General features: G+C 41.3%; 1 protein-coding gene across 3 annotated transcripts; it reads right to left on the bottom strand.

The window, feature by feature from the left end:
- Positions 1-50636: 50636 nt before the first annotated feature.
- On the bottom strand, positions 50637-232004 carry CALCR (calcitonin receptor). 3 transcript variants are annotated; one of them, XM_030010291.2, is made up of 13 exons: positions 231932-232004; positions 127586-127676; positions 117345-117498; positions 113281-113391; positions 103740-103852; positions 99447-99538; positions 92346-92472; positions 75939-76092; positions 70754-70814; positions 70585-70651; positions 67800-68018; positions 59982-60023; positions 50637-53963 (listed from the first exon to the last, which is right to left on the bottom strand). In XM_030010291.2, exons 1-13 carry the CDS (start codon positions 231973-231975, stop codon positions 53742-53744), a joined length of 1497 nt encoding a protein of 498 aa, XP_029866151.1. In that variant the 5' UTR covers positions 231976-232004; the 3' UTR covers positions 50637-53741. The 3 variants fall into 3 exon arrangements, with proteins under 3 accessions (XP_029866151.1, XP_029866152.1, XP_029866153.1); XM_030010292.2 differs by lacking the exon at positions 231932-232004 and adding an exon at positions 230832-231218; XM_030010293.2 differs by lacking the exon at positions 231932-232004 and adding an exon at positions 230832-231218 and having other exon boundaries at positions 127586-127673.
- Between the last annotated feature and the right edge of the window lie 41697 nt (positions 232005-273701).

The raw sequence follows: 273701 nt of genomic DNA, 5'->3' as shown, positions 1-273701 counted from the left end.
AATAATAGAAGATGATTTCCTTCAGTCTCCAAGGAGAATGACCAGCACTGCAGAGGTGGGGGATGCATCTGTTAGTCCTTCTTCAGCCTAATCAAGAATTTAAATTCTGTTCCCCAGACACTGAATACTTTCATATTTGCCAAACTCAGCTGGAGCATAAATGACCAATTTTCCAGTCTCGTTAGGCAAAGCCTATCCCTGCTCTCATCAGCATACAACTGTCTTTTCTACAGTCACCTTCTCTCAGTTGTATCTAATGGTGATGCTGTTCTCCAAAGAAGCAGCTACTGGGACAAAAATAGGGGAAAGCCAACTGATTGGTTGCTGTCACACTGGTGTAAGATTCAAGTCCTTGCTTTGGTGTAGGTTTAATTATTCAAAGCAAAATGGCATTGATAGGAAAGACCATCTTGGATCAGCAGTGCTTCAGCTGATGGGATAGTGCACAGAGCAGTCCTGGGAGGTGTAAATGCAAGTGCCTGATCTGTGTAGGGACTTGAATGCTCCTTGATATCAGATGAGTAGCTAGGTTTCCAGAACTGACTGTTCTGGATTCTGTTGTTCCCACAGGGGAGAGTCTTCCCACGTGTAAATAAAACCTCGGCTTGCTTCTGATCTGCAATGGGAAAAACTAGGCCCTGGCCAGATCTGCTTAGCAAACACTAGATGTAGGGTGTAGATTATAGCTTGTTGTCCTGGTTTTGGCTGAAATAGAATTAATTTTCTTTCTAGGAGCTGGTATAGCACTATGTTTTGGGTTCTCATACTGAAGAATGTTGATAACACACTGATGTTTTCAGTTGTTGCTAAGTAGTGTTTAGACTAAGTCAAGGATTTTTCAGCTTCGCATGCCCAGCCAGCAAGAAGGCTGGAGGGGCACAAGAAGCTGGCACAGGACACAGCCAGGGCAGCTGACCCAAAGTGGCCAAAGGGATATTCTGTACCATGTGATGTCATGTCCAGTATATAAACTGGGGGGAGTTGAGGCGGGGGGGGGGGGGGGGGGGAGCAGGTTGCTGCTCGGGGACTAACTGGGCGTCGGCCGGCAAGTGGTGAGCAATTGCATTGTACATCACTTGTTTTGTATATTCCAATTCTTTTACTATTATTGTCATTTTAGTATTGTTATTACTATCATTATTAGTTTCTTCCTTTCTGTTCTATTAAACTGTCTTTATCTCAACCCACAAGCTTTACTTTTTTTTCCCCGATTCTCTCCCCCATCCCACTGTGGGGGGTGGGGGGTGGGAAGGAGTGACTGAGCGGCTGCATGGTGCTTTTAGGGGATAAAAAGGGATGAGTGATCAATGGCTGTCTTAAAGCTGTCTGTGAAAGGTTTGCAGCCCCTTTTAATTTTCATAGATGTGAATGGCAAAGGCATGTGTCATGATACCGAATGCAAAGCTGTGGATGTGGGTTTTCCTCTTGACTTGTCCTGGTGCCACAGAACACACAAAATTATAAAGATCCCCTTCTCTTACTGTGAAAGTGATATATTTGGGGTCTTTCCCCTTTAAGACCTTGTTCATGGTTAGTGTTTATGAAATTTCTGTATTGCAATTGTATTGTTACTTGGGTAACTCAAACTTTGAATAAAGCCCCTGTCTAAAAAAACCACAGACAAAAAAAATCCTCAGAAACACACACACAAGAAAACTCTCTACTCTGATTAAACTGATATATAGTGTTGTCTCTTACCAAAATCCTCAAAAGGCTAAATGTCAGCAGGCACCTGCTACATTATAAATGACGCAAACAGAGATGGACAAAAAAATGCTGATTTATTGTGTGTGGTTGATGGTATCTACACTGCTTGAAACAGCATAGCATAAAGACTAAACATTGCACCAGACACTAGGATTATGGTGCAAGTATGGAAATAACGCAGTTTGCAAACAACAAAGTTTTAGTGCTTGCTGGCTATTTAAGGATATTTGTGACTGTGTTGTTTTTGCAGAGCCAGAGCTGGTTTTCATCACAGTGGCGACTTGGTTTTTAAGGATCTCCTGCTCTTCCATGAGATCCTGAAATGTGATGTGGAGCAGCATCTTTAAATGGTACTAAAAACTTCACAAGTCTGTGTTGTTTGTTTTTTTAAATAAGCATTAAATCAATAACATGCCATATGATAAAGTATATGCCTGAGAAACTAATGAGGAGATGAGTAACCTCTTTTTTTGTGTGGTGGATCCATTGCTCAATTTTAATTCGGTGGAGTATTCTGTCCAGTCCCAGAGAGTTTACATATAGTTTTATAAGCTAAGCTAAAAATAGTTGGGTGTGAACTAAACTCGAATCTACTTGGCTGTCCTGTTAAAGATTAAGTCCCCCCAGTACCCCTCAGCTCTGCTGGATCCGCCTGAAACTTTTGATCTGGATACATATGTGAAAGAAAAACAACTTTCAGAGCAGAGATGTATAGATCTATGTGTTACATTTGTAGATTATCTTGCATAGATTTCAATATTGTCAGATTTAAAACTGGCAAACAACTGTCTAAATGTATGTTGATCTTTGAAAAACAAAATATAAGAGCAAGCTGAAGATCTAGGCAAAGAGATACACTGAGGTGCCTCTTTTCGCTAAGCACAAAATTAATGGATGATCAGATGTGCAAAATGACTGCAGGCATTTCTGAAGATGTTTTTTATAAGTAAATCCAAGGTTCATACTTCTATGTATTTCCAGTCCTGTAACTCTAGTAATTTTTATTCATAAGAACCACTATTCCTAAATAAAAAGTCAACCCATTCATTGTACTTCAGTAAAGACTAAAATAGAAGTGTCTCCTCAGCCTTAAAATAAAAAGGATCCTTGTACAGGGAAGAAATTATCCTGTGGCAGCTGTCTGAGAGCTGCAGGGATGTCACACAGAATATGCACCATAAAACTGTTGCTTTTGAAATTCATCCATATATTATAGTGTAAATATATACATGCACACAGAGCTTTGTGTGCAATGTAATTCAACCCCGGGGACCATGAAAAAGAATGGCAAAATTCAACAACAAGCAACACCTTGCTGGTGTCTCTGCCATCACTTACATTAACAGCTGACACAAGCCTGGGTAGGTAGTGCAGAGGTGTTTCCTTGTGTGAGCAACTGTTGTCCACTGAGGGCAGGGTCATAACCTAGGTCTGAATTCAGAGCTTTGAGTTCATCTGAGTTACCGTACTGCTCCCACTGCTGCTGACTTTGCCACTGACGTGTGCTGTGCAGGAAGCATCGTGTGGGAGCCTGCTGAAGAGGAGCTCCAACCCAGCCCAAAACACTGTAAGCATCAGGTTGGACACTGTTGGTGGAGCGTGATGCTCCTGCCCTTAAGCAGAGATTGTGGATAGCGAAACTTGCTGTCCTGGCTGCTCCGGTGGATACCGGCTCCAAATGCACAAAACTTGTGGGTTGGAGGATGGGAAGAATCGGGCTGAAAGGTGGTGGTATGTCAGCGTGGTGAGTATGCAGCTCGCTCCGGGACAGCTTGCTGTTCTCTTGAAACCTGAAACCTCAATAAACATGGGTATTGTCATTGCCTGATGCAGTTATTAGCACAGTACTAAGCACCTGTGAGTTTTCGGGATCGTTTATTTCTTGAAGTGTAGAAAATGTCATTGATGTAAATGGGTTTGACCAGGGGCTGCTTCCTGGCCCTGAGCTGCCAACATCTGCCTCCTCCAGAGCAGTTAGCGTATTAAAGCAGCCAAATGCTCCAACCAGCTGAACCTTCATGGGTGGTTTATAATGTGCTACATTTCAACTAGACAGAATTGTTGCCATGAATAGTAATGCCTCATAGCTGCAATGCCATTAGCCCTTCCTTCCCCCCTTGCACGCACAGCCCGGTGTTGTGCTGGTGCCTCTGCTCTTTGACAGAGCACTTCTTTCTCAGAGTTTACTGAGCCTTTATGCTGAGGTCTGTTTATTTTTAGTGATATGTTTACTGCTGCTTTCTATTGCTCAAAATCTCTGCGGTAAGATGCAGGGCTCTGGGTGATGCACATGTGGTTTTGCCTGCATGCACTAAGAAAGCTCTTGCTGTTTGTGTTTGCCCTGGCCGGGGGGAAGGAGCTCCCCATGGGTGGCACATTCGGTAATGCTTTAGAGATGCTACATACCACAACAACCAGGTCACGGACCTGTCCTGAGCTTTGATTTAGGTTCTGCCCTGTGTTGGTGCCTGCTGTAGGGAAGTTTGTTTTATTTTCCTGTACTTAGTCCCCTAGCTATAAAAGGAATGATATTATCTACCATGTTTTATAAAGTGCTATCAGGCTGTGGTTGTGTAGGCATGAGCTTTACTTTCTAGCGGGAATCAGTGACTTAACCCCAGGGAAGTTGAAACATCAAATCTTCATGGAGAAGAAAACATGCAAGGAAGCTGCCTTCCCTGTTTTTCAGGCATTTTAGGTGCTGTTTCCTTTCCATTAGGACAGAAGCCAGTAATCTCATGCATGTTATTTCTTCTGACGCTGTGCTTCAAACTGCACTGGGCAGTGCCATTGCCTGTGCAGCAGGCGACCCTGCTATGGACGACGGGATTCTTCTAAACCTATGCATGACAATAATCTGCTACTGCCAGAAATAATAAGCAGACAGATTAGATAGGCAAGACTGTGGACAAAATTAGTGAGATTTATCTTTTTTTAAAATGGAAGTATGAAAGGATATTAAAAATACATACACACATGCGTCCTGATGTCTGTCCTTCTGTACACCATCAATTGAAGTCCATGCCCTCCGTGTGAATCGTGGGAACAGTTAGATACTAAGAAGATAAGTACCCTAGAAACACCATACAGATGCAGACTGAGACATGGTTTATTGGGAGAGATAAATTTCCAAGGTCACAAGCTGTAAGGAGGCTTGCAAATAAGACACTTGCAAAGAAGATCTCATCTTTATTGTGATGTTCAACATGATTTCTAGGTAAAGGAAAATGTATTTTGGGGAGCTAATCAAGGCATTTTTCATTTAGGGTTCAAGCATTTATCCTCCCCTTCTATACAGGAGGGCTTCATTGCATCAGTTCCTCTCCCTTCCCATTCATGTGTACCTGTAGCCTGTATTTTCCTCCCTACACATCCAGACACCTGGATTCACACAGGGACCCTTCCAGAGGAGGTTGACCTGGGGAAAGTCTACCCAGAGGAGTCCACGGCAGCGCTGCTGGCAAAACCGTTCTTGGGAGAGGGGCCAAGGCTGCCACAAAGGCACCAGGCTCCATGTGGGACATGTCAGGCTAGTCATAGGTATCTGCTGGCTTTATGAACCAAACATTTGCTCTTCTGCCAGCAGAACCTCTTACCTCTTGGAAGAAAGCACAGGAAGCTCCAGGGACCACCTTGATTTTATTTTCCTTGAAGGATAAGTTCTTTCTCTTAAGGTGCTGAGTTATGATCTAAATGCCAGACTCAACACACAAAGGAGGTAGACCAGGAGGGGCAAGAATAGTATTGACAAGATCTTGTTTGCTCAGAGAACCTAGAAAAAAACCCCTTCTGAGCATTTGTTTTCTTTATGAATAACTTTGTAAAGCCCAAATCTGAGACCAATGGCTATCCATGTTTTCTAAAATCTGTCTATTCAATAATGGGAAGTGATGGGATAATATCTCTCGAGCTTTTTTACTTTGTAGGCAATAAATTGTTTGATTAGCCTCAGTTGCCTGGGTGAGTGTTCAGACTCTAAGCTGGTAGGCTCTGTTTAAGATTCTGGGTGATTAATTCCCATGAACTTGTGTGCTCTTATGTCTTTAGGTTGAGACTCATTTCTGTATTAAATTTCAGTTTTCTGCATTTGAAAGGAGTGAATTGTATGAATAATTAAAACACATTTATTAACCTCTAATGAATGGTCAGTAAGGCTGGGAATTGGACTGACAGACATGCGTGCAGGAAGTTTTGAAGCCTGCTCTTTGTAGGAATGAGAAAAAAAAATCTTGAAGTTAAGTAAAATTTTCTGGAGGTCAGTATGTGCCTGGATCACAACCTGAAAATTACAAGTACAATATTCTCTGGAGTTATCTGGTATTTCGTGATGAATCTTTCTGGTCTCACTATTTCATGAGGTCAGTGCAGGCTTTTAGGCTGAATTTTTCTATGCTGTACCCTCACATGCTTTCCTGAAAATGGGCTAGTGTTCATAGTTGCTCTGGTTACAAACATTAATTTTTTTTAGGAAAAGTAAATTTAAAAAAATGCAGAAGACTGGGCTTCTTTAAATATTTTATTAATATGTTTACCTTGCTTTACTTTTACAGTATGGAGTAGAATAGAGATTAAAGCATTAGCTGCTTTTATGTAAAGCTGACAGGTTAATTTTTGGCATTTTCTTTCTCATGTATTCTACAGCACACTGCATAAACAAAAAGACCATATTAATGGTCAGTGGCAGCTTGTAGGGGGGAGCCCTCTTCATTGACGTTACTTCCAACTTATATGACTATTGCAACAGCACTTGGGTGCTCCCAGTCATGGACCACATCATCACCCTGCTGGGCTTTCACTAAAAAGTAGGGAGTAAATGGTTTCTGTTGCCTTGGTAGGGCTTGAATCTAAGAATAACATAGGGGCGACTCAGGAGCCTGACTGACGTGGGAGCGCCAAGTTGCCCGGTGGAGCAGGCTCTCTCCCCATTTACCGCCCGAGTCTGAAGAGCCTAACCTCCGAGCCTGCGCTGCCTGGTGCGAGCACCTTCTGCCGAGACAGTCAGATCTAGCACCGGTGTCGGTGAGGATGGAGACGTCAGCCCCCGGAGTGGAAAGCAGAATCCAGCCCCGCGACTGCCAAGGTGATGAACCGTGCCACCGTGAGATCTTTTTGACCTTCTGCATTGGGCCACCCATTGTGGCTGTGGTAGGCTTCCAAGGAGAGGGCTGGACAGGGCGGGGGCGGCTGGCCAGGGGGGATTGCAGGGCAAAAAAGCAGGCTGGGTGACAAGGACCCAGGGGCTGGTGATGAGAGGAGACCTGGCTGCCAAGAGAAAGGCGTTTTCTGGTTTGTTTTTCTTCCTTTCCCACGCTGTTGAAGCAGACTGAGGGGAGGGCACAGAGGGCTGCCGCTCTCTCCCGGAGTCACAGGCTCTCTGCCACAGTGCCCTGGGGGGACATCCTTCCTAATGAAATCACCAGCCAGTCTCTGCTGCCTGGCTTTTGTATTAGCAGAGTTTAAATTAGGCCAGCACCAGCGTCTCTTTGCTAGTGACAGATGAGGAGATGCAAGTATAATCAAAGGAGCAAATTAATCCAAGCTGATCTATCTAAACTTGGTTCTAATGAAATGCTCCAAGGAGGCAATGGGGACTCACTCTCCAGCATGTGCTGGAACTTGGGCTCTGGCTACAGAAGTGTTTCTACACCAGCCTTGGAGCGAGGCTGACCGAGGGTATCAGCAAGGTCTAGGATGCAGACTGGCAGAGTAGCCAGGCCATGGGGCAAACGGGGCCACCATCTTGCAGGGACAGTATTTCCAATACGTTCCTGGGCTGGAGAGGGGCAAAGGATTGGGAAACAAGTGGCAAAAATCCCACTACAAAATAGAAAACTTTTTATATTGACTTAGTGATTTTGTGGTGATGAGGCTCAGGACTAGTGCGGGGAGGGACCAGAGAAAGGGAAAATGGTTTTTGGGTTTGATAGGCTCTCCCACGATCTACCCCAACATATGGAGAGGAGGAGGCCAACTGAACAAAGAGGCCTCTCTCTCACCTGCCATGGAGAGGGAACAATAGCCCTTCTGGTTCCTCTCCTCCACTCCGTTAAATCAGCCTAATACCTAGTTTTTCGTATTCATCTCGAATCATTATTTCGTCTTCAAACCTATATAAATGGAAATTAAAAATATGTTGAGCAATTTCTTCTGGAAGGTACAGGAAACATTGTGTTTAGATAAGCAGTCATTCTTCACTGTGCACTATATACCTGCCTGGGTATCAGTGAAAAATCATTTGCAGAATGGGTGTATGTGTATTGTCTGTTGTTCAGAATGCCTATTTTTGTGAAAATTATGCTAGTCCAAATAATTAGGCGTAATGGAGAGGAAGTATATAGATGCTACAAAGTGCTACAAAAAGGCTGAATTTGCTCTGGAAGAAGACCTAAGATTTCATTACTCCCATTGCAGTCTCTAAGAGCAAGGTAACCTGGAAAGGAAAGAGACTACTTTGACAAATCACTTTTATTTTGCTTCGTACAATAACTCACGGACAAAAGCAGATTGGTTTTTCGATGCATTGTGTCAGATAATCTCTCTTCTGACTCAGCCACCCTGCCCCAGCCTTAACTTGGCTGAATGGCAATTTGATTGTATGTATATACATCCCGCTATCTTTGTAAATGTGTGCCTCAAGGTTTACTACAGCACCATAGTCTCTATTTTCTCTATGGAACGTAAAGGTCCCAAACGGTTCTGCGTGTACAGGGGGAGAGGTGGGACTGGGCAGGTGCCATTGCCCTTGCAACCAGCAGCAATCAGGCCATTGCCAGTGTTCCCTTATGATTTGATCTCGTGCCCATAACTGGAGGAAGCGAGGAAGGAACCTGAGCAAGGTCTAACGGGTTTGGAAATGGGAAGTTTTTCTGAACATTGGGGCATTTAGTCCAATACAGAAATGCACAGTGCTGGCTGGGAGCTGAAGCCAGTCAGACAGCTTGGAAGATAAATTCCCATTGTAAGGGATAGGATGACCCACAAATGGGGAGGAGACCAGAGGAAACGGTGAGGGTCCCTGTTTCCTACAATCTTGCAAACAAGGTCATCGGGTTTTCTTAAAGAGCTTTCTTGTAATGTTAACCATCTGGTGTGATATGATATAGCTTCAGTGTCAGTGTGCTATTTTGGGTCAGAAAGGAATATGACTGAAACTTTCACAGTTTCTCAAAGTTAATTTTGAAGGTATGAAGAAATAAATCCCACAATACAGAAGAGACCATCACGACTGAGATAAAGAGAGGAGGACTGAAGTAGTGAAAGACCAGAACTGTTTCTCCAAAACACCAACAAAGCACAGAAGGAGTGGAAAGGTGGCAGAGCTCAGCTTCAGCCAACATAAAGGCAGTGAAGAAAAAACTAACTTTGCAGGGAAGGACTTGGAGAAAAAAACCCTGAGCAAAACATTAACTTCCAATCTTCTGTCAAAATATGTCTTGAAATAGTAAATCCAGCAACTGAATTCCCGTTACATACAAAAGACTCTGAAATGAGCCTTTGAGACAAAAACCACTAGTAAGGTAAGAAGGAAATGTTTTCCTCCATGGAAAGTCAAATGTACTTTTTATTCCACAGAGACATGCATGTATTCAGCGCCAGTGCTATATGTGAACTCTGTCAGAAGGATATTGTTTCTCCATCCTAATCCATTTGCAAATTGAATCAGTGAAGTACCAATTAACCTCAGGTCATTAATTTTAAATACACTATCAATTTTCTTTTTTCCTTGCTTTTTCTTTTCTTTGACTTGTGTAATGGCCTGCGGGGAGGAAAAAAAAAAAAAAAAAATTGCTTGGGTCCTTAGCCTTCAATAAATCTTTTCTAAATGCACCAATACTAGGGCTCAGATTACCATTATCCTTGGCCTTTGAGCTGCTGAAGACATTTCTATGCCTTTAGTTTTAGTCTCCATCCTCTACTTTTCCCAGCTGGGATGTTTTACTGGGCGGGGGGAGTGGGTGGAATTAGTCTCAGCTCTTATCTTGGTTGAGAATGTGGGTCTATTTTGTTTTTTTTTGGAGAGGGAGAAGGAGCAAGAGTTCAGGATCTAGAAAAACAAATTCATGCTTTTGTTTCTTTAGTGTCATGATTTTATTTTAATTTAATTTTAATTATTTTAAAGATGTTTTCCATATTTTTAGGTCTTACATTTCATTTTTAACTTTCAGAGGGTTCTTTTTATTTTAATTGAAGGGTTAAAAGAATAGGATATTTGTTGGGTTTTATAATGTGCTGAGAGATCCTCTGTTGTGAGCTTCTCAGGCGCTTGGTAGTGTCTCTTGATCTACATTTATTATTTTATGTATTTATTATACAATTTTTAGCTCCTCTTAAGGTTTTAATTTAATGGGGGCTACACAGAGAACAATCAGCTCAGTGACCATCTCTGAGTAAAATCTTTCAGGAATTAATAGTGCTGAGTGGAATAGGGATCCCTCATCAGCACCTCCTTGTTCTGCGTATAATCAGATTTTCTGACCTAGTGGGGAATGCCTGGAAGATTTGGCCATGGCTAAGTTTGCCCTAGGGGGGCTTCATGAGGTTGACCTCATGAAATTCTGCCTATTTTAAGCGATACTTAACAATACTTAATAGTGTTATAGGGATTGCTGAGTATTATGGGAAACTACACAATTCTTTGATTAGGAAGGAGCTCTATTTATTACCTTTAGGAGACCCATCCAGTGACTTGCTAGCTGCTCAGCTGAGTTGCGTACATGACTTATACCATGGGGAGCTTCACCATGCAGCTCCTGAGGACAGGCAAAAGTGGACTCTAATGACCTAAGAGCTGCCCTGGAATGGATTCTTCTGCTTGTGAAAGAGGAATAATCATGCCAGCTGATTTTACTCATTTTCTTATCAGCTATTTAAAAAGCCCAAGTGTTTAAATCTTAAAAATTTACCACACCAAAAATAGGAAGAAAACTAAAAAACCAAAGCCCCCTCAGAAGAGATAAAATTCACAGTTTACTTCTGAAATTTTTCCTGCATGCAATTTAATAGAATAAATCATCATGGAAATTACATCTCATGTCACCGAACAATGTTATGGGAATCAAAACATATTATATGTAGATAGGTGGGGGTTAAAGTGATTAAATGTTTGAACACAGAAAAAAAAAAAAAGAACCAATGGTGCTTTCTCTCAAACCAGACAGGGCCAGTGACTTGTTGAAATATGTCAGGGAAACTCTGCAGAAGAGGTATCTGGACGTAAATTGACCAGATGTATCTCATCTGCCCCTCAGGTTTCATTCAACATGAACAGACCAGACACAGTATTTTCTAGCGAGAATATTGCAGCTCAATGAATTGCAATGCCTGCTTCATTTTGGTTCCTGGCTCCTAACAGTCCCCTGCTTCGGGCTCCCAGTTTAGACCACAAGCTGCACGGAGGCATCTGGCTGCAGTGTGCACGCTGAGGTCTCCTGTGCTGCCAGAGGACAGAGGGAGGCAGGTGTTAAGCAGAAGTCGGTTACCATGCCAGCAATCTAGCGAGTTGCCAGCCTTGTTTCTACTTATAAAGTGACTACACAAAGTGTGAGTTGGAGGTCCCGAGCTTCTTGAAGGTGCTGGACTTAGCATGTGCAAGATTTCTAATATATACATGTCTGCATGGGATCGCTGGCAATCCTGTGTAAATCAAAATGACTCCCTGTGAGTTAAACTACATGTTGACCTTCAGTGCCTCTTCCATGGCAGTGAAAGAGGGCTGGCTCGGACCTGTCATCCTTACACACACATTTTCTGAAACCATCAGTGAAAATTCTGGATGACCAAGAATGTGGAGTTGTTCCTACATTGATTTATATTAGCTCAAAGAACATGTGGAATGGATCTGTCATTTGACTTAGGAGCTTGCAAGGTTGTTTCTCAGAAACATATCTTTCTTAGAACCTGTAATGTGTTCCTACCTGGCACGAGAGGGATTTCTACTTGCAATATTTCATGGAATTACAGCTTGTATAATTCCAAACTTACATTAGGAGCTGTAGCATGTTGTCTCTGTCAAAAAATGTTAAAACAGTTCTGAATAAAATTAGTCTACCAATACTTTGAAATAAACTTTATTTAAAAAAATAATAATTTATGCATATTTCTGTACTTCCTGTTTCTAATGCAAACCCCTAACTTTTATGGTAGAGGTTTTGCATTTTTATTAATATTAATTAATATTATTTAGTTTCCAATTGCTTGGTAACTGTTGACAGGCTTACGCTTGTCATATCTATAAAGAATGTAGGAGAATATATAACACAAGCATGAGTCAGTTGTACTGCTGTCCACTCCATGCTATCCAGAGCAATTCTTCAAGCTGCTCTAGAGTTTACTTCCCTATTTTGCTTTATCCTATGCCCTTTTCTGGAATCTACTTGGATGCTCCTGCTCCTCTCCTCTTTCTCCTGTGCTCTCCACTGCTTTCTTCACCAGGAAAAAACCTCCTGAAATTGCCCATTGCACTCAGGTCCTATGTGTGTAATGACTAATTCTTAACTCTGACTTTTATTCCAGTGTGTCAAAAGCTTCACTCGCCCTGTGACTGCTAATGAGCACCTTTGGCTTTTCCTGAGACATTTGCTACGCAATGCAATGAATCATTCTCTGCAGTACAGTGGCATTTGAGAGCCCGAGAGAACACAAAATTGATCCGATCTAATAACAGAGTAACTATTCTCAAGAAATACCCTATAATTGATCCGGATGGGAGATCAGCTGGGTAACCAGTTGGGTGGCCAGGAAGGAAGCACTTAGGAGGACTTTACTCTTTCACTCCAATTCTTTTTATGGGCAAAAAGGAGAACACAACTTTATATGTGAAAACAAGAATTTGTTGTTGGTTTAATGAAAAGTTTAGGTAATAATAGACAGATTATTAGTCTAGTTACAATACTCTATAGTCATATTCCATATATTTAATTCAAATTAATACTGGAAATCCTTGATAATAGAGTTAAAAATCTCCTTCCTAGTGTATTTGTTATGCTCACCCTTGCAATGCTCTTCCAGGTCAGAGGCCAACAGTTTCAGTGTATGCACCTGTGGAGGGGTTATGAGGAGCTGCCAGTGCCCTGCAGCATTCACCAGGGAAGAGATGGGTCTTTGGTCTCCCTCCTCTTTGCCAAGAGAAATGTAGTAGTAAGTTTTCTTACTCCACTGTCTTGGGATCCACCTGGGTTTATTTTGTTTGGGTTTTGTAGCACAATTTGTTTCTGTGCTCTGTTCACTGATTCCCATTTACTCAGTTTTTCTATTCTCTTTGTTACTGCTAGAAATGGTTTTACCAGAGCAATGCAAGTTTGCACTCCTGTAAGGACTGCTGACTTGATCAGCATGATTTGTTTAAAAATCTGTGACCTCCAGTATCATCCTGCATCTGCCATCTTCCACACCAATTTCATTCCAGGCAGTTCATAGGCACCTCCATCCGTACAGCATAGCTACTCATTAAACTATAAACTACAATCTACAACTCAACCAAAATAAGCTTAGGCAACAGGTACCAGATGTTAGACACATGCTGTCACAGTTAAACAGCTAAAACCAGCTCCATCCAAGGCTGTGCTTCAGCTTATGCAATTTCAGGCCAATATAAAGCCTATAAGTGATAATGGCAAAAATCTCATTTACTGGCCTATATTATCTGGACTCTGTTGTTCAGTCTTAGTGTAATACCTTGGCTTTGTTGGAAGCTATGTTGAAAGGCTTCGACAGATCCAACTATGACCTTCAGGCAGACCACAATAAATATGCTGACTAGTTTTTATAGATGTCAAGGTTTTTTTTAATTGTGCATGATATATTGAAGGATAATTAGTTGTCAGATGGGTAAGAATGGCATGCTCTGGAGTCTCTGTGCAACCACCTCCATACTCACACATCAGACATGGCAAGCAGTCCCTTTTAGCAGAGAAAATCCTTCAGTTCCAGTCACATGAATTCCAGATGCTTGTGATTTTGCCATTTGCCTTCAAAATCTACCATAAAAGTGGTGTTGCATTTTCGCTAGCTTTTAGATGAATGATGTGCTCCATACATGTCACTATCCCCAATGCTTTCTGAGACAAATAATAATGCTTTTTTATTTAGGCCATTCTTCTCACAGCAACATCAAGTTTTAATACAGAATGGGCTCTGACTGTTCAAGTGACTAGGGCTGGGTGAAGCAAGGAGTCTTGAAATAGCCCAGTTTTCACATCTTGGTTGATTCCTCAGCATTGTTGGGAATTCAGACAAGGAGAAAATCTGTTCATGTGAAAATTTGTTGCCAGTGCCACTGGAAACTGGGACATTGCTGTGGCAAATTCATTAGGTTTCCATTTTGCTCCTGGCAGCAGGGGCCATTCAGGTTTGGAGTAGGTTGGTATGAAGCAATTTTCTAGGAGTCATCTTCAGTATAGTGTGACCTCTGCACCTAGGTGATATTTGCCTATTTTGTATGCAGATTTTTTTCCTCTTTCAGGCACAGGTTGACAGTATCCATCCTCTTGTAATTTAATTCCAAGTCAGTCTGAAATTTGAGGGTAAATTTGTATGTGTATAGTAGATTGCATAATGCTGTGGGCTACTCTTGCATTTCTTTCAAAGATAATTATTTATGTGTGTAAGCTGAGTGCTGTCTACCTAAACAGGTCCAATCCCATGAGTACACAATATGATTAATTCTTTGTGTCTGTTGTAGTTTAGATAATCATTGCTAAGTGGTTGATCCAAAATACACTGAGTCAATGGAGAGATCCACATCAAATCTTAAATCCTTAAATCCTCAAAGTCTTTGCCTTTGACTGTAGGAGCCAGGTTCTGCTCGCTGTTTCACTAAGGGGAGTAACATGGAGGGTTCATACAAAGGGAGAGCAGTAGGCCCAGATCAAGCTCTTGTGAACACTGCTGTCTTACAACTTACTTATTCCTATTTCCCTCTCTGCCATCCCAACTGCTGCTGTGAAGCGGAAAGATTCATTTTCTGCATGTAAAGGGATGCTTAACCTTTTGGTTCCATTTCTCTGATAAGTTGTTTGGATATTTTGTGTATGTTCACTGAGAATAAATAAGTTGGGAGCAGACAGACCAAAGGATGTTTTATGGTTCTGCTAGCAATGAAACTCTTGTTGGGTTTCAGATTGGAACCTCCCATCAAGCCCTGGAAAGAGAAACCAACCCTGGGAGCTCAGATATGGCAAAGGCATCAAACAAAAAAACCACAAACAGCAGATCTGTGGGAATATAAAGCCCCCAGAAACCTTCCTTATATTAAAGTCAACGTACCTTCATACTGCTTATTTCTCAATTAAAAATATGGTTCCTTGTAAGACAAAAATTCAAAAGTATAAAGTGGTTCCAAAGTGGTTTTTGATGCTTTGTGCAAAAGTGCTCTGACTACGTACATTTGTATAAAATTTGAATGTTTCATATCATACTGCTTCCCTCATTATATTATTATAGGTGTATATAGGACTATATTTTCCCTCTCTTTCCATTTTATGAAAAAAAATGGTCAATGTAAAAAGGAGTAGCTCTGATGTCCACCAGCGGAGAAGCAGCACTTGTGAAATTCATTTGCACTTAACCACAAAGCACTGAAGTGTATGCTTCAACTCTTTTGACTTTGTGCTGAAAGAAATGGGACCATTCAAGCAATTAGCTTCAGCTGTTTGTTTAGGTACTTTGCTGAATCAGGGTATAGTTTAAGAGAGAAAATGTTATCTAATGGTCGATCTTCAGAACTCTTCACTGCAAAATATGTTGGCAATATAAAACACTACTATACTAAACACAGGTAAATCAGTGAACTAGCGTGAGTCAGGAGGCAAAACTGAGCAAGGGCTGAGGCAGCGGCCTGGATTTTAGGCACTGGTGGGTGGAGCGGCTTCCCTAATCCTGTATTGTGGTTTTTATCTGTGTAATGCCACGCAGTGCACACAGGACACCTCAGAGCCCCACAGGGCTAGGCCAGGCAGGAATGAAATGTCCTGGAAAAGGGCTGGACTCAGGTGGTAAACCCAGGGGCCAGGCTATGCTGTCTCCTTCTTATTGCTGTGAACCTCTCCTGCTATTACGCACCTAATCCCAGTTTTCCCATTCATGAAGGACAAGTGCAAGAGTGTATTGCGTGTTTAAAGGAGTTAAATATAAATATGCATTATATACAAAAGCATACAGTCTTCTATTAGATAGATGCAGAACAGATAGCATCTTCCCGGTCAGGTGAGAGCAAGTCCCCTTTCAATCTGCTTCAAACCAAGGACTCAAACATCCATATGCTGCTTTGGCACCTGGCTGTCAGGCAGGATTCCTAATGCAGTAGTAGGAGGTGGTATACAGGGAAAGACCTGACTGAAGTCATCGTGGGTAAAGATTGGGTGTAGATAGATCCTATGAAGCCACAAATGAGAGCAAGTAGTGTCAGAGTCCTCTAACAGCAGCTTCCATTAAAGTGCTTACTGTGGGGAATGGGCTCACACACTGCATTTTGATAACAATTTTCTAAGGTAATTTCCCTGTTTCAATTTAGCTAGGAGTTGGAGAGAGAATTTCTGCAAAACATGGCCATTTTTCATCTCATCCTGCATATCCAGTACATCCTTCCCCTTATGTTGCTCATTGTCATTTACAGTCTGCCATTCACAGACACTGGAAGTTGAAGGTGTCTTAAAAGTTTCCTCATGTATTTTATCAGTCAACAAGAAGAATGAGGCCCTGGAGCCTTGGCGTGTAATTATGGGTGAGATTAGCCATCGGAATGAAACACCTGCGTGTCCCTTCTGTAAAGATGCGCTGCTTTTTTATGGCAACTTGGATCATAATTTCAATAATGAACCTCCTGTCATCTAACTGGAGTTTGGTTTTCTATGTGGTGCATTCCATCTCTTTATTTTCAAGGAGATTTTGGAATGCTGATTTGTAGGTATCTCTAATACCAGGTTGAACTTTTTCACTCAGTTTTGCTCAAATAGCAGCTGTCAAATTACAGACCAAACAAAGAAACTAAAACTACATTTAACATAAAACCAAAGGTAAATGCCATCACTTTGAACAATCTAAATAATAGTAAAAAAATCTAGTTCTGAAGTACTAACTATGGACTCAGCACAAAAGTAAAGTGAACTTGTCCAAAACAGTCAGACACAGTTAGCCCACAACTCATGTTCAGGAATTAGTGAAGGTGAATCAATAAGAACCAGGTCCAAAGCTTGAATAAGTCAACAGGACTTTTCCCTTCGGCTTTGAAGGGCTTTGAGTCCAGAGTTCTTGGTTTTTTTCTGTCCCTGCTAAAATCAGCATCAGAAACCCTACTGACGTCAGTGACAGAAACTGGTGGCAGAGGTCCTATTTCAACATTAAACACAAAAATCTTGTCATTTCAATTGGAATAAAATATCTAGAGCTAGATGGACAATGAGGATGTAAGACCATGACCACAGCCTTTAACTTTTAGAGGTCCTTCTGCCCTGTGTAATTCGCAGCCCTGAAGTGTGGGGGAAGTTTTCTGTTCTAGCTACGGGGTTACTGTGCACATAATTATTTGAAGAAATTTAAGCTCTTAAAGTCATTTACTGCCAAAAATGTATTACGTAGTCATGACATATTGTGGTGGGTTGACCCTGGCTGGACACCAGGTGCCCACCAAAGCCGCTCTATCACTTCCCTCCTCAGCTGGACAGGGGAGAGAAAATATAAGAAAGGGTTCATGGGTCAAGATAAGGACAGGGAGAGATCACTTGCCAATTACTGTCATGGGCAAAAGAGACTCCAATTGGGGAAAATTAATTTAATTTATTGCCAATCAAATCAGAGTAGGGTAATGAGAAATAAAACCAAATCTTAAAAACACCTTCTTCCCACCCCTCCCTTCTTCCCACGCACAGCTTCACTCCCGGATTCTCTACCTTCTCCCCCCCAGCAGCACAGGGGGACAGGGAATGGGGGTTGTGGTCAGTTCATCACACATTGTCTCTGCTGCTCCTTCCTCCTCAGGGGGAGGACTCCTCACACTCTTCCCCTGCTCCAGCGTGGGGTCCCTCCCACGGGAGACAGTTCTCCATGAACTTCTCCAGCAAGAGTCCTTCCCACGGGCTGCAGTTCACCACTAACTGTTCCAGCGTGGGTCCCTTCCCATGGGGTGCAGTCCTTCAGGCACAGACTGCTCCAGCGTGGGTCCCCCACAGGGTCACAAGTCCTGCCAGAAAACCTGCTCCAGCGTGGGCTCCTCTCTCCACAGATCCGCAGGTCCTGCCAGGAGCCTGCTCCAGCGTGGGCTTCCCACGGGGTCACAGCCTCCTTCGGGCACCCACCTGCTCCGGCATGGGGTCCTCCCCGGGCTGCAGGTGGAGATCTGCTCCACCATGGACCTTCCTGGGCTGCAGGGGGACAGCCTGCCTCACCATGGTCTTCCCCACGGGCTGCAGGGGAATCTCTGCTCCAGCGCCTGGAGCACCTCCTCCCCCTCCTTCACTGACCTGGGGGTCTGCAGGGCTGTTTCTCTTACATGTTCTCACTCCCCTCTCTGGCTGCAGTTTCTGTGCTGCCACAACTTTTTCCCCCCTTAAATCTGTTATCCCAGAGGCGCTACCACCGTCACTGATGGGCTCAGCCTTGGCCAGCGGCGGGTCCATCTTGTAGCCGGCTGGCATTGGCTCTGTCAGACACAGGGGAAGCTTCCAGCAGCTTCTTACAGAAGCCACCCCTGTAGCCCCTCTGCTACCAAAACCTTGCCACACAAACTCAATACAATCTTCAGGACCAGATGGGTTTTCAGGTTCTGTACTTTGAACTTAGGTGCTTAAAGTGGAGCTTGAAGAACTGTAGCATGTTTTATAATTGATGCTTTCTTTTCTTACCTGTAGTAACAATGTTAATATATTCCTTACTTATTTCATATTTTATTATGCCTGAGGAAACGCTAATGTATTGTCACTTAAAGAATCACAAGATGTGTTTGCTTAGAACACTACATTGCTCAGAGTTTTGCAGATACTGAGATTCATATTGTAAATAGAAATGCTTCTGTCATTGTATCAAAACTATTAAATTTTAAACATACTGCAATAAAAATAATTGACAATTTTTATGAGTCATAACATTCATAGTTGCTATAAATGTTAATGAAGAAATGAAATGAAGAAACTGCATAAGTGATAAAAGTCATAACTTATACCAGACTTAATTTGTGTATTCCCTATAAACTCAGTCTTTTATGGATCCACAGGTTTCATCTGCTCTGTTCTGGCATGCTTTTTCAAGTGTTAGCAATATTGCAGCACTGCTGTTCCAAACACTACTACTGTCATTGTGGGGCCATTCTCTGTGGACATAAATTATTTTGGCTCAGACCTGAAGCCATTAGCAACTGATTAACAAAATTAGAAATCTAAGGGCTCACGCTATTGGAACTGAAACTTTCCTTGGGATGAAAGCTGCACAGAGATTTGGTTTCTGTTTGCAGATTTCTGTGTCTTTGAAGACTGTCTCATACTATGATAATGAAACATGAACCAGTGTGGGCTGGAAGAAACATCTTGACAATGCAGCCAAATTTTGAATCAAATGACTGTCAAAAACTCTGTAAAAGCACTGGCAGACTCGGATCTTTTTCGTCATGGAGCCGAGAAGGACAAAGAAAACAAATGAGGCTTCTGAGTGTACTAACTGAAGGTGTGTCTGCTGTTTTCTGTGACATTTCCAGAGAAACTTTGCAGTTGTTTTCCATGTCCAGGAGCTGCTAAAAGAAAAAATGTTCCCAGATCAAGAAAAAATGTCACTGCACCTGAAGTGAAATGGAAATATAGGCATTGTTTTCCTGATGCAGAATGAAGGGTATTCATACAGACTTACATGGTACAATTCACACATACCCTATTTCTGAGAGGAGCGAGTGCCGCATCCTCACATGGAGGAAGTTTCCCTATGTGAATGTGAAGTAACATTCACAGATTTAGTTTTCCTTTGAAAATTACTTAACATTAACTACCAAAACTCTGATATTGCATTACCTCTGTAAACGCACAATTATTTTTTTTCATTTTGCTAATTTTTTTGCCTCAGTATTGCAAGGAGTCCCAAAATTTTAGTTAAATAAATGTGAAAAAGTATTCTTTTAAATGAGGTTGAATATGCTGCCTTTTGATTCTCTTTCATCTTCTAGAATGGAAGTCCTGATTAAGTTTTTCTGGTACTCAACATCTTAAATATTTTCATCAGACATCTTTTCAGTGATCCCCTTTCCAACATAAGCATTTCCAGACTATCTGTCTTTCTCAGAAGGGAGAATTAATACTTGTTCGCTCAATTCCAGTGAGAAAGCTCAGGTATTTAGGGTATTCCTTGCAAAAGGCAAAGCCAGGCTCAACTTCAGGACAGCCAGCCTGCTCAGGTCAGGTCTACCTTCAGAAGAGGTCCCAAATAGGCAGCACCACATGGTGAAACAGCTCAAGCGCCCGCAAAAGATGGTCATTCAGACAGGACTGTGCCAACCTCTGCCTAGTACCCAACCTTACTTTCCTGTAAGCCCTTTTGGAGGCTTTGTCTTTCTCTGCTGGTGTTATTTATGCTTTGAATCACTTTGTAAGCACGAGTTTAACCACTTCCTTTAACACTGATGATACCTACATTTAGTGGCTAATGTGGGCATTTTAAGTCTCTCTCGAATAATTTGGCTCCTTCAGAGTTCTTGGCGATGTACTAATCCCTCTGAGGAATATGCAGAAGAATAGACCCAGTGGGAATACATTTCTGATAGAAAATCATCTGCCCCCTCAAAAGTATTCCTGGGAAACCCACAGACCAACAGATTTTTCCATCATTCCGCATCCAACAGATTTGCATCATTTCTTTGATGTTCATGCTTGCTGTTGTTTTCTCTGCAAAATCTATTTTAGCTCTTCCAATTTCCCTTTAAAATACCGCTTGTTAAAATTTATGTCTCTTTTCAGTAGGATTTGTATGCCTACTTGTTGATAGAGAAGTACAAGACTTCTGAGCATATGAGCTGTCAGAACATTAATGGACGTGCCACATTTTCCCACTGGAAAGCTCTGCAGCAAGATTGGTTGCCTTTTCCAAAACATGTTTATATCTTTGTCTTAGAATTTGTTGTCCTGATGGAGCAAAAAATGAATGTAATTGTATTGTCTGTGTTGTGAAGAAAGTCTTACTTAAAAAAATCATAGTTATGCCCTCGACTCTAAAATGGAATTTTGGTTGTATTAGGTTGTATTTAGTTGTATTTTGCGAACATACTTCAAACATTTATATTCAATCCACAAACCTTATCTCTTATACCCCTGAAAACCAGCTACTAGCTTTTTCTATAATGATACTTTGGGGTATTCTCCTAACTGGTTTCAGTGTGGTTTGCATGGTTCCTTACAGAGTCTATTACCCACCTAATAACTCTTTTCTTCCAAGAAAAGCCCAACCAAACTCTTCTGCTTCTTTTTCTCTCTCCAATCAATACCAAAGCCATTTTACAAGGGCAATCTTTTTTGGCATTGTGGTGGTTTAAGCCCAGCTGGTAACAAAGCACCATGAAGCCACTCGCTCATTCCTCCCATCCCCGGCCCCAGTGAGATGAGGAGAAAATATAAATAAAAGCTCATGGGTCGAGACAAGGACAAGGAGCGATCACTCACCAGTTATGGTCACGGGCAAAAGATAGACTCAACTTGGGGAAAAAACAAAATCAATTTAATTTACTATAAACGAATCAAAACAAGGAAAATGAGAAGTAAACCCCAAACCTTAGAACACCTTCCCCCACCCCTCCCTCCTTCCTGGCTCAACTCCACTCACGGTTTTCTCTCCCTTCTCCCCCCCAGCAGCACAGGGGGACAGGGAATGGGGGTTGCGGTCAGTTCATCACGCGCTGTCTCTGCCGCTCCTTCCTCCTCAGGGGCAGGACTCCTCACACTCTGACCCTGCTCCAGCGTGGGATCCCTCCCACGGGAGACAGTCCTTCACGAACTTTTCCAACGTGGGTCCTTTCCACAGGCCGATCTTCAGTCACAGATTGCTCCAGCGCGGGCTTTCCCATGGAGTCACGGCCATCTTGGGGGCATCCCCCTGCTCCAGCATGGGGTCCTCCACAAGCTGCAGGTGGGCATCTGCTCCCCCGCTCCCCTCCATGGGCTGGGGGGGACAGCCTGCCGTCTCACCTCGGGCTGCAGGGGCATCCCCTCCTCCGGCGCACCTCCTCCCCCTCCTTCCTCACTGACCTTGGTGTCTGCAGAGGTGTTCCTCTCACATTCCAACCTCCTTCTCCACTGCAGGTTTCCCTTCTTAAATCTGTTCTTCCAGAGGCACTACTGTTGCCAAAATCCGGAATAAAACTCCTTAACAGCAATGAGAAGTTAAGAAGCAGGGACTCCTTTATTGCAGCGCTGGGCACACAGGGGATTGTTCCACCTATCGTGTGCACCTGTCTAGTCTAACTGTGCAGGTTAAATACACACCTGTTACACATATTCACTACATTTCTGAAAAATGTTATACATAATCATTAACTTTCCGATAAATCGTTAGCATATGTAAATGTCTTTTCACGCAGGTGCAGTGAAGGTCTCTGGTGGTCTTCAGAAGCCCTCTGGTGGTCCTCCATAGTCTTCCTCACTTGTCCGCTTCTTGACCTCTCTTAGGTGATTTTGCGCAGTACAATTCTCACCATCATCTATATTTATTTACATAAAAATGCATACTATGTCTATTCTTAAATGTAACCTTTCTAATAATTGGTCCTTCAGTTACACCATCTTATTAATATTCTTATGTTAAAATAATCATTGGTTAATCTCACTTAACTCTACTGATTAGAATCCTCGATAATTAGATCGAGGTGGGAAGGGTAAGGGGTTTCCAAGCAGCAAACTGGTGTCCATAACGGTTTCCTTAGTTTCCTAAAACAAAACACTACAAATCAACAAATCTTTGTCAAAGTTTCTGTGGTTAACTGATTTTAGACAATACTTGAATTCTTATGGTTATACATAGTACAGTTTCTAAAGTTGCTAAGTTCTTATGACTACATTTCAAACTTAACGCTCCCATACCTATGCTTCACAATTTTCTACTTCTTAATCAAACCAAACTCTTTTATGTGATTAAATTTTGATTTCTTTACCAGAATATTTGCAACACTACCACGGTTGCTGATGGGCTCAGCCTTGGCCAGCGGCAGGTCCGTCTTGGAGGCGGGGAACTTTCTAGCAGCTTCTCACAGGAGCCACCCCTGCAGCCCCTCCCCCACTACCAAAAACCTGCCACACAACCCCAAAACAGGCATGCACCAGGGAGTCCACCAGTGGATTGGAAGCACCAGCTCAAGGAAAGTGTGGAGCACTTCTCTTTGCTACCTTGCCAGTCAAATGAAACTTTCATGCCAGACTTGTAACTTCAGAGGAAGGTCTAATATTTGCAATTTTGATATTTTAAGATGTTGTTCTCTCAATTTACGGGACTGCGTGCTGAAAAGTAAGGCTGGTAAGGGACAGTCTGGATTGAAAGTGAATTGCTCCTAGCTCAAAAATGAATAATTTCTAGTTCAAATTCATTTGTATGTTTTATTGTTATAAACTGATGAGAGCAGAATTGACTAGATATTATAGTCAACTGTTAACTTATATCATGAGCTAAAGAATATCCAGGGTGTTGCATGTTAAAGTAAGCTTATTAGTAACATTAAGAGCTACCAATTATATGCAACTCTCACAAAACTGCCCTTGAGGTATTAGATTAAAAAGCCTGATACATAAGTATTTAGCTATTCTAAGTGAAAACATCCAAAGAGGGGAACTGCCTTTTCCAAGAGTTTTGAATGCTTTTGAAACCTCAGGGCTACCTTATGATTAAATATTGGGGAAAAATACTTTTAGAAACTTCTACGTAAATCACTGTGGTATGAAAGCTGGCAGGGATTGCTGGCTCTCAGGCGCTGTGTTAGCTCATGGCTCCCCACCTTACCCACCGCAGCACTGGATTCAGTTTGGTTTCGCACAGTGTTTCTAAAGGTTACTGCTATGTTTCTCTGACAGTAAAGCATCTCAGCAGTGAGCACCAACCTCATGTGAAAACTAGTGCATGTAGATATGTCCAAGAGAATACTTATCACAACATGCGGCCTACAATTGGGCTGCCAATGCAGTTTGTAACCATGCTAACCTGTATCGAAACACGTCAGCACTGTTTTTTCTCGATGAAATCTGTTTATCTTTTCAGCAGAGTTCTCCAGGAAACTGCCTGCCTTGCCTCTTCTGCAAGCTGTGTCCTCACTGCAGACTTCAGTCAGTGTAGCTAAGTGAGTTGGGACAGGATATGTGCAAAATGAGACCCACATAACTCTCCTGGACAATATCTTTGGTACCAACAGTTATATATACCATGGGCTGCATGGAGGGTCTGCAGTGAGCAGGCAACTTCTCTCTCTCTGTCCTTTGCTGCTCCCCGGTCCTCTATAATATCAGATCTGGATTGCGCCTCTTCACTTTGAGCCCAAGAAGTTCACCATGGCCTATATCCTGCTCACAATGCCAGCTGTCCACCCTATATTGACCAATTTCCAAATGACCATCTTTGTGCTTTGTCCTATTCTGTGCCTCATGTCTGGGGAAAAATGACTTGCCAGTAACACCCTCCTACTGACCATGCTGCTCTTCTGCAAATCATTCCTTACAATTCTTTCCTCTGCTTTGACATTTTTAAAAGATAAGGAACTGTGAAGTTCCTTATGTGCCAGGACTAGCATCTGTCATGGTGACCAGCACTGTCTCCCTGGTTTCCTGAACTCCCCGTCTGTCTGTACTTGTCTTTCTACAGTGCTGAGAACGATGACTTCTCATGACACCTACACAGCAGCATAACACAGAAACAATAACAGCATCTCTTATAAAATAATGGACCAGCCGTTAAAATAAAAGCATCTATTAAGGAAGCTGAGGGGGAAAAATGGAAGACCTTAGCTGTTTGGCTCGTGTGATGGGTTGACCCTGGCTGGATGCCAGGTGCCCACCAAAGCTGTTCTATCAGTTCCCCTCCTCAGCTGGACAGGGGGGAGAAAATATAACAAAGAGCTTGTGGGTCGAGATAAGGACAGGAGAGATCACTCACCAATTACCGTCACGGGCAAGACAGACTCAGCTTGGGGAAAATTAACGCAATTTATTACAAATCAACCAGAGTAGGGTAATGAGAAATAAAACCAAATCTCAGAACACCTTCCCTCCACCCCTCCCTTCTTCCCAGGCACAACTTCACTCCCGGATTCTCTGCCAACCCCCCCCAGCGGCACAAGGGCACGGGGAATGGGGTTTACGGTCAGTTCATCACACATTATTTTCTGCTGCTCCTTCTTCCTCAGGGGCAGGACTCCTCACACTCTTCCCCTGCTCCAGCGTGGGGTCCCTCCCACGGGAGACAGTTCTCCACGAACTTCTCCAATGTGGGTCCTTCCCACGGGCTGCAGTTCTTCACAAACTGCTCCAGCATGGGTCCTTTCCACAGGGTGCAGTCCTTCAGGAGCACACTGCTCCAGCGTGGGTCCCCCACGGGGTCACAAGTCCTGCCAGAAAACCTGCTCCAGCGTGGGCTCCTCTCTCCACAGATCCACAGGTCCTGCCAGGAGCCTGCTCCAAGGTGGGCTTCCCATGGGGTCACAGCCTCCTTCAGGAACCCACCTGCTCCGGCGTGGGGTCCTCCACGGGCTGCAGGTGGATATCTGCTCCACCGTGGACCTCCCTGGACTGCAGGGGGACAGCCTGCCTCACCATGGTCTTCCCCACGGGCTGCAGGGGAATCTCTGCTCCGGCACCTGGAGCATCTCCTCCCCCTCTTTCTTCACTGACCTTGGTGTCCACAGGGTTGTTTCTCTTACATGTTTTCACTCCACTCTCCGGCTGCTGTTTTCGTCTGTCCCAACTTTTTTTTCCTTCTTAAAAATGTTATCACAGAGGCGTTACCACTATCACTGATGGGCTCAGCCTTGGCCGGCGGCGGGTCCGTCTTAGAGCCGGCTGGTATTGGCTCTCTCTCGAACATAGGGGAAGCTTCCAGCGGCTTCTTACAGAAGCCACCCCTGTAACCCCCCCACTACCAAAACCTTGCCACACAAACTCAATACAGCTTGATTCAGTAGCAAGTGGACAGCACAGAGCAGAGGACAAATGTAACAGGAATATTTATGGAAGGATGACTGTATGATGCACAGATTAGCGGTATGCGCTTTGATGGGAGAACTGGCATACCCCAGATTTTTCTGGGGGAAGGCAGGTTCCTAGGAACATTGGAAGCCTTGTTAACTAAGTTCACTCTTCGTATACAGTCCTCTTGCTACTGCCTAGTCACCATTTCTGACTATATATCTCACAATTGAGCACCTTGCGCAAGGATTTTTGTAAATATACACTGCTACAAGCCCACCTCTGCACCATGAGCAGACTTGTGCCCTATGGTCCCTTCACCACAGGGCAATCTGCAATCTGTATCATAAAATGGAAATTGCACATAGAAAAGAAAAAAAGATGTATGAATGAAAAGGCATGAATCAGATTTCTCATCAGAGGAATTTGTGTTACCCCAGAGGCCCAATGTGTCTGAGATGTCTGACTGGGACTGGTGGAGGGGACATGGGAATCTAAAGAAAATCCCTGCCTTTCTGGAGGGGCAGCAGGTGGCCAGGGTATACCAGGGCATCTAACAGCGCTAGATAGGACTTCTGCAATGAACAACAGACTTGCTTTCTTTTTCTAGACCTCAGTTTTGGGCTTTAAGCAAACAGGAGGTTTTACAGAAAATACAGGTCTTTCTGAGAAATTGCTTTAGCAATGGGGTTTTTAATCCACCAGTATCTGTAAATTATTGTTATTGATGACTGCTGTTTTCATGTGCCAATCATTAAAATGCAATTTCAGGATGTTGTGATTTTTAGCTGAACAAAATGCATATGATACCAAACATAGCATCCTGTGTTTGTGTGCCAGTTTAAAAGTAACATATGCTCACTATCACTTTTTGAATCCCTCTATATATTTTATTTTATTCAGAAACTTTTTTTTAAAAAGTACTATTTTTCTGTAGGATAATCATTTAAACCACTTCACTGAAGCTGCTGGATGTGACACATGACTTCCAGGACAAATGATGGGACCATTAAATGCCTCCTTGTTTAGCAATAGCTGTAAAAATGGGAAGCTTAGCTTCATGCAGGTTTAAGCAGGGGCTCAGGCAGCTGATTGAACAGATTCCTCTAGGGACCTGACATTGAATAGAAAGGTAATTTTGGTTTATTTTACTCTGTGTGTATTGGTGTGTGTACAGAAGTGGCAGAAGAAGCAGAGAAAGGGCAAGAAACTCAAGAAGACATCCAGAGCAGGTGCAATGATGGCAACCTGGAAGCAGATGAAAGACTGAGAGGGTGAGTGACTGTAACTTTTGGGGATAAGATGTGGCTGAAGGAGACAGAATTAGGAGGAAAGGATCTGCCTTGCTCTGTCTATGGAAAGAAGCATAGGTGCATAGCCAGTAATCTTGCTTTATTAAAATAAAGTTGTTTGAGAAACTAAAGATCTGTGGACTATAATGTAGTCCATAGAAATTCTTCTTAAACCACAGGACATAAACTGAGGTTGGTGCTTTCTAAAGGGAGTGAGGCATTGAATGCTCATCTCCACATAATTTGGGGGAAAAAAATAAATATAAGAGCAAAGTTGATGTCCTCTAACTTTAGCCATATGAAGTCAGCAGCCATGAGTAACCTCTAGAAATATCTCTTCACTCTCTCTCTTCACTTGCTGTAAATGAAATTTAGGTGGTTAACTTAGACTGCGTACAAAATAAAGTGAACAGGGAGCTAAAGCGAGGTGAAGATAAATTTCACATATGCTTCTTGCATATCTAGAAGGATGATGTAAATCGGTAAGATCCTCTGAGTGGAGGAGTTTTATTCACTCCAACAAGGACTGATGGATTATTGTTCTGTGTAAAGGACTATCACTTAGAATATTTTTTTTTCAAGTTTCACTGTTGTGTTTGAGATGTAAATATACATAAAGAAATCTATCAGACTAGACACTGCCTGCTCTGCGTTGCCACACTTCATTTGGTTTCTGAGGGGCAAACATTAGGAAAAAAATGAGTAATGACGGTAAATCTGCAGGCTCTCTTCAACATTTGTGAAAACATGCTTAGGAAAATGAATTTTAAAGAGCGGTGGCCATCAGACTATATACACCACAAAATGACAGGGACAAAATTAGGCAATGACTTGCTGCTGTCTATATTCTGTGATGCTCTGACAGCTATGGTGAATTCAGCTACAAAAAAGTGAGTGTTGTGCTCGTGTGGGAGCTGTGGGGTACTGACTGAGTGCGACGAAGGATAAGCCCAGACTGTCACTTTTTCTGCCATGAAAGACTTTCCTGGATCACGTATTGGTGAAAGCAGGGACTGGCTTTGGGGAATTATCAAGCCAGCATTTTTATTTGAATATGCATTAAAATACTGATAAAATGCCCAGTCACATGGCAGCATGCAAGGCCATAATTACAGTGAGACAGTAACAGCCACTTTTGCACACAGAAGAATGACCCACAACTGGTACAATTTATTTCTGACAAGCCACTACATTGCATTTCCCAGGTCTTAGAGTTACATGCTCAGCAACCTGTCGACCTGTGTCCTGGGATGTGCTGCTTAATGCACACAGGTAGGTAGCCAGATAAATGTCAGAGCAGGGGGAGCTGCTGGCATGAAGGATGCAGCACCTGAGTGACTGGGTTGAGTCACACCTCAGTCCCAAACTCTTGCTGCCTTTGCAAATGGGACTGGTGCTGAGTCAGGCATAGCTCCTTGTGAATAAGGGCAGAAAATTTAATTTCATAGCTGAGGTAGGCATGTGGGAAGGGCATCTTCTATCAGCCCTGATAGGTAGGGAGTAGCATAGACAGCTTCTTAATTTCCTCTGTCCACATGCGTGCACAGGAATGAGCTCGCTGCCTTGGAAAAGTCCAACCTAGAGTGGGTCTCCTGTTGAATGGTGGCCTTCAGGAGGAAAGAGTTATAAGCAAATAATTATCATCTTTAGGATGCTCCCAGTTTAAGGGATGGAACTGATGAGAGGAAGGCAGATCTAATGGAAAATTAGAAAATGCATTAGTTGGCCCTGAGATAGAGGGAACAGTGAAAGATTTCTTCTAACAAGTTAGAACCACCTAAGATTTCTTTTCCCCTACATTTTAAAATCAATTATTCCTTCCAAGCCTTTCAAAATGTGGTGAGAAAATGAAATTAGTAAATATTGCTTTTTACCTCAAATTTCAACCTTGCAACCTATTTGTATAAGAAAAATATTTGCTAGAGTAAGCAGTTCAGGAAGAAAATTGCATGATTTATTTTTCCTTATTGTTATATAGAGTTTCTGCTCTGCAGATATCAGATAGATGAAGCAAAATTGTCACTCATTTCACTGAATAACTTGTGACAATAGGATGATGGAAAGAAATATTTCAGAGGATTAAGATCACTATAAAAAAGCTCCATATTTTTAGCAGAGTCCCTCAAGATTTCCTAGAGGAGTCTTTGGACAGTTCCAGAGGCCTTTCCTCTGCCTGTTTATTAAATCTTTTTTTACTGTTAACTTTAGGGAACCTTTTGCGTGAACCATGAGGACTGCAGCCCACACCCAAAGGTCACACAAGCCTGCAACAGGTCAAATCCTAAAAGTCCTGCTATGTATGTCCTCAATTTAATGTCACTGCTGAAGTCAGGGAGAACTTAGTCACTCCTTGGGCTAAGTGAAGACTTCAGGACATGAACAATATCAGTTTCTTTCATTTGCCTCTCGGCAGGGAAAATTAATACATTTTACAGTACAACCACTGGATTTTGACAAATAATAGTTAGGGCCTTGCTTCATTGAAACACTTCGGAAAGTGCTTAGCTAAACTTTAAACAGGAAAAAAAATTTCAGTCTTTAATGGCCACTACATTGTTTATCTGAACAAAACTATTTTATTTTAATTCCTTTTAAATGACCACCTTCTTTCAATGGCCAGATCAGTTTTCAAACCTGTGACTTCAGCTGTATTGAATGAAGAACTGAACAGGGTGGGTGTTCAAAGGAGGAATTGAGGTTATTGGAGTCTTTTTCATCAGCTACCTTTTCTTTAGGTAAATAAAATAACTGTTATTTAGCTTAAAGATTGTAGTTCTATCATTTTTCTTTACAGTCTTGCTGCACCAAGGGAACAGCCTTCACAGGGTTTAACAGCTCGGGAAGCTGGAAGGTATCCACTTGTGCTGTTTGTGGCTAGAGCCATCAATCTTGATGAGAGCTGGCAAACATACCAGGCCTTTGTACCACTGTCTGAAATAATATTCTTCACTGATGAGTAACAGAGCCATTTGGGAAAATTTCTCAGAGACAAAATCGACAGCTTTTTCTCCTCGCCCCATTAATTAAAATTACCACATTCTGCCTGTTGATATGTTCTTTGGAGGCAGTGGAAAAATGAAGAGCTGATTTTTGCCTAAGGATGTATTAGATCCAAAAGCAAAGTAGTTCTGCACTTGCAGAGTGTTTCAGTCCTAAGGGTCTGTCCACTTGGCTCACTGCAGAGTCAGAAAACCGAAACATTTTTCCTACACCTTGTCATCGAGTTTATCTATAAATGATCCAAAGACAGTAAACTTTCCCTGTTATCGGTAACTTTTGTGAAGTGTATCAAATTTGCAAAGCTTCAGGGAAAACCATAACTTGTCCTTAAAATGCCCTTCTGTTTTCGTTTATCCTGCTGGTTACGGAATAGTTATTAAGGCTGTTTGTCCCGCTGTGGTGTGCTTCTCACATAGGCACCAGAAGGTATGTTGTCCTCTGGTGTAAGCTATAAAATAATAGGAATGAAACGGGCAATTGAATATGAAGCTGAAGTAAAAAGGAATTTTATCCCCTTTCACCGGAGTCCTCCCCACTTCGTCCCTTCATCCCACCCCACTCTGGTGCTCCTGCATCCCTTTGCTTATAGGGAAATCTGTAGTCCAGACTACAACTGAGGGTGAAAATGGTCCTCTTATCTGCAAGCAGATCACAAGTCAGAAGAAAAGAGCAGGGGATGCTGCCGCAGAAGCAGCCGGACCAGGGACCACACTGTTCATCTGAGCCTCATGGTGTCTGGCGTTTTAGTTACAGTCACCACTCTGGGAATGAAATGGCAAAGCAAGAATTTCAGTGAATCAGTTAGAGAACTCTCATTATCGTTATTTTTCCTAACACTAACTAACACTAATATTTGGTGCTGAACCTAGTGGATTTTTGAAGGCAAGGGTATTGCAAGGAGAGGGGGTAATTCTACTTCGCAGTGTCTGGCCAAATGAAACCTCCAGAAGTGTAAGTTTCTCTTTGCCTAGCCATCTGCTTTTATTCTGTCATTCTTGAGGGATTACTTGTTCATTTGTCTTAAAGGCAGGGGGAAAATTGTCAAGATTTTCTTAAGAATAACTGAGCTTTTGAAGTAATGTTAAATAGCCTCAGATTTTTTACTGGTGCAGAGGTGCTGCTTCTCTTTGATAAAAACAAAATCAGGTGATTACAAAAGCAGATTTAAACCTGTTCTGCTGAAGACAGGGTAGTGTAAACTCTGCAGCAGCATCCACACGTGGGTGTTCTTGCCATGTCTGCAACAGAAACCTGTGCTGACAATTTGATCATCTCATCCATCTGGATTTCTACTCGCACTGCTGCATCAAATGCCCTCTGTGTCACCGGCTCCAAAAACCCTGTCAGGTTTATGAGGAGATACTTGTCCAAGGTGTATCCAAGAGTTCTCTGGAGATTTCAGGAAAAACCTCTGGGATCCTGTGGGGATGTTACACCTCACAGATGACTCTTATCTGCTGTCAGACGACAGATGGTATGTGTATCTTGTCTTAAATAAAGCTGCAAAGAGCTGCAACAGCAGGATGAGATTTGAAGTATTGAGTATTGTTTAGTGAATCCAGAGAGCCCGTTACATTTATTACTTACTCCTTGAAACTTTAGATTCAAGCACCTTTGCTGAGGTGGCACAACAGGCTTCTAGACCTCACTAACTCCCTGGCAGGGACCTCCTTGCTCTGGACAGCTTCACTGCCCACAGGGTAAAAGATCAAATGGTTTCCTCCTCTTCTGTCAGCCCCATGTCCAAAGCAAGAGATACCAGGACCAAGGGAGAGGATGCCAGGGTCTGCCTCCCTGCTTCTCTCAGCAGCAGCCGCCAAACTGCCATAGACTGCGGGCGAGCTGGAGCCAAGGGCTGGAGGTTACCACTTTTATGTGCCTATGTGGCAGAGTGCAGCTCCACCTCAGGAGTCACGGCCCTGAGTCTGAGCAAAGATAACTTACCTTGCTTTTCCTGCCCCTTCCTATCCATCCCACCAAATTTTAGAGGTCCCATTTTTGCAATGAGGACTAGCTGGCACCATACCCCCATGTATGGGTCAGCAGGGATGGGAACAACTGCTGTCATCCAAAGATGAACTGCCTTGTTCATAAATCACAACGAGCCGATCTGAGTTACCTTTGTGACCAGAAAGCAGTTTTGATGGGTTGTGCAGCATTGCACTCAAGCTGCTTTGCCATGTCCCCTGACGGGATGTGTTTCCAGCTCAGCAGCCAGCTCTGAACTATCTCCTGCCAGTTTTCTGCACTATATTGTTAGATGGCGTACATCCCTCCGGCCATCCTCCAGCTAATGGTGCTCCCTGCTCCAACGTACATTCGAATGAGTCGGGAATCTGCTCACTCTGCTTCATTTTAATGAAGCTTTGCGTTCCTGTGAGATGCGACTTTCACCTCAGGTGTAGTGCTGCTATCCAAACCTCTCCCCTCCTCCCAGCTGTACTCAACACATTGCAGTACAGCTGTAGAGCTTGGATCCTAATCTAACCATCTCCAGCATGTAGAATATGCACTTAGTGTGTCCTTGGTTGGCTCATTGGGAACAGGAGTCCAGGCGAGGAAATTCATCTCCAAAGGCCCAGGTGGGTACGGGCAAAGGGAAGGCAGCTTGGACACAGCGCTCCTTTTCATGTGTTTGAAGTGGATTTCTTTTCTATGAGCAATTTATCCCAGATTGTTTTACAATATGTCTGCTTCCTGTTCTGCTGACTCGCTGCTTTGAGGCTGTGCCAATGAAATAAAAGACTAATTTTTACGTGAGTTTTTATTTCCTCACAAAAACTGCAATACAGGTTTTTTCTCCCCTGATATAATTTGTATCACCGGTGCTTTCCCCGATGGCAACCAGAAGCCTTACACAAGGCGGCAAAGCAACCAAAGAGTTCAGCAACCAAACAGAAGTGCTGGTGCCTATTCCCACCTGCTCGGGAACAGCACAGAAATTGCTCAGGGGTACATTTGCCCCACATGCAGCAGAGAGCTGCTGCGAACATTGCCAGCTTCCTGAGCCGGCTGCTTGGCCAGCAGGACTTGGGGAACTGTGGATCTGCCCCATTTTCCCCAGTTTAAGACCTCATGGGCTTCTGGTGGAAATCCTGATTCTCACTCTAATTGCAGGCGCAGTTCCTCTCCCTTGGTAGCATGGCTGGTGAATTACTCTGCAGTTCTCTTCTTTACCTTACCCTAGCTGTCTCTATGGCTATCCTTCTCCAAAGTGAAATTCTTGCTGGTATTTGATGGTGGTTGTTTCCACTCCATTTGCAAAGCATTTGTCAACAATTACATTATATTATATATTATTTTATTATAATATATAATAGTAATATATTAATATATACTATATTGACTTAATATAGTTATTATATGGTATTCTATTCTATTCTATTAAATTTATTATGGCTTCCTTGAGACACCCTTCGGAGCAGATGTACCCAACCCAGACTCTGTTGAGGATTTGACCTATGAAAACCATAACTCCTTTAAGGTAAATCCAAGCCTGGGAATCCTAATTACAGTAATCCAAAGTCACTAATAAATTCTGGAAAAAAACCCTTCTGTTCTTTCCTTTGTAAGATCCACACAAATATTTTTTCTTTATTTACACAGGGCAATAATACAAGAATTTTCCTTTGTTGTTTATTTTCATGGCAAGCACATTTTTGTGGTTGATATTGTATGTTTTGTAACCAGAGATAAAATACTGTTTATTGGCTTCCTTTACAAGATTTCTGGATAAAAGTAGTTGCTACTGTTTATTTTCATTCAATGATAAGATTTTTTTTTCCCCGTTGCAATCGTAGAGATTTGGAGCATATAACCAAAATAATTGTTATATTAGCCTTCTGGCATTGGATTAAGAGTTGTTAAATTGATTGAAAATATGTTGATAGAATATGATTTTTCTCTTGCCATATACTGAGCAAGGTATAGTGACTTCTGCTTCTAAAATTACTTATTTTGTTCTATGTTATTTGTACATCTGGCAAAATGACTCAAGGAAAGGCACAGTTATACATAGCTTCAGTCTCCTTGAACCTCATTTGACAGAAAATTCATAGAATACTCTTTTATCCTCAGTATCACTTAAAACATTGACAATCATTCTCGGGCCTGAAGGGTACTGACCCTAAATCAGAGATGGCAAAAGTGCTTGCAGCTTAGCCCGAGACCTGAAATTGATAGTGGTTTGATTTAATTTGGACCAGAAAAAGGATATATTGCTGTATCAGCTGTGGGGGCAGTAGCATCTGGTAGAAGGAGGGGTAGGCAACATGGAAATAATAATAATTGTCAGAGCCCTTCCAGCAATGTCCTTGGTTTCAGTGCTTGGAGGCTGAACTAATTTTGGTCCTATCAGCCTTCTGAATCTTCAGTGAATTTATAATATGGCTGTTACAGGAAGACATGTTTTAGTTAATCTCAGGGTGGGTTTTGGATCCACCTAGAATTTAATACTGAAACTCCTGAAAATGGAGACAGTAGCAAACCGCAGACAGCCAATTAATGAAGTGGATAATTAAGAAGGTCATTCTATCAGACAGAGTCTCAGCCTTTCAGTCCTGATAGATCCTGACTGTTTCAATCATCAGCTGCAGGGTTGTAAAATTCCTTGCATCAGTATTATAGAAACCAATAGTTTTTCATTTCTGAGTCCTATTTTGCAGAGATTGGCAGTCATAATTGTTTGGAACCATAGGTCTGAAGACATAGCCAAAGATTTGTAACTAGAACAATTGCTGAAGTTTCCATGTCATAATGAAATTCTGGAAACTGAGGCCTTTTGCAATAAATGCAGAACATTTATGTTACAAATCAACCTAGACAGTGTCCAGACTTCATGTTAGTGGAAAATGGAAAATGAGTTGTTTGTTGGGGTCTTCAACTGGATGAAAAAGAAGAGGCTTTGAGAAATGACAGGAAGCTCACATTTTATTTTCAGGGAGAAAAATGTGTTTCCCAGTCTTTACTGCTATATTTCTAACCATAACTTCCAGATGATCATGTAACACGTGTTCCCTTCCTCTTTGCTATATGGCTTTTCAGTGCTGAGACCCTATGCAACCCATGTGACTAGGGTATAAAATATCTTCAAAAACTGAGCTTAGTATTAAGCACCAAACAAAACACCTCAACAGAAGTAGAGGTTTCAATTTACCCTGCATTTTTCTCCATGCTCATCTTCTGCCAGCCCATGTCCACTTTCATGTGTGGTATCAGCCCTTCTCTTGCTGCCATTCCCCTTGGTCCTACTGGTGTGAAGCATGTTCTTCTCTTCCCAACCATAGCTGAAGAGAGATATTCACCAGTTCATCCTTCAGGATGAATGAAATTAAACACAAGAAGTGGATCCATATTGCATTTTCTTTGGAACCAAAGCCAATGCCAGGGTCTTCCTTTTTCCCCTCCTTTCCCACATTGCAGTTTACCATCTCCTGACTGGGCTGTCCTCAACCAAACCTATCAAACAGCTGAGATAGATAGATGAAGGAAAAACCAGAATGTGTTTGGAGTGTGCAATTTATCTATTTATTTATTTTTAGAGAAAAGAATAAAAATGCTACAATTTAACCTGGGCATGTAGAAATGGCTATTGAGCAGGTAGAGAGAAGAGAGGAAACACTTAAGGTACTTTCATAAATTACCATTAGTCTGATTAGTAACAAATGCTGTTCTTCCTAGATAAGAAGTCTGGCCTAAGAGAAGGGTGGAATAGATTAACACACATCAGAATTAAATAGCCAATATACCTGGAACCCTAAGACAAAAATATGACGTTGTTTAATTCATTAAAGACTATACTCCCCTGTCTGAGGCACTGTGAAAAAAAATGACAGAGGAATTAATTAGGAAGTGAGAGATCTTAGAAAACAACAAAAAAATGCTTCCTTAAAGAAGAAGTGAAATTTGTTAATGAAGTGTTAACCTCTGCTGGCACTTTCATAAAACAAATCATGTCAGGTGGAAAAACACTGAGCTGCAGGGTGGGGTGGAGCGCAGCTGCGAGCACGGCTCTCCTTTCTGCTGCAGGGGCTAAGAGCTCCTTGAAGCCAAGGTGCAAGACTATTAATAACAGCCCCAAACAAAACAAAACAAAACAAAACAAACCCCACCTAAGATAGTTATTTTCATTTGAAAAGAGCTTCATTACATCAAAATATAATTTTAGTCAACCCAAACCACTTTGCTCATTCAGAGGGTATTTGGCTGCATAACAGCCTAACTTGCCTCCTGATTACTTTGCCTGCTCCAGACAAGGCAGGTCCCTAACATCCATTACTACTTGGGTGCATGTAGAGAATTGCATACATGGGGCCTCAATGAATTTTATCCAAGTATTGAGACACACACACATCTACATGTAAATATACACGTATTTGTAAGAAAACATACCTGATTTTTTGACTTGCATTTCTCCTGCACTTTGCAGACTGAATTACCAGTGCTCCTTCCTCCAAGTATGAAGTGCTGTACGCCCAGGCATCAGCCCTCTGCTCACCTGCCCTGTGTAATTTCAGCATTGCTGTGTAGTGTGGTGAGTGAAAACAGTCTCTGTGGGCAGACTCCTGAACTTGTCATGGAGCAGGGTCTCCTGTTGGCATTGCCTTGCTGCACCCAGGTAACAGCACTCCTAGCCATTGCGTAGAATCTTTTGGCAATGAAAACACTTAAATAAGAAATAATCGTAATAGACACTATGGTTGTGTCAATCACAGCTTAGACAGAACCTGAAGGATAGCTATGAGCAGTGAAGGATGCTGTGATCCTCATGTTTGGCAGGAGTACAGCAAATTTCTTAATTTTCTCTTCTTACTGGCTGTCAGTAGAAGGACCAGAAACCAAGCAGAAAGACCAGAAACCAAGCAGTTAAGTTGAGAGGCAACATGAATAATGCTGCTAAAGAAGTTTTGATGCATAGAAGTGTTTTCTGGATTCTTTAGAAATATTTCTAACTCAAAATAAAAACAGATCAACACAAGCTTTGTCAACACCATTTTAATGCAGCCAAATTGTCTCTGGACAGCAGTGATGCTAGTGGGATTTGAAAGCTCTCCAGCCTAGCTTTTTGAATAAGAAACAGGCTCCATTTGCAGTCCACATGTTTTTAAAGGTAAATAAATTCAAATGTGTTAACTCTTGTGTGGCCAGTTACAGTCGGATTGTGAGAAAAATTATGACCTTCCAAATCCCTCTATACCTGACTAGCTCAGTGAGATTTTCTTAGCTTCAGGCAGATTGCTTATGACTTCTGCATGGGCTATGCATCACATAGTAAAGTGGTGTTAGTGGTCCTTTTATGAGTCCCTGCCAAGCCTAAGAAAGAAAGTAACTGCATAACATACAGTACGCTGCCCCACGGCATATGTTTTAGAGCTAGAAAAGCTAGAAAAGTTGTTTGTAATAGAGTTTCTTTCTTGTTTTGTGGTGCTGCAAAGAAAGGACTGAACACCATCTCCAGGGAGGAGAAGGAAGGTGTGCTCTTGTCACTCTCAGATCTGCAGCACTAACCAGTGGTAGAGAAAACTCCTCATAGCTCGCAGGAATTTAACATCCATCCCCAGTTTTTTGTTTTTGGTTTTGGTTTTGGTTTTTTTTGCATAGTCACTCTAATCTGTGTTGTTCGGGCTGTGAGGGAACTGTTTTGCCTTTCTCATTTTGCCCCACAGCTGTATAAGACTAGAACCATCACCAGGGAAGAAGTAACAACAAAAAAACCCCACCCAAACCTCCTCTGAGGGCTGTGAGGGCCTGAAACCAGAACCAAGTCAACGGGAAGGCACAGTTTGTCCACTATCAATGCCTTCTTTCAATGTCAGAAAAAACCTGAAGCTAATAAGAACATCCTATTGGCAAGGAGCCCAAGAAGTGAGGTGACCCTACTTATGTTCATGTCTCAGGAAATCCTGACACTTTCAAACCACATTTTGACAGAGTCAGTTGTAGCAGAGAATTAGGAGACAATGACAGTTTTCTGAAAGATAGAGATGAAGAGAGGAAAAATTATGCTGTAAGAAGAGATATGCAAAGTGTGATTCTGGTATTTGCATTTTGTGTTCTGTGCAAAAAAGCAACTAGAACACCTATATTCTACCACCATAGTACACCATGGCTTCTCTTTAATCCCAGTTTCTTCTTAGTACCAATTGTAACATTGTATTTTGCTCATTGTAGTTTCCATCTTGGAAATTAGGGTTTAATATTTCAGCTGCTTCTAATTTGACCACACTGAAACTTGGCTTTACTATTTACTCAAACAGACATGTTTCCCAAGGAAACCAAGGAGCTGTGTTTTTTGAAGTGCAATAAAAATAGCAAACCTCTGTTGATTTCAGATATGTTTTCCAAGGTGCTACATCCAACACAGCCTGGTTTTGAGGAAATAGAAATGTGCCAGAGAATTGCTCTTGGTCCTTGCCTGTTCTGGATTGCTTACAGCTAACACACCAATGGTGGAGATGGATTCCAAACCCAAAGAAAGCTGATGGCTGATGGAGTTTAACCAGGACTTTTACTGCTGTAGCTCTTGCCAGCAAAGGACAAACCAGCACTTTTAATCAGAAATAGAATGTCCCCAGTTAAATCAGCCTGAGAAAGGCAAAAGGACGGAGGCCTTCCACCATGAAGCAGTGGGAAGTTTTCAAGGCTTTCATGACAGGGAAGAGTTTGGGCTTTGAGGAGAAATAAAGTGGCTGTTCAGGGGCAGCGGGCAAGGGCTGTAGTCACAATAGAGGTATGGATCTATTGTGAATCCATCCTGCTATGGCAGATTATTTGGGGGGGTATTTTAAGCTTAGACTTGTAGAAGTACTCACTGCCTTGCTCCTACACCAGTAAGGATCAGAGTCTTGCTTTGGAGATTATTACTCTGACATAATGTTGATAACGTCTTTCATGCTGTGCCACATGGCACTGTGAAAATGTGAAATACTTTTCAGGATGAGTAAGAGTACAGGTATTTAACCTACCAGAGCCAGTGGAACAATTTTCTAAGCTTTACCCCATCCTCAAATGAATTTGGGAAATTCAAAGTACCTGCAAAGAGCTAGGCTTTATCTGTTGCTGTAACATGTAAAAGACATCATGCCCATTCTACATGTCTCTGCCACACAGTCTGAACACAAACTACCCCTTACCTATTATCTTGAAATCCATACAAGCAAAAATGTTTGGTGGGTTTTTTATTTTGGCAGTACAGGATTTATTCAAGCTCAAGAGCCATTTGTAAATGGCTCACTAATGTCTCACAGTAGAGAAGAACCTCAGGGCAATATCTGAGAACAGTACAGAAAAGTACAAAATTCTGTGTGAAGCAGAGTGGTTTTCAATTTGGAAATGGAGCAATCATCTTTGGCTGTTGCTTTTAAACTGCATCCACACATGCAACTATTTGGCATTTCAAATCAGAACTACTAGCAACACTATGGAAAAATATTGGTTGGGGTGAAGTCTATTTTGATGGGCAATATTATGAATGGTTTGCTACCAGGAGAAATGAAAAGCAACCCTCCAAAAGTCAAGTAAGTGTTTGAGGCTTGGAGGGCAGTTCCCCCACTGAAAATGGGATATTGTTAACAAGCAATTATTTGTTATCCCAATGTTATCAAAGACAACAGTCCATCTCTATCAGTTCTGAGTTTGTCTAACATCCTTAAAATACCTCCCAAGACAGACACTCAGGACCCTCTGGGGCCATCTGTCCCCCAGATGAGGAAAAACTTTCTAAGACAGATAATGTGTAACTGCTATTTGAAGCCCATTAGTCTTGTCATTTGTCCAAAGAATATGAAAAACAGTTTTTTCCCCTTTGCAGATACTGTTTGTGTGCAGAAGGCTTCATTAAATGATGGCAAGACATAATTGATACCAAAAAAAGCATTTATCTGTGAGGTGCATTTGCCAGCCCAAGGAACCTGATGGGTAGCAGTACTCCAGCCTCTCCTGAGCAGCTTTATAATTCACTGAGCAGAATAACAAATGCAACTGTATTCGGGAGGTGCCACTGAAAGGTTTTGTCCCTTGGCTGAATAAAAGTATTCTTAGGATATATTTGACCACTACTGTGTCCCACGCATGTCTAATTGCCTAATGTTATTTGTGTATACCGCTCACTGGTGATGCTTCATCTAATGTGAAACATTTCTTAATAATATGAATTGTTCTGAGCCAGGATGTATTTTTCTCTTCCAATGTCTTCCTATGCTAGCTGACTTAATGCAGCTCAGCTGCATTGCTTCAGACGCAGCTCTCTCTTGGCAGATTGACAAACACCTCTGCCAGAATGAATTCTGCTGAAGAGCTGGTATTTTTGAATGTTAGAGAACCAATCTGGGAAAGGGCTTTTGAGCTTTGTCTTTCTGAGGACTGCTGACATTCACACCCAGTGTAGGATGCCTTGCCTATGTCTACTTTGCCCTTGTGCCAGCAGAGGTGTGTTCATCGGGTCACAGTGACACGAAGGAGATTTTTAACTTTCTTGCTGACTTTGTTACTGGTAGTACCCACAGTGATTTTCAGTGTTGTCTTGCTGCCCAGAAAGAGGCAGTTTTATAGCAGAAGCTGAGAAAAATTAACTTCAAAAGGTTGCTAGCAAAGCATGCAGCTAATACTATATGTATTGCTTACATTTGATATGCTTATGGGTGGGTTTTTTTAACTTATATATAGATGGGCCTAATTGATGGAGAAGAGTTCAGCCCTCTCAACTACATGAGGCATCTAAAAAATATGTGCAATTTAACCAGGCCTTTCTGCACACGAGCCCCACCTCAGCCTGGTAGCTGCCTTTTAGCAAACTAGTTGCTGGAGCGCTATATAAATTACAGGAGCTGAATCCCCTCCCTGCCCAGCATCGCTTGAAGTTTCACCACTTGCACCCTAGTTAGATGACTGGGACTATAGGTGTAGAGTCTATGTACATATTTTGTATTATACGTGTATGTTTCAATATAAGTGTATGTGTAAGTCTCTACATCACAGCACACTAGAGGGTTCCCTAAGACAGGGCTTTCACAGAAACAACCGTTGAACATTTTTCCTTCTAATACTTCAGAATGTTTTAAATATTTTGAAAAATTCACTAACCAGAGGGAAGGAATTCATTAGCTCATGGCTGAGCACCATTGCAAAGAAGGAGATTTTGGTACAAAATTCCCCTCAGAGAGCAGAAAGCCAGGTAGTTATTCAGGAATAGGTGGTTTGGGGGGAGGAAGGGACAGCTTTTCCCCACTGACTTTTGTGGGAACCTTGGTCAGGACTTAGAGATGGTTTTAGATGTGTCTAGAATAAAATTATCTGACAGGTTGGGAATTTTTACCAATGAAAACATGCCTGGAGGAAAAGTCTAAATTTTGAGTATAGGAGTTTAACTCTTTCAGTGGATTCAGTGAGGCTAGCACTTTGTTTGCAATTATTTTCTCAGGACCACACAGTAGGTCTGTGGCAGGGACATGACACAAATGTAGGTCTGCTGAGTCCATGAAGTCCAGTGTCTTAACCACAGTTTTTTCCTTGATTTTAATAGATATTTCTGTGACATTTAATGGTATTGTGCTACTAGCTCATAGCTGGGCTTGTCAAAGACTTGAAGAAATATTTGGTGGGGTAAGGGTTATCTCACTGTTTCACAACAGCACCAGTTGTTTGGTATTCATTTATATCTGATTACCTTAAGAGAAGAAGGCATTCCAATGGTTTTAAAATGAGTCTGACTTTTCTTTAATTGCAAAAATAGAACCCCCCCCACAAAGCCAAAATTTCCTGAATGGTCAGTTCTACACCAAAGAAATTCCACATAAAACACTCTCGTGCAACACGTAAAATAAACCAAGAAAGGGCAATTGACTGGCACCCAGCTCAGTGTGGACCCTGCCAGGCACCACCTGATCCGAGGGCTAGAGCAGACCAGGCTGTCCAGGGGATGTGAAACCCCCTCTGGGGCTCCATCTTGCTGTATCTGCTGCAATAGGAAATGTCAGAGAAAGGCTTACCTTTTGCGTTTTTTCCTCCAACGTTGCTCTCTGAGCAATTTCCCCAGTTCTTTGGGGAAATGACCTGAAAAGACAACAGCAGCCCCCACACATTTGCAGCCCCTGTGGGGGACGTGGGTGTTGCAGGGACAGTACCAAGCATCCCCTCTTTGATCCATCCGTAGCCCTTGAATTTGATAAAATGGGAGCTGTAAAGGATGAAATCCTGGTTTCCACAGAACTCAAGCAGCTGGTGCTTTTGATTTCAGTAAGGTTGAGATTTCACTCACATCAGTCAGTATTTCTTTGTGAGAACATTTTCCACAGGAGGTGAATTATTTACAGCAAGGTTCAGCTTATGTACAGCACACAATGCAGCAGAACAATTGGTTTACAATCAGAAATATACATGTCTTGGTGTAGAAAATCCTCAGGGTATTCTTATGGCATGGGCAATAAACAAGAGGAGTTAGAGATGTGCGCATGCCTGCAGGGCTATGACCTTATTGGCATCAAGGAGATGTGGTGGGATGGCTCCTATGACTGGAGTGTTGGAATGGAAGGATACAGGCTCTTTAGAAAGGACAAGCAGGGAAGATGAGGAGGGAGTGTCATCCTCTATGTCAATGGCCAGCTGGAGCGCATGGAGCTCCTCCTGGGGATGGATGAGGAGCTGACCGAGAGCCTATGGGTCAGGATTAAAGGGAGGGCAGGGACAGGTGACATTATAGTGGGGGTCTGCTACAGGCTACCCGACCAGGAAGACTGATCGGATGAGGCCCTCTGTAGACAGATAGGAGCAGCCTTACATTCACAAGCCCTGGTCCTCATGGGAGATGTCAACCACCCCGATATTTGTTGAAGGGACAACATGGCAGGACATAGGCAATCCAGGAGGTTCCTGGAATGCGTTGATGACAACTTCCTTCTCCAAGTGATAGAGGAGTCAATGAGGAGAGGTGCTATGCTGGACCTTGTTCTCCACAACAAGGAGGGGCTGGTGGGGAATGTGAAGCTCAAGGGCAGCCTTAGCTGGAATGGCCATGAAATGGTGGACTTCAAGATCCTTAGGGTAGTGAGGAGGACGCACAGCAAGCTCGCTACCCTGGACTTCAGGAGAGCAGACTTTGGCCTCTTCAGGGATCTGCCTGGTAGAGTACCATGGGATAAAGCCCTCAAGGGAAGAGGGACCCAAGAAAGCTGTTTAGTATTCAAGGATCACCTCCTCCAAGCTCAGGAGCAATGAATGCATCCCAACAAAGAGCAAGTCAGGCAAAAATGCCAGGACGCCTGCGTGGATGAACAAGGAGCTCCTGGACAAATTCAAATGCAAAAAGGAAGCCTACAGAGGGTGGAAGCAAGGACTGGTAGCCTGGGAGGAATACAGAGATATTGTCCAAGTAGCCAGGGATCAGGTTAGGAAAGCTAAAGCCCTGGTAGAATTAAATCTGACCAGGGATGTCAAAGGCAACAAGAAAAGCTTCTATAGGTACATCAGTGATAAAAGGAAGCCTAGGGAAAATGTGGGCCCTCTCCAGAAGGAAACGGGACACCTGGTTACCTGGGACATGGAGACGGCTGAGGTATTCAATGACATTTTTGCCTCGGTCTTCACCAGCAAGTGCTCCAGCCACACTGCCCAAGATACAGAAGGCAAAGGAAGGGACTGAGAGAACAAAAAACCACCCACCGTAGGAGAAAATCAGGTTCGAGACCATCTAAGGAACCTGAAGGTGCACAAGTCCATGGCACCTGATGAGATGCATCCGAGGGTCCTGAGGCAACTGGTGGATGAAGTGGCTAAGTCACTATCGATCTTATTTGAGAAGTCGTGGCAGTCCCACTGACTGGAAAAGGGGAAACAGAACCCCCATTTTTAAGAAGAGAAACAAGGAAGATGCAAGGAACTACAGGCCAGTCAATCTCACCTCTTTGCCTGGCAAGATCATGGAGCAGATCCTCCTGGAAACTATGCTAAAGCACGTGGAAAATAAGGAGGTGATTGGTGACAGCCAACATGGCTTCACTAAAGGCAAATCATGCCTGACAAATGTGGTGGCCTTCTACGACAGGGTTACGGTGTTGGTGGATAAGGGAAGAGCAACGGATGTCATCTACCTGGACTTGTGCAAGGTATTTGACACTGTCCCACACAACATCCTTGTCTCTAAATTGGAGAGACATGGATTTGATGGCTGGACCACTCGGTGGATAAAGAATTGGTCAGATGGTCGCACTCAAAGAGTTGTGGTCAATTGCTCGGTGTCTGAGTGGAGACCAGTGACTAGTGGCATTTCTCAGGAATGCGCTGTTTAACATCTTTGTTGATGACACGGACAGTGGGATTGAGTGCACCCTCAGCAAGTTTACTGATGACACCAATCTGTGTGGTGCAGTCAACACACTGGAGGGAAGGGATGCCATCTAGAGGGACCTTGACAGGCTTGAGAGGTGGGCCTCTGCGAACCTCATGAAGTTCAACAAGGCCAAGTGCAAGGTCCTGCACATGGGTCGGGGCAATCCCAAGCACAAATACAGGCTGGGCAATGAGTGGATTGAGAGCAGCCCTGCAGAGAAGGACTTGAGGGTGTTGGTTCATGAGAAGCTCAACATGACCTGGTAACATGCTTTTGCAGCCCAGAAAGCCAACTGTATCCTGGGCTGCATCAAAAGAAGCATGACCAGAAGGTCGAGGGAGGTGATTGTCCCCCTCTGCTCCGCCCTTGTGAGATCCCGTCGGGAGTACTGCATTCAGCTCTGGGTCCCCCAACATAAGAAAGACATGGACCTGCTCAAGTGGGTCCAGAGGAGGGCCATGAAGACGATCAGGGGGCTGGAGCACCTCCCCTATGAGGATAAACTGAGAGAGTTGAGAGAGTTGAGGTTGTTTAGCCTGGAGAAGAGAAGGCTCCGGGGAAACCTTACAGTGGCCTTCCAGTACTTAAAGGGGGACTACAGGAAAGTTGGGGAGGGACTCTTTAACAGGTAGTGTAGTGATAGGATGAGGGTTAACAGTTTTAAACTGAAAGAGGGTAGATTTAGATTAGATATTAGGAAAAATTCTTTACTGTGAAGGTAGTGAGACACAGGAACAAGTTGCCCAGAGAAGCTGTGGATGCCTCATCCCTGGAAGTGTTCAAGGCCAGTCTGGATGGGGCTTTGAGCAACCTGGTCTAGTGGAAGTGGTGTCTGCCCATGGCGGGGGGTTGGAACCAGATGATCTTTAAGGTCCCTTCCAACCCAAACCATTCCATGATTCTGTGAAAAGCACATTACACAGTAAATGCTAAAGTAGACAGTTAATTTCCTGGCTTATATAAAAACAAAGGGATAATTCAATTAGAACTGTGTTTTCATTCATATCAGCCATAAACAATGAATTTGTGGCTTATAGACTGTCCCTCAGATTTGCCAACATGGGAAATCTTGCTACATTTTCAAGCCTTTTCAATTTTGTGAACCATGCATTTCAAGCACAATCAAATATAACGATTGCATAAAACTTTTCTGTCATGAACATACAGCAATATTTTATCTAGATGTGAATGTAAAAAAAAAAAAAAAGGAAAGGTTTTTATATACACAGGGAATCATTTAAAATATGTCCAGTGTTTATTGTATATGTTTTGATTCCTCAAGTTCTATTGCTAATTTACAAAGATTGTATACACTAAGCATAAAATATATTTATTATGTTTCTTTGTCCTGATTGCATTCATTCCTTTTGCTGAGGTGCATTATTGGTAACTGATACAATATTCTGCACTCAAGAGTGTTAGTACTTGTGTAATGTAATACAAATGGCTGAAAAGCAGAGACCTTTGTTCACAATATCCTGATATATAAGAAAAATTGATACCAAGTTACTCCTACATGGTCTGTAGCTAGAAAGGAGAAACATACTCTGGTTCTTTTTTAGCATTTTCCCAAACTTGACAAGTCATGACAAACTGTTCATTGTGTGTGGCAGTACCTGTGCAGGTGAGAGCACATCTGGAGTGACCGTCCACACCCTTACTAACTTTGACGTCCAAGGAGTCTCTCATCAAGAAGAAATTTTACAGCAAGGGAATAAAATGAAAAATCCTTGCACTCCCTCGTTTTAAAAATGAAGGCTGCAGTATGGATTGCATCTACTTTGTGTTGGACATACTCATACTATAATTCTTGTGAAGGCTCTGAATCGCTGCCAGTTCAAATCTACAGCGTCTGCCAGAGAGGCACCTCCCTTTGGTTCCTGGAGAGCCAGTTGTGAGCATGAAGCCTAAGTCCTTGGGAGTTAAGTATTTGCTATATACCAAAGAAAATAAAAGGGCTTGTAAAATAAAAAAGCCTGTAGTACAATACAATTCAGCTATTTCCTGTTCATTTGTTGTGGGCCTGAACTTGATAAACCTGCCCACACAATCTGCAGCAAGCAGAATATGAGCTCTGACCATTTGTAGAGCAACACTCATTATAGGTAGCTATTCTATGTAACTTTAATCTCTGTGGAAGCTAATACTGGTGATGGTGTCTCTGAACTAGATATGGCCTCTTTCTTCATGTATTTCGCAGATGACTGTTTGAATTGCACAGAACTCCCTCCCAGACCCTTCTCAGAAGGGATGTTAATTGCAATGGTATTTATCCATAAACGGTTTATTCATTAAAAATGTGTATGTATGCACACACACTCACAGTGGGAGAAGTTCATCCCCTGCAGCAGTTATTGGGAAGAGCCATACATCTTGCATACCACTTGCCTCCCAGAAGCACGTATCTGTGCAACATACTGGTGATCAGCATTGTGCCACCATCTGCACTGAGGTACGTTGGCCTTGCTTGTTCAAAACTAAAGAAATATCAGTCTATATGTAGCATAACACTGATGAATTGGGATCTTTCATGTTAAATATGAAGGTGAGACTGTATTTCACCAAGTGTTTTCAGTGTTTGCTAGATATTTAGATAACCTCTAAAATCAGTGAGGGAAAAATCCTGCCCTTGGCTACACTGCTGAAGCCAGTGAGAATTGCGGCTGTGTTACACAGGGTACACTGAAATAAGACGTTTTCCATACTAAGGAGCTATCTCGTCTCAGGTCAGTCTTTTCCACAACAGTGAGTCTTATGCTGGTGATATAAATGAGATTATCTGTTGGAGAGCAGACATACAGCTGGGAAAGAGATTATTTCTGCTTGCCTCCTGATCAGCCCCTTTCATCAGCTCAACGTTGTTTTAGCAAGCTGAGAAACGCAGTGTAGCCACCATCCCTTGTCCCAGTCATTCCCATCATGAACCTGTCTGGTGTGGGAGTGGGCAGATGGGTGACCCCAGTTGCCTGTGCTCCATATGGGGTCCCCAGAAAGCATTAAGATAGTTAAGAGAGGCTACATACCTTCTCTGCCCCACAGTCTCTCCCACTCATGACTTATGCTTTGTGCATTTGGGGGGAACTATGGGTCACTCTCTACCTGAACACAGTTCTTACAATAATTCATTGTATATATATTCATATATATAATTTTTTAAATATATATATATGCATGCATGCTGCCTAGAACTTCCAGATGTTTGGTTTTTTTGTGCTTTTTATTTAACATTTAACTTCTCAAGAGCTTTTTAGATGTTGGGTTTTTTTAGATGATAGGATTATATTCTGTCAAAAAGAGAAAGATAATGTTATTCTGCTTCTAAAGATACTTAACCTGTATACTCAGACTTTTATCCCTAATTTAGTTTGAAATCTGCACCTGCCATTTCCATAATTCCAGTGGTGGGTTTTTTTTAAAAAAAACAATGCGGGCCAAGCACCTGAATTCTGTGAACTGATTTGGATTAAAATGCATACTTTCCAGTATGACTTGTGGTGAGTACCTCCTGGATCAACAGCAAGTCAATGTAAGGTGCAAACTGTAAAGGAGAAACGTTCCTCCTGAAAATGCATAGGATGAACAGATTGGAGAGTAAACACTTTTTGTGGTGGCAATAGTGTGGTGGAGAGAAATGCAGGGCAGGTAAGGGAAGGAGCTGTATGTAGTTGACCATATTTATGCAAACTAATATCACCAGCACTTGGGAATGGAGGGGTTGCATCTAGTCACACCGCTGCACATCAGACATTACACAAAGTAACCTCCTGTGGTCATTTCTCAAAGTTGCACTTGCTTTCAGTGAGAGAAAAGGAACCAGATTCTTAAAATCAGTGCAGACATCTGATGTCCTTAAAAAATTAATTGAAGATAGTTGTTTTTTTTCCTTTTAAAGATAGGCTTGTGAGATCATGAAATTGGATTATGAAGAAAATCTCAAATAGCATATAATGAGAGTTAAGTACCTTCCTGCCCCAGCAAAGCACTGTGCCCATCTCTGTTGCTATAAAGTCATAGAAAATAATTCTTGACAGGAGTTTGACGGGTCATCTAAATGGTCCCTCTGCCAAGGCAGATGAGTGAGGCCTAAATCATTCCTAACACTGTCTGTACCAATTTGTGTTTCATGACACTCACATACAACACTGTGGTTAGTCATCTTACCACAATGCTTTCTTTTTCTGCAGCAGTATGACATGCTCAGTACTGATAACCTTCTCACTGCTTAATTTTACTGGTTAAAACAGCTGTCCTTTATTAGGCTGAGAGGAACATACTGATCTACACTTGAGCAGCTGAGAAATACTTTCTTTTATTTTCTTGATGATGCTCTGAGTACTCAAAGGGGTGCTTAAATACAGATTTGTGATTCATCTGGAAGTACCTGCAAAATTTTGTGCTGCACAGAAACATCTGCAGGTCATGAAAAGGATACTTTGAACTTAAACCTTACAGGTTCCTTAATTACTACAGGTGCCACGGAACTACAGGTGTCAAAGCAGCATAACTGGCACCATGCTAAATGTCAGGGCTGGCCAGGTACTTAAATTTCACTAGACAGTTGACTAAGGAGCTGATCATGTTCTTCCTCCCAAGGTGGTATTTCCAGCTGGAGGTCTGACTTTCCCTCACTGCTGGCCAATGACATTTGCTGTGTAGGACTCATGCTCTCATCTTGCCAAGTCCCTCTGAAGCGGGTGTTCATGGAGCAAGTACAGTAGTACATTGCAATGACCCAGCTGCCCTAGGAACTCAAAATTCCCAGTGTGCCAATACCATTAGCTGCAAAGTCTCTTTTTTTTGTTGTTGGTCGTTTTTCCCGTGTGGCTAGCACTGGGTCCGCATTGCACATGGTTGGGCTCAGGTCTTCTATGCTGCCAGAGGGCAGAGAGGGCATGCTCACACCCTGCAGAGTCTCATTGGCTTGGGGTCAACTACTGTTTCAATGCAAATGACTTTTAGGTTACAAATGCTCCTATTTTTGAGCAGTAATCAAATAACTATGCATACTTAGCTTCATGAAGACACATCTGACTTAAAATTCCAAGCACTGGAAATGCAGATACATTCCCATTGTTAGTGTTTAGGATTTGCATCTTTGAAAAACGGCTCAGATTCTGTCTATTACGGTTGGCAAAGGATGGAGGAGGATTTGGGAAAAGAGGACAGAAATTCACCACATTTGCATGGTTGGTTTTATCCCAAACCAAAGTTATTTTGCTACTTTATAAACACATGAGCACTTTGTAATGGCCATACTGGCAGACATTTAATTAAGGTAGCGTCATTGCTAAGGATTTTAATACAGAGAAAATTGTCTGTTCTACCTTTGTTGCTGTTTTATTTCAGCTAAAACATGTTTATTAAGTAAATAAAAAAATCCCAAGCCTAACTTTCAGCATCCTATGCCACAACAAGTCTTTTAATTTGTGCTGCGTTTCTGTACCTAGTAAAGAATAATAACCAGCATCTTCCTGATAGATTTTGTTGCTCACAACCACACAAACACTTCTGCCAAAGCAAATGTTTCACTAAACTGGGTTTTCATGTGTTGGGTGTGGTGTTTGAGAGGAAACAGATACTGCAGAGGTGATTAATGTAATGTTGGTTTCCTCTTAAAATACATCTTGAACCCACTGATTCAGGTGTCAGCTCCTTTGCTACTTTTTGATGCACTGATACATTAATTACGCATTTCTGCTGTTCCTGTGAAATGTATTAGAGACAGAACACCCTACTGCCAAGACATTGTAATTATTGAGGTCGTATCAGCATTCCCAATATTACTGTCACTAGTGTATGGTACCATTTATAAAGCAGAGAAATGAAATTTACCTTATGTATGCAATGACAACATTTCAAGCTACCTTGAGATGAGGGAAAATAGCATTTTCCATCCGAAAATATTTTGATTAGAAATTACTTGGTAAGTACCTCTAAAACACAGCCTTTCCTGGAAAGCCCAAGGGTTATGCCAACCCTAAACTCAGTATGTATGTTAGACCAAATTTTTAGTGGCTGCAAATCACATCCCTCCACTGAAACCAAAGCTGCCATAAAGACTGACATCACCACACAATGTTTCCACCACCTGAAGCTCAAACTGAGATCCTAAGCCCCAGACCCTGAATTTGGCTTTTGAGAGCATTCTACTGAACAGAGCAAGAAAATATCATTAGTGAAGAAAGAAAACAACCACTATAATGGCAAAGCATTTCCATTTTGTACATCCACACAAACATAATAGACTATGAAACAACTTTGCACTTACATGTTGTAAACATGTACATTATTAAAACCAACAGGTTCATTATTAAACTATATTAGGTACACTTCTTTTACAATCAGCTCATTTGCGTCTTTAGAAACTAGGAATGCCTTCTGAAGCACTCCTGGGAAGTGCAGTGTGCCCCAAAGCTATTCAGAAATACAGCATTCATAGCAGAGCCACTTTATTGTCTTTAATGACTAAATCCTGCACTTCCCGTTGTTCACTGGTAAAAGTAGAAATAGCAATATGTGAAATACTGTTGTCTGAAAAAAATAACCACCTTCGTATTCCTTGAAGTCTGAAAAATAGGTATGTGGCTTGAACAAATACACGTGATCGTATTTTCTTGTAAATGTTCCACTGGATTAACCATGCGATGCTCCGTTGGTGGACAGTTAGTTCTTGTTTCCCAGCTCCTCTCTCTTGTACGGTGGCAGTGCCAGCAGCTCGCTCCCCACTGGGGAGGAAGCTTCGGTGATGCACCATGGCTGTGTGCATATGCTGGTGGCACAAATGTAGCAAACCTCTTCCCTGCCAGGCATTGCCTCATGTATGGATAGTGGGAATTCAGTCCCCTCTCATAGTGCTGGGTTTATGTCTATCCCTCATGAACTCATTCCTGGAATGGACTTTTCCAGTGAGATGGTAATTCATGTAGGTAGACATGTGCAGCAGCCCTCCATTTAAAATTTACAAACGGATAAAGCTTAGGATCTAGCTGTGTCAGTGAAGAAAAAACTGAGCCCGGCTGAACACAATATTTAAAAATGGTTTCAAATTGCTAAGGATGAAATTGTCTCCTGTTTTTGAGGTCTACGTTGAACAGTATTGCCTAAGTCATTCCTGAACACCGAAGAGAGTTGTTCACCGCTCATCTAAGTCAACAGGGATTTGTCTGCTAATTTCAATAGAATCTGAAAGAGATTATCAAGGTTTATGGCAGGAGTAGCTTATGATCTCTTCCTGTGGGATTCTCTAAAGTGCGTTTTACCTTGTGGCATACAGACTGTCCTGCAGTCCTTCCTCAACACAGCTGCAAGGTTAAGGCCTCTGTCTGTAACCTCCAAAGTTACCTCAAAAGAATTGATATTTAGCTGAAGTGCCTTATTTCAGTTTTTCTCTTCTCTTTTACTATCTGACAAGATCTGGATTTACGACTGTTCTAACCCATGATATTTTAAGTATCTTATGAAGTCCTAAGGAGAAAAATCATTATGGATGGAAGCTCAGCAAGCAAATGAAGGAAAGGAAAAAATTTTACACCAACAGCAGAGGTTCCACATGAATGCAGCTGCAGTATACAGGATGGCATTTAGTCTCTCCCTATTCACCTGCCACGTAGGGCAGTTTTTACAACTCCCAGGTCAGGGCTGATATTTAGACATTTGAGATGAGCAAGTGTCACCACCGGCACCTGTGTCCTCCTCTGACCATGTCTTCCTGCTTGGGCTGGGGTTGAAGCATCAGATACAAGTGCATTAGCAGGCAAAACAAAGGGGGACTGATAACTTTCCAACTTCAGAGACTGTGATGAATATTTTGAAGTTGTTAGCATTTGAAATATCCCATGCACTTCTCAGCCAAAGGCAATGGAGTGGGAATCTGTAGGACAGTTTTTCAGAGAGATGCAAGAAGGAATGACACTACATTCATTAGACATTTTATGCATAAAACTCCCTAGGAGTCACAGCCCTGCAAAACTTCCTTGGCACTGCCCTTGCTCTTGCAGATTCTTTACAATTAGCTTCATGTGGGAAATTAATCTATTTCTTTTGTGATTTGCAGAACTTTTTCAGTGACAGTACTGTAACTTCTAACTGCAAATCAGCTTCTCCCTGACCTGATTTCTGCCTCAGTAATCACATAGAGACTCTAATGATGCTTTGAATGTGTGATAAAAGGTGCTTATTACTTACAAAACGGTACATTCATCATGTTTTCCTGATGACAGGCTCACACATGAAATCATCACCTTCAACAATTAGAGACTTAGAACAGCAACTAGATTCTAAAAACAGCTGCTTCCTGTGCTAAGACATTAGTTTCTCATTTCTTACCTGGGATCCTTCACTGGCGTGATCGTAATTTTATAACAGAGACAAGCATTCATCTAGCATTCATCTCAGAATGGCTATTAAAGAAAATCATAATTTCCAACCAAATTTCACAGCTTATTCAGAGTGAAAGAATTGTGCCTTAATGATGAATTTCTGGGCAGACTAATAGGGTAACAATTTTTCCTATAAATAAATATTCTCAACCTACCAGTAATGTTAAAAAAACCCTGGTTTGAGATGCCTTCAGGACTTGTGTGATGCAGCCTGAAGAACTGATCTGTTTCTCTGAGGGTGTTTGAGATCTTGGTATGCAATGACTATTACACCTTCATTTGCTTTATGCACCTGTTAATGGGATGATAATATTTTGGGGTATCCTTTGGGGATAGTAATATTTTGGGCCATCCTTTGGAGATCATCAAGATTTGAATATTTTGGAGTGACTCTTCTGTTCATTTGTTTGATTTGTCTTGCAATGTGCAAAATCTTTTAAGCAGTCATCGAGCTCATTAAAAGGGGAAGAATAAAGGACTGCAAGCCAGTTACATCTTGTGAAAGGTGATAGTTCAAAATCTAGTGTTAAAGAAAAGCACTGAAAGCACAAAGTGCTGAAAGTTTCCAATTGCCACATACTGGTTCTTTCTTTCCTATTTGTTATGGGCTACCTGGCACTGTTACTACTGTCGGATGGTCACTTCATATGGCCAGTATCAGGAGATGTGGAGATTACATAGCCTGGTGGGCAGGTCCATGTTCACTCCCTGTTGCAGCGCACAGGAAGAAATGCTGTTTCCAGGTCTGCGTCAGACTCCCTCTATGCCACTGCTGTCAGAGGCTGATGTGGTTTGAATATGATGTGTCCTTTCACCTGGTCTTGCCCTCTGACACAGTGGCTTGGATTTCCACACTCCCACCCTTCTCCCCACTTTGTTCAAAAGCAGAATGTGAAATGATGTGTTTGCAATGGCTGGTGCTTAGCTAAGCAGATGTCTCTCCAGATTTTAATGCAACAAGTTCAGAGTCCTCCACGTATCTTCCATTTAACTGTTCATTGTTGGAATCATGATGGTACAGGTAAACGGGGACCTCTGTGATTGACGTTGCAGTGTAGGAGGTAGATCGCGTGGAACAGTGCTCTCGCCGTCTTTGGCCCCACTGGGTTTTGTACTGTGTCCATTGCCTCTTCAAAGCTCCTTGTACCTGTTAAAGAAACTCATAGTTAGGGTGAGGCATAATCTAAACCCCTATAATTGTAGACATTTTAAAATATGCTGCAGGAAATAGAAGGAAATTAAAAGAAAAAAGAGAAGAAGAGAAGAGAAGAGAAGAGAAGAGAGGAGAAGAAGAGAAGAAAGGAAAAGAAAGGAAAAGAAAAGAAGAAAAAAAAGAAAAGAAAAGAAAAGAAAAGAAAGAAAAGAAAAAGAAAAGAAAAGAAAAAGAAAAAGCTCCAGGTCTAATTCCATCGGGTTCAGTCTACCTCTCTCCTCCCCTCTGCTCCCAGCTCCGGAAGCAGAAGCAGTTGCTCAGCTCTTGGCCTTAACTCCCTCCCTGCCTACCCTATGGCAGCAACTGCTGCTTGTGAAGAATGGGTACGGGTTAGCTGTTCCCATAAGAGGTAAATGTGGAACAGATTACTGCACGGGGACACAGTAGGATGCTATGGTAGGAGAAGGAAGAGGAAGGAGGGATGGGATTAAAACCCTTCTAATGCTGCAGCTGGATCCTTGCCCCTAGAATGGCTAATGCATTGTGATCCCTGAAGAAACTTAACCTTGAGTAAAACGGGCCATGAATGGCAAAGTGTAAGTACATTTCAAGAACTTGCCAGGGCTAATTTTGTAAAGAGAAAGACTTGGAGGATTAGTGCAGCTAAACAGAGATTTTGTTCTGGTAATTTAAGAGCAGGTTCTGTGCTGGCAAAAAAATAACACTGGTCACAGCCCTCTGCGTAGCAGAGATTTTCAACCTTAGGACATTCATCTTCTAGGAATAAAATATTTTATTCAACATTTACATTAAGACTGACGTTATATGTGGTGCTAGGATATGACTTAAGCTATTGAGTGCTGCCAGGGAATAAAAAGCCCTTCTCCAGCTGCACGTTCAGGTGCGCTGGCACTCGCTAGCTCCTTCCCAAAGGAAGCGTTGAGACATCAGCAGGGAGTGGGCAAACCCTGGCTCTGTTCCTTTAGATCAGCGATTCCAGCCAGCAAAATGTGAGAATAGGAGCAGTTTGCCATAATAATCTGCTGTAAATGACCACCCCTCCAGAGGAAGGCAGGTGCAGCTGAGGCACTGTGATGACAGGAGTGTCCCAGTGTTTCTGTGCTCCTGCTGAGGTGGACGTTGTATGTCATTTTTTGCTCAGGAAGTAGTCTGAAATCATTCTCTATGCTCTGTGCAGAACAGTGTCTTTGATTCATGTAGATGAATCTGAATGACTTTGAAATTTCCCAAGTCTCCACAATTCTAATCACTCTATTAATATGAATATAGTAAAATGTTATCTACTCAGCACCCACAGCTGCCTGCAAGAAAGCTGTTTCATGTCACGTAAGGACAAGGCTTCATAAGGAATTGCCATGAATCTGAGATGCTTACTAAGTGTACAGTGGGACTATGCAGCATGCCAAGAATGGATATTTCAATTGCTTTGGCTTTTTATTTTTAATCCAAGATGCAAGCCAAGGTATGAAGATTGATGCTATAAATCCTTACTCATGCAAGTAGTTGCACTGACTTTGGTATGACTACTTTCTTGAGTAAACAAAGATTTGCTGGACTAGTCCTTTAAAACTAACTGAAAACGATATCCATGCCCAGTTTCCAATACTAGCTCTTTTTTGCTATTGTTTAGCTCAAGACAAAGTAGTTAAGAGTTCTCTTCATTTGGAGAAATGTATTGCTATTCACCTTCTCACACATAAAGAAAAGAAAACAAATGGCTGAGTGTAGGTTAATTAGATATCAAGCATGGAAAAGGCATATGGTTACAACGGAACTCTAATTACTGGGGCTGTGAGCAAAGCTTATTATGCCAATATTGAGATTTAAGGTGAAATAGCTGCGTGCAGGGATGTTTCAAATCACAAATTTTATCAGTGAGAAAGAATTGCTGTGTGAAAGACTAATGTGGTTGTAGCACATGATACAGAAACATTACATGTGAGGTAAACCCTGTAAAGATTTTAGTCACTTTAAAATTGCCTTTTGATGTTATAGCATGAATATTGTAGCTCAGTCACCCTAGAAGCTATAGGGAAGGACCAGAAGAAGAAATCTTCAGAAGTACTAAGTCAGTGACTTTCCCCAATATCACACTGGGGCAGCGGCTCCTGGAACCTAAGGCTGGACACAATGAGGATAATGCAAGCACAGCAGCTCTGCCCGCCTGCAGCCATCTCTCCAACACCACCACCACCGTCATTAGCACCTCTAGCCATTGCACACCTCTGGCCTTCGCCTCTGCCCCTAAGTATTGAGTGTGTTCGCATTTCACAGGTGTTCATCCATTCAAATTAATCTCAGCATCCTCAGTGAAGGTGACAAGAACATGCTGTTACAGCCTTCCCGTTCCTCTCCTAGCCCCCTGCCCCTTGCATAGACCCCAAGGCTTTGATCTCTCTTGCACGGGGAGAAGAGCTGCTGTGAAGGTGATGAGCTCCTGCTGAGCTCTCAGACTGCTCTCAGTTGAACTGGAGTCTGATGGGCCACCAGAGCAACCATAGGTCTGGAGATGATAACACGGTTAACTGATGAGGGAAGAACAATGTCACTGAGTCTTACAAAGCCTGCCGTGAGGAGCTTATAGTTTTCTTCTCAGAAGGGAGTGACACTTCAATTGTATGTATGGTTGGGGACAGAACAGGCACATCTCTTCCAGTTCAGCCCATGATTAGGAGTGCCATTACTCAGGTTTAAAAGGCTGCACGGAGCAGTGACGGCATGAGGTCAAAGCAGCTGTGTTTTTATTCTCCACTGAACTGCTGGCCTGTATAAGAATCCAGCCACAAACGGATAATGGACAGTACAAGCTGCTGCGCTTGAGTAAAACAACATGTTCATCTAGATTTCTGCCATGATTCCAAGGATCTCAGATGATCATAATTCAGTGCCAACTAAAACTGTTCATGCATGGATTTTAAATGTGTAAGCAGCATTACTGAAAATCACATGCACAGCCATAACGTATTAATGACCAAAGAGGCTCCTGGGGACCGAGAGGGGCAGGATGATGCCTGCCATGCTTTCCACTGTGATAGCAGATGAAAGAAAGTAAAGTCTAAAGAAATGAAGAGCTTCAGTTTATTTACTCTGCTCTTCAGGACTTCAAAGACTTTTCTGTTCTCTATTAGCCATTCATGCCTCTTTGGCACACAAGATACATGGCTGGTTTTTTTTCAAAAAGACTTTCCATTTTGTTGGCCAGCCTTGCAGTCTAGAAGCAGTCTCAGGCCTGGAAATATGGTCTGGTGAGCAAACTATTGCAGAGACCTTGTATCATCTGTACAACACTGTTGTTGTTGGACAGAGAAACTACAGTGCTGCTGGACACAGATTTTATACGAAAATGCACAAGAAGATCTGTCATTTTAAAAGTCCAAAACAAATCCATTGTTTATGTGTTCTTCCACATGAATGCAGGCATTGGTACAGCTTCTTATTACTATTTTTACATTTCTTTCCGTAGATGGGGTCATGGTACTAAGTCAGGTTGGTGAGGTAGTAGGCAATGAATGCAATATAAAACACTGTCAGGTGGTACTGAGTTTAGCATTGTTTGTCCTGGCTAAACTTCATGTATTTCAGCCTTGAAGTTAAAGATTCCAGTAGGAAAAAGTAAATCCCAGAATATCCAGCCTCCTGTGGTACTAAAATTACTCTCCTTGCCCCACATCGAATTTTCTCATGAGAAATAATTTTGAGCTCTATGGCAGCAGATGTATACAGCAGCTTGGAAACAATCTCCTACCATGCCTGAAGACCAGACTGTGGCTTTGGTCTATGTCCTACTGCACACAGCAAGACTGGGGGAAGTTATCTCAGCTTAGTTCTCTTGGGCAGACAAACTCAGACCAGTGCTCCTTTTGGAAGGACCTAATACCATCTTAGCATTAGTCTGTTGCTGCTTCTCTGTAGGTTTTGTGCTTTATATATTTACACCTTGTGTAACTGCAGAAATAGATGGGACTTGGAGGAAAGGGGTCATAAACCTTTCATCTTCTCTTCTGGCAAAGCCCAGCCCAGCCCAGCTACTCCAGTACCTAAAATTGCTTGATGTTTATTGGAATGTGCTAATGCAAGTAGCACCAAACTGTCTTGATTCTGTATTAGAGAGGTGTCATCTTTGACTCCCTGCCCGCCTTAAAGGGAAATTCTAAAAAAAAAGCTTCCCTTATTGTCTAGTAAACAAAATTTCCTATAAGAAAATAACAAGAGGGTTTCTCAGCATCCCTGCCATTGACCATGTTAGACAGTCTGCAAGACTGAAGCAGATACAACAATTCTGAAAATGGGTCGAATGGTGAAAAATACCCAAGCACCAACAAAAATCACTCTCAACATGTTTGGGAAACCTGAATCCCCACAGCTGTTTGTTCTTACTGCCTGACACTGCTGAACATTTCTGATCAGCCACTCCACCAAAGAGTCATTAATCCTACCTGCAGTCTGGAGGTACCCAAATGTAGTTAAGCCATCCATGTGATTACTTATGGGAGCAATAGAGTACAAAACTGGAAGCCACATTTCAATATCAGATTCATTTTTATCTCCTTTTGGGCATCATCCTTTCCAGATGTGTCCCCTCAGTAATGGCTTGCTGGCAATTCAAGTATCAAAAGCGGATATCCAGATAAGAGCCTTTCACAACGAAGAGGTCTTTTTACTGTGGGCTGCCAGATGTGTCAAAAAGACTTTCAGAGGTGACTAGAGGTTTGGTGACTATTGCTGTTATTCAGGATTTGGATCTAGACTGTGCATCTTCAGTCCATGTAAGGAATGACTGGCTGCTATTGCCACTTCCTAACAGCAGCTCAGTCAATGCAGAAGTCCACAAAGCGCAGCGTGTCTCTGAGATTGGATGTCTGAATATCATGTATGAATATGGTGCATTTTCTTAATACAAATATATTTATTCTGAATTCTAAATTAAATGTAATACAATACTTAATGAACAAAAGAGATGTGTATTTATTTTAGACTCATTTTCATTCCTGGAATGTGGCTTTTAGTTTTCGGCCTTGCACACTATACGTTTGTTCATATGACAGGTAAACTCATTCATACCCTGCAATCTAATTTTGAATTAAATGATATATATGGTCTGCCATGATGTTGGCAAGCAGATGCTCCAGCTATTTTCATTATGGTGTAACTTGAAAACTGTATTCCTGGAGGTGTAAAGGTGGGTATGCTTTTCTGACACTGTGGCATTGCCAAAAGCACTTTGGAATTAGAGCTATCTGATGAAACGTATCTGAGAAACAAACAGCCTTTAAGATACTTTATGTTTTCAGTCCATTTTCTTGCTGCCTTTCCTCATTTTTAGCATTGCTACAACTTTTGATCTAGGCACAAATCTGTATGTTCTCATTAGAGGTGGAGAATTACAGAATAATCAACCTTTTACACTAAAGCTATAAAACATTAAGCAAATTTGTTTTGCAAAATCTAATCTGAAAAAAAATGGAAGGTGACATTCAGGAGAATGGAGAAGGAAGAAGGCAATGTTCGAGACCAGGATTCTGGGGTAACACATTGTTTGGAGGCAAGTGAGGACACACTGGAGCACTGCCTGTACATGGCTATACAGTTATTCCTATGGGGAGAGAATGTTTCAAAACCAGCCTGCTTCTTACGGGGCATTGTGGTCCTTCCCACTATTCTGGGGCAGGAAGGAAAGTAGAGCATTTTTCTCCTTTACTTAGACCTCTGTCTCAAAATTGCAGATGGTAAGGGGAGAGTTGCATGCCTGTACCTCATTTGGTGCCATCTGTTTTGTAATGGTAACACTCCTGATGCATCTGCTCAGAGATATTCAAGTCACGCTCTGCACAGAGCTTTCAAAAATGCACACTGCTGTTTGTATATAGAAAATAAAAAGTGACTTTGTGTGGTTTCAAAGTCTGTAGCGCAACATGCTTCATTTCTGCATTAATGAACAACACAGTGACTATTTTTCAAGTTCTGTTCATTTGCTGTATTTCACATGCTTACCTCACCATTGAAGAAGCAGAATATAGTTGCCACAAGTAAGCCCTAAGAGAAAGGAAAAGAAAAGAGTTTAGAGATCAGAATATATAATTTTTTTTTGGCATTGTTTGAAAATTTGGACTTGATGGATACAAGATAAAAACATTAGTTCACTTCCTCTGCATCACAGACATTTCACCTAACCTCCTCCTCTTTCACAGTTAAGTCATTACACTGATTTTTGTCTTTTCAACATGTTTTGCCATCTTCTTCTATATTACTAGCATTTATAGATTATCTATTTTGGCTATGAAGTTATTTTTGTACAAGAAGCCCAGAGAAGGAACATTGAATGTTATGTAAGTAAGTTAGATAGATAAATATTTTGCTTACAGTGGAGTACCACACTACCACTGACTTTGCCAAAGAGATGGCAGAGCAATTGTGTCCTACATGCTGCCACTTATTTGTCAGAGTGCAGTTACCCAGTTAAAAGTGTCAGCCAAGGAGAATCCAGCTGCCCCAGGAAGGCTTTAAATTGAACTGTATGTCAGGATAAGTGAACTCGTATGTGGGGCATCACGATGGATGGAGATTATGTGAAAAGAGGCATGAGTGGTCAGAAAAAGAAAAAAAAAACCTGTAACAGGTGAGTTAGAAGGTAGGGGGACAGAAAAAAAAGAAGAGAGATTGCAGATCATAGCTTGGTCCTAAATGGCTTAAAATTAATTTCATTATTGCCACAGTTGTTCAGATAATATTTCACTACTGCTACAAGATTAAAGAGGGTGAAGGCAGGAACACGAGGTGAGAAAGTGTGAAATTAATAAGACAGAAAATTCTCACACACAGAGCCTGCCATTCAGAATCACATAGTTACACTGGTCCATGTCCTAACCACAATCACTCTTATTAAAATAACATTACATAGCATCACTGGGAGCCAAATGCCTCCATTTTAAATTATTTAAAGCAGTTATTATAAACTAAACGTATGGCAGTTTGTGAAATTGAGGGGGAAACTGCAATACAATAGCTTGTGCTGCCAAGGGCTGCTTTGAAGAGCTTTACAGCTGTATCTTTTTTATAAACCCTCATTTAACAGATTACCAGTTAAATTGTAGCTAATACTTTGTAAAATGTCTTGGACTCTCAAGTGTATATTTTGGATCAGAAATGTAGGATAAGCAATAACTGTGTTAACAAAATGCTTATACATTAGAGATACACAGGCTGGTTTGAAGAGGGGCTGACCACCTGAATTTTGGCAATTGTTTTACTCCAAGAAATTTTCTCTAATGCAGAATTTTAATTTGACATGACTTCAAATATGAACACAGAAAAGCATGTGCAAGGAGGTAGACATAGTGAGAAAAAGAAAGTTTCTTTTCATGTTTTGGAAAAACAGTGAGTAGTCTCAAAAAACTCAAATCCCAGTATACAATATGCAATGTACAGTAGTTTGTCCATAAGTTCTGGTTTGAGAAACACCACAAAGTCAACCAAAACCTTATGCCTGTCAAGCAGGACTTTGACAGACCACAGATTTCTAAATCAAAAATTTATGCAAGGAGAGCAAATGTGTCACTTCCCAGTAGCCTATATTGATTTTCTCCTGCGCTGTGTGCACTATATTAATTTGCATAGTCTTGCAAAACATCTGCTGTTGAACTGCATTGCACATGGTTGCAGCAGGGGTCTCGCTATTTTGCTAAAGTGTGTTTTTTTATTAACAGCAGTCAGCCACAATAGCAAATGAGATGGATCTTGATCTCCTCTGGGAGTGGGGACGCTCGATGCACAGTCCACATGAGGCATGGCAGATACAAAAGACAGCAGGAGGAGAGAAAGAAGCAGAGAAATTCTTCTAAGTCTGTTCTTTCCCCTGTTTAGGGGGAATTTGGGAACTGCAGTTCACTGCAGGCAAAAATTGAACATGAACTATTGAAGTGAAGCCATTTTCCATTTCTGTTCCTGTATGGTATTTTAATTCCTCTGTTATATCCTGCAATTGCTCTACTTTTCTTCCTTTGGAGAGTGTGGTTCCCTTAACTAGTGTTTTCTCCAGACAACTTCTGACAGAAAAGCTAAAGAGGAAGCTGTGGTGATGCCTTATAGCTCTTTCAGTTGCTCTTCTGGTCTGGAGTGAGCTGAGAGCAGATCTGGTTCCTTGTTATTTTGAGACCATGCATGTTGTACATCTTCTGGCTGAAGAAATTATTTTCTCTAGTTTGTCCCATATACGTCTCATTGCTCTTCTTCCACCAGCAGCGTCCCTCTGGGCTTTGCCGTCTGTGTTTCTATTTCTATTTCTATTTCAATTTCTATTCTATTTCTGTTTCTGTTTCTGTTCCTATTTCTTTCTCTTTCTCTTTCTGTTTCTCTTTCTTCCATTTTATACATAAAGTTTTGCCCATAGTTCAGAGGACTATTGTTATCTCCAGCTGTAAAGCTACACAGATATCTGCAGCAGACACTAGCTTTGTCTCTTCAGAGCCAGGAGGGCTTGGGATGATGATAAATCTACAGTGGATCTATTAAAACATGTGACAGACTGGATGTAGGTTAATTATTTCATGTAAGGCCCACAGGCTATTTCTCGTATCTCTTTGACATACATCTTTCATTATTCTCTCTAACTGCTGCTGGTCTTTGCTCAGGGTGCAGTTCTTGTTGAGGATGAGATCTCTAGGTCAATTTTATCTCTCTGCCACTCTGTGGAGTTGTTAAACTGACCTGTGATATATCATCTGCTGCCAGCAGGATAACGTTGGCTGTTGTGTTGAAGGCAGAGATAAAGAATACATTTCTTTTGAGATTAAGGCCTTTAACGGATTCTTCTGAAATTCTTTATTTCTGGAACCATGTGAAGACCAGATTAATGTGGCTTTCGGCCAAATCATGCCTTAGGGATTGGGCAGATTCAGCAGCTGTCAGACCTTCATGTACCTTACTGACACCATAGTGAATTTTTCCCTGTGTTTAAGTGCCTATATTGGTCCAAGGACATTCTTTGCTTGACAGGTATTTAATTTGTATCTCACTCTCCTAGAAGACTTGAGTGTCTTGAAGAGAAGTTCCAGTAATTTGCTCAGGTTAAAAAGAAACAAACAAAAAATACCTATGCAGATACTGCAAATTTACATGGGTTTCTGATACCTTGGTTGTTTTTCTTCTAGCTTATGTCTCCATAAAACCAAGAAAGTATATATAGATATGCTTATTCCTGTTATTCCTGAGCATGTCCATGGCCTTAGCTTCTGGCCTAATTACACACAGTGTGTTGCCATTTAGGCTTTAGTGGGATGATATATTCATTATTGATGGTAGATGACGATGGCACATGTAATTGTACAGATGTCCATAATATAAAAAAAAAATCAGTTTGTGATTCTCTGTGTGAGCTTTGGTCCATGTCCATTCACTTCTCACTTCTGGATCTGAATGGACAGCAAAAAAAAAAAAAAAAAAAAAGCATGGCCAAGGTTCTTCATACAAGTACTTCCGATTCCCATCTCTCCCATTTCAGCAAAGATAAAAAGCTTTGAGAAAAACAATACCATATTCCTCATCATCTTCATTCACAGCACATTAATACAGTATCTCTGAGGTAAATGACTGCTTTATCAAGCGTTCATTTATGTTAAGTTAAAAAAAAAATAAGCAAAGCAAAGAATGTGTCTGTGCGGTTTCTGCTGCTACTGAGGTGGGGAGATTGTCATGAGAGGGCTGAAGACGGCAGCCTCCCTGCTGCAAAATGATGGAGACATCCCATCGGCCAAAGCTCACAGTTTGCTTCTCCCACTCTCTGCTGGAGGTTTCATTACTGTCATTTTGTACATTAATTTTTCATACAAAAATGGCACTTTATAATATCCAGCTTTCAAAAAAACATTTTCCCCAACTTTTATTGGCTCAGAATATTAGAAAGTCTTGAAATTACTAATAATGCAAATAAAAAAAGAACAGGAAATAAAAAAACCCACTTATGTTGTCAAAAGCAGTCCTATGACCTTAACTTTGCATAGGAGAAAATGCTTCTGTCTGGTTTGGCATCATTAATAGAAAAAAACTTTTTATTTGCCCATAAAACCCAAGTCCCTTATGCTGAATAGTGTTTTAATTTCTCATTAGAGGCAGACTTGCACATTTAGGGCCACAGTCAGCAAGGTATTGAGAAGAGTAACTTTAAGTGCTTGTGTGTTGCTGTTGATTGGGGGGCTATTTCTCCACTGCACCGAGCAGACCTCCATGGCTAAGTCTTCTCTGGCATAGCAGCAGTGCCATGTTAGGTGCCGTGATAGCCTCTACAAACCCAGCTACAGCACGCTGGAGAGAGAATTCGGTGAGAAGGCACAGTTGGTGGAAGGAGCTCGCAAGCAGGAGTGCGTTAATCACTGGGCTTGTTTGAGAGCATCTGGTGGGGGGGTCTATATGTGGGACTAACCGATGTATATCATGGGGTTATTGCATTTTTCTACTCTTCCTTTTTTCTTGTGAGGCCTCTGCTGTGGACGAACATCAGAGATCAGAAGCTGGGATAATGGTCTCTGGTAGCAGACCCTCTGACAGGAGATCAGCACCCCGATCTCTTTGCAGCCTGGGACCCCTCAAAAGATGCTCAGAGGTTCCCGGGGTGGGGGGAGCGGCAGCAGCAGCCCCAGGGCCAGCGGAGGTGCAGATGGCCCCACCAGGGTGTGAGGCACAAGCCACATCTCTCCTGCCCTCCCTCGGCACGGAGACCTGAATGCAGGTACATGCAGGACACAGGGCTGTCGCTGCTCCACTCCTTCGCAGTAGGCACCCTCCTTGCCCAGGTGTACCATTTCATCTTTGCTGGGCAGCATGGTGGGAGTTTTCAGGCTTTTAAGGGACAGGTGTGTTTTCATGCCAGAAGTGTGCAAGGAGCCAGCGCATCCTGTACTGTAGTGCTTTACACTCTGAGGAAGTCTGCATCTTTCATGTGCTCTCAACATCATCTAACGGGCTTTTGGAAGTCAGGTTCTCTAGGGAATATCTGCAACTCACTGGCTGTTCTGGAGTGCAAACGTTTGCTTTCTGGTGCCTACTTTAGGAGCTCTGTTTAATAAGCTAACTGCGTGTTCAGCAATGCACCTACAGCATCCCACTCTGTGCGTAAGTTATTCCACTTAAGGGTTGAAATATCTTTCTTTTGCCTGGCACAGTCTTCATTTCAGCACAGTCTGGAGACTGAAGGGTTGATATTGGTGAAGGTGAGGGGTGATATTAATCTCTATTTTTATAGCGTCCATGGGAGGCTGGCTGGTGAAGTACATGCATTCATATTTGCAGCACAAAAACCAGTTGATACAGGGGAGGTAGATATACAGTGTTTGGGAATTGCTCATATAGTCATATTTGAAAAAAACACTTCTGCTTAAAATGGTGAGCATTGATGATAGTATTGCAAAAAAACCAGGACAATTCGAAACCAGACTGGCTTCTGTTATTCAAAAGTAACTTCAGCAGAGGAAACCTAGCATGTAACATCTCGACGTGTTGTTTATCAGCTGGGAAAACCATTCTCTGAAAAAAATATCGTGACACAGTTTCTTGTGGGAACAAACCCTTTCTCATTCATCATTTTCAATCCTCTGATTTTTACAATAGACTGCAGAGCTTGTTTGCACCATTTCTGTGTACATGGACAATGTAACTAATACACCAAACCATCGTGCTCACTTAAAGCAGTGTGCTGTTGAAAATCTGTCTCTCTTTTGTTCTAGAAAAGCCATAAAAAAATTAATCACTTTTAACCAGTGCAGAAATGGAGAATGTATTATATTTTCCACCAGAAAAAAATCATAATTGCATCCACAATGCCTGCTTGTATATGATTGACATGCCACGGGATGCAAAAAGTAATAGACTGCTGCTAGTTTATGGAGAGGCAGGCTGCGCTGTGGTTTATGAGAGCGCAATAGCTAGCGGGGAAATATAGCCATTACACATGCTAATACAATATCTGCTAATTACATAATCAGTCTTAGAAGAAAATGAGCAGCAGAGGAGTGGTTATATAGCTGGCTATCTTAAATATGCATACAAGAAATGTTTGGGAAAGGATTAAGAAAGTTTATTTTAGAATACAACTAAAAATCCACTCTAAGTAGAAAAGGGAGCGTCACGGTCAGCTGCAGTTAGCCAGACAACTGCACAGCCCTCCCAAAAAGCCAAATTTTACATGCTGGTGGGAAGCACGTTGAGATTACATTGCAGAGGTGTCAAGAGCTCTCCTGTGAGGTCTGCATTGCTGCCCTGGCTCGGGGAGAGCCCTGGGTGGGCTGTCACCCCTCGACATGCCCAGTGGCCTCTCTGGGCACAGCGGCAGCGGGGCAGGGGCAGCCCCCACCATGTGCCCACACCGGTGTCCTCAGCACTGTCCCCACGGCTGAAATGGAACAAAATGTATTGGCGGGGGGTGATTGGGGTCAACAAGCCACGGAGAGACACCCGTTCCCGATGACTGAGACAAGGGCAGAAGGAACCCTTTGGAGATGAAACTTTGCCTCCTTGGATCCCTCCCTCACCTAATCCCATCCGTTCGTACAACAGTTTCACGATACTTTGGTTTTGTTTCTGGTTCCATTTTAACCTTGGTTTGGTGACTTTCTATTGCATAATGATCATAATTAGGATTGTTAATTAAGATTACTAACATTCTTTTTGTAATTCTCCGACAAACTCACAGGATTTGAAAGATGTTTTAAGAGTAAAATGGTAATTGTAACACTCTATCTTATCCTAACTTGGTAAAACTGTAAGCAACTTGTCACCAGAAAACTTATTTGCAGATATTCCTTTATAGCCCTTGAGACCAAAGAAGTGACAATACAAGTAACAATAGAATAAGCAGACTCACATTCCTTTTAAGCAGAACTGTAATATAAGATGGCATACACTGCAAAAACAGACTTATAACTTCAGTTATTCTATGCAGTTTTGAAGGGATAAGGGTGATAAGCAGAAAATATAATCTAAGATGACAGGATGCATAGATTTTGGTAGCATTATTTATAATTTCATTTAAGGAAAAAGCACCACTGTTTTTTTTTTAAGCTGTATTCTTACTACAACATTAAAATAATTTCTGCATTTAGCTTCTGAATGAAAGGAAACAAGAAGCGGGTCACTGTATTCACTCATGTTGACCACTATTCACAAACACATTAGAAATCTGCCTTTCCTAGTCAATATAGGACTGGATATATTGTAGTCAGTAAACCAGATCACCAAGAATTTAAAGTCATTTAGGTTTGTTTTGTTTTGTTTTTAAAAGAAAAACCAGACTTACTGAATGATGCTGTATTTCCAAAGCATTTATGAAATAAAAATGTCAGTCTTATATTTTAATTTAAACTGCCTAATAATGGAATATTAACTCCTAAATGAAGCTTCATTGTCTCAGTCGTTTCTTCTGTGTGTTGGCATTCCCTCTGTACAACAGTTTGCATACACAGCTAATTTTAATATTAACCTCACAGCACCAGTTTCATTCAATTTGAGCACTTCAACAGAAATCATGTTGGAACATAAAAGCCCTCTGTGATCTCAGTTTTCTCTCCGTAGTTTAGAAATAGTGCCATCTGATCATTTTTGCTGCATTTTTCATCGTTTTCCCTATCTTGTGTTTGTTATTTATGTAGCTGTGCAACTCATGCAAAGGCAGATAATCCAATAATGTGAAAGCGGTTAGAAAAGAACTGCAAAACCACGGTCCTGCTCAGTTTCAGGGCAAGACAACTGGCAACAGCATCTTTGGCTAAATTAACTTAACAGCAAGCACCTCACCTAAGCTGAAGTTGCTACTATATAACATAACTGGTAATGCATTAATATATGCATGATGTAATCATATATTTCTCCAGCAAGTCGGTTTTCTGGTCTCCAGGGAATAATAACAAACTGAATTCCTAGTAAGGGCACCAGGATTAAAGTGGCTCTGACAGCTTTCATATACATGTTGGACTCAGCACGATGGGTATCTCTTAGCTTTGTCACCAAAACTCGGACAATGTTAAGCAAAAAGAAAAAATTGACCTGCAAAAGCAAAGCCATTATAGGTGAAAGCACTCAAATTAAACTGACATTCAAAATAAAAATACAGAGCACAAATGGCAGTAAACTGTAGTTTTCTAGCTTCATCACAGCTCATAATGGGCAGCTGCTTGGGAGTCAGGCCTTAGAAACTACCTTGAATGTCTTCAGAAAAGAGATGTTAAGCTGCTTTACACGCTTCCCTTAGGAAGCCTTAATGGATGTGTCAGGCAGGCAGGGAACAGTTCTAGGAAGCACTGGCTGTTTTGACACTGATGTGGGCAAATTCAGGATTTCCAGGGAACAATTAAGCTCATTTTTATGTCTAAGTTTAAACGGGATGGACGAATTGTCCCCAAGGAGTAATCATGTCTCTATTCTGAGGCTGAAGGTCACCTAGGTATCTTGCGTCAGTCCGCACTGAAAATGTCTGCAGCCAGGTGAGACAAACCCCAGTGTGTCCCTGGGCATATGGGACCTATGGGGGCACACAATTTCTCTGAGGAATGTGCTCCATCTTACACGGGCCACTGCTTCAGGCTTGTGTATGAGCAGGGGGGCAAGGCTGCTCTTGAGAAGAACCTAGGCTGCCCCTTGCCTCCACCAGACTGCATGGACCCCGTGGTACACTACCCACAGGTAAAAGTTAACACTTGCTGGCTCAGGGCGGAAATGCCAGAGGCTTCAGAAAGTTTTGCCCCTGACCCTTACGGTCAGAGATGCCAAGTAGCTCAGCATCTCATCTCCTCAGTCATTTCTAGAACTCTGATTCCAGCTGTGGGTGCTCAGCATATGGAAACCTGACCCTGGCTTCACAGAGAGCTCCTTGCTGGGTGTGCTGAGAGCCTGCGGAGGAGCAGGGAGGGCAGACTCAGGCTGATAATGAGTGCAGAGGGTACCCTGTGGACACCCTAGGTATCACAGACCTTCTCCCTCTCCAGCGTGCACAGATCGCTCTTTTCCACTCTGTTACAGTAATATGAGGCACCTATGTTTCGGAACGTTAATAGACTTTTTTTCAGATGATTTTTTAAAAGAAGTATGTAAGTTGCAAAACTTACATAGATATTTTAATAGCCCGAATTCCATAGATACATAAGAAATTTCAGTTGAATCTTTCAGAACAATAAAACATGAGTCAATAGGCTTTGGTAAAGCATTTCATCACTTCTTAACTAGTGAGAGACCTTTCAACTGTTTTACATTTGTGCTCTACTGGAAAAAAGGAATAATAAATGACTTCTGGGGTCCCATTCAGCATTAAATCTAAACCTTATTCTCCATCCTACTCTGACTTCACTCACTCTGCTTAACCTTCACTTTTAGAATTTCTGGAAGTAACTGTGAAAAGCGGAAAAAAGACTTTAGAAAGGTAAAAATCCTCAGTTCTTCTGAGCCAGTCTGTCACTATGGGATTTTTGCATCAAATCATGCAGGATGTTCTGTAGACATTGATATCGTCACAAGAAAAATAAGACTAAAAATGGCATAAGCAAAAACCAGAAATTATAATACCTTACTTTGAAAACAGTTAAAGATTGCTCTTTTTGCATAAAAACCAGTCCCTCCTTTTTTCTTTGTGGCTAAGATGTACAGACCTGGAGCATGGTGATAAAAGTAAAGGCTGAATGGCCTCTCCTAGAAGCCAGCTGGCATTACAACAGCAGAAGCAATTAAGATTGAACCAGTAAACCCACAACAGATGTGATTTTATGGGAACAGCAGACTATCTATATGGCAGGGAGGAATGGGCTTCTTCACATTGCTGATGTGCAAGATTGCTTCTCAAGAAAGTGTAGAAAGATTTTCAGGTTTTTCAGCTATTAGATGGAAAGTTGTTTCTTTATTCAAAGGTGTTCCCAGTATTCACTGCCCTACCATTTGATCTCTGAGGTAATTACTGCAGGTATGTCCATGCAGAAGTTTGCAAGCAAGAGACAGCTCAAAAGCTGAAAGTCCATCTTGGGTGACACACTGAGGTGAGCTTGGGGCTTGGGTCAAATAAAACCCTTACTGCACCTTTCAGGAAGGTCAGGGTTACTGTGCCAAACAGCACCACTAGCATACAAGATGCTATATGTATACACATTGCCAAGCTGCACTTTGAATCTTGTCCTACTCAGACAGCCCAGTCCAGTCCCTTCCCTGGACTAGTTTAGCTCCCTACCTTTGGACCACACCAGTTCAGTGACGAGTAAAACTCATGCTGAGCGACCAGTCTGCACTCAGCTCACCCCAGCTAAAGCATAGCTAAATGCCTCATTGATGTCACATAAATGCAATACATTTGTCACAAATAAGTTACACTGGGAGAGAGTGACCGCCCTGATTTTCAAAAGCAGTTAGTGATTCTGTTTGCCTCAGTCTGATTCTTCAATGGGAGGTCCCTTTACAGGACTTGTTTTTGAAAAATATTGAGAACCTGTCCTTGTAACACTGAGTAGAGAAAGCGTCTAGCTACTTCTGAGTTTTGACCAAAACACTCAAAGTACAGAAACTTCTGTTCTGTACAGGTTAGCAGCATTTCTAAAATAATTATTAAACTGTTGATAGCAAATAATATTCTTACCAATAAAGCTGCCATTACAGGTCCATGAACAATATAGAGCAAGTGCGTGTCAACACTCATCCAGCAGCTGGAGGGGAAATACACCATTAAAATTTATTATTAACTGAAATAAAATGTGTTACACAGTTAAATAATGCTAAGTTCCTTCAAAAACAGACATGCTACTCACTTGTCATTGAAGTATCTGGCTCTTGCAACAGCATGAATAGATGCTGGCACTAAAGGGAACCCTGAAATGATTAAAGTTATAGATCAGTCTTGGTATTTTTTTAGCTTGAATTTCATATGTCACACACACTAGTAAGTCTTGTCCACCAAACGCATGTGAAATCACAGCTTTCAGGAAAGAACTGCAATCCTATCGCACTCAGGGCCCTAGCATTACCTCGATGGTGAGATGCAAAAGGGAATAACATTCAAGGCAGGCCGAAAGGAGAAGCAAAGCCCATGGGCCATGCCTTCCTGCAGCGTCACAAAACTGCTGCCAGGCTCCCCCGTGCTGCTGCGGCTTGTGCAGGGAAGGGTGTGAGCAGGCAGTGAGGGAACGGTGCAGGGATCATTCGGTTCTCAGCAGAGTATTACCTCGGGAAACCAGGGACACTTGTTAAAACCAGGTAAATCACTGTTGAGCAAGAGAGAGGCACACTAACTCGCATGCCACATTATGAAGCAATAAACAACAGAGCAAGGAGTTGCTCTTTTGGAGCCTATGGCAAGAGAAAATGTTTGGAGCCAGGAGGGGGGTTTTGGGGATGGGAATTTGTGGTATCTTCTGCAGGTTCCCAGCCTCTGTGCAGCCAAGCCCATGCAGCTTTATCTCAGCAGGGAGTGAAGCTGTGGATACCATAAATCCACATCTCCTGACTTATCTGTGAAGCCTCAGGGGAGGCCACTGCTCTGACAGGGAGGTGATGGGAACAAATATGCACTGGGCCAAAGCCCTGAGAACATGCCATGCTTAACAAACTGGAAGCCTCAAATTCTTATTTCCAGCCGGACACTAAGAGTGACAATCTGGTCCACTCCTGTCATCTTCCTTCAGCTTGCTTGTATGTTGCGTCCCTCTCCAATAGGCTAGAAACCTGGAATCCAGGAGTCTGCACTATAATACTGACCCCAGTTTGTACAACCTTGCACATACAGACAACCTTGCACATACAGACAGCTGGCCAGTGGGGAGATGATGTACTGCCTTGTCTGTCCTGTGCAGAGAGAGCTCTGTGGACACCTTTGGTGTTACTGCTGCCTGTTCCCTATAAACCATGGATGTTTCTTCTGAGCTTTGGATGTTCTATAATTATAAATAAAAATGTGTGAAAATGTCCTGCTGATACCGTGATTAGTCACAGAAGGAAGAACGTGGCTCCTTGTTTCTTCAGGTGTTAGTGATTTCATAAACACTTTTAGAAGAGACAGAGAATCCTTAGCCAAATTCTGGGGAAGTCTTACCTCAGAGCACAGGCCAGCCAATGCTGGAGTGAGAATAAGGTCAAAAAAGTATGTAAATAGGACACTCTGATGTCTCCAAGTATCTTTAAGCAACAGATACTTACTCTACTGCCAAAAAAAGTTCTTACTGCAGTTTACCCTGGGAGGACAATGCAGCTATGGGAGAACAAACTGGATTGCCTTCTCCTTTATGTATTGTTAGAAAATGATTACTTGGCTTCTGGCTGCAGAATGCCTTTTTTGGGTGATGATGAATGGTAAAACAACAAAAACCTCAGAACAGAAAGAGAGGAGCTTCCAACCTTAAAGTGGGCTTATGGGATTGACAGCTTGAGAAAGTTTTTTCATTTGGAAATGGAGCAAGCCTGAGCCAGTTTTGTTGACAGACAGATTGAAGTGCAATCTTTAAGGGGCCTTTCTGTAATAGCAAAAAATTCTTCATCTGAAAGCTCTGGCTTGGAGTATCATGAGTAGAGCATGCCACATGATGCCAGGGGACCTTTTTTCTTCTGCTAAACGCATTAACCTAGAATATTTGGCTCAACAAACTCACAAGCAAATCTTAAGAATGCGAGGGAAAGTTTTCATTAGTCAGTTACAGGGTAAGAAACTCATGACTGTCTACTGCTCAAATTTCCAGCTGCAGGCTGGATGGGCTCTTCTAGGGCTAGATGTTCCTCTTATCTTGTAAAGGGCCAAAAGGCAGAGAGTTAATGAGAAGTGGAGCACCAAGGTCTGTTGGGTCTTGGTGGCACAACATGTATCACTCCAGGTGTCCCACCGACACGTGGTGAGCAGTGAGTAGCGTAGAAAAGGTCTTATCCCAGCCATCCCAGGAAAAGCTATGACATATCCCCTTAGGTCATTCCAGGTCCTTTATGGCACAAACTGGCAATTATGCTTAACTTTATTTCCAGTTGAATTTGGAAGGCACTCTGTTTCAGCACTGTCCAAATAAATGATTCCCTTTTCACTTTTATGTGGATGAAGCTGCCTGAAGCAGCCAGAGTGGACTGTAGCTGGATGCACACATTTGATACTGTTTTCTTGCCCTGCATAAGGGTGATTTCCTGACCTAGTGAAACAATAACAAATGAGAAATGACATCCCCAGCAGCAGTTCCCAGAGAAGCTATCACCAGAAGGTATTAGCCTTGAAATATATCTGTCCATGTTAGATTCCATTCAATCATCTCAAACCTATTGTAGAAGTGCTCAGATATTTTCTCAGATTTTTATTTTTCTTATAAAGCTATTTTACAGATGTCATTAGTGATTTTTCCAAATAAAACAATCTAGATCTTCCTGCATAGGGATTAGTTATAACAATGAATAATGAGTAACTTCATCTTGTGTTGTACATTTACCTCTATCTTTAGAATTGTAATTCAGAGCACAATCTGCTTGGTTGCTCTGCAGTGCCCTTTGGAGAAATGTATCTCTCTCCACTGATTAACATAGCTGGATGTTTAAAGTTAGACTGTGTGACTACTGCTTCTGGAATCAGTGGAATTACACTGATTTATGCAAACTTAAGGGGTGGCCAGGTAGTCCTAATTAGATCATTTTGTTATTAATGATTTCTACCTTAGTTAGGAGGTGCTAATGATTACTTTTTTTGTGGAAGTATTCATCTAGTTTCATTTAAAAGGCTGCAGACTTCACAGACATGAGTTGTGTACATTTTTATTAATCTTTTCCTTCTCAAGTTATCATCATCCTATTACCACAGCCACCACCCTGTTTATTTTTTGGGCAGTGCTACAGATACTAATGAGTATCTTATCTGATAACTTCACTGAATTACGCACCATGATGCTAGTGTCATTCTCAGCAGTATTACAGCTAGCTCATAAGCTTTCACTGCAGGCTAGCTGTCCCAGTTGCATTAAATTGCATGGCCTAAATTGAATGTCACCTGAAAAAAATATGTTTATGACCATTTTCCTCTTGCATAATTGGATATGGAATGACACTATTTTGGGAAGGCTTATGCTACAAGACATGAAAATGGAAAAAGCTTTATCTGAAAGGAAATGTTTAAAATGACTCTTCACATAAGGCTGTCATTTCAAAAGCAGATCCCTATCAGACTTTGTATATTCAAATATTCTGAACTATGAAAACTTTGTGATAGTGCAGTGGCTTGCTCCAAGAGGGCTCAGCTATTTGGATTGACAAAGTCCAGAAACCTTGACTCAATTTAGGGTTCTTCAGGAATTTCATCTTCATTTAAGAGCTGATGATGTTCCACATACTTTTAATTCCAAGAGCACAACAGGTCCCTCTCTTCTCAGAAAAGATGCCATTCTCATAAGAAAAAAGAGTGCATGATGGCATTTTCTTAAAAAAAAAAAGATGAGTTCTTATGCGCCTGGAAACTGTTAGCTGGCACTACAATCCATATAAAATAGAAAATCATGCTGATTTTCTAGGTATCTAATGTAGGTATCCAGAGAGCACTAAGTCTTATACCATAAGAGGAAAGTAAGTTACTATGCTCTTAGGTGGAAATCCAAACAGGGGAATAACAACTTTCCACTTTGCTGTTCCTGCCTATGTAGGACCTGATACTGGATGCCTAACTACTGGTAGAAGTCAGAGTTTTAAACTTCTTCAGAACACTCAGAACTGGGTCATTTTTCTCTGATCTAATTAATTCCTAATTTTTCTTCGTTTAAGCAGTAGGGCTATTTTTTATTTTCCTGCTGTAAATGAAATAATGTTGAACAAGTAGAGCACCTCCAAAGAGGATGGAAGATATAGAGTAAATTCTAGCAGCTTCAGACTGGGATTGCAAGAGCTGAATACAAGTGAACATCCGTAAGTACAATGGGATGATGGAAAAAGGCCCATCATTTGCTGCTTAGCTGCACCGAGGTTTCAAGATATGGGGACTGGCTTGCCAGAAACTGGAATGAAGCCAGAGATTCATGTTGCCCAAACTGGGAAAAAGCTCTTGATAATGATTTTCTGTCAACACTGATGTGGACTGGATTTACAATGGTGATTTAAATGTGAAAGAGACTGCACTCCACTGTAATATAATGGTTGTATTTATATGGCCTTTTCTTGGACCAGACAGTCCAAAGGATAAATATCTGCTGTTGCTACTAATTAAAAAGAAGGGCTCCCTTGGTGAAAAAAGAAGAGATCTGCATATTTGGAGATGAGGGACCAGACCTAGTCATGGTTCCTTGGGCAATATGCATGTGACTACTTACAGTTTGCATCCATAGTGTATGGGCTTGTAAATTCTGTCATAGAATATCATTAAGATTTGCTTATTGACACCTGTAGGTTTCTCTGAAATGCTTTAGAGATCACTGTTATTGGACAAAATCAGCCCTGACACCAGAGCCATTATCTACTCCTGTGTAGGTAAAACTGAATCTTCTCCTTTAAAACAACATCTGCAAAAATATATCTGATACTGGATTCACTTCCAGAGACATTCTGGTTCCTCTTTCTACATACTGTGTTTTTTCACTTTGGGAGACATAGATACTGATTTTTCCTCTTCTTCACTCCAGAAATAATATACTTTTACAAGTACTGTCACAGATTAATATTTTTGCATATAAAGTGACAAAAATAGACAACCTTTGTTCAGAAAAGAGATGTGTTTGGATAGAAATCTATTCCTTTCCCAAAGCTTTGCTTGACAAAACTTAAGCATTTCTTTCAGCAAATCCCAAGATGCAGCAAATAATGGATACTGATTCTTGCTGATTTTTGTAAGTCTCTAGGCCCATCTAAATAAATGCACTCAAATTTAGGACCCAAGAACTCAATCTTAAGCTATGATCTAGAGGTATAAATAAAAAAATTCAGGTGTATAAATGGTAGAAGAATTCAAACATCTGACAGAATTGATCATTTTGCTACAAATTATAACATACATACCCCAGCCCAAGAGGTAATACCAGTGCAAACGCTGCTCTTCAGCAAACACTGCCACCACAATCAACGTGTGAAGATAAATGCCTTCGCAGAGCATCCAGAAGTAGTTGCAGCCCAACATGTACTGATGAAAGAATTGCAGCACTTTGCAGCTTACCTGTTAGACAAATGGGATAATGTCACACACTTGACCAGCATTTTACATTTAAGCAGGTGAAGACAAATGTTACTGCTAGACTATAAGAAAGCAAAGTGGAACAAAAATCCCCAGCTCTTGCTGGGTTTGTTCAGTACCTATCAGTGACAGGGATTTTAAACTTTTATAAATGAGATGAATGGAACAAACAGCCCTCACAAAATAGAAAACATGTATGATAACAGCACTCCAAAAAGTACCATATAACAAAAAATCCCCTTAAAAAGTCAGTAATCTGATGTTTTTAAGAACTGTAACAAGCAACATGTTCTAGATGTAGAAGAAAGGCCGTGAAGAAGACAGTAACTTAGAGCTCCAGTTTGGGTCATTTTTTTTACTTTTGATCAAATTTTTCTAGGGTTTGTTCAGCAATCCCATCTGAGCCAGAGTCACTTACTCTTTAAACTGCACCCAGCTCTGAACTCACTCCTTTGGGAAGGGCAAGTGCTGTTGGCAGTGGAGATTTTTTTGGTAGAGTACCAGGTATACTGGCTTTGCCTCTTTGCGAGAAGACAGCTTTAGTTTATTTTGTCCAAATAACAAAGCGACACATGGAGCTAAACAGAGGGGGTGAAGGTGGGAAGTGGCAGCTGCCTACAGTTCAGATGAGGTTGCAGACATAGACCTTGACAAGAGACTGTGGCTTCGAGACGCTGGGAAGCGGTGGGCAGATGGTGGAGGGAAGCATGTCATGTCCACTACCAGAGAGCCAGCTGGTGCAGGACAACGTTGTTTCTCTTCTGAGAGGATCACATGTCCATCTGCCTCCTCAGAGAGGGCAATGAGGTCCTCCACATGGGCTTCCATGCCACCAGCACCCAGGAGGGCCAGGAGGAGTGGGAAGACGTTGCTGTGCCAGCAGAGACCCACTGTTCTTGGGAGATCTCCACATGCTACTTGGAAATCTGAAGTCACAGCAGTGATGGCAAAATGACAGTCGTCATCTGTGGCCACAGGAAAATACTCCTTCCACTTAACTTCTGCAGATGTTTTCCAAGCTGGAAAACAAGCCCTTACCTGGGCTGTAAGAGAGGTCTTTAGGATTTACTTATCTCTTTAAAGAGACACTTTGGCAGTTCAGCAGATAGAGGACTGCATGTTCTGCATCCATCCGGACTGCCCCTCTGGACCAGAAAAGCTTGTTAGCCACCCAGTGCACCACCTTCTGTTGCTGAAAAACATTCCCAAAGCAATTGCCCGAATATGTGCATTTAGTTCTGTTTCAATATTTGCAGTGAAGCTTGATGCTCATGAAAATATAGGATTATTGATAGGTTAGGATATAGGATTCTGACAGGATTAACTTGAAGGACTGATTTTTATTTTTGGTGATTCATTTTTTCTGCTCACCACACAGGGCAGAGCAGACAGTCACATCTTTTTTCCACACCCACCTGAACAGCTCTTACAAAGTATGCCCAAAAAGGGTTGTATAGTGGCTTGAAAAGGTTAAAAAAAAAAAAAAAAAAAAGAAGAAGAAGAAGGAAGAAGTATTTTCTCCTTTTTCTGTTGGCAAATGTGTTCATTAAGATTCTTAAATCATCCTTGAACTGTTTTTCACAGGTCTGGGTCAATATGTTTCTTGGCTTGTTCCCTTGTCCATGCTCAATGCAGCCTCCCAGCTGGTGGCTGGCCTTTCTCCCTTCTCCCCTTATCGATCATCCATCCCCGCAAGGGCTGCCTTGACTGATAGGCGCTTCCCAAAGGCTGCATACTCATTCAGGTGGCACCATCCCTCACATCAGCCAGCTATCCTGGCCTCTAAAAAGTCAGCAAACTTTCTGAGCCATTACAGCAGTTTTCCAGACGGGTTTGATAAAATCCACTGTGTCCCAGGTTTGGGCTGGGCCAGCCGCGTGCTGCCCTGTGGGGATCTCTTCGGAGGAGCTGCAGGTCAGGGGGTTGACCTGAGAGCTCCAGGTATCGTTTCCCCGACGGCTCCAGTGGGAGCGACTTGGGGTGCCTGCAGGTTGGACACAAGCTGGTTCTGCTCCCACCAGTGCCAAAGTTGCCCCAGCTTTCCATCCGGGCACTGGGGCTCTGGGAACGGTCTCACATGGCAGCCCGGTAGCTGGAGGGGAGCAGAGCATGGCCGGTGAGTTCTGCAACAAAATCCACAGTATGTTGTCGAACCTGGCATTTTAACTTAATGCTTCCACCATTTCATATCACTGAACTGAAAGGGAGATGACTACAGAGTATCCTTGCTTCTCTTTGCCAGCTCTTTGCACTGTTCACTGAACCTCATAGCAGAGACTAACTAAACATACTTTCCATTTGAACTAAGTCAGTCTCTGTTGGAACTTTTATCTGTAGCTCAAACCAATGCACACATAGAAAGCACACTGCCTGAGAACTAGATACCTAAACTTCATTTACTTCATTTCCTCAACATTTCTTTCTTTCCTGTACCCTCCATGTGAACTATCATTTGTGGCTTTAAAAATGAAATCATATACCTCTCTTTTAGGGTAATGGCCATGCAGACAGCTCATGACTCCATTGAGGAATTTAATCACTTCTTATGCGGTAATTTAAAGAAGTAAGAATACCATTGGCAAAGCATGAAGGATGGGTATGATTAGTACTTAGATCCATATCACATTAATTTGAGAATGAATCTGAAAATGTTAGCATAAAGAGTTTAAGCACAACAGTGCATTGAGATGAATTACATTAAACTCATATTAATCAAACTACAGCAAAAATCAGGCTTTGCTTTGGGTGAGCTAACAAATGCAGCATGCTTCATCTGTGGCTAACTGATGCAGTGGAACTATTTTGCTACAATAAAAAGAGAGTGTTTTTCTTAGGTTAGAGCAGGTAAAAGAGAAGAACCTGTTACTGATGAGAACTGGATTCATGCACGATACAAATAAAGCATGGCAAATGTAACCAACATCTCTGTGCACATTAGTCTTAGCTGGGAAAATTGCAGAACTAGTAAGTTTTATGAGGTGTTTATTCTCACAGAAACAGGTAAAATGAAACTGCAAGATGATACAGAAGCAAATCTTCCACCACTTCCATGCTTGATAACCGATTGTTAACTTTGAGATAAAAAACATGCCTAGGGGTTTTGTCTTCTGCTGAAGTCAAATATGTTTTGTTGCAAGTTCTTTGAGGCAGAGGCTCTATCCTTGTTGTGTCTTGTACAATATGCAGCACGCTCAAATCCAGGACTCAAAAGTTTAGCACAGCACCTTCACTCTATGAAGGAGAGTAAAATGTCATGAGCTTTCAGTCTATGGGTGTGTAGGTGACTGAAGCTAGTGGGTTTTAATTCATGAGCAGGGCAGGCTGAGAGGAAATAGCTGGTCCGTTCTAGTGCAGCCCAGCAACTGTTGCTCAGGCTGGTATGCCTGTCTCCTAAACAAAGGAATAAACAAACGCTGCTCTTTTCGACAGCCTGGAGACAGACGGCATTGCACTGCACAGGTTTGTGGCTATGTAGCAAGTAAAAGTGTGATACAATTACCAGGAAAGCCAGGTAAGCACCTAAGAAAGCAGCTCCTTTGTGGCTGTGGGAGGATGGCCAAGAATGAACCCTTTTTTGGCAGAATGCAGCCTGGCAAGAAACTCGATCTGCGAGCAAGGAGGCTGCCTCCTGCTACTTGTTCTTGCTGCACTGATGAACACAAAAGCTGAGGAAAGTTCTTTACAGCTCTGCAGGAGAGCACCTGAGAAAAAAATCTCCTTTAATATTAATTTTCCTTCCTCATGAAAGCAACCTGCAATAGCCTTAAATTCTGGCTAACTGCTCAGGGGCAAAAGGGGTCAATAGGAACACAATCAGTCATATTCTCCTCTCTTGCAAATCCTGCTAAGAGTCATGTAACTCTTACGAACACTTCAGCTGCAATATGTAATGAAAGAACTTCAAAAGGATTCTGGAACCATTTCACAGAGAAGAAATAAAATAATTTATTATCCTTTTACAAGAAGGAGCTACAACTGGTGTCTATGATGTTTTGCAGGATATATTGGTGTATTATAAATACTGTTAATGTTCCAGTCCTGTCAAAGGAATCCCAAAGGTCCATCTGCCTACGCAGGACCCTGCAATTGCACAGTAATGTAATGGGCATGTCAATCTCCTTGGCTAATCCAGCAGCCTCTCATCATGTGTACTTGTTATTTCTCTGTTAAGGCTCTCCTTGGTTATTGGTTAATAGCTTACAGACAGAAAGCTGCACCATTAATTACCATCACTACCCATTAGGGCAAATCAAACCAAAACACTCAGACTACATAAACCCCAGAATACTATCGTCAACAATAATAACAAAACGTAATGTGAAATAAACTGCTAATTGTTTTCGAGCAGGTCTTCCTAGTAATTCAGTCAGAGTAAAAGGACTGACTCAGTTTTGGCCTAGGAAAGTTGTACAGATTCCTGTATGTCCTCGTTCTGGCAATGCTTTCCTGGGTGAATGGACACAGGTTGGCAAGTTAGGAGGTCTGTGTTTCACACCAGTCCTTGCCAGCTCCGGAGAGCCTGCCCTATGGAAAGCAAGGGTGGGATAGCCCCTCGGTATGCATAATGAAACCTCTCTTTTCAAATGCTCACTATCCATTGAAATGCCCCCAACTGACATTTCAAATAAGTTGTTAAGAATAGGCCAACCAAGGTTATCGATATTAAACGAAGCCAGCTATATGGGCCATCACTACAGCTGTGCACTTCTTTGTTTAAAGGGAAATACACATTTTTTACTTTATTAGTCTGGTTTCTCTTCACACCTGTGAACCTCCCCAGTGCATGGCAGCGAAGGACCCTCCTCAAGGAGAGTTTGTACTGCTTGCCACGGAGGCCAGACATGATTTATTCAAATTCAGTTTGAAGGCAATACAATATATTCTCAGACATTCTTAACTTAGCATTTTAAAGGAGTAGCTTGAAGTTTGATTACTGATCTGCCTTACATGTTTGTTTGGGTTTTTTTCTGGCTATTAGAACACTATTCTATGAAAATATTCTTAAATTCAAAGTATTGATATGTTACACAAATAAGCAATAAAAGGGCTTTCCAAAGCAACAGAGTGCTAAGTGTTGTAGCTATAAATCACTGGCTATCAGAACGTTGTACCATTATACAGTATATCTACTATGAGTCATCCATTAAATTGTGTTCCAGTCAGAAACCTGGCACACAGGAGCTTGGGCTAAGATTAATGTTTTAATATACTTTTAAACCATTTACAGAACAAAATGTACACAGTTGCTCAGAGGGATCCTAGGTTTTGTATTACAAGAAAGCAAAATATGAAATTAAGCAATGGGGGATATTTTTAACAGCATCTGTGTCCATGCCTATGCTATAGCTGAGCAGCCAGCCCAGAATTAGGCATCCTGGACAGGAGTTAATATGGCTACATCTGCACATCCCTGAGTCCCAGCTGCTGTAGCTATTGCTCTCCCTGGGCTGCGGCTTTGAACTCCGCAGGGTGCCATGCCGGGCTGAGCTCCCGCGGGCTTCCCGTGGCACATCCAGCACTGGCTCCTCGCCCACGGGGTGCAGCGTGGTAAAGCGTCAGGCAAGGTGCGAGGCAGAGCAAAACACAGCCTTGTCATGCCCAATGGGTTTTATTAGCTTGGTGTCTGAGCTGGGGTTGCTGGAGGGAGGCAGCTTTTCAGGAAGGCATCATAAGTATGAGCCTGACTGACAGAGGAGGGCACAGAGGCTGTCAGAGAGGGGCCCCAAGGAAGAAAAAACAGGGGCAGTCGGGGTAGCCTAAAAAAATAGTACAGGAACTACTCGACCTGCTCTTCATTTGGACTGGGAAGAGAATCAGAGTGGTCACAAGACCTGCTGCCATCTTCTCCCAGTGGTGGGAGGTAATCCCCAATGAAAAGGGGTAAGAGCTTCAGTTATTCCAGGCACCTCTCCTCCACCATCATACCTGAGCAAGAGTCACTGGGCACAGGAGGATGGGACAAGGCAGAGGTTACTCAAACATATATTCATGCAGTGCCTTGGCTGATTTTGCAGCCATACCTGAGCTCTGGGCATGTTGTCATGCCTTGAGCCAGGCTAGTTTAAGCCTACATGGAGTATATCTAACAGCCGACTGTACTTATGCTTACATTTGAGGTATAAGGTGTAGACCCTCAAAAGCATTTCCTAGGGACTAGGTACACATACAGCTTTGATGACATGGATATGATCACTCCATGATTCAGTTAAATGCTCCAGGGATTTTCTAATGATATGACCGGGATTTGTGAGATTAAATATAGACACCTAAGCTGTCTCTCCTGTAGTCAAAAGATAATGAATCAATAGAGGTGATGGAGATCACAGCAAAAATTATCACATCCTAAAGGATATATCTAAAATAAGTCAGATGGATAGTGCCCCGAATGTGCATTTGTCTATCTTTAGCTATAAAAAGAGCGTGGGGCTACTAGCTCAGCTGTATGTATCTGCAAAACAGGTGTTCAAATGTAAGACATACCTGACCTTAAATGTCTATGGGTGTTGTAGCTCTCTAGATGCACTCAGACTCTGCTCCACTGTCTTTTCTGGGGTGACCTGCTGCCAGGGGTAGCCCCCAACCCTTTAAAGGACCTTGGGCCAAGGGGACACCAGGAAATTAAAAAAAACAGTCAGTTGGGTATATACAACCATAAGCTATTCAGATGTGAAATGGTGAGGAAAGGAGCTTAATCATCCAAATAACTGACTTATTATTGGTTGATAGCTCATTCTGCCAACTAAAGTTAAAGGCCATGTACATAACTAGCCCAAGCCTCTTGCCTTTTTCCTCCTGCTGAAAGCCATTACTGTTTCTTCTCCCATACTCTTACACCATGTGCTTGGCTGCCATCTGTAAAGACACTTTGATGCCCTTTCATTTATTTCTCTTTTGTTTCAGGCTACTTCTGTTTGGTCTTAAATACCTTCAAGGGGAGCTCATGACTGAAAATGGGCAATAATACTGGTCTGCACAGCAGTCACTGAAGGGCAATGAAATAGCATGGATGGCATTCATCTTGCCTAACCTGGATGTCTGACTTCACGGTATAGATGTGTAGACTGAAGCAGTCCCTGGAAAGGAATGCTCACACTGCATTTAATTCACCTGACCTGTTTCAGCCACCAGCATTAGAGCGAGGTGGATGGTCTCTCGGACTCAGACACAGCTGCCTGCACTGGCAGCACTGCCATTTAATCAGGCAAATCCCAGTGAGGAAAATAGCAGTGGCAGCACAGTATCAGAGAGAATATCATATTTTGGAAACTTTATGGTACTGTCCTTCAGAGAGGAATTCCTTTTGGAAATGTCCATCTTTTGAGGGATTTTGAAAAATCTACTTTCTCGCCAATTCAGACTCAAATTTCTTACGTTTTAGCTAGACCCTTTTAAGGGCATGTGGTAAGGAAAACTTGGGGAAGAACTTCAAGTTTGATTTGAATTACCTTGAATTAGTAGTTTCTTCTACAACAGCCAGGTTTCTAAATATAATTGCTTATATTCCCAGAGAAATATCAAAACCTAAGCTGTTCAAATGCTCTATTCATTTGGGAGGCCTTGTGTAGGAAGCACAGGAGCAGGAGTTCATTAGAGGGTGCCATGTCCACACAGCATAGCACAGAATCCACCAGAAGGGCAACTGTTAGTATTTGCAATTGTTGATCTGACATTTAAGAAGTCACTACCTGACATTTTTCCATGTCTATGTTTTTACCTTTCAGTCTCTCAGATGCATAGGAGACAGTGCAATTGATAGAAATTTATGGTCACCCATGTCCCACCCTACATTTTTAGGCCATCTTCACTTTGCAATTACAAACCTCCCCCATTTCTTGAGGAAAACCAAAGGGAAAAATGATAAAAAGCCTCAGTAAATCATGTGAGAATTGAATTAGTGTCAGAACTCCATCAAGCACAACTCCACACCGTGAAAGACTACCAGCCTTGCAGGGATCGCTACAGCTCCGTTCTAAGGGTAAAATAAGTACACCTTTCTTGAGCAGCAGTTCTGGAGGCATGTCATGAATTTTAGCAAATCTGGAGTGGATTCACTCATTTTGCACATACAGCCAGCGTGTGCTTTGCTATGACAACCTCATATAAAAACCCCAGTGGCTGAAAATGTACACTGTGGCCAAACAAGAGAATTGCAGTCGACGACAGCAAGACCGGGGATGCTGAGGTTTTGCTGATTTTGAAAAAAGCTGTGCTGGGAGTGCTCACTTCTCACTGCCACAATGGCAGAGCTTCAGGGTCCAGAGTTGGTGCAGGTGGACAATGATCAGGCAGAATGACAGGTTAGATCAGACTTTTCACAGAGGCATTTAAATCTGCAGTTTGGCCTGCGTGGTGGATATTCAGCTTCCATCCTTGCTGTGGCTGGGAGTGCAGGTCTTCCTCACCTGAGCAGAAAAGATGCAGCCTGAAAACCCGGGAACAAGCCCCAGGACCTGATGCCTTCAGCTTCAGGACAATGCATTTTGCAGTACAAAGTCCTTTCTGGAATTAAATGTCTGGAGGAAATGGTACTCTGACTCCTAAATAAGAGGCTGCATGTAGGGACCACACTGCCGTAATACCATCCACAGGATCTGATAGAGCCTGGGTTATTTTGACACAAAATACCTTGGGACCGGGCTACATGAAAGCTATCACCTTTCCTGTCGTGATGTTGCAACAGTTTTGAGAAACCTGAGCCTACTAATAGATACTGCTTTAGAAGAAGAGCAAGCAACCGAAATGTAGACAGAATAATTCCTGAGGAAAGTAAGATGAGGAAATCTGTCCCAAAATAAATATTTATTCTTAGGCTCTTAAACCTCTTTTTTCCCCCTCCTGATGGCAGCTGTTAATTTGATGGTGCCTTCCCATGGAGAAAGCAACCATAATAACGTTGTTGAGAAAGCTCAGATCTTTTTCATCTTTTTCAGATGGTGACTGACTGACTTCTTTGCAGCCCAGATTCAGTTGTTCTGCATAAACCACAAATACTCTTCACAGAAGTGTCATTTATGAATGCTGTGAATGTCCTTTAATCATCCATACTTCATATTCTGGGCATGGCACGCCACATCAGATCAGTGAATCTGACACCACCAGGATTACATGGTGCTTTGTTTCCTCCATTACTCTGAGAGTTTTGAGAATATAAACAAGAATATAAAGACCTTGGGAAAAATGATGGGAATTACTGCTCTGTTTCATGCCATTTAGACCCTGACAGATCTGTCTTAAAATGAATGCAGATATTATTCCAGCCTGAAAATTTGTAAGAATTGTTTGAATATGGCTGGTTCTGAATTCACAACGTCCTTTAGTCTGCATTAATCGCATTGAACCTTGTGGGAGTGGAAAGATTTGATCTTTCCTAGGATGGAAGAAGAGATTCTGATTTACATCTGAATTACTTCAGTGTTACGCCAGTGCAACCCAGTGATTTCAACGAGGGTAAAACTGGTGCAGCACAGTCCTGGCAGTGCCCCTGAGCTTACTGCTGGCAGAAACTTCATTTGCAAATGATTCACCAGCATCAAACTCATCCTCTTGAAGGCAAACACATGCTCCTGAACTGAAGTCACAGTCATTCCCTGCCTCCAAGGAAGGTCACACTGCCCTTTGCTCACAGGCATAGGACGCTGTTAGTGATCCCATTCTGGCTGCTCCTGGGTGCCAGAGCTGGAGAGCAGGAGATCCTGTCCCTGTGCATCCTGCACAGTACTGCTCCATTTTCCTTGTCCCTGCAGCTTAGCAGGACTGGACAGGACTGGTGAGGGGAAGTCTAGACAGCAAATGCTGCTAGGAAGCAAAAAATTATACAAAGAAGTGCAATTCTGCTGATGCTAGAGAAATGCAATGGCAGCAGGAGCACTGTCCTCCCCATGTGTCAGTTCTCTTTTGTGGATGAAGGCATAGGCAGATAGAGCAGGAATTTCTTTTCCCTGTCACCTCCTGAGGTGACCCCCCTATAGACACATGCACATCAGGGACTGTGCTTGCTTGCACCTCTCAGGCTCAGCCATCACAGCTATGAACCTCAGAAATGTGATATGGTACTTTGTAGTCCAATTCAGAAATGCCTCTTAGCTGGGACAGGTTCTCTCTAAACCTGAGCTTTAGAGCCAAGCCTTCCTGTTCTCTCTCTCTTTCTATTGGTTTCCCAATTAGCAGTGGCATCCTTTTTGGTGTTTTTAAAAAAGAAAAAGTTAAATGGATCTTAGAAGGATGTTAGTGACTTCACTGGTTCCTCTTTCAAAAGATAGTTTGTGACTCTCCTGTCCTGGTATAGCATTTCCTATGTCAGGAAATAACTTGTGCCAGTCGAACACTCACTCTTCTCTGCTTTACTAGCAAAAGCTAATGACAAGACAGGTAGCTGTCACAGGGGAAATGGGAGGGATGGGAGATGCGAGCTTGTCTTCATGTACCTGCTCAGGCAAAGGAAAACTAATGGGATTTGCGTATTTATTTGTAGATGTCAAAAATTATTCTGGGGCACCTGCAAAGTCTAAAGCACAGCCTCAGTCCTTTGCTTGTAAATGACGAATTAAAGGGTTTGGTTCACTTTCCCACAACAGGCACTTTTGCTCCCTGTTTTACTTTGAAGCTGAACAAAAAAATGCCAGAATTTCATCACTGAACATGGTGCGGTGAGACACAAAACTGGTGGAAAACCTTTGACTTCAAAAGAGCTTGGCATGAGTGTAACTGGAGACTGACTTTGGCCCTCTTTGACTTACACAAAAGCAAGTAACACATTATATTCTCCCCAGGTCAACCTTGCTGAGCCAGTTTGTCCTAGTGAAGTCAATGCACAAATATAATCTGCAAATGTACAAAATTTGCGCAATTTGTAAATTCACAAATACACTATGGGCCCGGTCTCGCCAAGCCTCATTCCTATACCCGAAGCAGCAGAAGGGCAATGTTTTAAACAGCCAGTTGGACCCTTTGTTAGACAAAGAACTCCTAGGCAAGATGATGACAGCTTTCACAAGAACACCGACCCTCTTCTAGCATAGAAGATGATACACTAGAAGATTCGGGAGACATGACCGCTAGGCATTGGCTAGTAATTCTCTATTAAAAGTTTGGTCTTTGATTACTTTTGCATCTAGACAATATTCTAGAGTAGCTTTGAGTCATCTCTTCAGGGCTAAATGGGCTGCAGAGGCCCCTGTAAGTAATGTAGTGGAAGCAGGATGGAGGAACAGATGTACTAAGATGAAAGACTTTGGAGATGCTTTGAGAGTGACAGGAAAGCTCTGGAAATAGTTACATCAATAAAGAATCAAATTATTTAACAAGAACACAGCCTCCTGAAGCTCTACCCTGAGCATAATACATGAAACAACTCAGAGGATCAAAGCTCCCTTCGTCTTTGTGGAGTTCCACCTTTGCTGCTTCCAAGGGGGCTGCACCATGAGGACTGCTGGGACTATTGAGGCAAACACAAGTCACGTGGAACAGCAGTTTTGCCATTTATCTTCACTGTTATCAACTATGAGCCTCTCATTTGAGAAAAACATGTTTTAAAACCCCCCAGGCTCTGCCAGGCTACATCAGAAGGAACTGAAAGCAACAAGAGATGACAAGGTAACATTTACATGGTAAAAAGTCCTAACACTGATACTGTTCCTGAAATGCTGTGAATCTCCTTTGTTTTCTTGGCTCTCATTCCCTCCCTATTCCTTTAAGAATAGGGGAAGTCACCAGTATTGTAACCCCATAAATCACAGTAACTACCCTTTACACACTCCTCATCTGCCCCCACAGCTCAATGTTTTATTTCTACTGTTTTAGTGTGATAGGGAGGAAAACCTAATACACTTGGGCAGTCATGGTTTTCACTTGAATTTGTCAATGGTGAGATTATTTATAGTGTTTTAGTGTCCATGAGGATACTAGATTTTTTAATACTACTACCATGGCCTTGCTTTGAAGAGTGTAATGCTAGTGTACACCAGCTTTTGTGCTCTTCTCACTTTCTCTTTGTCTCACTAATAATGCTGAGTGGGAAGCAGCTTAGTGGTTTCTCCTGAAGGCTTGCCTTCTACCAGGAGATGGGTTTCAGGCAGTACGATTAAACCAAGTGCCCTTTTTCACCCCACTTCATGCCCACAGTGATAGAAACTTTAGCAATATGCTTGGGAAAGGGAAGGGACTATGTGCTCTTGTCAGAGACAGAGAGTGCATGCTGCACCATCAGCTAGAATGGTAAACCAGCTAAGGATCTTTAAAGTATATCTACATCTACACAAGGAGGCAAGAACAGGCTTCAGCCTATCACACCCAATGTTCAAGAGCTGAGCAAGTTACAGATACTGCCAGTGGAAAGGAGACTTTGCCGGGCTCAGCCCAGCCCACACCCAACCTGTCTGTGAAAATGAAATCACGGTGCTTGTAATAAAACATGGATTGCTTTGGGTTGTCCCTTACCAGCTCTGCTGCTGTACCCATGTAAGAGGGGGTACAGATTATTTATACATTAAGGCATAAATAAGCTGTGTGGCAGAGAGCTGGGACTTGACAGTGAGATTGGAGCATGCCTGAATGGATGCTGGGTCCTTACTCTCTGATACCATAGCCAAGCATGAGAGCCCACGCAGGGCTCCCAGGAGCTACCAGGGGAGCACTGGCCCTTGCTATGGACTCTAAAACTGCAATTGAAATAAAAAATTTCACACCATGTAACGCCAGAAGCAAGGGTGAAACTACCACATGAAAGGTGAAGAGGCTACAGAAGAGCCTGGAGAAAGAAGAGAACAGATATCTCCACTAGAACAGGAAAGTGATAAAAATACAGTAAGATCTCTTAAAGCTTTTCTGAAAGAGGTTCTAATTACTGAGCCATCACTGATTTGTAACCAAACTTAGTCCCATCTACAAACATATTTATATTGGTGCCCATGGAGCTGATCAATTATTCAGTTTCTCATTAGCAGAGCTATCCCTTCAGTCATTAGCTGTGTCTTCCTTTACCCCCATCAGTACTGAGTATTAAAATTACTAGCCTTGTGGAATACAAAAAATGAAGAATACAGATCTGACGTGCAAGACTGTATTAAGAGATTAGGCAGCAAGAGTTTAATTTCTGTTTCCAGGGTTTTTAATGGAGAACATAATGTGCTGTTCACAGATCACCATTCTTCTGTGGGACAGTCTCATTTAAGAAGGTGATAAGAAGATACCTCTTCCTATAAAATGTGTTCCAGTAATAGTGTAATTGATGCAGTTGCTACTTCAGATACACCATGCAAAAAAATTAGCTCACGTAACATTTTTCAGTACGTGTAAATAAGTGTTCATACACGTGTCCTATTTATTTTTGTTCAATGTCCCTGAAACATCTTCATTGCTTCTTTGTTTCTTGTATGGCCACCTGGGCTCACATCCTTCTCTTCCATCATTTCAGATCCAGATAAATCAGAGAGAGAGAAAGAGAGAGAGAGAGAATTATATAACCAGAAAGCAGGAAAAAATGAGATAAAAAAGCAAATCAAGATATATCAAAAAAGCAGCTTGACTTACCATTTTACATGAGCAGAATGATCACCAAAGGGTTTAACTCTGTGCAGCAAACTATATGTGAGTAAGCATGCAGTATGGCCTCTCCTCATGTAAATGATGCTTTGGATTGTCTCACATCTTTTGTGTCTGGATCACAGGGAGAATGTGGGTGTCTTGGTGTTAGGGATGAATTTCCTTTCTTGCTCCTCCTGTCTTTTCTCTTTGTTATTTAACAGAACCTTCTTTCTTCTCTCAAAATTATATGGATTTGTTGATATCTTCATAAATAAGTATCCACTGTAAGTATTTTCCCATGGCATTGCATATTTAAAATCTATTGTGAAACTTTAGGCAGGGAAAAAAAAGCTGGAGCTATTGGGGTGGAAACACATTTATTATTTTGCAGAGTAAATAAACCACCAACTTCATCTCTGTATATGCACACTACATAATGGGTATCTGTGACTGTTTGAAATTCCTTCTACACACTTCACTATTTCTGTATATATCAGAGGTAGGAGGCACACACACATGAGCCTGTCAAGCTCAGAAGATGCATAGGTGGAAAGTGGATAAATGCAGCAAACTACAGGAAGTTGGAAGTAGTCATCTTAAGATGGACTTAATAAAACAGACAGTGCGGTAGGGGCAGAAAAAAACCAAGCTATAAAGCCTTCATTTGCTCTGTTAATCAGCATTAAAATAAAAATATTATGGGAATCTACCTGGTGGGATAAGTAAATTTTTAACGTAAATCCTTTAAGTCTTCATATACTCATATGGAGACTATATGTAATTTCATCACATGTTAAAAACTTGCCCCTGGCTGTTCACTTTCTTTTCCCAATCAAGTATTTACAAGTTTATTATGTTACTAAAATAACAGAATACACTTCCTAGTAATGTTGGGAGACTGAACATATTAATAGGTCACCTCACCTGTTTTTTTTCTGATTTTTTTTTTAAGGAAGGGAAATCTAGAACATGAGGCAGGATTAAGCAGTGAGTGTACTCTCATCCTGTATTTGACTGCAGAACGAAAACGGGAGACACCAGGTCTTCTGGCCCCAAGTTTTGCACCTCGCCTCTAGACAGCAGTTCACTGCTGACTCAAAGACATGTGAATCTGGTTTGGAAGAAGAAAGTGCAAAACAAAGGCTTTGTTCATAAAAGCATGTGCTTAGCTAACTAGCTGCAGCCAGGTTTGCTAACACAGCTGTATTTGGTAACATCAGTGGAAGGACACAGCTTGGGCGATTTCTGTGACTGTATTCAGCACTAAGGTGCCTCTTCGGGCCATATTCGGGCCGGAGACCTGAAAGCTGACTGCATGCATGAACCTCCACACTGCTCTGGGGCTCCACGGCCTCCAAAGATAACCACTTACGTAATTTCTATACTGTCTGTTGCCAATGGAAGTTGGGGGTTTTCATCGGGTGATGCTCAGTGTGCCGGTACCTGGCCTGTGGCTCTACCAAAGCCTCTGAGAGCTTTGTCATTGACTTCACTGGGGTCAAGATTTCAGTCCAAATAAAGGTCCAGCCCAAAGGCACTAGATACAGTTTTTTAATGAAATTTTAAAGCATAAGAGTACTCGCCGTGGCCTCAACTTTTAGTTTAAAGCACTTCAGAAAATTTACTTCTGCTGTCAGGAGGTACCACTTTTAACCCTGGGGCAACGATCTTACTTCAATTTAGGTGCCTGATATCATCTGCCAGCTTTTTGTCTTCAAATATCAAACGTATTTTCATTGCATCTCTTGCACAGGCTACGTACATATGATGCTATGCAATAAGGAGAAACAAAATATGTGATTTTTTAATTATTTTTCTGCTCTTCTATTTTTTAATCTCCAGATGGTCCCTGGTACTGGTGATGTTTTCTTTAGTCTATATATTTCCTGCTTTAATTAGCTTACTTAACCAGTAAGCTTTAATTAGCTGACTTAACCAGCACACATTTGAGACACACACGTGATCAGATAATATCAGGTGCTAATGTTTAATTGCTCTCACAAAATTAGAAGCAGATAAATGGTTGAACTGTAATTGAATGATCTTATTAGAAGACAAGCTGATCAGTGTTGTGACATAACTTGAGAGATTCCCAGGCTTGCATTAATTTCACATCAGCCGGGGCTGCTGTAACGACAGCGAGCACAATGCAACTGCTCTGTTAGAGAGCAAGATCAGAGCTGGGTGACTGAGATCTGCCATAGTTATTTATCAGGTGAGGGGCTGGCACAATTTGTGTCACTAAGAGCAGTGAAGCAAGCTATGGTTTGATTTACCACCTCCTAAGAAAAAAAATGCAGCAAACAGATCTTTTGGGTCAGTATTTTGAAAAAAGTTGTCTCTCTCTCCAACCCTGCCCCTCCCTACCGTGTGTGCTTGTGGGAAAGGACATGCAGCCACCAAGGGCACCTGTCCCTTCAGGGGCTTTGCTGGGAAAAGTCAGGTAGTGCCGAGAGAGTTGGGGATCTGACACATGTTTGTATGGATGGGCTGGCTGGAACAAGTCTGAGATTTCTTCTTGTACCAGATTCAAAGATTTCTATTGCTCCGTGAAAGATCTGAGTAAGGTTGAGTGAAGTTCTCAGAATCTACACCCTCCATGTGTGTTTTACCAGATGGCTATCGTTAACTGGTGAATGGGAATGTCTGGTTTTGGCATGGCCGTAGTAATTTTACTGGGGTGTTAAGATGGAGAGGAGTCATGCAGTACTTACAGGATCCCTTTTTACAAGGCCAGGGTTAGGCACAACAGCAATGAGGTGGGCAATTGTAAACATGGAGTTCAGCACGTAAGAAAAAAACAAATTCTTATGCAGTGTTATCCTTTGACAGCTGAGGCTCCTGAAAAATATGTAGCACACATCGTAAATTAGTATTTTTCTTCTGATGTCACTTTAACGAGCTCTTTCTGGCAATAGTCTCTCAAGAATGCCTTTTGGCAAGGCATAATCGGAAAATACATGCCTTGCATCGCAGTCATAACCTCTGACAAATTTTTGGTTTTGTTTTTACACCTGTTTAGCACCACATGCTTTTTAGCCCATGCTGTAAAGAGCCATCCAGCTACATTCTCAGCCCTTGATGCCTTTCTTTATTTCATGGTAATCGAGACATTAAGTGGTGAAGCAGAACCCTGAGAATTATTAGATGCGCATGATACAAGTAATGAACATCAGGAATACTGCTTTATAAGTAACTGTTCCCTGGAGACTCAATTTCTCAAATATTCAGATGAAAATTATTTGTTACTTTAGGAATTAGTGGTGAGACAGGATGGGAAATTTGGGCAGGAATCTCCTTAAATTACAGGGAGATTTGGGTTGGTATCCTGCATGTTTCTAACTCCAGCTGAGATCCCAAACCAGAAGAGGTTGTTTTCCTGCTTAGAAGGAGCAACAATCTTTTCCGAATGACTGATTTTGGGGAGGGTAGGATTTCTGCTATTGTGGGTAGCAGAATTTCACAAGAGAAGTTTGCAGAATTCTTGTGAAACCAAATCATGACTGCAGTTTCAGACCTGAAGTGTCTCCCCTTTCTAATTCATGCCCAAATCCTCATGCCACCTCCTCGGCTACCCCTGATGCAGGGAACAACATCCCTGCAGCGCTCCATGCCCCGGAGCACAGCCTGGGGCTGGCAGGAGGTGATTGCAGAAAGGCAGTCATGGAGTTGTTAGATAATGCTAAATGTGATGTCTGTATTCAGTGATCACTGAGAGCAAGCAGGCAAAACTGGTAGATAAAAACCAGCTAAGAAGAGCAAATATTGCTGTCTCGCTGAGGTAAGCTTCCCCCCTTGGCACTAGGAGTCTTCTGCAGTCTGGAACGGAGCACAGGCTGTGACTCCCTGATGCTTTGCGTGTGGATGTCAATGCATAATGCACTTTCTTTAGAAACAGAGATCTAATCTAACCAACTGAACTCTTTTCTGCTAATTTTGCTTGTTTGTTTATGTATTTATTTTCCCTTTTTAGCTCCTTGGTCACCTGTCACTTATTCTTAGTTCTCTATACACCTATTTTCTGAGTCATTGGATGGAATTCTTCCTTTAGCTTGAGGTCATCTTTCTGGTTATGGTCATCATCATCCTGCAATGCTCATCACTTTTGTTGACCTCCTTATTTACCAAGACACCTTCTTTGGTTCAGGATGTCCATGAGATGTAGGTCCCGGGGGCTAGGAATGAGAATATCTCCTTACACTTGCCCTGATTTTATATTCTTCCTTTAGTATCAGATATTGGCAACTGATGAGCACCAGATATGGAGCCAGGTGCACTTTCAGTTTGCTCCACTTGGCCACAGAAATGTAGACTCTTGTCTCTCCAGCTGCCTGTCTACATGGGTACCGGTACAGAGACAGTCCTCTCTGAAAGTCTCTGCCAGGCACATGTGCCTCCACTCCCATTTCTGTCCTTCCTCACTGCTCCGCTTGACTTTTGCCACTCTTACTCCTCTATTAGTTTGGACTGTCCTTCACTGCATGTTGCCTTCACCTGCTGTCCAAGCTCCTTTCCCTGCCTGCCGTCCTCTCTTAGTTTTACTCCTGCATTGCTCTCCTCCTTTCCTCTCAGTACTCCCCACCTTTTTCCTTGACTTCAGCTTTCACGTTAAAGACCCACCTAGATCATTAAGCGTATATTTCCATACCCTCACTCTTTAATTTGACCTTCAGTGTTTGCCTTCAAAATGGCGTCAGCACCTGTCTGACTCATCCCACACCGAGAGGAAAACATTTTAGCAAAACCAAAACGCTTACTTGATTGATCCTCTCTTCTGGTTTTGACAAACATCTGTAATCTTCTCCTTCTCTGACCTCTTAGCTCTCTTTCTGGCCCTCTTCCTGATTTCCTAATCATTCCTTCATGGTGTTTTTGAAGGCTCCTTGTCACTCCCCACCCATCTTTCTATATGCTCCCTACTTCACTTCATTAATCAGTATGCAAGAAGGCATCACTAAGCCAGTTACCTGTGTCGAAAAATTGTGAGGTTTTTGTGTCACTATCCCTCTATCAATTTTGTCTCAGAGTTTCAGAGTCTCCTATGTTTCTCGTGGTTCCCCTATGTTTCATGTTTATTCTATGTCTCCTGCATTTCCTCTGGCAGAGATAGGTTTTCCTATCTACTCACGGAGTCACCCTTACTTTTGCGTTCCTATCCCCACTTCTATATTGCATCTAGGATATTTTGACTTCCAAGGAGTTTTTAGCATTATTTTCTTCATGAATCTGTCATTTCTTCTCATTCATGAATACTGAGAATACTGACTTTCACCGCCAGCCATTTTCCATCTCCTACCCACTTGTTTAATTTTCAAATTATTTTCATGCTTTCTACCATGCTCTCCCTTACCCCTGGGGAAGACTCCCAACAAACTTACACGCATTATCCTTCTTCAACTCCCCCTTTAAAAGCCTTGGCAACAAGTAGACTGCAGGTGCATTCACAACACACTATCTATTATTCTGGCAAATCTAGACTTATTGTACTTCCCATCTGTCTTTATACAAATGTCTTTGTTTTAATAATTCAACTGGAAGTGATTTGGAGCGAGGAGTCCCTTTTCTCTTTTGTATTTTATCATATAAGATAATGGGGTCTCAGTTTGCAATTATAAAACTATCACATTAATGTGATCATGCACGTAACTGTTAGACACTACTTTATGAATAGTCTGTCTCCTGTTATGAGTTAGTATTGCTTAGTGATGCTCATCACTACTGATTCAGTATTCCCTTCCGAAAGTACTGCAACATCTGTGATGCCAGATCATTATGAATCTTGATACCCCAAACTGAAAGGAAAATAAAGCTCTGCCGGGAGAGGCTTATATGTGGGAAACAGCAACCTCTGCAAGCTGTTTGTTGCTGCCTCTACAGTCAAAGGCTATTATACAGTCCTGAAATAATCTCCTGCTATCTGATTGACTGTCTGATTGACAGCTTGCATTCTGTTGAAGGTCAAATAATCTATTGCTGTCATAGCCAGATGATAGAGAACAACTGAAGGTAACATGAACCCTGCTCCCATACAGGTTTATTCTCACTTTCTTATGATTGTAGTTTGGTTTCCTCTTTGTCCTCCCATCTTGCAGTGCTTCGTTTTAATTCCTTTCTCTACTTCTTCCTGTAACCTTTGTGTCATGGATTAGTCATGGAAGGGGAAGGAGAAGTGGAGGAGGAAAGAGAGGAGGAGGTGTGTTGCTGTCTGGAAGGCTGCTGCAAAGATGAGTCTTTCAGCGCGGCCTGGGACCGGTCAGGATCGTGCGTTGTCCATGACTCAGAGCTAAGAGTGAGTCAGCCCGATCCTGCCTCGCTTGCCGCAGGGAATCACCTTCCTCATCCATTTTGGGCAGCCAATTTAACCAGATCCTGTCTTTACTGTCCCAAAGAACTCTGAAGCCCGGGTATAGGATTCCAAATCAGATTAAATTGTGTTCTTCCCAGTTTTCTCAAAGCATTACTGTGTCTGTGGTTTTGTCCTCTTCATCTTTACTTAGATGGGAAGGGAATTCATCAGTTCATTGGGCAGTTTCTAGCTATCTCTGTATCTGATTACTGCACATTATCACAGTCACTCATCAAGCTGCCTCTCTGGAAATCAGCAGAATTCATAACATGTATTTGGGATCCACCTATTTTGGGCTTGTAATCTTACAGACTCTTTCAGTCTATGCAAAGTCCAACTATTTCATTTTTCTGTTTCCTAGACTCAGTCTTGGTGGTGGTGATGTTGGGGGCTTGTTCTTTTACTACCCTTCCTGTTTGACAGTTGAGGCACAGACATCTAATTGTATAGCCCTAGGATTTATGCCAGCTTCTTCTGGCTGCTCAATTTACTAAGCATACCCTTTTCAAGCCCATATGGACGCCCTCATCCATGGTGTACCATTCCAGGGACCAGCAGCAGATGAAGTAACCAGGGACAAGCTTTGCATAATGTTACTAAGAAAATTACTGCTAGGAGGCACACAACCCGAGCATATCCATAGATATGTAGTATCCATAGATGAAAATTGAGACCAGAAATAGGCTAAGGTGCCTCATGTAAGATTTAGATTAAATAATACAGGGACTCTGAGGCTAGAACTGATTTAAGCACTGGCACAAGCTATCTGGGGTTTTGTGGAGCACCTTTACTGCAGATTTTTAGAGCAGGGCAACCATCCCTTGTGCACTAGAGGTGGGGGTTCAGCAAGGGGTTCTTTTTATTCCCAAATTTATGCAATTAATATCCATGTGTAAGCTGGAATTCTGTGTTTGCTATGTGCTGATTGATTCTACAAATCTTCATATGTGTATTTGTGGCCAAAAAACTACATCTCAGAAACACAGACAATGAGGTTGATGATATCTCACAATCTAGCATGTAAAGTTTGTCACATTGCATTGAAGTTTTTCACTTATGCTGTGGAATATTAAATCTATCAATTCCAAGACACTTAACAAATGCCAGTTAGTTTAGACACATAAAAAGTCTGTACTAAAAGAGTCATGGTAACTGTTTAAAACTAAATGGTCATGATAGAAAATGCACTAGCTGTGCTTCATTACGATTCCTTGGCCTTACAGGTGACAAAAAGGAATAGCTGAATGTTTACAGAAATACCCTTTGTTTTAAGTTAAGCCTGCAAGATAAAGGAATAGAAAAAATGACCAATTTTTCCCTTTTCAGACTTGGAAATTTCAGTGTGAAAAACTGCTTTGGAAAATAAAGGTTCTACGGAGAATTAATCCTGGTCTTTTTGAAAATAAGGCATATATACATTCATGATTTGGCATGAGTGGGAAGGTATTAATTTAGAACCTGCTCATAATTCACAGTTACTATTTTGGTCACTAAGATCTGAAAAACCGCAATTGATGTGTTTGTTAAATTTGAGTTGGGAGATTTGAGGGCTTATTTTTGGCTTTCATTTTTCTAGAAACATCAACCAAATAAAACCAAATGGTAAATTCTGACCTGTATACAAAAGTAATGCTCTTCATCTGCCTGCTGGAAAGATAATTAATGCCTAGAAGTATTCTACGCTTCTGGATTGCAAATATGTCTTTGAGCTGCTGAAATAGTTTGATGAATACACAAAAGAATGTAATTTATGTTTCTATGAGGATGATGATAAAGAAACAAAAAATTGTATTTTGGATGCTCATCAAGGGCTCAAATCTGTTGACATTCATGTAGAAATAAGCTTACTAATACTCTCACACAGGCCTATTTGTGTTCTGGCACAATTTAGGTTGAAATAATTTCTGGTAGGCTAAATTACAACCTTGAAACAGTATACTCTTACAACAGTGATGGACTTTTACTTACTGCAGATTGCCATTAGTGTGCAACTATTCTTTCTTAAAATCTGTAAAGAAGCTTGTGAAGAAAAAAAGATTTTTTGTTTTCCCTTTTCCTTGTGTTCTTGACTGCTCAAAGAACACTGCATTCTTTGAAGAGTTTGGGGTTTTTCTCTATTCTTGAATGAGGCAAGTTTTTTGGCAAGAAAAGTCCATCAGGTTACAACTGTGTGTGTTATTTATTCAGAAGCAGTTGAAATTGTTTCTTAATTACTCTTACTTTGTTTCCCAGTGAGCAGTGTGGGGAATACTCCTTTGTATCCTTGGAAACCTCTATCCAGGTAAAGTTGGAAAACTTTACCTGGCCTTTTAGATTATCTTGCAGTTGTCTCCATATATACTCTATTGATGGTGAGCATTTCTCTATCTCTGGTCATGAACTGGTGGTCTAGCTATCTGCTTGAAAGTAACTGATGCACATTTGCTGACATCAGTAAGATTGGCTCATTATACTGGATGTATCATTCTGTTTCATCAAAGTATCTGTGAATGGACATTACAACCCTGATTTCTGAGTGTGCTATCAGTAGGGGAAGTTTGCAGTTTATAGTAATGTTACAAAAGTGAAATACCTTAAAAAAATTGCTGAAAGAGCTAGGAGAATATAGCTTATGCAAGTCATTATAGCTCTGGATGTACAATAGCTCAGGATCTTGTCCATTGTTTCTTCTTGAATATTTTCCTCGGGGCCTTTGATGTCTTCTAGTGCTTACCATTTCCCCGAGCTGAAAACTGAAGGCTGTTCCCAGACAGCCCTTCATTACTGATTGCGACTGAAGCTGTGACTGCCTGTCTGACGGCAAATCTGAGCTCCCTCTGCTCCTTCACTGCAGACACATTATAATAAATGGTGTGCAGACAGGTTCACTAAAGGATAAGATTTAAACGCTCTAGTTAAGTTGCCATACAGTAGCTGCAGTGCTTTCAGTGAATCTCAATTTAGTCTCCTTTAAAGTTCTGATACAGGACATCACTGTTTTTCCTTTTAATGATGATGACAGGCTACTCACTAGTGTCAGATTCACTCTTAGTGCTGAGTCCTGTAAGCACCTACTCAAGTCAATAGCTCAGTCCTTCAGCATCGGATGAAGGTACTCCTGTTCTTCAGGAGCTGGGGGCTCCAAGCCAATGCCCTGTGTAGTCACTGCACCTGCCAGGGGCTGGACGTGCCCTTCAAGGAACAATAGGCAACTGGTAAATGAAGGGCCCTACTGCACCCCCGGTTACACCATTTCCCTATGGGCTGCACTTTTACACCACTATTGATAAATCTAACAGCATGATCTTGGCTATGCACTACATGTCCCATTGGTGAAAAGACCCTGTGCTGAGACTTTTTTACCAGGATTATATAAAAAGGCACTCAGAAGAGCTGTTCCTCACTGCCATGTCTCCTTCCAATCTTTTCTTTGGTTACCACTTGAGATCCCTCAGGGAAAGAGGAGAGAATGTCTGTAAGAAACACTTACTTGAAATAGAAGAAAATTGCCAAGGAAATCAACAGGGATGTTATAGACAAAGCATGGCCAACGATCGCCATATAATAAAGTATGAACGCCATCTGCAATTTAACAACAAAAAAAAAGGCAAACATGAACAATTTGCAGGCACTCACGGTTTTTTCTCATTGAGGAAGAATCTACAAAATCAACCTCCCATTTTGTATTTCTTTTCTTTCAAAGGTTCTTTTTCAATATACTTTTAATATCAGCAATCTATTAAATAGCATGACTCATGGTCTAAAGATGAGATAAGTGTTTCTTAGATGAGTTGATCTGTTTCTGCTGCGCTGAAGTAACTGGTGAGATCTCTGCTCACACTATGTGTAACTAACTTTCCCAAGCTCTAGGAGAGCACAGCAGACATAACACATTCGGATTTTCAAAAGTCCACGACAAGTTTCCACACAAAAAAAGTTAGTAAAGGAAATAGGTTGCCACAGGACTGGTAGAAAGCTTTTATTGTTTTAAAGCAGCTTAAACAACAGGGAGAAAAATCTTAATGGTCATTTTTGGAGATGAGTCAGTGGTTAGGTGCCCTCAGGACTGGTATTGGGGCTGGCTTTTTGTTCAACATATTCATCAGTAACCTGATGCAGAGAAATCTCTAAGTTTCCAGGTGATACTTAGGTCTTCCAGATAATAGTGAGGGACTACAGAAGGGCCTCACATAACTGAGGGGACAAGAAGATGCCATATGAGCTTTAATACAGAAAAAAGTGGGGTGATACACCTAGGGACAAATGATCTAAACCCTGCCTACACAATGCTGAACTCAGAACTAGAAACCGCACTCAGGAAGGAGATTTTGGAGTCATCCTGGCCAGTTGTCTGAATCACTGGCTTAGTGTGTAATGACAGCCAAAATGTCAACAAAATGTTGGATATCATCAGAAAAGGCACTGAGGGTAGAACATCCTTGTGCCTCTGCTTCAAATTTTCATAGCACAGCTTAAATGCATGTGTGTTTCTTGTCTCCACACCTTATGGACATGGCAGAGCTAGGAAAGGTGGAAAGAAAGCAACTAAAATGACTGAGGTAGAGTAGCTGTGCTATGACTAGTGGGTACAAACGCTGGGATTCTCCCCTTTGGAGAGAATTCAGAGGGGAATGACGATTAAGGCCTACAGAGTCATGAAAGCAGCAGATGAGATGAAAATTATCCTCAACTCCTACCACACTAGAACAGCACAGCCTGAGACACATTCTGGTTCACACTGGTGTGAACCTTGCTATTGGGCAGCTAGATGGTCTTACAGTGCTGTGAAGCCAGTATGCACGAACAGATAATTGGGCTTTCACTTTGACTAATGTCAGTGAAATCTAAGATAGGCCTATCCATGTTTTGTATGCCAATAGTAAGACAAAATCACAGGACAGCACCTGGGCTGCAGAATGCTGCGGTATTTAAATGTCATACTTTTGTCTCAGCCAAGTTCTTAAGCATCATCCAGCTGTCAGAAGACTGCAGGAGGCTAAATGGCATGCCCGGCTTCACCATTGCCTTCTTTTCTGAAAGCACTAAGATAGTATCAGCCTGTCCTGAAAAAAAAAACCTAGATAGCAGGCCTTAGTTCCTCTGCTGGGTTTATTTTCTTTTCAGCTCCACTTCATTCATTTTTCTGTTACACATGAGCAATTTTCCTTTTTTCAACAATTAGATCAATTGCTTTCTGTAGCCCTAAGTTTTGCCCCTCACATTTTTGTAGTGTTTCCAAGTAATTTTAAACTTTCATTTGAAAACAAATATAAATAAAATTTAGAAAACAAAGCCATTCCTCTTAGCAAAGGTGCACATCTTCTTATTTAGTTTGTTCTTCAGTCATTTTACAACTTTGGAATCAGTTCCTGCTTTCATTAACCTAGGTGGTGGTGGCCTGATTCAAATTTAAGCCAAAGTCACATTTACACCATCCTGACCATGTAGAACAGACATGATCTGAGTGTAAATATCATTCGCCAAATTGTGGATATCTATGCATATTTACTGCAAATATCCTAGGTCTCCTAGTTTTCCTTCACAAAGACTAACCACAACATTGCTAGTAAGCGCAAATGCTTGACAACTTGTTCTGAAGCACCAGCAACCCCAGAGAGGGAAGAGCAGAGTGCAGAGAAGATGAGACAACTTTCTGAATACAGAGTAGTGGGAGAGGTTTACACCTGTGTGCATGTGACATTTCTGCTGCTCCATACTAAGTGGTTGCTGTGGATTTTCACGATATTAGACTGATATAATTTTTAAGCCTGAATTTAATTTACAGATTAACTGTTCAAAAATATGTTGTTGTGCTGCCTATCCTGTATACAACCCTGAGCCTGAAACAGCTAGAAGTAGGAAAGGCTTCCAGATAGCTACATGCAAGTATATGTGCACCCCAGAGGACTCTTGGTTATTCAAACTATCTACCTTTTAGCGTACAACTGCTAAATCAGTTTAACTGTATATCTGGGACTCAGCAATAGCATTTTTGATTACTCCATGTAAACTTACTGTGGTAACTGCTCAAAAAAAGCTTTCCAAATATAACAACAAAGACAGATCAGAATGGACTGAACCATCAGCTAACAAAGCATATGGTTTACCACAACATTTTAAAGAACTGGCTACAATATTTTTTTTTTTAAGTGATCTGCCTCAGAAGTATAGCATGTTGGTATTTCCAGTTAACTTCAACAAATAATGAACTGTTTTATTAATTTCTGCACTCCTTGAACTGGCAATCTGTCATGTCCATTCTGATATATAGGACTTATAACACACTGACTCACCAAATTTTTAGCTTATGCAGATTTTGTCATCCTGGGCTTAGAAAACTTCTAAAAGAAACACTTAAATGTTCTTTTTTTGTCCCTCTAGAATTCTTCACTTGAGGAAACAGAATTCTTGAATAGGAATACCTCCTACTCAGTTAATTATATTATCTGTAGGTACATGGAAATAGTCTACAAATGAAGCATACTCTTGTTTTTGAAGACTTGGATTAAAGGTCATAATCTAACTTGGCATTCCTGTAAAGATAGATTCTTTCTGCATTTTCCATTATTTTTTGTTTCAGAAGAATCTCGATGTACGTATAATTTTCCTTTGTGTTCTATCTGCACTTTGCTTGAATGATGTTCAAAATTGTTCTTCTGGAAACATGGATAATAGGTAACAGAACTACATTTTTTGCCTCCCTACATGCGCCAACATCTGGAAAAATTATATTTTTATGGTGCTTCCATTTAATGCCTCTGTGAGCTCAGAATGTTACTATTATTCTCTCTTTGTCACATAGGTGAGCCCCATTTTACCATGATGGTTACTCATGCCGCAAAAACTTTTAGAATTCACCTCCTGCCTAGTCCAGTAGACTTTTCCAAGGCCCTTTAGGCTGGATCATTACTAAGTATAACCACATACTGCTTTTTGGCTGCATAAAGAAAGATCCTCCAATACAAACCCCAAATCAAATCACTTTTTGACTCTTTTCCTTCCACAATTCCAAATAGTCACAAATTATTCTGTCATAAATCTGTAATCAGATTTTCCTGGAGCTCCACTCACATTTGAGAAATATGTTTATTTTCATGAGCTTCCCTAACTTAATTTTTTTTAAGCTTTTCTCAGATTTCTCTCTCCTTGTTTCTTTTGGTGCTTTTATATTTAGTTCTCCTCTTTCAGCTTAGCAACTTGATTTTGGAAATATTAATGCAAACGCTTAATTCATTATTGTAAATAGTCTCAACGACTTCAGTCAAACTATTAAAGTTAAATGTGTCCAGGCTTGTAGGATTTTCTGGATTAATGGTACCTTCATAAATATTTCTTTTCAAAGAGAGCAAGTACAGGGTGATATTCTTTGTTTAAGAAAAATAATTTTAGCTTACATTAATATTTCTAGCCCCACAGAGAAGACATCAACAGCTTGGAAGATACTTGTTACAGAAAGCAAAATTGAAATTCTAAAGGATCATTTTATAACTGTTGGACAATCAGGGAAAATCATAGGAATTAAAGAATGCATTTGAAAAATACTGCAAAACTTGTCACATGAATTGCTACTAAATTATCCACCCCATAGCAAACCTATATTTAGGTTTGAGCACTCGTCAAATAATTTTAATAAGCTAAAATCATGAGGACAATGCTATTCAATCTGGTGCAACAAATTGAGCTGAAAGATGAGAACTATTCTGGTCTCCCTCATTTGTGTCTTACTGCTAGACAAGCCCAAAACCATTCCCAAACAATCACTGTCTTTTTAACTGTAGCATACCTTCAATTTTTCAGAGGTGAAAGAGTTGCACAGGGTATAGTTGGACCAAGTTCGGTTGCTTTCAGGATGGCGGAACCAGTTTCCAGTTTCATCACAGTATTTTGAAGCCCTCTCTGACAATAAATTGCAAGAATAGTTATTTTAGCATATGCATATTACATACTTTATAAATCCATAAAAAAAGAATTTCTATGTTTGGAAATAAAATGCCTGTGTAACAAAATCCAAAGGATTTTCAACTTGTGCAATTAATATACATTTGTCTCTTTTGGTTTTTTTCTCAGAGATTTATCTGATGGTATACTTGTTTATCTGTCTCCTTTTGTCTTGAATGAACACAGCAGAGAATATATACCCAGCCTTCATTCAGATGCAGTTATTTATGTGATAGTAATTCATTTAAGGAGGCTGTTGAAAGCTGGTTTTGGAAGAGAAAGTGTCCTGGTTTCGGCTGGGATAGAGTTGATTGTCTTCCTAGTAGCTGGTACAGTGCTATGTTTTGAGTTCAGTATGAGAAGAATGTTGATAACACACTGATGGTTTCAGTTGTTGCTAAGTAGTGTTTAGTCTCAAGTCAAGGATTTTTCAGCTTCTCATGCCCAGCCAGTGAGAAAGCTGGAGGGGCACAAGAAGTTGGCACAGGACACAGCCAGGGCAGCTGACCCAAAATGGCCAACGGGGTATTCCATACCATGGGACGTCACATCCAGTATATAAACTGGGGAGGGGGCTGGGGGCAGGGGAATCGCTGCTCGGAGATTAACTGGGCATCAACTGGTGGGTGGTGAGCAATCGCACTGTGCATCATTTGTATATTGCAATCCTTTTATTATTACTGTTGTAATTTTATTAGTGTTATCGTTATCATTATTAGTTTCTTCTTTTCTGTTCTATTAAACCATTCTTATCTCAACCCACGAGTTTTACTTCTTTTCCCAATTTTCTCCCCCATCCCACTGGGTGGGTGGGAGTGAGTGAGCAGCTGCATGGTGCTTAGTTGCTGGCTGGGGTTAAACCACGACAGAAAGCAACGTTAGGCCCTGACGCCGACCCTGACAGAAGCGTGCACAGGCAGGCAAACAGAGCGATGTCTGTATATCGTTAGTTCTTGTCCCAGCCTGCATTATTGATGTTGGAACAAGAATGTACCCACTGGCTAGCGTGCAAATCTAACTCTTTGTTTTCAAACCTGACACTCGCTAGGACATGCTGGTAGCCATACACAGATGCTAGCAGACTGAATCTCGCAGCAGGCTTTCAGGTCTCAAGGGAAATAATTAGTTAAAAATGCTGTGTAGAGAAAGGGCGGCAAGCAGTGTATGAAACAGAGCCTGGGTGCTGGAGATGGTGACAGCCCCAACACCAGCCATGTGCTTATGCAAAGGGATGGAAGAGTCTTGCCCAGTCTGTGTGCCAGCTAAATCCTGCCAGGGGTGAGCAGGAGCACTGCTCCTTTTCCTCTGAGGCTGCAAAGCATGCAGGCACTGGGAGAAGCAGCCTTGCAAACATTTTGGCACAGGTCCCAAGCGTCCAGTTTAATTTGAAATGGCTGCAGTTCTCTGTTTAAATAATCTGATGTGTGTTTGGCCTCTCCACGTGTGTCTCTGGTGCTGGTTCCTGCACCACAGGAGGCTCTGGCATCCTTCCCGAAAGCCCTGCCATATGGATTGCTCTCGGGGCTCATGCTCCTTCCTGTGCGTCCTTTTACTGTGGCAGGGGGATGGTCAGGGCTTTAGCACTGTACAGCTCTAAGGGATGCCTGGAGCCACAGATGTGTGCTGTGCCTGTGTCCTCCCAGCCACGCTCACATTTCTGCCTGGGAAACCCTGGATGCTGAGGCGCAGACAGTCACTTCTAATCACTTGTCAAGTTTTGGACTAGTTCCTTTGGCCTTCCCTCAAACATTAGCCAAATGGGAGTCACTGGAAAGTTTGCCCGAGTAACAAAGGCAGGACAAGATCAGAAACTTAAATTATTTGATGTTTTCTTAAATAGTGACACAGTTGTTTATTTATGAAAAACAGAGGTTTTCAAGTCTGACTTTTAAAATAGTCTAAAAAGCCTATCTTGACTTCCCTTTGCCTATTCTAGCTTTATAATTTTATGGGCTTTATACAGAGATTAACAGCATTTCCGGTCAATACACTTTTACAGAGCCAATTACCATTTAAACATACACATTTTCACTTTTTGTGTTCAACATTTGCATTTATTTTTCTTAATCAGCTCTGATGATTAATGAGTCTATTCATTTGGAATATTCATATTCCCTCTATATACCCTAAGGAAAGCAATCGATCATACTGGCAAGGTAAGAATTGTACAGACTAACCTATCTTCCTCTGACTAGAAATACACTTTATATAATGCCATTGGGAAAAAAAAAAAAAAAAAAAAAAAAGACAATCCTCCAGAACACAGCATACTTTTGAAAATACTATGAGTTTCAAATCATTGTTTTGGGGGGCTTGTTGAAAATCAATACGTGCATCAACAACACCGAGAGGAAAAGTACATGTTATCTCAGCCTTGCATCGCTGCAGCTTGGAGATAATCTCAGACTGCCTGTGTAGCAATGTTCCCATTGTACTTGTTGCCAGATATTATCTAAAGCTGGAAAAAGTTTTCAGTCATAGATAAAAGATTAATGGTTACGCTACCATGGAACACAGCGTACAAACATTGTACCTACTATCCCATACACTCTGCAAAGTACACGGCTTTTGTTACTATGCTATAGAGTATAATGGTAATACCATCTATCATCTCTGTACTTTAGTGCCTAGGTAGGCACTCTGCCGAAGTTTAATGTGGCCTCTGTAAGTTAGAGACAAACTTGTTGCCTCATATTTTTCCTTGAAGCCAGACAAGCACAACTGATCCTAGTCTGGAAGCGGCTGTGTCCCACAGATTTCTTGCTGTGATGTTGTCAGAATATGGGACTGGGCGAAAGGCCTCCCTCCCGTCCATTCCAGTGACTCAAACAGGTCAAACATCTTTTCTAAATCTATGATTTTATACAGAAATAAAGTTGTGAGTCTGTAAGCCAGCCACTGTTGTGCTGCAAGTTATTCTCCAGTGTCCCAGCAGCAGGTGTGGGATTATGAACCTGGGCACGTGTTGGTTTTTTTGCTAACCAGAAGAATCTAGTAACCTCTGAAGAATGTAAGGTAAGGCAATTCCAGCAAGGCACAATGGAAGTGTGTGCTTTAAGACTATTCAAATACTATGTGACCACTAACTTTTTAGGCTCTGTCTGTACCCTATCAGCTTGGATAGGGCACCACTTGGGCATCACGTTATTCAAAGTGGAGGAACTGTGACATTGCATGGGATTCGTCTCATCTGACTTTAGCGACCTCAAAGTTATGCAATTCATAGGCAGTTGTGCAGGCTCTCTGTAGTTAGAAAGACAGACACTTCAAGAGCTGTCTGGGAAAATAGGATAAGAGAAATCTTGTGCACAAGGGCAGTTTCATGGGAGTAGTGAAGTGTCTAAAAAGAGTAACGAGTAGTAATGTTTTTGCATGTGGTATTGCTTGTGCTACGAATAGTGTTTTATGTATCATATTTTCATAGAACCAACTCAGTCATTTATACGTAACAGTTATCTTCATCTAATACCTCTGGAACAAACAGGATAGCTCAATCAATCAGTTTTTTTACAATTAGACCAACTCTATAGCTAGCAGATGTTAAAAGAGTCAACAACATTTTTTTTATTTATTGTTGAGTTACAAGCTGGAAGTAGAAAGAAGTTTTCCTCTGTTGCAGTGCGTGCTCAGCACATACCAGACATTGGATTCTTTGCCATTGTTTGGATAGACCTGTGTAGTACTTAATTTTGCAGATGAGGGACTAGCTGATGTAGCACATGTGATTTACTTACATACTCAATAAAATATTCTCGAAGAAAATTTTTCAAAACCAAAAAAATCATCTGATCTAATACAATGGAGACCCTAGAAAACTTCAGTTCCAGTGTCCTGGTAAGTGAAGTTATCACTATCATCAGAATGTCTCAGTCAGCAGAACTGGAATCTGTATAATAAAGTCATATTGTGCGCTGTGGGGATAAGAATTGATTTTTAAAATACAGCTGTCAAGCTTACTAAGAAGCAGGACAGAAACATACAGAAGGGCAGGAGGAAAAGAAGCAGCTGGACAAAGTGTTCAGGTCTGTTTTATTTATCACTGTCTAAATGACACCACTTCAAGACGGGAAAATAGGACCAGCAGAAATTCAGAGCTGGCTTTTTTAGGCAGAGTCAGGAAAATTGCGTTTGTGGCAGCAAGAGAAGGGCTCTCCCAGGCTTCTCCCTGGTCCTCCCTACGCTGCTCAGGGTGCCCCAGCAGGTCCCTGGGGCTCCTGCCCACAGAGGGTGCTGCTCCTTACCCGCTTTGAGCGCAGGCATGTCGCCCTGCCGAGACCCAGTGCTGGGTGGGAAGGAGCACAGGATGGACTGGGCATGCAGGAGGGGAGGCCACGGTTGGGCAGGTGCTTGCATTAGGGGATGCCTGAGGAAGTGGCCTCCCTGCCTGCCGGGAGCCAGGGGGTGGAAGGAGCAGCAGCTGCTGCTGCGACCCAGAAGGTCTCTCTCCATCTCTGGTTTGTGGAAGGCCATGGTTTCTCATCTGCAATGACTGCTCTTGTCAGCTTGGCAACCTACTCAGCTGAACACTCTGACCATTTTGCCAGCTGTGAGAAGGGTGCGCCTGTGTCCCCCAAATCCAGTTCCTTGTGGTCACAAGCATCACAGCTGGTAAATGCAAAAGGGTCTGCAAGAGCTATTCAATCTGTACCCCCTTTTCCTGCATGCAGCATTTATCCTTATTTCTCTAATAGTCCTCTATTTTGTAAGAAAGACAAAGCAATTCAGAGACTGCAGTATGGCACAAGAAGAGAGCTGCAGAGAATACAAATACCGCAGTGCCTCTGCCCCCTCCGCCACCGTGATCCACACTCCAGAGCAAGGGGACCTCCCTGCCTTTAGTCAGTGTCAGAGCAGGAAGGCAAGGCTGTACTTCCACGTTCCTCAGTTGTGAGAGGTAACAACACATTAATCATCATCTGAGCTAATTGTTTATGGATACATATGGATCTGTTTCCAAATTGCACTTCTAGAAACTTTGCTCTTGGAGCCACATGAAGAGTTACAAGTAACTGGTTTACAAAATGGAACAAAAGACAGAAGCCCAACAAAGTGGAGAACTGAGTTGAGTTTTGATAAATGCAGCCTTGGATCACAAAGTTGGGCTGGGCTTGCTCCCTGCTGGGGTGGCTACTGCTTTTAACCGCTGCTCTTTGCCAGAGAGGAATGGGAGAGAAAGTGAAACGAAAAGGTATGGCTGCCACAGCGCAGCTTGCACATTCAGCTCCATTGCTATGTGACTGCACCACGTCGATCCTGACCGAACACACTGTGCAGGGAGAGTGCGGTGGGTAATATAACTCTCCCCTGCCACAAACCCAACAGCCTATGGACGGCACAGGACAATGTTCTGCTCCTCCTGCTGCCCCCAGTAAATTTGCCTTGCTAGAAGGCCATTACATCCACAATAGGTTTCCCTTCATTATCAGCAAGAATATTACCAGCATGAATTACATACTACATTCCTATCAAATTCAATTCCTAGCAATTTCAGTGTGACCTGGAACCATTTCAAAGGGATTACCCCAAAAATTAACCTGGATAAAATAGGAATATAAAATATAATTCAAGAGAAACTGTGCATGTTGCCTGAATAGGGGAGTATAAAACTCAGCCCTGCTCAGAGCTTCTCAGTCAGGAGTAGATGAGACAATTAATTTCCTGCTGTCACTGGAGTTAAAGCGGTAGGTCTCGGTATGTTTTCCAGACAAATTGATTTGGGTTTATGCATTATCACATTGCACATGGTGGTCATTGTGAGAAAGAAATTGCTACAAGAGACTAGAGTTGTTTATTGAAAAGACAAAGTTGTCACAGCTTGTAGAGAGGGGTTTCTGTTTGTCTGTTAGCTTTAAGATACTAATTTCCTTTCACAGGACAGAGCTTCCTCAGGTGGGGAAAGAAGTGTGGGAAGCCCCAGCTAACTGAACAGACTAGATTATCACAGTTGTCCTTCTTTCTTTCAGAACACGGATTCCTATCTAGTAAGAACTGATGTAAGTTCAGTGAAATAAGTGGGACTACATTTGGTAGTTAGTTATGAAGTTGTCAGACAGAAAATGAACAGAGGACTGAGCATGTTCTCCATCATTTTGCTTCTGGGTCCTTTACTCCAGAATATGATTTCACCTTATTTACTGTCTAACATACTCTAGCAATTTCTTCTTGGCATCGATGCTGAATGTTGTTGAGTGTTCAGATATAGAGAGCTGGTATACAGCACCCACAGGTGCCGATGGGAGGAGGATCCGATCCTATGCTGCCAGATAACATTTCACTTTTCCAGTTACAAATGACATATGTATCAAAGCACGAAAAGCAAGCTGAATGACATCATTTTATTGCAGGACTCAAAGCTATACATGGCCTCAAATGAAAGTAACTTAGCCATCAGTGAGCTGGTAGATAGTGGTTTTGCAGATCTCAGTGCAGCCCACAGTGGCACAGCGTGAAATCCTTGTTTCAGAAGTCCATGGAGTTACTTGTATGCCTAAAATACATGCTGAGGTGGTTTGATATCAGAGAGACTTAATGGGAAGGAAATCTGACAGGCACTGTAGTTTTCATCTTGTAAAATCATGGTTCTTAGGATGAATTTTCTGTTTCTCATCAGAAAATCTAGCTGTATTTTGTTTAACAGGCATAAGTAACCAAAGGAAATAATGACTTGAGGCACAAAACCTGACAGACTTCTCAGGACGGCTGAACCTGTGCTTTTGGCCACCTGTCAGTGGCAGCCACTACCATTAGCAGTTGAAAGACTTCTAGTCACCCCCACGATTCCTTGTCTCCCTCCTACTTTATTAAGTCCCTGTGCGACAATCAGCCACCTGTAAAGCAAAGGCTGACTACCTGCTGGTTTGATGCCGCAGATATAATATGTGCTGGGTTACTCAACAGCTACTCTAGGAAAGCGGCTCTGACTCAACCAGGAGATGCTGAGCTGCTGCTGAGCCAGGGAAACAGTGTTGACTGACCAGGATGCAGGCAAAGAAGTTGGCAAGGAGAAGAGAGATGTGCCAGGCGAAAATAGGGAGTCCAGAAGGTATTGTTCCTAAACAGAACAGCAGAGAGGACAGTAGGAAATTAATTATTGGAGCCGGCTTTGCCTTCTATGGCTGTGTACAGAGAACAGGAATACTAAAAAATTCCCAAATATGCAAGTTTTAAAGTGTGGCAGAAAGAGTAACCACAGTACGCACACACTGTGGGCCAGACTCTGCAGCACACATCTGTACATCAAGGAGTGATTTGCAATCAGTCGTACAAGCCACAGACCTTGGCGTTAATAAGCATTAAAAGTGGAGTGAGGTGCTTCCCCATGGACAGCTTCAAGTGCTACTTTGAAGAGTGGTGTTGTAGCAGAGCAATTAGTTCAGAACAAGTCACTGGAGGCAAGCAAGCAAGTGGAAAAGCTGGGAATTAGTGGCTTGGGAATGAGTAGGAGAACGGCTCTGTAATCATCCCCATGCGCTGAAGAATGAGGACCTCAAGTCTTGAGAAACATCTGTGGTCACAGGGCTGCCCAACAGCTACTTTTGCAGGTGTAAGCTGAGCAGCGCATGGAGTATACATAAACTAGGACTGTTAGTGCCACTATTTTTTATTTTCTATGAAAACCATGGAAGCAGGGAAAGCAGAAGCCTTGTAGTAAATTTTCCTATTCATCAAAGAGGCTGCTGCCACACGGGGAGGATATCATGAACAAAATGGGGGCGGAAGCGGAAGGTACAGACCTCATCCAAGAGGCACCTCCAACATGCATGTAGGAAAAGGCTTGTGCAACCTCAGGATCCAGAACCTCAAGCTCTCTCCTGAATGTGGACAATTCTGTCTGGGAACTGAACCAAGTTTAGCCAATTCTTTGAAAATGCTCTTCTGGCATCTTTTGTGCAAAGAGCCTGATGGCCGAAGCACTTGTCCACAGAGAGGGAGACCTAGGTCAAAGGCACCCCTCCAGTTGAGGGTCTCAGCTCCTCAGCCTGTCTCCCAGAAGGTGCTCCAATGATTAGCCACAAGTGTGGCCCTGCTGCAAGACTCCTTGAAATCTATGACACTGTACAGAAAAAAGGTCAAGACTAAGTGTGTCAGAAAGGAAAAAAGGTCACAAAAGGCAGGACTTTGTGATTTGGTGCCTGTTGTCTGTCTCAGGGATGTAAACTGCTGTAAAGGTTTGTGGGGTAGGGCTCAGGGTATTCCCACAAGACATGGGCAGTCACACTGCCATGTGAGCTCACTTTCCAGGCACGCAAATCCTTCAATCCATCCTGTCAATGCCTGCTTCCATTGGAAAGGGAGAGGTTCCTCTGTCGAAGTTGGGGTGCAGGTTTGAATCCCCTCAGACTGGGGCTGATACTGGAAGTTTCCCAGTTGCTGGGTGAATTCTCTAATTGCGGATAGCTTGATTTGTAAAGAACAGAAATATCAATCAATCTGGCTGCTACTGCGAATGGGATTCAGCAAAATGCATACTGGGTCTGATCCAACCTGGAAACTCCTCCGTTTCTGAATAGGCAACAAGCTCAACAAAATCAACAGTTTCAGCTGATGGTACTGCGTAATTTATTCACAGCTATGCAATAGTCTCTTTCCTTACCTTTCAGTTGGGGGCACACACATTTTGGATTAACCTTGCTGAAAATTTTTAGATTTATATACCCTCCCCCGCAAATGTTTAGTTCCATAGTTTTTAACTGCAATCGGTACACTGCGTCTATGCTGGATTTAGCACGCTGTGGCATCAAGCACCACCTACAAGCAACATGTCCTGAGTGTGGAACACACAACTGTGCCTTTCTTCAAACAATACTCTTTGTGGACTTATACTTGTGTCTAATATTTCTTCATATCTATTTAGCAGTATTTCTGTGCTTGATCTTTCCTTTCATTTGTCCTTTAAAATGTTCTTGAATTGCTTCTTCCTCTGCATGGCTGCTAATATTTGTATGAAGAATTCAATGAAGAACTGAAACTTGGCAACTGAAAGAACCTTATTTCTGGTCATTTTCTTCAATAAAATGTTATTTTCCAATAAAAACTGAACCAAGAACATGCTGATACATATTTCATGCACATAAGCATTTTCTCTTCATTATAAAAACTTAGTATGAGGTGCTAAAAATGTTTTGATATTATAACTAAGTAGTTAATATTTTCATAAACTAGGTTGCATAAATCCATGGGTTATACTTATATAAATATAAATACACATAAAATATTTTACAATATTTTAAATTAAGCAACCCAAAATATTGATGTATTTTAATTTCAGCCACTCTCTAAGATTTCACAATGCTTCAAAAATGCCACTGGAAACATGCTTCCATTCAATGGCATGAATGTTCTGAAGACTTTCTTCAAAAGACAAGATGATAAAAAGAAATATGTACCAGTTGGATCAAAGTCTGGAAAATAATCTGGACAATTCTGAGCAGTGATTCTTCCAGCAGGCGTGTCGTCCCAGCACAACCAGCCATCCCACGTTCGGTTGCAGAACAGACCTGGACATTTAACAGGAATGCAGGAGTTAATTCAACACACAGTCACTCCTGAACCCACTCTGTTCTAGCTTCTCAAGGAATATTGCCATCAGCAGAAAATCATGTTTTCCTTTTTGCGGTAAAAGCCCTTGTTATTGCTACACTTTGAGTGGCATTCAGGTGCTACAAGGTACTTTTTTTTGCTGACCTGATGTTAGTGGTGTTCATTTTGCTGGAAAATAATGTTTTAAAGCCTGTTGAACGAAAATTTGAATGGAGAGTCTGATCGTACAAATTCCTTTTTTTGATCCTCCTTCCATCCTTGGCCATAAGTGTGTACCCTAGTGGTACCTAAAGACCTTATAGGCACCCACTTTTCATTTCACCTTGTGCTGCTCAGCAGGTCTGAAAATCAAGTCTTTGAAATGTAAAGGTAGGAAGGTCTTGCAGGGATGTCCCAGCTAAAAGCAACATTTGCAGAGACACTTTCCTGTCTTTAAGGTTGTTGCGTTGCTCAGCGCTAGAGATTGGTGACATAGCTACAGATCCAGTGAAGCAGGTGCAAGACCAATCTGTAACAGGCAAACTCTGCCTGCTGATGCCCGGGTAGGCATGCTGTGATCCTGTCCTCATCATGCCCCTTCTGGGAAGGTAGCACTGCCGAGGCTGTCCCCCCTACAAGGACAGAAACGATGGCCATAGTAGGAAGGCAGAACACAGCTCATTCTTGATTCCCATTACAGAGGTGTTACACACTATGGGCCACAGAAACTGCACTATAAGACTGCTTGCTATAACGCGATTTCCTGACTCATTGTGGATTTATTCAAGTAACACATTAAAAACTGCCCTATACTTCTCAGTTATTTTCCATTTAAAATCAGTTTGTGTTGGGGAAAAGGTATTTATCATCATGACCATCAGGTTAAAGGGAAATACAGTGAGAAGATACATCTTGCCTTTTTTGCTGTGGTCCCAAGGGAGTTTCAGAATTGCTGCTATGACCATGTAGGTTGTTTTTGAAAGAATCATATGGAAGGCACCTAATAACCATTGAAAGTTAATAAAACATGGGCAGCTAATTGCTTCTGGTGCTTTTGAAACTATCCACAGATAAGCTTTCTTACTGAAGCAAGAAAGCTGTAAAAAGACATCTGAATTGCTCAAATTTGCATCAGTAACTGTTTTTAAGTCAAAATAGTTGTGGATTAAAAATTGAAAGCATAAAATGTTCCAAATGAATTTTTTACAGATCAGATGTCTAGCAAAAAAGATATTTTTATAAACACTTTTTCTTCATTAGCTAAGATTTTATGCACAGCTATTTTTCCGTTGTCAAGTTGAATGTGTTAATGCTACTTGTTCACCTAATTAACCAACCATCATATCAGCAGTTTGTTATCTTTCCTTCAGGCATTCTCATGTTCTTCTCTAGCTTTGAGATGTATCTGAAAGACTTTTAGGAATCTATTTGTAATATCAAAGAAAAAGAAGAGTAGAAAATATTTGCAACTTGAACTTGTATCTGAAAGATACTGCAGAATGGGGTTGGTAGGAATTTCTAGCTTTAAATCCTTTGCCTTGCCTGATAAAGAAAAAAAATCACTGATGTTGGTCTATACATTGTGGAATGTATCATTTGAGGTAAGTAACAGGATATATATGCACACATACATCCATCAATATATACATATGCACACACACACATATAGATCTACACACACATACATATATATGTTTTTTAAGTCCTGCAGGAAGTAAAAAAATGTAAGTAAGTAATAAAACAGAAGAGGAAGACTTGAACACCATACTGTTATATCACCAGCTAAACATATTACATTTTTGGATGGACAGGGAGTGCGGGACTGTTGTGCTGTCCCAGAGGGATGGTCAGGTGTTCCCATGTGCCTGAGCTCCTCCTTTTGTTATTTCTTTGGTATTTAAGCTAATCAACTCTACCCTGAAATGGGCAAGATAAGTGAGTGTACATGGTCTGTTACTTTGGCTCTGCTGACACATGGCTACTTGTATTGCTGCCACAGCTCACCTGTATTATACCATCTCTCTGGCTCCTGAGTGTGAGATACTCTGCAGTTCATTGACATCAGCTTTGAGCCCCAGGATTATGAAGGATTTAAACTACCTTTGTGCCAGTCTACAAATAGGCTCCATCAGGGACTGCAGCGATACCAGGGAAAAATTAGACACATCTTGGCTGGCTCTGTGAAGTTGTACCAGACACCGGGCTTTCCTGGGAACTTCAATGTTAGACTCCGCTACTGTTTGTGCTGAAAATGCATACCCAGTATACCCCTTCAGTTCATGTGTTGGGTTTTTCCTCTCAGGAGACATGCCTACGGTTGTCCTTTGCATTAAAGGAATTTCCCATCTCATCCCATCCTCCCTTTCAAATTTGCAGCCAAGAGACTTAGACCCTTGCTCCCTTCCAACCCTGTATGAAGTGTAAATGTTGGAGGGCTGGTGAGGATCCTGTAATTCAGTTGAAAAAGCAACTTCAGTAGTGTTGGCATCATTCCTTAGTCACCCATTATCTTCATTCTGGGTTATAAATAAATTCAGTGCATTTTGCTATGAACATAACAGTCCCCAATGGCATCACTTAAATCTAGTTGCCAGTCAAAGCAGTGCAGGAACTGCTGTGCTGTGTCTGATGGCTGTGGGTCTGCCACTGCTGTCCTCCTCGGACAACGCTGCCCTTGAGAACACTACCAGGAATTCATATGTCATGAGACATGCGAATTCCCAGCTCATGCCAGTTGCAGCCCTTTGCAACTAATCACATGAGCAAGGTGCAAAAGAAAGGTTAATCCAGCAGAACTATCAATGCATGCAAAAATTACAAATTTATAGAGCTGGAGACTAAGACTGATCTGAGCAGACAGTAAGTTATCTCCCCCTCAAGCCCAGCAACTAAAGGCTTGTTTATGTCTGAAACATGATGCTTTCTATCCCCTAACCCTGTTTAAATACTTGTGGGTTTTCCCCATTATTGGCCTGAATTAAAACCTATTTGAAGCAATGGGAATCTCTATATTCATTCAAAAACATTTCTGCATCAAGACCTGAGTATCTTAACATCTAATTCTTTGAGTCTTACAGAGGCCAATAAAAATCTTTGTGGTAAAGAGCTATAGAAATGTCTGTGTTCTTGTATTACAAAAAATCCCACATTATCTCCATCCCATCTATTATGTTGGGGCTTTTTAATCATGATTTTTTTAATATATTTTCTCTTCAAACTGTGCCCTCAGTATCTCTGCTCTTTACTCGTATAAATCCCCACAATACCTCCAATATTTTTTCTCTATCCTCCTCCTAACTTCTTCCATATTTTCTGTGAGAAAAAGTCACCAGAACGCTCAGTCCCAACCAGAAATGCTGCTTCATTTATATTGTGCTATTGTAGCACCATATATTATTTGTCATTTCCTTTTTCATTAATCTTAATATGTGCCTCATATTCAATAAAGATGTATCCACAGTGCTTTATAAACCTCTTTTTGCTAGTGTCACTGCTGAATATGGAATACCTGGCACATCTGTGCTGGTACAGAGCATGGCAGCTATCAGTCAGTAGAATAATGACAGAAAAACAAAACAGTGAGTGAAGCAAGCAGAATGGCATTTATATTTAAGAGATCACTGTTCATAATCAGGTCTTTGTGTGAGCTTGCTGAAAGGTTCTGGAGAATGCCATTCCCTAAGCAAGAACAAGAGATAGTCAAGCAGCAAAGCACTGAGCCAGAAATGTAGATGACAGGGGTACCATCTGCACGGTGAGGAAGAGCTGTTCAGCTTAAGAGGATGCGAAGTTAGTGTGAATTTGACTACTGCTTACAGGAAGGAAACTGCACCCCGAGGAAAACTATGGGTTAGTATGCAGAAGAAAATATTTATAGTGATATAAGCAAGCGTGGCAATACACAAACAGACCTTTTTTTAAACTTTTTTACCTTTTTTCTTATACGGAGGAGCTCTGTTCATCCTTTCATAGCATTTGAACTGCGAATCTATTATCTTCTGTCGTATGACTGAATTTTCAGTTACTACAGGCTCTAATGTAGGATCAGTATAATTTACAGTAGAAGAAAGACTTGGAACCATTCTCTGTACAGAAAGGAAAAAGTGTTAGTACAAGTGAATAAACCAGGAGGATAAAATAGTGAGGATCAGAAATCTCTATTACGAATGCTTCAGAGGCCTTTTATTTGCACATGTGTTTAGCATTATGATAGGTCTTATACTGCTTGCAAAGTAAATGCTAAACTTTTACTAGTTTACCTCACTATAAACTCAGGATTTTAACCAAGCCCTTTTTCTTGGCAAAACAGAGGACCATTAAATACTTGAAAAAGTCTTCAAAATCCTTTCATTTAGCTTAGTGATCTGCAAAAAAATTCTGTATCTGCCCAAAGTTACACCCATGTATTTCTGCTCACTTGTGCCGATTTCCCTCCAGACCGCTCACACAAAATACCTCAGTGCCACAGCCACAAAACTGATTATTTCATGGTTTATGTCACCTGCTTTGTGCTCCTTCAACTGTTAAGGTCATAGAAACACAGAGCAGACAGTTTAAACCTCACTACCTTGCCTTAACTCCTAGTGAAGTACCTAAGCAGTGACCCTAAATTTGAGAGTCTGAATAGCAAGGTCCTCTTTGACTGAGTGGCATCTTCTGACTTCTCCCACTCTGAGCTGCCTGCAGGGCAAAGGGAAGGTTCGCTGCCTCTGGAAGGCAAAAATCTCAGGGAGAGAGGTCAGTTATCTTTTTTCCCATCCATCCATCCATCCATCCATCCATCCATCCATCCTTCTGTTGCACAGCCTAGGTTTGTGAGCCAGGGTGGAAATGAGAGTGCGTAGCTTTAGTTAATTCTGTTCTGCCTTAATCCTGTATCAGGACACTTCTCTGCGTGAAGGTGATAGGAAAGCGTTACTTCCTCTGCTTCCCCAAGCAAAAGCAATGCTGCTATGGAACTTCCCTTGTATGACCCTCTATTTTTCCCTATACAAAATCATACTAAAGCCATCACAAACACATACAGAGTCACTTATAGGCTGCTTCAAAACTTAGGACTCTCATAAGCACACAAACTTGATGTTTTTAGCAGCAAATACTAGTACACAGATCTTTAAGCAAGCATTTGTAGTCGTTCAAGCTGAAAACATGACAGGTTTGAAAGTTCAAATATCAGCTTACTTCTTACATTTTTCCCCCTTTTTTTAATTGAACATCACAAGCAATTATATCTCATTAATACATTACTTTTTATCCCATTTGCACAACTAAAACCCCTTGGTAAAATACACAACAAAACAACAGGATGTTGTTTGACTTAGTTGGGAAAAAAAAAAAAGGTGCATCATTACTTTATCCCAATACTTCTGTGCCAAACCATCTGAGTTTAATATTTTTGTACTCTTACACCTAATCAATTATTTTTTTCTTAATTCAATCTAATCTCCTTTGATTGATAGAAACATCTTCCTTTTCAACTGGATACAACTACTATCTGAAGACTGGAGGACAGTGAAGGCAGTTTATCTCGTTGCACTTAAACAGGTACTTGAAATAAAATGGGAGGAATAAGAAGGAAGATATTTTCTGGCAGAATCAATTTTATATAAATTTTGAAACAATTTTAAATAAATTTTATGTGTATGTATACACACACACACACAAAGATATAATTGGGCAGTGAAGTCATTTGGAACATTTCATCTGGCCATCCAAGTGAAAATTTAAGCATCTAGAAAGCCAGAATGGCAAATACAGAAGCAAAGCCACACATCACAGATCCCTCACTTATGAAAAGATTAAAGGGAGTAGCTAGAGTCCATGAGGATCATTTAAAAACCAACCAAGCAATATCCTAAATCCAGCATGTAGTGTAGGAAAGGGCAGATGAGTTTCTTCAGACACCCTCAGGTCTGTCTTAGCCCTTTGTGTCCATGTATTGCCACAGGCTTCAGTACTTCTCTGAAGCGATTCATAGGTACTCCATGCTTGTTTTTTCCATTCTTATTTTGAATAATACCCCAGTTCCAAGCTGTTTGCATTCAAGAGAGGAATAATGGTATTATCAAAGAAAGCTAGGGGGACTTCTGTGGCATCACCTCTTTTCTCGAGGATTCCTCTGTTACTTTGGGCCAGTTTGGGAACACACCCCTGTTTTGAGAGCATAACCATCTGATTACGCTCGGAAAACATCACCAATTTTCCTTGTCCTGAAACAATGCTTTTATTTTATTTTTGTTTTCTTCTAGGAAGGCGATGATCTGTTCTTCACATACGTTTGACCAAACAAGATCAAAATCTTTTCATGCTGACAGAGACCAGAAAGACTGGTGCTGCTGGCCATAAATACTGTTGCAGTTTCATTTGCTTTATCTGTACAGAATAAATCACAACACAGATATGAAACAGTTGGCAAATGCCAGCTACACAGATAGAAACTGTAGAAATTGTTTAGTGCTTCAGAACATCTTTTCCCTATTCTAGCTTTTCTTGGAGCCTCTTTTATACACCGTTTTTAAAACAACAGACCATTCCCAGAAGATTGCACAGTATAGAAACATATAAGCTGAAATCAAAAGTAAGATATAGCATCAGAAAAGGAATCCTCTATTTACATCTTTTAACTGGCGAAGATGTAATGGTTTGTAACTAGAGATGATGATTTTTGGGGGGTAAGATACAATTCAGAGATCAAAGACACCTTACTCTTAAAGGTCATTTTCATAACTTGCTGTGTGTAAGGGACTAATCCAGTTCCTGAAGAAGTCAACGCTTGTTGGGTACAGCTTAATGAGAATATTTTAATACCTGGAGGCAGAGAGTACCTGTGGTGGTGGTTAGGATAAATGTATTGGATTGTGCACAAAACTATTTAAAGTGCTCAACCATGTAACCAGGAGGACTGCCCATTCTACTGCTTCTGTGCAAGGCAATCATGGCCCAGCTGAAATTGCCAGCAAAATTTCTATTGCCCACATTTGGGCCAGAAATTCATTCAGAGAGATTAAAAATATGGATGAGACTGTGTCACTAAAGCTCAATGGAAATTACTTCATCACTGGAAATCACGTAATGGCCTACAGTAAATCTAAAGCAAGTTTGGATAAAAACTGGAATAATGATATTAGATTACAGCTGCCTCTTAAATTATCTATTTTGGTTTTTTTTTACCAAACACAAAGACTCATTTTTTCAAAGTTAGTTGCACAAAAAACTTTCCAGGCACTTCTGATGTAATCGAATAGCTTGTGTGTGAAATCAAAATAAGGGGTTATATGTAGGTGCGTTACTGGTATTGTTCATCTGCGATATGACCTTTAAATGTACTCTTCCCTTTGATTGCTATTACTCATTTCTGTTTGCCTCGATTTGAAAAGCTGGCTGTAGAATTTTGAACAATATTTTCTTCTACCTTAAAATCAGATGACCATTTCAGCAGACTAATGAAAAATGAATTTGGTGGCTTGCTGGAGGTTGAGCAGTCACACCTCTGTTTGTTTGCAATTTTGGTGGTTTCTACTGTGCGTAGGAGAATCATACGTCCACCACTACTGCAGGACTCGGAGCCTAAAGCCTGACCTCCCTGAAGTCAGTTCAGTGGGCTGATGATCCTGCCTTATATTCCTGGGGCTCAGTCAGACAAAAATCTTGGTACATTTGTGATGTCAGATATTATTATTTATTTTAGTCTTCTTGTGCTCCTTACCGTGGGGGTTGGGAAAGAGCACATGGGACAGAAAGAAATCTCTGGGTCATTATCCTCTTATCAGAAGTAGCAGGAGCTTGGGCATGGCTGCACAGGGGGAAAGCTTAGTGTGTATCATGCTAATGGGAGAGGCTGGGAATGTCCCACGAGTCTCTGTGTGTCTCTGTGTGTGTGCTCTCATGAAATTAATGATTAGGAATCACCTCTGCTACTACGTTTTAATGATTATAGCTAGGTATTTTAGGAATTAAGTTTTAAAACACATGTTTTCACCATAAAAAAGCCAAGACCTGGTTACTACCTAAGGTATTGAAAAAATTGTGAATGTTCAGAGTCCATTACTGCACATTAAAAACCTTTCCCATCCATCCATCAGTTACTTCAGATGGAAATATAAATGATGTCAGATACAATAAAGGAATGCCTCATTCATTTATAAATATTCTTTATTAAAGAGAAAGAAATAATTCACAACTTAATAATCAGGATGTGTTCATAGCCTGAAAATGATTGGTATGATTTCTTCAGAAGAAAACTGTTTAAGTGATGTCCCATGCAGCAGTTTAGCAGCCGTACATATGATGTCACTCCTAAAAGTCCAAGTAAATGACGTCATACATACGACCACCAAGCCACCACGTGACAAACGACTGTTATAAGAAAATGAATTATCATTACAAAGAGAAAAACAGGCTGCTGGGAGTGCTGAAGTTCACTTTATACCTAGAATTAATAAAGGAATCTAGAGAAAACAATTTGGCTTCATTATTAATCTATATCAAAAAGAACAAATAGTGCCCCAGTTTCTGTAAGACAGACACCTGCTATTAACCTGTGCAAGACTGTGCCCATTTCTGGAAGAGAGAATTCAGATAAAGCAAGCATAGAATTCCTTTTTTTTTCCCCCAAAAAATATAGGACATGATGAACAAGCATCCCCAAATATTTTCCTTCCACCATCAAGGAGCTTGAAGTATACTAACTGTTGACTATACATGACATTTAGGAAAAGAAAGCATTTGTAGCTTGCTTTGCTTTTGTTTTTTTCCCTCTTCCACTAAATATGGTAATTTTGTAATGTTTATTGTTGAGATCAGTCAAAACATATTTCAAATTCTGGATGCTCTAACTGTTTGTTACTGATTTCAATAGCTCAGCCATTCATTTGGTACAATTCTTTTAAAACTGCTATGTGTAGTCACCACTTTGTAGGTCACTAAACTCCTGTCCTTCAACACATCACACCTTTGAGTGAGAGCTTAGCATGATTTAGACTGGTTGCAGAGCTCCTCTCATACATCGATTACATTTAAACTACTTTTCACAGCTGCGAGTGTTAGGACAGAAAAGAAAACGACTGTGATGCCTTAGGAAGGTCATTAGTGCATGGTGCTCAGTAAACTTAACAGTAATTTCTTATCCATCACAAATGTGCTAGGAAACAGCAGACAATTTCTTTGGGGAAATACCTCAATATGACATGTTTTACTTAACCACTGAATGTTAAAATTTTCCCATACTCAATTGCTGTTGAAGCAGGATGGAAATTATCTCACAGTGAGATCCCATATGATTTACATTGCAGATTTTGGCAGCTGTTTAAACAAGCATGAGGTTATCAGCCACAGCAGATGAAGACAAGGCACTTGTAATGAAAAACAACTCACGAATCTTACAATTCTTTTCCGTTGCTGCAGGATTTGCTCACGCAAGGAAGCGTTACTCCTGGAGTAGCCTGATGCAAACTGTGGGCTTAAAGGAAGGCAGCAGAATGCTTCATGAATTTTTGCTTGCAGCTCTGATTATCATCTTGTGAGAGGCCTCGTTAGGGCAATCAGCTACATGGCAACATTCTTATTTTTTAAAAAAGCAAAGATGGAGACAAAAAGTCCTGATCACCCCTGAAACTGGGTGAGTAGAACAGAATAAGGCATTCCTCTCCCTCTTGGGAAACCGTGAGCAGCTCGCGTGTCAAATTCTCACACTAATTCTCACCACCTTAAATTCTCAGCAGCTTGCTTTCCTGAGTTTTCCTTGTGTGAGAAGAGCTCCAGAACTTGCAAGTCCACTTCCATACAGCTTGAAGGAACCCATAGTTACAAAGGGAAATGTGCTTTTCAGAGCAACAGCTTTCAAAGGCATGGTCTCAGGTGATGAGACCCAGGGGTTCTCATCATCCAAGACTGGGGAAGCCCTCAGCGCCAGAGAGCAAGCTAGGCTCTGACGAAGCTGTGACAACAGGAGGAGGCTGTGACAGATCTTCAGCAGCTCTTCCTGCCCACCGAAGGGTGGGACCTGCTCTGGACCAGGTGGTGGAAGAGCTGCTGGCTAAGCAGGAAAAGGCTTGTGCTTACAGTACCTGCACAGACTCAGGTTTTAGAGACTCATGGTGAAAGCCACTGAGCTGGGCAGGCAGCAGGACCCCAGGGGGACACATGGCCACACCACCCCACTGGCACGTATTGCACCCCCAGCTGTGAGGATCAAATGGGTACACCATGAGCGGTGCCCTCATCAGGGTGGCAAATGTTTTACTAATTGGCTTCTGGAGACTTGAACCTACTGCAACTGCATTGCAAACACACACCAGTTGTGCAGTTACTGAAAATTACATTTAGGCTTTCACATAATTAATTTTCCGTGTTTCGTGAATGGGAATTATTCACAAGCCTTTCAGGAGCTGACACAATGTACCAGATTATGTATAGCTTAGTGACTGAGGCTTGGTAACAATTTGACAGATTTGGACTTAATGAACTTGTACAATATGTTTTTCACTCAAAATTAATTTATTTTAAAGTACATTCTTGGTCTAATGGACATAATTGAATAATAGTGTGGTCTTCAGCTGCGGCATCCATTTTGTCCTTATTGTGCACTTTGTGGTTGGCTCAGGACAAAATTGGAATGTGTGAGAAAAACTACTCCATCAATCCTCGTGTACAGGATAAGACCAAACTACCATTTGTAGGCACTAGATGACAATTCCTACTTGACATAACTGTGCAGAGAATAGAACTCTCTTTTCTCAATGTCCTGCAAAATTGATTGGTCACACAGGAAAGAGACTTTTGTTTCCTTCTCCTCATTCTCTGGAGCTTAATGCCGCTGGACACACTGTGCTGACGCTCCATCTTTCTTGTGGAGAGAAATGTGCACTGAGGAGATAAACTAATTGCTCCAGTGCACAGGGGTTCGTGTACTTGAGGAACAAATCTCAGTCACACTCTGTGGCTCTCAATAATTATCAAAAACTAGAGACCATCAGGAATAAAGTGAACTAAGAAATAATGAACAGTTAAATTTTTTAATGGAATTCTCTTTGAATTGTAGAGGACTATCTGGTGATGCATTTTTGTGCATCCAAAACCAAGGGAAGCCATCAAAGAGGAAGACAATAAGGAGTTAAGTTTTATTTCTAAACTAGCAACTGGCGCTTTAGTTTGGAGCAACTGGTGCTTTAGTTTTTGTTTGGCAAAGGTGAGTTGTTATGGACATGTACACAGAAGAGTAAAGTGCTATTTATTCTATGCAAAAAATGACATATGTAGGAGAGAGGGTTTCTATCAAAAGGTACCGAAACCCCTTGGTGACAAGTCTAAAGGAGACTGTGGGAAGGGGGTGTCTATGGACACTATGTAACTAGACTCTATGAGAAAACATTCAAGGAGAGATATGGGATGAATCTGAGGATGTCTTCTGCAAAGCACTGACACTGTATACAGGACAGAGAATGCTCCAACACTGAAAGTGTGTTAGGGAATCACAGCTACCCCAAGAAAAGAAAATTCAGGTAAAAGCATGCTCTTCTCAATAGTGGTGACCACCACAGTGGGACTGGCACCTACAGTGGGACAAATGGCATAAGTAGATTGCCTGTAGCCCAGAGGAGAAAGCAAGGACCTCAATAGATTGTGTTGCTTTGCAACAGCTTGCTGGGAGTGCAGGACACGGACAAGAGGATGATAGTAAACCATCAAAGCCATCAAAGAAGAAAGATCTGGAGGATGGTTTGTGGGGTGTGTAGAGAACAGGAATGGGACATCACCCCTGTGTCACAAATCACGTTAATTACTTTATCTTCCTCAACCTCAGACAGTGGCTGACATGCAAGTCACAGTGGCTCATGGCTCTGGGAACTAAGGTGTGATTAGAAGAACCAACAGAATGGGAGCAGTCTTTTTGGAAGAGTCCTTATTACAGACCGCAAATAAAATGTAAAAAATGAATGTTTTTCTACCAGCTACAGGTGGGGAAATTTTTGGAAAAATGACTGATGCCAAGTATTTTTCATATTTGATCTAACGGCAGTGTTCTGGCAAGTGTCATCAAGGAAACAGAGCTTGTTCATGGCCTCCTTCTATGACCATGGCTTCTCCCTTACCAGAAGATAAATTAGTCTAGGACGTGTCTAAGTAGATGACAGTATGGCCACTGCAGTGGGGAAGGAAGGAATATAGAGATTGAAACAGTGAAAATGTAAGTAAATTTGTGCTTAAGTTATCTATTGAGATCAGAAGTTGGACAGCCCTTTGGTGCAAAGATATCTAAAAGGAAAGGGATGCAGATCTCACTGCAGTTTCTTAAAGAAATCCTAGCCCTGGAGTACTGCAGGAATGAGCACAGAACTAATGTTGCACATATGCTATCATGGGTGAGAAATTTAAAAGATTTGTGGACAACAGGGCAAGGATCAGCCCAGTCCTTCAGGGTTGACCTACAAATACAAGCTGTAGGTCAGAGCACCTCAGATGCTCAGAAATGCTGTTGACAATTTTAGTTATCAGAATATTTACAGTCCTATCACTTGACTGGGGAATTAAAATAATCTGGAACTGTTCCTTCAGTCGGCATTGGCTTGTTGTAGGAAGAATCACTGTTCTTTGCCAAGGCCCCTGTCAGGCTATGCAGGTCAGCTGGGATTCAAACCCAGAAGGAATCTGGTCTCTGTCAGGCTGTTTTGTTAGAGACATCTCTAACCATGGGTGATTTCCCAGCCAGTGCATTGCTATGTGCATCCCTTGCAGGGCTATGTGGAACAGCCACAATAGGTCACAAATACCAGAATATTCCAATATACCTCAAGGCAGAAGACTTCTGCCAAGCACAGGGATGATTCCTCAAATCATTAACCAATTTTGGACAAATTCTTCTGAGACCAAGTTAGCAGAAATGTATTAACTTTCCTCCATTCTTTCTCCTGCTCTCCAGCTCTTCTTTGGTTGAGGGTTCTAATCCTGAACTATGAATTCAGTATTTTACCAAAGCGAGGTGTTCTTTGCTGTTCTCCTGGGTTCTCCATGATCTCATTTAATTGTTTTCTTTTTCCCTCTTTCTATCCATTGTTCTCTTACTGTTCTCTACTTTCATTCCCTCCTTTTTATCCATATAAATTTAAGTGGCAAACAGCACTGGGGGCAAGTTATGCTAGGCTGAGAGAAGAGGAGGGACACAACCCAACAAACAAACCAGGGAGAGCAGTCTCTACTGTTCCCCAACGTGTCTTCTAGCCCCATTTCTACAACTTATAGCCAGAAAGGATGGGAGTTGATGGGGAGATGCACACAAATGTTCCACATTCAGGTGTTGGAAGAGAAGATGAGAAGCAGAGGGGCATGAGGAGCTAACCAACAAAACACAAGAAGAGTAAGAATGAAAGCTTTCTTCAGGAACACAGAGATAAACAGTTAGTTGGGGAATAAGGTGGCATCCAGCATGCAAGTTAGTCATACCACACCAAGGTAGAGAGGTGCTTGTTCCCAGTAGCATCATTCAGACATATTCTCACCATTCTGTAACTGAGGCTCTGGGCAGTATTCTAATTTCTGACTACACGTAATGTCTATGATTTTATGATAATTGCTAATAATTTGAGGTTTCACAAGTAGAGATTGGAGAAAGCATTCAACTTACATGAGAGGTATTTAGGTAGAAATGAATTTACTACATGTTTAGAACACCAGTTACTCAGCCATGTTGCATACATTGAAATAACTGTAATATTGATATTAAACAGTTGAAAATAGCATTTGAACTGAATAACTAAACTTTATACTGTTATTTTCCATTTCAGTTGCTTTCCTAATAGCAGAGTAACTATAAACAGTGAGAAACCACAATTACTTAAGTCAGTCTGTCTCACACAACAAAGTTAAGGAAATTTTCAAACACGTTAAGTTTCCATGTCACTTATACGTTGCAGCCTGTAAAACAGAGAAATGAAAAATCACATGCATTACCTTCTTCAGACTGTCAGTTCTGTCTCACCAAGAAACAATGTTTTCAAATTCAAACTTTTATGCAATATCTTATTTAGAAACTTTATTAACCTTATTTTGAAATTTATCAGTAAGGGAACTCATTCCTTCACCTGTGCAGTATAACAAATGTAACAGTACTCATTTTTCTGACCATCACAAGTTTAAATTTGGCATGTGTCATGAGCAGTTCAGTTTTCTCACACTTACAGTTAGAAAGATGATCAGTAGTAAGAAGCAACTGTGGGTTGTTTTTTTCATTGTGGAGTCTTCCTGGAGAGACACGTCGTAGCTGACCCTTCTGGGAATTAAAGAACAAAACCAAAAGCAGTATTAGACTTTACCTGTTAAGATAAAATCCTTGTCTTTGTGTATGAGCATCTTTTCAGACTTAAAGTGGACTCCCTGTGTGTGTATGCGTGTCCCCAGCCTTGCATGTGCTTATGTTTGATTTCACTGGAGGCCTGTATGCTTTTAATTTTGTCTCCTCTGTAGATCTCTAGTGGCAAATTCAGCTGATGTGGGGTACAGCTCCATGTTACTACGTCACCAGCAGCAGAATTGGGTTAAGCTCTGTGTCTTTGCCAGCTGAGGCTACCCTGGTTGTCCTGATTCAGCTGCTTCTAACCTTCACGGCTGCAGACCTATGAAGAATCTGGGTATTTTAAAAATGACCTAAAAACCCCAGAAAGATCTGGTTCACAGATAAGCATAATGGCAGCTCAAAAAGCATATTTACGCGGCTAGAGAAAGCCAGAGATTGGGTAACACCCAGCTAGGTGAACAAGCAAGTGTGGCTTGTGGAGAAGAGAGACACTGGGAACAAGACTGTGGGATTGCATGCTCCCGAATGCAGCTAGCTCGGCCAGGCTGCGGATGCACACATGGCAGTGTAACCCTCTGGCTGTCGAGAATGACTGCTTCAGCTGCACAAAGTACAGGAGAGGCAGAGCATGGACACGACTCCACAGGCTAGGAGGGAACTGAATTGGCAGCTTTTTGGTTTTCTTTTTTTTTCCTAAATCAACACCCATCTGGCCTTTCTGGGAAAAATATCCAGGGGCCGCCATGTATCATCATATTGCTTCACAGTTGTGGGAGTTCAAGCAAGCAAAGCTCTTTGCATTAACACATCATTTTTAGTTTTATAAAAATGGAACTTCTGCATTAGAGTGAGAAACATGGCTTTCATCAAGACACAGTGCATTCTGATGTCTCATGGACCACTAGTGGTGCATGGGCTGAGCAACGTGCCTATAGATCACCTTCAGCCACAGTAAGATAGTGAGCATTCACACAACTTTATTTTTCAGACAGCTTAAAAACTAGGAGTGAGGTGTTTTCTACCTGGGCAAAAAATCCCGTGAGTACCCTACACATCTGAAACCCAGAAATTTAATGGGAAAAGGCACACAGACTTGGATGCTTAGTCTACTTGACATGTAGCAAGCAACACAACCACTTGTGTAACATTTATCTCTGGAACAGCATTGTAACAGCTTTTCTCATCTTGAAATGGTCTCAAGGTCACCCATTTTCAGAGGGAAAGGAAAATATGACATCAGTTGTAACTGTCCTCATCTAAACCAGAAATATGTAATCTCAAAATGTAATAAAGGTGTGGCACTTCCACTTCAGTGTAGCACACATGGATGTAAATCTCCTACAAGATCCAAATGGGAGCATTGCAGTTCTGTGTCACTGAGATTACATAAAACACAAAGTCATGGAAAAGAGGGTTCAGAGGATTTGCCTCTAATAAGAAGTAACCTTATTACTGTCTGAGCCTTGCCAGAACCATTCTGGTGAGCCAGAGGTAATGGGGCAGGCAAATGACACAGAAATAATATGTAATTACGCTGTCGGCCACATAGTTGTATTTGATCAGCAATGGTAGACAACTCAACTGAAGCAAAAATTGGACAGCTAGATCAGAGGAAAATGCCTGGAACTGTCTGCATCTTCTCCAGACTATTCACTGCAGTGTGTATTGGTTCAAAACTGCCAAAAAGATTCACGAAGATATAAACAATGCATCCTGGTCAGCTGTGCAATGAGCAGATATACAAGCACGAATATGGTATACATACAGTTACACACTGTACCGTAAAGCGTTCTGTAGTGTGGTGTAAAGCCAGTCCGGTAGGTGCCTCTATTTTTCTTGCTAGCCTCATTACTTCTGCTGCATCTATAGGGATTTGGTGAAAAGCAGGCAAAGGAATGACTTTGCCTTACAAACTGTTGACAGTTTTAAAATACACATCACTTTTCACAAATGGCACACAATATTGTGGCCTAGAAAGCATAAGCAAAATCAATAGCAACTGAAGTTACCTGTGAAACATCTACTTTTCCTGTATTCTGTGCTGGGAGTGCTTGCAGCACTAAGTTGGGTTATAGCTGTAGCTGCAGGTAGATCTTACCCTCCTGAGAGTTTGTGAACATTTGTTACTATGTACTGAAAGAGCTATTTAAAATGTTTCTTGCTCCTGTCTCTCCTAATTAAAAAAAAAAGCCATCTGTAAAATATATAACACATTATTTTCCTCCCTGTTAACTGTGATGACTGTGCCATATGATACTACATACGAGTAAATGAGTAAGAATTATTTCCCACGCTAAATCTTATATAGTCTTGATATTTCTAGTCTTTCTTCTTCTAGCCAGCTCTAACCACAGGAATGGCTGAGATGCTACATAAAATCCAGCACCTCATTTTTCTTCCTCTTTCACAGGAGTGTTTTCCAGTGACACCAGTTTCAACAACTGTTGAACAACAATATTTTAACAGTCCAAGTATAAAGCCCCTAAGAAGTGGCTTTTCTCTACTTTAACCATACAAATGGCCCATAACACTACAGCACACTTGGGTTAGCACCAGTATTGGATCAAGGATGATGATCGCATTGAAATGAAAAGGTACATGAAGGTAAAAAGTGTTGGTCAACAGGCAGTGCAGAAACAACAGGGAGGCAGAAAGACTCACATAAAGGGGAGCTGCAAGAGATGGACCCTGTCAGCCTCCGGACGGAGAACAGACCAGCATCTCCATGGCTCTGCCCCTATCTCCAGTGATCCAGGTTCAGGTGTGACGTGACAGGCAAGCTGGGATGTGCAAAGCAGTACACTAGGGTGCCTTGGGTTTTGGGTCTTTTGTGCTAGAACTATCACTTTTTTATACCCACTACTGCCCACGGACAGCCTGCTTGCAGCTGAAGGGAGCCTGGTCAGACCAAAGCAGCCTCACGGAGAGCATAGTTGCACTGGAGCTGTGCTACCAGGAACACAGGGGGAGAAATCAGAAATGAGCCTGGTCCTTAGTGCATACTCATGCCATGACTCAAGCACACATGGGCTTTCATGACAGTACCTGTGAAAAGCGTTTCTCCTTGCCTTCTTCTGGCTGCTTATTACCACCTGACTTGTGCTACCTCCACAGCCACACTATACGGCCACACTATGAAGCAGGTCAGGAAATCAGTTTTCAGCTACACACTTAGAATAGAATACATGGTTTTTACCATTAGAGATGGAGGAACAATAAATTCTAATCTTTCAAGCTGTTTTATGCGTAGGTATTTTAGATGGCTCTTCACTGCAGATGTTTCAAGGTATGCATGAGGTTTTCCTGAGATTATGCTTATTACAATAAACAACAGGAATTATAGATAATGTACTGATAGTTCTTGGGATCACTGGACCTAATGTAAGACTGATTATTATGGGGGCTTAATAAGTTTACAATGACGCCCAAATTTGTTTCATTTGCTGAAGTTCTCAAGCAGGTTTTAGGTGCTGTCCTGATTCCTGTTTCTATACTATTTATCCTTTTCCTGTAAGTCCAACAATGTCCTTGCTTGGTGTTAAGATAATATAATGTGCTTCACGCATTTCAATTTTAGAACATCCATATCTAGTGATTCATCACAAGCACATTGCTAAAGCCCAGTACTTTTCCATTATTGTATTAATTCTTCACCCTCTGTTGCTTATAATAGTTATGTATGACATCCCCGTCTGTTTTTTAACCTAGAATATTGTTCCTTCTTTCTTCGTAAATGTAGCATAGCTCATTATGTGCTAAGATATTCCTCCTGCTTCAGCTATTATAGTAATACTATTGACACCTTGGGATTAGTCCTAAAGCTCATCTGAGGATGAGCATAGCATCCTACTTAGTAATGACATCTCTTTTGGCTCTGTCCTGATTTCTGCAGCTGTAGTACTAAGCTGAACAGGGCTTCAATTACAATTACTATCAGGTTACCCAGAAGGTGGGACAACCCTCCCTGCACAGCCAGTTGCACAAGGCCAACAACGGGAGTCAAATTTAGTCAGAAAGGAGGATATAAGGGGGAAGATTCAAAAGGGGGCAGTAGAGCAACACTTCTTTGCAGAGGTCTGAAGAAACGATAAGAAAGAAACGACTTTTTGGAAGAAGACCTGGAAAAAACCTCTCATTTAATTATTCTGCTCTGATAATTCTGCAATGCCATCTTTCACAATAGTGCTGACATACCTTTGGAGGGAGAAATGGTTTTAATGGCACAAAACAGGACTTGTGGGGGTTGTAGCTAAGAACAGAAGTGTGATGCAAAAATATCTCTTTCTCAGTTGGTATATTACCCCCAGAAACTTTGAAAATTCACTTACTACCTCCTCATTTGGCTGCAAGTTCCTTAAAGGGCTTCCTTTCCACTCCGTGCAGCTTCCTCAGGGTGAATAGCTGTGGACTCACCTCCAACCCCAAGGTCTCTAGGATTTCTTCACTGGTGGAGAGGCTTTCAGACCCACCTAGGGAGTGCCTTGCCACTCAGCACAGAAGGGCACCAACCCACTCTACCTGCGTTCACACTGGAGTAGGAAACACAGGGCAGAGGCACATGGGCAAGACATAGGCAAGCCAGCAGATCTTGCTGGTGAGCATTTAGGGAATTTGGATCCAAGGAGGAGATTGTAGGTCTGTTTGCATTACCAAACGCACAGATAGTCTGGGGGAAAGTACTAAAATTGTCCCCTCATTCCCAGCTGGACATTTTACCTCTATGTTCTTAATTTAGGCTACTGCTTTGGGCCAGGAGTGAGCTGTACATCACACTTCTATAATCCCAGGTCCTGCGCAGACCAGTATTGTAGCTATAGCCTCTTCAGGCAGAGGAAATGCCATGGGTGTGATCCCCACATGAGAAAGGAATACGGCCAGCCCCCCTATTTCCCAAGCACATGCTCTAGCCATTAGCCTGCAATGGTCTGCAAATGGTTTAACTGGCACCAGGATCTTCTGGCAATCACATTTCCAAGGGAAATGGTGAGATCTGCTCAGTTCTTCCTAATATGTCATAAAGCTGGTGGCCGTCAGTCCCAGGCGGAGAGACGTGCCTCCCTACAGCCTCTAGTCAAGCAACCAGGAAGATGAGGCAAGGCAGAAGACATATCTAATGTCTTGTACTCCTGTATTCCCTATTGGTTACCTTTACACAGTTCCTTGATCTTTTGTCTAACACTCCTGAAGTTTTCATATGAAAATCTCCTGAGAAATACAGGTTCCAAATTCTTCATTTCAGGTGTCAGGCACCTAAAGGCATTGCTACATGAAAATTGCAGGCATCTAGGTCACTTCCTGGATCTTATCTCATTCCTTTTGGTAGTCTTGGAGATAATTTCACTATCAGGGAGCCAAATGCTCAATTGTGTGATGACTTCTCAGTTGTTACTCAAGCAGATCACCATTAATTTCCATTAGCTTGCCTGGTAGAGACAGTGAACTGCATCTTGTAGAGCTGAGTGTGTGCTATGTTAACAAATTGAAACTATTAGCCATGGCAAATAGGCAATTTCAGAGCTACACAGATTAAGTGACCAAATAAATCTACTTTATCGATTCATTTGGATTACATGGGAGCTGTAGTGTTTGTTGCTTCATTTTCCCATTGAAAACTAGTCAAGAAGGGGCTATTTTACCTTAGGCTTCCCTTTAACCAAATCCTTGCCAATAAACTGGACAAAAATAGACAGAAACAGAAAGCAGCTACAAACTTGTCTGTGTTTACTTTTATGGTAATCACAAAGTTTTGAAAAGCCCCCACACTACCCATCTGAGCAGCCAATATGATCATACACACTATAGAGAAAACTGAAGATGGTTGTTATTAGACTGGGTAATACGACAGAGATAAGTATACTTTGAAAGAACAAAAAATACAAGAAATGTGCTTTGAATGAGAATTATTTACCTGGGACTCTAATAATATGCAAGCCAAATTACCTAGAAGGTTTTCAGAAAAGGCTGAACCTTTTTATGAAATAAAAGTCAGTAAAGCATTAAAGGAGTTAGAGGAGATGATTCTCTCCACCTGCCAGGGGCACCCCGGGGTGAAGGGCCCTTGGCAGGTTTCCATTGCCTAGGAGGGGAGCTGACATAGCTAACTGAGCACTGGCACCTAGCTTCTAGGTCCCTGAAGTTAAATGAATCCCATTTGTATTATATGTAGAGCTGGTTATGGTATTTCTGCATCCTCTGATGGCTGTTACTGGCTGGTGATTCCTACCATGTATTAGCCAAGAAAATTACTACTTTTTCAGTACTAAGGAAGCCATCCCTAATCCCTCTCTTGGCTGTTGGCCAAGGGGTTTTATGAAGTTTAAAATCGAGTAAAAGCAAAGAAAATTTCAGGAAGGGACTAGCAAAGTATTTCAGGGGATTTGTTGGTAGCCAAAGTTTGAAATACTTACAAAGACTGGACTGTGTAATTTCTTTCAAAAGCTTTAGTTGTTACCTTTTTCAAATGTACTCTAGGAAGGTGTAAAATATGAAGTATTTTAGCCCAAAGTGTTAACAGCAGTATTTGAAGAGAGGCGTTCCAAGCACTTCTGGAGTTTAGCCTCTTACAGGACTTCGTGTAACTTGTTGCACGTCTCTGAAATTGGTAAAATCATTCTGTTTTACCCAGGAATAGTTGTCTGAACAATGTATATGACCCTATTTTGTAATCTTAGGAATGTGCATCGGGTTTAAGCTGGACATGAAGTTACCCCAGAAAGAACCATCTTTGTTTAAAAAAAAAGGGGGGTGGGAGAAAAAGAATACTGTAGAATTCATCTTCAAATATAAATAATAAGCATTTACTGCTGCAATAAATAACATGCTTATTGCTTTTTGGTGTACTGTGCCTCAGCCACATGTTTCCAGCCCTCCCTTGTGCTCATGTTGTAAAGACATGGCCCAGACAGTTACCCCAGCAGAAACTGAGCCCTGGAGGGCATGAGTGACAAGGTTTTCTGCCTCCGCAACTCTCTGAACTTACCACAGGCTCTGGCGATAAAAGGAAGGGGGAAGTGATGGCGAGTAACAACAGCACATCTGCCCCGATATAGATCAGTTTAAGCTGTTGTGGAATTGAAATTAAAAGAAAATTGACTTTGGTACTTCTGCGGTGAAAGAAGAAACAACACATGCAATTACACTTGTATTCGAGCCATAATACAGTACAGAGAGTGGATCACACTGCATTTCTGGAAAATGAGTTCATCCTCTTCAATCACTGTTCAAAGGATACACTCTTAAAATAATCTCACTGTAACAAAACAATGATGGTTCACATAAGAATTAAGTGAGGCTCTCAGCACCCTTCAAAGTGTCATAGAAAGGTTTGGGTTGGAAGGGACCTTAAAGACCATCTAGTTCCAACCCCCCTGCCATGGGCAGGGACACCTTCCACTAGACCAGGTTGCTCAAAGCCCCATCCAGCCTGGCCTTGAACACTTCCAGGGATGGGGCATTCATAACCTCTCTGGGCAACCTGTTCCAGTGTCTCACCAGTCTCACAGTAAAGAATTTCTTCCCAATATCTTATGTAAATCTACCCTCTTTCATTTTAAAACTGTTGCTCCTTGTCCTGTCACTACAGGGCCTGGTAAAAAAGTCTTTCTCTGTCTTTCTTATAAGCCCCCTTTAAGTATTGAAAGGCCACAGTAAGGTCTCCCTTGAGTATTCTCTTCTCCAGGGTGAACAACCCCAACTCTCTCAGCCTTTCTTCATAGCTGAGGCATTCCAGCCCTTTGACCATCTTTGTGGCCCTCCTCTGGACCTGCTTGAGCAGGTCCATGTCTTTTTTGTACTGTGGACCCCAGAGCTGAATGCAGTACTCCCAGTGGGGTCTCTTGAGAGCGGAGCAGAGGGGGAGAATCACCTCCCTCGACCTGGTGGCCATGCTTCTTTCGATGCAGCTCAGGATACAGTTGGCATATTATATTGTTCATATCTGATGCTGAAGGCTTTATTTTTGTTTGGTGTTACAATCAGATTTGTAATGCTAATGTTAAATACAAACCTTACATTTCTGAAGTATCACTCAAGATTTTACTAGCTCTGCTTTCAGTAACAGATAACAAGATAAAAACAGCAATATTTAAAAAAAACTTACCAAATGCCAGTAAACGTTATCATGTTAAATTATTTTCAAGTTATAGAACAAAGAAGCAGAAAGTTGTGTAACAAAGCAGAGAAGTAAAATCTATAGCAGAGCATTCCTGATATTCTAAGAGTGCTTGAATAATGGGACTAGATGAAGGAGCTTTGGCTAGTGGTCTACCATGCGATAGATGAAATCAACCACACTTCAGGAATGCCAAGCTCATCACTGAACATTCCTCAAAGCAGAACACTTCCTTGCCATTTCACTACACTGTGAAGCTGTGGTTTAGCAACTCTCATAGTAGCATAGTATAATTTTAGCCTTTTAGGCACAGCTGTGAAAGGTCTTTTCGAAAGTGCTTGCAATTTTTGGAGGGCTTTGCAGCAGTGCTTGTAAAATGAGCAAGTATGCAATTATCTAATCTTGGTGACATTGCAGCTTGGATGCATCCAGAAGCTTGGGTTCAATACTACCCTGCTGCAGAGCAAAGACTTCAGAGGAGTTGCATACATTTATGTCAGATTATAATCTTTTGCATAGCCTTCCAAATTAAAGCAGATATTTGGAATTAATCTGTATCTGTAATTCTCTTCTTTTCAGAGACCTTATGACCTGCAAAATAATCTTTGTTGCTAACATTAATAACATTAGTATAATTTACATTGAGAATTGTGAGGGGTAGAGCTAAATAAACATTGCTAAATAATCTGAAATATATTACACAGCTTCAGTCAAAACTCTGTGAGTTAAGGAAAAAGCCACCTCCATGGTTGCCTTACGACTTTAACTGGACCAGCATCCTGACCATACTGTACATACAGCCTAGTTCTTATGTACAGTGCATGCCTGTCAATGCATTTAAAAATATTCTAACAAGTATTTGAGTTCAGTGGAACAAGAATATAATGACAAGGCAGGTCTGGAAGGACTTTGCAAGCACACATGAAGAGTTAGGGAGAAGCAAGAAAAACTGCAGGATACAGGTTGAATGTAAGGGCATTGCTTTTTTCTAATTCCCAAGTTATTTCTGTATCACATTGGAAGAATCTTCATCTAATTGGATGAATACAACCTCATATGTGATATTCTTCCGTCTTGGATCAAAACTGGTTTGGATTAATACTTTTTTGATTCCATATATTAAGATATGTGTTAAAATTTTTCTTTCAGCTGCAGCATATACTGGAAAGAAAAATAGTTATTTAATATTTATTTGTGGCCAATTCCCTCTCAGTTTTCCATTCGATCCTTCCCCAGGCAAACTCCCACTGGTCCTTTTTTTTGTAACCATACATTCCTATAGATTATTTGAAGCAAGTGAATATTTTATGGGGTGGGAAAAAACCCAAGAAAAATATTATACTTTCTTATTATGTCACTGTTTTTATATAAATCATATAAAGTGTGAAAAATCCTGTGAGTGGATTGTTATAAATCAAATGCACATGACACACATTTAAAGCATTTTTTTCCCCATTTGGCAGCAGAATAGCCCATGCTACAGCTGGATGTATGTTTCATTTCTGCCCTGACAAAAATGAGCCTGTGTTGAAACACTAATACTTTTTTCTTGAGTCTGGTTCTAATTTTATAGCAGCTCTGCTAATAATGAATAGAAATCCTAATTATGATTTGAAGTCAGAATACGTCACCATTGATCTGGAAGGGTTGTATCTAATGGGGTATTTTAAATGCCCTAATAGAGACAGACAAGCTTTGGGGCATGCAAGCCCCCTTGTGACAGTCTCTGAAGAAGGCTTTGTGTGTCTCAGGTCTTGGCTAACTTTTACATATATACCAGTTGGTCTACTTAGAGAGTTATTGCCTCTGCTGGCAAATCTTGCTTTACCTATGCTCTTAAACTACTATATCTATTGCAACACTGATATGTCTGTTACCACGTCTACACTATAATAAATAGAAAAGTGACCCAAAGCTGTCATTGTAATTTAGACTATTTTTACAACTGATGTAATGATGAATGAAGATATAATGGCGTAATGAATGATGCAGATATAAGGAAACACAGGTAAATCAGTAAAAACAAGATTATCTCCATCTTGGATAGTGTGTTGTCCCTGCCACGAATTACAGCACCATTACTATAAAGGGTTAGATTGAATGTAACAGTCTAAATTTCCAGTTTCAGTTAGGGCAAAATCCACACATTGCTCACTATGGCATTACACATTCATTACAGAAGTTCAATGGAGCAATTTACATATTGTAAATTACTATGAACTGACATTTTACCAAGAGGTAGCTATTAGACACTTAAATTAAAATTCTGTGGAAGACTTCAAGACTAACATACGTGAAGACATTTACTTTCATTGATAACTAGGCAGGTGAGGTTCGTAGTGGACACACACGTGCTTAGGTTAGAATAAAGGGGGGAACGGGTCTTTGCAGAGGCCTGCAGAGAGAAGGTTAGTGTTTTCTTTATGGTTCCTCTCCTTTTCTGTAAATTAGAGTGGATTAGCAAGGAATACAGATAGGGAATGGGAATCACCTGAACAGTGAGACAAGACATTACTGGTGTAACTCACTCACATATTCCTAGAAAATCTTATAAAAGCCTTGGTTCTTTGTCCCAAATGTCCTTCCAGGCTTGCAGTCTTGGTTCATCCAGGTATCCCACAGGGATAGGTGGGTGCAGGTGAGACACAAGGTATTTGCAAGAAAACAAGGCCTGGAGATGGCTAAATTAGATGGTGGCTGAAACATGTGCATGAGCCTTGTCAACTGAAGGGCCTGTCATTACTTGCTACCAAGATTAGCTTTGACCTTTCAGGGAAATCCGCTGCCAGCCCCCATACCATGCAAACAGCAGCTCTGGTGCCCTCTTCCCCTGCTCATAAATATTAATAAGCAGAAGAATTATCGTAAACCCTTGTGGGGTTCAGAGTCTCAGCAAAGACCTCACACAGATTCTAAATACACGTAACTATCAATGGCCAATCACCTATCACAGAAGTTGTATTGGCACCGAAGTATTCAGGTCCATGGAAGAAGGCTTTATCTTCTGGCAGATCAGAGGTGGATGAAATATTCCCAAAAAAGAAAAATCATGAAGCAGGAGGAACCCAGTACAACAGCAAAACAAGTCCTTCCACTACAACCTTGCCAGCCAGGAAAAGCAGAGCACAGGCTTTGGATCTTTAGGTCTTTGACTGCATCGTTCTGCTAAGATGAGCTACTACAAATAAGTTCTTGAGGAGTTAGTGAAGCTCTGCTTGTATTAAGCTGCATTTATTGAAGATCTCTTCCTGTCCTGCAATCTGAGGACAACACTGAGAATTTGGGCTCTCTCACAGACTACAGACTGACACTTTGCTCTTGCTGCCCACTTTGTTGGGGGTAATCTCAGTGCTGGATCCTCCAAAATACCAAGGTTCCCACTGCCTTCAGCAGAAGCTGCAATATAGACACAAAGCAGCAGAACTGCCCTTCTGGGAGTCCTGGGTTTTCCTTCTTCCATTCCACATATTAAGTGGAGCTCTGAGACAGCACTGGGAAGCTAACCTATACACATCATAAAGGAAAATGGCATAGCTTGGGAATGATTTGTTATCACCAATGTTGGCTCCTCAGAACCTGTTAAATGCAATACAGATCTTTTTATTGGCCTCTTATCATTACTACTGTCCCATTTGATATTACTGTGATTATTTCAAATTAATTTATCTGATTTCGCTCTCCTTTCATGTGTTATTTTGTACATGTGATTCTTGGCAGAGAGCTCATGCTTAGCCTAATTTTGTGCTGGACGGGGCACTGGTGGGGAGCAGGGCCTACTCTGAAGCATCTTGTTAGCCAGGGCCAGTGAGACACACTGTGGGTGAAGCATCATGTGCTCTGGTTCCCACCTGCTCCATTGTTAGCACTGAAAGCCTCTGGGGCCATTGCAATTCTCAAGCAAGTCAGTCAAAGCCCATTTATGATCACTTCTAACATAATGTATTTCTTCAGGCTGCCAAAACTAACTCTCAATGCTTCCTTATGCCAAGGTTTGCTTTTGGTAAAATCTTAATATACACTGGCTAAAGCCTGTCTTTAGCAGGGTTTTATTTCACTGGGGCTGCTGAACTGAATTTCTGACTCCATTACCCAAGGAATTCAGAACCAGCCCCAAAATGAGAGCTGAAGTCACTAATGAGGACAAGCCTCCAAGTTTTGAGTCAGCTGAAAATATACAGTCAGTTTTACTTTCCTGAGCACAGCCCAGACCCATGCAGGTGCCATGGGGCTGTTCTTCAGTTTAACCTATAGAGCTAAAACTTGGACACTTATGTAACAGCTAGGCTTAGGGTTGCCCCAAATCTTCCTACCAAATCCCGCTGCAGAGACAAAGGATAATCTGGACCACAAATGATAAAGTTAAACAGGAAAAGAAATGCCTCCAATATAGCAGCCTATTTGTAAGGCTTTTCAAAATAAAAACCTGGAAGTAGTCTGTAATTCTCAGCAAGATTTTTCCTGTTACACCATAGGTTGCCAACTTGAGTATTTATTTCACTGGCAATGAGTAAAAAGACCTGAAACTTTAGCCTCTCTGTGCTGTTAATGACTTCAAATACCCATCCATGATCAAAAGCTTCATGTGGAAAAATAATAGATGGTCTCTTCCATAAATTATGTTGCCAGACAAAGGGCCTTCATATGGAAAGTACTTTATATAGCAGAGAGAGGACAAAAGGGAAGCCTGTTTGGATGAGCACTGAGATTCAGAAAAGATTTCTAAGAGCTTTGGAAAGAAGTCAGCATAGTCTATTCAACAGCAGCTATGGCTGACCTTGCTTGACATCCTGACTGTCTTGCTGAATCCAAGCCTGTGTGCATGTGTGTGTTTGTGTGTGTGTAAGCTTCTGCAGAGCTGTATAAAATCTCAAGATGTAGGGTATTTAACACAGCCTAGCTCTTATGGGATCTGTAGAGGTTGTGTCTTGAGGCTTTTTTGCCCTTCTTCTGGTGTTGATTTGGCCTTCTAGGTGATGCAAGGAGTTCAGGCTTTTATTTGCTTATAAGCAACTTGTAGCTTTTGCCTAAAGCTTGCTGAGTATTCATCCTGATGAAGCACTTGACCTTTCTATGAAGTATGTTTTTCAGGCACCACCAAATTAAAAAGCACCTAAAGAATATTTTTCTCAAACAATCTAAATATTTCTAATTATGGCTGCATTTTGAATCTTCTGCACTGTACTTAGACAGCTGGCTTCACCAAGGTAGTGGGAGGCCCAACTCTGTTTTATTGGAGTAAGATCTAGTTTTGCATATAATATAGTTCCCACATTGCACATATATAAGCAAAAATGCAATGTAATAGCCACATATTTTATTTGTGGGCCACAAACAGCATCTGGATGGTTTTTTTCTTTATTAAGACAAAAGTATGCAGATTTAATTGTTGGGGTTTTTTATTAACTCATTTGATATCAGTACATGCAAGATAATACCACTTTTGTAGTCTCATTCATTGATTCCATTTGAGCAAGTGTTTCACAGAGCTACAAGGAAAAGCAATGCTTTAACAGAGGAAGACATCACCATAAAGCAACAAATGAGCACAGGAGCAGGATTGGCACTGGAAAATAAAGTTGTATGTTTGCATAGCTCTGTAGCCTGAATCTTGTTTGGGACAAAAGGAATGGAGGGGTCTACAAAAGGAACCTTTCTGTAGAATAAGTCTTGCCAAATAAGCTGGTATTATTTCAGCTGTGGAAAAACATCTTGACTATTCCTATGTAAGAGTACAGCTCACAGCAAAGACACAAGTAGCAGAACTTGCTTTTCCATGGCTATATGTCCTAAAATGTCTTCTTCCAGACCTTGTAGTCATAGTTCCCTTCTCTATATTTAGCACTTTCCCACTATCCTTTATCTCCTTTTCCAGCTGCATTTTTTTCCAGAAAATACTATTCCCACCTTCTTTAAGTATATTCATAATGCAGTCCTACACTGACAGCACAGAGCTCTACAGCATATGACAATGAAAAATCTGGTGTAACATTAATTTAGTCTACTGTCAGTGAATATTGTGTTAATCGCTTTCCATATTTATTTGGTAAAACACCCATGTGGAATTTATTTTGAAAGTTTACAGCATATCTAGCTGGCTGTATTATGTCTGCAAAATCCCCAGCACTTTGCTATAGAATTAGGCTAGGCTTACTGAGCTCTGGTTATACATTTCTACTCCAGGGATCACATCATGCCTAAATCATTCAAGTTTACTTCCCCTCTTAATGAATGGAGACAGGTTCAGTTGCAATCAAAGAGGAATCCCACAATCCTTTTGAAAACAGTTAAAAAGAAACAGCAAACACACCAATGGCAAAAAAAAAAAAAAAAAAAAAGAAAAAAAAAATCCCAAGCAAAAGAACAACTCCCCAAACCCTACTTGGGTAAGTGAGTTCTGAAAGAACCACTATAAAAAGGATTAAATGCATTCACATTGTACAGTTCTAACAGCTGCTATGCAAGGAATGACTAAGTGCATGCATCCTTCTTGGGGGCACTCTAGTTTAGGTACAATTCCTTCAGAAATGCTCCTCTCAGCAGGCTGCATTCAGTCACCTGCTGTACCGCCTTCCTCAACATGCAATTACACATTGCAATATAGACAGAACAGCTGCTGGACATGGGAATAGTACATGTTGCTGAATACCTTTATGTATTTTTTAACTTGCCACAACTGGTATAAAATAACAACCTTTCACTTTTGGTGTTTCTTGGCCAGTCCTGAATGCCTGAAACTCCACTTTTACTCCAATGTCATCATAAGATGGGCAGTGCTCAAAGACAGTTGGGCAAATTTATGGATTTTGCTGGTTTAGAGTGTTTTAACTATGACAATCATTACTTCATCAATCTCCTGTTACATTGCTGATAGTAATGGGAGAGTATCAAAAAAAATCATGCTGCTCCTGTGATACAACAACAGTTGCTCTGTGAACTTTTAAGTGAAACTCTTGCCCAGCCATTCATCTATATTGAGTAATTCTACTAGATTAGGTGCTTTTTTGACATTTGAGTTAAAATAATGGTCCAAAATCAAATAATGAACTGATTTTCTGAAACTGATTTTCTGAAACTGATTTTCTGAAACTGATTTTCTGAAACCAGATGTTGGCTCAAAAGTTTTGACACCTATGACTGGATCATTCACTTATTTTTTGGTCATTAGCAGCACAAACCTGGCTTTATTTTCATGAATTCTGCCAGGAGAAGTAGAAGATACATGGGAAAAAATCTGTACATGACATGAACTACAAACATTACTTTTGACATTAAAGGCAGCATAGAACACCTTAAGACAATACACTTCTTCCATTAACATAGTTTATTGCAATAGTACAGATTTTAGGGGGTTGGTATTTGGCAAAAATTACAAGGAAAAGGACAGATTGTCCACTGTGACACTCGTCTGTTGTGACCTACTTTCAAACCCAGATAATGACAACTATAAAAATAAAGTGCCTACAACATATTTAGGTTAGCTCATCAGCTTCCATTCAGGGCAACGAGCATAATATCATTGTGTAAGAGAAGGCCATCATAGTGAAAATATTTGACAGAGCCTTTATTTATTTCACGCCACAGCAAAAAAAAGTCTCATTGAGTACTGGAAAATCTCTGCTGGAGGTGTTTGAGATTGTTTTCCACCAATATAGCTTCCAGGTAGTGAAAACGCATATTGTTCTCCCTTGTGCTGTATTCAGGCCTTGTTTGCAGGAAACATTGCTCCCTTTGTCTCACTGGATTTTACCTGAGCAAAGTTACTTTTCCTTCAAGCTACACTCTCTCCTCAACCATAAAACAGAGCAGAAATACTGCTGAAAATGTCTGTGGGACATTTTTGTAATACCACAAGGGAGAGTCTACGCTCATACTTTCTGCTTTGAACATGTTTCAATAGAGATCTGAAATACTTAGATCTCTCTGGCATGCACTACACTCAATCCCTGTTTAGCACAGCATCTAAATGCAAGCCTAGCTTTAAATACCATTTTTAAATGCTATTTAACTGATTTGCTGAAATGAGGCTCTGGTGTCCACCAGCTGAAGTCATTCAGATGATGCAACGAGCTTATACATTGGAGGTTGTGTTCTTGACCACGCAAGCAGCAGTATGAGTGTGTTTGATGGACTCTGTGTTTAACAGGATGCATTGCAGAATGAGATCACCTTCCAGTTGGGAACTTTGGTGATCTCACTGGGAAAATGCCAAGAAGACTTCAGGCAGATAGCAATGCCTCTAGTCTTACATTTGGTTAGCAATTTTGTAACTTTTTGCAGAAGGAGGAGAGATGACAGTCTGGTTTCCTTCAATTTTATCAAGCCGCAGCAAAACTGCCCAGTCAATTTCTACCTTGGTGAAGTAAGGTGAAATTTGTATGCCATGAGACATTATGCACAATTTTTGAAGAACTATCTTAGGAGACTGAATGTGTAAATAGAATAAAAATTATTGTTTAAGAAAAAGCTCAAAGAGTTCACTTACCGTCTGGGGGGGGCTAGTGCATGGTCTGCAATCGAGAATTACTGTGTACTAGAGCTCCTGGTTATATACCAAATTAGGTCTGGGCTGAAGATGAAAAAATGTCACATTTCTGTCATATACCTGAGAAGCCCTTCAGTCAGTTCCTCAGCCAGAATGAGGTTCTGTCCTGCCAGGTACCGAGGAACCAAACAAGGTGCCCAGGAGACAGCCAGTCTTGCACAACCAAGGTTTTAAGATATCTTTTGTTAATCAATGATATATTTTGCCTCCCAGCTGAAGGACCTGCTAGCTGATGGTCAGTAGCTGGAGAGGGAGGGGAGGAATGAGAAGATTAATTTTTTGCAGGAACCAAATGCTCATTGTTCTTTACTAATAACAACACAACAACATAACTATCAGATTTTACTGGGTTTTCAAGTCAACGGGTATGCACAGAATATGCAACTATCAAAGAATAAAATTATCAATTAAATATATAATTGTACATATACATCTGACACAAAGAGCTACTGCAGTGGCTCAAACTTGCAATCTGTCTTCAGGCACTATTTCTTCAGAGACCAGTGAAACACGGCTCCTCCCTTTTCCGATATAAATCAGCATTAGTTCTATTACATGCAATGAAACTTTTCCATAGTACCTTTGGTAGAAATGAGGAGTGAAATCTGAGCACTCTGGAAAATGCAGGGTATGTCCCTATTGGACTTTTCATTGAATCAGATAAAAAGCATGTGTCACTTCATCTAGAACAAGCTCTGTAAGCTTCACAACAAATCAAAATATCCCAAAGTTGCAGTAAAAGACAGAATTCCCCGTGTTTTACTTTATGCTCGTTGTCTCACTGGGCACCACTGAGAAGAGCCATGCTCCATTTTTTTTTACTCTGTCCATCAGGTATTTATACACACTGAAAAAATCCTCTCAGGCCTTCTCTTCTCCAAGCTGAACAGTGCCAGCTTTCTCACCCCCCCCGCCTTGTATGAGACATGCTTCAGTCTTTTAATCATCTTCATGGCCCTCTGCTGGACTTGCTCCAATATAACCATGTCAATGGAGTTGTAGGGTGGTTTTCCCCCCCCCTCTATAAACATCTGATGGGCTGAGGCTGAACTACGCATCTGTGAAAACACCTCTATCACCTTTGTATTCTACACTGAGCAGCAGTGCATTTTGGCTGACTAACTGCAAAAGTCAGGAGAGGATTTTCACACATAAATGATCATCTTTGGCAAGAGCTGCTTTTGCTTAATCAGAAAGATTGGGTTAAAGCCAAATAACAACACACTGGACTTCCATGGGGAAATTCAGGTGCATAAATCATGGAAGATGATGATAAGAAGACAGATGCTTGGAGCTCTTGACACGAGGTCCCAGACACTGCCAGGGCTTCTGGTAACAGATACTGAACCAACTCCTTAAGCTGATGAATCAGCCAAAAAGATGCAATGCAGACTGGTATCATGATACCGCCAATGCTCCCGTCTTCAAGAGGAATATACAGCATTAACCTGGTTTACAATGGTCATATTTCAGGATATGTAGGCATAGTACACACGGCTGCTGGATCCTATGTTAGCTTACTGAAGTCACTGACCCCTAGTCCATCAGGCTGCACATTATGAGTGCTATCCCCTTCTATCTATGCAGCCATAGACCTTCTGTGGGCAGCAGCAGCAGATCAGTAGCTGAAGGCCATCTACACCCTGAACAGTTAGGCAGGCTCCACCACATGAAGGTGCTGTGGCTTCTGATGACATCTGATCTCTTTTCCCCAAGATAATGGATGTGTATGTTGCATGTTGTTCACTGCTATTACTGGATGGGACACTTCCCTGCTTAAATTCTTTGCCCACTAAGTAATCAAAGGTGGGTTGACAGTGGTCACTTGTCTGTGTACCAGGGTGGTAGAGCTTCAGTACTATTCGGCAGGACATTTAATTAAAGGTGATCTGTTGCATATAAAATAAATCTTCTGTGTTTTGTCTTGGTATAGAAAGCAAAGTGGTGCGATCAGTGGTCCTGCTTTTTCAAATGAGCTCCTAGTGAAAGCCCAAGTATGTTAGAATGGTGCCAAAGCTCTGAACGTTAACCCTATGCAATCATATTTCATTCCCTGAGTTGTGAGGAGAGTATTAGTCCTTAACGAGGTATCATAACAAAATTAACTGTTTGATTTCATTAAAAAATTAACTGGTTTTACATTTCCTTTTTGAATTTATATCATTTGGGCCATCATTTAAGCTACAAATACAATATATACCAAGTAAATATTGACTAATACATCCTAGCTGAAAGACTAGAAAATGTTTGTTTCTATGCGATGAGATGCTGTTGATTAAAACAAAGGACATGAAGCAAAGCTTAGATGAAAATAAAGATTCATCTTGGAAGATGAGGACTTTTTCATATCACTTGAAACATAATAATGATACTATTTTTTATTTTTCTTTTCTGTGAAGTACAGAGGAAGACAAACACTTAGCTTAGTTCAGCTGAGGTTATTACACTCTGAACTTCTAGGCATTGCAATACAATTTGGCCCTAGGATTTGATGAAAATGACTGTGCAAAATCTTTTAGATATACGTCCATCATGAAAATATCCAATTCTTACAGATTTAAATAAATGCTAAGCACAAAAATGTGAAACAAGATTTGGAGACAGTTAAAGGCTTCCATTAAAGACTAGCTTTTAAATTTTTGTCTTGTACCTGTCCTGTAACTTGTGCAATGTTCAATAATTTTTGAGTAATACATGAATGAACCTATTTATTTTTCAGATAACAGTAGCTGAATTTGATCCCTTTGAAATCAGAGGAATACATTTCCCTTTGATTTCAGTTAGTACAGGTCTTACACCTTCCAGAATACTATTCCTGCATTACCAAGGCTTATTTTTTTAGTCAGGTAGTTATGGTTGCATATGATATTAGTCTAGCTGTGATCAAGCAGTCCTGCATTATACACTTGAGTAGAGACAAAGCAAGCAAGATATTTAATGGACTCGTTTAAATGTGTGTGTTGATCCAACCAAACACTTACCGAATGCTTCAGTTAAATGTTGCTAGTTTTATTGGGACTTTATATAGTTCCTTCTCCATTTAGGGTAATTCCTTTGAAATTAATGCCATTAAAGGTATGAGACTGGTGCTTAGATTGCATATGAACCGGGGTTACCTTGTGGCACATTTGGTCAGCTGAGAGCTCTAATTCCTGTAGTCCTGCAGCGCCTATGGTTACAAGACCTGACATCTGTAGTATTTCCAAATAAATAATTCATTCTAAAGGTGCTATTTTCCTATCAGCAATCTCATTGTATTTTGATATCTTAGTAGCATAATGGACTATTAAACACAGTAAATTAGGAACAGATTAGTAGTAGATGCTAATCTCTATTAACCTTACCTATTTTCAGATGTATATTTGATCAGTGTTGTCCTTTCTGTTGTGAATATAGTTACTTAAAGGGTCTGCTTATTGTATCTTTCTACAAGGTGCATCTTATTTTAATTTCTTTGTACAGCTATTGATCAGAAAGCCATCAAATTTCTCTGCTCTGGTGAGATAGTTAAGGAGTTACTGGCAGATACACAAAAGGGACTAAAAAAAATCTGCCTATTAAGGGACCTTGAAATTTTTCTAGGAAACTTCTGTTCGAATGTGTTGAAAATCTATGATGTATATTTAGTGGTATAATTTTAACTCTCATTACTCTGCATTTGCATTTCAGCTTTTATTATCAAAGGAAAGACAATGAAGTAATGGTATTATTTTGGACCTGTGCTGGATGCTGGATACTTAGCAATGCAGAGCTCCTTCTTAGCAGAAGTCCCCAGTGCTACACCTTTATTGAACACTGAGACCCTTTTCAAATAGTTGCAGTGACAGCTCTTTGGAAAAAATGCTTGTTTGGTAGGACTCATTTTTTGGAAGATCAGGACTGTGATCTTTCAGGCAGCAGGTCTGTTTGAACAGGAGTTATCAACCATTGCAAGATAAGTGATACTGTCAGTACTGCATACAATAGGGTCTCACTAGGAGTTCTTGTGCCAGGATAGAGGTCAGTGGTTCGCGCAGATGTTTATAGCTATATAAGTATCTCATATGACTTTTTAATTATAGAAGTAACAGTTTTGGGCAAGATTGGCAACTTCATTTTTAACATCAGGTTCTTCAAGCTGATCTCAGTTCAGGATTTTGAACATTGCATGGCAGCATTCATAACAGATGTACAATACTGCTGGCAGCTGAACTTCTGACTCTAAATTTGTGAAGGTAGAATAAAGACTGTGAGACGTAAAATATCTGAATTATGGACAATTTTCTGGGAGAAATTATTGTTCTGCTTATTTCCATATGAATCAATGTATGCACTTAACTAAACTGATTTTTAACTGAAAAACATTTTGAAGGAGATTAATTCCTGAGTGCAGTTTCAGGACTTAATTCCAGGTGTCAGTCATTAATAATATTACATTCTGCTGACTAAATAGGAATAAACACCTGGCCCATAAATTGTAAATTAAATGTAACAACTGTTTAATTACTATCAATTTTGAAGAAATATTTCTTCTGATTTAACTTTGGCCTTAGTTTGGGCTAATGGTGTCATTCAAACAAAGTCAATATTTGGTATTGATGTTGGTGAAAAGAAGTCTGGAGCAGAGAGAGAAAAAGAATGCTACTGCCAAGTGAAGGGCAGGCTCCCGCAGTGAGCAAAGCTGACAAAAAGACAAACACTTTTACTCATCACAGATTTCTTACTAAAACATCCTCCCTGGTAATTGCAGTTCCTAACTGGGGCACACAACGCTGTCCACTCAATCATGCCTCACTTGAATCAAATTTAATAGTGAGAGCTTGGGAGAAAGCTAACTAACCTGTTTAATTAAAAGCCTCACAGACTTTAACAAAATCTCTGTACAGACTTGTTACCACTGCACTCTGCCAGAAGTTTGTTTTCCCCTTCCAAACTCCTTCCACAGGTTGCACAAGCTGAAGTTCCAACAAAGCCCAACAGAGGCTCCAAAGCCAAAACAGAGTTTAGCTCCTGCAGTTTGCTAAAATCATGGGATAAGCTGTCTCCAGGGATGCAAGTTTCTCATACAGTCAGCTGAGTCTATGTGAATCCTTGTATTGGGCTGCTGCTTGAAATTTTGTTTCAGAAGCCAAACTTATGTATTGGCAGCTCACCAAAGTTTGCTATCAGACATGGAAATAACCTTTTTTATTCTGAAGAGACAGGATGAAAAACCCTGTGGATTGTGACAGTGTGATATCAAAAAGAACAGTTATGATTTCTAATGCTAGGACAGAAGATAAACTGTTTCTTTTTGCTTTCCTGGATACCAATTAAGGACTTTTTTTCACTTCACTATCTATGACTTGAACAGGACGTTGCACCTTACTTCAAGATAAGTTAGTAAAAAATAATGGAAAAACTTCTCAACCAGCCTTTGGATTGAAAAAAAATTCTAAAATGGGAATGAGGTAGTTCTGTCATTTCTGCCTTCAGGCCTGTTTTTTAATGAAACTACGCAAAATTCTTACTTTCCTTTGAAAATAAAAGGATTGTTTTCATATTTGAAGTAATCCTAACAACAATTGCACTTTTAAAAAACAGCCTGGCAAAGCTGGTCAGACAGAGATATAAATCTTGCTTATGTACAGAGGCCTGCCTAGAGATTCTGGTCACCAAAATCATTTAAGGAATTAGATCATTGAAATAAGCATCATTATAACACTATTTAGGGACTTCTAGAGAGAAACATTTGCTTTGAGATGCATGAAAATACATCAGGCAGCTTGTGTAGTTATTATCAGAAATGCATTCTTGCAGAAAATACGTGGGACACAAGTACACAATGTGTTCTTTGAAGTTACGAATGCTGACAGGAGTATGCCTTCTCCACCTATGATGACGGATATTTCACAACAAGGAATATACCATTCTCTCTTTCCCCATGTATCAAGCCACACAAACTCTTCTTTTACAAGCTTTTAAAATAGGCTACTGCAGTAGTATGCCATACTGCTATCACAAACAGGTACACCCAAGGAGGGTAAACAGTAAGAACAGAAGTTGTAATGGGATCTGCGAACTTCCTTTTCAATTTCATGTTACTCTATACTTTTTTCCCACCTTTCTTGTTGTCTTTCAGTGTCACATAAAATTGGTATATCCTACCATTCTTGATGTAGTTAGACACAAAATGTATGAAGAGGAGACCAGAGTCTAGCTGGGTGTACTGTTTTCTGTACTTGGGACAGAGCTATGTGGGATAACTTTACGCCTCTTCAAGCACAGCAAATGTCCTTGACTAGCACTGCTGTAGAATTACCAGTCAAGCATTTAATTCCCATTTGTTTTACGTCAGAATGAGGGGAAATGATTCAGGTCTACAGTGTGTCCGACATCTACAGATTTAGAAGTTAATGTCAAGACAAGTGTAATCCCTTTTTTAAGTGGTGTTGTGATTTCAGCCCAGCCAGTAACAAAGCACCACGCAGCCGCTCGCTCACTCACTCCTCCCCGCCGCCGCCACGGTGGGATGAGGAGAAAATATAAAGGCAGGCTTGTGGGTCGAGATAAGGACTGGGAGGGATCACTCAGCACTTAAGGTCACGGGCAAAAGACAGGCTCAACTTGGGGAAGAAACAAAATCAATTTAATTTACTACCAATCAAAACAAAACAAGGATATTAGGAAGTAAAACCAAACCTTAGAACACCTTCCCCCCAACCCTCCCTCCTTCCTGCCTCAACTCCACTCCCGGTTCTCTCTCCCTCCTCCCCCGGTGGTGCAGGGGGACAGGGAATGGGGGTTGGGGTCAGTTCATCACACATTGCCTCTGCCGCTCCTTCCTCCTCAGGGGGAGGACTCCTCACACTCTGACCCTGCTCCAGCGTGGGGTCCCTCCCACGGGAGACAGTCCTTCACGAACTTCTCCAATGTGGGTCCTTCCCACGGGCTGCAGTTCCTCACGAACTTCCCTGGCATGGGCCCTTTCTGCGGGCTGATCTTCAGTCACCCACTGCTCCAGTGCGGGCTTTCCCATGGAGTCACGGCCATCTTCGGGGGCCTCCGCTCCCCCGCTCCCCTCCATGGGCTGGGGGGGACAGCCTGCCGTCTCACCTCGGGCTGCAGGGGCATCCCCTCCTCCGGCGCACCTCCTCCCCCTCCTTCCTCACTGACCTTGGTGTCTGCAGAGGGGTTCCTCTCACATTCCAATCCCACTACTCACTACCGTTTCCCCTTCTTAACCCTGTCCTCCCAGAGGCGCTACCACTGTCACTGATGGGGTCGGCCTGCGCCAGAGGAGGGTCCAACCTGGAGCCGGGGAAGCTTCTGGCAGCTCCTCGCAGGAGGCACCCCTGCGGGCCCCTCCCCCACAACCAAAAAAACCCACCCCACACAAACACATAACAAGTGTGCAGGGAACTGAAGCAAGGTAAAACTTTGAAAGCTGAAGACCTGAACTGCAGCTTTCTGTACTCTGTGGAGAGGTGTTTAATACATCTGAAGGAGAACAGTATCTCCTTCATTACTCAGAGCCACAAGAGAGGAATTTGCAGGGTTGGGACTGAGGATGCAAATCATGTGTTACTTTCATATTCCAACAGCCTTAAAGTTTTCACAATTCTCTCTACACAAGGAAAGCAATAGGCTATTTCAGGATACTTTCAGTGATGTACTTAAGAAGACCACAAAGGTCTTGTGAAATAAGATACCCTTTGTATACACAAGGCATGCCTTGCTAACGACTGTGCCCCTGAAGAAGAAATAAAAGACTGATAAGAAAGGAACATCCTACCGCAGGAGGCACCAAAAAGTTGAATAATTGCTAATAGGCATGAAGTCAGCAAAAATCTTTGGTAACTGGAGGAAAGGTGAAGGAGGCAGGGGGAGATCACGACCACCGACTCAATTCAAGACCAAAAGACTTAACCCCCGCCACTCTCCTTGAGCATGTGCTGTAGAATAAAAGAACACTGTACCTTTAATTTGAAGCAGGGAAACTTTAACCCAATAGAAACTGTGCTAGATAAGCAACTACCAGTAATAGTTTTGGGGAAGAACTTTGGAAATTGAATATGTATAACTGAACCGTATAAATTGCTTGCCCGCTTAGGCATGAGGGGTGCTAGCTTTGTGGATTACGACCTAGCCTCCATCTTTGCGCAAACATGAATGGGAATAAAATACTTCTGCTCTGTGTGTATATTGGCATTTCACACACCAGGTAAATGACCCCACTTGTGGGACAACAATAGGAATGATATTGGGGCACAGTGCTAGCTAGAGGTTTTGACCGAGGATGGAATGATGATGGGAAAGGTGGTACTTTTCTGATCCATTTTTTGTGCATTTACAAAGACACCTGTTCAGAATGGGAAAAATAGAGGACAGGATACAAAGAGTTGTGAATTTTAACAATGAACCTAAAACTAAGACCACAGTATATTGAAATTATCCTTAAATAATCAGCTTTTGCTTAACTAAATATCTGTTACAAATAGCATTACTGTGTTTTATGCAATTAAGAAATTCTTGTAAAATCTGGTTTCTATCCATGTTTGGAAAAATATTCCAGCATACTCTTTAGAAGTCATTTATTTCACTAACAAATACACTAGGAAGAAAGCTGAGACAAAAAAAGGTAAATGGTCAAATAAGCATAAACAAAGTGAGAGACACAGAAGGCTCACTTTGTTTTCTCCAAGTGGAATAAACCCAAATTTTTTAACAGCCAAATGTAGTGACTTCTTGTAGTTCAGCTGACATGCAAATTTTTATTTAGCTAATTTAGCCAAATTAACCAAAGCAGTTTAAATTTCACAGAAAAACAATCCTTATCCTATCCCTTGAAAGTACACCCAGAAGGAGAAAACTGCAAACAATATGTTCTCGAAGAGCCAGAATTAATGACATTTTCTTTCTTAAGGACTTCATGTCCTAAGATTGATCTCAAAGTGTGAACACAGATATTTTGGATGCAGAGACATTTATTATGTCCTATGCAGATAGTCTGTCACCTAACAGAGAACTCACCCCCGCAGTTTTCTTCTCAGTCAAGAGACTCACAGGACATCCATACTGGCTTTCCATCAATCTACCCATCCACCTATTTGTAAGGAAATCTATTGACCCTTGAGATATATCCAGTTTGGGAAAAAGCAGACAAATGGATTCAAAAGTTATCAGCAGAGGACAGGGAGGTCCATATATGTACACTGAGGCAGTACCATCAGAGGAGCCTTAGCTCCCAAGAAATAAAATATTGCTTTCTCTGCTAATTATTCTCATTTTGTATACAGATTCCTTTTGACTTTTTAGACCAATTTTTTAATTGACTTATAAAAATACAATCAAAAGTGGTTATATGTCTATCTGCAAACTATTAGATGTTCACAATAGTACGCATACAGCTATCCATGCTTTTAGGTAGCACTTTGTATGTAATGTGGAACCAACAGATGTATTGAGGTCCATTCACAAATGTGCTTGCAAGTAACAGGGACACTGTTAGGCGGCTAATTAAAACTTCTTCCTGTTGTGCTACTCAGATGATGTGGATGGGTTTTAGTTAGGTGACTGGTGAATCTCCTGGTCTCATTTGATTCAGTGTTCTCACACTATGCAAAACCTTATTTTTGTTTGGTGAGCCTGGAAAAGGCACAGGGAAAGGCCATGAAAAGAGATTGGTTTCGGGCTAATCTGAGAGGAAAGGATCCAGTTTACATTCTGCATACGGAAGTTGTGGTGCAGTGGTGCAAATTGCAGGTCAAGGCATGGATGTTAGCAAGACTCCTGCCCTTTTGGACACAAATGTGAACAAAACCAGCACAAGTTTTTCTATATGTCTCTTGTCCACATTTAACTGTTTTCCTGGTGGACAGCAGCTATTGCTTCCTCTGAAACGTCTACTGCTGGTAAAAGCTGCAGACAAGCCACCAGAGTAGTGGAAACATGGATCTGAGCTAGTGCAGCAAATTCTGAATTACTAATCTTGCCTACAAATTGTTTTGTCTCCTCTGGGTGGACTACATGAGAATGACTCCATTCCTAATGTGCAGTCATTCCTACTGCTGGCAAGAGAACTAACAGTCCAGATCACCTACTTTGCTTTACACATGGAGAATTGGATGCACATCGTGAGGGGCTTCAAGGACAAGATGATAATCCAGTTCTTTTGGGGACCAACTGACTAACTTCTCCTTTTCCTCATCTAGAAAATTTGCCTCCTGATCAGGTTTCTTGCTGCATCATGAGATGGAGAAGACTAAGGCCAGCATCTCAGGACTGTGAGTCTGTGTATGTGTAAGTTCATGCCTGTATGGAAGCAGCTGATTGGTGCTTCTTCCCATACCAAGTAGTCCCAGAAAAGAGCTGTATAAGGAGAATAAAGGTGCACTGCTCATGCCATGGAAGTGAATGCAAACAGTGAGGCCACACTGTGCTGCCCACCACGTGGAGTGGCACCACTGCAGCTGTGGTGGGATGGAGAGCCTCTCACCCACAGGGGACCCAGAGCAAGAAAGAGAGGATTTCCTTCTGGCAGCAGATCAGAGAGCTGAAGACAGTTCCTCAAAGCATTAATTTCTTATTAAGTTGTTAAACGAATCTACGCTTTTTCTTGCTAACATTTCTTCCTAATTCATCTGTCAGAGCCCTCAAGATCAGCTTGTTTATAAATATAATTATACAGTTATAAATTAGATAACTATATTTTCTGTACATGCAGGCTAAAGTGAGTCACCAGCACAAAAATCTTGCTTCCGTGGGTTTATGAAATACACTGATTTGGTTCATTCAATTTCCTGCCAGTATATCTCTCCAATCAAGTTGCACTGTTCAGAAGCTATCACAGTTCAATGTCAAAGCCTTTTTAAACAAATCAATGCTACAACCTTTAATAAAGTACCAGTCCTGCAGTTCCACACAGAATCTTTGCCTTGGAGACACAGGACATGAACAATTTGAAATATAACGGGACAGATCCTCATCCTTTATTGTAGGTAAGTGGGAGTTAATCCCATACATGGCAGTACTACCACTGCATGTAGAGATCCACTTTTTAATCTCAAGAGAACAGCTAGGCTAACACCCACAATCTATAAAGTACTTGGTCCTTTAATTAAACCCTAACTATATCTAAGAATATGCATGTCCAGATTGATGAAAGTATGATGAGCAGTCATCAAAAATCTTCCTTTGGGTTTAATTACAAACCCTGAAATTAATCTCTACACAGAGACTGCTGTTTCACAGCCTAATTCCTGCATTCCCCCTGAAATGTTAAGAATGTTGTAATCCATTCATTGTACACTGGAGGATTTTCCTGGCCAAGAAAAGGAAATGGCTTAAATAAGTTTTTTTCCAGAATAAAAATGTAAACTGTGCTAGTTCATCATCTTGGTTACTACTACATATGTAGCTACGGTATGTATCCTACCCTAAATCCTTTTCATGCCAAATGCCTGGGAATTCACCTACTCATAAAATGATGGTAACTTTTACGTTATCCATCCTTTATTGCTGTGTTGCACAAGACACAGAGATGTAATTGGCACAGGAAGTCAGTGCATTGGTTTCATAGCAAGCAAAATCTTGGCAAATGGAATAGCCTAGCAATGTATAACAGCAATGAAATGCAAATTAGTGTCAAAAGTTGGCTATCACAGCAGGCTCCATTATCTCAGTGGTAGGAAAACCTCTGTGGCAGCAATTGATTTTGGCAGAAATATGAGGGTCTAATACTACTAAGATTTTATATCCCTAGCTCTTCTAAATGTATTTTCATTTGCTTTAATTTTTAATGATACTTCTGAAATCCTACACCTCTACCTTTTGTAATGCTGGTAGTGCTGGTACATCATTGCTTGGACACAAGCAGAAAAGATACATCCAAAATCTTTCCTTCTTAAAGAAGCTGAACATAGAACTTGGAGACTTGGCTTCAGCATTTCAGTGGACCAGCAGCAGTGTCCTGACCAAGATGGGGGGGGAGGGGGAAATACTCACATGCAGGGTTGCAACAAATTCCTTCTCAAGAGCAAACAAAAGATGTTGGCAGGTGTAGGGGACAGGCATTTGTCTTAAACGTTTCTTGGCACAGAGGAACCCACAAGATGCTGGTTTACAGGGCAGAGCCCTGCACAGGAACTCACAGCCTGGCACAATAACTGTCAACAAGCTATGGCGCAGGCGCAACGAAAGGTTGACTGGTGGTAACGGCACTTAATGGGAGCACCCGACAACCGACAAGCTCCTAAGAACACATCCACATGCGCAGTGGACTGGAGACACCACACGATCATTGTGTGGGTACCAAAGTCTGCGTGGCAAACGTGTTGTTGCCTTGACTACTTCTTGGAACCGGGCAGAGATTTTGGGACTCAGGCTGTATAAAGTGGTGTATTGGTTTTGTTGGCAAGGTTTTGGTAGCGGGGGCGGTTACAGGGGTGGCTTCTGTAAGAAGTTGCTGGAAGCTTCCCCTGTGTTCGAGAGAGAGCCAATACCAGCCGGCTCTAAGACGGACCCGCCGCCGGCCAAGGCCGAGCCAATCAGCTATAGTGGTAACACCTCTGTGATAACATCTTTAAGAAGGAAAAAGTTGGGACAGGCAGATTCGGCAGCCGGAGAGAGGAGTGAGAACATGTAAGAGAAACAACCCTGTGGACACCAAGGTCAGTGAAGAAGGAGGGGGAGGAGATGCTCCAGGCGTCGGAGCAGAGATTTCCCTGCAGCCCGTGGTGAAGACCATGGTGAGGCAGGCTGTCCCCCTGTGGCTCACGGAGGTCCACGGTGGAGCAGATATCCACCTGTAGCCCGTGGAGGACCCCACGCCGGAGCAGGTGGGTTCCTGAAGGAGGCTGTGACCCCGTGGGAAGCCCACGCTGGAGCAGGCTCCTGGCAGGACCTGCGGATCTGTGGAGAGAGGAGCCCACGGAGCAGGTTTTCTGGCAGGACTTGTGACCCCGCGGGAGACCCACGCTGGAGCAGTGTGCTCCTGAAGGACTGCACACCGTGGAAAGGATCCATGCTGGAGCAGTTCGTGAAGAACTGCAGCCCGTGGGAAGGGCCCACATTGGAGAAGTTCGTGGAGGACTGTCTCCCGTGGGTGGGACCCCACGCTGGAGCAGGGAAGAGTGTGATGAGTCCTCCCCCTGAGGAGGATGAAGCGGCAGAAAACAACGTGTGATGAACTGACCATAAACCCCATTCCCCGTCCCCCTGTGCCGCTGGGGGGGGGGTTGGTAGAGAAGCCGGGAGTGAAGTTGTGCCCGGGAAGAAGGGAGGGGTGGAGGGAAGGTGTTCTGAGATTCGGTTTTCTTTCTCATTACCCTACTCTGGTTGATTTGTAATAAAGTGAGTTAATTTTCCCCAAGTTGAGTCTGTTTTGCCCGTGACGGTAAGTGGTGAGTGATCTCTCTCTCCTGTCCTTATCTCGACCCACAAGCTCTTTGTTATATTTTCTCTCCCCTGTCCAGCTGAGGAGGGGGAGTGATAGAATGGCTTTGGTGGGCACCTGGCAACCAGCCAGGGTCAACCCATCACAAGTGGTGCCATGAGGAGCTGGGGAGGGACCCCCCATCACCAAGACACCAACAATCAAGAGGACCAATGGGATGCCACTGGATCCACAGGTGGTGAAATCTTCTTTGTCTGTCTCTGTCTCTGTCTCTCTCTCTCTGCCCCCTCCTCTCTTTATACATGTGGCACAGGACTTGTCTGTCTAGTTGAGTTGTCCAGTTAAGTAGTTGCCATTAAGTTATTGCATCTAACCTTGTGCCTTGCATTTTGTATTAATATATTGTTAAACTGGTTGGCTGGTGTCATTTCACCTTAATTCATTCCCCCCGAACTTGATCACTGGTCCCATGGGGAGGGAGGTCATCCTAAATGACTCCTTTCAGGCCTGGACAGCAGGTATGGTTAGTCTGAATCACTGCTGCATCCCAAAGAATTTCCTATTGTGAGATAACTGTGACAGTGTCCTTATCAAGAGATAAGTGTGCGGGTTTAACCTAATGCTTAATGAAGATGATTAATCAACATAATAAACCTGATCCTCAGTCCGAATTGTGACACTGTGACTCATGCTAAAGAGCATTTTACTTCCCAGGCAGACACATTGATTTCAATGTCACCATTCAAGGGATAAAGATCAGCTCAGCATGAGCAAAATTAGTGGGATCTGTCCAGCATTTCTTTTGTTATGGTACTTCAGACACATCCAGAGTAACTGGATATTAGAAGGAGCACAATTCCCTTCAACAAAATCCCTTCCCAGAACTGTCCTGACATCACTAGTGATACAAATTACAGTAGTAAGTAAATAAAGAAAATCACAGTAGTAAGTAAATAAAGCTGCTGCTGCTTTTTTTTTCCTACAAAAAAGAAATAACGCTTCTGTTTTTTGTAGCTGTTATTTTCTAGTATGTAACACTTCTGAGCAATTTAACATTTACAGCACAAAGTAAGTATGCTCAAATGATTATGCTAATAAGTTTGTGCCTGATCTCTTATGAACATGATATTTATAAGAGCATGTTCTGTCCCCCTTGGCATCTTCCCTTCCCTTCTCTCTGCAAAGACACTCTCAAAGGATGCTTGAAGGTAAGAGATGGACCCAGGAATATTAAATGCCCCTCTGTGAATGATATTTGCAAAATCTGGTCCTTTCATGTTAATGTTCTTTTAAAAAGGGGAGTGTCAGAAACACTACCACTTCCAGGTAAGAGTCAGCTCCCGTGGAGATGGCTATATCTGAGCTATACATCTATCTTTCCTTTCATACTCGGTTGAGACAAACATGATTCATTCACATTCTGTTTTAAATGTTTATTTTAGGGTGATACAAATTAGTACTTTTAAATGTCTGTTTCTACATAATCTATGAATTTCTCCATTGGTCACATGAACACCATCTCATGGTCTTGAGGAAAATGCAAAAGAGCATCCACTGGGGAACAACAGGAACATGTGCTGCAAACGTTGCCCTTGCTTGATACTTCAGGGTGCTTTAGTACATTCCAAACCAATATTTGCAATCAAATAACCATGACAACATCAAGCTAGAGTTTGTCCCAGTCAAAGACACAGTCCAAGAGAATAGCCCAAAAAACTGTCAGCTGTATGGCTAGAGATACAGTCCTGTGAGGTTATGTACAATTCCCCTATTAGGCCAATAAAGACCAGTTTAGCACATCACTCTGGTGGTGTTTAATTCCTACTACCTGCTATCCAAAATTGCTAACTCCTTGGACTGTGATACCATTAGTTGAATCAGAAAGAGCAAATCCTTAAGATAGGCAGCTGGGGAAGGCAAGGCATCTGACTACTGAATTTTTCTTTCTCTTAATCTGAATCATTTATCATTCTTGTGAATTTGAATGCTGCAGCTGACAGCTATGTTGAGTATGAGCTCCAGAGTGAGCAGCCTGGCTACAGCCCGTTGCTCTCCACTGCATAGCAGTGCAGCCTCAGCACCTTTCATGCTGGACAGAAGGATCATGTATCATAGAAATGTTAAGATCACTTGAATGGAGAATGATTGGGAATATCTGGGTTTGGAAGCACTGGAAGGAACAACTCCCAGGAAAAGGGTTATGGGAATGGCATGTGCTGATGGCATGTGTATTAGCAGGTCACCAAGATGCTGGCTCATTTATGTACATCTTCTCAGGGCAGCCAGCACCAAGGCAACAAAAGATAGACTGAAAGAAGGGAGATCCTAAAAAAAGGCAGTCTATAAGCAGACTAAAGCAAAGACTCAGTGCATTTACAGATGATGGTGGGAAGACAGTGAACAGAGTAGGAGCCATGAGACCCATATAAGCAGACAAAAAGCAGTGTACAAATCCTGATGATTCACACAGGTGGGACAGGATAGAGATGAAAAATCACACTGTCCACTTCTAAAAGGGACAAACAGGCCAACCCGATATTGGCAAGGGTTTCCAAGCTAAGAAGCACCCAGGAGAAGGGATGAGGATTCAACAGCTTCCATCCCTTGTCTTCCAAGCAACTGCAAGAAAGCCTGGACAGACCACCTGGGTACAATGTGGTGTCTGCGTGCTGAACAGGTGACTTGGGCATACATATCTTGTGGCTTGTGAATATGTGGTACAAGAGTGTGATTGAGTAAAACTGATCTTGTTTGAAAATAAAACTACCTTTCCCTCACTTGACGTCTCACATTGGGCTTTGCTACAGCACAGTGCTGCGTAATTACTTCCAACAATCATGAGAATCAATCTCTCTCAATTGGTTCAGTTAATATTTAATAACTTACAAACAGTGAGAGCTTCAGCAATGAGGACTAGCTATGACTGGCTAAGACCTATGTGTTTAGCACATCCTTAATAAAGTGTAGGCGACTTATTGCCATTCTGCCCTGTCTGACTCAGATCAGACCATCTCCCGCGTCCCAGTCTTAGCAAAGACATGCAGCCTTTCTATCCTTTTCTGTTTGTTTGCACGTCCTGAACCTGACAAACTTTTCTGTAAAAGAAAATTATTGAAATGTGTATGTTCCTGCAGGTTTTTATTTCAACAAATTGGCATTGTCCACCAAAATAATGAAGCAGAAAAAACATTTTGATACAAACAACCCACACAACATCAGAAATAACAGAATGGCTCATTATCAGTTATGTCTGATTCAGACTAGAAATACATTTACATTCTCATGTATACATAGTTATTTAGGATACACAAAATAAATTATAGCAATTTACTATAATGCAATTTTATGAGATTAAATCTCTCAGATGAGCTACCTGTAGATCACAGATGAAAGAAATGATTGCATTGCTTCACCAGACTCTATTGTCAAAGGGTCCAGCAATAATTTGTTCGTTGGTTACAGTAAAAATGCCCATTTCATTTTTTTAGAAAGACTCTACACCACAGAAACTGGATTTCTATCAAAGATTTCCAATACCATTTAGAGCTATTTTGAACTGAGCTTTTATTCATTCCTTTCACCTGGCCTATTATGTTCCTAGTGGAAACAATTTCCATTACAATTCCATTTTTGGGAGTGTTGCAGGAAGGAAGCTCTAATAAACAAAGAGTAGTCCAAATTTCTCAGTATTAATTCACAAGGTCTATTATTTCAATATTTTACAGATAATTCAAATAAATACAAAGAAATGCATGACTTGGCAACATTCTTATTTATTCTTTGCCATTTAATGATGATAAAAGTCATTGCATTGCAATTATATATTGTATACTTTGTGACAGTTTACCCTTCTGTTTCACGGATATGTCTATTTTCAGCTACAATGCGTTAGTGGACACAGTGGGATACGCAACATTGAAAACTAGGGCACAGTGGCAATGATGGCATTAAGTTTCTCAGGAAGGCCAAAATGTGCAAAGGGGTGAAAATGACAGGACCAAAGACAAGTTCAAAGATATCTCTGCATTCCTCTGGGATAAATACAGTTGGATATTGCATTGGTACGAGGAACAATTTGGAAATCTCCATTTATGAGGAACTTGCGGGGCCCATTTGGCTGGATTTGGGGTCTTTCCAGTCATTCCTAGGGTGGAAATGGCAGCCGAAGGAGCTCTAGCAGGGGCCTCATGGCACTAGCTTTCCCACAGCATGCAGAAGCTGCTACATTAATATGAGGCCAAGGTGTGTACCATAATTCCAGCAAGAAAGTTTAGTCCCACCTGTCTAGGCATGGTTCACATTTTAGCTCACTGATCTCATTAAACACTATGGAAAATGCAGCAAAACTTACTACATTTATTTTTCAGGTGTGGAAGTTAAGCTCCAACATAAGAGCCACATTATGTCCTAAACTGGCATCGAGTCCAAGATGGAACTGCTGGCAAGACTGACACCAGGACTGGTGTTTCGTTCTCATACACTTACAACCTTCTCATGACATTCTTTATCAGGGCAGCTATGTTTGCAAAGGTTTGCTAGCAATTTTCTGAGGGAACAGTTCATTACAGAGAGCTCCACTTGGAAATATGGGCTTTGGATGTGATTCTTTTTCTGGAATGTGGCACTTGAATACAGAAACATGCCAGTATCTGGATTTTCAAGGACTGAAAAACAAAGTTTGACAAAGAGCATTCTCTTTAACAAAAAATAAAAACTTGTCCTTTCTTAGGAAACTTCCTTGCTGTTGTTCCTTTCTTGAACAAGTGGTGCCTTGTCAGAATGGATCCTTTAAAAAGCATAACAATAATGCTGAACTTAAACAGACTGGCTGAAAACACCTAAACAAATAAATTGGCATTGCTTCCTGTCGATTTCCAACTTCACCTCAGTCAGCCAACTGAAATCTCACTTGATGAAACATAAAAAATAAGCAAGCTATTTCTGCTTATATTTCATGAAATTTGGAAACCAAAACATCAAAGAAAAAAATTCTAAGACATAAATCACCTTTTAGTACTGGTATTTTTACTTGAGATTCAAGTGGTGCCTCTCTGTGTTCCACAATAGATTGTGGCCAACAAACTCATGCTTCAGTCAGCCTCCATGAATAGGCAGCCTTTTCTAGATGCTCTGTTTTTATGAATAGAGTGGTTTCAAGCTCTATTTGCTGCAGATGAAGAAGATCTAAGACAGCAGAACAATGTGTTACAGTGGCTGGGCAAATAGTTGTACATAAAGATATTGGCAGCCTTCAGGTTTGCTTTCATCTCATGGTTGACAGGTGCAAGTTCATGGCACTGAGTATGGCACATTCTTTCAAGCACATTTATGAGACATATCTGAATATCTGAATGGTTTGTGAACAGCTCTTTTCACTCTGTCAGATCAGATTAAGAGCAAAGGTAAAGACTGTGCTGCTAACTTGTGGTATAATAACACTGTAATACAACAGTAGTATCTATGTACTGTTTCCCACGTGTATGTATTGTTTTGTGGCACACTGCTTATCTCTATACTTGCATACCTATAAAATCTGAGTCACAGATAGGACTCTATAGATACATAAATATACAGATAAGCAGTGCACCACAAACTACCACAAATGCATGGCAAACCTCATATTCTGGGTTTATGTATTTTTAACTGATGCTTGTCCTCACTGCCAAACATGTATGAACAGAGGTTTGGGTTGCTCTAACTTCAGTACAATTGCAAGGATGCCATCTTTACTCAGATATTACTCATAATCCCAGTGGGAGAGTTGCCTGTTAACCGAAGACATCTGTGGATGAATGCACTGCAGTCAGTGCAAGGCTTGAAAGAGCAGGATTTTGCAAGACAGAGCTGGTGTGAGCCCCTGCTAGCAGGGGAGCATTCAAGACTGTGACTCTGGAGCCATCAACAGTGTTAGTTCCTCTCTTACCACAGAGCTAGGCTTCAATACTTGGCATTTCCCCCCAAGACACATAACTCATCTCAGCATTCTTCAGTGAAATCTGGTTCTGCATTCCCAGTTTTCCCCACAGATGCATGGGGAGTCATACATCACACAGGACAACACAATGTCCTTTAGGGGATCAGCTGCAAATCTCTCAAGACATGTCTCGAGAAGGACTACCCAAAACCTGGCTTACAATTAATGCCTTTCTTCCTCATTTGAATTTGTGTCATCTAGAGAATATTTGTGGGACATTTGCTCTACATAGGTAATTGACTTAATTTCAAAGAATTATCTAATTCCTTCAATCAGTCTTTCTTCCTCACTGAGATTAGGACAGTGAAGGTTATGACAAGACAGGTGACACAATTATTTGATCATAGAGATAGGAAAGGCTTCTTGAATACCCAGAGAGAAGACAGCTTTATCAGAACTTCTACCAAGTTAATTCAAGCCTTGTCTTAGAGTCAGCAGTGCTTGGTATACATGGATATTAGAAATAAGCACCCACCCTTATCTCTAGGGAGCACTGCTTTTCTTTTATCCTGCTAAAATTTAATTAGGTGAAACACTAGATCAGAATCCTCTAGCATATAAACTCGGCAATACAGTTTCATCTGTAATTGGTTTCATCTCAGGAGAATTGCAGGAGCCCAATAAGATAAAGCAATTCTTTTCTTGCTTGCTAATAAGTGTGCATAAAGCTGAACTACCATACCAAGAATTAGTAAGCCACTTCTAACCTTCTTTCATCTTTCTTCGTCTTTATTTTTCTCTTCAAGTCCAACCTCTGCCTTTCAGAAATTTACTTTATGTCAACAAGTTGCAAAGAGTGAAAAGCAAACACTGCTAAGTGACAGCTGTACTCCAGAGAACAGCAACATCCGTTCTGGAGTCAGCCGCTGCATTTGATGAATCGGTCAACTGTTCTCCTAGGAGCCACTGGTTCAGTCTAGCTTTGGGTATATTTATTTTGAAGTAATCAAGAGAACATATGTTATGATACTAAATAGCAGCACTTCCTGGTTGAACAGCCTGTAATAGAAAACTCTTGTACTTTACATGCCCTTGCACATGGGACTGAGCTGTGGTATGAAGCCCACAGTCTCTGCTCGGGATGCTGCAAGACCAGGCTGCCTTGAATTTAACATCAGCAGAGTGCTTGGCTTAGACCAAGAACACCTGGCATCAGGTCTTTGTTCTGTTACCAGGAAAAATGAGAAATCAGAAATAAGTCAGTTCATTTTAATTATGGTTTGACTGAACAATAGTAAGTCCCAAGAAATACACGTATAAAAATACCGCATAATGAATTCTTGTTGATAATGACAATATGATTTTCATTCATTAACACTATCTCTATTCAGAGTCCTTGAAATCATAGACTAACCTGTGCCTGAACTAAGAGCCTGGAAGGTCAAACCTCCAGTCGTATCAGTTCTGTAGGAATATGCTCAGCTTCTCCTTTTAAGATAACAAATGCTATAATGAAGCCCTATTCTAGCTTTCGCATTCTGATTATTTGCAAGTAGTTATTCATAATGCCACTTTGTATTCTGACAAAGATTGTATGACAAGGGCTAAATCCTCATGTCTTTACTCAGTACTGAAGCAAATCTTAGCCGGACTTCAGTGAAATCTGTAAAGGCTGAACAGAATTTAGCCAAGAGCATTTTTAGGCTTCAAATCTGCAAGTACTTTTCTATCTATTTAATATTATGAACATGAATAGTCGTGGAGATTGCAAAAGTTAGTTGGGGTGGTTTTTTGGTTGGGTTTTTTTACTTTTTTTCTTGCTTATAAATTTAACTGGCCTATTTTAACTGAAAAAGCCTTGAGCTGCTAAGAGGACAGAAAAATAAAAGTGCTGCTGAGTATGATTATGAGAATTCAGAACAAGCTATAAGCAGCACATAGGCTTTCTTTGATGATTTTTCTAACACAATACATGGACTATGTTCCCTTTTTACAGAAAGTATTCAGAAAGGTGACTTTTTCTTGGTTACAGAAGTGAAATACTTTCAAAAGTCTAATGTTCTGCACAGTAGAAAAAAAAAATCCACATATTATTCCTAAAGCACAGCTCAGATCCTACACATATGATTAAAAGTTCATCTGAGTGGTTAAACATGGCCTATATTCAGAAATTAATTTTATTCTTACTAACATTATAGTATATGAACTGTGTTTTCTGACTCATTTCAACAATTCCTCATGTAGTTCCCAGACAAAAATCAATTTAGCAGAACTAATTTATATTTCTCTGAAAAGGACAATACTAGCCATTGCAGAGATAGTGAAGCAGAATAGTCCTGCAGTAGGTGTTTATCACAACTCGGACTTTTATTTTTTTCCTTTGTGAAAAAACTGGTTGGCTTTCATTTGACCAAAAGACATGACAAGTGGTCTTTCTTTTTAATTTACTACATTTAATATATTTCCTAATACAAGTATCAATTATTTCTGAATTATGGTTAATAATACTGTTTAGTTTAAATCTTTGTCACCATGATATGGTCATTTTTCATTACTATTGGTGAACTTAATTTAAAAGAAGCATGTTTTCATTTATCTTTTCACAATATTTTCAATACAGAATTATTTTCATCCTCGACATACCATCAGCAAAATTTTCTGTTTGTGCAAACTCCTGCAGTTTCTCACTAATCTATGCCATCTGAGAACTTGAAACCATAAATTAATTCAAATTATCATTTAACCAAATTACATTTTTTATAAGAACAGATACACAAGGCAGGTTGCTGCACCATCGTACTGATTACTGACTTCCTAGGTTTTTTATAACTGTATGTAGATTTATAACTGTAATGAAATATTATAACGGTTTACCTGATATCAATACTAATGCTACTTTGCTAATTAAATATGGCATTTGTAATATAGTACTCTGATTAAATCATTAATGATAAGGGACCCTCTCCAATTGGTTGGAAGTACTAAAAAAATTAATTAAAAAATTAGTAAATTAATCTTCATTGAACGAAGCCATTCAAATATGCAGCTAATCTCCTGCTAGCTTTTTGGAGCCAATTTCAATAATCAAATCCATAACCAAAATCTAAAAATGGAAAACATGAGAAATAAGGGGTCCCAAAGTACAAGCTTTTGCACACCGATGTCCAGAATGCCCCTAAGAATACCAATGCAGTATTTTTGTGTTGCTTTGGTAGGGAATAATTAGTCTGTTGTTCCACTAATCATGTGAGACTGATGAGTACTAGCAATCCCATGAAATGCAATAAGGAAAGAAAAAGCCTAAGCATTTCCAGAAAAACTGATGCTGTATTTTTGTGCATAAACCACATGATCACACACACATCAACTGCGTGTTGCATGCACCCTTGGCTACTAATCATCTAATTAGGAAAATACTGGACTTGTGCATGATGTGTCCCCATGTATACCCATCTTTGAAAAATGAAGGAGTTGTTTAATTCCTAGAGGTACAGCCCAGAAAGATAAAACCAGCTAGTAAAATATTTGTATGCTGTAATGTGGGAAGGTAATTTTGTATGAACTCTCCTCCAGTCAAACAGCTCTTTGCCTCACTCTTTCTCTGCTAGCCTATGACCAGCAGGACTGCCTGCATCCCTCATCCTTGCCCCTGGGCTTTCCCCGGGTCTGTGGAGCGGTTCTTCCCTGGCGAAGAGCTGCATAGCGGGACTTGCCCATCAGGATAAGGTAGATCAGTGAAAAGGAGACATTCAAATATTTAGCTGCCTCTAAGGCTCACTTTGCTTCCCCAATGCTCTTATTGTACACTCAGAGGGATGCACAATAAGAATATGAACTAGTAATACCTAGAGAACCTCTGAATATTTGAAAATAAAGCAAAATGAAACAGAGTCCGCCTTATCCCCAAAGACAGACTCCACACTCCAGCATCTCTTTCTGATTTCACCAGCCCAACGTACTCATAGACCTGAAAAATAATCAAAGAGCATAAATTAAATTAACTGCTTTATTTCTGGAAATAGCTTATCATTCTGTTAAATTGCCAATTTGCTGTCTGTCCAAATGATAAAGACATTTAGCTCATGACTGCTTCCGCTTCAGGGAGGAAAGCAATAGAAGCAGGATACGAGTACTACTGGGCTATTAGTTTTCACTACTGTAATGACATGGGATCTCAAAATTAGGGCACCACAGCCCCATCATGATAACTACAATGCGAACTGGTACAGCACCTTGTTCAAGAGAGTGCCAAATCATACACAGGACTCAGCTTATACAATACGACAAGTGGAAAAAATGAAGGAAGAAAAGAGCGTGATAAAACAACCACATCTCACAGCCCATCCGATGCTTGCAACTACACAATTTACTTAACAGTAATATTCATTTCTGGTTGTTTGCATTGTTTAGTATTATACACAGTGGACTCATTTCACAGCTGCTTGAAACAGTGTTATGCACAGTGCCTTTGTATTTACTATGCTGCCTCAGGAGGCTTGAAGGATGGAGAGGCTATATGGAATTAAATGTTTAGTTAAAACTTTTAGCTGTCTGGGTGTGTAGCGTTCCTTCAAGCTACAAAACTGCCAAAGTTCCTTACAGTATTTTCCTGAACTTCCCTTAATTTGTAATCAAAAGGTACACAGAAAAGGGAAGTGTGGCAGATCTCCCTTTGATAAAGAAATCATAGCCTTCACAGAGGATTTCATACCAAGACACAGTATCAAAATAAGTTTAGTTAGCTGATACACACTCACTGCATCCAACACAGAAAAAGTACCTCTCTCCAAAACCTCAGAGAAAGGCAGAATGGTTTACAGAGAAAGGAAGCCCTCTCTGATGGGCTTCGTGGGGCACAAAGCCTGTGTGAAGACAGTTAAAGGGACTTGCTGACCTCTGGAAGACCAGCACCTGAGTGTGAGTGTCTGTGTATTTCCCTGCCAGACAGAGTCTTCTCATGTTCATGAATTCAGGTTACCTCATAAGAAATTAGAATTCATGTCTTGTCCCAAAACTACAGCCAACGCAAGGTCTGAGTCACCTGTTCCAGGGAACAATCTCATAAGAAGTAATCACTAACAGCATTACAAACATTTCCTTGTGCCAGACCTGCAATCCTTTCCTTGATGTTGGTTTCAAAAAAGTCCAGGATAATATCACTTAGCTTACTCCCTAGAAGAGCATTGGAGCAGATAGGGGAATGAGGTAAAAGAACTAAAACGAGGTTTGCTTAGTACCTTATCCTCCTTTTGACACTTTCGGGAACTTTGTGAAAATGTGTGCAGAGGGAAAATACTAGCAAAATATGGCAGTAAGCTGAGTTTTTGACAACTATTGATCTGTGCCTCGGAGTTCAGCACTAAGGTTTCTATTTTGAAAACATCCTGCTTCTTAAGGCCTTTTTCCCAGTACCTTAACACCCCTGCAAAAAGGAAGGGAAAGTGTCTCAGCAGCAGGTTAAGATGAGGTTTCAAGGGAAAAAGGATGGATGAGAGCCCTCAGAATAGGTACAAATAGGTGAAATAGGAGCAACGTAGCTGGCTGCTCATGCTTAAAATGCTTAAATCCTTTTTCCAGAACTAGTCCTTCTAACTTAGCAGACTGAAGTCAATGGTATTTTACATTGATTTGTCTCAGTTTGCACTTGAAATCTCTAGCACGGCAGGGAAATATGTCTTCATCTTCACAGGTCAGCTCAACCTCTCAGCTATAAGACTATCTTTCACCATATACTGATATAACCTCCATCCTTTCCCTAAGCCCATCTGTCCTGGTTTCAGCTGGGATAGAGTTAATTCTCTTTCTAGTAGCTGGTATAATGTGTTTTGGATTTAGTATGAGAATTATGTTAACACACTGATCTTTTCAGTTGTTGCTAAGTAGTGTTTATACTACTGTCAAGGATTTTTCAGCTTCTCATGCCCAGCCAGCAAGAAGGCTGGAGGGGCACAAGAAGTTGGGAGGGGACACAGCCTGGGCAGCTGACCCAAACTGACCAAAGTGGTGTTCCATACCATCTGACGTCATGTCCAGTATATAAACTGGGGAGACATTTGGAGTTATGGCATTTGTCTTCCCAAGTAACCGTTATGCGTGATGGAGCCCTGCTTTCCTGGAGATGGCTGAACACCTGCCTGCTCAGAGCCTCGCTGCAAAATACTTGGCCACAACTTCAAGGGGCCGGACCCAGGGGTTTTGCAGATAAGGGAGATTTCTACCGGTGCTGTTGTCGGGGGTATGACAGAGGAGAGGACCTGGAGGTTTCTTTCTCATGGTCACTGCCCTGTCCCCAGCCCCTCTGAGCCAGTTAAGCGCTGCAGGCAATGGCCAGCTGAGCTCTCTTGCTTGCCCTGGTTTAGGTTGCAATTGCCTGGCAGCAGGGCTGCAGTTCCTCCAAGACAGTGTCCAGAGGTGGCATCGCCCCTTTGATTCTTTCCCAGGCTTGCTGCAGGGAAGGCAAAACCCCAGAGCATCAGCATTTGCCTGAAGGCTGCTGAGCTCTGGGTGGTAGGTGCCTGTTTTCAGGCTGGCAGGCAGGAGGGCCGTGCGCTGCCTGCTCCCCAGGCAAGCTGGCCGCACACATGTGGAGCCAAGGTCTGCTCTTGGTGGGCTTACTGGGTAACGGCTGGGATGGGAAGTGGTGAACGAATTCCGTGTTTTGCTTTGCTTGTGTGCACGGCTTTTTCTTTACTTATTAAACTATCTTTATCTCAACCCATGAGTTTTCTCCCCCATCCCATTGGGGGGAGTGAGTGAACGGCTGTGTGGTGCTTAGTTGCCAGCTGGGCTTAAACCACAACCCCATCACAGCCTGAATTCAGTCCTATTGCAACAGGCACATATAAAGAACCGAATGAGTGGAATATATTGCAGCTCAGTATATTTAGATCGATCTCTCGTAAGTCTGGTACCCTGTTATTTTTGAATGTTGTAAAAATACATTGCTCTACCACTTAGTATGTAATTTCAGTACTAAATATGACAGCAATAATTCTAGGAATGAGAGAGGTATTTACTGTAAACAAATCCAAAGAATAATAAGACATAGCACCCTCTGGAATCCCTTTTTCCATCAGTTATGCACATATTACTGACATAGTATAATCAGAAGGTATAAAGTATGTACCATGTAAAGAGCTGGAAGCAGCACAAGTGACACCTTTGGCAAGTCAGAGTCCTAGAGCAGGATTCAGCTACTCAAAGCAGATGCACCCATCCACATCTCCAGCTACAGGGAGAGCCCAGGGTCTCCCTGAGCCTGGGGCTAGAGGAATGGTGGCCTCAACTGTGGGAGGTAAGCCCTACTTGAGCTGCTCAGCTGCTACAGAAAGTAGCTGAGGCAGGTGAGCAGACTGCATGGCACCAGTGAGTTTGCACCAGAGGCTGACAGGTTCTGCAGGGACCAGACCCCCAGCCCCACATTGCACAGGAGGAGGTATGGCCAGAGGCTTAGAACAGGGACTTCTAGCACGACTGGAGCTGAAGTCTGTGACTTCTGGAAGCAAGGATGCTCCCTCTCCAACTGCAGATGTTTACTTTCCAATAGGAAAACTCTATTAAAGGAGAGACATTGGATGGATGGGGAAAGGAACATGCCCATAACTTATGAACTGGAAGAGGCGAGTGTTAAGAGATATTAAAATTGTAAGGGGAAGAGAACTAGGGAGGAAGTCCAGGGGAAAGGGTTGCGGGAAGTAACGTAGCTAAACAGTACAAACAGGACATATGGGAAACTAACATCAAAACAATCTGACTACTGTAGCCTAACTAAAGGAGCAGTCACAACACCCGAAAGTCTGCAGCAAGCAACAGAGGCCCCAAAGCCACTGTCTGTTCTCTGCTGTCCTCCTGCACTGACCTGTGAGGATGGGTAACAGCTTGGCATGGGCCCACAGAGCAGCCACCAAAGCTTGCTGCCGCTCCCCTCAGCACAGGGCCAAGCTTCTTCCTCTCTGAAACCCCTCACTGCTGTCCCAACACCAAGGCCAAAGGGCCATCCACAGAAAGTTGCCATTTCTGCGACCTCTGAAGATCCTGCTGCTCCTGAGGCTCTGCCAGCCTGGATCAAGGTAGACTGAGGACTGCTGCCAGCTGTCTTTGGGTGCCTTTCAACCACAGCTTCCATGTCCTCCCCCTTTCTTCTCTTTCCTCTGTAGTGCATCCTCAGCTGTGAGGCTCCAGCATGGCCTTCTGGTGCATACCCTGCTGACTGCCTGCAGCAGCATGGAGACAACATGCTGAAGTAAAGAAAAGGGAAAGTGCAGCTCCTCTGGCCCTACTCTTCATTAGAGGGACCTGCAGAGGAGAGAAAAGCAAGCCTGTCTGTCCTTGAATGTCCGAGAGACTACACAGCATCTCTCTACTGTTTGCAGCCATTGCTGGACAGTCCCCAGGCTTTCAAGGACTCAGTTCGGGCAGAGTGAGGTCTGTTGTTTCTGCCATGGCCAACTCACGTGAGGGGCAGACGGAGTTGGGCTCTGAGCAGGGTCACCCTCTCCCCCTCAGCCCCCACAGCAGGAGGGGGTAATAGGCAGGCTACTGGCAGCCTGCTGTGTCCCAGGAGACTGCGTATCCTGTGAGCTGCTGTCCTCGGCAGCAAGTGAGGAGGGAAGGGGAGGCCTCAGGCATTGGGGCGGTAGCGAACAGCAGGGTAAAAAGTTCATGCTGAGCACTGAGAGTGGAAGGAGGCTCCTAGAGGGATATCACTCCTTCATGTTGATATTTAGCATGCACTGAATGGAGAATGGGCCAAGAGCCTTCTGCTGCTCCAAGAGCCCTGGGGCAGCCGATGAGGCCTGAGCACAACAGAGATGTCCCTGTAGGTGTTTGCCATGACACTGCTCCCACCCTTGACTGCCTGTCCAAACTGAGGAACAGCTGAGCTACTGTGCTACACAGACTGTGCGCAACATGGCGATGGCCCTCCATGGCCACCACGCAACCAGCTGGACAACTTGGTGGGTACTCCTGCCCATGTAACAGTTTGCCTTCATCCCCCCGCTCTCTGTGGGGGGAAGAGGAGAAGTGTCTTCCTATGAAACCCCAGCCCCACTGCCATGACTATCCAGTGCCAGGCAAGATCCCTGGAGGCATGGGAAAGGGTGAGGAAGCCTCAGGAGCAGGACTGCACCATTTCTGCCCACACTCAGCCACAGACAAAAGGCAGGTGACCCTGGCACTTTCCGACAGTATGTGCTTCTGGGGAGAGGAAAGGCCATTACCACAACAGAGTGCTCTTTGTGCCCCTCCATCTGCTCAGCACTCTGAAACAGAAGAAACACTCCGAAACTGCTCATTTCTCTGGGTGTTTGTGGGACAGGACGAGGTCTGCAGTTTTACCCCACGTAGTGTCATGTCATCAGCCCTTAACCTGTTGTGCCAGGAGAGGGAAGGAGCCACAAGACAGGATCTTTGTCTGGAAAGGTGGGGGAGTTATATTCTCACAAGATACTGCAGGTGCCAGGGCTGAGCTGGGCAGCCATCGAGAGCAGGCAGTTTCTAATACAGTTACATTAACATTTCTCTGACAGCTCACAGCCCTGGGGGAATTTTATGGTACTAAATGTGTATTTTTATGCTGTAAAAAAGCACAGCAACCCTGTTAAGCAGACAAATTACAAACAGCTTTTTCACCACAGCTCTGAGCCCAAACCCCAGACTCCACTAGAAGCCTCGTGCACTGCCTGTCCTTCAAACCCAAAGACGTGCATAAAACAGTAATTCACTTACCTGGTTTGGACTCTGGCTCATGGGATTGTTGAAGGTGGCTGTGGTGGGAGCAGGCCAAAGAGGTATCCCTAGATGTACCCTGTAGCTGTACTGAGACAGAGCCAGGAAGAGAAGGCACACTGGAGTGGCACTGGAGAGCATGCTCTCCTCCAGACTGCCCTGCATGGTGGTCCTGGCGCCCAGGCATACAAATGAGTGGGAGGCTTCGTGCTATGCTCCCATCCAAAGGTATCTTCAGTCTCTCCATAACAGGCATGTCTGCTGTTTCAGCCCAAAAGTATGGTGCAAAGTTGCATCTTCAAGAATGCAGCCTTCATTTTCTTGACTGCAATGCTGCACTGCCCACCGATTCTATTTTATCTCCTGGTGCTCAGGAGGAGCAACCTTCCAATATTGCCACAGAGTTTTACTGTTTCTGGAGACACTTCTAGCTCTCTTACTTCACAAATTTATGAGATGCACCATTTCCCTGAGGACCTGGGTTACACTGTATTAGTTTCCTGAGACACTGGAAGGGCCATAGATATCACCAGTGCAAGAAAGAGGAGCAGGAAAAGAGGGATAATTTTAAAAGACGGTAAAAGAAATAAGGGGTTCAGCATGTGGCTCAGCATAGAAGGTAAAGGGTGAGGATTTCAAACGAGAAGGATGGATGGAGGAGGCTGGAGCAGCAGAGTCTCAAAGGACTGAGGGCTTGATGTCAAGGGCTAACAGAAAGGCATATGTGCTCTTTATCCTGTCATGGAGGACAAAAAGTGTGTCAGGATGTCTTGGGAGCTGTTGATGGTTAAGAATTGTTTTTGGACACATGCACATTAGGTATGCCCTTGGGGACCTTGTGGGTATAGAGGCTCATGAGGTCAGGCCCTAATGTTCCCACAAGCACTGGAACACAGCTCCAGTGTGCAGGATGCGTTGTTTGTGCACACCAAAACTACATCTCAGAACCAAACCAGAGAGGACAACAGGGCATGAGCAGTGAAGGGGAAGGAGTTGCTTTAAAACTGCCTGACTGTTCAAATGAAATCACCGCTGTAGGTACAGCCCCACCAATCTTACTTCTGAGTGCAGCAGAAGAAACCACACATCATCAATCCCCCCACCTTTATTTATCAGACCAAGAAACTATGAAAGCTGCAAAAAGACAGACTGTCCTACAGTCCTAGAGCTTAGCCTTTTTGCATGTATGGTCATTTTCCAATATCCAGTGAAGTCAGTGAAAGCCTGCAATTAGTGGCAGCAGGCCCCAGGTTTCATGCCTAGTAAGAATACTCCCTTTGAGGCTAGCATCTACCCATGTGTAACTGATTTAAAGCAGCTGTGCCACAGATGGAATATTAGTTTGGGGAAGTAGACATTTCTTCACAGTGTGACAACAGCCTTGAGTAAAGATATAGCCCCTTGTTGACTAAACACTGATTAATGTAAAAGCAGATCTGTAAAGCCATTTGCATGTTCCAGCAGCCAAACCACCCTCGCAGACAAAAGAGGAGCTCAACTCTTTTTCTTAATCTTGCTAATTCACAGTTCACTGGCTACAAAGAAACACACATGCAGACAACCCTCATTCTAGGATTAAGTCTTTTATAAATCAGCATAATTTACAGGAAAGGATGGATCAGGATTATGGATTCTGGTATCACAAAGCCAGTTTCTGCATACTCTGACTAATAGTGCCTTTCAGGAAAACCTTATTCAGAAGAAGATATAAATGCATATGTAAATCTAAGCATGCATTGAAGTCTCATTGCAATAAGCAAAGCCAGAGATAATTTAAGGGACACAGATTTAGGCCTTCATTTTCATGCTTTCCTAAATTGAAACCAACAGGAGCTGAATTTAATAGGACTGCTGACCATGAATAGGGCCATCACTCTGTATTTCTGAACTCAGCATTGTTTGCCGTGTACTTCAGGTTCTTGTCACATTGACTCTGGAGATCTTTCCTTGAACATGCAGCATGAGTGCTTATAAGCACCAATTAATAGATAAGTAGGGGAAATGACAGATGGCTTAATTTAGAAATAGGAAATATTTAACAACCACATACAGCACTCAGGTTCTGTTCAGCTGTCACTCTTTATCACTGCTTTCTGCATGCATGCCGTCTCATAGTTACATATACCTGCGCATCCTAACAAGGAGACGTGCATATTGTTCATATTTGTCTAACCTAAGCCAACTTTTAAACCAGTGGCAATTCAGGATCATGAATCAGACTTCTGTGCTGTCTCTCAATAGTCCTGAATCCCTATCAGAGCTTTGAAATTCAAGGCGGGATTTCTCCATGTTAGGTAGAAACTCAAGATCAACTAGTATTAAGAACTGGCAGCATGCACAGCTTCAAGACAGTCCTTTCATATTGATCCTTAATCACTTCCTCAGAAGAATACTGGCAACCATTTTGTTTCCACAGTTTCATGTCACCACAAACCCTTATTTGCTAGGTAGAAGTACTTTGTGCACTAAGCAATGGTTAGTCTGTGAAGATGCTAACTGAAGCTTTGGGAATGCAAGTGTGCTCGGGCAGAGAACAGTTCTTCTCAAAATGCCTCTCTCTAGTCCTTATAAGCAGTTTACAACATAACATCTATGGAAAATAGCTAAATGGCCCCAGATAAAAACGAATTCTTTTCAAAAACTAGCATATGAGCATTAATAAAAGGTCAGAATTTGATGCTCAAAGTGTAGCAGGTTTCTGCTGAAATTAAACACTTCAGCTGTAATTTTCTTTCAAATATGAATCATGGCATTGGATGGGCATTTCACCTTTCTCTTCCATGTGTTAGGTCTCAAAATAAATATTTGCATTTTTAAATTTGCACTTAAATTAAAGTAAAAAAAAAAGCTGTAGGCACAGGATACAAGTATAGATCTTGATCCAGGTTTTTCATATCCCCATATTATGGAGAGATAATATCTGGGTTTCAGTTTGTAGAGCAATTCAATTATACTGTAGTAGCTAGTCCTCCTCCTTCCAAGGAAATAACCCACTTATTTTTGTATTTTTTCCTTTTATCAGCCTATTAAAGGCAATATTTTGGTCTTCTACACACCACTTGGCCTTAGATGTTTTGTCAAGATTTCATGGAGAGTTGATTACTGAGACAGACAGTGAACTAGGAACAGTGTTCAGTGAATGCCACATGCTATAGGATATTTTTTTATTTCTGTTTTCATATTGCTTTCTTTTTATTTCTATTACGAAATGGTAAAGTTGTGTACAGAGGCCTGACTGAGGGACTTGTATGTGCAAATACATATGTATATGCAAAGGAATATATGTTAGAAAGGCAATAGACAGATTTCAGGTCACTTTAGCTTGGATATGCCTAGAAACAAGTATTTCCTTTTATTAGTGCTAAAGCTAACTGATGAAGAAAACTTCCTTTTAACTAGACTCCTGATACCAGTTTTCTTAGAAGTTTGATATACTCAGTGCCCACAGCACTGTAATAAACGATAAATTTAGAAATGGCTAATGAATGGTTGTTGACAAAGCACTTGCGCAGATTTGCATGATTCTGTCGTGGCTGAGAGCACTTGAACCACAAAGAGAGCTATGAAGTCCATTACAAACTTCAAACTGACTTAATCTGAAGCAAATATTGATACTAAATGATATAAGTGAGAATCCACATGGAAGAAGGGACGAAGGTGAAGGAAATGGGTTTACTATCTTCTACTTGTGGTCACCTTGCAAATCGGAAGGGTGACTAAATTCTGAAAGAAAAAGCTGTAATTTTCATCATGTGGAGAATTAGGAGGAGCACAGATGATTACCCCACTGCCTGCTCCTAGCTCTTTTTAGCCAAATGACCTCCTCAGCCTGCTTCATTGACATGCTGCGCTTGCAAGACTTGAACCTCCACGGGCACCAGTTCACCCACAGTCCTGGGGTGGGAAGGGAGGAATGCCCACATGGGACAGGGTCAGCTGTGGCACACATGGCTGCATGACAGCTCTGGCAATGGGCTGTCTGTCATTGTTCATACAGTCAAAGAGAACAACAAACTTGGCCCATACACTTGCTTTTCATGTATTCAGCAATACCTTCCTATTAAAATCATATAATTTTTTCAAATTTTCCTGCTTCTTAGGAAGAAGATGACCGTGTTGGAATTGTTATGACAGATTACTGGAGGCACTAGGGCCTTGTCATTGTCCTCCAAGCAATCCAAAGGACTTCCAAAACATGTTTTCTTTTTTCAATAGAAGACCATGGAAAAAATTAAAGAGAATTTTAAACTTTTGATTTTAGCCTGGTAAGCTGAGACCAGAATTGTGTTCAACAGTGTGACATCTGGGAAAACAGAGGAATACTGCTGAGTGGACTGGTCAAAGACACTGCTAAAACAAAATATAATGATTCGTTTACCTTTCTGAAATGGAACATTGATCTGGAATTTCTTCTTTAATTATGAGCAGAAAGCACTCTGATTGACTTCTCTTGTGATGAGTATCGAGTTTTGTTGACCAAAGGACATAGGTGGAGAAAAGAAAGTCAATTTTATCTGAAAATAAGTTTACCAAAATTGCACAAAATTCATCACAAAACACAAGTTCACCAGAAATATGACTTTTGGTTCACTGAAACTACATGCAAAACTGAGTTAATGATGTTGTCTAGTTTGAGTTGAAAAAAAAGTGTAAATGCAAGATTTTGACCTTTTGTTTTAAAAGCATATTTTTTTCCTTCACCATTTGCTTAATGCTAATAAGCCATGACTCTCCCAAAAAAAGAAAAAAAAAAGAAACCAGGGAAAAAAGCTTTCATCATTCTGCAACAATGGGTTAGTGCTGTTGTGATGATTTCTTCTTTATTCTCAAGTCAACATCAAACATTTTTCAAGCCTTATTTTCTAAGGAGTGTGAATTACATAATCTGATTTTTTGTGTGCCAACATTTAGGATAAAATCACATATGGCTGCACATAACACAGGTTTTAGTACACTGACAGGAAAGAATTTGAAAATGACTGGCCTGTATTTCAGGGGATGGGGAAGGGATACTAGATATCACTGTCTAGTTGAAATGTTCTGCAAACTTGACCCCAGATCTCATCCCTCTATAACGGGGAATACAAAGAGCCTGGATGAAGATCTACCTTGAATCCTGTGTCTGGTGCCCTCTTCAGCTGGCCTGGGGATGTAGCTCTCATTTCCTAACAGTTTCATCACTGCTGATGATTGTCTCGGAAGAAAGACTGAAAAGAATGGTTCACTAAGGGAGACACAGGCACAACTCAGTTTCCATTACCTCTGTCTGGCCTGTTACAGCAGAAAGTCTTTCCACATTTCCAGTCTTTACTTTTACCAAAAGCCCCATCCTTCAGAAGCGTGTTTTGCGCTTCAGCACAGGCCACAGAATTTTCTTAAATCCTGTATTTCAACACCTCTGCTGGAAAGACAACATAAATGAAGCATCAGACTAGACTAGCATTTCACCAGGAAACCTGCAGTGAGGCAGAGGAGCTAACGGACAAGGTATGGCACAACAGGAATGCAAGCATATCCAGAGCTGTTAATTTTCACTGCTGTTTCTGGTAGTCACACTGGTGAATGACTCATTTCAGCCATTCTTGATGCCTGCCATGGAACACTGACAGGGAATAAGAAGTGCTATCTTCTGGCAGGTACCCCTGCAGAAGCAGAAGTGAAAATCCCAGAGTCTTTCCGTGAAAAGAATTAAAACTCAGATCAGGGTTTTTAAAAAGGTACTTATGATTTGGAGTGACGCAGTTGTTGGACAACAAATGTAGGCAGCTGACTAGTATCAGTCATGTATGTAGAACTCAGAAACACATATTTGATTGAAAATGGAAGTCCTGACTAAAGCACTGTCCTAAAACCTGCAACGAACTGCCTTAAGCAATTTTGAAAAATTCCCCCCGCTACTGAGTCATAGGCACTTTATTTTTTTCCTCTTTAATTTGTTGTGGAGATTGAAAGAAGCCTTCTTAGTACTGCCATGACAGTGCATTCAAATTGGTTGTCAACAATACCACTTTCATTCTGAAGGAAATTTGCATGCTATTTGTAGTTGCTCTACACATAGCAATTTTAAAACGCTAATCCGTGCTTCTCTATTCCCAGGAAAAGAAGAACATATTTCTCAGATAAAAATTAAAGAAGCAAAGCAAAAACTTTTGGAATATATCTGCTTTTGAAATGTAAATCTCTTGAGACGGGTAGTAAATTCAAGTGATCGTGGATATTTCCAGCTGAGTATTTTTTAATTACACAAATAACATTCTTCACAATTTCCATAAAGAGGGAGGTCATATTTCACAAAGGATAATCATGAAGTTTGTTGCGGATCGGCCACTCCAAATTAGCCATTGTCCACACACCCACACAAACTTACAGAATGAGAGTGAATGAAACCTTGGGCATGTTTGGCAATTCCCAATTAAGTCTATCAAGAGAATACCTTTCCATGAATATTTTGATCCCAATGAAGTAAAATTTTCTTAACAGAGAATTGGTTCATCAAAAATGTTTAAGACAGTCCTACAAAGACATTTCATCCAACTGTTTCTTAGGATCACATGAATAATAATCTTTTTTAAACCAAACCAGAACAGTTTTATTAAATGTTTTTAAACCTTTAAAAGAACTTGTTAGGGAATAAAAAAAATCTTGAGGAATAAATGAGCAGTTTTACTTTTTAACAGAAGATTAGTTTTGAAAAACAGCAGAAGGGACACTTAAGAAAGAGAAAACACTGTTCCACAGCAGAACAGAAATTGTTCAAGCTACCATCATAGTTTCAGTTCTGTTTGCTTTGCTTTTAACTGAAAATAAATGAATTTAGAGTAACCTGCAATAGTATATAATTGAAACTTCATTCTATAGATGACGGACTGTTAGAGGAGACACAGCTGTGTTGGAAACATCTTATTAATAAGGTATTCTGATGTTTGCAACACTTTAAAAGATACAGAACTATCATTTATTTTCCATTTTTCTGGGAGATGGATTTGTGCTTTTTTAAAAAAGTGAGAAAAACTGTTTCACTTAGAATGGTGGAGCACAGTGTTTTTATGCCATCTGTAACATTTAGCAAAGAATGGAAAAGTTTGTGTTTCTAGCAGTAAGAACTGCCATAAAAACATAGAAAAAATGTCTACAGTGATTGATAGATTTTAGAAGGAGTGTTTACTTTAATGACTGTCACAATAATTCTTGAAAGCAAAAGTACAGATAGGGAATGAGATTAAACAGAAATGCCATACGAAGGACAAATTGTAAGAAAACATTTTTTTCCCAGGAATATTACTAAATTAGTATATTTTAGTGAGATATTTTAATATTTCCAGGAGGTGATTTTTTAAAAATTATATAGAAGCTTTGAAATGTCATGTCATGACTGATTTAACTGATTTACAGATCTGAAGTCTTATGCTAGGAGAATAGTCTCATTTATCCAGATCAACTAGGTATTATTGGAATCTAGAAGAACTGTGAAGGAACTCAAACTACATTTTTTCAAGAAAGAGAGATGTATTATGGTTAGCAGTGTATTTTCAGCACACACTGAAGTAATTAAAAAAAATCTTCTGTTTTGAATTCACATTTTATTTGTGTTTTGTTCTTTCTTTTACTATGAAACTATGATACTTAATATACTAAGGAAGTTACCACAATCGTATTTTTCTTTTACCTTGTAGACTTATGCCTCAACTCGTACTTTGTTATTGTGCTATTACAATATCCGGGAGACCTTGTCACAGATCAGTAACCCCTTGTGTTTAGCAAAGTAAAAATATGCAAAGGAAAATATGTCCGTGCAAGTAGACTTAAGTATGCGACAAGAGAAACAGTTCAACACAGAGGGACCATGGAGTAAAAGGAAGAATATCTCCACTCTAATAGCCAGCGGTCTCAACAGCCTGACCACTGCTGAGGTCAATAAAAAAATCACAGAAAAAGTGGATTTGTAGGGCAACAGCAAAGTAGTTATTCACCAGGGGCTACTCCCAAGGATGTGAGACAGTCCAGGAAACAGTAAGAAGGTTTTTTCCCCAACACTTAATGAGTGGTTGGTGCATTAGTGAAATACACCACGATTATTTAGAACTAGGAAGAGACACTGACTAACTGATAATGCCTGAGAGATGAGACTGTTAGCACAGTGCAGGCTAGAAGAGCCCCAAAAACGAAGGAAAACAGACTGTGAGCCTGAGGAGGCTGAACTCCCAGAGGGGGATACAGGGGCAGGGCTGATGCCCCTGAAGGTGATGGAAGACCCATTCATAAAAAAAGGAAATGAGATGACATTGGAGAAATTAAACAACTCAGCCTAACTTCAATATCCAAAATTATACTGGAGTGTGACAGTGGACAAACAATTTATAACTACCTAGCAAATAACACACTGATAAGAAACGATCCATGTATGTCAAGAAGAAATAGTATCAAGCCAGACTGATTTCATACCAGGTTATCTAGTAGTTGAGGCTGCTGTTGGTGTTACATAGGTTGACTTGAACATGACTTTTCTAACACAGTCCCCCACAACATTCTCACAGACAAAGCCGGGAAACATGGTCTAGATGACAGCACTGTAAGATGGATGCAGACCTAGCTGAAAAATAAGATTCAAGGATTTAGTGCAAACGGTTTCCTGTCAATGTTGCAGGGCTCTCTCCAGAGCTTGGTATTATCTCACTTTTTTCATTAGAAACTCTCTTCTCACCCGTGTGTGAGGTTATGCATGGAGTACGTTGTCCCCTTTTGAGCAAAGATTTTTACTAAAGATGGGGACAAATTAATGTTCAGAGGAGAGCAACATAAAACCTGACTTTTAGAAAGCTGTCTCATGAGACATAGTGAAAGAATCAGATGTCTAGATCTAGGAAAGGAAAGATTCAGCAGCATTTTAAAAAACACAGAAGAGGTTAGTTTTCTGTTGTCCACCAGTGGTAGGATGAGAGGTAACCTGCTTAGCATTCCACAGGGAAGATCTTACTGCATGTCAGAAAAAGCACTGCAGCTGTACATTTAGAGAGCACTCAAATAGGTACCCTGGTGCCTTTATGGAAAATCATTTACTATTCTGCAGCAATAGGAAGAGGGGTGTATTTGGGCATGACAGAAGAGATGATGACTTAGTATCTGAAAAATTGGTGACAGACTACATAAGAGGTATTGCTTTGTGGCTGGATAGGAGGGTTCATCACTCATAGATGCCATGAAGGAAGAATCTTCATGACCTAGGCAAAAACCTAAAAGTAATGTCACACTGGAAGTAGACATTAGACCACAAGAAATGGCCTATGGGGTCACAATGATGGTCCATCTAGCTCAGCTCTGCGGTCTGTTCCTCATTTCTTTCTCCCTTCCATCCAGTGCCCACAGCTGTTGGAGTAAGGAAGTTTAGAGCAGATCTCCTCATCCTTGTCTGTCTATTCCCTACAGTATCTGTTTATCAACCTGTTATCTATTAATTTATCCAATCCCTTTTTGAAAACCTGCCAATACTGTCTGCTCCTTATGGCCTCCTGTAGTAACAGTGAACTTCCACCAGTTCACTACTTGCTTTTATCTGTTTTTAAATACTGCTCCCTATTTCTAGTCTTGAGGGAGTAGAAAGATTGTACTTGGTAAGTAGAAGTTTGGTATGCATTCATCTTATTAACCACCTTCATGACTTTGTAAACCATGAGCATATCCCCACAGCTTTCTCCTCTCCAAACAAGACTTCCAACCACTTATGCTTCTCTACAAAAGGTGGCTGCTTCAGCCATTTAGGTCTTACACTACCTTCTGCTGAGTAATGGATGGGAACACAGCTGGTTCTGTTTAACCATGCTATTGCCTTGTAACTGCATGTCAGAGGAACACTTCATATAATCCATTTCAACACTGTCACCATTGTGGCTGAGTCCTGAAAGTCATTTGCTTTTGGCCTTTTGTTTACAATACCAGTTGAGCCACCTTCCTAAAGAACAAATTGCCATTTGTGTCCCTTCACTAAGACATGACAGGAGAGGCCATTGCAGTATTATAACCAGATGCAGAATTACACCTGGAAAATGGGATTGAAGCTAACGGGGCAACACAACAGCCCTCCTCCATCAGCATTTTTGATTCAGACAGGGTAAGTAGCCAAATGAAATGGCTGAGTAACTCTTCTCCTGCATTCCCTGAACATTTAATGTGGTTCTGTTCACAACTTCTGTTTCCATTGTAGTTTTACATTCAGCTTCACACACTACATATTTTCAGTTCTTTGGTAAGCAGTTCTGATATTACATGAGAAGTGTCTTTATGTGGTTAAGTGACTGGCTCAGTACACAAGGGGATGAGCATACACTTTTCTTAAAACCTGGGAGAATTCTTGGTTAATGAAAAGCAGATCCCAAAACCTGATATGAGACAAATGCACTAGGAGAAGAATAAGCAACTGCATTAGCAAACATCTCACAAAATTACTGAAATATTCAGTCTGTTATACAAAGGGTCTGATAGTGAAAAGGGATATCCTTACAATAATGTATTGGGATAACGTTGACCAACCCTAAGAAGAAACAAACTTAGAATTTTAAAGTGTATCAGCTCTAAAAGTTTAATAACAAAAAGGTAAATAGTAAGAGGATGTGTATGTATCACTATGGTTATGGAGCATCCCATAAAAGCATCAGTCTATAGGGACACGTGGCTCAGACAACTGATGGGGCTCTGGCATTCCTGATCAGCATCATGCTCAGCTCCATCTCACATGTTGGGGGAGGAGACTGCACTGCTGTGCAAGCCCCTGTCAGGAGCAGGCGTTTAGCCTTCAAGTGGTGGTGGACATTTTCTTTCTATCCCATATTGCAATGACAACTGTAGCAGAGCAGCTTTGTGATGGCTGAATGCACAGCCATGACATCATCTTTTGTTCATCTTTGTTGTCCTTTGATGAATGACAGATGAATACGACTGTAAGATTGTCCCATAGCAGCAGTAGCAGCTTATAAATGACACTAGAAGTCTACCAGAATATCAAGTTTCCACCTCTCAAAATCACTAAATTGAATGCAATTAACTAACTCCACTGTGCTTAGTATAATCTAGTACATACACATGTGGCAGGTTTACTCCTAATTTACAAGACTGCTTCTTTAAAGTATCTGATTTTTTTTTTTTATTTCCAATGACACAAATGTGTCATGATATTCAGTGATTTTGTGCCAGTTCCTAAGGGTTGAAAGCATTTGAATTCTGTCCTCATGGTGAAATACCTGCAACCATGAAGAGGAGTGAGCAAGCAAAGGACTCAAATGGACTGAGAAGGATTACACTATGAAGTCTTACACAGTTCTAAAATAAATGGGAAATAATTTTCTGTCTTCAGAGGTGGCAGGCAGTTACTAAGTTCTTCAGTTCTATGGATGCTTTAGAAGCCCAGAGGTTATGCACAGTACCTAGGCTAAAATAAACCAGGTGAATAATGCAATGTTTGCAACTAGCTAGCATATACAGGCAGATTTTATTTAATGTTAAAAAATTCTCAGTGATCAGGCATTAAGGAATGTCTAATACCACAAGAATATAGAGAGAATCAATGAAATGTCTTTCATTCTGCTATTAAATTAAAGAAAGAAAAATATTGCTCTTCCTGGCATGAGGTACTTGTGAATTTTTTAAAAGGTGAGGGGCAGGCAGGTAGAAGGAAGCCCAATTATGATGCAGCATAACAGCTGCAAAGTTTTAAACAGTATCACGGTTCTAAGCTTAAAAATCTTTAATTGCAGCAACATTAAATTGCCAGTTGTGTCCACAAAAACAGAAGCTATAACAATTACTAGCAATTATTTAATCCAACATCATTTAGGAATGATGAAATACAGAAAGACAATCTGCTGTGCTGCTGTCCTAATGTTCTGTGTGCATTATTTTTACTGACAATGTTTTATGGAATTTTGTAATGATAATATATTTGGCTTTGCAAGCACACAAAACTATTGTGAAACAATTTTTGTTTTAGCTTAAGACCTACCACTTCACATCTTTCATCCATCTTCACGTAATTGTATTTTAGCCACTATGCATATCCTTTAAGTTATGTGTATCTATAACCTATAACACTGATGGAAAGACATATAGTTGTAAACCCAAATAACAAATAATAAACAAACATGATACATTTACAAAGATAGGTGAATATTTGTCAGATTTCATGGTTTCCAGAGTCCTGTCTGGCAGAGGCTTTTATTCTGTGGGAGTTGGTCCATATGCTCTCCTTATCTAATCATCTCTTACCAGTAAGGATTGTCATATTCAGTCTTGTCATCTTTTGTTTCATCAATGAAAACTGGCAATTTAGAAATATATCTCTCATTTGCAGTTATATGTAAACACATTTCCATGCTTAAGTTCATAAAGATACACTAACAGGAAAAAAAACACTGAAGCTGTAGGAAAAGTAAGCCATGAGCAAGGTCCTCATCCAAGTTCATCTAGGTCAGCTGGAAAACTTCCTCTGATTTTGATTCTGGAATTGTTTACAAGCACACACTCTCCATCTCCACTGCTACTCATATTGGGGAAAAAGAACTGGAAAATAAGGGAAGTGTCAGAAAAGGATTTAGATACCCAAATCAGGATCCAGTTGGAATTTAGGGTTTGGGGTTTTTTTTGACACAACTGTCAGAATCCACTGTGACTATATCCGTATTTGTAATTATAATAGCATCAGGGTATGGTGCAAGCACTGGTTTGCAACCACCCTTCCTCTTACCTGCTTGAAGGTATCCTAATCCTAGTATGATTTTGACCCATGTCAACTAACACTATCTTTGAGACTGTCTTGGTGTGGATCACAGGGGATAGTTTGGGCCCAAAGCCATTTTCGGTAGGCAGTTCAGGAATAACTATGTAGTTTTATGGGGAAGAGAAATAGGAAAACCAGTTCAATTTCCCCCTTTTTTTTCCTGGGGAAATCTAAACACATACTTTTTTAGTTTGTAGACTGTTTGTAGACTTTCTAGACTGGCATACTCTGTATTCTTACTATGGGAATATGCAGCTGTGTGCAAGATTTAGTAGTGAGGTCACCTACTTGGCTATTCCAGAATCCTAGGTAATTCCTACAGTTTGTATGGAGTGTCCAAAAGGGTAAAACAGAAAATGTGCACAAACTAAAATCCAGGACTCAGTTTTATTGCCCCCAGGTTAGATGCATGAAGGCTCACCTTTGATTCTTGGATTCTTCTCTGCACGGAAGTCCTGCCTCAACATCAGACCAGGAGTGCACCTTTATCACCATCACCACGCCCAAATGGGTGATATGATGCTGTATTGCAATCCTGCAGCCACAAATCTTTACAAGAAGAGGACAGTAAAAAGCCTGGATCCTTTACAATGCAGTAATGATACATAAATAGAGGAATTCTCAACATTTTAAAGGGTGTTAGCCCTAATCAGTTCTTGGATGGGGGAGGGAAAAAAAGGAGTGAACTGGCATCTACATCTAAAGAAAGCATCCCAACTGCAGATCCCCACTGGGAAGCAGCTCCTGCCTGCACATTCGCACATTCTCACATTCAGTGCGCTGACTGAACCTAGCCCTAAGGTAGAGAGAAAAGAAGGCTGACTGTTCATCCCATGACATTATTTTAAGTGTAACTTTTCATTATTAAGGTTTTCCACACTGTCTCTAGTAACCAAGTTAGAACTTTATAGCCTGGATGAGAGGGCAGTTAAATGGGCAAAAAACTGCTTGGATGGTCAGGCTCAGAGGTTAGCAGTTAATGGGTCATATGCTACCTGGATGCCTGTAACTACACTACTGCATGGCTCTGTACCAGGACCTGTCCTGTTCAACATCTCTATCAATGACCTGGAGGAGGTGATGGAGTGCACTCCCATCAAACTTGCACGTGACACCAAATGGGGAGGAACAGACTCAAGGGCAGGTCTGTCATTCAGAGGGACCTAGACAGGCTGGAGGAACAGGCTGACAGGAACATTATGACATTTGCCGATACTATGCAAAGTCCTGCACCTGGGGGTCTTGACAGACAGCAAGCTGAACATGAGCCAGCAGCATGCTCAGGCAGCCAAGACAGCCAACAGTATCCTGGGCTGTACTAAGCACAGACAGAAGGTCCAGGGAAGTGATTATCACTCTCTATTTGGCATTTGTTAGATCACATCTGGAATACTGCCCACAGTTTCAGGTTCCCAACAAAAAGAAAAGGTGTCAATGAACTGAAGCAAGTTCGGCAGTGAGCCACCAAGATGGTAGGAGGAAAGAGACGATAAACATAAATTGAAACAAGAGAGTTTCTGACAGGATATAAGAAAAACTTTTTCACCATGAGGACAGTCAAACATTGGAGCAGGTTGCCCAGAGATGTTGTATAGTCTCCATCCTTGCAGATTTTCAAGACTCAACTGAAGAAAGGCCCAAGCAACCTGGTTTGATCTCCTAGCTGACACTGTAAGTAAGATGTTGGACTGGAGACCTCTTGATGTCTCCAACCTCACCTAAGCTGTGATTCTGTGGTTCTATGACTCCTGATTGCTTTAAAGCTAAAGCTTTTTAATATAATTTTGCTGGCTTTACTGAAATAATTCGGCATTCTTCTGGTTTCTTTCGGGTCATGAAGTCTGAATTAGAATCACCTTATTGTTCCAAGACTCATCTGAATTGTTCATTTTCACAAAGAAGACTGAAGTGCTAATTAAGTTGATGCATTATGAATTGTCAGTTTGGATATCTCAGCCATCACAGTCATGTTGAAATAAATTATATGCATTATTGAAGGGTGAATATCATCACAGCCATGTTATAACTAATGAAGTCTCCAAAGAGAAGACTTAATTTTCTCATTTTTCTGAAGGAGCTGTATTCCCATATCACAAAACATGAATTTTAAACCACTAACCCAATTTATCAAACTTAAATACTTAAAGGGTGGTTTGAAAGAACTTAAGAATGTGTTCTTAGGAAATTTGACATATTTTTAAGGTAGTAAAACCTGCTAATATTAGCAGATGTGTTTATGTAGACAATTTATGTCACCTAAAAATCAGCATCTAGGGAATAAAAAGACAAGCCTTTTCCCAATGCAAATCTGACAGACATGATGACATCTAGGCAAAAAAAATATTTTTTTAAGTTTTTTGTTACTGAATTCAATGTGAAAACATCCATTGTTGGCCACATGAACAGAATTCTCTTCAAGGTTATAACTTTTTTGACTGTGATGTTACTTAAATATTTACTTACGAGAAAAGAAGCAGGTCCAGCAATACAAAATAGCTTCTCCCTTCTCCACAACTTTGCAGTGAGGCAGCTCATTCAACCAGTATTACAACCACACAAGCGTCTAATAAACATATCAAATGCAAAAGTGTCAACAAGAAAGTCTGCACTGGACTTGTCTGTGGTGAAAAAAGAACTGTCCTCATGGCTTGTTCTGCTGCAGAGTGCAGGATACATACTGTGGATCTAGTCTGCAGAGCGCTCCGAGGGTTCCGTGTTGCAAGCAGAAACAAGACCTTACAGGTAAAAGATTAAAAAAAAAAAACAAAAAACCACACCGTTTGAACACACCAAGCAAGCAGTTAATTGTTGGGTCTAAATGAGGGAGCCAGGCTGTCCTACACAAATGTTTAAAACAGCAAGCACACATTGAACATAGGAACTCCTTAAACAAAGGGCAGTAAAGAGACTTTGATATTCGTTCTTTTCTTTAGAAGATAGAGATAGGGAAGAAAAGATAATGTCAGCTAAGGTAGCAGCAGATGAGACCAAGTAATTGCAGATGGTTAAATGCAGAAGCTGCAGGATGTACTTTACCATCAAGGGGGTACTTGATAGGAGCTATTTATGTATGAAGTGTTGCCTGAGAGAACCCACAGGGAAAAAAGTGCCCAAGTGCTAGAGATGCAGCTGGAGATCACGATGGAATTCAGACAAGATCTGAGGACAAGGATGAAGGGAGGAAGATGGTTCAGCAAAGAAGAGTACTGGATGAGCATGGCTGAACACCATCATGAGGAAGAAGACACAGGCATTGAGGAAGTAATAAAAAATAATAAAAACTTCCAGAATGGGTTTGTTGCTCTAGAAGACAAAGCTAAGAAATCGGAAGAAACAGAAGATGGATGACAAGGGGGAGGAAGAGCTAGTGTGCCAAGAAGAGCAGACAGGGATACTGGGAGACTAGAAAAATAGTTGGGAAAAGGATTATGCATTGAAGACTGTGCAGGAGAATTAGAAAAAAAAACAGGGGGGAAAGAGGAGCAGAGATCCACATCAACAGCATGAAAAGGCAGTTTAGGGACTCACTGGCCCAATCTGCATTAGCGTTTCAGTTTAGAGCAGTAAAACAGTTTTGAAACAAATCCAATGAGTATTTCCACTTCGTGCATGTCAGTTTTGTAGGCGGAGCTGCTTGGTTTTCTCCTTTAGGAGAAAACTATACCGGAAGTTGTGCTCTAAGCGTAAATGAAAGGCATGCCTGCCCCTGAAGAGGATCTAAGGTCCTATCCAAAGAGTGGCCTGCCCTGTCACAAAGTTCTACCCCACATGCATGAACATCAAAAAGCACATAAACCATCAAGTGTTTCTGCCACAACCTGAGGTCCTTCAGGTGCTATAAAATGAATGAAATGCTGTATATCTGCTGCCATATTTATCATCAACTGTCAGCCCCTGACTCTTTGAATGTCTAGCAATCCTTCTTCCTCCATCTTCTCTAATCCTAGCTTGGAATCCTTATTTAACTTCCCTATGTCAGTTGCTGTCCATCCACCCTTTCTGATCCCTTCATGGACAACCTTAATTTTTTTCATCCTTTTCTATTGGTCTTTATCTCTTTTGCAATGGTGAGGTGCATAATTCCAGAAGATCCAGCCAGGTGCAAATTATCCTGTGCCATGAAAGGGTTGAAAGTTTCTCCAGTAGCAGGCTAAGCACTGGCAGTCTCAGAAGGTTGCATCATGACTGATGCATGAAGAGGACTGATGAGCCAAACAATGTTAAATTTGAAAGGATGAAAATTGTTCTTGAAGAGCAAGGGCAACAACCACTCTTTGGGGGCAGCACCGCACAAGTGTCCCTGCTCTGGACAGCTTGAATAGGTCTCCTGGTGAGAACCATCATCGAATATGTTGCCCAGTTGGACTTGTGTGCTCTGGGATACAGGATGACATAGCTGCGAGCACACTCCCCAGTGCCACTCTGGGATCCTGTCCACGGATCCCACAGAAGATCACTACAAAAGCACAAACAGGAGTACCTCTCTGGCTTGCTTCTAGTGCTTTTGCCTTGGAAAATCTCTGTGTCAGTGCTCCAGAGTCCAATCCAGGTCAGTGTACTGTTCTTCTGTGCAGGGCATTATAGTGGAACGGGAATTACATGGGTCATGATTGAGGAAGAGGTGAGGTATGTTACAAAAGCTGTTTTGCCTTTAAAAATAGTCTCTGGTTATGAGCTGTGGGTGAACTCCTCTATCTGACAGCGAGCTACATCAGAAGCTCCCCTCCTAGTCCCAGCCTGTACCAGTGCCTAGCTGTGTGCCAGTGACTGTCCAACTGTGCAGGCAGCATGCCATAATACAACCCCGCTAGAGTCCCATACAGAGGCTTGTGCTTCATGGCATCTTCCTTTCCTTCAACATGGTGCTTCATAGCCTGACGGTATGAGGACGGTGTCGATACACACAGTAACCGTGTGGATCCCATCCCTGCCTGACCAATGACATGAACAGAGAAGTTTTTCTTTTACATAGTATACAAGTTATGTAGGAGCTGTGGTAAAGTGACAAATTTCCCTTGCGCCTCTCCCTACCCCTCCACATCTCAAGCAATGAAAACTACTGTGACCAGTGCGGAGGGAGAGCAGTGCTTCCACAGTTCTGAGATCTTCTACCCTGTGGTGCATATCCTGTAGTCACTACAGCATGGGGGGCCAGGAGTTTGTGGGAAGGGTGTCGAGTACAGAACTGCTTTATTCCTGACTTTGGTGGGTAGCCTGCAGATAAGGGATGAGGAGTGGGTGGTGGGTCCTGCAGGAGGGAGGGGAAACCCATTCTCTGTGACTTTTGCTGACATGCCATATAGTCTGATGGGGCCCTAATCCAGAGAATGACACACCACTCAGCACCCGGGGCATGGGGATGGAGGAAAACTTGTGCACAGGCAGGAATACCAGATAGCTGGCTGCATGGTGGCCATGGAGAGCCAGCCCAGAGTGTTGCGCAGAGTCCCTATAGCATGCGAGCTCAATTGTTCCTCGGTCTGGACAGGCAGTCAGGGTTAGGAGCAGAGTCACAGCAAACACCTGCAGGGACATCTCTGCTGTGCTCAGGCCTCATCTGCTACCCCAGAGGCTCTTGGAGCAGCAGGAGGCTCTGGCCCACTCTCCATGCAGTGCACGCTAAAAAGCAACATGTGGTAGCGACTTCCCTCCTGGAGCCTCCTTCCACTCTCACTGCTTTACACCAACTCTCCACCCTGCTGCTCCCCACTTGCTGCCAGTCTTGATGACCAAGTGTAGGAGCAGAAGGGTCAGTTTTGGTCAAGGGACCAGAATAACCCTAGGCTGGAGTAAAATCCCAAAATGCGCATAATGAAGATGTGACAAACATAAGCACCAACTGCTTTGTTCTACTGATTTACTCCTGTTGTACGAAATTACTTCCTAAGATAGACACAGATAGCAGTACGGGAACTGACAGGTCTCTTGCTGTAGCGGATGCAGGAAATGGAGGGAGAGGTTTGTTCTGTATCAGAAGCAAAGACAAAAAATGGGGGCTTTTCAGAGAAATTAATAATTCCTACAGCTGCAAAATGTAGATGGCAGGAAAACCAGCTGTAACTGCTGTTCGTCATAACACATTAAAAAGAGACTATCCTTATCTGTTTAGACAGAAAGAAAACACGGATCTACACCTGTATCCTCTGCAAACATACACCAGAATGAAAGTCAATGCAGTTATATGGATATACATCAGCTGTCTAGTTTCAGCAATCTTGTCAGGACCAGCTATAAATTATGGAAGATCTTCTGTGCAAACGTGTTGGGAAGTGATCAAATCAATTTTTGTGCCAGTATCAGGAAGAAATAAAGGGTGTGTGGATGAAGGAAAGTGAGAGCTGGCAGAGAGCACTGAAATGCCAGCTGTAATTATAAAAAGAAAGAACAATTTTCACATGCATTTCAGAGTTTAGTCACAGAGCTAAGTGCATCTTTATTTTATGAGCTTCCCTATTATCAGGCTGTGCAACAGTGCCATGAAATTAACAGTCAAATATGGGCCTTAATCCTGACATAAATAACATTCCCACAGAAAGTACTGGGAGATTTGTCAGAAAAGTGTGTTCAGAACTTGACCTCTAAAAATGAATACAGTGTTGGTGGGTCCCTAATTATAATATCTCATTTACCTACCACAGTAAGGCAACTGAAGCAGTAAGAAGTAAAAAGAAGTCAGTTGCTGCCAGATGGCTCAGTCTTTGCAGCCATTACTCACAGAAATAATATTTGCTCCCACAAGAAGGCCCACAGCATTCACTGTAGTGTAACACAAGTATTAGAGGAATTCAAGTTTCATGATAAATCTTTCTAAAAACAAGTTGTGGCAGATAATCAATCTCTTTTTCCAAGCACACAATTTTGGGGGGTAAATTCACTACTTTTCCCTGAAGTCATAATGGACAAATTACTTGTTTCAGCAACTCTGAGTCCATGATTAATTTATGATTCAGGAAAACTTTAAGTGTCCTTTTAAACTAAATGGGTAGCTTGTAATCTGTATTTGATGTGATATTGGAATACATCCTTCCAACTCATCAGCAACAAAAGTTCACTAAAACATGGGTGTTTAGTCAAATACTATTTTACCTACTGTCAAATGAGTTTTTATACTTTGTAAGCAGTTTACTGACATAAGTGAAAGTTGCTGTTTGGCTTTATGCTGGAAGTGCTCAAACCTGACTTGAAGCCCACTGATGTCAGCAGGAATCTTTTCTCTGATTTCAGTAGCTTTCCGATTACTCCTAGAAATTTTTGGACCAGACTATTTCTGCGGGAATAATGGGACCAATCCACCCCCCCCCAAGCAATGAGAGAACTCTTGTTGACTTCACCAGTTGTGGAACGAAGTCTATAGCTGTGGACAGGGATCAAATTCTGCTATCAAAAGCCACCACAGCTGTCAGAAAGAGACTTTACCTGACTGGCATTTCCCAGGTATAGCAGAAAGTTGGATTGCTGATTCCTTGGTTATCGGCTCAAGTCTTCAATTAGACCTGTTTCTGCCATTCAGTCAGTTACATCCCTAAAATTTGCAGAGTTTTATTATTTCAAAACTATTTTTTCTTAAAGTATGGTACATTGAAATGAAAGAAAGGTACAATGAAAAGTACAATCTCAGAACCATACATTCAGAAAATGAAAAGGGAAGCACGAATGAATTCAAGCTCCTGTTCTCCTCAGCAGTGGGTGAAGGCAGGTCATGCTCCTTTTTCTTCCACAGCAAATGGCAAAATAACAGCTCCCCAGAAATAGAACTGTATATGGCTATTTGGCTCCTCAGCTGCCAAATATCCCATAAGGCACAATAGGAGAAGGAATGTGTCCTGTTCCACTGTGGTACAATGATCCAGTCTTTCACTAATGCAGTTTATTTTCCACGTGAGAAGGCAGTAGAAGGTCCTTCTCTACTATTTCCAAAAGAAGACTCGGAGAGTCTGTTCATCCCAAGTTCTGTTTCTCTTTCCAATTTGTTCTGATTTATGCCAAGTAGCTCAGGCAGTTCTTGCAGGACAAGGCTCTGGAATCCAACTAATACTGTCCAGGAGTAGGATAAAGGTCCAGTGATCTATAGGTCCACTCTCATCCCAGGAGAGAAAGATTTGATTCTAGGTACTATATCTCCTGCATTTGATACATTTAAGAAGTTGAGTTGAAAAAGGTTTTGAAAGGCCTGAGATTTCTGGAAAGATTATCTCTGAATATAATAATACTGACAATAATACAATAATATACAACCCGTTTTCCAGGAACAGAATTTTGGGGTGAAAAGCCCTACTGTTTGTCTCATGTCCCTGCTATTTGCATGTACAGACAGCAGATGTTGATATGTCCTCTGAGCAGGGTTGCTTCAGATTCAGAGTTAAGCTGCTTCTGATGGCAAAGCAAGCAATTCATTACCATGAAGATCGGAATTGAGACCTCCTTGGTAAAACATAAGGCAAAACTAATAATTCAGATATTGTGCGGAGTATGTATTGAACATACTTTTCAAAGCATCTTTGTGAGGGGCTCATCTAACTGTCTAAGCACAGGCAGAAATACTGAAAAATGGGATTCTTCTTGGCAGATTGGTCATTACTGTTTGCTGTATCCTACACTTTATTTTCAAAAGAAAAAATCAGAGACTTCTGATATTACCCATGAAACCACATAATAATGGACAAACAGAAATCCACAGCACCTCTATTGTATGGACACTTTATGAGGTTCTGTTGTTACTGATACCAAAGAAACTAAAGCCAACTAGTTGAAGCAACTGTAATTAAGAAAGCATACACTCATAGGAAGGTTTTATTATCTTATTTGTCCTAGAAAATTAATTATGTGTATTCAGTGGAACTGTAACCACAGTGCTGTCATTCCATGAGCAGTAAAAGGAAACAGAGCAATCCATGAGTGCAGCAGTTTTAGTAATTACAAATTCGAGGCACACTTCTTTCTCATTATGTTGGCATATACAAACTACTGTGCAGTCAACTTGCGTTTTAGGCATGATGTCACATTCTTGCTTCTCTTTTACAGAAAACTATCCAATTCAGCATCAGTATAAAAGGGAAGAACAAATCCTGTTCTCTTCAGTGAGATGTGAATATCAAAATGTAATTGAAGTACTACCTGCTGAATTCATTCAAAAGAAATACAATTCATTAGACAAAAGAATCTCTCCCAGTGCAGTAGAATGGCTGCATACTTGAAACAGGAATAGACAGGAAATGCAAAAATTACCATTCCAAAGCTTGTTCAGCCCCATTGCCCATCAGGTATTTTATTGTTTACAGTTGAATTTACAGCATAACATTACAGTTAGGCTGCAAATAGAGATTCTGCAGCAGTACATTCAGAATTCAGCAGCATTGCATTTTGTTCTGATGCCTATATAATTGCTAGAGGAAGATATTTTATTTACACAGCTGTGATGTGTTTTATAAACAGGTTGATTTTGACTTTCTGAAAGTTCATGGAGAATTATTGTAAAGGAAAAAAAGAAAAGCAGATACAAGTTCCCATGTGTTTGACTTCTTGCCATGTTTACAGACAGGACCACAAACTACTGCTTTTGTCTAGTTTCTCTGGAAAGGGGACAAAGCTTTTTAAGGACAAGCAGTCCAAGAGGTTCCTATCTGAGCATGGCTGCACCAACCACTGCTTTATAGTCCCAAAGTAGTATGACTAGTCCCAAAGCAGTATGACTGGTCACCACTCCCAGATTAATACAGCTGTCCTGGCTTCAGCTGGGATAGAGTTAATTCTCTTTCTAGTAGCTGGTATAGTGTTATGTTTTGGATTTAGTATGAGAATAATGTTGATAACACACTGATGGTTTTAGTTGTTGCTAAGTAGTGTTTATATTAAAAGTCAACGATTTTTCAGCTTCTCATGTCCTGCCAGCAAGAAGGCTGGAGGGGCACAGGAAGCTGGGAGGGGACACAGCCAGGGCAGCTGACCCAAACTGGCCAAAGGGATATTCCATACCATGTGATGTCATGCCCAGTATATAAACTGGAGGGAGTTTGCCAGGGCCGGGGGGTGGATTGTTGCTCGGCAACTAACTGGGCATCAGTCAGCAAGTGGTGAGCAACTGCATTGTGCATCACTTGTTTTGTATATTCTAATTCTATTATTATTATTATTGTTGTCATATTATTTTTTTTCTTCCTTTCTGTCCTATTAAACTGTCTTTATCTCAACCCACGAGTTTTACTTTTTTTCGATTCTCTCCCCCATCCCACAGGGGCTGGGGGTGGGGAGTGAGCAAGTGGCTGCCTGGTGCTTAGTTGCTGGCTGGGGTTAAACCATGACAATAGCTCCTGTGTTAAACATCATCTAGTACTTTTTTTTTTTAAATAAGCAAAGTTCATTTGCAAAGCAGAGGCAGATTCTCCATCGCTTTTATAATGGCACTGGTATGACAGATTCTGCTGTCACCACTTCTGTTGTCAACACAGATCCCAAGTGGAAAAGCAGGATTTTGATCTCAAGTAGCATTTGTTTTCCTCAGACAACCACATTCTTTATCAGAAATGCTTTCTCTTCATCACGCCTTATCAATAATGTTGCATTAGACTTACCTCACAACAGCTTATGCACAAACAATGATCCAATCTAACAAAATCCCGTCATATTTGTTTAGTATATTGCATCAGTGGAAAGTTTTAACTTGATCTGTTAGCTGAAGGTCTTTTGGACTGCTGAGTCACACATGATTAATTCTAACAATATTTTAATTTCCTTCATGATTAGGTAACTAATGATTTGAAATGAGATTGGGTGTTCTATACTGAATCAGAATCAGTATTTTTTTTTTCTTGATGAATTAATTATACTTGATTTATGAAGTGGTACTCTCTGGGGGCCTGACTTTGCAGTGCTTACTGATGAGGCTAAATTCCCATTGAAACCAATGAGCAATTTTCCTCAGTAAGCATTGAAGGATCTGCCCTTAAGACTTAGAAAGCATAACTGGTGCTAGCTTTTGAGCCACTCTTAGGACTACAATCACAAACACTCCAGAGCTATAATCCTAAAAATACATTTTGCTAAGAACTACAGAAGAATTTCTCAGTAATGTGTACATGGAGTTATCCCAAGAGTTTTATGTCTTTCCATGAATACAGTATTTTACTAGCAAAATAAACACAGGAAACTTGAGTTGGAAGTACGTGGGCAGTATACTCCTAAAGTCTTCTCCACGAAAACAACTGTGGATACCCTATGCAGATGCAATTCAGTTATCTCCGTAATACCTGTTCCTTTTAATCTTTTACTTGTGATTTCTCAGTGAGCTCTCACAATCAAGATTAAGCAGCTGACTGCCTTTGATGGTCTAGAAAGGGATTCAAAGTCACACCAATGCAGTGTTTTGGTGTTTCCCTAATTGATTGTTTCCCATTATCAAATTAGGCTATTTATTTTTTCTTGAGCAAATGCTATTTTTTCCAATAACAGAATTAAAAAAACTTCAGTTTTGTGCTTTCAATGAAATATTTTGTGAGTTTTTCTTTTTTCTGTTTTTTTTTTTAATAAAGGTGTTGGCTTTTCAAGATCCTCTTCTTTATAGACTTATTTATCAAGAAAGAAGCCTCTCAAAAATGAACATATTTTAGAACCATTTTGCTGAGATAATTCCATATTGCTTTTTAAAGCAATTTGGCAAGTATTTCTGATGAAAAAGCTCCTCAACAAAAGTGGCTGCACTTTTAAGACTCCAATTTGAGAACAACTTTAAAAGGCAGTTTATCAGATATTAGTGCATCTTAATTTTTGAACCAGCTGTTGTATTAAATCTGCACAGGAGTTATAGCACCTGTCATCTTCTGATGTCATTAGGTTGCTATGTAAGGATTTGAATGGACTTTTCTCCATTGGCATCAGCGGGTGTTGAATCAGCCATGCAGCCTCAGTCCTGTGAGAGCTGAGGTTCAGTAGACTAAGAATGACCCCTGATGACTGAATGCAACTTTGGTTTGAGTTTCAAACCTTTAAGAGATTTCAGCTTTTATAGGATTTTGCAGGGAGAGAAACAGGGTTTGCACTGACATTTCATAAAGGTATCTCAAGGAGTTTTAGGAAAAGATGGAACATCTGCTAATTCTCTGCAAAAAGCAATTACTTCAATAGTGACCTTGAAAACAAAAATACGAAACAGAGGTATCTCCCTATTGAGCTGAAGTAGGAAACTACCTGAGGATGGAAAAGACTAATTTCTTGAACTGTCAATATTTTCTGTAAAATTAAGCATCTTCTAGAAGCTTCTGTGAAGAATGAACATTATTCCTGGTGTTTATTATGTAGCCAAGTATTTCTCCATTGTTTTCAGAAAAATATAGTTATTACTGTTCATTTCTACAGAAACACTCATACATCGCATACTAGTACACGGCTGTGCAACCGCTGCTAAGGTAATCATTTTATGATGACATTACAGTCTCAAACCCAGTAGCATATTTAAAAGATATATTCTTCTATTCTGTGATAAAAATAATGTGGTATCACATAAAAAATGTAATCTGGAAAACCCTCTGGAATATATCAGAAAACTGCAAAGATGAGTCCACAAAGGACTCAGCCTTGTTATGTTACTGTCCTTTTTGGAGCAGCATAACTTCAGCCCACTCTCTGAAGGTATGTAAGAATCCTTTATTGTATCCCTCTGGATGGTGCTGATTGATTGCCACCTTGCAGCAAGTGATGCATACACAGAAAAATATTTTGTCTCTTTATTTGTGGAAGAGAGGGATTTATTTTTATGCTCTTTTCCCTAACAGATCAGAGAATACCCCCAAATAAAACAGATTATCAAGGAGCAAAGGCTGGCTAAAGTAACTGCTTCAAGCCAGATTTTACTAGTTTTCCATGTTAAATTAGTAGCATCATCTTCTACCTGAAGCCAGTGGCATTTGCAAAAAGAAGTGCTGCTCAGTAAGTACTCAGGGCTCTAGCAAAACCACAAATAAGTTCTGTAAGCTCGACCTGGGGTGCCTACATTAACCACAGCTCCCCAGCCTCCAACCACGTCACCAGAGTACAGGCAGAGTGAACCCCAGCGCTGAGGACACCAGAGTTCACCTTTCCCACGTAAGCTGAGATCTCCCAACACTTATTCAGACTGAATTCGGAACTCCAGTGGTGAGCTTGCTATCTCACTGCAGCTGAAGATTCACTCAGCTGAATGTTATTTACCACCCAGTTCCAGGACTTTGCTGTCTTGCTTTCTCCATGCTAATGTAAAGTCGTGCAGTCCACTGTAACCAGTAAATGCCACTTGCCCAGAGCTGCTTGTCTTGTTAAGTGTGACAGTACTGTCCTGGCTGTGACACAGGACTGAGCTGAGACCTCAGGAACCAGATGCAAAATGTACTACAGGGGACTGTAATGATTCACGCTCTCTGTAAACTAGGCCACAAATTCAGCAGATGGTGACACATCTTCCCATTAAAAAAACCCCTTGTCCTAAGTATCTGTGGCACACTGATGAATCCCAGACAAGCCCCTACTAATGGGAATGGCTGTTTTCTTGGCCAACACATGAGGCATTGAACCAGGAATGGTCAAGGCCAAGAATATAAACACAAGATTAAAAATGATTCCCGAGTAGTAAATGGTGTAAAAATTACGTGGCACAGGGTGAGCTCTGCAAACACCCTTGCCAGAAAGGCATTTAAGAAACTCTGAAGATGGTCCTACTTAGATGCCATATAGATTGGGGAAGCTTGTTCCACACCTACAGCTTCTCCCTAAAAAACATTATTATGCTTTTTGTCACAAGATGAAAGCAGGCCTCCATTATCTGGATGTCTCCTTTGCTTGGGTTTCATGTGATTTAGATATTATTCTGAGTACTGACATTTAACATCTACAGTGTGAGTTGTGTTTTAATATTCCAAACATTCAGGGAATAGGTATCAGGCTCTCTAATCCAAATGTTAATTTGGTTTTCTAAAGAGCATCGGGATGAATTCTGATCAGCACTTCTGCATTAGCTTCTGAGCCGAGTTTTAATACCACACGTGAAGATGAAAGAGCTGATCAAATGTAGAAACTACCAGCTGATTTAGAAGGTCAGTATTACAGGGGGTAAATTGTCTAAGATCAGATTTCCATTTTCAACCTTGCGCTGGCCTGCAAAATCAGATCTCAGTCCAAGCATGAATAAAGCATATTCTCCCAGAAGACTCTGGTCTGTTTGTTGAGTGAAGCTGGCTGAACAGTAGGATTTTTGACTCGTGAAAAGTTTTGGGGGGAAGCATGGAGGGTTATTTGGTTTTACTCTGAATCAGACCAAAAATATTTTTTTTCAATTTCCCACGAACTGGAAACTGAGAGAATATTTCATTCTGACAATCCCAGCACATGAAACTTCCTCCAGGAAATAACCTCACTGCACCCAGCAGCTGCTCAGTGAAATCGACATTCTCGGTACTTTCACGCTTGCTAATCACCCACCTCGGTTCCCCCAGCAGCTGCAGGGGCTCCCCAGCCCGGCGCCCCGCACAGCCGGCCGGGCTCGCCAGCCCACAGCCCTCCCTCCCCACCCCTGCCCCAGCAGCTACACCCCAGTTCCCCATCGCATAGCAGCTGGCCCCAAGTCCCCCATGCCCACAGGTGTGCCCAGGGCTTCCAGGCTCCAGACCACAGAGACTGGGCCTGTCAAGCCTTTCATCTCTTGGCTCTAGAGGAGAAAGATGGGGAGCCCCGGGGCATGTGGCTTTCTTAGGGCCTCAGCTCTTGGGGGCTCTGGTCCACCACTGCTGGGTCAGGCGATCCAGTGCATCTGACCAAAAGTTTATTTAACATAAATGTTTGCAGAGGAACATTTTTGATTCAGCAAAAAAGCATTAGTTCTCGGGTCTCTGGCACGCGCAGGTCATTCCTACTGAGAATATAAAATAAGAGAAACCATAGTGGCAGGCAGACCTCTTGCACAATCTCTCTAACTTTTACCCTCTGCCTCATCATGGTCTCATTTTCCCTCAAGGCAGACATCTATATGGACATGGAGAAGAGAAACGGATCCTCCTTATTATTGTTGCGTTAGCAGCAAAATAGACTTCCACTAAAGGCAATGGATGTTCTGTGCAGGATTCCAGGGTACGCTTTATTCCAGCATGAAAAAATCTGCCTTTCATAAGTTAACGACAAAAATCCTATCAGTGCGGTCCTTGATTTAGAATCGTAGACTGCTGTATTTCATGGGGTGTTTAAGACTGAGTTCAGGTTAATATTAGCAAGATGCACTTAAAAAGATGGATTTACATATACACGTTGTAAAACATACAATTGTTCTTTTCTAAAGTACAGCCTATAGAAATAGAAAATTATTAATGAAACTTCTGAATGAGCACAATGCAAAATGTAGCACATTCAAGACCCCGAGATCACATTTATACTGCTAATATGAACATGTCTAAAACAGTTCCCTGGCACTAAGGCATGCAATAACCAGCACACATAATATTAAACTGTCCTCTCTTTGAAAACTGGGTATCCACATCCCAGCTGCCTATTGTGCACATCCCTGGCCCATGCCAGTTACTGAACTGCACCCAGCGATCCTTGGGAGAGCTCTAAGTTGGCTGAGGACAAGAATGTGCCAGAAGCTGTTCCAGCAATTTTCAAGTATGACAATATTGCAGTGATTGGGAACGTAGTCTGAGATGTATCCACACTTAAAAACCTTAAAAGCTCTGAGTTACTTAATTGTCAGAACTGTATAAATACAAATCAAGTATGCAATCTTTTTATCGTATCAGAAAGCCACTGGAGTGTGGTCTATATAATCTGGGTGATTTACTAATGAGGATGAACCAAATAAGAGCCTTGTTTAAGTACGGCATGTTGACTAGAAGCCTTAATTTCAGTCTTCCAAGATTTTTCTGCCCTCTAAGGGCAATCACCCACAAAATACTAGATGCACATTAGAATGACAGTGGGTCATGAATTTGTCTTCAAGTTTTTTCCAAGGGAAAATCATTATTTCACTGAAGTGTTCTAATTTTCCATTGGGAAATACTATTCCATTAGGAAAATCTAAATACATTTTTTGTGGGGACACATGGAGGAAAAGAAGTATCATACTATTTCTGCTGTTAAACTAAGACAACATATTTCTGTCTGATTCCTTTGACAATTTTCTGTAGCTGCCTGAGCTGCTATAGTCTCATGTGAGCTGAGTTCACATTCTCCCTGTCCGTATTTTCCTCTATGAGCTAGTACCATTCAACACATCATTGAAAAAATTTATTTGGGAATATCAAAATGCTTTGCATCTGCCTACTGTTGACATTTCTTATTTGGGATCCTTTTGAACTTTTTATTCCCTATAAACTTCTGGTTATATTCTAATTTAATAAAATTTTCCACTGTAGAAACTGATTGTTGAACAACTTTCTGACCCCATTTTTCTTGTCTCTCAGATGAAACCAAAAAAGGAAATTAAGACTTCTCAAAATTGTTGATTCTATTATGACACTGTACATTGTTTAAAATCATGATTTCTATTACACCTATGACACTTCAGAAAAGTCAATGATACAGTTCATGTTTTCAGCACAAGTGATTTTTCTCTTTTGATAACATCAATACCAGTATTAAATTATATCACCTATAATTAGTACAGAAGATTCTGCAAAATTTGTCCCTATAATGCACAGATCATTAAGAGGACAGGCAAGAAGGCATCAGAATGGACAAAGGTGATCAAACTTTAACAAACAAACTCACAGAACTTCTAATAGTCCACTAAGTACATGGTCAAAAGTCTCCTTTCACCACAAGAAATAACTGACAGGGTTGATGTAATGAAATAATTTGTGTAAAGTGATAAAGCAAGTCAAGAAGACAATCTAAATCATGTTACTCTTAATCCCAATCAGATATGTTGGCATCCAGTATACTCACTTATGTCTACGTAAGCACACAGAGGTCATATGGAAGAAAAACTAACCAACTCCACACATTTAGCTAGTCATTAATGACAACTTATAGGCTTTTATTGGACTCTATGACATATGCAATTCATCAAAGTCTTTTTTTTTTCCATGCACTTTTACAAAGACACAAGCACGAGCCTGCACAGAAGCCTTTTTGTCTGTGCTGTCCAATGATCCATATATAAAAAGATGGAAAGAAAAATCTTTCATCATGGTAAATTCAGCAAGCTGTATTTTTTATAACTAAGATGTGCTAATTTCACTGATACCATTATGTACAATGTAAATCTTTTGCGATGTCTGCAGACTCCTGGTATTCTTGTCAGAGCAACATATGTAATTACATAATAAAAACCATGACGACGAGGAGGGTCACAAACTTTACACTAGTAACACTCCTTAGAGAAATTTGAGCCACAGGGCCTCTTTTTACTCTAATAATATTATACTCAGTATGAAATGTCAAAAGATTTTGTAACCCGTTCCCTAGAGAAACTTCTTAAAATCAGGCTGCATTAGATATTCTGCATCTATTAATTTTCCCTTCCTGTTTTTTATATTCTCCTTATACATTTTTATTTTTTATCTGTGCCTCCCTGCAATGGGATTTTAGGAAACTATTGCCACACTTTGTTAATGCTATTTCAAAAAATTAGTTTGTAATAAATCACCCAGTCCAACCTGAATGTAAATGCTACTACAGAGAAATCTCTCATAATCAAAATAAATTTAACCTGCAGCGTTTGGTGAGAGGGAAAAATAGTTCTTATTATCAAACCGAAAAGGAAGAATTCAGTCAAACTAGCAGCAAGTATAACTATAATCCTAAATATGATGATTGCTTCTTCAGACAGTTGTATACAGAACTGCTTAGCCTAGACTGTTGCTCCTCTGTAAGTCATCAATATTGGGCAAAAACCCCATAGTAATTTTTTCTATATAGCCATTACACTAATAGCCAATATTATATCCAAATGTTAAACGTGCTTACATAGTCCTGATCTGAAATCCTAAACTACTTATCCCTTAATTATTCTATCACATATATTCATCCATTAGCAAGTTAATAAATAGTTTTAAGACTGAGTTTTGATACATAATCAAAAGGAACTATGGATAATATGAAATGTTTTCATTCTAATTTTACTGATTCTAAACTGGGATATGGTCAAGCTCTCATTTCCCAGCTTGCATTAATAACAAAATCATATTTTTCAAGGCTGATGATGTCACATTTAAGTAGTACAGAAACACGATTAATGAAGTAACCTTGTAGTAACTTCTCCAGAAAAGAGCTCACTCCAAGTCCAGATGTGACAACAGTCACAACATTATTCTCTAAGATTATTTTTTTTTGTGGTAAGAATTATCATCAAAGTTATGTCTTTGCAAGTGTGAGGGCACAGGTTACAAACAGATTACAAAAACCACTGAAACTTTCTAAGTATATTTTTGTTATTTCGATTAACACTGATCCTAAGAGGTCAATGTGAATTTCTTCCTTAATTAGATTGCAGAAACTAACAAACATTGGGGGGTTGTCATGATTTATACCAGAAGAGTATAATGCAGTATAGATGTAATATAATGCTTTACAGTGGAGCTAACAAATAAAAGAATAAAGGGAAAAGAGACTAGGAGAGTCAAGAAAATATAAGGTACACAGGGAGATTAGGGGTCCATGGAATGAAGAGGAGCTATTCATATAGGCATATACATGAATATAACATATAGGCAGGCATGACAGACTAGGAAGAGGTACTGTGTTACACAGACAGACACTCAAATTAGGGACCATTTGGTCATATGGAAGGCAACCTGTTCACACACATCCCCTCATTTGTGAATAATAAAGTATTTTCTAAATCAAAAGAAAGCCAGTTGTGTTAGAGTTGCACCAGAGTCCCCAGTCAGGATGATTTGGTGCAAGATCTGAACTGATATGCTCTCTTGGCCAGCAAAGGATCACTAGGGTTCAAGACTTTACTGCCACACCAATTTGAGGACACCTTTATAACAAGAGACAGAACAGTTTTCTCTGGCAGGTAAGAAAAATTAGTCCCTTGTATGTATGCAGGGTGCTCCAAACTTATACTGACAGAAGATTTCAGAAAGGCTGCCTTCAAGAGGCTAATTATAATTTCTACAAGTTTTATGAACATGAAACTCAAAAAGTACTTTTTGTACAGCTGCATATCATTTGAACACAACTGCAAAGTGATCTAGTAATGCCCATGTTGTTTCTAATTTAAGTTTTGATGTGAACAGCTTGTTATTAATTAAGACTCAATTACAACACAACACCCAAAGCAGATGTCAGAAACAGACCAGAACTTCTCTTCTGATCAGGAACGAGACTGGCCCTTACTGCTGCTGTGACTGCATGATCAAGAACTACATGCAGTAATATGGCGGTAAAGGAGTAGATGTCTTGACGTAACTCAAAACTGCAGCAGAGCAGGGGAACCACTTCCCTTCCTCCAGTGCAGCCACAACAGCAACTGCTGGGAGGTTGAACAAGGTCTTTCTTTCAGCACATAAATTAAAGAGGCACTTTTGATTTCAGGCTATTAAGCCCCAATAATTTTTTTTCCCAGAACAAATTTTAACAGTAAGAGAATTTGCACAGATCTTCCCTTTCCATGTGTGACCTGAAATATGAACTTCCTTCCCCTTCAGGGCTTCACAGACCTCATTTTCCTTCATTTCTGAAATCTGAGATCCACATTCCTACCCTGGATGCAATCTCAAAAAACAGTTCTGTTCCTCCTCAGAATCCTGTTTTACCCCACATGAGTTGCTCACATGGAAAGAACTAATACCAGGAAACTAATGTATTTTTAGCTGACTGTAATGTGACTTAGCAGCTGGAAAAAAGGACAGCTTGTTCCATGAGAACGCCACCTGGTACTCCATCATGGACACCAGTTAGGAAAGTATTGGTACAACTTTAAATAACTTTCTCCAGCCAGACGTGCTTTCCAGGAACCTTTGCCATCTCTAGAGCTCCAGTCAGGCTCCACATGCCATGTAATTTCACTTGTAGCAGCTCCCTCGCACACGGCTGTCAGCAAGAAGGAGCTCCCACATCAGAGGGGGAGCCGCCCCCAGCCGGCAGAAGCAGTCGGAGGTACTGCAGGATATCCATCGGTGGTGATGCAAGGAGATGCAGGAAATAAGAACATGTAACAGGGGTTAGGCACTTAATTATTTTCGAAAGAGAATAAAAAGGATCTGTTCACAATTTTTTGCAGTAAAAAGCACGTCTAATATTTTCAGTGTGCAGTTGTCTTAATGATAGCTTTTTAGGTCTCCAAACTCCAAGCTCCTTTCCACTTAACCTGAGAAACAATGAAGATTCTTTGAAGAATTTTTTTGCTAGTGTCATAGGGTTTAGAGCAGCATTCATCAACCTATATTAAAGAAAGGATCACCCTACTCTGTTGAAAAAATACCTGTAGGTCATATTGAAAAAAATACTTTTCACTTCTCCTGTGAAAAACAGCTGAAATTTTGCATGTTCATGCATTTTCCCCAGTTGGTTTCCTTTACATGTGTGGGACTCTGGTATAGGGTCGGGACTTTTTTTTTTTTAAAAAACTGCCATTGTTTCACACATCACCTCTATAGTCTCAAACACAAGTGGCCTGAGTTTGGGAAACGGTGAGCTATAGGCCTGAATTGATTTAGCAAACACAAAACCAGTTATAAGCCCACATGACGACTTTTGCAATGTCCTATAGCAATATACAACATGTAAACTACTGCTAATCAGTCAAGCTAGCTACACTGTTCAAGAGATGTCTTTGCAGATGACTCCTGACACCAAGTTGAGAAGTACAAAAAGCCAAAGCATAATAAAACAATTGGGTAAGAAGGATTGTTTCTGTTTCTTTGGTGTTTCTATTATTTTATTTATTTCAAACATTTAGAAAACTTCTCACATTGGTCATAGTTTGAAAGTGGCAAGTTCTTCAGTTCCAAACCCTAAAAATGTTGACATTTACTATCCATGTTTTTCTGCTGTTCAGTAAACTTACCAGTGTAAGTTTGAAACTACTTACTGACTGCTAAAAATAAGCACAATGGAAGAGTAATTCTGGTTGATTACTATTTTGAAATTATTCATTTTCCTTCTAATACAGGTCAGTGCCAGCCAACACTCCCTTTCCATACCCTGGAGAAAAGTCTATATCATGCCCAATACTAACTTCAGTGAGATTTGTCTTTCCATCATATAAGCAGACTCAGTTCCCCAGTTGGCTGGGGCACCTTCAACATCATGAGAGTGCAAAGCACTCTGTACAGCTGAGCTGCAGCCATTTACTCCTAAGGGCAGGGAGTGTTGCGTTTTGCAGACCTCTGAGCAGTACATCAGATTAATATAAAACGCGCTGCCTCCTTGTACTTGTTTATTTTTATACTAGCAATATAGTAAAGTTCATTGGTGAATTTTGTGTGATTTAGCTCCCATCCGACTAAACTGAAACCAGAGATTAGGGAAAGATTGGCATTATGAACTGTTTCTGCCCTCTGGCAGACATGCACAAGCTAACTGTGGTGACAATAAGACCCAGAGAAGTTTCAGGAAACAATCTAAAGACTATGTAAAGCTGAGTATACAAAGCTAACCGTATAACCCAATTTTAGCAGAATATGCAGTCATAATTCAAGCTCCTATTATTGCACAGTAAAGCTAAAGAGCATATTAACTTCTCTCTAGTGATCCTAATTTTATTTTCAACTGCTTTTCCCCATTTGAAATTTGCAATTCAATGCAATCAATTTCACTTTGGTTAAACACTTTAATGTGCTCTAATAAAAACAGGCAATTGATATTCTAATTCTGTTGTATTGAAACTAGCACTGTATTATGAACACACACTGAAAAAAATATAGCAAGCACTATGGCAGTTACGTAGAGGAAGTTTCTTCCTCAGTTGTTTGTATGAGATATAATATCAGCCTGTATGGCACTTTTAATTTCAAAATTACACCTTTAAATACCATATCATCTTAATTTCTATCTACTGTCTCTGAGACACATCAGAGTAGTCTTTTAACACTTCACAGCAGTACCACATCATAATTTAAGGACCACTCTTGAAAATATTTTTTCTGCATGCTTCAACTGGGAGCACTCAAATACATAAAATATTTCACTGGGCCAGGATCTAGGACAGCAGAGAACAACTGCAATTCACATTTTATTGACACTGCATGGAGAAAGAACATATAGACATAAGATGTAATTACAAGACATGGATTCTATAATTTTTCATATAATCTTCTCTGAGAAAGTCTCAAAAACTTCCTGCCTTCTTTTGACTGGATCAGAGAATGCCAGGGGAAGAATGAAACATTTTGCAAGTTTTTGCTGTGTGTTACCTTGCTGAGGATTATTTTTAGACAGCATAGTTACCAGCAATAATCTCATAAAGAAACAAACAGAAAAACTAAGTAGTGTCCTTAATTACCATTGACTAATTATCAGAATCTCATTTTGGACTGCTCTCTGTGTTTAGTCTTCAAACATCCCTGCAGTGCTGGTTCAGTATTGATTCTGGATAAAGACCACTATCTAAGGAACCACCAATTACACTCTTGTATTCTTTGTTGACTTTCCAGAATGATTTCAACAATCCCAAAGCCAATAAACCCTTGAAATCTGATGAAATCACCATCTGGCACATCAGGTGTCAAATCAGCTCAGCACTTCACCTTCTCAGGCTTGACCTGAGGCATAACTTTCATTAACGGCAGAGGCAATTCTGCTTGTAAAAAGGTGAAAGGCTGAAGAAACATGGAGCGCTACAGAGCCCAAAGGAAAACTGGAAGAGTATATACGCATCAGTTAATGCATTTGGATGAGTCCCTTCATCTCTGTGTTTCAAGCCTTCTCTTCTGAGCAACTAGAGCTTGACTCCCACTCTAATTTTCCAAACAAATTTTCTGATGCACACCTTTACTCTCAGAAACAATGAAAGCTCATGCAAACTTCAAATAGGAGTAGATTTAGAGTCGGTTTTCTTGGTTTGTTTTTTTCAGGCAGATCATCATATTCAAGGCAAAGGTATTTTGCATTACATTACCAAATGTGAGCAGGATCACCTTCAGAAGGATTAACGGATTTGCATTGATGAAATATTACAACACACAAGATACATAATTATTGGTCTTGCAGTTGATACTTCTCTCCCTTACGTGTGCTACCTACTAGCACTGATTTAATCAATTTTTCTTCTGAATTAAGGTCAGATCAATTATCTCACAGAAAGCCAAGCTTATTTGTGACTCAATTACCTCCTATGTGGTTTTTATGCTATTATTTTTTCAATCTTTCTTGATAAATGAGAAGCTATTAAATTTGGACAAGTATTTTTACAAATCAGTTGGTAGACAGGCAATAATAACAATATTGAAGTATTTCCATAGAAATGAGCTCATTACCTCTGTCTGTTTGTGGTGAAATAGTTTTAAGTGGGTTTTGCATATGTGTTGCCAATCTGGTAGGCAGAGCTGGTTGCAGAAAATGTAATTAATAGATAAACATGGCACAAAGTATGGGAGGTCACATTCTGAACCGCTCGGTTCCTTTGTTAACTTAGACCTTGTGTAATTCCTGATCGATAAATCAATGATGAAATCAATCATTTCTTCTCAGAATTATCCACTCTGGGTATGGCAGAGAGTTATTAGGGACTTGCCCGACCTGCTATAACTGTTGGTCTTAGTGGTGATTTCAGCTGAAGGACAACTAGATACTGAGGGCATGCCCAAATATCAAGTCAGGTATGTAAGCAGGAGCCACATAAAGCATGCCTAAAACAAAGATCATGACATACCTAATTTGGTCTAGCTAGTAGTAATTATTAAATACCCAGGCTGCTTCACATTATGAAAACAAACATGCACTAGCTCAAGTAAATATTTGCCTCTTCAAACCATGCACCGCTTTGCAACTACACCATCAATAGCTCTCTTTTGTGAGTCAAGACCACACCATTTTCTGTAACAAGACAAAGCAACTGAAAGGTGCTTCACGTTACTAGGTTCAAAATCAAAATATAGGATCAAATATTGATTATAAAGCAGATGCTACTACACTCATGAAGTTTGCTTTCTTTCATGAGGTTTGTATTTTGAGAGATATAAAGCAGGAGACAAATCTGAGGGACATTTACAAACAAGCAACATAGAAACAAAACCAGCAAGCTACCATGTAACCAGACACCAAACCAACAATCCAACCACAAACCTATCTCGAGGATCACCAAATACAGATGTGTTTCTAAAGAAATACTACTATCAAGCAGAAAGGATAAAAGGAAAAAGCGTTAAGTAAGAAAAAAAAATACTGGCTTGCAGCCATAAAAGTCACTACTGCCTACATAGTTCACTTTTTCTGCCAGCTTATCCAGTGCAGCTATTTATTGCAACTCCTTTCAAGACTCACTCTCCAGAATTTAGCTGTCTAGAGAGACTTTTTGCTGTGACACGTCTTGAAGACCCATACCTATTGACCCCATTCTCCCTTAACTTCATTGACTTACAATTCTTTTCTGGATCCTTTTAAAAATTACTTTTCTTGCTTCAAACTTTCCATGTACTTGCTCCAGTTTACCTTCTGGATCTCTTCTGTATTCTCTCCTTTAATATTACGACTTCTTTTGAACTCATGTTTGCTAATATATAGTATCTAGATCTCTGCCATGTCTTCTTTATTCATACTGGCCGATGCTGTGTCAAAAGCCTACTTGGTTCATCCTACTGTCTCTTTTCCTCCTCTCTTGTCTCCTGGCTTTACTCACACTTCTGTGTTCAAAGTTGATCTATAAAAACCTTTTTCTTCCTGATTACAGTTCCTAATTTCACACAGTGCCTGCTATAATTTCTTAATTAACTCTGTAACGATATAATTAAACTTTGTCACATTTGCTGAAACATCTGGCAGGAAAGAAGCACTCCAAATAAACTTGTAGTATTACTGAATAGGTCGCTATTAACTACAGCCTATCATCGTAACTAGCTCCATTTCCATCAACATTGACTACATTTTTTTCTTGTCTTAACTGGTAAACCTTCTGGGACAGGCATAGTGTTTTGGTTTGCTGTCTGAAGAGCCCTGAAGAGTGGTCTCCAATTACTCTGAGACTGACAATAGTATAATTTAAAGAGACTGTAATACATAGGGATAAATGTTTCCTAAAGAATTTGACATAATTAATAATGCACTGAGATGCTTCAAAAACTGTTCATTTCTTCAAACTGGATCTCAGTTTGCCTAAATATGTGGGGTGTCAGTCCTATAGACCATTTATTAGCACAGCAATAAAGGGTACCTTTTATTGGAAAGAAAAGAAACTTCCCTGCATGGCCCTCCTCAGGTACATGCTTGGCAGTGTTTGGTTCTGCACACCTGTCAGCTAAATCTAAGAGCAAGCTCCAACACACGAAAGACTTGAAAAATCCCTGGGGGTTCCTGTGTCAGCACAGCTCCCCGTGCTTGCACATTAACTTGTGACAGATGCACTGACCAGGCTGCCGATTTGTTCAGCAATTGCCACAGAGCTTGAGTTATGATTACAGGCAGTCCTTGCTACCAGACACGTACTGCTTTAACATCAACAATGAAGATGAGTCATTAAAGCAACTTTGGAGCATCAGTGAGCAAATGCCGAGACAAATATGTCTGTCTGCTGTGACAGTGTATGCTGTGACATCTAAGAGAGCACTGCCCCGGGGTGTTCTTTGCATTATTATCTCCCTCCCCGCAGTGTCTATCACAAATATCGAAACTCCACTGCTCCTGTAAGCTTGAAGGGAGAAGGAAATTTTGCCCTTTCACTTTCCTCCAGCATCCTGCTTATTTCAGAAGACTTTATAAGTCTATCCAAGTCTGAAACTTCGTTTATTGGAGTCCTTCCTCTGACCCTAGTAATACAGCTCCTCTGAGCTTTGTCCCAACAGCAGCAGCAGTTTTATAAATTGGTGTGATTCATACACTGCCACTCACACTCTGAAGGGTGGTTATGAACCTACCATATGAATTTCAGTCTGGTACAACCTGGGAAAGTTATGGTTCGTAGCAGATAAACGGAGATGGTCTGTCTGCAGACTCAGGAAGATGCCATTGCAGTTCACAGTTAGTTAGAAGATTATCAGACACATTCATTTAATGTGGTGCTGCTTTTTGACACTTCCACCAGGAAAAGTTTCCCTACACTCTTGCTGTAAAAGGGATTTTCCTAGCCCTGGAAATATTCTTTCACTTTAAATATTTACCAGCAATAATCCACCATCTTTTTTTACTGTTGTCTTTTGGAGAGTTTTGTCTCTGTAAAGACAGATTGTTCCAGGCAGAGCAGACAAGCATATAAGAGGTTACGGAGACGGACTCTTTGATCAGTCTATATGCAAGAAGCACAACACCGAGCAAGCATGTATACAGAATATTAAAAGAGCTGTATGCCCCTTAAAACAACATCCTCAGCACAATTTGGGATGAAATATACATTTAGAATAAATCTTCACTTAAATAACAGAAGGAATAAAAACCAGTCAGTACCTCAACCTCACTTTTTTAAACTTCACTTCTCAGAGTGACCTGAGAATCTGATGCAAATTAATTGCATAATTGACTTGTTACAGTACTAGGACTTGGAGACACGATTTGATCCACTGCATATAAGCAAAGGACAGTATGGTGTCTTTATCCTCATGGTAATTCACAAACTTCAGAGCAGTCAACTGGAGAAAAATGCTTCAAAAAATCAGTCTCTGTTTCATTTGATGCAGATCTGTCAATCCTATTCTGTGCATAGAGGGCTTTAGAACTAGTGAGACTTGCTCAGCTACCAAGTATGTTTATTTCAGATCCTTTATTATTAGACAGTGGCTGTGATTTTTTGGGGTAGTTTCCAGCCACAGTGAACTGGAGCAGACTTCTGCCACTTTTCTCCTCCAAAGAAGGTGAACCTGCAGGCAGACCAGGAGGTGCCTATTCAATTTGAAGAACAGATGTCTGGAAATGCTTTCTCAAGACATCCCTGGCTGCTCCGTATCCTGATCCACTACACATTCCCAAACACTCTAAGCATATTTGTTTTCCACCTGCAGTCAGTCTGTGAATCATCTATGTGCTTTCAGATGGGGCACTGGTTTAACTGAATGGGCAGCTGGTACCTGATATTGATGTCATGTGCCAAACACTAACAGCTTGAAGCACATGCCTATTCAAACTACATCTAATGATATCATTCATATGTAGAATTACGTGCAAACACATAAGCAGAGATGGGTTTGTAATAACACCCATTGCCCCAGCTATCGTCAGGATTATTTCTTGGGAAGAAAAAAATGAACACATTTCAAAAATGAACAAGACGTAACAGAAGTAAATTAAATGCAGACTGTAAGAAAGATGTACAATCTCTATCGTCAATTGCTCAAAAGTAAACATGATGTCCTAATCATCACATTCCAACAATGAGTCCTTAAGGTAGACCAGAGTCCTTAAGTTAAAAACCACCGAAGTGGTTTTAGTAGGTGCTGTGAAGCTGTACCTTGTTGTAAACTCCCTCAGAAACTTGCTCTGAATCAAGGAGGGAAAACACATTCTTCCTCTCTCTCTTCCATTCAGATTCCCAAATACAGATTTTTTTTGAAGCTTGGGGATTCCAGATTTGAGAGCTTTGACTTAAAGTCCTCACAACAGTATAACTTCTGCATTTGCCGATTCTGTGATAATCAATTTAAATTCTGCAGAAAAATGCTTTTAAGGAAAAAAAAAAAAGGAGGCATTAGCACTGTGTTAAAAGGATGCCACCTACTGGGCATCTCATCAACCTCCAGTAAAAGACCTGGAGAGGTAAATAAGCAGGTCTGAGAAAACTGAAAAAGCCTGCTTCGCAGGAAAGCTCCCTAAAACCAGGAAAAAAAAAAAGCTCCCTGTGCTCCTTAAGCTCAGGGTTTCCCAAAAGTTCAGGGTTTTCTTTCTTTTCTGCCAGCTTTCTCATGCATCCTTTTTTCTCTTGTAGGACTAGCAGCAGCAATAGCCACGTTTCATGAGCATTTATTCTTTGTATTTTCCTCTTAACTCTTCTCCTTCTGGTGCCTATCTTCCTGATGAGAAGGTTGCATCTTAACAATCTATTCACCAGTCTTTTCCATTCTCCTCCCTTAGGCTAACAGGCACTGTCCAGGCTTCCCATTGAAAACAATTAAAAGATGCAATATATGCACACACATGCGGAGATACACACAAGCAAACATGATGGAATTAATATCATGCTTTAGGGGAAAATCAGACTGTACTTTAGGCTCTCCTTGTTATGTGGTCAAAAAGAAAAGTTAAAAATGAGGGTTTCGGCTTTGAGTTTATACTTCATGGTTTTGTGAGATTATCTCAGCCCTGTTACTTAACTGTTCTGTCACTACATTCTACTTCAACTATTGGGTTTCCTTTTTATTTAAAATACTGCTGCTTAGTGGGAAACTGCCAGGCAAATAGGGAGCAACTTTTGTTGTATCTAACATCCCTTGCAATTGTGGAGTGCGAAATATCAGAAAAACCCTGCAGAATTGACATGAGTTTATACAGTCTCCAAGATTAAACATAAACCGTCAGAAAAGTATGTAGTTCTTGTGCAGTTTGTTCGTCAGAGGACTAATAAAACAGAGGACCACGTCTTCATTTACCCTTGGGACCAATTATACTATTGCAGCAGAGTTAAAAGACTTTGAAACAAACATGGATTACATTTATACCTACCATCTCTAGATTCCTTTTCACTAACAGATTAATGCAAAGGGACATTAATTATATAAGCAAACTGTAATTCTACACATTCAATCCTATTCTCATTCTCACTACGGTCACTCTTCACTACATTGACAGTACAAAGAGGACTTCATTTGAGTCAACTGTTTCCAAGTAAGAATTAAGGCTTTAACATAATAATAGTATGATGTACTGTGGGCCAGAGGGTTGGTTTGCATAGTTTTAAAACCAGTATCACTATGCCTACTAAGGGTACTAACCTCCTTTTTGTAATTGGAAGAAGTATTTGGTGCAGCAACTGATGTGGTAACAGCACAGGTATGCTTTTTATCCATCAGTATAGTTTCTTCCTCTCACCCACACCAGGATGAGCCTACTTATATTGATCTAACTGCTCCCTCCATGGGAACCCTGTTATTTCTTGCCATTCCACTTCCATCACCACAGCACAATAATTTGGGCTCAACCAGCACCTGGTTGTCAGCAAGACAAGCCCACTCTTCAAATGCGTGCTCACAGAGCTTTCAGGCCTGTGACTCTCAAAAGGAACAATTATATTACAAAACTCTCAGACCATGCCTTGGGCAGTGGAGGGACAAGCCATCACGTTTGTGCCAGGCTTGAGAGCGGGCAAATGTGCGCCTGTCTGAGAGTGGCACTGAGGCAGCCTGAGGCAGCGAGCGAGGATGCAGTCTTTTGTGTTCGGTGCTACATCAGCCTGGCAACACCGCTTCTGGTCCCCGCCAGCACCAGAGCGAGCCAGGATGGCTCGGAGCAGCATTGCTGCAACAGGCACATCCCCGTCCCACGTGTCTGCTGGCCAGAAAAAGCTGAAAGGGTTGCTGGCATCTAGCTTCCCTGGATTACAGTTTCTGAGGCCACCACACACAGCCTCAGTGCTGGGAGACCTGAGATCAGCCCAGACTCCTCATTAGACACCGAGGAGATTAATTTTGTGTCATGCATTTTTATTGTATTTTACCATTCTACTTCCAGGCATAAAAGGACAGATGCTCTGATTGCAGTCTGCATAACCACTGATTTAAATATATGAATTCAGGCTAGTGATGCAAGTTGTTACGACTTGTTTATGGAAATGCCCCTTATACACCGTTTCCCAATCCCTGAAAGAGAGTTCTACCCAAGGGTTGCAGAAATTATGGGAAGAAAAATGCAAAAGAGAGGGGTTTTTTAATATTAGCCAACCAGACTGGCTATAAGCAGGATGGCAGAACAAGATCTGTAAGCAGATGGGATAGCAACCTTGTTTCAGAGCAACAGGAATTTGCATCATGCACACAGACCATACTGTAAGAGTGTATCATCTCCTAGCTACAGAAAACCCTAATTCTACCTACCTATAGGTGATAGATAAGATTTTCTTTCTCCTTCTCTTGGGAAAAGTCACATGGCACAAGTTAGCTTGTACAGTACTTTGAGAAGTACCACATTCCTCCTGTCTGTGTGGTAGTGCTTCGTACTTGCTGTTTGCCTAAAGAGTTAAGTTCACTTAGGATAAGGATACTATGGAAAATAGTTTGTGAAATACTGCTTTAATAAAATTATAAGAAAAATCTAATTCACCAACTGTTCAGAACACCAAGGCCACCTTCTCACCCTTTCTACCCTCATGCTTTGACCATACACAAGGATTCCAGATAATACCTTGCTGAAATGTCAAACAGAATTAAGGAGGAGGAAACTGCTCAGGAGCAACAGTGTACAAGCTGAACAAGAAAGAGAAAGAGGAAAGACAGTTTTCCACTAGATCTCTCTCAAACAAATGTGTGAATACCTGAAGTGGTTTCCTCCTTCTCCAAAAGTCTATCCCTCTCTTTTTTTACTATTAACTGGGAGTTCTGTCATACATAATCGTATTGCTCTGGGATTCAGCAGAATTTGAGGAAGTCAGTGTACCAAACAAGACTTCACCAGTATGATATTCCTGTCTGTATGTTATCCACACATTGCAACAGGTATTAAAAACTATGAGTAATGCTACAGTTGTCTTAAGTATGCTAAACAAGTATCTTTGCTATTTTACAGTATCCCATATTCTAACTACTTTGAGTAACAGATCACATCTCGTATTAGTTCCTGTCATAGAAAAACTTGCTCCTGACACACTTCAGTCTCACTGACAGGATGGCAGTGCCTCCAGTTGCAGGAACTAACTCATGCCCTAGCACTACTTCTCTTGTACTGTGTGCAATCTACTCTTAAAAAAATACCTTAAAAGGAAGCAGAGGATGAAGAACAGAGGTGTACCTCTTTTATCAGGCTAATGCTAATGATCCACAGAGAAAATGACAGTTCTTCATGGACTAGCATTAAACATGAAAGCTAACAGACTGGCTGTCATACTGCCACCTTCTTTAAGATTGATGAGCTTTAACTATTCAGCGGCATTAAGATCACTTTAATATTAGTTCTCAATAGTATCCTAAGTATATCAGCTTTAGCTTTCTGAAATTTTTATTTGCAGCCTAAGGCTCTTAAATTTTTGCACTGTTTTCACCTTCCACCTTTGATTTTGCTAATGGATGAAAAATTTAGCAAAAACTTTGTGTTCAATGATATTAAAAGATCTTTTAAACAAAAACATAGGGTACTTTGCTGTGTTTGTAAGTCACTGGTGCGCTTATCTCATATAGAGTCTCTTGGAATTACATTAATAAAACTAAATTCATGTAATAAAGTCAGATGATTAAAGATGCTCCAGATTATAAAGGTAACTCCAAAGTTATAAGCCACTTGGGAAACCTTTATTTAGCCTTCTTGTGGACAGGTACTACAATTTTTAATTACTTGTCCTCACACTTCTTTTTCCATTCCATTGAAATCCTTCTTCATTGGGTTTTTAAGGATGAACAGTGCCCACTGAATGAAAAGTGATTCGATACTTTATCACTGGTATTTAGTAGGTTTCATTTATTGTACATACATCAAACCTTGCATGGTAGACAGATGTATTCATTTCTTTACATGGCTTTTTCCTTGGTGCTCATTACTGCAGTATAAATGCTTCACTAACTCACCTTCAAACTACTGCTGTTTGGTGAGAGACGGTATTATTGTGATTCCACAGATGAGGAGCCAATGCACTTCCTTTTGACAGCTTGGCATTTTTCTCCTCAAACAAAGACAGACTTCTAAAACTCACTACCTGCTCTCAGTAGCTCAACATATCATACGTATGAAAGATGAAGAAGCAAGATCTAAGACATGGAAGGAAAAACGTTTAAAAGACAGATGACAGTGTATTGTTGTGTTTTCATAAACGTTGCCAATGTACATCACTAGTGCAATGTTCCCAGCTCATGCAGCACATCCTGTAGAGGTATTTCCCTATGGAATGTTTCATTTTATTTCAAGGTAAACTGTCTGTATTTTCTAAAATTCTTTGGCCATTCTTGGACCATAGAATAGAACTTCTTCTCCTTCAAGTTCTTACAGAGATGACATAATTTCTGCTATTTAGCAGGTAAGTTGCTACCCCTCCTCTGAGTTCCAGTTCCCTTGGGGCGATTAGTGCTTTCAGCCCTTTTTTCTTTCTCCCATTTTTAGATATGCTTGCATGCCTCCTTTCCAGACCACAGTAATTCCCTGAGTCATAGAAAAAAAACCTAGGCTGGAATGGACCTCTGGAGATAACCTAGTAACCCCCCTGCTCAAAGCAGGGCTAACTTCAAAGTTAGATCTCATTACTCAGGGTCATATCCAGGCTAGTTCTGAGTTTCTCCAAGGATGGAAATTCCACAGCCTCTCTGGGCAATCTGTTCCAGTGCCCAACTGTTCTCAATTCATCTGCTCGCTAATGATTTGGATCCGATTGTGATTTAGAAATGTCCCCAGTATCATGTGATTAACACTATCGGGTTTTAGTGGCATTCGCTCTGGTAAGAGGGTGAGAATTTCTGCTATTACAAGACCTCTCTTCTTCAATACATCTTGTGCAGACGATTCATCAGCAGGCATTTTTTAAATGCTGCCTTCTGGATAAAGTGTTGGAAGGCATTAATTAGCTGCCCTCCTTGTCCTATTTGGCTTTCCAGTACCAAATTGTGCATCTAACATAATGAATATGCTTGCTAGAGAGGGCTTGGAAGTGATGTCATTTAGCATGAGTGGGTTGTTTTGTTCCTGTATCATTGCATGATTGTTCTTGTGTTGATTTGTTCCTGATTCATTGCCTTAAAGACCTTTAATATCTATGCATACATGGAATACCCTATCATTTTTCCTTCTCTACTGCCATCATCAAGTGCACCTTTTCCCATGGTTTCTTCACTTTTCTAATTAACGTCTTTATTGCCAAGGGGCTCGAAGTGGAAGTAGTTATCACGGTGCAGTATGCACTTCTGGTACTGCCTTATAGCCAGATTTTGCAGCAAGCAGTTGACATCCTGTCTCCAAACACGCACAGAAACTTAGTATTACACAGGCCTAACAGGCTACATTCTTTTCCAGTTTTCACCGCTTTTAATGTATTTATCAAATTTAATTAATAGCTAAACTTTATATCCAAAATAAATCTGCAGGAGCATCTATAATAGAGATAACTGGACGCTTACTTGTATCCTTGGGCTTTTATCTACATAGAATAAATGTACTCATATCCTACGAGCCTTGTTTTTCCTGTAGCCAGTCTCAAAAATTGTACCCGAATACTGATGCTCATTTTTATGGCTATTTCTTCTTAATTTATTTTAAAAGTTGCATGTCTCACCACTATAAATCTCCTTTTTTTTTTAACTGCAACATTGCTGCTGGCTGCTTTCCCCAGAGACATTCTTCATTGAAGGCTTTGATCTCCTCAGTTTGCTTTGCAGTATTTAACACACATCTTCTCAAACACCTGCTTTTCATATTTCATTGCGTGATACTTCTACTCGCTGGCAATTTGCTGGGTTTGTGCCTCTGCAGTATTCTTCTTTTCTAATGTGAACTGTGGTTGATACTCCTCTCTGGGACTGTGCATACAAGTGACTGCTGATCTCCCACATTTTATCATCTATCTACATGTCATCGCCATTACTGAGGTGTTCTCCCATCTGCTCTCTTATGCTCTAGCCATTCTAGTGGTATTCTAGATGTTCAAGTGTCCTCCATTAACATACATAACTTTATTTCATTTTTACCTCATAGTATTAGAAGTTTCCAGCCCCCCACTCTCCTCTGCAAAAGAGTCTTTTTATAATCAGTTACATCTGGCTGATTCACTCACACCAAAGGACCCATTAGGTCCTCAACTTTCCTAAGATTTATTCCCTGAACAGAGAACTCTCTCTGAAACCATATACTTCAAATGGCTCCAACTATCCATCCACATATCTTCTGTCAGCTTCAGAACTTTTCCCTTATAGACGTCTATAAATGTTCTCATTTGTCTGTAAAAAGAATATGAGAAACAGAGAATCTTTCTCCCTGTTTGCCTGCAGTCCAGCAAAAAACTGTTTCCGTCAACCAAATCTGTGCATTAAATGAAACTTTCTGGAAGCTCAGAAGGTGTACACTTCTTGCCTTTGTATGAGGAACATAAAATTTTCTCCAGATTCTGTCTGTGAACTTGGTTTAGACTATTACCATAAAGACAGTGGTACCTAGCTAACAGTCAGCAAGTCCTGCTCACACACTGAATGCCAAGAACTAAACAGAGTTGCTTAAATTAACTAGGCTTTCAGATAGCTTCTGTATCCTACCCTCTGAAGCTCAGCACAATAAACCCATGAAGAATAAAAACCATTGTCTTAAGATCAGTACACCAGTGTTTTAACTACGCATGGTGAAAATGGCTCATGAAAGAGACTAGAACCTTTAAAGTCCAATGCAAAAGCCTATGTCAGCAGGGCTGAATTGGTCACAACAGTGGCAGACTGACATCCTGTATGTTTAAGTCCCAAATGAAAATAAAACCTCACCAGAAATCTTCACAGGTATCTGTTGATAGCAGAATACTGGTGAGATTCTGGAAGGTCATGTATGACTGGCATATTGTTAAGGGTACTGCCTCTCTCACCTTGAGCTCCTCCATTACCAACTTTCTTCTGTTCCGCTCCTGTCTCCTCCCAGACATTAGCTGCTGTTTCTCACGTCTTTCCACTCTCCATTCTTTCAGTACCCTTCACAATTCCTAGTCAGACCTAGCTCCTTCCAAGCTTTCTGCCACTGCAGTATCAAACTCCTTCCCTGGCCTTCAGTTTCTCCCCTTCTTAACTATCTCGCTTTCCTGGCTTCGTGACTGTGGTAGATTTAGTGGGGAAGCGGGGAGGGAACTCTGTCTCTTCCAACGCATCTTCCATTGTCCTGGTGTCCTACCAGCTCCCACCACTACCAGCCCCTAAATGCCTCTTCCTGGGAATGTCAGTGGTTTTCAGATATCAGTTTGTCCCTCAGCATCTAAATTGTCAAACAAGCTTGTCCTTCTCAAATGCTTCCTGTCTCAAACTCCACACTCCTCTGGCCCTCAGTACTAACTCCTAATCTCAGTTTCAGTATCCCTCTTCCATGTCTGAAACCATTACCAGTTTTTCCCACACTCCACACTATTTGTACCTCTTCCTGCTCCTCCTTTGTGCTTTAGTCTTGTTCTATCTGCTCTCAGTTAGGCAGCATAAACTGGCTTACGCTACCTCAAAACTGTGATTGCAGACCAAAGCTCTAGGAAGATCAGGGCTGTACACGTGTGGGTGTGTTCTTACACAAATGGTAGAAGGTTCAGTCCTGACTCAGAACCATCTACTGCCAAGTCCATTTTCTACCGCATGGTAGCACAAGAACTTCTCAGAGAAAAAGAGCGACCAGAACTTGCGGACATAAGCAAAACAACATATCCTGCACTAGAGGAGATTTTCAGAGACCATGAAAATTATCTGGCTAAAATTTTCCAAATATATTCAACAGATTGAAGATTGAGACAGTTAACTTTTCTTTTTCTATAAGTATGCACTGTGAATAGGGCTGTATTCTCTCCCAATATCTCCTCCAGGCTGTTGCGTCCTAGTCCATCCAAAGGAAGCCCATTGCACTGTACATGGTGCATTTTCTTGATTAAAATAGTATTTTACTATAAATAAAATACTTTTATAATTGAAACTCTGCTCACCTGCAAAACTATTTTTATAATTATAGTAAAAATCTAGATTTCATTAAAAAATTCCTGCAATTCATTAATATTTCCTTTTTCATTGAAAAAATGGAACACTTTCAACAGTAAAATTAGTTCTGAAAAACATTTTATAAAATTCTACACTGAAGTAATTGGCATAGCTAACTATCTCTAAATGTTATATCCATGATTTCTCCATGTGGAATTACATATGAGTTGAAAACCACAATTAATCACTTCAAGAAACCTCTTATCAAACATATTCTTTGATGTGGTATATGGCATAACTGTAACATATTTGATGGCCTGAATTATAGTAAATAACATACTGACCATACGTTGCAAGTTATTTGCCAAGTAGAGAAATTATAGGCTTTGATACTAATAAAACATGGTCCCAATATTTTGCGAGAGCATGAAGATACTTTCAGTTAATAGTCAAGGTTCCACAGGACCCCTTCTGTGTACAGTGCATACGTACCTCCTTCTGGCTTAACCATGCTAATTTCTCACACTCTGTAGGCCATTAAGCCCCACTTCTTTTCCGCTTATTAAAGGGCAGGCTGCTACATTCTTCACCATGGACTACTTTAAATACAGAGATCTGTGTCATTTCTGTCACTGCGCAGACAACTCGAACAGCTACAGCAATGACAAAACGCTGGAGTGGGCTTGGATTTTTAGTTTGCATGTGGATTTCAGACGTGAATTATTTTGGACGGTAGGTGACAGAGAAGTGATACAGTTATACGGTGCCTACCTACAGGTTTTTCCAGTGATGACCTCTGATTACATTAGGCATTTCATGGGAGAAACCCATTTCCTTCAAAACACTACAGATCTGATTGCCAATAAAGTCAGCAGGCATTTAAACACTTATAAATCCAAACATACACGTTTTCTTTTCAGTGCTGAAATTACTCCAGTCTTTAGGAAGCACATACTATCAAATACCATAAGACAATAAAAACGAAAAATATGATAAAAAACAGTGGAGTAGAAAATACTGGGTCTGCTTTATCTGTGAGAACATATGGTAACAATGATTATTATTTATTACTTGATCCTGCTTCAACCCCAAACGTACTTGGCAACATTTGAACACAGAGGAAAATATTGTAAGGCAAACAGCTCAAGGGCTTAAATGAGTCAAGCTCTTGAGCAGTCTGTAGTCGGGGAAGCGGCCCTCAGAAAATTAAAAGTCTCCTCACACCCAATTTGTTCCCCATCACCGAGTCTTTCTCAAGACCAGGGCTTAAAGGATTTGCTAAACTCCAAGCACTACAACTCTGCAGGGTCAGGAGCACATGATCTGCTGTCTATGGGTTACTCTTTCAGTTTCTCAACAGATGTTCTTTAACATCCTGAAGCAAAGCCAAAGACTTACCGGAGATGCTCTAAATTGGTCAGACTAAACTACCCTTTGAATCAGGCTCACACTAATCCTGTTTGCCATTTTCCTTTGTTAGAAATAGGGTTCCTGGAAGAGTTGCAATATAAAAGATTAAGATTCAATAATCCACTCAAACACCTGTATAATCAACTAAACCAGTATCAGTGATCTGTCTTATCAATACATTACATATGCAAAATTAAATATTTGAGCGTAAATGAAATTTCCCCTGCTACAATACATGTAAATGGAAGACAGCAATGTCTACCAGTTAATTAGGCATTTTGTAACAAAGCCTTCCAGAAGGTCATCTCTACCACTAAATGCTCATGTGCACATATCATTCAAAGCATCTCTTCTGAGTTCTCAGTTTTCTGCAAAACACTTTCTTCTCTAAATTTCCTGTTATTTGATGTAATTGCTGCATCCCATACCCTTCAGTCTTCATAGTGTTTCCACCCCAGCAGCAACAGCACAGGTGAGGATAACAGCAGTGAACCTACCGTTCCCATTCCATATTGTTTGGAGGGTGGCGATTTGGAGAAAAAAGACAATGAGGATCCCCTTAGGAGCTGGTGAGACTGGTGAGAACAGAAGGAGTTCTTATCAGGAGAGATGCAACTTTTAGTCACGTAAGGAAACTCAGCAGTCTTAGATACCTTTCTCTACCAAAGTCAGAAAAAATTAAGAAGTTTCTCTAAGCAATCGAAGTAGTGAAGGTGTAAGCATCCTCTCTCTCCTGGCCTTCAACATTTAAGGCTGGAGGAGAATGCATACAGCATGTTTAAGAGTATGAAATGCTCACACCCACAGGGTGTTTCAGGCTGCTGGTATAGTTTGGAGAGGGACTAGTACAACAATCTAAAGACCATCAAGTATCTTTTGTTGTTCATTGTACTCCAATGGATGAGAGATGACAGCCCATAACATATAAAGAGCTGTAACTGTATGGGACAGCATTCATTCCCCTTCTGTGGGGAATCATACTTGTCCATGCAAAGATGCTTACCATCCGCTTGTTAGGTGATGTACAGCGAATTACACCATCATGTTTCAGCAATGAAAAGGGAGCACAGTTTAAGAGAAGGGCCTAGTGATGAAGCAGCTGCACAGCTACAGGTAACTAAGACTACAGAATACAGGCTACAGACTAAGGCTACAGGTAACTAAGACTATGTGAATGAGACAAACATCACGAAAGAAAGTTGGAGCAAATCACATGGTGATAGCTCTGCACAAAAGAATGTAGCTTGTGCAACAGAAAGTGAGACACAAACAGGTTCTGTACTGAAGGCAGTGTAGAGCATCACCAGTTTGGTACTGCATCATAACGGGGGTAAATTTAAAAAGAAAAATCATTTGTAGTGTTCATGTCACTTCTTCACAGATCACTTAAGACAGCTTGATTTGCTACAGATAAATGCTCTGGCACACACAATGTGCAGGGAAGATCCAGATACAAACATTATCAACAAAATACAACTGCAGAGCTACCTGTGATTTTTCTAAGCAGTTAACACTCGTTACTGATATCAGCTGGAGGGAAATCAGAACTAACAGAAATGGAGTCATCCATCTGCATGCATCACAGCTGAAATGCTACAGTCACATGAGCTTTCTCGTGTTAGAGCATGCCTCAGTGCTGCCTGAGAGAAGCAGCTAATTCACTCTATGAATTTATTCAGTCTTTGATTACCTTTCTCACTCTTCCATCAAGCTCTAACAGTGCCATGGATTACAGCAATTTTTGTTATGCGAGCGCTGAAAACTAAGTAAATATTTCACCATAAAAAAAAACACACGCAGAAAATTCAGTTGACCTTTGAAGAGACACTGTGCCAAATGTGGTATCTCATTCCAGTCACTAATAAAAAAGTAAAATCAAGTTTAGTTTCTTTTTCTTTTACAAGTACATCTCAGCACAATCTTAACCATGGAGCCTTAACATCTTTGTAATAGCAACACTGTGTTTTCAGAAACATTTCACATATTTAAAAAAGATTATTTTTAATTGTCAGCTTAGTTCTGATATGACAACTCTGAAGACAAGACACAATTCATTTTGACTCAAGCAACCTCCAAATATGTCTGTGAACTCACTTGGCATTGCCTGCAGAAGTGTCCAATTTCTAGGACAAAGCAACTGAATAAAAATCTGCTTTTCTAATTGTGGAAGGGTAGTTCAGCACTTTGTAGCACATCTAGGAAAAGAAAGGCATTTCAAACACCTGCTTTTGAATAATAGCAATTTTTCAACTTGTGCTTTACCCCAAGCTAATGAGGACATCCCAAACTAAACATGTCAAAGCCACCAACAAGCTTACATTGTATCTTTCTACTCCTTTAAAGTACATACTGCTAGAGCTATCATGAATAAAATATAGTGAAACCATAGATTCAAAAATACTGCAAAATTTATCAAATCTATTATTCATCTAACTCTTGGTAACAGCTAATAGTACTCACCAAAAGCCACAGAGAAAGTGGTATGGTTCTTATAGACACTGCTGGATATGACCAAGCAGGAAATTATTTGCTAAACAGTGTCACATGAAACTGTTGACACTGAAATGTGACACGTGAAACTGAAATGCATGCTGATTTCCAAAAACACTACTAAAAGTGTGGTGTGAACAGCCAATTCTGCAAACTCTGTGCCAGGTCTTTTATTAAGTATAACCAAAGTAAATGATAAAAAAGCCAAGGTCCAGAAGCGTATTTTAAAATAGATGCCATTCCATGTCACCTTTACTGAACCACACAGGATTACTGTGAAAAAAAACCAGGAGTACTGCAATTATGTGGAGGTGTAATAGATAAGATGCACTTATGTGAACCGCATTTTTCAGCTCTGCACTAGCAGTCCATCTTCTCCTGGACCCAGGAGAGCTCCTCCCTGGGTCTCTGGTGCACACGTTAAGCTGATCCTTGCAGTAACTCACCTTTCAGGACTACAGCACTTCAGTATGCAACTTGCTAAAAGCAGTACTAGTTCACCTGTCTACCATACGATCATAATTCAGAAGGCATTTTGGGAACCATGGAAAAATACATGGCAGCATACCTCTGATGTGCTTCATATCTACTCTCATTCCCAGTGCTATTCCCTATCAACTATGGTCAATGACTCCACTTTCTTCTTATGGCTGAATACCAAAATTTCTTGTTCTTCTTTGGTTTAATGGTAAGTCTTTGCGTATGTCCATACAAAGCAGCACAGGCAGTCAAATGGAGCTCACTACCAGAGGGCAACTACCACCCTCAGGTCCTCCCCACCCTGGGGATCCATATCCTTAACCAAGGATCACCTCAAGCATGGAGCCAACTGAATGGCTCACAGGCTCACTGGTGAGGCAAAACCATGTCCTTGGTTTGTTCAGCAGATCACTTGAAATAAGACTCCTCCAACAACTGTGGATATCATCTTGATTAAAAAGGTGTCCAGCTGAAACATGCCCATAAATACAACCTCTAGCATGAGGCATGGATTTTCCAGTTGTAACTTTTGGGTGAATACCAAGCCCAGCATTGTTAGCAGGGCTCCTTTTTGACTAAGATGTGGCCAGTATCTCTGCCATCATCATCTTGTATTAGCTAGTTCTCCATATGAGTAATTCAGTGTGTCTCCCCATTTCATAGGCAAAATCAGTTCAAATTTTATCCAATACGAAGGACAGTTTAAAAACAGTCTTGCATACAGATTCTCCATTCCTTCCACCTGCCAAATCCCACCTTCAAAAGCTATGCATGGAAGCATAACTGTAACAAAAATAACAAAAAGCTTCAGCACAAAATATTGACCTTCAAGCAAAATTATTTTTTAAAATTAACAGTGCTATTTAGCTGTGGGATCTTTCACAGTTGCTTTTTCTGCTTCAGAAGAATGAGAATTACCTTTTAGGAAATTTACATCTAGGCTTTCTCTGCATCAGAACCATTCATTACAGCATCTGTATTGTAGCAAGTTCTCATACAAAACACCACCTCTGTAATGCAGTGCCACGCAGAGATCCCAGGGCTCAACCTGAAGCAGGTACCCAAAGCAGCTCTGTCACGCAGGTATGGCAGCCACCTAGAGACCAACACTTTGCTTCTCAGGACTGAGCCACAGGGGCATGTCTTGCCGCTGGCACTTGTGTTGCTCTCATGTACCAGAGGCTTCTAGCAGCCAGACCCACTCCTTCCTAAGTAGGGAAGTGACTAAAAGCAATGTCAAATGGAATGTGGGTGTAAGACCAAAAACCAGCACAGAACAAACAACATGCAATTATGTGCTGTTCTTTGGCAGGCTACTGCTAGTAAATATTGAGGTTAATACTGAAGTAAACAAGATCAGAGGGAAATAACATACAACCTTAAGGCACTGGTCATTCATTTCTGGGTACCTTTATCAAAGAATCAATTAACATTCAATCCTGTTAAAAGGTGCTCGGTGTACCCTTGTTAAGTACAGAGTACTCCTTTCAGACCTAGATCATCTGTTGGCCTACTACACGGCCTTCGGCAAAATGTCTTAGCCTCTCTTGACTATTTGCATTGCAATTTTTTTCAGGAGAGTGAATTTTACTCTGTGCTTGTAGTTCTAGGCAGGGACCTGACTGGATGCCACTCTAACGCAAACAGTGGTTGCAAGTGCTCAGCGCATAAAAGGATCACCCCTGAAATGCCCAGGTATGATCTGTGCTAGCATTAATATGAGTTTCAATATTGACTTCAATGGCAACAGTTAGAACCCAAACATCAATTACCAGAAATAAAACAAAACTGAGCTTACCAGCTTACTAATATGTAGAACCAAAGGGCATTTTTAGAACTGAATTTCATGGTACTTGCTAGCACAACTTTCAGCCAAGTATAGCTCAATTATTTAGTTCCTCATTTTCCCCAAAACTGTATTTGCATGCATAATTTTTAAAATAAGTATAGAACAGCCTTTTTCTATCTCATGATTTTCAGGAACTCTAAGTCATGGTATGCTCTTTTTCTTCCATTTTCGCTTATACAAAATTAGTGGAAATTATTAGTAGCTATATTGGTCATGCCAATACTATTATATAACAGGACTTGCAAGTGCCCATTTAGCTTCTTACATAGAAGCATTAACATATAATACTAACTGGCTAGCTTTTAAGCATAGTTCCATTCTACTTCAATCTGGAAGAGAGTTGGAAGAAAAAAATTCAGCAAACACCCTGTAGAACATTGTTTTCATCTTTAATGAAAATTCTCAACTTCTTCAGATGGTTTTCAAAACCACTCTGCTGTAGACATGAAGAAAAAAAGTTTGCTAAACTGGATTCAGTCAATTTATTAAGCTAATCCTTGTGAATATATTACTCGGTAATATTTCAACAAGGTTTTCAGAAAAGATGCTTCTGTTCCTTCACCTCCCATTAAAGCTTATGAGCTGCAGAGAACTAAACTATGTTACAATAGCTCAATTGTTTGCTGACATTTTTATATTAAAAGTCAAATATTTAACAGTTTATTTGTGAACTTCTTTGACATAAGCAACATTATCTGATAATATTCCCAGCGTATACTGTCTGAATACCTCCGTTAAAATATGGTACATATGCAAACTGCAATCTAACTTGTTTATGATCTACTCTGATGAAACTGCCCATAAAAATCAGAGAATAAGACAAATCTGAACTGCCTACTCCTCTTGAAAGCACAATAGAGTTTATTATATACAGGGTTTTTTAAAATATTGAGACCTGTGTGGCTCTTACCATGATTCTAAAGCAGTGCTCTGGAGAGTTATTAGAAGTGCCATCACTAGCCAAATTTAACCATTGCCACTTGCATTTACAACCAAAGTTGGCTGGCACTCACTATAAATGATAATGAAGACCTACGGTGAAGCCCGCTCTTTGGAGGGGTTAATTGGGATTTTGCAATTGATCTTAACAGGGCCAACATTTACTCAAGATTTATAAAGTTAGCATACTTTACTACATGCCGATAGGTACTGAAACACAATGGTCTAGTTCATTCAGAATAATTCCATGTCAGCCAGCGTATAACAGCTATAGTAAGCACCAGAGAGATAACTTAGCAAAGGTTACTTACTGGTAAAGGTTGTCAGATGACTGAAGAAATGAAAAGGAAATATTAGCCCTCCTGTATTTAATTTACCCACTTGACAATTATGCTTAGGATTCTGAGTGGTGAAATGAATTCCCTCTTCAGCTCGACACCACCTGCAGTTAGAGCTGTTGGTAGCAGAGAAATGTTATCCTGGTCAGCCCTGATACATTCAGCCCTAGAGCTGTGTAGGGACCCTTCCACAGACCAAACACAAGGGCTCCCCACCTGAATATCATCCTACGAACACTGGAGGGGAAAAGAAGCAGAAGCGAGAGCTTTATTTCATTCACTGCCTACAAAAAGACAAAGGCATTTTAATGCGATGGCTTGATTAAATCATTCTAAACTCCCTTTAGCCGGACTACTTAACTGCATTGTGACAGGGAACTAGCACAGTCCTGGGAAAAATATCACTGGCTGTGTTACCCTTAAGAAGTTCAAGTGGTAGCCAGTGTATGTAAAAGTGTGGCAGTAAGGCATCTGCTAGGTATTGACAGTATTGACTTCCAGAGGTCTCGGGATACACATCTTGCTATTTACTCTTTTTATGAATGGTTATTTCGTTCATCATTTTGGTTACAACTGACATTCTGTAACTAAAATAGAAGTTTTTCTCTTTTCCTTACAAATTGTCAACTACGTTAACCTTGTCAAAAAGCCCACAAGAATGAAATCAATATAGCAATTTAAAGACAAAATTGGCAGGCATTTATATTGTACTTGGACGCAACCAGTAAATAGTCTCATGCATCAACCTACTGTCATCAGTGGCAATATTCTGAAACCTATGAATGTTAGTTTTACATGTGCGGTGTGAAACGACAAAGGAAGTACAGATATCGGTCCAGCAGACGAAAAATAACACGGAAATAGCATCTGACATAAATGAGAAGCACGGACGAGTGACTCGGGTGTCATTTAAATGCCCGGTACTTCCAGGATGGAGCGCGGCTACTCTCGACGATCCACACCGTGCCGGCAGCGACCCGCTCGCCAGTGCAAAAGCCGCAGTGGAAACGCCGGGATCCACCGTTCGCCGGCACCCCGCCGGCACCCGCGGAGCCCCCGCGCCGGGCGGGCCGCCCCCGCCGAGCCCCGCGGAGGCTGCGCTCACTCCCGCGCCCTGACCGCCAACGCCGGGCAGCGCCGCCGGCGCCCGCAGCCCCGCGCCCCTGCCGCCGGGGCGGCACCGCACACGCCGCTGCTGCGGCTCACAGCTCCGACAGCCCCCTCCTTCCTCCCGCTTCCCCGCATTTGTGGCTGCAGTGCCAGCCAGGGGCTGCCCCCCGCCCCGGGTAGCCCCCTCCCCGCCGCTCGCTGGACCCCCCGCGGCTCTGCCTCCCCGCCTGCCCCGCGGCCGGTCTCCCCGGGGCGGCGGGCGGGGAAGGGCGGGCGGCGAAGTTGCCGGGACTTACGGTGGCAGCGCTCCCGGCGCTGGCGCGGCAACCTCTCCCGGCCTCCCGTCACCTCGGGCCACCTCCGCGGCGGTTCGGCGCCCGCGGCGGCGCAGCCCGGACGGCCCTTCACTCCTGGGAGAGGCGCATGGGGCCGTCCGCTCCCTGACACCCGCCCGCCGGGTCCCCGCGTCCCGGAGGGGGGCGGGCGGGCCGAGCACTTCAGCCGGCACACGGACAGGCGCTGGCCAGGGCCGAGCCCCTCCGGCGGGGCCGTGCCTCGGGAAGCATCTGCCTCCTCTCGCCCGCCTCGCCCGCGACGCGCCCAGCCCCCGCTCCCCCCCCGGGCGCCGGCGGGGCTTCGCGCCGACGTCGGTGCGGGGCGGACGGAGAGCGCCCGGCGGCAGCGGCGGCAGCACCTCCCCCGCGCCCGCCTCCCCGCGGCTGCCGGCCGCCTGCTGCCGGCGGGGCGGCCGCGCAGGAGCCGGCGCTGTGCTGGCGGGCGGGGCGGGGGCGGCGAGGCGTGGCGAGGCGAGGCGGGCCGCGGGCCGCTCCCGCCGCACCGCCTGAGGGGGGGGGGGGCCCGCCGCGCGGGCCAGGGGCGCGTCCCCCCCGCTCGGCCCCACGGAGGACGCGGCGGCGGCGGCGCGGCTGCCAGCGACCGAAAGCCCTTTGTCCGGGCTGCCCCTCCCGCGCGGAACCGGGGGTCCCCGGACCGCGCCGGGCGGGCCTGCGGCCGGGCCCTGCCCGCCGTGAGGGCGCGTCGCCTACGGGCGCCCCGCTCCCCTCAGCGCGGACTCCTCGCAGGAGCGCGGGCCCTGCGCGCCCAGGGGCCCGGCCGGAGTCCGCCCTTTGGGAAAAGTTCCTCAGACCCGAGCCCGCGTTTCGGTCCCATTGCGGGCACCTCTCGGAAGAGGAAAGCCGGGGGAATGGAGGGCGCGCAGCGTGAAACGCCGGCGCTCGGGCACCTGGGCGCTCGGGGCGCTGCCCCGGCCGTGGGGGCGGCAGCGGAGCCCGGGCTGTCGGGGGGGCCCTGCCCGCCCCGGGGATGCAGCCCCGCGTCCTCCCGTCTGCCCCGTCTCCTCTGCTGCTCTTCCGGCCTGCGTGAACCATTTACCTACCGTCCGCCGAGCCGGGGAGGACGAACAAGGGGTGGCCGCAGCATTCACCGGACGGCAAAGTCACCTAAATTCCCGCCTCTGCTCCAGAAGTTATGTAAGCGTTTTAAACTGAAGGGGAGGCCGAGGAAGACCCTGTTGCGAGCGCCTCTGGTCCCCTCAGAAGAGCAGCCCCCCGCTACACGGGCATCCAGAGGCGACTGAGCCAACACCCCCCCACGTTGCGGGAGAGCGTCGAGTGATTGTGCGTGAAGTATCTCAGGGAGGACTACTTCTCTGCTGTGGCTGCTCCAAGCTGCCCAATATTTAAATATCCAGAGAGCCACAGTAAGGGTGGGAGAGTGAGCGAATGCACCGTGATTCACCTCTGCGCTCCTGCCAAACGTGGCAGTGCGGACAGCAGGTAGTAGGGTGTCTTCCCAGCAGATGGAGTCAGGAGGCAAACAAACGTGATCAAAAGGTACCACCCGGCTAAAAATAGCTTTCGTCTTTCGGCGGGAAGGACGTTGCTGCCGTCAAATAAAAGGAACTTTGATACTGGCTTTTAAATCGTCTGGCTTGCTTCTGAATGGAAAGTTAGCTCCTATTGAAGCGGTTCTCAAGTGTTTTTCTTCCACCTACCGCTTTCTCTTACAGAGTACAGTCAAATTTTACAGCTTGCCCTTCTCGTAGAAACCTGCATGCAAACCCAGCCGACTGCCTTTCTGCCTGCTTCCACATAGCTCGGGCCATGCTGAGGAGGGAGGGAGGGAGGGAGGGAGAGGAGCAAGGGAGCTTAGTGTTGAGAAGGAGGCGCTGGGCTGGGCATGCACCGATTTCCAAGAAAAAGGGACCTCTTGCCACTTTTTCCAGCAGCTGTTCAAAAGGGTGCTTCTAGATAGTACCATCAAAGAAATTCGTCCTCTTTAGGATATATTGGGCGGGGGAGCAGGGGGAAACTTATAATAAAAGATGAGACACTCAAGGAATACTGATGTATATCATCATCATCAATTTTAAGATTTAAATTTTCACTATAGGTTTCACCCTTTACTCTTGTGGAGACAGCAAGGAGAATCAGTGGGAGATGCTTTTAAGAGCTCTCATAATGCCACAATTACTTCACTGTTCACAGCTTTCTCTGGCAGGAACAGCAAAGTTAGGGGAGGTTTTCATTAGCTGCACTAGGTCTGGAGCCATGGAGCAGCACCCCTATGGACCAGCTGCAGTCATGTCCCTCTCATACTCCAGCTGCCCTTAGGTGGGCTCAGATGAGTTGTGGTTCTAAATGCTTGAGATGTTTGTGGAAGATGAACTGCTGAGAAGCAAAACCCTGAGCTGAAGCCTGGGGAGAGTAGGAGAATTCCCCTTCCTGTCATTGCAGCAGTAAGTTGAAAGGGGAAAAATTGAGAGCTTTTTTCATACCTGATAGCCTGGAATATTTTATTTTCCAGAGGCTTTAGAGGGGGATGAGTGAGTGGGTCACCGAATAAGTACAGATTGCTTTAAAAGGTACAGAAAGCAGCTGAGCTATGTGAAGGCAGGTGATGGGCTGTTTACCAGTGGTTTCTTCCATAGTCCACCCGTTTAGGTTTTTTGTGTGTTGTCTGGCTAATACTGTTCATTCTACGATTGGAAAGCATCACATTCTCAATGACTGTTTTTATACTTATTTCAAAACAGGTTTTATGTTGCTCTGTTTTCTTACTGAGTAGTGTTCATCTGCTGAAGTATAAATCTGTCATCCCATAACCTGGAAATAGCTTTTCTAAGGTTTGAGTGGTTTTTTTATAAAGTCCCATTTTGTTAACCATTACCTTGCACGCAGAAGCAACTCTTTGATTTGTTCTGCTATAAGCAATTCCATTGTGCCCCATGGGACTGCAAGCATGAGTAGTTACTGTTTGGCATGCGTGTGAAATACTGATCAGACCCATAAATAACCACTGGAAAATTATTATTAACTGTACCTTGATGGTTTTATTTCTGTTTGTGCTCAGGAGTCATTACAACACTCTGACTTCTGCACAAAAGAGGTGGCTGAGCTACTGTTTTATGTTGTGAGATTATAGTGTTCCTTCATGTGTGAAAAGTTAAGAAAGTCAAAACCTGGTTCCAAGATTTCAGTGATTTCATTCTGGTATGAAGGAAAACATTTTTCCATATAGTATGGAAAGTTGTGTGTTTCTGTGGTTTGTCTCATTTACACCATCTTTTTTTCCTAAATGTATTTTGTCTACCTTTAATGGTAGTACAAGTAAGGATGCCACTTGTGAAACTGGCACTATCCTAATTTTGTTTGTCAGGTGCAGAACTTGAAATAAAAATCCAAGTTCCCAGCTGGACCTATAAGCTTCCCATGAATTGGGCAGAGATATTTCCACATTTTTTTGCAGATGCCTGCGTTGTGAGCTGTTTGAAGGTGAACTATTTCCTGTCATAGTTTGTATATCTTTCCTACGTGGCACGGTGTACCCCATAGGGACTACCTAGAGAACAGTATCTTCAGATAAGCGTTTGTTCACATTTAGTTTGTTTGAAGCATAGGAAGAGTGAGCATTGAGCTGTCTCCAGAAGACCGTGTAGGCATGCTGTACCCTTTGATAAACAGATTATAAATAATACATTTGAGTAAGGGCTACATTCTTAATTTGGTTGACAAAATGGAAGGAGTAAGAGACAACATTTAAACAAAAATGGTAAAAAATTTGTCCTAATTCAGTCCAGGATGAAATGAATGGGAATTTGCCATTAGCTTTAGCACAAGTTAGATCAGCCCCTTTAAGGCTTCCATGGGAATATTTAATTCTTTTGCATATAACTTTGTAATCATGTCTTTGCACTCCTAGAAGCCACTTGATTGAAAACTCTGAGAATAGTTACAACACTATCAGCAGCAATGCAGGCTTCCTAACCCTGCCTGCCTATAAACATGTCGGCTCTGTGAGAAGGAAATTCATGGAGTAGGTGTAGCTGCTGTTCAGGCCATGCACCCCTAACCAGATAACTTTTAATTTTCAGAAAAAGAGGAATTCCCCTCTGGAATTAGGGATTTGAAGAATCACAAGTACATAGCTTTGCGAAGCCGCTGCCAGTTGAAGTCCATTCCAAACATGGAAGACAACATCAGGAGAAGTATAGAAGTGCTCAAGCGGCTGGAAGGCATATGAACAATTTAGACTAGGATTATTGGGGGAACAGAAAAGTGGTGTGCCATAAGAGACACATGTAAATTAGGGAAGTTGTTACAGGAAGGTGTGTGAGTACATTTGATGAATGGGGAGGCGTAAAACTAGAAGAGCAGAACACAGATATTCAAAATGAGGCACGATGTGTGTTATTCAGGAATCTCGGGCTCTGATATACTGCACCACTTAGACCCTCAGTTCTAGCAGGTTAGCATGGCATTAAAAGGAGCTACTGCATGACATAATACAAGATATCTTCAAAGATACATTTCCCCATATTTTCCTTCTCTTAGCAAAATAGAGACAATAACAATCATTGGTCTTACCCGTGTTTGAAATTCAGTAATAGGTGAAGCAACTTCCTACAGGGCAAAATACTGCAAATTCTCATATGCCTTGCACCATCATGTTGACCCAAGTGTCCTCTCTTGAAATATGAGAACCACTGTGCTTGGGTAAGGGTTAATTCTGATTATTCTACAGTGTAGATGTTATTTCTGCTGCCATTGTAGCCTCTGTGAATCCTCCTCCAACTTGAAGCTCTAATGCTCCCAAGTAAGAAGGATGGAGAAAGAAGGTTTCAGGAACAGCATTTTTGAAGATGTGATAGAAATAATACATGTTAGAGAGACCAAAAGAGAAAGTTAGAATAAAGCATGAGAGAAATGGAAAAGAATGCGTGTGTGGACAATTCCTCTAATGATTTGGTCACACAAGAGCGTTTACTTTTAGAAATATTCTGAGAGAAGAAATAGCATCATTGGGGAGCAACCTGGTGGAAGTGTCAGGAGGACACCATATCTGGGTCACAAACAACTTGATGATGGAAATTTTGTGTGTGTTTTATATCTAATCTCAGAAGCCATCAAGTCATTCAAGAAGTAACTGCGTTTTTTAAGACAGCACTTTTCAAAATTCATGGATTGTGTTTAATTTTATGTTAGCTTTGTTTGTAGAAACCTGAAAATCAAGACTTATGTGTTTATCTGACATCAAACATCTAATTAGAATAATGTAAAAATTGTCTTACTGTCACAATAGATTTATTTCAATCAGTTGCTTAATGTACAATAATTTCAGTTAGTTTCTTAACGTACAAAAAAGCATGGGTAATTACATTTGCCTCCTTGCTTAAATTTCTAGTTTTAATTTATGTTATCTAATCTATCCAAGTATTTATTCTTCAGTTCACATCTCAGGACTTTCTTAGAGGATCTCCAAAACCTTCTGGAGTGAGAGAAAAAAGAAACATATTCCCCTAAAAGAGAAAGATTTTTTAAAGAAAAACCCCTTCAGTCAGTAATTAGGAAACACAAAAGCAAAAATTGGAAATGAAAAATACAGGAACATTAGTTGTAGTCATGTTTTCAAACAACAAGGAAAAATTAATAGATTCCCGAATATAGACATTTCATTTATTAGTATTTCTACTGTATTCAGTTTTCTATAGAAGAGACTATTTTAATTTAGGAGTTAGCAATATATGCTTTCATTAGTAGAGCACTCAGTGATTATACATACTGGTGGCAGAAACACAGTGGGCTTTGCTTGCTCTGTACAGAAGAAGGAAAGGGAGAGCAAACAGGATAATGCAAATCTAGGCAATGGGAATGTTTCCAAAGAGTGAGCACCCAATTCCCTCAGAACCAGCAGGTATTTTCCAGCTTCGCTTGAAAGCTGATACCCTGGGCCTTGCTAAGCCAGTGTGTAGCTCTACATGATTCTAGAGAGAACCTCAGCCAAGCATCAAAAAAAGAGCTTTTCAGGAGAATTAAATCCACCAACAGCTGCTAGAAATGTCTTCTCTGGTGTAGGTACAGGATATAAATCATAAAATATTGTAGATTATGCAAATCTCTGGAAACTATTCCAAGAGCCCTATGAAATTTCTACAAACCACCAGCAGGCATATTTCATAAATCAAACACACTTGTAAGGTCCCATCAACATAACCTTTACATTAATTGATTCACTAATGTTTTTTAATATGAGAAATTTCACATTATTTGGAGTTGCAGGCAATGCAAGAATCTATCTATTAAGACTCATCTATGTACTTTTATACAGAAAAAATTTCATATCTTTGTAAGAATGGCTCAGGGCCTCTGTATCATTCAGGCTTTATTTGTCCCCTCAAAATACATTTTAAGTAAAACCAAAGCAGTGCTATAAGCTCATATTTGTTCTGTGAACAAAGGCGAATTTTACGTCAAATATTATTCTGCTAGACAGGACTTTTGTTATATCTGTACTTCTGACCAGCATGTTATTTTAAAAAGTCTCACCTGGAAAATGTTAACTGTAATGGGCACATAACTGACTAAACCCAGCTCTTGACAGTAAGTGTAGTCTTAGTCATTCTCCTTATCACAGAATCATAGAATGGTTTGGGTTGGAAGGGACCTTAAAGACCACCTAGTTCCAACCCCCCTGCCACGAGCAGGGACACCTTCCACTAGACCAGGTTGCTCAAAGCCCCATCCAGCCTGGCCTTGAACACTTCTAGGGACGGGGCATCCACAACCTCTCTGGGCAACCTGTTCCAGTGCCTCACCACCCTCACAGTGAAGAACTTCTTCCTTAAATCTAATCTAAATCTACCCTCTATCAGTTTAAAGCCATTACCCCTTGTCCTATCACTACATGCCTTTGTAAAATGTCCTTCTCCGGCTTTCTTGTAGACCCCCTTTAGGTACTGGAAAGCCACTACAAGGTCTCCCTGGAGCCTTCTCTTCTCCATGCTGAGCAACCCCAACTCTCTCAGCCTGTCGTCATATAGGAGAGGTGCTCCAGCCCTCTGATCATCTTCTTGGTCCTCCTCCAGACTTGCTCCAATAGGTCCATGTCCTTCTTATGTTGGGGGCCCCAGAGCTGGATGCAGTACTCCAGGTGGGGTCTCATGAGAGAGGAGCAGAGGGGGAGAATCACCTCCCTTGACCTGCTGGTCACACTTCTTTTGATGCAGCCCAGGGTATGGTTGGCTTTCTGGGCTGCAAGAGCACGTTACCAGGTCATGTTGAGCTTCTCGTAAACCAACACCCCCACGTCCTTCTCTGCAGGGCTGCTCTCAACCCACTCATCGCCCAGCCTGTATTTGTGCTTGGGATTGCCCTGACCCATGTGCAGGACCTTGCACTTGGCCTTGTTGAACTTCATGAGGTTTGCTGGGGCCCACTCCTCAAGCCTGTCAAGGTCCCTCTGGATGGCATCCCTTCCCTCCAGCGTGTCAACTGCACCACACAGCTTGGTGTCATCAGTAAACTTGCTGAGGGTGCACTCAATCCCACTGTCCGTGTCATCAACAAAGATGTTAAACTGTGCCAGTCCCAATACTGACCCCTGAGGAACGCCACTTGTCACTGGTCTCCACTCAGACATCGAGCCGTTGACCACAACTCTTTGAATGCGACCATCCAGCCAATTCCTTATCCACCGAGTGGTCCATCCATCAAATCCATGTGTCTCCAATTTAGAGACAAGGATGTTGTGTGAGACAGTGTCAAATGCTTTGCACAAGTCCAGGTAGATGAAGTCCGTTGCTCTTCCCTTACCCACCAATGCTGTAACCCCATCATAGAAGGCCACCAAATTTGTCAGGCACGATTTGCCTTTAGTGAAGCCATGTTGGCTGTCACCAATCACCTCCTTATTTTCCATGTGCCCTAGCATAGTTTCCAGGAGGATCTGCTCCATGATCTTGCCAAGCACAGAGGTGAGACTGACTGGCCTGTAGTTCCCAGGGTCTTTCTTTTTTCCCTTTTTAAAAATGGGGGTTATGTTTCCCCTTTTCCAGTCAGCGGGAACTTCCCTCGACTGCCACAACTTCTCAAACATGATGGATAGTGGCTTAGCTACTTCATGCTCCAGTTCCCTCAGGACCCACAGATACATCTCATCAGGTGCCATGGACTTGTGCACCTTCAGACTCCTTAGATGTCTCGAAGCTGATCTTCTCCTACGGTGGGCAGTTCTTGGTTCTCCCAGTCCCTGCCTTTGCCTTCTGTATCTTGGGCAGTGTAGCTGGAGCACTTGCTGGTGAAGACTGAGGCAAAACATTGTTATCGTCATTTTTTTGTCACTCAGTTTGACATGACTAAAATTAAGTCCTGCCCTTCCAAACAAGTGGTATATAGGAATCTCCTTATGTTGGGTGTGAAAGTTCTCCCACAGCAGTGGGAGGAGTGACTGACATAGAGTTACTCGGCTACAGAAATGTTTGCAGGATGGAGGCATTAATCATAACCTTTATGGGGAGACACTTACTGTCTCCAACCAATAAAATGCCTACCAGAGTCTTAGGACTATATATGCATGCATATACTTGAGCAGTGTGAAGGGAGAGGCCTTATACATGGTTTGCCATATTATCATATAGTATAGGAAAGCTGGGAAATGTTTCAGCTGCCTTTATGGTTGATTATCAGTATCACAAAGACACACTAGAGAGGAAATCTAATGAATTTTTTCTTAGCTCTAAGTAAAGATGAAATTGGCATAATTCATTTCAAATTGGTAACGACCTTTATTCAATATTGAGAGACAGTGCAGCTGAGTTGAAGAGGCAAAAGTTCAGATGGGTTTGGGCAGATACATCTGTATTCCCTTGTAGTTTTGCTTCTTCTTAACTCTGCAGTCCATAAGGAATCTGTGGAGTAGGGACTAATTTTCAGCATTTCATCCAGCATCATAATTATAACCCATGTTAGTCTAGAGAGTTTGATTAGCATGAGAAGATTAGCTACTACTTTTATAGCTAACCTTTCTGTAAGGAATGTGGAGCATAATTATGAGTAGATCTGTAAATATACAGCACATATTAAAGGCAGTAGGATCAGAATGTTTGCATCTTGAAGGACTTAAAGTTAGGTTCTGATGACAGAACAAGTAGGAGATTGCATGTATTGTGGACAAACGCTAGCCTGGAAAAGGGAACTAGCAGGAAAGCACTACAGAGACAAGAAGTATGCTTACTATGTTGGTTCATGTAACAAACTTTCACCTTTTCATCTTCAGTGTTATTCTCCTCTCATTTCTTTTCACACATGCACACAAGCGCAAGTACACATTTATTCCAGGAATGTTATTGACTGACTATCTTTGACACTGGTTTTCCTGTAACAGCTGTCCATTTAAATCTCACTAGCCAAACTTTTAACAGAAACTAAACGTAGTCACTGAGGGTCAGATGTTCAGAGCTGCAAATCACAGAATACAAGTCTTGAGGGAAATGTTTGAGCATAAAAATCTTGCTCACCTTCATCTGAACCTAATGATTCACTTTGTATGGCAGTCCTAGCTGTGCCTCTGAGGTCTACCTTAATTGCATCTCCTTTTCTCCTGAAACATAAGTGAAATCATATGCAGAGCTCCTAGATCCGTCCTGTATTTCTGAAAAAGCACTGTGAGGCTGGTCCTTCTTCAGCCAATTAAAACAGATAGAGACACAGTGCAGAGAGGTGTCTGGCTTTAGAGTTTCCAGACATTAAAATGTAACAAGATCTCCCAGAGGAACCTAATTTTCTCTGGCACTTTTCCTATTCCCATTCTAGATATATTTTATGGCTTTGAGGCACAACCCTCTCCTTAGTTCTTATTATCATCATGAAGTCTTTGCAGGTAGTCACGTCTAAAGTACTCCTCTGTGTTCTGTTTTTGAAAACACTGTTATTCCAAAGGAAAAAAAAAAAAAAGTTGGAAAGGGAGGAAATGCAGGAGCTGTCACCTTTGTAAGTCCAGAACGGTCATTTTAGCTATTACCGTATATTGAGAGGCAAGAGGATTGGAAGTTTTCAATCAGAGGGCTGCCAATGCATTTCAGTCTTGGCCCACAACATCTTTTCTATTTGAGTTCCCTGGACCTTGGCTGTAGAAGAAATTTGGAAAAAGATTCAAGGGTTTTTTTCAGATACCAGTAAGTGAAAAATCTGAAATTTGTACATAAATAACAAATGTCTCAGCCAATAAATTGCAACTGGAAAATAAATCTTCTGCCATAACTTCCTGTGTGATTTATTTTTAATGCATTTTTTAAAAAACTGAAATAACTTTTAAACTGTTACTTTTTGCTGCCATATTCTAAAAATAAAAATATGGCATGGTTTTCAGTAGTTATGTTCTGAGTTGTGCTTCACCTCATAGGCATTTAACAAGGTTCATCTTTTCAAATTTGTCATAGCCTGATTTCTATCACTTAACTTGCAGTTTTATGAAGGAGTGTGAAAATCATTCAAATTCAGGCAGCAAGTATACCAGGGACTCTCACCTCTCTCCACACCGCTCAGGCATACATATGTACGCTCCACATCTTTATTCTAGCAATATTATTGATCCATTTGTTGTCCAGTTAAATCTCACCAACTGAACTGTGAGCACAGGCTAAATGTGATCAGTGATAGCTGGATACTCAAAGGAGGCTACAAATCACAGAAGAAAATTTGAGAGAGATGTGCTTAAAATTTCTAGTCCCAGTTTGAGGACATGGTATGAATTCAATAGTTACAATTTCCATACACTCTTTCTAGAGAGGGTGAATTCCAAGGACAACATTTGGGATGTGGTGGGACTGGTTTGAATGCATGTCAATCCAATGCAAATCCTGATCCTTTGTGCAGGTCGATATCACCTATCTGAACGGAACATCACTGAACTCACTTTGTTTGTATCTGGTTGCAGGCTTGGAGATTATTTTCCGTAGTGATTTACTCATCCAGATTTCAGTATTGGGTGATGATTAATGAATTTTGTTGAGGCACGGAAACTAGCTCACTGCATGTCTCTACAAGATCGTGTCCTTAAAAGCTGGGTTGGAAACTGATGGTCAGTAGCTTTTAATACCCAAATGAAGTGTTTAACACAAATATTATTCCCATATTTATTAAACCATAATGAAAACTGAAGCATTTGTGATTTTCATTCTTTCTAATAGTGTTGCTATTTACAGTGCCCTGCAAGAGTATCAGATGGTGTGTGGTATGAAATATGTTTCAGATGACACATTTCTTGTTAAAGGTCTAGCAAACGAATTTAAAGGTGTTTCCAATCCTTTCCAAGGAAAGCCAGACAGGATATAATTCCCTTCTTCTCAAAGTAACTTCAGTGACACATCACCAGTACCATATATGTCATTTAATAACAATATGCACATGACATTCAGTGGGCTGAACTTGTTGCTGTAAGTTCATTTTACTTTCCAGTACAGTCTATAAATTGTCATGAGATATTCTTTCAGCTGTTCAAGATTCAAGAAGGCTTTTTCCTGTAAGGTGAAGGACTCTGTTCTTTTTGCTGCTGTTGCTTTATGTTTTGATTTTTTTCAGGACAAGGTTGAGAATGCAGAAATGTTTAGGAGAGCTGACTACAGATTTTGTTTGATTTATCTTTTTAGTTTTTATAGCTATTATGAAGCTGCTACAGATCTTTGTGCCCAGAGGAAGGCCATTATATCAAGATGAATTTTCTTACTATAAGAATGTGTTTAGTTCAGACAATAAAGAAATCCAAATATTGAAGGTTTGTACAGTGGGACCATGTCTATGCTCTGTTGGGAAGGATTTTTTCCTCTGAGTTCACAACATTCAGGGCGGGAGATTATCTTTTCATTCAGCAACTGTTACAAGAAGAGTGTTCTTCAAACACAAAGTGCCCCAGAACGATATAGCCGTCAGCCTAGTGGAGCAAAATGAAAAATGTCTAACTGGGATACCTTAGTAAGAGATGACAGTGAAACTTTCATTGACATCAACCTCTGAAAAACAGGGCACTTATTTAGTTGCCTAAAAATAGATTGGAGTACGCTACTGAGAATGTTTGCTCAAGAACATAACTTCTGCAGTTCCTTTACATCTGTAGAGAAGAATGAAGAGAGGAATACAGAAACGCTGAGCAGAAGTTTGCTATACTTTTGAGTACTGATATTGCTGTTTCTAGGAAACAGATGACAAATAAAGTTGGTTGAAGTTTTTTATATGAAAAACTCACTTGTTGGTGAGTGTTCAGACTAACTGCATACGTGCTTTACTATGTAACTGAGAGAAGAGTTGTAGCAAACAAATATTGAAGTTGCTAATTTCATAATTTGTGAGGAGTATGACTAGTAGATGAGGAACTGGACAAAATAACACATTGAGAAGGAAGACTGGGGAGGACTGGGGAAGAGAGAAATCTTGTTCTCCTCACCCTGCCCCACACTCTAGGTTGAAGGATTTTAGTCATTTTGTTGCCTGGTACAAAGTCCACTAGGACTTGTTTTCTTTTCAAGTTTTTGGAATTTATTGAATATTTCAGGTGTGTGTATTTGTGATAAGCCAAACCAACCAACCAACCAACCAAAAAACCCCAACCCCAAAATACAAGAAAAGAGCAATTCCCAGTGCCTCAGCCAACTTGATCAGCATTCAGACATTTCCAAGACATTTTACAATAAAATATTGCTTTAGAAGTGTACATTCCAAAATGAATGAGCATTTTTGAAGCTAGATATAGGGCTAGTGCAGGATGAAAATTCATTTAGTTGAACTAAATGATGCTTCTTTGTTTTCTTAAAATAATAGGACTGGGGGTTGTATCAGTGATGATTCTTGTAACATACTGCCAGATCTCAAACTAAGGTTATACAGCCAGTGTCTCCAGTCCTGATCCCCGTGAAGCCCCTGCCCGGTCTAACACTGAGTTCACTGGGAACAGAATATATTAATCAGTCACCATTTTGTTGCATCATAACTTTGGGATGAAGTCAAACCACTTTTTTTCATAATTTCTAAGAGACATGATGATGTGTGATGCTGCCTGGAATTTGACTTTTTGGGCCCATCATGCAGGTAAGTCCATCTGAAGTAGCTGTTGTGCTGAATAGTCACTTCTTACTTTAGACACAATGATTTCTTCCAAGACTCATTTAGACCATGCAAAAGACAAGACAGTTCTCTCCATTTTCAAAGCACAATAAGTTACCTGGCACAAAGGCATTCTCTGCACACACTGGAAGTGTCACTAAGACACTAGCTTGGAGGAGCGATTGCATGGTAAATTTTGCCTTAGCTTCCTGTCTGCTAGCTTCTCTTTGTAGGCATGCTGTTGGCTTCAGTGACAGGGCACGTCATTCCTATTCTATTGCTACCATCTATGCTTGTATAAAAATGGTTTGAGTTAGAGCAGCTTCAGAATAAAGAATCCATTTGGGGATTTTTTTGTCTTGCTTTTCATAGTAGGATCTCTAGCTATGGATTGTTATTCTTTGCTTATTGATAGCCTTTTCCCCCTTCTGTTGAGTCTTATTTTTTTCCTCTTTTTCTCTGCTTTGGTGGCAGATGTTATACTTCTAAATTCCCTCTTGAACAGCAGGGTAAAATTCTGAAAAATACCCCTGGCATTGTTTTAGCACGTTCTTCCTGCAAGCCAAGTTACCTGATAGAATTTTATAAGCCAGTTTATCCAATTTCATATTGTATTAGTACTCTCCCAAGTAAGAGTGCAATTTTACTTTTCACATTAATAGCATCTAAAAAGTCTTTGTAGATAGAGCTAGTAGCTCACTCTGTATCCAAACCATGCTTTTAGATCCCAAATCCTTTGCTCTTCCTTAAATATTTGTGTTGAAACTTTCCTTGCTAGGTGAGTACCTATTCACCTGTGCCTTAGGCTGAGTTTTCTGGGGAGTTCTGAAAGTATTTCAGTCAAAACTTTGTGCCTGGGAGGAGCACATCGATTTGGTAATGTTCAGCTATCATGACTGTTTCACTGAGGCGAACTCCTGTGTTTAAGATTTTGCGACAGGAGTTGAAAGTCAGTATATGGTCTGCACAGATGTCAGAGATATACTTGTGCCTTTGAAAGAAGAATCAAATTGGAATAAACTATAAACCTCCAGGGAGGAATGAAAACCTCGTTCTCTCATGCTACAGAGAGGATTTTGATAAGTTAGCAATAAATTCATTAAAGATATCATCCGAAGCAAGTGTGTTCTTCCTATTCTCACTGCCTACGTGCTGACCAAACAGGACATGTTTACATGTCTCTGCTCTCCCTTTTTCGTGCTGCTTCCTCACCCTTTGTCTATCAATGCTCATGGCTGTAGTGATGCTGAAATTGAGAACAGAAAGTCTGCCTCCTGTGTTGCTTAGTTATTTTCTTAGCCAGCAGTTCTGTAAAGTTCCAGATAATGTTGTTTCTGATTTACTCTCTTGATTTTTCAACAGCAGGAGATGACTTTCAGCTATATCTTAGACTTGTGTTTTTCACTGTGTGGCAGTACATGACTTTTCCAGCAGCTTAGGATAAAACTGTCCTCCTTCTTCTTGTGTTACAGATGCCCAAATGATCCCACAGGCTTCCAATCCCTACAGCTGTGTTTTGCTGGTCACAAAAGACTTGAGTAGAATAAGTAAGGAAAGCTTCTTCTTCAGGTAGGGCAGATATTGATGTGCTGGGTGAGACATTAAGCAGAAAGGTTGCAAATAAATCTCACCGCCAGTTGTGTCCTCAAGGGTGAGTCCTTTCTTCCAGTCCTTCTTCATAGTTCACAGGTTCAACAAACTGCACCCAGCCCTTTCTAAGCCCGGAGGAAATCTATTTCTTTGTGTCACTTCAGCACCTTTGTGCAGACTTGCTGCAGGCCTTCTGCTTCCAGTCTTTCCTACTCCCTGTCTGCCTCAGTCTAGAAGCCTGCCCAGGCTCAGCCTGCTCAGTTATTTCTGGGGAGTCCTCTGCTCTCCAGGGGGGTTATGCTGTACTCAGAATAACTGTAAGTCTTCCTCACTGCTCCTCATTGTTACTGCCTCTCTAGCAGGACATAAGATGTAGAGTATTTATACAGCAAATTGGAGCCAAATATTGTGACATTATTGCAAACGGTCATGTATGCCTAAGTTTTGAAATGCCTCTAGTTCTCCACACAACTTTAACTTTAGACCACTGGATGTACTTCTTACAACTAAATTAATTTCTTGCAACTATTTATCTTCCCCCCTTGCCCCTTTTCCTTTGCCTTCTTTGTTGCCAAATTTGGGAGAACATCCTTTTTCTGTTTATAAAACCAGTCTCTTTCACTCCACGCTGCCAAATTTCTGCTGCACATAAATCGCTGTTAAAGATATTTTCTGCTGCCTCTGGAGAATGACATACTCTCCTTGCTGCTCTCAGGGATTTTCTAGATAATGCTTAGCAATCTATTTAAACAGCATTTTGCATGTTGGGCACTAACGGCTTGTTCCATGTTTTCATGAAACATCTGGAATTTGAATGGCACAAAGTCTGAGCATTAATTGCAGTGCTGTCTGCAGTTATAGCAGACTGCAATTGGACAGTGAATGCATCAAGAGCTCTAAAAAGCAAATTGCCTGAAAAATCAGGTTCTTTCTAGGTTCTGCTTCCTGTATTCATTATTGCTTAGAAACTGAGTAAATAACTACTACATTTTAAAATGCCATTTATTCCTTAGAGCATTGACATGAATGCAGGTTTTCCCATCCAGTGCGTGGTGTTCTAGGAATTTGGTTGCTTCTTGGTTCAGTGATTGAGCAGAGAATAAAAGTGATGCCAGATATGGGTTTTAAAGTTCTCAGGACGATGTAAACCCAGCCTAGGAACCTGACATCTTGGATCTACTTCTTCCTCCAAAAGGTTTTATGCTCTTGGAAGCAAATGCAGTAACACTCCTTTGAGCAGAAGGCTCAGGTAGGGAATTTGAGTACATGGGTGCGTTTCCCTGAAACTTAAAAAGATTCCTGACAGGCAATGTTTTAGAAATCATCCCAGTTGTCTGTATTTTCCCACTAGCTGTTAAAGGCTGTTTCACACTGAAGAAAATGAACGTGGTGGCTCCCCACTTATCTTCTCGTCTGCTTTGGCTCACCATTCTCAAGTTCCTAATCTGGACGTGCAGTATCAGATCCTGGATGAGTCCTCCTCCAGGACCCTAAAAGTCCTTTACTGATTCTGCTTTCAGCACCTATGTTGTAGATTTTGGTGAGGTTTTGAAATAATTTTTTTTTTCCAATTTGGCACTCATAGATTGGAAACCCATCACCTTTCATTTTTTATAAGATGCCTCTAGCAGCTCTTTGTCATTGTATTTGAATTCTTTTGTTCTTAATTGTCTTTATGCACTTCTCTTCCCCTAATGTCCTTTGGAGCTACTTGAGATAGACAGAAACAGTGTGCTAGCAATATAAGAGAGGCTCTTGGGAAAGTTAAGAATTAAGAAGGAGAAGCTTATTTGTTCATGGCTCAAGTCTTTTTTTCCTACATGCAGATGATTTGTGATTCCTGACCCACAACTACTCTGTGTCCTGCTATGGGCAAAGTTAGTATGAAAACCACCAGGGAGAACACACCTAAATCGAGGAGAACCCAAGGGATTCTTCAATCAGCCTGTATTTGCCTCTAGAGGTCTCCCAACTCTTCGGACGTTTGAAAACCCAAATGTACGCAATTGGCACCTCTGTCAGCTGTCTTCAGCATGTGCTCTCTCCCTCCCTGGCCCTCCCCTCATGCCCTGGTCCTCAAAATTAACTATGTAGCATTTGTGTCTTATGGTTCACAAATACAATTCTTTCTTGTCGCTATCTAACATTATCGTAACCTGTCAGCTGACCTTAATACAGCTCATACAGGAGGATTTGCTGTTACACTTATAGGAGCTATTTTGGGGAAAAATACTGGGTAATGCAGACAGTTTGTGTCGTAATGAGTAAATCTGGTGACTGGAAATGAACATTCAATTTATGTACTCCATAAGCACGTTTCCAAGTGAAGCATATGCAAAACTGAGTGAATTTGAGCTGTCTTTGCAGTACTTGTCTGCAGAAAAATGGAATCCCCACAAACATTTGTGTAATGGTCTTGCTCCACGCTTTGTAGCATCACAGAATGTGTCAGCTGGAAAAGCATCTCTGCCAGGTTTCTTTCTTCCTCAGTGCTGATGGGCGCCTGACTGTCCCAGCTTTTGTGTATGGGATTCAGGAGTTATTTCACTGGAGTTAGTCAGCCTGCTTTACATTGTTATTTTATTTAGGTGTCATGACTTCAAAGCAGTTTTGTCTAATTTGCATCAGTATAACGAGAAGTTAGATTCACTCACTGAATCAGTACATTATAACACTTTCCTGTTAGCGTGATCCACATGCAGACTGAAACAGAATAAGGTGGCATACTATACCACCCCTTTCAACGTGAATTTAGACCTATTTTCCCACTCCGGGGGAGGAGAAAGTGGCTGCATTCAGAATGCCAGCAGGAACTCGGCAGGAGCTGCTGCCTCTGAGGCACAAGATCGAGGCAATCAGGTCCTTTCTGCAGGTGCTGTGGAGCTGCTTGGTTTGGATTGCTTCCTCTCGCACCAGCGGGATGCTCTTGGTCCTGCCCCGAGGAAAGGCAGCGGGCCCTGGCCAGCAGCCAGCAACCTGGCAGCAGCTAGTGCCTCTCACACACCTTGCCCTGGGAAAAGAAGGGTTTCTGCTCACTCTGGAATTTTAAACACTAAATATAAAAGGTTAAAACGGACAGCCTTTTTTAAATGAAGCAGACCCTGAGGCATGCAAGCAATACAAAAAAATGTGGAAGGGTAAACTTAGAGGGCAGTTAGCTAGGGAGCAACCTTCACAGGAAAAGCTTTTTGTGAAAAATTGGAGGAAAACAGGAACTTACAGTATCTCAAACACACAGTCATGCTGTTGTACCCCAGCTGATGTCTGATTTCTAGAGTCCAGGGCTGAAGAGAGATTTCGTTAACTAATGATTATGTAGGGGAGTGGGAAAATGCTGTTTCTAAATATCTATTCTAATTCAGTGGAAAATGATCAGACATTTGGAAGCAATAGGGTTTTTCATAGGGTGCAATGTGCTATGAAGAAAATGAATTCCAAGTCATTAGAAAAGATGCATAATTCACATAACAAGTCTTGAAAATAATATAATATTCTTCTACAAATATATGTATTAGATGTTTTAAAGAATGAAATTTGAAATTTGTTTAAGAGCTAGTTTTGTGGCTAGGAATGTCCTGGATTTTATTCAGAGGCATATGGCCATTTTTCATTTTAGTGAAAATAAATCAAAGGATTTCCTGGCTTACAATTTTGGTTGTTAACTTTGTTTTACAGTAGGGCTTTTTCTTGCTGAATGGATTTGGGTGGGGGTATTGACCTTTTGAATGAGATCCATAAAATTTATAATACTTGTTTTAACTTACAGCAAGTTTCATTAAGAAAAAGATGATTCAAACCTTTCTGCAACAATGAGAAGAGACTGCTTAGCCCTTTTTAGGAAGCTAAATTTAGCAAGGAATTATCTTGTTTACGTGTTTAGCTTTCAAATGTCATACCCAGACAGAAAGCAAGGAGGACCATGGCTGTGGCTTTTAATGCGACAGCTGCTTCTTTTTGAACTGTTTTCAACCATCAAACAGTGGTTGGGTACAGACAGACCAACAAAGAGCTGTGAGAGTGATCAGCAGCCAAACAAGCATGGGTTAAGAAGATTTAAGGAAATCTGTTCAGTCTAAAAGATACTGAGAGAAGACCTAAGAGATCATCAAAAAGGAAAGCAGATTATGATTGCTTACTTGCTGCGGGTAAGAAGTAAGATGTCATGGCCTTAACTTTAAGCAACCAAGATTTAGGGATGGATAGCAGGAAGTATTTTTTGATGGTAAGCAGGGTGAAGCAGAGGAATAGATTACCAGTGGAGGTGTCCCATCTGTCTCACTGGGAGATCTGAAGAACTGGTTATACAGTCCAAAATGGTTTGTACTGCAGGACACTGAGCTCCTAGGTCTGGGTGAGCCCTTGCTGTGCCCTGACTATCTCAGAACAAAATAATCATCATCTCCTTCCTTTTCCCTGCCCTGTTTTCCAGGCAAAGTAAAAAAAGCATGTAGGCCACAAAGGAGATAAAATGACTTCCAGCAGATCCCTGGTCTGGCTGATATGGGGGCTACGACTGTGAACTTGCATCACAAATTGCAGCTATTTGAAAGCCACCATCATGGATTAGGCAGGGACATGAGCTGGCTGACTTGTCTCCAGATTCCTTTCAGTCTTATTTTTTGGTGATCTGTTGCAGAAAATAATCAGCGACAGGTTTGAGCTGGCAGCCAAACTGGTTGGTCATCTAGTCACGCTCTTTCATACAGACTGAGTGGAAAACCCCACGCCCTAGCACAACATTTGCACCCCATAATATAACTGTGTGGAGATGACAACTTACTGTCAGTTGTAGGATTAGAGACCTTGTACCATGGGGACAGCACATCATTCTGACCCACCAGTCTAGAAGGCAAAATACTATGTGAGTCTGTGACAGTCTGTGTCAGGGATGCTGTGACAGGAACAGAAAGCAGGTAACTCTGTGAACTTTTGCAGGTGCTTGCCTGAGTAAGGAGACACTCAGCAAAAACCATTTCTGATTCTCCTGTTACAATTCTGCCTCTCAAGTGTGAAATGAATTCATTTTGGCAGTTCCAGTGGGGATAGGAAGGTATGCATTGAGCTGCTTAACCCTTTTTCTCTCTGCTCCCTTTCTTCCCTGTGGTAAACTCATGGCTGCCCACCAGCTTAGAGAGGCGAATATATAAGGCATTAGGATACTTCAGCAATGGCCTCAGTCCCCTAGCACCCTTGGAAACATCTCCAAGGACTCTCCTTCATTGTCCTCCTTACTTCAGGACTTCTTTCCAAACCTAGCAAATTCTTGGGAATCTAAATTGAAAAACCTGCACCACAGCAGTAAAATGCTATTTTCAGTACTGGTATCAGTATCTGCTGTTGGAGACTTCTCCAAAACCACTCCATAGGTTAAAATGAGGCACTGAAGAAACACTCAGAATAATTTTCTCATTCCCTAGCTATCCTTTTAAAAACAGCTTCCAGAGTATTGTGCACTGCATGTTAGACAAAAGAAAAAAATAGTCTGCCAGCACAATTTAGAAAAGCTGATGACTTTAAAGACGTTCAGCACAGAGAGAGCTGCCACTGATAAAAACTTGCTGTGATTCAGCCATGCTTTGCGTGAGAGCAAGTCATTTTGCTACTTACTGTTGATTACTGAATTTGAAACCCTCTGAGGTCTTCCAAAGGTCTGAGAACTGTTAAGGAATGAATGCTAAGAAGGGGATCTATTACTGGAAAAAGTGATTTTCAAGGAAAGGTTGATAAAATTTAAAATATAATTAGAGGCTCAGGTCCATGTAGATCATAAATGGCCCATTTTTTATCTTATTCTACTGTAAAGCACAACAGCACTCAAGTCAAGGGTAAAAACAGGTGAAAGGAGTTTATTCACTGAGGCTATAAAAGTTTTACCCACTTCTGTATACAAAGCAGGAGAGTTTATCTGCTTTTGTGTTCAATATTACACCAAAGAGTAAAGCAAGAATATTAATTGAGTAAAGTGATAAAAAAGCTCCAGGAAAAAAGATTTGGTCAAAATCATTGTGTGCATATATATATAAAATATATAAATGTGTAAATTAAGAAATAAATATATAGAAAGACTATTCCATACTGTATACATATATATAACAATTAAGAAATAAATATATAGAAAGACTATTCCATACTAGACAGAATAATGCAGCTGGGTGCAAACTGGACAGAAAGCAGCCAGGCGTGGGTGCCTTGACGGACAGCAAGTTTAACACCAGTCAGTAGTGTGCCTTTGCAAGCAATGGAACCACCTATTGAGCTGCATTAGCAAGGACATAACCAGCAGGTCAAAGAATGGGCTGATTGCTGTGTGGTACTTCTGAAGCCACATCAGGAATGCTGTGTCCAGATCTGCCTCTTGTAAGGTGGGGCTGACAAGAGGGGGAATGACAAATTGGCGAGTCCACCAGAGGACCGCTAATATGGTCTGGGGGGTGGAGTACATGGTATATGAGTTCAAGCTGAGGGAACTGGTTTTGCTCAGACTGGAGAAGAGAAGAATATGGACAGATCTAGTATCAGTCTTCAACTACTTAAAGGTGAACTACAGAGAAGACCAAACTAGACTTTTCTCAGATTGGCACAGCAAGAAGGCAAGAGGCATCAGTCACAAGCTGCAATAAGAAAAATTCTCACTGGCTATAAGGAAAAATTTTTCACCGTGGAAGTGATTAAATGCCGGAACATATTGCCCAAAGAGGCTGCAAAGTCTCCAACCTTGGAGATCTTCAAAACCCAACTAGTCAAGACCCTGCACAATCAGGTCTAAAGTGGAAATTATACCTCCTGTGAGTAGGGGCTACACCTAGATGACGTTCCTACCAAATTAAATTATTCCACAATTCTATGATACTATGGTATTTGTCTAGTCTGTTTTTAAAGATTTCTTATGAAGGAGACTTCACTGTCTCCCCAGACAATCTATTGCAGTGCTTCCCAAAGACATTAAAAAAAATATTCGAAGCAACTGTATGTTTTGCATACAGCAAACTGGACTAAATCAGCTTCTTGGAGTATTTGCAACCTCTACATTGCAGTGCTGTGACAATGCCTAGCAGCCAGAGGGTGAGACTGAACACGCAGTATTTCTTATAGCTGAGTTGAAGGAAATGGAAATAGTTAAGCATTTCAGATCATAGCATTGCACAATCTAAAGCAGGGGTTAGCAGTCTATTTCTTGCTAGAGAATGGATATGTATTTCAAACACCTTTGGCAGCCCCTGTACTAAATTTTTCTGATATTAATGATAAAAAAAAATACATGGCTGAAGAACATATGAAATTATTTCATGGCTGCAGCTCCCTATCTCTATTTTTGTAAGAGAGGTAAGAATATATATCAAATATATTATACCTGATTTATTTATATTCTAGGAAGTTAATTACCACAAATCCATTGTTGTATTGCCTGAAGATTGTTAGATCTGGACATTTAGGATGAACGCAAAAAGTACACGCTTCTGAAAAAAAACATAGAATCTGAATCTTAAATATTACAGTTTCATCCTCATTTTTGTTTTTGCCATTGCATTAAATGCTATCATAGTATCTAATTTTGTTATGCTCCCAGGAGTACTAACCAGTCTTTCATAAACTCTGACTTTCAGCTAATTTTGAATCCATCTACCTTCTTGCTCACTTCATTTTCCTGTTTATTTTAAAACTAATGCTGATCAATCTCTTTCTCTATAAGAATGTCTTTCATTTATATCATTCTATTTGAAACATGTAATTTATTCCTTTCCCCTCAGTAACAGGCATGTACTGTCAGCTCAGCGATCTCCAGAGTCTCATGTGCAGCACGTATGTTGAAATGCCTTTTTAAACAATACAGAAATGGTGTTGAACAGAAAATAACACTGTACAGGAAGTAAGAGAGTATATGAAGTGTGCATCTTCTTTAAACACCAAGATCTCTATATTCATCAGATATATGTATGTCACCTCTTCTTTTCTACCAAGTCTCATTTCTACTGTTAGTGACTGTGGCTGAAAGATTTTTATTTGTCTGTAGTCACTGAAATGACATTGTTTTTGCAGAGGATCTAGCCTCATCTTTTCAGGGCCCCCATTTGCATGCTTAAATTCAGTAGTATCATTCCACCAGCTAAAATACTTGTATTAAGAATGGCAGAATCAAGTTGTCAGAACAGAAATCAGACGGTTGATATTTTTTGTTCCAACAAACATAGCTTTGACACTCCCAGAATTTTGGGTATTATTGTAGTCTATGGCTTGATCCACTGTAACATCCTGTGTGCCGTGCAAGATTTTGAGGTTAAGCTCACCCTTCACAGGTGTGTTTTTCACAGTTTATATGGGCTAATCTGTGAATTGCTGGCACAGCACTGGTAATACGAGAAATTCTAAAGAAGTCTAAATCCAGATCTTACCTTTGCCTGTTGTATAAACTACTAAAATATTTTTTCTAAGGCTGCTACATATCTAGATTTTACATTTCTTGAAATTGTTTTCCTGAACATGCACAGGTTGAACCTAACTTTTAAAAGTGTACCAAGACTAAATGCAAACAAAACTTAGACTTTTAAAGTGGCAAAAATGCAGGTATATCCTACAAACAGTGTAAAATGTCCTTTTCAGGGTGGCATTTCTATACTTTGGAGAGAAACTAAATAAACAGATTTTGGTTTATGGACAGAATCCTCTCCCCTCAGTTTATAGCCAGGACATGAAGTGACGGGAAAACTGGGCTGGGTTGCCTCAGAGACTTTCAGGCAATTGGGTCACAACCTATTATACTCCAGAAAAGGTAGATAAGGTGTTTAATGAGAACACAGCTGTGGTACACATCTTCCCTCATGTCTCCTACATTCTGTTCAGGTTATTTCTATGAGCACGGCTCTGTAATGGCTGCAGAGGGTCCTGCCTGGCTTTTCCGAGGGCTGATTCCCCTTTGCAGAATTGTGCTCTAGAGCTGCTCTGGGAAATGCTTGCACCTCTATGGAGAGGCAGAGAACAGCATGCAGGGGATGCGTGGAGGTAATGTTTCTGTAGGTTTTATATTTCAGCCCTCAACACGACCAAGCTGAGGATAAAACCGGGGATTACATTGATTATTTTGGGTATTACTCAAGTTAATTCAACATGACTGGATCTTGTTTCTCGTAAGAGTTGCATGAGTCAGACCTGTCAGATTGAAATATGTGTAAGTATATGAGGCGCTTTTCCCAAAAAATGGATTTGGCAGTGATTGTCCAAGTCAAAATATCACGGATAGGACACCTCTCACCTGATTTTAAATGCTTGCTCCTAACAAGCATCCTAGAAAATCAGTATAGTTTCTCTTAAAACTTATTAAGGGAAGTATATATACTTTAAAGCTATGATCTGACCCATTTTAGACCTACTTTCCAATGAAATAAGTTGCTCACAAAAGTCCCCTGACAAGTTCTTAATTAATAATAAACAGGGCCCACACTGATTAACTGAGATGTAAGTAGTCAGTGCTCTTCTCATAAAGTTTCCTGAACTGTGGAGCCCCTTTGACAACAGGGTCATTTAGGTTTATGGACTTTTTTTCAGAGCTGATTTGAGACTTTGAGCCGTTGCTCAGCATTCCTTGCTTTGCTGTGTCTGTTCTCTCTCTTCTCAGCTTTATGCACTGATTCACCTTTCAGCATCTCCAGCCTGAGCAGCAGACTAAAAGGCTTAACTAAAAGGTTTTGATAGATTTCAACTTCGTGTGACTTCAGTGAGGAAGCAAGCAGGATCCTGAAGGCATCTGTAGAATTCTGCAACATGGCCCAAAGTCATGCTTTTACAGACTCTGGCTTTTCACTAAAATGCTTAGATGTATTGATAAGGATGTAACTGCTCTGGCAGCAAAAGTCCCCTTCTCCTAACAAAAAAATTCTCTTTAGTGCATGATAGCAATTTGTACCTGATGTTAAGCAGATAAATACCCATGTGGTGGTGATGTGCTACATAGAAATCCTATTACTCCTTACTGTCACCAGTAGCACAAGGCATGCAGCCTGACCCACTGATACTTGTGATACTAAAGGAGACATTCAGAGCACATAGCTTTGTGGTCAGAGATCTTTTCATGGCCCTGGCTCTACCTAGGTACTTTCAGTCACCTTTGGTTTGTTCCTTGTCATTTCATTTCACACGTCACCCTTACTTTTCCCACAAGTACTTCTGAGCTTTTCTCCATGTTACTGTCCTCTAATGAGCCCTCTGCCATTACAATTTCCATTCTGTCCTTCAAAATACTGTCATCAAACCCCATTTATCACTTATTTTTTATGTTCAGGACATGCTACTATCTCAGGTTAATAGAATAAATAGCATAATCAAGAAAATATTAAGAAAAAAAACCCCTATACAAATCTGCAAATGTCACTGTATTTTCTTTTGCTTTGGAAATTTTACCTCCAGCTGGTGCTCTCTCTTCATTATCTCCATTACAGAGTGCCCTGCGAGGCCAGGACCCATCTTTGCTGTGTCAGTAAATCATCTTGTACATCTGAACCTTGATCCTAGAAAGTGTTTAAGAGTTTGGCCCTCAGTCAACTTTGGGATTTACCACATCTTAGATATTCAGTCAGTAATGAAGTGCTTTTCAGGATCAGCAATGTATAAATAACATCTAATGCTATCCAGCTCTCAGCCTCTGTCCTTGCCTTAGCAACCAAAAATTACTTTGAAGGCTAAGTATTGTACATGGGATAAAACGTGGAAACTGATGATGCATGAGCCAGTCAGGTGGACAGCAAAGGATGCTTCTAGCTTGTTAGAGGTCTTTTGTGCTGATGGTGAGCTGCAGTTACAATTGGAGGAAGTGAATTGTAACAGGAATGAGTGCAAGATGCCCTAGCATATTTTGTATAACTTGTCTGCCTGGTTCCCTAAGAGAACAAGGCTTCAGTGATTGTACTCTCCCTTTCTTAGCCTGTTTATCCACCTTATAGAGCATTTAAAGTAATCAGTTAATTTCAACCAAACTTGACAGTGGATAGAATATTCCAAAATGTTAAATTCTAAAAACTGTGATGAAGATCAGTGACTGGGTAAACAGGAAAGATCCAAATTGGTCATACCACTGATGAAAAGGATGGTTTAGTTCTGTCCAATATACACTCCAGACAGGACCTTCATTTAGCAGCTTTAGCTTTGAACTAATCCTAACTATGCTGCCACTACTCAGCTCAGCAGGTACGGAGCCTGTGATGGAGCTGGAGGCACCTCGGAGACAGGACACAGAAAAGATTCAGTGGTATTGTGTGTGGGTAGAGACGCATAGGAGATGCAGGACATGGAATCAGTAGGAGCTGGGATCTGTTGCTACCACTGCCTGTAGACAACTGGTGGTATATTTTTGATTGTTCAGCCCTGGAATATTTAAGGAGAGATACTTTAAAAGAGAAATCCTTTAAAGGTGAAATACAGTAAACATAATGTTTTAATTTTGGGGCAAGATTCACATTGCTGATGCATACCTGTTGTCACATATTCAATTTATTAATTCAAATGTGCTTTTCCGAGTATGCAAACTAGTCTGCAGCTTCTACTATGGATTTCCACTCTCAGCACAGGCAGGGAAGCAGCTGCCCACTTTGAGAAGGAACATCAGAATAATGACTGTTTTGCTTTTAGAACAACTTTGTAGGGTACCCTCTTTCAATTTAATTAACTTTGATGTTTCTGACAATGCTACCATGGCAGTTGTAAAATCACAGATTTAAATGCTACTTGAATACTGATGTCACTCTTCAAGTAAAGGCTTTCTAACTTCATTTAGAAAAAGCAGAAAATATTTATGTTTATGTACAGTCTAGCTTCAGTACATTTCGCTTCATTGGGAAACCCGGTGCCATGATGACATCATACTGCTCATGTTATTGTGTGATCAATTTGGTGAAGGAAAAAAGCAGGTGAGCCAACAAAAAGGTGTGTCTTTGAAATGCCTTATTTATCATGTTACGTTAATTTTAAATCAAACATGTTCATCTTCCATTTGCCATATGCAGTTACAGTGTGTCACTTCTCTCGTGTCTCTCTTGTGTAGGCATCCCCCTGCCAGCTGACCCTATTAACTAGGCACAGGTTTGATGGCATTGACCAAAGGATCACATGCAGATTCTGTTCCTGCATATCCAGTCACATTTTATCAATAGGTTGAAACAGATGAAACTGTGCTGCAAGGCACCACAAAATCTACTTACATTTTTCCACTTCTCAGTATTCAAATATTTCCTTTTGGCTTTCAGGATCAGATCATCAAAGAGCTGTAAATCTGAACAGCCTCATCAACTGCAATGGAAAAAAAAGATCGATTTCTCAAGCTGCTGTTTAAATCATAAAGAACAACACAACTTTTCAGGGCTACTGCCCTCTGCCTATTCCCTTGACGTACTTTAATCAACAAAGGGACAAATATTGCTCCCTAATGCAAACAGTAACATTGATCATAAAGGAACAGATCTCAAATTATAGAAATTAAAAAGAATATCAACCCTGAACTGGTGCAAACAGTGATTTGCTTCTTTTTACGTAGCAGGTTTTGTTGCTTCAACTAGCAGTTACTGTGTTGGATAGCAATATTATCTGAAAGTGGACTGACTGGTAGTCCTCTGCTGAGGTACTGTTGTATCTAGACTGTGTTTTAATTCCTGCCTGTTGTCTTTGCAGTTTTCTAAGCTACTTGTTTAATGACATGCAAATGCCTGAACATTTATTGCAGAGGAGGAAGTATTTTATTTCAGGGGTCAGGAGATTTATTACTTTGTTGATTCATGAGTTTACGTATGCATTAACTAATAACAAATACTTTATTACTTGTTTGTTCCTTATGTGTTGGTTTATTCTTTATGAAATGATTTTATATCTCAGGGGTATTTGCTTTGTTTTAATATAAAAGTCACAGTGGAGCAATTTTCACACTATATGAAGTTGCTCTGGTCTATCTTTGGAAAAATCAATAAAACTAGGTGAAAATAAAGGCTGTGACTCACTGACTGATATACACAGAAGAATGTCACTCCACGATGCATTCTTTTTAAAATGACTACTTAAAAATTCAGTGTGGTTTGGTTCAGATTTGATCTCTCCACAGCTCTAAAATCCTGCTTGGCGACCACTGACATTGTCACAGGGAAATCCCATGCAAACCAGCGGACCACAATATTACTGGAGCAGAATGCCACGGTGTCTCTTGCTCAGCTTTTGACTTCGTTTCCACGGAAGGAGTCTTCAGATGCTGCCAGCTGACACTAATACCTGAGAAGTGGCAGCCTCTCGAAGCTGTGGAAACTCAGAGTCTCCTCTAGCACGTTTCCGTCCTGCTGCTGAGGGGAGGCAGGTTGGGCTGGGGGGGCTGCAGGGTGGATTGATGGTGTCTGCCTGCACCATCAATCCACCTACAGTGCTGCAGCAGCAAAGCTTGCCCATTTTAGAAGTCCCAGACATACTTGGGGTGGGTTTAATATGGATGAATTTGCTGCTTTTCTTTCCATAGGGTGATGAGTAATTTAATTTTCTTTTTCTTTTTCTCTAGTTGTTAAAATGAAATGCATATTTTATGGTAAGGCTGTGGGATGATACTTTCAAAATTGGTATTTTTCATCACAGCTCATCTAGATGTACATTGCTCCTAATAAAACATTAACATTTTACCTGCCACTGTGTTTGCAGTCTTCAAAAAGACAGACTCATTGTCTATTGGCCTCTCGTGCGTAGCACAACTTGCCCTTAAATTGGTATTATGTATAGCATTGTTATTATTATTTAACATGATTATTGCTGCTCAGACTTCAGACTGACCAGATTATAGGCCAGCTGTATTAAGGACCATATATCACAGACTAATGTAAGGTCTATGCCTCCAAAGATTCTGCAGTAATTAGACATTTTAACCAAAATTTTTGTTTTACCTTTCAAAGAACTTAATGCTCCAAACTTACTAATGAACCATGGATATTTTAACTCCTGCTTTGATGCCTTACAAAGTATTCTCCTTTCTGGTTTCTTGATCTCATTTCTGGCCTCGACGCAATTACTTTCCTCCTCATGAATTCCTGTTAAGGGTGAATTATTCTGTCTTGTCCCACAGGCTCTTCCATTCATCAGGTATTCACAGTGGTTTTGTATCTCTTCTCCTTGATCCAACAACATGGCTTCCTGTAATTTCTCAAATTTTGCTTTAACGAAGTTGATTACCAATCAAGAATGCAAGGAGTATAGGCTGTGATTAGACACATGGAGATCACACCCACAGAAATATAAGCGTGCTTAGACTATACTTGTATAATCAAGATACTCTGCAAAACATCAAGCAGATCTTAGAGCAGCAGTGGCAATTTCTGTGAGAAACATTATATGCACTATTAAAAATGCTGCAAAGAAGGGTCTGACATAACACAGCAGCTCCTCCATTCATGCTGAAATTTTAAGAGACATTGTTACCATTGAGGAAATAGAGCAAGAAACAGAAATTAGATATAGCAAGATACCAGCTAAGTCTCTCTATGTTGAATTAGATTCAACACCATTGATTCTGGATGCATTTGTACCTGCTTTTAACAGGTTCCAGCACAATTCTTTAGTATCTGTAAGAGAAGTTTTTTACTCCGAGTCCAGGTGGGATGGATTTTGTTCACATTTTCCTCTAGACTTTCAAAAACATTCTAAATCATTGCCTGAATTCCATAGCAAAAGACAGGGTGCCCATGTATGTCACTTCTCAAGCATTTTGTTCTCAAACTACAGACCATCTTTCAAAAGGGACAGGCATGCAGTTGCACATGCACAATTATATAGATTTATTATGTGCATGGGTATGCTTTAAGTGCAGAAAAACTGGGGTATCTGGGTACATAACTGATGTTAAGATATATCAGGCTGTATACAAAAATGTAGTATTACTGCTATATTATTCAGCTATTTATTATTCTGTATGCATTAGGTGGAGAAATCAAAGATAGCCTCTGAAGTTACAAATCCAGCATCTTCCACAAACAACTATGAATTTCAAAAAATGTAAACTTAAAAAACCACTGATGACAGGCTACCTAGTGTCAGTACTACTATGTGTCAGTACTACTACTGGTGTCAGTGCTACTATGATTTGCAAAGTTAAAAGAAATTGAGTGATATGGTAAATAAATGTAAAGACACTGAAATTATTGGGGAAAGGCACCTTACAGAAAGGTTTGCTGTGTAGTCCTTCCAAACTGCAAGGCAATGGCTCTCTCAGAGTCAGAAGTACCTCCCTTAGCAATGCGACCTTGCAAACAACTCTTGTAGGAGTAAATGGGTATGGCAGAAATGCAGCCTCTACTTCCGACTAATGAGAGAATAAATTCAAATTGCCACAGGGAAAGAAGTTGTTAAAATGTGAGCGGCCTGAAATCCTTAGCTTATGTGAAAGCAAGATGGTATATTTTATACCCATAGCTGCGTCAACAATATCACAATGGTAACTACCTAAGTGTGAAGGAAAGGCATGGAAAATAAGAAAAGAGAGGAGTAGAAGGTCATGCTTTCCTGTGCTGACTAAATTTGTTATGGCAGATAGCCTTCTGTGTTCAAAGAAATGATCTAAAGACTCATGGAGGATTGGAACAGGAAAGTAATGAAAATATTAAGAAATTCTGGAAATATATGGTCTTTGAACTATGTATTTCTGAATGGTGTCTTTATTTCCTACACGTCTCAAGTTTCTATTCTGCAATAACTCTGTGTCCCACTTAAGAGAAGGAGGAATGGTTATGTGTCTTTGAATCAAATAGGATGTATGGGCAATGTAGAATAGGATGCTCTGATTTATATTGGTGTTCTCTGCTGTAGTTCTTATTTTAGCACAATGCAGCCTTGATTCTGGTTTGTGTGCTTTGTGATAGACTGGGCTGGAAGGAGTTTTTTAACATCTTTACTCTTTCATATAATGAGAGAGTATATCACGCATGAACTATTGTTACATGTTGAGGATTTTGATATCTCGGCAGGTGTTCCAGTCTCATACTTCTAGAGCAGAGGAAAAGAATGCAAGTTAACTGCAGGTTCCCGTTGTCATTGGAGTGTGTCTGGAAAAGTTACCCTTTGTCCCTAAGGCAATCCTAAAGAATTTTGTTTGTGAGAAGAAGTATTCAAATGCTGATTGTAATTTTTTGTGTTCTAGTTTGTCATGGTCGTGTGCTCCTCTGTGTTGCTTGCTGATTACGCTGTCGTTAAAGTAAAAGTCGTGAGGTGTGATCCTTCATTTCAGTGAGTTATGGGGATGTATATACACATTACAGTCAATATGGAAATTCAATAAAAAAGAGATTACAGATAAGCATGTCTGCCTGCTTCTGCTTGCTAGCTGTAAATAGCTGATCAGAGACTTATTTCTTTGGGTGAGCATCTAGTGAGTCAGTTGCTTTTCTTTCAGTTAATGAGTTTATACAATATTTTTTGTTAGATTAACCTCACTCCCCAAACGGAGTGAGAGAATTGTTCCATTTTGATAAGGCCTCATACCTCTGCTTGCCATTTCCAGGCATACTGTAGAAAATTTTATTGCAAGGGCTTAATTCAACTTTAGCAGTTTAGCAGATCCTACTTTGTGCTTTGTAATCCATTTAATCTCTATCTGAATTAAAGAAGATCCTGAGCAAGACCAGCACCTGTGCACAAGGTTACTAGCAAGGACAAACTTTTAAGACTTTTGGTGCCAGCTTCAGCATCTGAAAACTGTATGCCTTCTTTTGAGCTGTAAGCTCTTTTCCAAGTTGTCATGGTTTAACCCCAGCCAGCAGCTAAGCACCACACACCCGCTCGCTCACTCCCCCCATCCCCTACTGGAATGGGAGAGTGAATCAGAAAAAAAAGTAAAACTTGTGGGTTGAGGTAAAGACAGTTTAATAGGACAGAAAAGGAAGAAAATAATAATAAGAAGAAGAAGGAGGAGAAGAAGAAGAAGAATTAGGATATACAAAACAAGTGATGCACAATGCAATTGCTCACCACTCGCTGACCGATGCCCAGCCAGTTCCTGAGCAGCGGCCCCCAGCCAGCTTTCCCCCCAGTTTATATACTGGGCATGACATCCCATGGTGTGGAATATCCCTTTGGCCAGTTTGGGCCAGCTGCCCTGGCTGTGTCCCCTCCCAACTTCTTGTGCCCCTCCAGCCTTCTTGCTGGCTGGGCATGAGAAGCTAGAAATTTCTTGACTTAGTATAAACACTACTTAGCAACAACTAAAAACATCAGTGTGTTATCAACATTCTTCTCATACTAAATACAAAACGCAACACTGTACCAGCTACTAGGAAGAAAATTAGCTCTATCCCAGCCGAAACCTCATATTCTTCTCACTGTAGGATCTGTTGGCAGGAAACTCAGTTTGGGTTTTCCAGTCCTTGTATTTTGACTCATGATATTATATAACCATATCTATAGGTTATTGTAATGTGTAAAGGTACTACTAGACATCTAGGAGCATGTAATTGTGTTTTGATTTCAGATTATTTAAAAACCCATTACATATTGTTATTAGCAGAAGTTACCTACTATCAGTTTCATTGTCTTCTAGAGATCCTTAACCTTCAAACACTGCATTTTTCATTGGTCATATTCTTACTGCTCATTGCTTGCTTCATTTACAGTCAGGAGCTGCATATCCAGTGTCTAGAATGTGACTGAAAATATGGAAGATAAATCTGAAAAAAAACACCTATATGCTCTATGACTTTCAACTAAGAAGTGAAACTCAAGACTAGTATTAATTGGTTGACCTTTTGCTGTACCCGCTTGTAAGGCAAGAAGTTATATTCCTGAGTAAAGATTTGATTAGCAATGATCAAGTTGAGACTGGGCTCACTGGAAGTGCATAAAATATTTTTTATCTGGACATGTTTCGTCTTCATCTCAGATGTTTATGGCTGGTTGCCTGCAGCTAGAAGAAATATTTTTCCTTTTGAGCTTTTATTAGGTTTAGGAACAAAAGACACTTTATAGATTTACCATAAGAATTGCTCCCATTTATCAAAGAAGCCCACAATCATCTCTTATTGTTTCTGATAGGGGTGTTAAGAGTCACTGACCAAGTGATAGCCAGTTCTAGGAAAGTACTGGGAAATGTAAAAGCCTGACAACTTTTTCCTCCATACAGGAAGCCATGGACCAAAGAAAGAAAAGTGCCTGCTCTATTTAAATGTATGCAAAGAAAATCGATGGCTTTTGTTTTTTTTATCAGGTCATTTAATGAGTTGCTGGCTGTAAAATTGGCAGAAAAATTGAACAGAATACTTTGACGAGGACTGTAGTTGAAAGACTCCAGTCAATTTCTCGTGTCCTACACTATGGGAACTCATTCAAATCACTACAAGCTTTGGACACGCCATTTGGGACTTAAAAAACAATGAAGCCTGCTGGCAGCAGTTTATTGTAGCTGTCCCTTGTACTGTTACTGACAGAAAGATTCTTTCCTTAGCCGTAACAAATAGAGCCTTTTCAGCAGCATCTATGTAAATATATAAAATCCATTTCCTGGCGTGAACAGGATACAGGATCAGTTTTCACATATTAATGCCTAAATTCTCCACAGATAGGCTGGTGTACAAACTAGCAATGCTTTTGTGCATTTAACATAGATAATTCCAAGTGAAAAATGTATATTGCAAATACAAAGCTGGTAAGTGTTTCTGCAACAGCCCATTAACATTAGCACTGATGTATCTTGTGGGTCTCCAGTCTCTGAAGCTACAGCTGAGCTGGCCCATGACAGCAATAAATGGAAAGGTTCATGAACCAACATGTGAAGTTCATTCAGATCAAGTCAATCATGTTTTCTTGATATATACTATTATCAGGCTTCTGAGGGCTAATCTGCTTTTTTTATTCAAAGTCATCCTCCTTTATCAGCTCTAGCTGATAGTTTTTGATAATGTCATAGTCTCAATCATATGCAGCTATTTGCACCTTCCTGATCTATGTTCAGGCCAGAAGCACACTGAGCACTCTCTGCAGGGTTGATGAAAACAAAAATGTATTTGGATTTCAGATTTTTGACAAAAATTTACAGGAAAAAAAAACCACTTTCTGACAAGGTTTAATCATAAATTTTTGAATATGTCTCAGAGTTTTTAGGAATATATACAAGTTCTTGAGATGCTACCAGTACTACTTTTTGTATCTGTCTGTAACTTGGGGATGTCTTTCTACTCTATGGACGAATCTATAGATTTCTGGGGGGAAAAAAACAAACAACAAAAAAACCCAGGATAATTAATAGGTAACTGTTCTAAATTACTGTAACTAGCTTTTCTGTGTACATAGTCATTATCCACCTTCAAAACTTGTCTGTCTCCCAGACAAGGGTTTTACTACAAGAAATCTTCCAGAAAGAAAACTTGGAATGGCAGTGAGATGTCAGAGTTCAAATATCTCATGGGAGGGAAGGACTGAGTGTTCACTTATGGATCCCCTTAGATGCTTATTTCTTCTTGTGATACCAAGTTAGGAGCTTGTTTCATAGATCACCGTGCTCAGAGTTCCCTTTATCCTGTGGTGGGTTGACCCTGGCTGGATGCCAGGTGCCCACCAAAGCCACTCTATCACTCCCCCTCCTCAGCTGGACAGGAGAGAGAAAATATAACAAAAGCTCATGGGTTAAGATAAGGACAGGGAGAGATCACTCACCAATTACCATCATGGGCAAAACAGACTCGACTTGGGGAAAAAAACTTATTTATTACCAATCAAACCAGAGTAGGGTAGTGAGAAACAAAACGAAATCTTAAAACACCTTCCCCCCCACCCCTCCCTTCTTCCCGGGCACAGCTTTACTCCCGATTTTCTCTCCCTCCTCCCCTCCAGCAGCACAGGGGGACAGGGAATGGGGTTTACGGTCAGTTCATCACACGTTATTTTCTGCTGCTCCTTCCTCCTCAGGGGCAGAACTCCTCACACTCTTCCCCTGCTCCAGCGTGAGGTCCCTCCCACAGGAGACAGTCCTTCACGAACTTCTCCAACATGAGTCCTTCCCATGGGCTGCAGTTCTTCACAAACTGCTCCAGCATGGGTCCCTTCCACGGTGTGCGGTCCTTCAGGCACAGACTGCTCCAGTGTGGGTCCCCCATGGGGTCTCAAGTCCTGCCAGAAAACCTGCTCCAGCGTGGGCTCCTCTCTCTATGGGTCCACAGGTCCTGCCAGGATCCTGCTCCAGCGTGGGCTTCCCATGGTGTCACAGCCTCCTTCGGGCATCCACCTGCTCCGGTGTGGGGTCCTCCATGGGCTGCCGGTGGATATCTGCTCCACCGTGGACCTCCATGAGCCACAGGGGGACAGCCTGCCTCACCATGGTCTTCCCCACCACGGGCTGCAGGGGAATCTCTGCTCCAGCACCTGGAGCACCTCCTCCCCCTCCTTCTTCACTGACCTTGGTGTCTGCAGGGTGGTTTCTCTCGCATATTCTCACTCTCTCCAGCTGCTGTTGCGCAGCAGTTCTTTCCCCTTCTTAAATCTGTTACCCCAGAGGCACTACCACCGTCGCTGACAGGCTCGGCCTTGGCCAGCGATGGGTCCATCTTGTAGCCGGCTGGCATTGGCTCTGTCAGACACAGGAGAAGCTTCCAGCAGCTTCTCACAGAAGCCACCCCACTACCACAATCTTGCCGTGCAAAGCCAGTACAATCCTCATCCTCATCCATTCTTTTTAATAAATGCAAACTAATTTCTTGCTGTTTTAACCTTTGCAGCCCCCTTTATAATGTTTTCTTTCCATGGTGCCTTCCTTTGTCACAGTAAGAAAAGTGTGACTTCCATGGCCGTGGCTGTTTAGACCATGTTAAAGGTGCAGCAGCATCTTTGCCAAGCTGCCCACAGTCACTACACTCCAGCTGTTCCAAAAGCAACTTTTTCCTTTCATTACTTCAAATGCCTGGAGGCTAATGTAATATAACAGGCTAATAAAATACAGCAATACAAAGAGCTTCTCTGGAGCTCTGAGTGGTAGAAGATGTGTATAGTCATATCAGCCAGCAATCATGGAATGAGAATAAAGAAGAGTTGTGTGAAAATGGTCTGTTGAACAAGCTGATGCACTGGCTTTCCTGAAAATCATAACAAATCTAAAATATGTCCTCAATAAAAGGAAATACAAATCTGGACTTCCCAGAGAGCGGTGTATGATATGTATTTCTTTTGTTACTTTCATGATGGGAACTGGGAAAAAATATTGTATTTTAAAATAATAATTTCCCTAAAGTAATAGCAAAAGGAGAAAAAAAAAAAGAAATGGATTTTCCCATAATGAAAGAAAATTGAAACTGAGATCCACACACAGTTATAAATGGGAAAAAGTTAATAATGAATAGGCACTGTTCAAAATTCTTTACCAAATTTCATTTATTTATAAATCCATCCTAAAATATAGCTAAGAACCTTTGGGACCCTTTTGATTGCTCCCACTTAATTCAGGAAAAGACAAGTAAATACGTGTTATGTATATAAGTATAGGTATTCAGATATTCAATTGTATAGCATAGCTTTTTCACAGAAGCTTATTTGGCAAAGGGATTTGTGAAAACAGTCACAGTTTTGTGAGTACAGATTTGAGGATTTGCTTGTAAAGGAATCAAAACAAAAGGAAGTTGCACTTTTTAACATTAATCTTTCTAAGTAGCTTTGGACACATTTTGAAGTGGAAAAAACATCCTCATAGATTGTCTTTTTTTCCTTCTTGCTAAAAAAAAGTCTCAAAACTTTTTTATTATCACTACTTGAAAAAAAATCAAATAAATTCATATTCTCCAAGTCCTTAATATTCATTGACATGTATTAAAAGTCATTGATATTCACCCAATAACAAGTTTATGAATAATATATTCGAATGAAGAAGTTTGGTCATCTTTCATCCTTAGCCACTATCATGATTTCAGCAAAACTCTGTAGAGATGGAAGCATCAGTTCACATAGAACTTGTGGCAGGATGGGGCCCAGAGGGGACAGAAGAACTGTATTACAAGTGCAGGTAGTTAAGCTCTACAACCAAAGTGGTGATAGTAACATGATCACTGATCACAGATGCTAAGACTGGAGCTTGGAAGGAAAACATCTGATTCAAGGTCTATTTAACTGGTGAACATCTTCCCTAAAAGCAAATTTCTAGTAATTAGAACAGTCAACTACCAGTGTTTTAAGAACATTTTATAATTATCAGGTAAACTCAAAGGCTCCAGGTGTGCTAGAAGCATTCACTCAGACAAGGAAGTGAAAGCAAGTTGTAAGGGAGTTTGGTTTTTATTTCTTTACAATGTCATCTCATTGCATGGAGCAGGTTTTCCAAATCTGAGACATCACAATCAATATAACTGCTGCCAAGGATTCCTGTATGAGGAAGGTTATTGACCGTGCTTTCTTTCTGATGAAGTGGTTGTGAAACTAAAGCTTGAATCTTGAAAAGATTTATGTATATTGACACCAGTATTGGCCCTGAGGAGAAATGCTGTTCCTCAACTAACGTAGGAGATCACCATTCTCAGAACTGTTGTCATACAGATTTGAGAACAAAGTTCAGCTACTGCTATCAAAAAGCCTGGCTAACTTGTACTTCTCATTACTAGAAAGTGACTGGAGATCACTTTGCCTTCAGTCATCTTTTGTTCACAGAGTGCAATTTTACTAACAGGATGACCTTTTCAAATGATATTTATCCACCATTTCACTCATTGTATTTCAGGGCCATGGTTGTTCTTTGCAGACAAACACAAACAAGCACAGGCAAGATTCACTGAAGGATTTAGATGAAATACAGAGTCCTGGAAGAAACACTGTGGTTCCCAGTAAAATACACAGGAAAAGACTGATACCTTAAGATGGGAGCAGAGCATCCATCCCCCATTGAATGAGCCGATCATAAATATTAAGGATGTCTTATACCACTGCTGCCTCTGCTATGCAATAGCCAGCCACTGTATGGATGATGGACGTTCAATTATACTTCAGCCTGAGACAGTTCAGACCCAGCTTTTTCACCCTGCAGGGTAGCATAGGGGTCAGCAAGCTGTCTCATACGGGCACTCCTTCCCTTTCCACTGGATCTCACCTGCAGTGCAGAAAAGGTAAGGTCCATTGGGCCAACGTGAGAACACACAAGAGAGAACTTGGCACTGGAGGTTAATGGTTAGGAAGTGAAGCAAGAGTGCTACAATAAAAAGAAAATGTATAAGACAGGTGCTTGTATAATATACACTGTTCTGAGAGGAAGGATCTCCATTTCTCCCCTCTAGACAAGTGAGTTATCTAGCTACTCGGCCACTATCTTGCAGCAAATACACTACTACAGGTTCAGAGGAGCCTGATCTGATGGCTGTGTGTGAGGTGCAATCTGGCAATGCCTTCTAGATCTGATCCCGCAGGGGACTGTGAGAGACTGAAAGAGTTAATGTCTCAAACATTGTGGTGGGGCAAGTTCTGCTTAAAGACAAACCCTGCACAGCAAGGAACCAAGGTGAAAAGCCCATCAGCTCAGACATCAGCAACAGGAGGGGGAGGGCGTGCTGGAGGGTGCGCAGCTCCCTGTTCTGATAAGCTGTTCTGATACAAAGATCAAACAATGGCCGTGTCTGCAGAGAAGGAGAAGTTACTCCCCAAAAGACCCCCAAGCCCAAAGGCTCACAAACTGCTCATTAACCTGACGAGTTCGGGTGCCCACCCAAAGGAGGGACAAGGATGATAAAAGGACACCAACTTAAGCCCTGGGTGTGCAAGCCCACCAGGACTGGACCCCTCGGCTGACTGGACCCCTCGGCTGACTGAACCAACACTGGACCCAGGACCGGTGAAATCTTTCTCTCTTCCTTTCTCTCTCTCTGTCTTCTTCTCTCTTTCCTTTTACTTTTCCACAATCCCTGCACCTCATCCATTTCAAGACATAAACCGTTGACCAAGTCTGAGACTTGGTAGAGTAGAGTAGATCCAGCTGTCCCTAGACCCTTCTCTGAGGGGGAGTCTGGAAAGCAAGTGGGTCTGCTCTGAACCTCGTGACTCGACGGGAGGGATCTCCTTATTCCCTGAATTGATGTAGATGGTTACACAGTTTACAGAAGTAGTCTTATGCCAATTCCTGTTGTGAGAAACCCTGCCACCTACTACCACGCCTCCCCAGTTCAGTTTGCTTCTGTCACGAATAAAATCTTTAACTGATTGTTTGGTGTCGTTTCATCTTAATTTAGCCCGAGGGAATTTCGAATTAAACAGGACTCCCTGGTCTGTCCAGTCTGGGTCGTGACAGGGACTTAGATGGTGCAACATTAGGTGTGCTTACGCGTGGGCTGCAAGATGGTCTGACTGGGGACATTTTGGGTACATGGAGAGTAGACCTAAGCAGTTGGAAAGCCTTGTCAGGGAGGTATCGAGGGAGTTAATTTTTAACTGCTGTCTGTTTGGGATGAAAATTTATTTTTCAGGTGCCTTAAATTCCCCTTCTACCCTGTTCCAGGCACTGGTGTAGAGTCTAAACCCAAGACACGTGTGTCTTAAGGTTTCAGCATCACATCACGCAAGTTGAGTCTGACAAGTGCCTGCCACTATAATCCAGAAGTTTTGCTTAATATTTCTGATTGCATTCCCAACTGTACAGTCATGAGACATAGCAGGGGATTCAGATGTGCTCTTCAGCCACCAGAGAAACACTTGAGTGAATTACTAATCTCCCCAGTCACCTGGAATGCAGATAATGACTTTTGTATGTACAGCTTGATCATCCACCTGGGTAAATCGGATCATACCTTGCTCTGCTGTGGCAGGAGGGTTTTAAAGCTACTATTCTGAAACTCCCCTCTTGGTATTGGCATGGCCAGATCCTCCAGAGCACTCACAGCTGTGCTGCCTTTTAACAGCCATTCCTTCAAAAAGGGAGAAATGATGAATTCAGCAACACTAGGTTAAGCTGATAAAACGCACGGGCATAAATGGCAGTCCAAAATGATTCTTCAAAGCAGCAGCTGACTTATGATTCATGATATAAAGCCCAGTGACTCGGCTGCATGAGATTTCTAATTGTTGTGGGTTTGGCCTGCTCTTCCAGCTACGGGCCAACATTACTGCTTAAGCTGGGACACCCAGCTTTCAGTAAGAGCACTTTAGCAACATCAACATATACATCAGATAAGAGATACCATGTTCTTGTAGGGCTGGCAGGATCCTGCTCTCCTCTCTCTGTGAGTGATTGCCATTGCCTTTGCCAGGAGGTCCCTCTCCAGCAGCAGCCCAGTGCTTCGCTGGGATTTGCTCCCAGTTGTGCGAGAGCAGACCTGCAGCACACCATACTATCCTCAGACAGCACCATTGAGTCCTGCAGATATTGTACTCTTGTGTTTATAGAGAAGCAAACTCTAGGGATGGCTAAATCCATCTCCAGCAAGCACACACTACTAGAAAGGGATGTCCTAGAAATCCCTTTTTCTGTGCGTGACTTCAAGTCTGGATGAAGGAAAACCCTCCAGAAAACAGCGGGCCAAAAAGGGGAAAAGGGCACGCTGAGAAAGTGGTGTGTGAAAACCTCCCCAAAGTGCTAAGCTTCAGAGGCTGTTGAGTCTGCAGGAATCAATACGCTCGCAACACCAAGAAACAGCTAAATCTTCACAAGGCCACCGGCACCCAGTAGTGTCGACAGTGACTTGTATAATTCAGCCTGCACCCACGAGGGCAATGGCTGCTGTATGCAGACAAAGTTTACAGGATGATGTACACACCTCATAGAACAAAGGATACTCTGAGAGACTTTCCAAAATCTGACCTTGAAGCCAGTGGTGTGGCAGTCCAGCCCTCCACTTCTGAATACACAGCCAGAGCTGGTCTCCCAGCTCTTGCTCCATCTTGGTAACAACGACAAATGTATGAGTGAATTAGATCCCCTCCATCCCCTCTCAATGAAAAGGGAGTTTTCAACAGGGAGAAAGACTTGTCCAAACTTCCACATTTGCTCAGAAAATAGAAAGATGAAGACTGGTCACAGTTCTTACAGCTCCCCTTATAGCTCCACTTGCATATGGTAAAATACCATACTTGGTCCCAACATTTCCTCTTTATCTTTCAAAAAATTTGGCATCTTATAGCTTTATCATTGCATCAGAAATGAAGGATCATGCAGCTGAGGTTTTGGACAGTCTCCTTTGCTTTGAAGAGATAAACCTTACAGCTTTATATTTCTTGTGCAAGCTTTATGTTTCTTGTTGCTCATGTGTTCTTTGGCAAGGTGAGAAGATTTTGTGGCTTACACGTCACATGTATGAGAGCAAGGGAGAGATGAAATCAGTAGTATTGTGCTTTCCTTATACCTCAAGGAACTTAATTTCCGCTAAAGCTCAGGCAAGACCCAGGGGTGAAAATGAATGAGACTCGATTAATAAGTAACATTAATAAGCATTTTACATTTACCTTCCAAGTAGCCATTAAAACAGTTCCAACAAAAGTGTCTTTTAGGTTTCCCTTAAAATAGGCAGTTTTCCCCTGCTCTATTCCTAGCCCTGGTGCTGTCCCTGTTGTTTGAAAGGGTTTTTGCAAACTTCTTCAAGGAGGGAACATGGTCCATTGTAGTGCTGCCTTTGTCTTTTCAAAGGTCCTTGTATTTGTCAAGTACAAACCAACAATTGACAAAGATGCAAAAACCATCCGTCTTCTACTTTGAATAAATCACTTGAAACTAAAGAGTGTTTTCTTTGGTTTCCTTTTTTTAAAAGATCTTATGCTAGCTTTTCTTTTCAAGTGCCTTTTGAAGATGAGGTCATCTTCAGGGAATTCTGTGTGAGCTTATTTTATGTTTGTTTATCAGTTGTTTTCTGTAAGAAACTGCTAATTAATTGCTAATTGATAAAAATTAAACAGGCTGCCAGAATTCCCTGAAGCAGCGAGCAGCAGCTGAAGACAGTGCTTTGGGGAAGAAGCTTTTCCAGGGACTGTTGTTCTTATGAATGTATTGACACAACAGGTCAATTGCCTCTTCTCATGTTGGGTTTTGTACCTTCTGCCTCTAACACAGCCTAGACTGTGTTAAGGGTACGGGTGCCGCCCTACTTATTATTAACCCCTGACATTGCTGTTCTGATCCACTGGAGTAGTTTGCTGCTGAGTTAGTCAGAATTTTGGTGAAAGATAAGATTTTGATGTGATTTGTTTTGATGGCATCATTTTGATTATTTGATCCCATTGACCAAATGGGGCTGGTGGCAGCCAGTCAAATATTTCAATGGCTGATCTCTACCCTGTGGCAAAAGACCATTCAAAGGTACAAAGTTCACCTATCAATAGAAGTGCCTTTTTATTTTATTGTTGAGCCCCTTTCCCTCTCCAGTAGAATAAATTGACATCAAGCCATTCCTGTAACTCAGGCTACAGAGGCACCAAAACCTTTCCAAGAACAGCTGTTCCTTCAGTGCAGGAACATCTGCCAAATAACATCATGGGCTCAGCCTTTTCCTTTTTGACTAAATTCTCACAGGTTCATCAGCTATCCTGGAAATAAATCCTGCCTCTGACTAAGTGTTCATTTTCTGTCCTAGGAAGTGTTTTGATTTTTAGAATAACAATGGGACGCCACTGCTTTGAGACAATGTTCTGGGGCACTTTATCTGCCTCATCAACATTCAGATTCAAATGCCAAGAGGACCTAATTGTGTGACAAAACCATGTAGGTACTTTGTGAATAAAGACGTAATTATACATATGTTCAAGTATGCATCGGATAGGGCCAAAGCATGTATCTGTTCACTTCCACATTTTTCGATGAAAGTGGAGAACTGAGGGAATGATCAGGCATGACACTTATTTAGAGGTGTATGGGTGATTTTTTTTCTGATTTGGTAACCAGGCAAAAGAATAATTCCTGAAGATCTGACCTGAAAATAAACTGATCCACTTTCACTCCTGAAATGGAAAGGTAAGCTTTCTCCTACATAATTTTGCTTCTTTTTTTAACTTTCAAAGTTAGGCAAATTGCTTGTCAAAGTGTTACATCAAGAGAAAAAAAAGAAATATTTCATTAAAAGTGTTAAAAAATGCACCTGAGTTTCTTTGTAAAGCTATTTTTCTCATGACTAAAGATCAAAATATAGCACGAATTTACAAATAATTTTCATAAACCTGTATCTGCATCACTTTTGAAAAAAAGTAGTTTAATACATTTTTTACTTCCAGATCCAACTTTATTGTAAACCTACTTAATATTTCTCACTACTAGTCCCT

This window comes from Aquila chrysaetos, chromosome 3, assembly GCF_900496995.4.
Source record: "Aquila chrysaetos chrysaetos chromosome 3, bAquChr1.4, whole genome shotgun sequence".
Classification (NCBI taxonomy): Eukaryota; Metazoa; Chordata; class Aves; order Accipitriformes; family Accipitridae; genus Aquila; species Aquila chrysaetos.
The sequence above is the reverse complement of the archived record's forward strand: the minus strand, read 5'-3'. Positions and strand labels throughout refer to the sequence as shown.

Bases quoted from the DNA above. Each gene is read 5' to 3' on its own strand.
- CALCR (XM_030010291.2), bottom strand. From the start codon at position 231,975: ATGCTGCGGCCACCCCTTGTTCGTCCTCCCCGGCTCGGCGGACG. The intron at 103,853-113,280 runs GTACATATTTCT...ATTTATTGTCAG, and splicing joins TCCAGACTTTGATCCAACTG to AGAGGGCTTCAAAATACTGT. The intron at 68,019-70,584 runs GTAAGAATATTA...TTGCTTTTGCAG, and splicing joins CTGTAATGGCAGCTTTATTG to GTCAATTTTTTCTTTTTGCT.